Here is a 249,792-nt window from a genome sequence, read left to right on the forward strand (position 1 = left end):
AAGCCGAAACCAATATTCCAAACCAACCATCTTGTAATGTGGATCAAGCAAACTAGTTACAAACAACAACGGGTAAATCTTCTCAACATTTCCCCAATACTTATCATATTTTACTTTCATTCTGTTCGCCATGGTATTCTACAACGGATCACTACTTTCAGAATATTCTGTCAAACATGAATAAACAGAACAAAGTACATCGAAATATAATTTGGAAGTTGAATGCAAGGAACCAGAGATTTGCATTGTGACATCATAAAACACTTGCAAGAACTTAATAAAGTGACGGATATTATACCAATCATCATCAGTCGGAGAACCCAACCCCCTTTTTCCCACACCATCCTCGTACAAATAGTTTAAAAAATGTCCATCTTCATCTATCATAAGATCAAATGCCCTTTGGTACTTCTCTGCCACTTCCAACATCATATAAGTAGAGTTCCATCTAGTGGGAACATCAAGTGTCAAGGAAGCATTGCACTTAACGTTTTTTCTTTCTGCACAAGACTTAAAAGAGGGCCAATCTTTGGGGAGAAGACTTCACATACTTCACCATGTTTTGGATCTTTATGATTGAATCGTCAACATTTTTCAAACCCTCATGCACAATTAGATTAAGAATATGTGCAGAACACCTCACATGAATAAACTTATGACGACAAACAACTTCTTTATTGGCCACAGTTCTTTTTTTAAACCAATCAATTACAGTATCATTAACACTTGCATTGTCAACTGATATTGTCAATATCCTATGAATCCCCCATTCAACCAAACACTCTTCTAATAACCTTGCAATTGTTTGCCCCTTATGATCTGACACTTGACGAAATGCTAATATCCTTTTGTGATATGTCTAATTAGTATCAATGAAATGTCCAGTGATACACATATAATTCATATTCTGAATTGAAGTCCATGTGTCAGTGGTTAAGCAAACCCTTTGGCCCGTCATAAAAAACGTGTTCTTCAGTATGTTTTTATCCCTCATATACAGTTTGACACAATCCTTCATTACTGTATATCGAGAAGGAACCTTAAATCAAGGCTCAAGAACCCTGAGTAGTTTCTGAAATCCTTTTCCCTCTACGGTCATAAAAGACATTTCATCAATAATAATCATTTCACAAAGTGCCTCCCTAATAACCTTTTCAGAATACTTGGCAATCATGAGGTTGTTAACACCGCCACTCTGCCTGGCCCCAAAAGTGAACTTAGATTGAGACCTATCCTGTTTAGATTTTAGGCTCTTGTACTTTTGACATGAGTTCACATGATACAACATAGATGAGGTGCCATTGATTTTTGGGTGACATTTATAGGGAGTCCCACAGAAATTGCAATGTGCCACAGGATCATCATCAATGGTACTTTTATCTCTAGTGAAATGGTCTCATACTGCAGATTTATTTGAAACATTTCTTTTTTTCCTAGGGAGTGGTGGTCGTCCACCACGACCAAGACCACTAGCTGGCATAGATCTATCAGCAGATGTTTCTACATCCTCCATCTCTATGGGAGTCACTAAAGTGTCCTCAATCTCTATTGGAGTCACTGGAGTATTCAGAGGAGAATTCATCTATAATTAAAGAAAGCTAAAAATTAATATTATTCCTTATTAATCATTATCGTAAACCAACATGATGCACTATGGTGATTTCATGATTTGAGTCATCAAAGTGAATTTTTTTTTCTAGCAAATAATCATACAACCTATATATATATATATATATATATATATATATATATATAACAATTGTCCAATAATAATGATATGATACTCCCAATTAATTATTAGTTTAATTATATATTTTTTAAAAATAGAATAATGATTTCTAAAAAAAATGTTAAAAGGACAAAAGTTTTTAACTAATAGTCTAATAAAGGGTCGGTTAATTTGAATTCAAAAATAAATAAATAAATAGACGGTCGATTTGAATTAGTGTTTGGTGTTCTATAGAAATTCTATAATTCTTTTAAGAAAAACTGGTCAGTAGTGAAATTATCATTAAAGAAAAGGGAAAAAAAAATCTACATGAAAAGTGATTGAGATTGACATACACTGTTGCAAATTAACCCTATGTCTCAGTTTGATTGAGACAAACTGTGTTTCAAATTTATAATTTTTTTAAAAGTAACCGATCACAAGTGAAATTATTGTAAAAGAAAAAGAGGAATTTTTTCTTTTTAAAAAAAAAGTTACAGATAATTTCACTACAGATTGCATGTCTTGGACTTTGGACGATGCAGATAGAGCAAACTCGTATATTGGTATATGGGAATTGTATATGGGAGACAGCTATAGCCTCTAGTGTCATCTGTGATAACAGTGTCGTTGTACTGTTGTTGCCTATAATTGATGGAGCATTAGTGGAAGAAAAAAGTTAACAATTATTTCAAACTGTGTTCTTTCAATTATTTTTAATGCATGTCATGGATTGGCGCAGGTCTAAGACATCTTAGAGATGTGAAAAGTGAAAAGCTCCATTTTCCTACTACTATGTCTAGACGCACTGCACACTGCTCAAGTTCAAAGTTCAACATTCTAGATAGGCTAGCCTAAAGCCTAAAACTAAAAAAAAAAAAAAAAAAAGGCATAAAAGTTAAAAGAAGAAATAATGAATAAAATAACAAAAGAATGAATAAAAGAACAAGTTTTAGACTTTTAGTTGTTTACCTTTCAAAACAAGTTACTGCACAGTCGGTTCAGCAAGAGATTGAGTTTCAAAATTTAGACTTTAGAGTTTGACGATGGCGACGATGGCAACAGCAAGAGGGAAAGAGTGATTCAGCAGGTTAAGTTAGGTTTTTGATTTATTTCATTGTGATGAATATATAGGATGAAAGAAGTTGAGTGAAGAAGGTATTTCCGACTTTGAGTCTGTTTCTAACTTTCTGTTGTGACAAAACGGCGTAGTTTTTTGCTTTTTGTTGTTCTTTTTTTTTTGGAAATATCGGTTCGGGTCGGTGCAAAAATCGATTTGGCGAAACTTATTTCGCCTACCGACCGTACCGACGTCGGTAGGCGAAATCCACATCGCCTACCGGCCGCCTGTTGTCGGTGGCGGAGAGGGGTCGACGCGGTGACGGACGGTGGGCGGCAGGCGGCCGATCTGCACAATGCTAACCACGTAGTACAATTACTTTAAATTACAAATATATCATAAAGAAGAAAAAAAAATTGTAGTATATTTGTAATTTAAAGTAACTATACTAGGTGGTGTCTAAAGTTGGCACACAACAAGTCAAATGAGATCCACGTTGCATTAATTGATTGGTTTAACGTAGCGTAATGCAGTTTATTAAGGACTTAATTGTTGAAATTAAAAACTGAGAGATTAAATTAAAATCAAATGTAAAGATAAGCACTATATATATATATTTGATTTTTCCCAATATAAGAAAAACAAAAATCTTCCATTAACATCAATAGTTCTCTTTTCCTTTCAAAAAAAAAAAAAATTGTTAGTTTGCATTTTCTCCACAAAATTCGTTAATGTGGGGCATGCTTCATCCACTATTAATGAATATAATAATACACTTGGAGCCGGTTACTCGATTATAATCAGGTGTCTCCGATCTTCATCATCCATAATCAAATTGTTAAGTGAACCAAGCACACAAACGATACCAATGGTGCCATTGGACTTAATTGGGTTTGAAATGTTGCCAAAAAAATGTGTAACCCATTAAACAAGAAAATCACCAGCGTCAACCATCATGGGTTTTTATTTTATTTTATTTATTTTTACTCAAACCAAAGCCATTCATGAAGGTTAAGCAAACCCAACTTAAGCCTTATTGGACAGCAATTAGGCTTGAGCTTTGGGCTTCAAAAAGAAACTTGAGCTGGCCTAGCATCACAGAACTTTCAATAGTGTAGAAGATTTGGTTCCCATACAATATACTGCCAGGAATAGACTTGGCCCATTTAATTAAGCCCAAAACAGAAGTCAGACTCTAGGCTCAGAATCTCGCATTAGGATGTTCTCAACTTCAATTGAAAATAAAAGCATTCATTTTATAATTTAAATTTTACTTTGTTATATCTAATCGTCCCTATGGTTCCGTGGCAACATATATATATATATATATAATCTAGAGAAATATTAAGTACTACACTTTTATCTCATTGTGTTGATACGAGGAGGTCTAAAATCTAAGAGATGTGTTATTTATATATACTTTTTTGTGAGGTGTAAACCCGGACCGATTATAATCAATCGGGAAACCGGTTCCGGGTAAATGGAAAACTGAAAAACCGGTTTGGTACCCGGTTATAAATAACTTGGTAACCGGAACTGGAGCCGGATATTAATTTTTTAGACACCCAGTTATAACCGGATAACCGGCTCCGGGTGTATTAATATATTAAAAAAAAACTAACATCACCTACAAAAAAAAAGCCATAACAATAGACATCACAGAAAAAGAAAAGGTTGCAAAACGTCAAACCACACAAAATTTCTATACAAGGCGTGGATATATAGATATATAGATATATCTTCACAGAATCAGAGGCAAAGTTGCAGTTCAAAAGGCTATTGCTGGCCGCTGAACAAGTCTCTCTTTTATTTCCCGTTGGCTCAACTGTTGTATGTTCATGTCTCTGAAGGCTGTATTTCTCAAAGATTGAAGCAAAATCATATTATATCCAACTCCGTGCTTCATTTGAAACAACAAAACCATGGGGCATAGTATGCAGCTACGGTTGTAGGATGAGAGACTTCGAAAGTGTCTCCGAGAGGTTTATGGAAACAGAGAAACTACTAACAAAAAGCCTATACAGGCTATACAGCTACCACCTCCCCAACAATAAGCTCATGCCTAACAGGATAGTTCAACCAACTAATGTAATCCTGCTTCCTCCTCAGAATCTTAAAATCCTTCTTAAAATTCCAAAAGGTTCCCCCTTCCCTTTTACTAAAACCAGAATAACAAATTTCCACTTGAAATGATATGATTAAATAAAGCCCAAAAAAGTTTAAATATAGTCCAAAAAAGTAGGCTCAAAAAGTAACTTTTTTTTTAAAAAATAAATAAATAAAAAAAAAAAAAAAAAAAAAAATACTACCCAGTCCGAATAGCTTGGTAAAAACCGGTTAATCAGGATACCCGGCTCCGGGTTTACACCCCTACTTTTTTGTACACACACTCACATTTGATGTGAAACTCATCCCATATGTTTGGGTCATACACCAAATGTAAGTGTGTATACAAAAAAATGTGTACAAATATCATTTGCCAAAATCTAATAAATAATGCTAGAAGCCACACTTTTATCAAATACCATAAGTATCTCACTTTGCTGATATGGCAGTACCAATAAGCCCTTAAGTTTTTTTTTTTTTTTTTTTTAATTATTTTTTTTAAGAGTGGATAAAGAGTTGATTAGCAGTGTCACATAAAAATAAAAAATAAAAAAAATAGAATGCTAGTGAGATAAAAATGTAGTTTTTAACATTTCTCAAATAAAAAATGTACCATAAAATTGAGAGTAATTCTATATAACATACAAACATCTCACAAATCTGACGCAACGAAGTATGTTATTCATTGATTTTGCTTTTTTCTTTTTTATTTTAACAAAAATTGATCTAAGAGCTACTAAATACTATTACTTCAGCTTTGAACATAAAATATTTATGTAATATATAGTGTTACTCTAAAATAAATAATTTTGATTTCACTTCAAATAAAGATAATCCATTATGAGCAGGAAAGCAAGATTTGCAGCAATTATGTGATCTAGGAAGGTTGGAAAGACTCATGAAACCTAGTGATTGCAAGTGGCAAACCGAACCAAAAATATTGTTGACATTCCAGTTAACATGGCTGAACAAGGATGGTTTCTTGTCTTCCTTATCAACAACAGTACAGCTGGTCCCTTTTGTAGAAGTGGCACTATTGTTGGCCAGACTGGCAAGTAGTAATTCAATTTCAATCAAGAATAAATTCTCAAGTTTATTGACCTAATAGTGGCCCCATTTTGTAGAAGAGGATCCGTTACTGTCTATATCGGCAAGAATGTTGAATTTGAATACATACTTATACTCTGTTTGTTTCGGTGTAAAATAATTTTTGAAAAATAATTTTTGACATTTTACGGTATTTGGTAGAAGAGAAAATAATGGTCAATGGAAATCATTTTCAGTTTGACCGTAAAAACTTTTTTAATTTTTGAAAAACAATTTACGGTTTTTAAAACCGTAAATCGTTTTCCAGAATTAAATTCTTTGTCCTTACACGCACGTTTGATATCCAATTGTCAGAATTCAGTAATTGTCGGTTGTCGGAATCCAGCTGACGCCGGAGTCCGGCAACATCCGGTCACCATCGTCAATGCTGGCAAACCAGATTCTGGCTGAAACTGGTCGGAATATTGGTGGATTCCGGCCATGGTCAAAAGCCAGCAGGATCTGGATGGACCCGGCCACTGATCTGGCCAAAACGGCCAAGATCCGGCCGGATATGATCGAATTCGGCTGGATCAGGAAGAGTTCGGCTGGAATCCGACAACGGCAACCAGACGTTGTCGGATTCCGGCGGCATTTACCAAACTCTTATTTTCACATTTCGTAATTTTTTTTGTGCGAGCCAAACGCCAAACAATTTCGCTGCAAAATTTTTACAACGGAAATCATTTTATGCCGAAACAAACAGAGCATTTGATTCATTTCACAATTTCGATTTTATTTTGTTGCATTTAATGATGTATATAATTGTACGTTATTTTTTTAAATTATAGAATAAATATATATACTATTAAATCATTAAAATTTAATTTGAACCATGAAATTGACTAATATATCCATATATGATATATTTTATTATACCAATATTGATGTTGTTTGTATGCACGTAAGATCCACATATGGGTTTCATTAAGATACAATACTATAAGCATAAATTGGTGTACAAATTTCATCTATGGTTAGTTTTTAGATTGTACACAAGATTTTAGTGGGAGAAAGAAGGTTAAACAAATGATACAACTTAATCCAGTTTATGCATCCCTATTCAATGCTTTGATTTATTTGATTCTTTCACTTTTTTATTTTTTTGTGAGTTCATTCCATTAATGAAAAAGACAAGCTACAATGAAAAATGACAAAAAAAGAAAAAAAAGAAAAAAAAGAAAAAGAAAAAAAAAGAAGGTCAATAGGGATTGGCTCCCCAACATCATACCCATACGGAATACATATTGATGAAATTTTAAGAAGAAAAAAAAGAAAAAGGCAAGGGGTCTAATAATGATCCCAAATAACCATGAAATACCCGAAACTTTGTATCTTGGGCAAAAACAAAGAAAGATTGAGGCCACATAAAGCGACTAAATCACTAAAACAAGAGACACGGGTAGGGATATCACCGTCATGAGACCTTTCAACCCTACTCGAACCCCAAAAAGGGAAACGGATAGAGGTATGACCCTCGCAATACCTTTCAACTCTATACATACCCTTGCTAGGTAAGGACAACAACCACTGAGAAGAGGTTGAGGGGGGAGGCACTGTAGAACACGAAACATGATCTGTCATTAAGGAGAATAAACTCCAAAAGCAAAGAATCTCCTACAATAGATGAGATCGTAAAAAGCTAGGGAGATTCAAACCCACAAATAGCACCCAAAAAAAAAAAAAAAAAAACCCAAAAATACAAAACAAATACAAAAATAGAACAACATAAACACAACAAAGGCTATAGAAACAGAAAAAAGAACATAAATAAAAACCAAGCCAAAAAATAAGCAACACCAAATGCAAAGGCGATGTGACATTGTGGCACGTAGGAACCATGCGCGGGCGCGTGAAAGCCACGATGAAGAGTGTGAGGCGACTACGGGCTGCGGGGAGGTTGACAGAGATGTTGGAGGGGCGCGTTGGTGGCAGGGTTGACCGAAGATGACAGATTAGCCTTTTTTTTTAAAAAAAAAAAAAAAAAAAAAAAAAAAAAAAAAAAAAAAAAAAAAAAAAAAAAAAAAACTAAAATTGAGACCCAAGTTAGATTCAGACGAAGGAGGCATTGCGGTAGCTCCAAGGAGGTGATGAAGATGCTAAGGCTGTGTTTTTTTGGAGGATAAAGGATAAATCACCCAAGGTGATGGATAAAACCTCATAAGAGGTTGATTGGGCTAGAATAAGGATGTGAGAAGCACTTGTTAAAAAGAAAAAAATATATATATGTGTTTTTCATTTGCTAATGGACACATGACACTTTTAGAAAATGAGGTGAGGATTTTTCCTACAACCAAGTGTGTAGAAAATTTTTGTTCATAATATACGTACTCATTTAGTGTTTAGGGAATTATAATTTGATTAAATGGACAATTAATTTTGGGTGAAAAGTAATTAGGGAATTACAATTACGTGTAAGTGAGTTTTCCCCTTCCCTAATATCATCCATCATTTTTTTTAAAAAAAATATTAAAAAATTAAAACTCACTTACACGTAAACATTGTTGTACAATTGTTATGTAAAAGCTGTGCGGCTAATATATCTCTATCAAATAATAGGAACCACAAAGTAACTCAAGAATTAAACTAAGGAAATACTAAATTGTTATTGTATAATGCTTCATTTCACTCGTTTAGAGGTACATATATGGTGAATTAATTTTGGCTGTACAAGGAAACATAATCGATCATTTATTTTAGGGGTGAAAAGGCGGGCGATTAATAACTGCTTACTAACCGTTAACCGCCTAATTAATCGCCTTCCCATATATATTTTATATATTAAAAAATATATAATTATATATAATATAATGATATACACAAACACACACACACACACACACAGACACACACACACACACAAAACGACGTCGTTTTATATAGAGTTTTAAAAGACATCATACAAAATATAATACATATACACACAAAATGACGTTGTTTTGGTGATAAAGACCAAAATTATATCGTTTTCATATGAGTTTTAAAAGACACCATATATCCAAAAAAAAAAAAAAAAAAAAAACCAAAAAAAACAAAAATAAACCAAAAAAAAAAAAATAAAAAAAAAAAAAGGTTTAATAAAGGGCCAACACCCAAAAATAGACCCAAAATGTCTAAATTTAAAAAGTGGTTATACCGTACGGTTATAACTTTAAATAATTGCTAACCACCTAAAACTGGGTGGTTGTGGTTATAAAAATAGAAACCGCCTTTTCACCCTATTTATAGGCAATAAATTTTATTGGGCTCATTCTATGTTGTTAGGTTGATACTAGTTTTTGGAGGAAAGTGACCATTGGAGACATTCTATTGAGGGGAATGTGAATGCTGAGGATATGCTTGTCCACTGCATTTTTGTTGGGGAAATTATCATTCCCTAAAGCTAAGTGGGCCCATGGCCAAACCTGGGGCCCAGTCAGTCCGACCGACACAGCAAGACTCGATCGGTCGTTACGGTCTCGGATACCCACTACAAAATCTCATGGCTGAATCATCTCGGGAATGTTATTGTCTCGGATATGCTAGAAGAAAATACCGAATGTCCATATTCATCTGGTCTCAGGAACGACTTTCTCGAGATCACCACGAAGCAACATGAATGAATCATATTGAAATGCTTGAAGATAACGATCGGGATTTATGGGATAAGATTTGATCTCATAAATCCCTAGCATGGAGCAAAAGGACTTCCGGGATAGACCCTTATCCCATAAAATATGAATAAGAGACTTGATATCTATATAAAATCAGTTGGCAGGTAGTGTCTTACCCGAACTAGACTCTCAGGAAGACAAGTCTGATCCCATGCGACCTAGGGATCAGACTCCTACTTAAATTGCATCAAATCACTTCAATTATCTCAGAACTATGTACCTATATATAAACAGGCTACTACCCCAGGTATTAAATTACGGTCTAATCTCTGACTTTGCTGTCGTTACTCTCAGGCGAATTACAAGGCGACACGTCACTATACCGAAAATTGTACCAACAGTTCCCATGTTTATTTCTTGCCTAGCTTTCATGTGGTTGGTGATTGTTAGATTGGTGCCTAACAAACGTCACTATACCATGGGTATTGGGTAACAACATATCAAAAACCTCATGGGAGTCCACCATATAGACGATTTGTTTAAGACTCGACTCTGATACCATAATATAACATATTAAAACACTACTTAACTCAAGCTTTTACTAGATTTGGACTCCAAATTAACACACAATACGTGCAATCCCATACGACTCAGCAATTACCATTTGAAACTTTCTGGTGCGTAAAATTCAAGAGTTTGAATTCTCACATTTCACGAGAATGGTCATGTTCATTTAAATTATAGTTTTTTAAAAGTTTCGTCAAATGATTAGCAAACTTAATTTTCACAGATTAATTCTTTGAAACTAACAATTCTCTAGTCCTAAAGTTTTGGCTTTTAAGAAGAAGAACTTGTAGAAGAGATATTGTTGCAAGCCACTCTAAACCCATAACAAAGGCTATATATTATGGGGTATTTAGATGAATCCTAAAATATTATCTTGTTTGGTTGCATTTAAATAAAGGAATTCAAATATCTTAGAGTACTAGTAGCAGATGCCCTAGCCTATAAGTGGTTCCCTTCCCTAAAATAGGAAAAATTTGAAAAAAAGTTACAAAAAAAAGAAGCCACAACAATTGCCCTATTTTAAGGCTCCATCCTTGGGTAGCAGTGTAGCAACCCAATACCTTATTTAATAAAAACATCTCTCTCTCTCTCTCTCTCTCTCTGGCTCTCTCTTCACGCGTCCAGAAAGCACGCACTGCTCTTGTCATCGGCGAACTCACGGCTCTTCCAGCGTCAGAAGTAGAGGAAGACGGTGGAGGAGGTGCTTGAAAATCGGCTTTGGACTAGGACACAGAATCGTTCCTGGTCCGGAGGACGGCGATGAGGTACCTCTTGTTGAAGTGGACGAAGGTAAAACGGTGGCGTACTATGGAGTGGAGATTGTCGATGTGGAAGGCAGAGCGATGGGGGGAGAGAGTGTTGGTGCTTGACGTCGTCAATCTGTGGGATCAGGTTGTGGCGGTCGTCCTCTTCGTCAGACGATGAATCTCTCTCCATTTCGCCTTCCCTTTCCCCGAAGCCACTGACTCTGTGACCGATTGACTAGCTGACAACGAACACAATAGAGGATTACGGGAGGATTAAGCGAAGTCACATTGTTTTCATTCGGAAGAAAGATTGTGACGTAGGACCGTTTAGATTTGTAGCATTTTTCTTTCCTTGAGCATTGGAGATTCAGATCAAGTTTTCTGCATCTTGGATTCAGAAGGAGAAACGGAAGATGAGAGAGCAAGAAAGAAAAGAAAAGAAATGAATAAAAAAAAAATAGAGAATAAAATAAGAGTAAAAAATAGTATTTAATTGACATAGGGAAAATTAAGAGAATCTATTGTGGAGTGTTTTTTTTATAGGGAATCAAAAAGTGGTTTGGTTTCCTAAATTAGAAAAAATGGTTGGGTGTCTGCGGCTAGTACTCTTAAAGAATGTGAATTCCCTCATAATTGTCTTTTGTTAGTAATGTGGATTCACACCTCTTCAAAGAGAATATCCATATTCCCTTAGTCTTAACAATGTTTTCTTTCTTTTAAATTACAAGAATGCCCACATCTTATATGTTTTTATTAAGGGTTAAATAGAAACTTGCCTCCTGTGGTTTTCAAACTTTATTTTTTGCACCCTAAGTTTCATTTTCTATCATAGGTAGTACCTGTGCTATGAGAAAATATGCAAATGGTACCTCCGTCCCTTTTTCCATCCAAAACTAACGTCTGACAATGGCAGTGAACACATGTTAATTTACCGGTGCGACACCTGTCACCACGCCACCTCAGATATGAAACAGGAGCCACATAACTCACTCCATTGCCACGTCATTTAAGAGGGAAATTAGTTTGTCCAAAATTTTTCAAAAAAAAAATTAAGAGCAGTTAACTATTTCTAATTGTTTCCGATCCCTTTTTTCTTCCCAACTTCACGATTATTTCCAGCCCTAATTTCTCAAAGTTCGTCAACCTCCCCACAAATCTCTTTCGTCCGTTGCAACGCCCCGTCCATTTCGGCCTCCCCAAGCTAAAGTTCCAACATTTAGGCCGGATCTGTTAGATCGGAGGCTTAGAAGTAGATTTTCGGTTATATTTTCCAGAACCCACTCGGCCTGTCACGCCCCCATTTTGGGATATAAGGGGAAACACGAACTTGAGTGTTAAAAACTTGTACATTTACAATATATAGATTGTAAATTCCTATTTTATTATTATATGATTTAATCTACAAAATATCTTAAGTTAATCTTTTAACATTAACAATCTTAGATATTTTCATACAAAACTTAACAGTTAAGTTTTGTAAGATTTTTATCAAAAACTTACTAATTACTTTTTACCACTTATATTTTTATCTCACATTTTTACTATTTTAATCTAATTGATTAAAATATCAATCTAAGCTCATTATGAGTCTAGTTCATTTCATTGTTAATATTATTAGAGTCCAATAATATTTTTTGTTTTATTAAATCGAAGTTTATAAAGCTAATGGATATTTATATTCATATTTAAAAATACGGGGTATTACACGGCCATCCTTCCCGGAACCCACTCGGCCATCCTTTGACGGAGTAGTAGCAAAAGAACAGTAGGTATTTCTAAGACCCGAAAGTTGTTTCTCATGATACTTTGTTTGAAGTTTCTTTGTGATATGCGGAAGGACTTGACCTAAGAAGCTTTATATACATCTTTTGTCTTAGGGTTGGACAAAGTAATATTATATGAGTTTGGTTTAGTGGGCAAAGCATAAAGTCCCCAACTTTATGTAGGGTCCCCAATGCACTATGTTTTGTATGTTTTTGTCGGTTGTAGCTTTTGGCATCTTCTGACATGTTGTTGTCGATTGGTTGTTGGAATTACTGCATTATTTAGTTCTGGGTTTGAGTTGGGTGAGTAGTAATTTTTAGGTATTCGCATGTCATCTGGTCCCCACTCTTTGGTGCTTATTCTGACAATGTGGGTGTACGTAACTGAGGTTCCACAGTGTAAGTGCAATTATAAAACATCTAATTGTTCCAATTTGTACATATGCCCATCCACACATTCAATACTAAGTAGGACTTGTTAAATTATGATACCGTTATTATGGAATTAAGTAGCATAAATTTGGAAAACTTGTACAAATAATGTAGAAGTTATAGGTAGTAGTCATGATTTCTGTTATTATTTGTTGTAATATTGTTTCAAAAATTGTTATGCTATATAAATAATATGTTCAGAGTGGCATGATGTAGGTTGTATACATAATATAAGATGTGATGTGTCCATTGTGTCTTGGCTATGCTCACAAGTGAATTTGTCACATCTCACAATGTGCACACATTCTATAACATATTATTAGATATGTGCACATTGACACTCCAGCCTAATACAGATATGCGACAATCCAGGCTTATTAAGTAGGCTTATATGATATGATTTATGTGTATTGAATGAAGTAGGCTTACAAAGTGTGTGCCTGGTTTGGTTGTATATGTGAGTTTGATTTTTGTCATAATTGTGTAGAAATGGACCCAATATTTAATCTAGTCATTTGCCACCATGGGTCCTTGTTCGGACATAGGATAGAGTACATAGGAGGAGATCGTATAGAGGTTAATAGCCTGAATGCAGAAAGTTCTGTTATTGGGACCTTACAAATATCTTAGAGTCGTACTTGGGGTACAAATACAATGAAATTCCGGCACTGTATTACAAGTATGACGATGAAAGCAACGAAGATATAAACAGTCTTAATTCAAACCAAGATTTCTTGAAAATGATCAACGGGATCATAAAAGATGGCAAGATGAAGTTGCATGTGTTTGTTGACCATGAAGAGGAGGAACTAGCTGAATCGGTCCCAATTGAAGTGGTGGCCCTAATGTTGTTTCTCTCTCAGACTCCATCAGAGGTGGAGATTCAGTATTCCGAAGAGGATTTGCCACAACACACATCACAACCTTCAATAGATGAGCCACGATTTGATGAGCTAGTAGAGCAAGCTGCTGTGCAGCAACCACAGCAGGCTGCTCGAAAGTCAGCTCGGTAGCCTCGACGACAAACTGCACGGCAGCCTTGGAAGCAGTCAGTTCGGCAGCCTCCGCAGCATCTAGAACGACAGCCTAATGATGATGAGGAGGCTGATGAGGAATACCTTGAGATGAGTGACTTTGAGGTCACAAACGGCGAAGAAGAAGACATTTTTACAGAAAAAGAAGATAATGTTGTACGCGAAGCAAGAGAAGAAACAAACAAAAGGTTTCGGACGTGGGACAAGGCATCTACATCGAAGGATGGAGGTGATCCAATAAATGACCTTGATGTAGAGTCTGATGACAGTGAAACATTTCACAGTATGGATAGTGAGGAGGAGGAGGAGGAGGATGAAGGTGAGGGTCCTCATAGACGAGTGAGGAGGTATCCAGAATGGAGACCCAAGCGGGACTTGAAAGAAATAATTACATTGACAGTAGGGTTGAAGTTCAGTAACCCCACTGAGTTCAAGGAAACGTTGAAAGTGTTTGCAGTGCAAAATTCCTTTGACTATATGTACAAGCACAATGAGAAGACGCGGGTCTCCGCGGAGTGCAAGAAAAAATGTGGCTGGAGAATACACGCAAGTTGGTCAAACTATAGAAAATTTTTCTAGATCAAAACTTTTCAACCAGTTCATAATTGTGGCAGCCACCACGATACACAAGCAGGCAATAGTTAGGTGGGTTGTTAATAGATATATAGACAGCTTTCGAGACCAAATAAACCTCAAACCGACATATTTGAGGGAGATGATCTGGAGGGACTACCATGTTGAGTTCAAAATGTTGAGCTGCCTCCGTGCAAAAAGAATGGCATTGGAGATACTGGATGGTATAGATGGTGAGCAGTACAAGCACACCAGGGAGTATGCCAATGCATTACTGCAATGGAATCTGGGTTCCTTAGCATTCATTCAGCGGGATGGAGTGTTCTTTCAACGGATTATGTTTCGTTGGCGGCCTGCAAGGAAGGTTTCTTGGCTGCCTGTAGGCCAATGATATGCGTAGATGCATGTTTTATAAAGGGGAAGTGGAGTGGTCAACTGCATGCAGCAGTTGCTCGGGATGCAAACGATGACATTTACCCGATAGCATATGCTATATGCGAAGCTGAAACTAGGGACACATGGACTTGGTTCTTGAAAATACTTTTAGATGATATTGGGTATGATCGGGAGCATATGTGGTCGTTCATGTCCGACCGTCAAAAGGTAATATTTAATGTACATTGACATGTGTTCTTAAACTTTTATTATCATACAAAGTTTTTACATGTTTGCTTTTAACAATATCAAACAGGGGTTGGTTAATGCTTTAGAAGATTTGATGCCTGGCGCTGAGCACATGTACTGTGTTAAACATCTACATGCCAATCTCAAGAAGAGAGGCTTTAAAGGGAAAGAGTTCAAAGATGCTCTATGGGGTGCAGCAAGGGCACTCAATGAAATACAATTCAAGTATTATCTCGAGGTGATTAAAGGTATGGACCAAAGAGCATACAAATACCTCGAGAAGATAAACCCTAAGGTGTGGTCCCGCCATGCATTCTTCACTACCAACTGCAATGACATTTTACTAAACAACATTGCGAAGAGCTTTAATGCTTGGGTGTTGGAGGCTAGGGACCAGCCGATTCTATCTTGTATGAAGACAATAAGGAGGCAGTTGATGAACCAGTTTGATAAGAAGAGGGTTGGAGTAGCAACTTCAACCAATGTGATTTGCCCTAAGATTGTAAAGAAGCTTGACCGAAACAAGAAAGAGGCTAATGCTTACATATGTCACTAGAGTAATGGACTCCAGTATGAGGTTGATCATAGCCATGAGCCTAGGAGAGTTGTTAATCTTGAGGCAAGAACTTGTGGATGTGGCAGGTGGCAACTGAACGGTATTCTCTGCCCTCATGCAATTTGTGCAATGTATAGAAATAGGCGTTTCCCTGAAGATTACATCAGTAAATGGTACTTAATGGATACATATAGGCTGTCATATGCCCCTAATATTAATCCAATGCCTGGACCCAATGACTGGCTCATTGACTGTGATGTAGACCCTATAGAGCCACCGATTCCAAAGACACAACGCGGTAGGCCTAAAAAGCTCAGAAGAAGAGGAGATGATGAGACAGTTCCAGATGAAAGTACAAGGGTCACTTGAAATGGATATGATGTATGTTGTGGGAATTGTGGTTAAAAAGGCCATAATGCCAGAAGTTGCAAACAACCTGAAAATCCAAACATAAATAAGTATCCCAAAACGGATAGGAGGAAGCTGAAGCCAACAGATGTGAGTTGGCTTTTTTTTTTTCAATAATATTATTATAATTTAATGTTATCTTGTATGTCGTTGACGTGTTTGTGTTATCTTCTATGTATGACAAGGATCGCCCTCGGGAACAGCAGCCAATGTTAGTCAACAATCAGGGGACAACCCTCCTTAGGACAGTCCCCTTCAACCATCAGGCCTCAATCCCCAAAGTACAACTGAACCACTCAGGCATAGACAAAGGCGTGTCTCTGACTTATATAGGAGGATGGAACATGTGAGTTTCTCATAACTTTTAGTAATGTCTTATGTGTTGTGTGGATTTTCCTCTAATGCCTTACGTTAATTTGTTACCTATTACCTTGCAGCTTTGGGGGGAGACATCAAACACGATGCAGCTCAGGAAAAGAGGGTCACAGCCAGATTGAAAAATTTGACACATTGACAATTGGTCATTTTTTAAAATAGGATTGATTGTGTTCTATTATGGTGGATGTATAATTTGTACATTGACAGTTGGTCATTTTTTGAAACAGGATGGGAAGTGTTATGTTATGGTGGATGGATAATTTGTACATTGACAGTTGGTCATTTTTTGAAACAGGATGGGAAGTGTTATGTTATGGTGGATTTGTAATTTGCACATTAACAGTTGTTCATTTTTTGAAACAGGATGGGAAGTGTTATGTTATGGTGGATTTGTAATTTGCACATTAACAGTTGTTCATTTTTTGAAACAGGATGGGAAGTGTTATGTTATGGTGGATTTGTACATTGACAAATGGTTTTGGTTTTAGTGGACATGTAGTGGTGTATTTCTGATGTAAAGTGTTATTTGGATGGATAATTTGTACATTGACAGTGGTGTGTCAATTTGGATGGATAGTGGTGTATGCTATTTTTTGGTTTGGACAAATTGTTTTGGTTTTGGTAATTTTTTGAAACAGGATTGATTGTATTCATTTTTTGGAACAAGATTGATTTTTTGGTTTGGACAAATTGTTTTGCTTTTGGTCATTTTTTTAAACAGGATTGATTGTGTTCATTTTTTGGAACATGATTGATTTTTTGGTTTGGACAAATTGTTCTGCTTTTGGTCATTTTATGTGGTCGTTTTTTGAAACAGGATTGATTCAAGCAGGTATCATTTAGGACACATTTACAAAACCAAGGTACTAGTTATGATACACTTACAAAACTAAGGTACTATTTATGCCACATTGTAAAACCATAGGGAGCACATAATGAAAAAAATTTCGTCATATTTTTACTTGTAATTCGATAGTAATATATTTGGTCATTTTTTAGGTGTAGTTTTATAGTAATACATTTGGCCAGTCAGATTTTTTATGTTGTGTTCCAAAAAATCTTATTGGTATAGAAGTACCTTATGTTACATTGACAAAACCAAGGTACTACCTATTGATAAGTCTTGAAATATTCTATTCAAGACCCCTTAATTTACATTTTTTATGCCTAGTTTGTGTTGTAAATATAACGTTTTGTTGTAGTTTTGTGTTTTGTCTTATTTTCAGGTCTTAATTGAAATCTAGTTCAAAGCACCCAAATTAGACTTGAAAAATATATCAAGGGCGATTTGGTCATTTCTAGAGTTCAAAGTTGCTCCTGCCAAGTGAAGATTCGGCTAAGGTAAATCGATCGATCGACTTTATAATCGATCGATCGAATCATCAGTCGAAGAAAAATCGATCGTGCGAGATGCGATCGACCGAGACAGGGCAACCACGAATGCAATCGAGCGAAATGCGATCGATCGAATTTGGATATTTTCGGAACAATCTGGAACAATGTTGAAATGTCACTCTTCCTTGATATTTTAAATATCCTAGATATTTTTAGATATTTTCTAGATATTTTTAGATACTTTTTAGATATTCCTTTGATATTTTTAGATATTCTTAGATATTTCCAAATATCTCTTATCTTATCCTATCATATCTTATCTTATCATATCCTATCTTATCTTATCTTATCTTATCTCTTCTTTAGATATTATTTTGTAATCTCATCCTCTATATATATGAGGCATGGGTGAGAGAGATAGTCATGCATCTTTTGGGGGTTCGATTTTATCAGGTGTATCTTCTTAGTTGATTTTAGTGTTTTTCATTTCTTTTGTGTAATCCGACTTCCATACTTTAAATATATTGTTTTTAGTTCATTTTGATCTTGTTTCTTTACTGTTTTTATGCTTAGATTAGTTTAATCATGTCTAGCTAAATTAGTTTTTAGAGTTTGATCAAATCTTTTCCAAAAGCCATGGAGTGTTCTTGATGTTCTTGAGTTTTTCTTAATATGTTTGATGATTGTATAAAGACTAGAGGATATTAAAACTCATGCTAAAAGGTTTTGTTATCAATATTCCAATCTAATTATTCATGAAAAAGAGTTATGCTTGTCTATGAGTTTTCTTAGATTCATGAATAAAATCAACATTTTTAAAAGATAATAATGTCTTGTGCAATGGTTCTATTTGACATGATGTATGTTTACCTATTAGAGTCACCTTATAGGGTATGCTAGGGAACACCGGTTGTTTCACACCTTTGGTAGTCTAAAATGTTTTTCAATTGTAGTGTAACTTTTACGTGGAATAGATCGATGTAAAACTAAGATACCTTATCGTTGTGGCCTAACTAAGGTGTTCATGTATTGTGTATGCTTATTATGATGTTTTATATAGTAGTAAGCTATGGAGCATTAATCACCCCACACCTTTTGTAGTGTAAACGTTTTCAATTATAGATTAATCTTTACGTGGGGTTGTTTAATGTGAAACTAGGTGCTCTATAATTACGTCTTAACGAAAGTGTTTTCATGTCGAGGTCGAGGTCGTCGTAATGGTTAACGCCCATTACGCGCTCATATCATGCAAATTAGGAAGATCCATATAGACTTTAAATATTTCATTGGTTGATGATTAGATAAGATCAATACCCTAAGTTTCTTTTAAGTTTATTTCATTTTCCGTCTCTATTACCTTACTTGTTGTAGCTTCAATTCTACAACCTTTACTTTTTTTTTTCTTTTTCAAAGTTAAGTTAAATACACTCTTTAGATATCCCGTTACGCAAAATAACTCCCAATCTCTGTGGTTCGATAACCCTTACTATAGTACAATTGATTCGTACTATTGCGAAGTGGTTCAATATATAAATTTAAAATCCACATAGTCGAGTCGACTACCACCTATAATATGTTTTCAAAACCAAGGTACCATTTGTGATATGTTTACAAAATCAAAGTACCATTAGTGATACATTTATAAACCACAGGGGCACATAATGAAAACAAATGTGTGTTAGAGACAAATTTGGGCATTTTTTGGTTATTTTGAGTTGCTACATCATAAATGACACTACATCAAAATGTGAAATAAATAATTCACATACATTATTGCATCATAACCACATTTGGCATATAATGTAAACAAATGTGGGTTAGAGACATACATTTGGAAATTTTTTGTTCACTACATCACAACCACAGTGGGCAAAATGTTAAATTAATTATTCACATACAATACTGCAAGCTTACAATTTTGACATACATGTGTCAAACTATAAACTCACTTAACAAGTGCAACACAAGCAACCAACAACATTGTAAACCATGACAACAACAAAACATACATAAATTTTTTTTCCCTTGCCCTATAGATGTCATTTTCCTTCTCCAGACACTTGATGATTTCCATGTGTTTCTCATTCTTCTTCTCCAATTACTTAACCCTTTCCATGCAACTTTTCTTTTCATTCTCTAAGTCTTTCATCCTTGCCACCAAGGTACCATTTTCATCCTCTAGTTCATTAGCTTGTTTCATAATTTGTTTTAAGACCTCCACAGATGTTGCACAGGTTGGTTTGTCCACCCATTTGAAAAAGTTGCAGGCATCAGATTTTGTCTGTATTTTGAAGTATAGGCAGTCAGTAAGAAATCATTCAAATTATCTAGTGGAAGTGATTCAACCATAAAACTGCTTACTCTCGAGTTGTAGGAGGCGCAACCCCAAAATCTTCTCCCAGGATTGTCCTCAGTCTAGGAGGTCTTTATAGGTGTTGGTAAACCACAAAAACATAGGTAGGACTTCTCAGCACGCCCCACAGAGGAAGATCCAGATGATAACTTCGTTTGATTCAAATGTCAAAAAAACAAAACAAAAAATAAATTTTTTAATCGACTGATTCAAAAAAAAAAAATCCATTCATAACTCAATAACAAAACAATAGATTAAGAACACACCTTCTCTGAAGAACTGGAAACTTCTTTCCTTGCTGAATCTTGTACGAGACTTGATGATGACATTTGTCCGATTGTGAGGTATATACTGTGAGAAACGGTCGTGCCGGAGCTGTGAGACGCCACTGAAATCTATTGTCGGCCTTATCTGATTCAGTTGCTAAGATTGGTTTAGGGAGATTTGTCGAACTAGAGCTGTCGGTTAGGGTTAGGGTTCTATGGTTTTCGGAGGAAGACGACGTTTTTAGTTGTTTAATTTCAATTCTTGAAATATTATGTGATTATCTAGATTTGCATTAATAAAAGGTGGCATTACATAATATTAGGTGGCATTACATAAACACGTAGGATTTATCTGAGGTGGCGTGGTGACAGGTGTCGCACCGGTAAATTAACACGTGTTCACTGACATTGTCAGACGTTAGTTTTGGATGGAAAAAATGGACGGAGGTACCATTTACATCTTTTCTCAAAGCACAAGTACTACCTATGATAAAAAAAATAAAACTTAGGGTGAAAAAAATAAAGTTTGCAAACCACATGGGGCAAGTTTCTATTTAACCCTTTTATTAATAAGGCACTAAACCTTTTTGACTTTTTGATGCTACTTTTTTTCTTTTTCTTTTTTTTTTTCAATATTGTTATGGTTATACAGGAAAAGGTACTTTGTGATAATTTTATTATAGTTATTTTTTTTAATGCTACTTTTCGGATTTGATTGTGACTATTTGTGAAATTTGTATAAAAAAGTCATGAAAAAATATTTTATTCTACAAACAATGGAAATAAACGTAAATCTGTATATAAAAATGAGAAGCTATTTTATTCTGCAAAAAATGGAAATGAACAAGTTTAATTTGGTCATAAATGAAAAATAAAGAAAATAAATCAAATAGTATAGATAATTTATATATTGACAAATTAAAGAAAAAAAAAAACCCATGATCAATATTGATTTTTTTCTCTGTCATTTTTTACTTTATATATATATATATATATATATATAATCTTATGCACTTGAAGAGAGAAACATAAAGATATTTGGGGAAGAATAAATATTTCTTACTACATGATGGTATATATATATATATATATATATATAGGAGTAAAGCAAATGTAGATCTCAACTTGTTATCTCCATCCTCTAGGAAATATATATCTATAAATTATGCTATATTAGCTTTTCGGTGCACTTCAATTTCCAAAAGTCTTGGGGTTCTACCTACTCACCTAACCTTAGAAATTATTTTCATATTCTTTTGGTTGTGCCTTCTGGACTTATTTGGCTATTGGACCCAACTAACCCAAAAAGTTGATTTCATAGGGTCAAATGTCAATGACAATCTCTTTCATCTTCGTCAATGACCGTGAATAACCAAATTAATATAGGCAACTCCACAAGAGATACTTGGCATAGAGCTTCTTCTCTGCTTAGGATGCCAAATTGAGGGACCAGACTAGAGCAATCTTGTCCTTGCTAATAAATAATAATCCCAAAAACTAGGCCCAAGCATTTTTTTTTTTTCTTTTTTTCTTTTTCTCATTTGATTGGGGGATTAATCAATGGATAATAGAGATCCTCAATAATTTTGTCGGCAGAATTAATAAACGTTCGGGCAACAGCAAATGTGAGAGAGGTCTTGGGTAGGCCACCTTCCTATTAGAGCAGATAGGCCTCATAATAACTCTCTTACATTTATTGTTTGAATTGTTAGCAGTCCGAACAACAAAATTGTTAGAGATTCGAATCCTTACATTATACGCTTGTAGGTTAGGCTAATAGTCTACAAAAAGGAAGCAGAACAAATTTTTATTCCAAAAGAGACTGAACGAAAATGAAAGTGTATACAGGGAAAAAAAAAATGCAATTATTGACGATGTGAAAAACATGACTTGTTGATACTTTATGTTAAATCACAACTTATTCCAAAAACTTAATTTATAAATAGATAGGAAATGATGAAATTTAATTTTAATTAATACTTTAATTAATAAATGGGAATAGGACCCTCTTAATTTCATTTGAAATGGACATGAAGCATTATGGACATCATTAAATGCAACAAATAAAATCTTGACCATGAAATGGCTCCTCTCCAGGATTCTTAAATGAGACGTAACATGTATAATATTAATTCAATATGGAAAGCAAATTAGAAGACAATGTTTAAACTCAGAATCTTTACTATAATAATTTAATTAAAACTTTAAGACCTTCTATTAAAGCATTATCACCAGACCCCCTATAACCCATTCTTTTTCTTATATCTAGGGAATATATATATATATATATATATATATATATATATATATATATATATATATATATATATATATATATATATCACACACATTAGTTTTCGTATATTTCCTCTAAACCCTTATATTGCTACCGTGCTATTCAATGCATTAGGTAGCATTGTAGCTACCAAATGGTTTATATAATCATAAAACAATAATAATAATAATAATAATAATAAAAAAGAAAGGACCTCTCTCCTTTCTCCTGCATGCATCCTTATTTCACTTTCATTTTCCCTCCATAAGAAAACAGATCCTTACGCCAGGCAAAAAAGAGCAACTCTAGGTACTCTCACGCCTCACCATCTTCAAAAATAGCCGTTGATTATTGTCACATTTCCTCATGGGCATTGAATGGTCATTGAATGAAGAATTTTCTGATTGAAGTGTAGATAGTCAAGGCAACTTGAATGAATTTTCTAATAAAAGCGTAGATATATAGGATCAAGGCAACATGAATATTAGCCGTTGATTACCATCAAATTTCCTCATGGGCCGGGTTTTACTCCAATTTCAATGCCATTCAAGCTTTAGAAATAGGGAAAAAAAATAAAAGTAAAGAAAGTGTATTTAATTAATACAGAAAAATATAAAAAATTTATTGTGAAGTGTTTTTTATAAGAAAGTAAAATATAGTTTTATTTCTTAAACTTCTAAAAAATGATCGGGTATCTGTACGTTGTAGTACTTCTCTTTGATATATATGTTTGTGACTGTTCTTGTTATTGGAGAACAGAAACAATTCTTTGTAACCCTGACTCTCACAAACAATTACCAACACAAATCATTAATCATAGGGGTGGAAAACTCAAAAATTCTACAGTTGAAGCACACCACTCTTTAAGTTTTTATAAAACCAATTAATTAGAAACATCATCATTAAAAGAAAATCAGTGTGTGAAAGCTCACAGGAATAATAGTCAGCTAGCAAAACTAGCTAGAAATATCAAAGATATCATTACATTAGTAAGAAATTAATTAAGCCAAGACAAAGGGTACGTTGTATAAAAAGCCATTCAAATTCATCCAAAAAGGTCGAAAAATCATCAGAGGCAAACAAGTTTACAAATTCCATCGATCGATAGGGCCTACGTGGCGCCCTCCGTGTCAGAGAGAAAAAAGAAAAAGAAAAAAAAGTAGTCAAATTGGCATACGTACATAAACACAGAAACAGTTTCTTCGTGGTGGGTTTATCTGCTTTGCTTCCCTTTATGCAGCAAATGATGTGGAAGCCAAAAGTGTTTCTATTTAAAGCAGGACCCTTTCACAAGAAAACTGCCCCTGGCCGCCTCTAATTATTCACACCATCTCTCTTTCTTTCTCTCAATAAAAGGAGCTTGAGTACTTCAGATCAGTTTTTGTGGCCGAGGAGATGAAGCTAGGAGGTTCAGAGATGGAGGGGTGTTAAATATTTGTAACGAAGGTATTGGCGTGGCTCAATTTGAAGACATGGTTGAAAGAGAAATTAGCCATGTGATTTGATTGAGCCGCGTCAATATCTCCTTTTGCACCCTTCTCCATCCCTCTTCACCAACAAATCAAGCACTTGGTATGTGATTCTTCTCATCATCGATCTCTCTTTCCAATATCTAATTCACCTTTTTTCTATGTTCAGTTCGTTTTACTGCATCGTGTCCTATATATATACCCATATCAAGATTAATTTGCGTAGATACATGCATGCATATATGTATATATATATATACTTCCTCATCAGATTCTTTGGATGAGCTTGAAAATTGGTGTTTTGATCTCAATATATGAAGAATTCTAGCAAAAAAATTAGAAAAAAGAAGAAGAAGAAAATTTGGTAAGTCTTTCATGTTAAATGACGATTCTGGTCTTCATCAAACAATCTTTTGACTCTGTCTGCTAGTGGGTATTTCTGTCTTTCCATCATCTCAATGTATTGAAGGTCCATTTACAATGTCCAAAATGAACGGTAGACCCCAAGCTGACCAGCTCCTTTGTTAGGGTTTAAAACTTCAATTCCTCCTTGTAAACCTCTATAGAGATAGAGATAGACCAAAAGGGATTTAATTAGAGGAGGAGAGACTGAATTATTGTGCAATAATAATAAGGTGAAATTAAAAAGCATTTAAGCACCTAAAAAAAAGGGTGTAAAAGCATGATATGAATTATGAAGAAGAGTAGGTAAGAAGGACTTATCAGGTCGGCCATAAACTCTCCTGCCACTAACATTATTCTATTTTCCAACAAATAGAAAAAGAAAAGGAAGAAAGAAGATGAAGAAAAGAGTACTTTAATGGAATGGGGATCCGGTAGTTTATGATATCATTGCACCAAAAAAATCATTCATGATCAGCCTAACGCACAAAACCCACTTTCAAAAGCAAAAGTTTGATTTGATCAGAAGAAGTTTCACCGCATGGTTCTCTGAAAACTACACAATCTGGCGCATGCAGTGAGCCAATTAAAGAAAAACCCATCTTGGAAGAACGACCTAATTGACGCAAAACCCACTTTCAAAAGAAAAAGTTTGATTTGAGAAGAAGCATGCAGTAGTACTGCATGATTGTTAAAAAAATGGCTTCTCTGAAAACTACGCAAACCTGTACAGTTGAGACAATAAAGAAAACCATCTTGGCCAGTAATCGCATGTGCTTGATGAAATTGGCAATTTTTCTTAATATTTGTAGCTGAGCATCTCCAGATGAACGGACCCGCATGAATTCATACAAAACACTAATATTATCACGATTCACGCATTGAATTATATATATACAATGGTTGTGAATTATATATTAATCTGTAATATATGATTTGTAGATAAAAGAATTAAAGAAACAGAACAGGAATATTACTGAGGAATCGTCCGTTGTACGTCTTCCTTCCATAACTGCGACGAGAGTGGGACCCTACTGCCCTTTGCTTTCAGTTGGATTGCATTAATTGTATTATTCCATCACCTCTGTCCGGTAGCAGCCTTGTGATGTTTCTTTTCAACCATTCCCTTGAAGAACACGGTAAAATAAACAGAGACAAGTAGGGCTTTCCAGGCCGTAAACGTCGAGTTTTAACCTATTATTGACAAGTGTTGTATATGAGAGAAACAGAGAAGGTGGCCCCAGGTTAAATAAGGCTACACGTTCTGTTTCTTCACATTCTTAGTACTTTAAAGTTGTTTCTTCTTCTTCTCCGTAAAAGTTCAATCTAGTTGTCCTATCACGTATAATTACTTTTCGTTTTACATGCATCTCTTTGAACAATTTTTAACATAACGTTAATTTCATACAAACTCGAAAATAGCATATTAGAGTAGAGAAGCTTGAATTTTTAATTAAATTAGTTGCGTTGGAGTTGACCTATAGAATTTTATACCAATATATCGACACGATCTGAACCCGATACTCAATATTTAGAACCAACAATTTTTTACATGATATAAACTGAATAAAAAATTAACGGATTATAGTTGAAAGGTACGATACATTTAATTAAATAATTAGTCGAATTATGATTAACCTATATAGTCTTATACCCATGCATCGATACTAGGAGTGTACATACGGGTGGATATTAACCGCCCACATCCGCTATTCGCACAGATGCATATAGCAAAAATACTATCCGCAAGTGTGGATGCAGACAATAATCGCATCTGCATACCCTTTATATCTAATATATTTTTTTTTATATATATTTCTATTATGAATGTTTAATATTTAGACAATTTATATTTTTTATGTTATGAATTTCTTTTTTATGTTAAATTTGTAATTTATGTTTTCTTATCTTTGCTGACTTGATTGTTATCCTCATTAAATCATGGATAAAAAAACATAAGGGTGTTTCTTGTAAGCATCGATTACAATGAATATTTTGAGGTCCTATCCATCATTCCATTTTTTTCTCGGTTCTACATATTTTTTGTGTTGCATTATATTTTCAAAATAAGCCAAAAAGACTAAAAATCGATCAAAATTATTTTGAAAAGTGTTTAAAATAGACTCATTATCTATTTACGAATATCGAATAATAACCGTAATAATCATGCAAATACAAATAGTAAAAAAAAAAATGATGCAGACATCTAAAATGATATTCGTATTTTGCGGATGCGAGTACGGATATCACAAATAATTGCACAGATATCCACATGCACGTCCCTACTCGATACACGAACACAAATTGCTACATCTACATAGACTCCTCTTCCAGTAGGTATGTACATGCAGATGCGAATACTGTTATTTGCAATGTTTGCAGATGCATCCGCAAAATGCGGATAATATCATTTTTAAATATCCGCATTCGCATCATGCTTTTAATAATCACATCTCTGTGGTTATTGTAATTATTATCCGCTACATCATATATTAGGTAATGGTATTTTGGACCTATTTTAGTCTTTTGAACATTTTTTGGGTTTCTATTAGGAACTATTTTAAACTATTTTGAAAATAATTTGGGCCGATTTTTAGTATTTTGGACTTGTTTTATTTCTTTTTTTTTTAAGCATTAATGTTTTCAAGATATATGAATTTCCCATTACTTTTGTCTTTTTGTTAAAATCTTATACGAAAAACAAACACAACCAACCAAACCATCTATAACACCTTTTTGCTAATCGCATTTGTATTGATCTGCATGTACAAAAAACGGATAGTGAATGCGGACGGTCAATATCTGTCCATCCATTGCCGACCCACCTATATATATATATATATGATCACCTTCTCACAAAATAATTAATAATCTTTTTGATGATATTAAATGGAAGCACGTATGATCTTATATTCTTCGCTGATTAGGAACAGCCTATCCATGCTGTGATGTCAAAGCAGCATCATGAATTCATCATCGATCATCAAGATATCTTCACTCACTTCTCTTTTCTTTTTCTTTTTCTTTTTTTTCTTCATTTTTCTTCTTGTGGGTCAAGAACGAACGGTACAAGCTAGGTGGTAATGAGTCGGTATAGAAATTTTTAATAATTTTACTATTTAGTAATTTAAACTAGAAATACTAAAATTGGACTTTTGGTTTTATGTGAGTGTTGAAGAGGAGCCATTCGCCATTATTCATATGAATTGATTAAATCAAATCCCACCCTTTTCTGCTCCTTTTGTCTTGACTTCTAACAAAATCATAATCAGGGGACCCACTTTGTAGATACGTTTTGATTTGGGTAAATTATGGGCATCTTTGATTTTTTATTTCGCATTTCTTTTCCTTCCTTTTAGAGGCTTTTGTTTTTTTGGTGGGACAATTTTGAAAACCTAACAGTCTCTTCTCTCCTTCAAAAGACTTTCTTAACCAACGAAATCTTTGTTGCCGGCCACCATCTTGTTTGCTCCGGCAAATGTATACATCTCTTGCTTTTTTAAATCATGATATGATATATAGCTAGTAAGCTAGGGACCAGGGTTTGTGTTTGATTTGAAGGACAAGACGTCTATGCATCATTGTAAAAGAAAAACTTTCATCATACTTTTCAATATTCATTTTTACACAAAAAGAGAATTAGCCGCGAGACAGTTTTTAATAATGTTAATTATAATTAATTAGGGAATGCTCTATGGAGTATCGCTTATATTGTAATTAGGGAGTCTTTCTCTAGATCTTAATTATAGAATCAATTATATTGGCTTAATTAGCTATCCGCCGCACACCTCTGCCACAGTTGGGAAATTGGCCGCTCGCTAAGGCCCGGACTACAGTTGAGGAGCCTGGTCATTCGAAGCCCAAGAGTGATTGAAATACGTCATCAAGATTCATTGACTCAAGATCTAAATAGTCGATTGGTGTCATGTACAACGCCTATTGGATCTAGGTCCACCTTCGATCGAGGGTTGAGCTCGATTGCTTGCCCTGATCGTTGCATCAAACTATCAAAGCCTTGTCCGTGGAATGGATTACGAGATCCCGTCATTAAATGACAAGACCTTTGAAAGAAAATCATAAATAAACCTCAACTCAAACTCGGCAGTACCAAAGAACGATTGCAGTGTGCCTGCCCGATTAAGTGCTTGGATTTGACCCATGTTCCATCAATCGCTTGACTTACGGGGTTTAGGTATGCTATCCTCTAGTCCTGGTACCTATGAGAATAGTGGAATTAGCCATGATAACCTCGATTTTCACCCAACCTTAATTTATAAAAGAAAACGATAAGAACATGCATGGAGATCTTTGGACCTTTTCATCATCTAAGCAGTCTAACTTCAGCTTGTATTCATCCCAAAAAGTGATAACTGACTTAGGTATTATAGCTATCCTACACCAGTCCGATTCAACAAGTTCTTTTGTCTAATCTTATTCTTTGCAGAATTCGACTAGCTGACGATTGAAAACTGCACCAACACCCACTTTCTTCTCATTTCGAAAGTGAGAGAGACTTTGTTTGTGCACAATACTTTCTCCTTTTTCATCTACAATGGGTGCATGTTCTCTCCTCCTATCTATGGTTACGAATCATCTAGTCGAGGCCTCTCATTGCAAACCCGTCCATCAAAATTTAGGACGACAAAGTTTTTCATTTTGTTTTTATAAATGTACTAGAAAGAGTCCTTAAGAAATAGTTCAATCGGTTGGAGACCACGCCTCATAAAGCGGAGGTTACTAGTTTGAATCTCTTATTTTTCTCTTACGTGAACATGTAAAAAAAAAAAAAAAAAAAAAAAGAAGAAAGAAAGAAAGAAGGAAATGTACTAGAAAGCTTTATTATTATTTTATTATTTTTGGAAGAAAGACTCATGGTTTGAAAACCTCTATTTTTTATTTATTGTTTTTTTTCTTGGGCAGAAGATTTGTGCTCTAGTTATGTATAAGCATAATATTGGCTTTTGTCGATGGCTGTTTCTGCGTGAGTTTTTAGGGATCCGAAAACCCATTTGGATAAAATCATAAACTATTATTTCAATGCCATTATTTTTTTGGTGTCCTTGAAGGTACTCTAAGGTTGTATTAATACTTTTTCTATCATGCACTATAGGTTCTTACCGGCTTTAAAGTTAGAGATATGATCTTTTGTCATTCCAAGACACAACTCTTGATCACCTTGTCCACACACCACCGCCCCCACTCTCTCATCATTTTCCCCCCTCGAAACTCTCTTTCTCTCTCTCACTGCCAATCGTCCCCATCCCTCTAGTCATTGAACCAGCGGCGTTGGTTCTCTCTCGACGGTCAGCCACCCTCCACCGGGCCATCCTTCACTGGCGTTCTTTGTCTCTGGCATTCTCTGTTTGTACACTCTCTCTCTCTCTCTCTGTGTGTGCATTCCAACCAACCCACAAAAACCAGCAAAATAAAAGAAAAACAATAACTTGAAAGCTTTTGTTTACTTTCTGCAAAATATCACCAAATTGATGGGAAAAGCATCAATTAAGAGATAACCCACCAACTTCTAAACTACCATTCATTAGAAGTATCCCCATAATCACTAAATAAGGTACATGAATGGAAACACTGTCATAGCTACTTTAAAGTACTTCTGTGACTAAAACAAAAGTGTCGTCTTACTAATTTCGGAGAAGAAACCAAAACCAACAAAGGAACCTAAATGTCTACAAAATCAACTATTACATTGTTCCATAACAAAGAGATCCACAAAGAAAATATAAATAACATAGCTTGGTTCCATCCATAACAATGGAACCTAAATGTATACAAAATCAACTATAACATTGTTCCATAAAAATTATACATGATTTCTCAACGTGGAAGTAATGACCTGCATCAAAAGAACGAAACTTTTGAGCTCTGCACCAGTAATTGTTGGCAAGTTACGTGGATTGTTGAGTATGCATGGCATGTACTTCATTATAGATGGGCTGCACATACACTGCAATTGATGAGTCATTTGGGATTACGGCATTAGCAACATCTGTCATCCAAGCAATTTTTTGGACTGAGCTGATATTTCTACAAGAGGTTAATTGTCGCAATAGGTAGAGCAACACTACTTGGCTTAAAGGAAATGATCCATAGTCAAGACCCACTGCAGATTAACGTAAAAATATCAACTCGAACAAACATGCTTCTAAAATAAATGAATTTCAATAACCAACATAATACAAAATAGAAAAATTCACTTGAGAGCATAGCCAACTCAGAAGTGACATATCACCTCTTCGTATGGTTGTAGTAAAATCCTCATATTTTTGTTGGCTTACCAATATGGATAACTTCTCTATTGGATCACTCGACAAAGGAGCCTAATGCACACATGAGAAACCACATAAATGGAATGCCTACACAATGAATTAAAAAAATACATGTAAACTATACTTGAGAAAGAACAATTTCATGGTGACCTCCCAAGGGTTGAGCCATTGTCAATGCTAAAATGATGAAATCCTACATAAGTACATAAAATATAAAATAATTATAAAACTCATAAATCACATTTCAATTCAACTACTTCCATCAAACAGATACAACTAAGTACATGAAATATTAAATAATCACCTGAGTATGAATTATATGACCGCTTTGATCGTGAGTTGCAGAAGGCAATGAAGTTTGACATGCGGTGTTTTGATCTTCCGTTGCTTTGGAGGTCTATAATTAAAAAAATTATTGTCTGAATGTGTTTTGAACGAAACGCATTAGAAATCTATATTTGGGGAAATGCACATATTTTTAAGTATAAGGGGAAAAAAAATGTACCAACCTGATTTTTCCGTCTCTTCTGTTTCACATTATTGTCACTTGGTGACTTCCTTAATGCTTGGGACTTCTAGCCGCTTGTTATACAGTAGGCACTTTCTTGGCCACTTTATCTATAATGAAACCTTTCTCTTCGACGGTGGCTTTTTTTGGCCACTTTATATCATTCCTCCATCTGTCAAGAATATATCTTGATGGCAATGTTCTCACATTCTTTGTCATTAACACAGAAATAGAATGCCTGCACAAGATGCCTCTTAATTCGAACAATGCATAGGTGCACTTCACTTCCAATTCATATTCATTGAAGTAAACAACAAATGTTTTTTCTACTTGTTTTCCAAAAACGACCAAAAATGACAACATATTCAATAACTTCATAGGTAGAAATCGTACATTCACTTTTGAGATGAGAGTTATTACAGTACATAACTTTCCCAAATGACTCATTAACTTCTTTGAACTTTACATTTGTGTAAACATCTTGAAACTGCTTCTCCAAAGATAAGAGGCTTAAACATGGGATCGTGCAACTAAAAGAATCGAAATCAACCCGTGTCTCATTCTTGACCATTTTTTTTAAAGCATTATCAAATTGATCAACAAATTCTGTCAATGTGGTATGTGAGTGCACGTAACATTCATACTTTCACTTCGCTACGTTGTATTCATTCCCGCTCAAAATGTATATTTCATGTCTGCCGGCACCCAAAATGTCCTATCACTATATAACCCACGTAGCCATGCATTATCGTGAAGATCATAACTCTCCAATAAATTTTTTCAATTTGTCTCATATTCTTCACATGTTTGAAAATCATACAAACAAGTATGTAGGGCACTCTTAATGCCATCAAAATTAGCATGAGCTCCAAACTTTTTAGGGAGTTTTCTTATAATGTGCCATAGACAATATCTATGTTGAGTTTCAAAGAAAACTATTGCAATTGCATTTTTCATAGCCCTATCTTGATCAATAATAATTGCTCTTTGGGGCTCAGCCGTTCATACACCCCAACCAAGAATTAAACAACCACATTAATGTGTCTGTATTCTTGCTTGATATTAGTTATGCCCATAAAAGTATAGACTAACCATGATGATTCACTCCTACAAAAGGAGAAAATGGCATGTCATATATATTGGTCAAGTACGTCGTGTTAAACATAATAACATCACCGAAGAATTCATATGCTTCCCTACTTCGTGCATCAGCCCAAAAAACATTTTACAACCTACAATTATCATCTATCTCCAGCACATAATAGAAGCTACGTTATGTTTTTGCATTCTACTGAAATAATCACAAAGTGCCTAAGCACCTCCTTTACCAAGCCGAAGCTCTCTTGCCTTATTAATAAAATCTCGACAATCTTTCTCTCCAAAGGAAAGGCTCTCAAACCCCCCATTTTTGACAACCAATGAATTAAAATTCTTACTCATACATATTCCTGATCTATCATTTAGCTCAAGCCTTCTTTTGGCAGAATCATTTATAATCTTATTACATCTAAAAAACCTTGCTTTGCCTGAGCTTCGTTGATGATTATGCTCAAGCACAACTTTACGTAAAAACCACATTCCATCATCATATATCGATGCACAAATCCTAGCACGAAACCTCGTTCTATTAGTTGTTGGAGTTGGCTTCAAAATATTAGTTGTGCTAGTTCATTTTGAGCGTCCGCGACTACATGTAAGGATTATGTATCTTCGTTCACCATCATTTTTTTTTCGTGGTTCTTGTTAGCACACCAAAACCAGCCTACTTAGCAAACTTTCTATAACATGTTCTCACTTCATCTACTGAAGTAGATGTCATTAACAATTTAGGTTCTTCAATTTTTTTCATCCCCATCAATCATCTTTAATAATACAACATTGTCTTCCTTATTATTCAACTCTTCAGCTGAACTAAATGTCAACGGTTCAAGTAGTTTAGCAATTGTTTCACTCACATCTATCCAAAAAAGGATACAAGTTAAAAAATAATAATAATAATAATAATAATAATAATAGAAACCCATCTTGGTGGGTCAAAGCACAATTACAACCCAAACAAAAATGAAGAGCCTAACCATTTTCAGGGCCATCTTGGTGAGTTAAAGCATCGTCATTTGGAATATGTGTATACAGAGATTCAACTTCGCCCTTGTTATCTAAGCGTGAGCTTGAAGACATACTATATATATATATACACACACACACACACACACAGAAGATACATAATCAATACAAACATAGTTCCAAACAGGCTCTAAATGCGAAACACACTATAATAATATTGTCAGAATAGTTAGAATAGCTATCAAAGAAATTAATTCATAAATTCTCATTTTGATTGAACTCCTTTTTTGAACATATAGGCCCCTTCCATGGCTGATCTTTTTCTTGGTTTTCAAACTACAACCACTACTTAAAACATGTTTGTAATTGGACCAACTTAGTTCACTTGTAGCTTTAAATTTGAATCACCAAGAGAGCATAACCTGGAGCTAAAAATAGTAACTTTGGCTAAAAACATGTTTACATCGTATTTAGTAAAGTTTAGTTTGATATAACAAGGATGCTATATATAAATCATATATGTTTCTAGACGTACGTTAACTTTTATAATCTTCAATTGCATGTATTCCTAATCAATCCAGTGTAAAGGACTTTAGGGACCACTATTCTATGGTCCTCCTAGCTCGCTGGCCCCCATTTCTTTACTTCGAGCATATTCTAACAAAAAAAAAAAAAAAATCAGCTTCTATTAAACTAATATCATGAACTCAGAGTTGTCTAATCAGTTCCTAACAATCAAAATGACACGATCAAGTAACACTGACAAAGTTCTTCCAACCTAACACAATTAAGATGAACTTAGTCACTTAAACTATATAATTGATCATATAAATTAATTTATTAAACCACAAGTTAGATCTTTGAAAGTACTAAAAATGACTTGAGGGCACGTCTCTAACATTCCAACATGGTATTTAAGAGGATTCATGTGAGGCATTCATGTATGGTTTTATTTTAGTTTTACAATTTAATTTTACACATGCCCAAAAGTAGGGGTTTAAATCCGGCTAGTAATCGAGAAAACGGTTTGATATCCAGTTGGAAATAAGTGGTAACCGGCTACCCGGAGCCAGTTACTGGTTTTAGCATTTTAATATACCCGATTATAACCAGGAAACTAGAAAACCGGGTACATATATAAGTACATATATATTTAGGCATATTTATAAATTGGAAATTAACCTTGGAAATCTTAATCAAGCTGCCCTCTATGCCGCTCCAATATTTCTTTGCCTCCTCAAATATCTCCTATCCAAGAAACTCCTCAAATATCTGCTCTCTAACACCAGCAAGGGAAAGGTGATGTTCTTGAGGTACGAGAATCAGAAGAAGAGGCTGTTGTGAGCATTGAAAGCCATAATGTTGTTCCAAAAGCTTCTAAAAGAAGAGACAACGTTGTATTTCAGACAAGAAGGATCAGTTGAGCCATTTAGGAGGTGTCTTTCTATGAATCATTCTGTTTATCAAGGCCGTGATTGTGAATGTTGAATGGAGATCTTGGATATTGGATTTCAGGAAAATGGTCAGTTGCAATGGAAATAAAGTCAGAGGCAGAGTTAAGAGTAATGCTCTGGGAATGAAGTATCTTGAACTTTGTTTGCTCATTTTTTGTACCTGGTCCAGATAACCGGGTACCAACCAGGGTAGCCGGTTAACCAGCTACCCCGTTATTGAAGTCGGTTGATAATTTTCAATAACCGGCTACCCCGGAGCCGGTTACTGGTTTTAGCGAATAACCGGGAACCGACTCCGAGTTTTCACCCCTACCCAAAATAGAAATTTGAGTAGTTTATCTCTTCACGCAACATTGATTTACAACCACAACAAACCACAATGTGCTTGGGTCAGTACAAAGAGAACTTAATATACAATATCTTGATACCCATAAATATGCTTAACCGAGAGAGAGAGAGAGAGAGAGAGAGAGAGAGAGAGAGAGAGAGAGAGAGAGAGAGTACAAACAGACCTCACCAGAGATGGATTCAACCACGAGATAGAGAATGTACGCCACCAAAGAGGCTGCCAGGGATAGAGAAACTATCAGAAAGTGTGTACACTGGTGAGATTTGTTTGACAAAGTGGCAGCCGGCGCAAGGAGAGGAAATTGTTTCAAACACGCCAGAGAGGGGCGGTCGGCCAAAGAGAGAGAGAGAGAGGGGTTTCAGCATGGGGAAAATTGGGTTCTACCCCAACTTTTTTCCCCAATTAGCTTTAGGTTTTTTTTTGTTTTTTTTTTTTTAAAAAAAAAAATTAAAAATATAAAAATAAAAAGTTACCATGTGGGTAAGGTGGTACATTACTACCCCAAAACATAATTCCTGACCACCTTATCCACATAGTAACTTTTACTTTTATTTATTTATTTATTTAATTTCTCTTAAAGTTATAATTTTCAATAACCAGTTACCTCGGAGCCGGTTACCAGTTTTAGCCAATAACCGGAAACCGGCTCCAGGTTTTCACCCCTACCCAAAATAGAAATTTGAGTAGCTTATCTCTTCACGCAACATTGATTTACAACCACAACAAACCACAATGTGCTTGGGACAGTACAAAGAGAACTTAACATACAACATCTTGATACACATAAATATGCTTAACTGAGAGAGAGAGTACAAACAGACCTCGCCGGAGATGGATTCCGCCACAGGAGACAGAGAACGTACGCCACCAAAGAGGCTGCCAGAGATAGAGAAATTGCTAGAAAGTGTGTACACCGGTGAGATTTGTTTGACAAAGCGACAACCAGCGCAAGGAGAGAAAATGGTTTCGAACATGCCAGAGAGGGGCGGTCGGCCAGAGAGAGAGAGAGGGGTTTCAGCGTGGGGATTTCAGCATTCTCCCCCAACTTTCTCCCCCAACTTTTTCCCCCAATTTTATTTTATTTTATTTTTATTTTATTTTTTTTTTATTTATTTATTTATTTTTTTTTATTTTTTTAAGTTACCATGTGTGTAAGGTGGTACATTACAATCCTAAGACATAACTCCTGACTACCTTACCCACGTGGTAACTTATAATTTTACTTATTTAATATCTCTTAAAGTTATAACTTTTTTTTAAAAAAAAAAATGCCTTTCTTTTAATTCTTTCCTTTCTTTTACTTCTTTTTTTTTTTTTTTCAAAAAAAAAAAAGATGTTTATAGTCATTTTCTGCTTTGGTTTATTGAGAGTGAAGGGTATATATAATCAATATAGCTTCATGGTGACTAATTAACTCAAACACATAGTGAGTATTCAATTTATTAATGAAAGTGATTAATTATTAGTTCAAATTATATATAAGATTTGAATAAAAGGTAAATTTTGATAATTTAAATTAAAAGAAAAATCAGGAACAATAAATTTTGTAAATACAAATACCACCATGCAACCTCTTGTCACAGAACTTAGATATAATAAATTTTGTAATTATATTTGTTTAAGATTTATGATTATGTTAATTTCTTAATGAATTTGTAGTTAATATTTTTATGAATTTTGAATTTACTTAATTTGTGGACTTGTAGATGTAGTCACTTAAGTAGTTAAGTAACAACATGAAAATAACATGAGTCTTTTTTTTTTTTTCCCAACAATTACCTTAGAAAATCTATGGAGGACGATTTGAAACTTTCGATGGAGGAAGTGAAGGAAGTAGAAATGGAAATCAAATTGGAGTATCTGATAATGATGATGATGGTTGCAATTTACAAGGTGCCACTGTTGGTGAAAATGTTCCGGTAGCTCTATTTGATGCTACTATGGTGCTTACGGTTGAAGAAGATGCGTAGCAGCTTGCATACCAAAGGAAGCCGATGAGGAAGACGTCTATTGTATGGAGTGATTTTAGTGAAGTTGAGAGGGGTGGAGTGAGAAAGCATCAATGTAATTGGTGTAAATCATTGTTCGTTGTTACTGCACTTTATAAGCGATTCTAAGAAAGCTCTAATTACTAGTAATTTTAGGGCGATAGTGCAAATATTGCTAATGCTTTTCTCTAAGTCGTTACAAATGGTATCATATGCCTCATCTCAACCCCCCAAAAAATTTCTTTACCCTTGGTAGAAATCTCCCAAGTATCTTTGTTGTCCACCATCAGCCACTCATTGGGGTTATCTACATTACATCAACAAAGTTTTTTCAAGGAGGACTGTGATTCAATGATAACAAAATTCTTTCAATGTTTCAGATTTAGGTTAACGAAGGTTGAACTCGAAGAAGGAAGACAATAGTCATTTGGGTGACTTCTAAAGGTGAGTCCTATTCTTGTAGAGATACTTAAGATTCTTTTCGGTGCAGGATGCCTTTGGTGGATTGGTGTGACCTTGTTTGGTTCCACTTTGCTATTCCTAGACAAGCTTTATTTATGTTGCTTGCTTTTAAGAATAGTCTTTCTACTGGTGATCGGTTGTTATGTTAGGGTTATATTGGCGAAAGCAATTGTGTTTTTTTCATCATTGTATTGAGAGTGGAGATCATATTTTCTTTGAGTGTGGCTTCAGCAGTAATGTTTGGAGATCTCTTTTGGGAAAAATGTTGTATTGCCAATCCTTTGGTTGTGTGGAAATCTTGGATAGATTGAGAAATTGGAGAAGTAAGAGTTTGGCTGCTTCTGTTTGCAAACTGTCTTGGAGTGTTGTTGCCTACCATCCTGTGGAGATTACGAAATGCTATCAAACATGGTAGCCCCTAAATCTTTGAGGATAAATTGTTGTTAAATGTCTCTTGGGATGTTAAAACTCGTCTTAGAGGTAAAGGGAAATTCTGTAAGTCCCCTTTAAATTTTGAGTTGTGTAACAAATGGGATATTGATTTTTCTTGTTTGATTTGAGGCCTTTTTGGCTTCTATTTGTTATAGGGGTTTTTCTGTTGGTTTGGAGGCTAGTGTGGTGAGTTTGTTGTAATTAATGGGTATCTTCAGCTTTTGTGTTGACTGTTATGTGTTCTCTTTTGGTTATAATATATTCATTCAACAAAAAAAAAAATACTTACACTCAAGACGTACTGATCTTTCCATTGTAAAGAATGTGTGATCTTACTCATTCTGTTAATTAATTAGTTACGCATGCCCCTTAATACTCAACGTCTATAGGATTATTTTGAGTAGAAATTTGAATTCTTACAAGCTTGCATTGGATCAATGAGTTGTAGCATTTGAGTGTCAGTTAATACATTTGGTAACCCATGTAAATAAGTAACAAAGAGTTTGGCAGTAGAAGCTTCATGTACATAGAGAGGAACGCTCTAATTGCTTAGTGTATATTACCTAAGTATCAACAACGACATTGTTTGATCGTTGTTAATACTTTTTATTATTTTAGACAATAATGTTGACCTCCCAAAAATAGTAATGTTATTCAATTTTGTTCAACTTTATTCTCTTAACTTGACCCCTCTTAACCAAAATTTTGGCTTCGCAATTGACGCAAGATAAAGACGTTAGGGGTTTAAAGAAATAGTTTGTAACACTCTGATTCCACATTGGGAAGATGAGTACTCCACGTAGAAAGTATGGTTTATAAAAATATTCATGAGTTTTAAGTCTCACATTACTTACTTACTAGGTGAAATTATGTTTTATTGGTGATTATAGGGAAGCTCAAAATTGATTAGTCATTTTGGGGTGATAGCGCAGATGTTCCTAACACTTTTCTCTAGGTCGTTATAAAGTTATTATTTCTGGTGCTTTGCAAAAATGTTTTCAAGATTGGAGCATTGAAAATAAAATTTCTTCCATTATTGTCGATAATGCAAGGAGTAATGATGTTGCCATTAGGATTTTGAGAAATGATTTCGCTTTGAAAAAAACTTTATTTGTGGGGGGCGGTTGTTTCATGTACATTGTTGTACTCACATCAATAATTTGTTGGTGTAAGATGGGCTTGTTGAGATGGGGAGAGTTGTTGATTGTGTAAAGAAAGGGATAAAGTACTTGGTGGCATCATAGGGGAAGAAGGGTACAATTTAGTGAGATTGCAGAGCAATTGTAATTATCTTTAAAGAAACTATTTCTTTATGTACTGACTCGATAGAATAGCACATGATGTTGGCTACTGCTCTTGAGTACTTAGTGAAGTCTCTTTCCTAGATATTAAGATAAGGGTCAAAGTTTTATTTGGGTGCCCTTTATTGAGGAATGAGAAAAATTAAAAAATGTTTATCAAGTCTTTGAGCTATTTAATGATATGACAATATTATATCAGGAAGTAATTACCAATTGCTAATTTGTTCCTTACGAAGATGTGGAGAGTAAAAAACATTTTGGCTAAGAAGTCTATGGATGAGAATGACTACATAAAGTCCTGACATTGAAAATGAATATTAAGTTTGAGAAGTATTTGGGAGAATGTAATATGTTGACAGTAATAGCTGCAGTGTTGGACCCAAGGTTCAAGATGAAGCTAGTTCGGTATTGTTTTCCTATGATTTATTCAGAGCTAGAAGCCACCTGAAATATTGAATTCGTCCATAGTGTTTTGCACGAGTTACATAATGAATATGTTCAGAACCATAATTCAGTTTGTTGAACGAATTGAACAAGTCAGTGCTCAAGAATGCTCTTCTAGTGGTTATTCCAATGTTGTTGGACTTGGAATAAGTTCTCAAAGTGGTAAGGAAATATTTTAAATCATTTGTATGAACTTCGAATACAATTCAACCAGAAAAATCTAATTTTAAAATATACTTGGAGGATAATATTCAAGTGCGGACTTTAGTGTTTTAGAATGATGAAAAGCAACTACTTCGAAGTTTCGCATATTGTTTAAAATGGATCTAGACATATTGTTTATACCTATTACCATGGTGGCTTCATAGTCAACTTTTAATGCAGGTGGCTAGATTATTGCTCCTTATCGGACGTTATTATCTACAGAAACAATACAAATGTTATTATATGGGGCAAATTGGGTGAGGAAATTAGATGGACTTACTAAATCATGTAAGGTAGTGCTACATTTTTGTAGTGTTTAATATTATGAGAAAAATACATTTAACCCTTTAAAGTTGCACTACTTTTCGATATTGCTTCAAATGTTTAAAAGTAGGCAATGTATCCGCTCCCCCGCGCGAAGTGTCTAAAATTGTCAATGTTACACATCCGTTAGCCATTTCCATAATCTCTAACGGAAAATGACCCACATGCATCTTAGGGGAAATTGTACCCAAATGCCACTCATATATATATTAAAAAAATAGTTAAAACAATTTTTTTTTTAAAAAAAAAAAATTAGAAAACCCCCCGAAAAGAAGAAACAGGAAAAAAAGAAAGAAAAAAAGGTTGGGGGTGGTAGAAACAATTAAATGTATTTTTTCCTATTATTAGTTTTTTTTTTTTCTTGGCTTGTATGAAGTACTAATATATATATATATAAGGAAAAGCCAGCTTTGATTGAGGTTGTGTCACCTTAGTCGTTAAGTTGTATTAAGTAAAATTGATTAAGTGATGTAATATGATACTATATTTTGAACTCTTGCTAGGAGAATTTTGTTGGAGGACAATACTTTTTTGCTGGCAATTTAAATCAAAATTTCAAGGTAATGTATAATTTTCCATCATTAAATTTAAGGTGAATTAAAATTTATGTTATTATGAGATCCTCCCTTGACATATTTACTAAGTTAAGAGAACTTGAGTAAATAATGCAAGGGAGTCAAACTTAACTAATTAACATTTTTTTTTTTATGTAATTATTGTTTATAATTTTATTCTAGTTGTAAATTATTTTTCTTATAATTGTGATTTTTAATAAGAGGTTAGAAATTGTGTATGAATTTATAGTGTAAATTACACTTTGTAATGTTAAAAATGTTCCATTTAGAATGTGAAATATAGATTAAAGTTAGTTGACACGTTGTAGCATTTTTAAAGATAAATTCATTTCATTTTACTGATATTTAATAATTAATTATTTTTAAACAAAAAATATTATAAAACTTTAATCAAGCTCAAGTCCCTCGAACTTGATTGAAGGCTCCGCTTGTTAAGCTAGCCGAGTTCGAACTCGGCTAGGCTCTTAACAAGCTAATTAAATTCAATCAATCATTCAAAACTTGACTTGAGCTCGAGTCGTTCGAGCCCACATTTTATGTATTCGAGTCGAGTCCCATAACTCCAAGCTTGGCTCGGCTTGAATATAACTCTGCTTCGAAGGGTGCAAGCTAGCTTTTATCTCTTTCTTTGGAGATCATTTATCGGACATTCCTCATGGCAAGCTCATGGCAATTTGTATTTGTGAGCCAGGTTCTAATCGTATCGATATATCGATATAAGATTATATAGGTCAATCTTAACCCAACAAACCGGTTAATTTCATATTGAGTTCGTATCGAGTTCATGGATCTAACAATCCTTATGTCGCGTGTCGAATTTAAGTTATGTTGAAATATGGATATAAGATTATATAGATAAATTCTTATCCGGTTCATTTATTAAACTAGTCAAACCTTCCATCTTAATTTTGTTAATTTAATGTTGGGCTTTTTGAATTTGCGGATTACGTCCTGGGCATCTCTAGTGTGTTATCCCTTGGGCACCCAAATGTTAGGTCAAATCCACACCCCGATTTGACTAACCAGATAAGTTGGGCCCTATTTCCTGGCCTTTATGGGAATATCCAACCTAATCTACATGGATCACATATTCCAAGCCTGCGAGCACAAAAATGAAACTAATTTTAGAGTCTAAAAATGAAATACCAAAGAGAACTAAAACATACAACCTATGGAAAATAATTATTTGAGGGAGAAATCTCAGTGACTTCCCCTCCACAGACACAAATGGTATGAATTATCCATTACCTCTTTCTATGCCGTCCACTCTTCTCCCATTAACCAAAACCTTCACCACCTTAATACCCTTCCAAAAGAACAGGAAGTCATGGTTATAATAAACCTCTCATCCTATTCACCATCTTCTTCCCATTCCCTCATCAGATTAACTAATTCAAAGTCACCCATCACAGAACTTTCACTAAAGCCCAAAACCCTCTTCTCAAAATCTTCTCTTTCTTCTATAAACTGCTCGTTTTCTTCAGCACACCTCGGTTTGAATTTCAAGAACCAATTTTTCTTTGGCAAGAGGGGAACCCCACCTGGGAAAAGATTGGATTTTAGGTCTTGGGCAACTTCTGGATTTGATTTTGGGGTCTTTGAGAGTGCTCAGTCTGTTTTGGAGGCAGCTGCAGTTTTAACAGCCATAATCATTGTTCATGAGGGTGGTCACTTCCTTGCTGCTTCTCTTCAAGGGATCCATGTAAGTAAATTTGCTGTTGGGTTTGGTCCAATTTTAGCTAAATTCAATGCAAACAATGTAGAATACTCTATTAGAGCTTTTCCTCTTGGTGGCTTTGTGGGGTTTCCTGATAATGATCCAGAGAGTGACATTCCAGTTGATGATCAAAATTTGCTTAAGAATAGGCCAGTATTGGATAGGATAATTGTGATTTCAGCTGGTGTCGTTGCCAATATAATCTTTGCGTATGTTATTATCTTTTTCCAAGTCATTTCAGTTGGTTTGCCTGTACGAGAGGCCTTTCCTGGGGTGCTTGTGCCCGAGGTTAAAGCCTTTTCGGCTGCTTCCCGAGATGGGTTGCTTGCGGGCGATATAATACTTGCGGTTAATGGAAACGAATTGCCAAAAATAGGGCCTAATGCAGTTTCTCAGCTTGTTGATGTAATTAAGAAAAATCCTAAAAGAAATGTGCTGCTCAAGGTTGAGAGGGGGAAGGAGGATTTTCAAATTGGGGTCACCCCAGATGAGAATTTTGATGGAACTGGTAAAATTGGTGTTCAGTTATCTCCAAATGTAAAGATTTTCAAGGTTCTACCGAAGAATTTATCTGACGCTTTCAGTTATGCTGGGAGTGAATTTTGGGGTCTCTCATATAATGTTTTGGATGGCTTAAAACAGACGTTTCTAAACTTCTCGCAATCTGCTAGCAAGGTTTCGGGTCCTGTGGCTATTATTGCTGTTGGTGCTGAAGTAGCAAGGTCAAATATTGATGGCCTTTACCAATTTGCAGCAGTGCTTAATCTTAACCTTGCAGTAATAAACCTTCTTCCATTACCTGCTTTAGATGGGGGTTCCCTGACTTTCATCCTCATAGAGGCAGCTAGGGGTGGGAGAAAGCTCCCTCTAGAACTAGAGCAGCGGATTATGTCATCGGGGATCATGGTTGTTTTTCTCCTAGGGCTATTCCTTATTATTCGGGACACTCTTAACCTTGATTTCATTAAAGAATTACTGTGATTGCTTTCAAGGTCTCGGAAGTTCGAAGTTGATTTGGGTTGGGAAATTTTACAACACTGTTGTTGGATCAGACTGGTTGCCTGTAATGTCTCACAGAGGAGGCGAACTGAGATCATTAGGAATGCTTGGCGTAATGTAGTTGCTTCTGCCTAAAACATTAAACGAAAGATGCTTGTGGCATCTCAGTTGTTCTCAATATCTTTCATCCAATAGGAGATCCTTTTCATAGTCCTGTAAATCATAATTTTCTTTTTTAATGATATTGGCATCATAAAATTGTTGGGAACTTCAGTATCTTGTTTTGCCCTGTGAAAATCCATGAAGGTGTCTATAACAGTTATATTCTTTTCTGTTCGATACTTGGTAGTAATTGAGCTCGCTTGGGAGCCATGAGTACTTGGAAGTTTTCTGGATGATATCTTTTGTTGCAACCCAACATTCAACTCAATAATGTAGGCATTAACTCTTTTCTTCATACTAAAGATTTTTGCGAAGTAATTTGGTTACTCTCTGTGTTAAAATACTTACCTAAAGAGGGAATAGATGTTTCTTACTATGTTTCTTTGCAAATATTAGCATCCAATTTGTTGCTTCCTATTTGCACTTCTTGCATATTGATGGTTTTGAACCAAAAAGAAGAAAAATGCTCGTTTAAACTCTGCTGCATTCTTGCATATAGTCTGCAATTTCTAGCACAAAACGATTGACACAGTTCAAGGAGTCTGGGATCATATGACTTCCACCAACTGGCTGATCATTGTTTTAAGAAAATCAAAGTGTTTACAGGACCATCCATATAAACTTTCCAAGAATTAAAACTGCAGAGTATTGAGTGAAACCTAAATATCACTCTGGATCTGGAGGTAGGCATCATGACAGAAGCTTTAGGAGATGCTGTATTTTATGTCTTTCTGGAATTATAACTGATGTTTGCACTACCATTGTTTCAAATACATGGAAACTGGATTTGCAACACAAGACTAGTGGCCACTGGCCAAAGGGCAGGATCTGCATGTAGGACTCTTTTTCCCCCCTCAAAAAGATTTTCACTTTTTCTTATCTTACAATCAGAATTAAATAACGACACAAAAGTCTTTTACAGTGGACATTTGATACAAGTTCATCACCTGTAATGGTTGAATAACTCATTCCACAGATGGGTTTTGAGATTTTCCGCAAATGTTGAAAACACACATAATTAGGGAATGCTACAATGTTAAAAAGTAAATTAAATGTTTAAATTAGCCTCTTTTTTTTTTATTAACTTAAACTTTTTGGATAATTAATGATTTAATATGGTATTAGAGCAAACATATTGAGTTTTAACCCTGACTCTTACAATTTACCTTTATTTCAATTAAAATATTCTGTGTTCTCTAGTCTCTAGTTTAATACGTGATCACCAATTATCAAAAAAACTTATGCTAATTAAAAATGACAAATTTCCTTCAAACTACTAATTGATTATCAATGTACCCACGCACAACCTTTATTTGACTAACTACGAAAACTCACTTTAAACAACGAACTCAAAAGAGAAATAATTTTTTTTTTCTTTTTTTCTTTTCTTTTTGGCTATTAAGATGAAAAATTAGAAAGCCCAGCAAAAAGATCTTCACTAGGAGTGGGACTTCTTAATTATTGGGCCATACCACCTTTATAAACCGATGTGAAAATATTACGTTGGTTACAATCATATTTAATTGTTAATAAATATAGTGTCACGTGGACTTACAAATTGATGTTATAGTTCACATGACACTGTCATGTCAACTACAATTGAATTTAATTATTAAATGACTGACGTGATAAATGTAACATAGATTGCCACGTTAATTTGTAAAACAATAACAACGTTCTTTTAAAAACCTAGATTCATTTTGAATTTTTAGGTTAATGAGAAGATTTAGGGTGAAGGCATTACCTCACAAGCTCCAACTTTGTTCAGAAGGATGAAAATGGCAACGTAAATAGAACTTGGGATTTGTTTGAAACCAACAATATTGTCAGGAAAACGTTAGCATTATTAGTTGATGGTGTTTTAAAAAATGAAATGAGTTACAATTGACGAAGTTGGAAATGAAAATCCATAGCATAAGGTTTCAAATAAATTGAATTTGTTGATGCAATTTTCCGGTAGGTGACGTGTCACTTATGATTCATCTGATTTCTTCTTCCTCTAGATCTGCAAAGTTAGAACTGCAACGGGGAATACCGACAATCCCGCTCCGATGCTTAAGTTAGTAGGCAATTTGAGAAATAATGTTCAAAGTAATTTCGATGAGACAGAATCTATATAATACCTGGAAAACCTCTGTATTTATAGAGGTTTCGGTGTAAACAAGTGGCTTTGCAAATCTCGAATCTCCAGGGATCTATAGTTGAAGGCGACGTGGGCTTGGATGTACGAATCATTTGGGATTCGCAGTCGTATGACTTGGGCGTACGGATTTCTCAAGATTCGTTAACTCTTTGGTGTGATTCTAGTTGCACATCTTGGAGTGGAATATATGAGATCTATATTCCTTGAATCTTGGGTAGTTTCGAGATACTTGGGATCTCAGGTGGTGAAATGTGTTCGAGTAGGCCAGGCTGGCCCGGTCGAGTGGACCGAATGGACCCAAGTGGTTTGGTTGAGCCTGGCACCGAGGAGAACGATATTTTTCCTAATAGGTTTTTTTTTTTTTTTTTTTTTTTTTTGACAAAACAAATAAATGGAACTGGTCATTGAACTTATTAAGATTAAACTGAATTGGTTGGAAAGCACATCTTGATTTACAATTTGGTTTATGAATCAAGCATTAATTAGTCTCATTTTCAAATTTCCATCCACATGATGAGTGGAATTTTAATTTATGCTCAAGGCGCCACACTTAAGAAGAGCTTGAAAACTAGCTATGCGCCTTAATATTTCATATGAATTGTTTGTTAAAGTATTTAAAAGTACAGTGAGACATCTCCACCCATTCTTGTGCCCCGCCCCACCCCCCTCTTACGTAGAGGTGGCCGGGTCACGGGATTGACCTCCAGCAATGATAGGCAGGGGCAAACCAACCGGCCCCTGCTCGGCTCCTTTTATTTAAATGAGATTTATTTAATTAAAAGCAAGTTCTGATTTATTAAAAAAATTATTTTTTTATTAAAAAAGTCGGCTAGGGGACGGTAAAACGTCCCCCAAGTGTATCATTTCCCCTTTGCGAATCCCACCCACACACACCGCAGAGGATGGAGGGTGAGTAGAAGAAGGGTGAAATCTCCCCTTCAAAAATGATGACCTTTTTTTTTTTTTTTTTTTGGCAACTATGATGTGGCAGTACCCAAATGCATGAAAGCCTATTAGCAAATCTATCGTATAACTTTGCACAGAAGTAGAATTCCAAATAAAGATTTGAAAAAAAAAAAAAAAAAAAGCACTTATTTATCATATGAGCAAAACCCAAGCGAGTTAATTGTCAAAGTTAGAAGGTTTAGGAGAAATTTGTCACGAGACAAAACTTAATTAGGGTAATAACTTGATAATTTTTCAAGTAAAACTTGTAAAACATATTTTTTGACAGCTGGACAGGAGGATGGGTCACCTACAAGACAAGAAAAAGACCAGAGTGACGCTAGCCAAAGCCTCCGATGTTTTAGTAAGTAAATTTGTTGAGAAAATCCAATAAAGAGAGTTTTATGGTAGAAAAAGAGACATAAATTAGCTCTTATCTTATTTGGAAATGATGGCTCTCGTTTATATTAAATTCCTTATTTAATTGCCACGTGGTAGGTATGTAGTTGTGCAATAGTAATTCGTAGGCAAAAGACTCTTTAGGGTTTTTAGCGTTTTTGGTGAGTGCTTTATGTTAATTGGGTCCACAGCATTGGACTCGAGGCTTATTTATAGTTTCGTCAAAACTCTAAAGAATAAAAGCATAATCAACCTCATAAATGTCCGATATAAATCTTGCACAACACTTTTGATATATGCTTATTATAACAATGTTGTGCCTATTTATTGAAATTTTAGTCGGTTAACTTGTAGAAAATATAAAAACGTATTACGTACATTATGGATTTGTCTTTTAAAAAATATAAATTAACAAACAACTAAAACACAAAATATTCATAAAAATATGTACATATAATCAAATTTTATATTTATGTCACATCAGAATACTTTTTTTTTTTTTTAAAAAAAAATGTTAAATCATTAGGAGTGTGGGGCTCAAGCTCTTTTCCTTAATAAGAAAAGCTCAACACGTGAAATATTTAATTAAAATGAAGGTTCATGATGGAGATAAGATTCGAACTTAGGACCTTTGACTCTGAAATCACCAGTTATCCCAAAAGTTTAAGCTAGTAGAATTGAGTAAATTTAATCATTTAATCAATACTTTAACGAGAAAAAAAAAATTCCCGGAAACACATTAATTAAAAAACAAAACCTAGAATTTTTGGTTGCCCTCTCTCCACATAGATGTATATATCACTAGCTATCAAACTTAGTTATTAAGTAAGCAGGAATTTGTAATTTCAGGGTGAGCTTAAGATTGATTTATTATACTTTCTTTTTTTCTTTTTTTTTTTTCATACAAATGAAATTAGAACTCCTTAAATTCACAAATTCCACGCGTACGATGAGCTGAATCTTAAATTAATCTCCTTCGTAGAAGGACGATAAATAAATACCACTAGACTACAAAACCTTAAGACAAATTCAAACTCAAGTAAAGCTTTTGAAAAATTCTTTAATTGAATCACACTTGAACAAAATACTGTTAAGCTTGATTAGATCATGTTATCTAATCGAGTTTGGGCAACATATTTTAGCCCAAGTGCATGGACAATTCATTTATTGCTCACACGACCTAAATAATATTGATATAGAGATATTGAATTAAAGAGTAGTTAATGCAGTCAAAAGGAATATCAACTTAAAAAGGAAGGTCATTTAGTTGATAGTTTTACCAAAAGGAAAATGTTGAAAAAGCCATAAACGACAAAATTACATAATGCAAAGGAAAACAACATTTATTAGATGGAAAATTCCACTACAAATATAATACAAAGGAAGCACCCCACCAATTGGGGAGCCTCCCATTTCCTCCTATATAAGGTCTAAATTGTACCGCATCAACTAAATAAAATTTGAGGGTCGAAAATAAATTCAAACTTTTTATTCAATTTGCACAAAATTTCATCCCTCTTCTCTTATGCCCAACCCTGCCCCCAAATCATTGTCGCCGCCAACACCAGTGGCATATGGGAATTGGATGGATGTGGCGGTCGGTGCGGTGTTTAGGTGTTTGTATTTTGGGTATGTGATTCGGGTGGTTGGAGGATGAGTGGGTGGCAGTGATTAGGTTTGTGGGTATGGCCAACTAGGTGTTGGTGCACGAGGGCTCAACAATGAGATGCACCAAAGGCGATGCCAAAATTAGCAACGTCGTTGTCGAGGCCATCCGGCACGTGGGCTCTATGATCAGGGACATTAATTAATATTAGGATGTTGAGGAACAAGCAGCTTGAGAGGCTCTCCCATCGTGCTAGGCACTGTATGATCTAATCATGTAGACCAAAAAGCTCGAAAGGCTCCCGTTGTGCATTTCATGATCCCGCTAGCCGACACCGCCCTAACGTTAGTGGCCGGCGCTGGTGGCTGCAACAATTTGGGGAGGGGATGAGCATAGTGGAGGATAAGAGGGATGAGATTATGTGCCGATGGAATAAAAAGTTATGATTTATTTTCGACCCTCAGATTTTATTTAGTTAATTAGGCACAATTTGGAACTTGTACCGGAGAAAACGAAAGGCTCCTCAATTGAAGGAGAGTCGCTCCCTAATACAATAGGTCACACAAAGCCACTTACTTGAATGGGGTCAATGGATGAACAAGAGGTTCATGGCCTAGGTCAGTGACCTCCATTGCACTGGCCAAGGGTACTGACCTAAGGTCGGTCTAAAGTAGTTGAGCTTATGACATAAATTAATAATGTTTACTAAGCTTGCGTTAACTGACAAGTGGATATGCTCTCTACATCGTTGGTTCGATTTTCAAATACCATGATGTATTGACCTAGTATTTGGTGAAGAACAGTTCAAGTGCTCGGGATTTATCCATATATATCTTACCAAGTATAATCTTATAGTTAGTAGTTTTTTTTCTACGCATAATGCTATAGTTAGTTATGCGTATAAAGCTTCTCCAACTCATTTTTTATAATATTTTTCAAAGCCAATAAGATACGCGGTGTCAAAGTAACTTTATAACAATACTATTACTAATAATAAAACACAATTATCTGCACAAATAAGTAATTTTTCAATTCAAAACGTAGAAACATGAAATCCAGATTCGCGAATAAAAAGTCGTCTAGCTTCTCGTTACGCGTGGCTTTTGTTCTTAAAAGTGAACAGATTATTATTTTTTTTTTGTTCTTTTTTAAACAGCAAATTTTCTGACTTTTGTATTTATAAATTTATAAATAACTACATAATTTACTAATGTCCGGTCCAAACCGACCTCTCGATTAGTTCTTATAAAATGAAATAATATATTTAATGGTTGGTTAAAATTGTCACATCAATATTATGAAATAATAATTAAAAAATAAAAATATGATATATATATATATATATATATATATATATATATATATATATATATATATATATAAAGCGTTTATGATTGAAAAATGATGAGAATTAACCAAAGTGGCGTTCTAGAAGTAAAAGGGGATGGATTGTGGTGTTTACACCTCATGTGGAGAGGGAAAACGCGTCCATGGACGTACCACTTAGCATGCAAACCGGGCCGAAATGGAAGCTCGCTCCTCTAAATAAATCCCCCCCCAAAGCCTCCCCTCTCTGGGTTCTGTAGGCGATTGTAATCTCTCTCTCTCTCTCTCTCTCTCCCTGTGTTTGTGTGAAAAAGCCTCTCTTTCTATCTGCCTTTGTCTCAACACAAGTTTCACTTTCTCTTCCTAGATCCACTGTGGCTGTCCAAATCCAAACAAAAGAGAAGCCTAGAGAGGACAAGAGCTTATTTCTTTCTTTCTTTCTTTCTCTCTCTCTCTCTCTCTCACTCTCTCTCCAGCATTTCTCTCTCACCTTGGGAGAGGAGAGAAGTCTTCCAAACCTACAAAAGAGAGGAAAGAAAGAGAGAAAGAAAAAAAGTTTGTAGCTAGCCAAGCGAAGCCAAGCCAGGCCAAAGGATGATCGGGAAAAGCGGGGAAGGAGCTGCACACAGCGAGGCTGCTGCTGAGGGGGCGAGAAGCGGCGCCGAGCCGAGCCGGGGGCTGAAGAAGGGGCCGTGGACGGCTGCGGAGGACTCCATCCTGGTAGAGTACGTGAAGACGTATGGGGAAGGGAACTGGAACGCGGTGCAGAAGAATTGCGGGTTGATGAGGTGTGGGAAGAGCTGTAGGTTGAGATGGGCTAATCATTTGAGGCCTAATCTCAAGAAAGGCACGTTTTCTCCCGAGGAGGAGAGGATCATCATAGAGCTTCACGCTAAGCTCGGCAACAAATGGGCTCGTATGGCCTCTCAGGTATATATATGCCCTACTCATGAATTTTCAACTATTTTTCATAATATATATATATACAGAAGAATATGCATTCTCATATTCATGCATGTTCTTCTAATTTGTTATATGTTGGTCATGTATTTTTATTATCGTGGTTTTGATTTTCAGACCCTCTTTCTTCTTCTATATATCTTCGATTTTTTTTTATTATGACCCTTCTGTGTATGTTTTCAAATCATGCCGATGCTCCTCTTTTAGACATTATTTTTTCGAATTTCCCTATGAATATTCTCGGTTTCAGAACTTGATCTAAATCTTTTGTGTTGATTGTGACAATCCTTACCCCCACCCATCAAGAGAAAAATATGTATGTTCCATCTGTTCTCTCTCTCTCTCTCTCTCTCTCTCTCTCTCTCTCTCTCTCTCTCTCTCTCTATACATGCATATTTTCGCCTCTTCCTGCTCTACTTTGACCATCTTCTGATTTCTTTTTTCTTTCTTTTTTTATGTAAGGGGGGCTCTTTTGATTTGGCCCTGAAAGAAAGATCTCACTTCTCTTCCTAGCTTTTCGATTCCATTTGAATTTCCCAATCCAATTATTATTATTTTTTCCCTTTTTTATTTAATGGTCCATTTGTTGGTTCTGATTTTTCCAATAGATAAGTACATTTGCATCTATGATGCTGACCTCAAACTGTTGTTTCTGATTCTTTTCCCTATCTTCCTCACTCTCTCTCTCTAAATTTTCAATTGGACCCACCTCTTTATGTTTTTTTGTGAAACCACCCCACCATTTATGTGTCTTTGTTTTTTCCATGACCTCACTGGTTAATTTCTATCTCTGATTCCTCTGCTTTTATCCCTTCAGTTACCTGGTCGAACTGACAATGAAATAAAGAACTACTGGAATACTAGAATGAAAAGACGCCAGAGAGCCGGCTTGCCTCTTTACCCTCACGAAGTCCAGCAAGAAGCTGCAGCTTTTCATCTCCTTCTCCAACAACAGCAGCAGCAACAACAACAGCACCACCACCACCACCAAAAGCCGCCTAATTCTTCCACTCCAGCTTCATTCTCAGCTCTGCTCTCCTCGTCTCAGCCTCGTAAACTGAACCACAATCCCTCGCTTTCCCTCTTCGAGCCAATGAGTTTCTCTTCGGCTGCAAACCCTTTTCAGAATTCTGGATTTTACTCCAACCCCAGCAACCAATTCAAGTTTTTCAGTGAAAACAACAACAACAGCAATGCTGCCGGATATACTCTGCCTCTATCGCCTGTTTCTCCTTTTGGGTCATCGCCGTCGACTCTGTTTAATCAGAACCTTGCAGCCCAATCCCTCTCAGCTCCTCTGCTTGAATTCAACTCTGATAGTTTTGGTAGCAGTTACAATGTCAGTAATGCCATGGTTGTGGGGCCTCCATGCGAGCCATTTGGTGTAGTCCATGGACTGGAAACAGAGCTTCCTTCAAACCAAACGCCACCATACTCAACAACTCATGCTTCCTCCACTACCAGCGGTGATGAGAATCTGATAGGGGCTTCAAGCAGTGCTAATGACTATGAAATCGAGCCGCCATTGACACACAGCAACAGTGGATTGCTGGATGCTCTCCTGGTGGAGTCTCAAACTCTGTCCGACAAGTCCAAGGGAAAAGAACTGTCGGCCGATAAAGGGAAAAGCGTAGTGGTGGATGCATCTACGGAGGAGGAAGACGCAATGCCTGTGGATTCGGTTTTGAAGACTAGTGGTGAGACTAGCGCTGAGAACCACTGGGATGATTTGAGCTCTTCTCAGTCATCAATTGGTGAGTTATTCCTTATTGTTTCATCTTGGATTTTGATGATAACTAGTTAATATCATATTATCCGGTTTAAATCTAAGGTTAAGATGGTGTCTTTTATTCTGCTGAGAAAAAAAAAATGGTGGATTTAATCATTTAAATTAATATTTTAATACTTTCATTGAGGTTCAATACTTGAAATATTAATTGAAATGAAAAATAAATTGCAGAGTTTGAACTCGTTATATTTGCAATAATTTCATGTTAAATTACTATTTATCTAAAAATAAATTAAGTGGATAAGATGAACTTTATCATTAAAATTAATATTCAAACATATATCAAGATCTTAATTAGAAACGTACAATGTCACATTTTCAACTACCAATAGATCGTTTCTATTTATTTCATATATGTAACTTAGTGGTTCTTTATTATGTATAGTAAACTAACTTTTTTGACAATTTTTTTTTTTTTTAATTGTGATGCACCCTTCAGTATTGTAACCACAACTTTGAAACAAAATGAAAAATGCACATATGGAAGTCCATTATAAGTACTAGTTTTTTGTTTAACTTTTGTTGTAGCTATCTTCTATGGTATTACGTTGTACCTTTTGGTTCACACAGGGATGAAACCAACTGAGGATCCACTAGAAGAAATGAATTCCATGGATGATGATTTGTTGAGCCTACTCGACAACTTCCCATCAGCTATGCCAGCCCCCGATTGGTACCGCGGAGGTCATGAGATATCTAATGGGCAATCGCTGAGTGCGGCAAGCAACAATGCGAGACTTAATGCTCAACAGAATGCCTCACCTGACCCGGTTGCAACCGCTTCTACCCCGGAGCTTGAATGGGGCCTAAGCTCTTGTTACTGGAAAAACATGCCCGGAATATGCTAAAGAGCTTCCTGCATACATATAATGTGTTGCTGTTTAATAGTCTAGGGTTAGTGTGCTAGTGTTATATGGTTTGAAGAGTAGAAATAGTTTCCATATATATATATATATATGGGTTTAGGTTAGACAGTAAAGTCTCCACATGTGGTTGAAAAACTAGAGTGCCAATGGTGTTGTATGTGAGTTTAGCTTTAAATTAGGCGTTATATGAACCTTTTCTCCGGTTGTAGTTCAATATTTATTTGGGAGTGGCTTGTGCGTGTAGCTAAAAACAAGATCAAGAAAACCTTGTGTTATGGTTGTGTAGTATATATCATCAATGTAGAAATTAGTTTTTACATTTGCCCCAATCAGTTAGGGTTACATCATATGTTCTCTACTTTTGTTTTTTGGTTTGTGAAATGAGTTACTTTTCATCGAATCTAAAAGGTTTAAAAGAAGGGATTGAAAGGATGCAATGAACTATCTGTATATATATTGCATGTGATATGAATAGCTTATGTGAGAGCATAGATAGGCCCCATGTAATGACTCATCCCCAACCAACAACACAATAACATTGTTCTCTTTTAACTCTCCCGAACCATACTTTTCAGGAAGTCACCTATCCTAATACTACTATCGCAGAAACATGCTTAACTGTAGAGTTCTGATAGTATTGCTCTCATAAAAGCATGCTTAACTGTGGAATTCTAATAGGTTCATAACCATCACGGCTTTAAAATGTGTTGTTTCAAGAATGATGCAAATATAAATATAAGCACATACCAATTCTCATACCCAGGTGATGTGAGACGTCACAATCACCTCCTCTTGGAACACAGCGTCTTCGCTGGCGACCCGGCCCTCATGAGATCACCCAATTCTTGGCGTCCCAGTAAGTGCCTGTTGGCAACTCTCACGGGCTTGTGCAGGCTCCTCCCATCTCAGACTGGTTAGTGGCTCTGATACCATTTGTAGCAACTTATCCCCAACGACACAATATTGTCCTTTAATTTTGCTCCCTCGAACTAGACATCTCAGAAGGTCACCCATCCTTGTATTACTCTTACAGAAGCACGCTTAGCTGCGGAGTTTTGATAGGTTCATAGTCATCATGACTTTTAAACGCGTTGTTTTAAGAATGGTGTCAATATATATATATATAAAAGCACATAACTCATTTCCATACTCAGGCGATGTGGGACGTCACACCCAACCTGTTCGGACAATTGCTCGAACGCCTATTTAGGCCGCCTAGGAATTAATCTGACCGAGCCCACTTGCCCTCTCACATGAGCTACCAATATTGCATGCGATACATTCATCTAATGTGAGAGTACATATGAGCCCCCACCGGAGCTCGGGTTGCCTGGTAATTTGTCCGAGCAATTAAGGCCAACTTACCCTCTCACATGAGCTACATAATTAATATTACATGCAGTACGAGTAGCTCATCTCATCCGAACCCTGTAGGATGGGTCATATGCGGCCAAAGGTGCTTTGCTAAATTTAGCAAAAGGCTAAAACTTCTGACTTGCACTTCAAGATTACTCCACGGATGTCCCTTTTCTTGCAGGCACCATGCCAAATAGAGGGACCAGGCATGATAAACCCTAGTTGCCAAATATCCATCACTTTTATCCAGGAATCCCGTTAAAAATAGCAGTTCTGCAAAAACTTGCTAAATTTAGAGGTACTGCCTTGATCGATCATCTCTCTCAGCTTGGATTGGCTTTATTTCTTGGTAATGAAACGTCTCTATTTTTAGAGAGAAGAAAGGGCTCACGCATACCATCTTTTCCCCATTCATCTCCCACTTTCCTCTAAATGCTTCCAATATATATACAAATTACTCATGAATGTGAGAGCAAAATATTGCAGCTGCTTAGATTATGGGTCACCCAGGAAACATGTTTCTCGTTGTTCGATCCATCCCCTCTTGTAATTCCTTTGTAAAAGAAAAGATAATCAATTATAAAAATAAAGACAATAACCAAAACAAAAGATATTAGAGACAAACCATTTTACGCGATTCGGTCTATGACCTATATTTTGCATCCAAGGCTCAAAATTTTGCTAAACAAATTAACGTTTGCTTAATTCAAATTTCACTTGAAGATGTCATTTTTTTTTTGTGGAAAAAAACTACACTTGTCCCCTCGAACTGACACACCATTTGCAATCAAATATTTAAACTTTAAAAAGTAACAATCGACCCGTTTAAATTACCACGCATTTTAACTTTGTCATCTTCGTCATATTTTCTGTTAACTTGATGGAAAATACATCACATGACTCAAAATGTCCATTATACCCTTACATCATATAAAAATTTAATAATAATAATAATAAAACACGGCATGGCCCGGGTCCCCACGATAAATAAGGGGCAAAATTATTGCATTCTGGATGTTGGGTGGTATTAAAACTATTGAACCATATTATATCCAAGTAGAGATATTCTCTTCTTTTTCTTCTTCTTCTTCTTTTTGTTTTTTTAAGCTAGTGAAATGCAAATAATGCATACAATACAACACAATGAAAATTTTAAGTTTTTATTTATGTAGAGAAGTCGAAAGGCAAAAAATAACCATAAATTATCCCAAAAATATGATGGTGAAGAACTTGGGCTGCTTGATTTTGATGGGATCTTAAAAGTGGGCGGGTGCCCAAAAGTATGTGTTCATATATATATATATATATATATATATATATATATATATATATATACGAATTTGCTTGTATATGTCTTCATGGTTTTTCAAGGGAGCATAGAGATTGCATGAACACAAGTGTGATTTGATACATGTCCATGCATTTCATGCACTGCCCTCACACCACCCCATTTCAAGCCATTGATTTCTACCCCCCACAGACTTTGTGTACCTCTCCAATGTTCTCAATTTGTGGTTTTTGGGGTCTTGTTTTTCTGAATTCAAAGAGCATTGCTTTTTTTTTTTTTCCATTTGGTACAAAATCTGGTTCCTTCTTAAACCTATAAACCTGCACATTCTCCATGTGAATAATCAATCCTTTTGTAGTGTTTTTTTTTTCCTCTAAAATATCCAGTTGAGAAAATCGTACCTGTTTTTGCTATCTATGCAGGAACTTTATGAACAAAAAATAAAAATAAAAGTAAAAATAAAAAATAAAATTCTATTTCTGCCCCTTCTATTTCCAGGGGTTTTATGAAATAGAGAAGGGATGAGCCCACCAACAAAAGCGCAAAAGATGAGAATGCAGAGACGGAGGGAAACAAGCTTTTGGACTGCTCATGCAAAGCTAATTAAGCATGCGGCCTTAGTGTCTTCTTTGCAAAGTTATTTTGTCGTGCTTTCAAATTGTTCCATAGAAGCAATGCATATTTACTGAATTAGAGCATAAAAAAGGGCTGCATCATTCCAATAAGAATATATAGCGTTTACATATATAAACCATTTAACATGGCTCAGAAATCCAACGATTGTTATTGCAATCATAGCATTTGGGTCTTCAAACCAGAAGGGCATGAAGTTGGTAATTTTCAAATTACGGATTAACTTCAATTATAACTTTTCCAACATTGGAGCTTGTGAAGAGAGAGCCTAAGCTCTCCAAGTATCTCTCGATTCCATGGTAGATTTTGAACTTGGAACTAATCTTGCCTTCTATTATGTAGCTCTGCATTTCCTTAGTAAAATCCCCAAAACGATCCAAATATGATCCCACCAAAAACCCTTCCATCCTTACCTCCTTACCTACTATATTCAGAAGATTTCTTACCCCTTCTCTCTCTGTCCAGATCTGCATCAAACAAACAAGCAGGCAACTTTAATATACATGGCCATCCCAGTACTAAACAATGCAAGTACGCAGGTGTATATGTAAACATTTAAAGGAATATGATGACATCCATGGTGTTGTAGCCATATGATTCACCTTCTTATATTGAGATATCATGCCACAGACCGGGATCCGTGCATGCTTGTTAACATGGTTGAGGACAGCCTCAAGCATATTACCACCAACATTGTCAAGATAAACATCGATGCCATCAGGGAAGTACCTATAACATTAAGACACATAATTATGGGTCCTTCACAAGATGATATACCTTTTATAATTATATCACTAGTTTATTTATAATAAGATATGCTTAATGCAAGTTAAACTTTATAAAGAAACATCTCTCAACTTCTTTATACATTATCAATTACATAAGGAAGAAAATGTGAATAGTAATTACTTGCTTAAAGCAGCATCCAAATCAGTTTCTTTGTTGTAGTTGAATGCATCATCATATCCAAATTCTTCCTTTATGAGCTTTACCTAAGAATCACAAGTAGCATAAAGTCAACATAAGAAATTGGTAAGAACATCTGATGCATAAAGTAATTAAAAGAAAAAGTAAAGATATGATATATGCTGTATGATTTATCCCTTGATGTCTAATACTACCAGAAATTCATCAATCCGGGATTTAAATATGCCACCAGTTCCAACCTCTAAACCACATGGCATTTGATCACCACTAGTTTCCAAATTGTATGTCACTTTCTTTTTTTACCCCCATGTTTCCACTGTTATTTTTCTTTCTTAGTAGCTCTTCATTAGTAATAATCCATGAATTTTGTTTCTTATGCTTTGCTGGGTCACAAATCAGATGATGAGAACCTAATGGTATGGCTAAACTTAGCAAGCAATAACAAGTTCATGCATATGTTGGAAGTTGGAGCATAATGCATGAGTTCTTCATAATATAGGCCGAAAATATGAAATAGTGAACATCAGGAATATTTGCAAATAAAATAAAACATAATAGTTCCAATATAGGGAACTCAAACAAAAGTTTCTTCAAAAAGAAAAAACAATAAAAATGATTGAAATTTGTTGCACTGTTAACGGATTTTTTGTCGTTTTGATCATTTGTCGTGTCCGACACTATTAGATTATCCTAGCAGCTTTTCTGGATTTCCTAGATTCATACGTTGTCGAGATCGTTGATTCCAAACTATACTCAATTTTTTTTTTTTCTATTTCAAGTTCAGTGAATTCTATTTATTTTTTTTTACCATATTTCACCATGACAACCAAGAAAATATATGGGACACATTCTACAAGCCAAATAGAAACACCTTCTTTATATTCTATGGTTTTAATAATCTTTCTTCCACATATATACAGATCAAAGCAGTGTTTGTAAGCTCCACTCAAATTTGGCTACTTGGAGACAGAACCTAGTTACACTAATGTAAAAAAGTAAAGTAGTTGAATGGAACAAGTAATTTCATAATCTGGCATAAATAAGAGTGTCCCTCTTGTTCCCTAATTTGGTTATGGTAGTCAAATATCAAAGAATAATTCGAATAAGTACTGTGTGATATGAGAAGTTCAGTACTTGCTTTCAACTGAAGTGGTTGCTATGGGTGGTACTAAAACACCAAGTTTATTATGGTTTCTAACCTTCTTATTAGACAAACTTAAAACCTGATTAACTAGATGCTGCAGCAATATCCTTTCAAACTAGAAAGGTAAGGTAAGGTAAATATTGATGTATCTGAGCTTTTTCCAAATTATTCATATAACTTCAGCACAATGATAGAAAGCAAAATTTGGCAAATTCTTGACATGAAATTTACTTCGGCATGTGGGATTTAAGAGTTCTTTTCTTTGGCCCAAAACCCAAAAGGAGTTGAATGTCCAATGTACTTTTGAGGCATAGCTTGGGCCCTGATATTATGCCAAATTGTATTTAAACCCACGGAGAGGACATAGATGTATAGGCCCACATAGTGGAACATTCTCAAAACTCTGATCATGAGGTCCACCAATAGTCAGTGCTAAACGACTTTCCCCAGCTCCCACCTCCTCTCTCCTTTCAGCATCACTACATAACTCTCCTCCAAAAATGGTGTGGTTCACAGCAGACCCACCATGCCCATATAATTGAGTTCTGTGCTTTTAATCGACTTGCAAACAGGGCCAAAGGCAGATATAGAACGATTTTGTTGTTCACGTGTCCTTATCTCGATCATTTGGTTGGCAAAAAAGTTGCAAAGTTTCCCAGGTTTCATGAAAGAATTACGAGGAAAATCCCACCTTTTTTTTTTGGACAAACTTTTCCAACAATTTTGCTTTAAATTTTTGTTTTTTTCAATTTAGTTGATTAAATTAATATTTAGTTTCCAAAATACATGTGAAAATCCATCCCCATTGAAAATACAATTCAACCAACTAATTAATTAACCAGAAAGATATTACATTTACCATAAACTTTCATGGTTTGTATCACATACCTTCTCATCAGATCCGGTGCTTCCGATGACCCGGCAACCTTTGAGCTTAGCCAATTGTCCGGCATACATTCCGACAGCTCCGGCCGCTGCTGAAATAAACACATTTGACCCTGGCTTTGGGTCTCCCAGCACCTCTATCCCCACCCACGCTGCAAAACCTGGTACCCCTGTAACACATATATACAGATTGCCATAAAAAGTATAACTCTTACGGGATAAAAAAAATCATTTTAAACAATTAATACTCAGAAAAAAAATATATATATTGAAAAAGAAAACCCAGAAACTGAATATTACCAAGAGAACTGAGAAAATCTGGCAGCGGAACCCCAGATGTTGGATCAACCTTCCGTATGAGTAACTCGGATGGTACCACATAATGCTCGGCAACCGGAGAGAAAGCGTTAAGGACAATATCACCCTCCTTATAATTGCTGTCCTTTGACCGAATTACCCTTCCAAGAGTAAATCCAGTTATCACCTGCAATTTTTATATATATACAAGCCTCACCTTTGAATAGTATCTTAATAATATATTATTGATAATAATTGGCTTATCTTAATAATAGATTCTTAATTCTTATTTTTTTTTAAAAAAAAAAAGTGAAGGTAATTTAAAGAGTTTTGTGCGTTTGGGATTGCGATTTCGTAGACAATAAGTGCGATTTTAATCCAAATCGCAAAACATAGATCGTTTGGGAACTGCGTTTTTAAAAATTGCGATTTAAAAACATAAATCTGCTTTTTCAAATCGCAGATAAGATGGTGCTTTTTTGAAAACGCAAAATTTTAAAGGTAAATTCGCGATTTTAAAGGCCAAACTGCGATTTTGTCAAACGCTTAACTGCGTTTTTAAAAATCACTTGTTTTAAATCGCAAATTTTAAAATCGTTATTTTAAATCGCACTTATTGAAATCGCAAACCCAAACGGACCCTAGTAGCTAATTTTTACAAACCAGTCTAATAAAATGACATATATTCGTTGGTTAAAAAAAAATATATTTTTCACATGCTAAAGGACATGTCATTTTATTAGACTGATTTGTAAGAATTAGCTAATTTATGTCTTTGGTATTTTGGATTGTTTGTTAATTTTTTTTTTATTATTATTTCAAAAGAGAAAACAAGCTTGAAAAGAAAAAGGTTTTATCAAACAAAGTCACTGGACTAAAATATATAAACTTGAATTTTTACGTTAATTTTAACATGTTAGTAGGTTTCTTAATGTGTTTTGGGTTTGTTTTTTTTTTTTTTTTTTGAAAAAGTATTCTAATATGTTATAAAAGTTTTTTTTTTTTCTAATTGTTTTGAACTTTTTGTTAGCATTTTTTATCACCCTTAACAAGTATTATCAGACTTGATGGTAATTAAGATAACACAAAATGGACAAAGATAATTGTCTTCTAACTAATATAAGGTAAATAACCTAATAATAAAAGAAAATATTTGAGGTATTAAATTTTTTTTATTAGAATTTGTATAAAAACTGTCTTATTAGTTTATAATTTGTGAAACAAAAAAAATTATATAATTGATAAGTTAATCAATAATTAATTAATTTTTTTACTTAATTATTTTATCAATTATATACTATAACATCAATTTGTAAAAAGACTTGTAATAAAAATTAAAAAAAAAATTACGAGAGCATTATATTTGTATATTTGTAGTGGTGTGTGAGGGTGAAGTTTGTTTCGAGTACCTCGTTGAGTTTGAACTGAGGAAAGTAGAGGCCGTCTTCAAGACCAGTCAGTCTGGTACGTTGATAGGGATCAACGGAGATCAGGAGGTTCTGGACGACGAGATGTCGGTCCGGGATCGAATCAACGGCGAGAGATAGAGGGACAGTACGGAGTTTGAGATGATCGGAGGTCGGAACACCTTCTGGTGCATAGGCCGCCAAGTACCATTCTCTGTTCTCTACCACAGCTCTCTCTTCACTGCCAGCACCACCCATTTTTTCTCTTTCTTTTCTGTGTTGGAGTAGAAGACACTAGACAGGACTGGGCACCCTTCACTTTAATAGGTGGTGCTGCTGATATGATGACATTGCAACTAAAGTTGTCCTTTGACAACAAACAGCTTGAACAGGACAAGTTTTCCTTTTGTTGTTAGGTTATTAGCAATTCCAATAGCAAGTGTAAAAAAGGTTCTTGTACAACTTATCTATCTTAGGGCGGTTCATTTTTACTCAACTAGCGAGGTGGGTCTCATCGGATTCCCTCAAATTCTCTGTCTGAATTTGAGAGAATTTGAACAGGTGATTATAAAAAAGCATTATGAGACTTACTTGACCGAATAAATAATTTGACAGCTTAATTTTTATTTGGTCAAGTGAATCTTATAATTGCTCTTTCACAATCACTTGTTCCAATTTTCTCAAATTTGAACAAAACATTTGAGGAAATCCTAATCCAGGTCTCATCGAAGCTTTCACATGTATACTGTCGAATTACTAGCAAACTCGAGAACAAAATTGCTAACTCCTGTCTTAAAAATAAATAAATAAACCCCTATCTCTCCTGCCTAAAGCTGGCTCAAAGAGATGAGTTTCTATAAGAGCTTTTTTATATTTGTTGTTTAAAATTATTAGCAATCTAAACAATAAATTATGAATATTCGAATCGAGAGTGGAGAATCCCAATTACGGACTCTTGCCCATCAAAAATAAATTAAAAAAAAAAAAAGTAATAAAAATCTTTATAATTCGATTATAAGAAATTCCAGTCCATGAATTACTGAATAATTAGTTAGGTGGTCGTTGAAAAGTGTCCATCGGAAGCACCGTCAAAGACCAAAAGGTCGTTACATGTTTGGCCAGTTTGGGTTCCGTCTCTTGTAGATTTTCCCAACCTGTGTCCTATTCCTATCAAAAGTTAGGTAGGGTAATTATTTTTGTACAACTCTTACATAATTTTAACAATTTTTTTTTAAGATTAACTATTGAATATTTGAGGCTCACATGTTAAAAAAAAATAATAATAAAAATAAAATAAAATCAATGATTAATTATAAAATAAATAAATAAAATAGTTAGAGTTGTGTAAGAATTGTGTAAGAAACATTACTCCTTTCGAAATTTCCCTTCCCCACTTTTTGATTTTTTTTAATCAAGTGATATAAGCACCAAACAGAAATAGCAAAGACTTTTTTCTTTTTTCTTTTTTCTTTTTCTTTTTTTTTTAATTCCAGGAATAAGGTATCAAGTTTTGTTAGAATTAATGAGTGCTCAACGAGATATGAATATATTTCCAATCTTTGTACAACCTTAATAAATTTTTTTTTTTAAAAAAAAAAAAAAAAAAAAATCAATCATTAGATACGTAGGATCCACGTGTAAAAAAACAGATTTAATGATTAATTTCAAAAAAATATGGTACAAAAGTTGTAAACGTGTCATATTTTATGCTTCAGATATCAATCATCTCAAAAGTTTTTTAAGTTTTTGAGTCCAATTATTATCCAACATTTTTTTTTCTTAATGTGTATGTCCATTAGCAATGAATCTTATGGGTCGTTTTTAAGATTGTTTATGTGATGTCCTGCTCTAGGGGCCATTGCCCGTACCCCTGTCACCATATTGCACCATTATGACTCTGATATCACTTGTTAAGAGATTAACATTTTAAGAAATTTCTTAGAAAGACCGTAATATAAGATATTGAGATACCACTCAATACAAAAATTAAGCTTACATCAACTTTAGGAGAATAAAATATGGTTCCTAGCATTAATGGATAGGTGATGAGGTTAGTGGGATCCAAATGGCAGAGAATTAGGAGGGACTCAATGATGTGGCAAAGGTATAAATGATTGCAAGGAAAGACGAAAGAGTGTGTGTGGTATGTGGGAGAAATATGGGATTTATAGATAGGGCTGATGTGGTGCCACGTAGAGCTGACTCGGCAATTGGGCTGGATTTTCCTTATTAATGGGTTGGACTATGAATTGGGCTGGACTCCGAATTGGATAGTTTTGTAAAATTATTTAATAGGCAAGGTTATTTTTTATTTTTTTTGTAATTATTTTGTTTTTAGATTGATTCTATAAGTGGTAAAAACTTGGATAGGAACTGATTATCTGAATTGTTTGAAGTTTAGCTTTAACTTTGTTCTTGGAGGTTTGGGTATCCTCTAAATAACCAAAAATCTATCAATTATGTTTCTTTCTTAATTTCATTCCATTAATTCCATAATCCTTCTCCTTTCATCAATACAATCCATTCATCCATTTCTCACAACCGTTCGCTACAATAGAAATTCGTAGTACAACAGATTCATTTCTTCGGACAAAAAAAGATTATGTAAACACTTACTCGAAATCTCACTTATCAGATTCCATTGTGGTAAGAGCCGAAGTTCTTATCAACTAAAACCAGAGAATAACAAAAAGAAAACAGAAAATGAAAAGAAATTGACATGGGGAACTCTTCTGCTATTTGCTGATTAGAGCATAAAAAAGGGTTGCATCATTCCAATAAGAACATATAGTGTTTACATATATAAATCATTTAACATGGCTCAGAAATCCAACGACTATTATTGCAATTATAGCATTTGGCTCTTCAAACCAGAAGGTCGTGGAGTTTGTAATTTTCAAATTACGGATTAACTTCAATTATAACTTTTCCAACATTGGAGCTTGTGAAGAGAGAGCTTAAGCACTCCAAGTAGCTCTCAATTCCATGGTAAATTTTGTGCTTGGAACTAATCTTGCCTTCTTTTATGTAGCCATGCATTTCCTTTGTAAAATCCTCGAAACGATCGAAATATGATCCCGACATAAACCCTTGTATCCTTACCTCCTTACCTACTATATTCAGAAGATTTCTCACCCCTTCTCTCTCTGTCCAGATCTGCATCAAACAAACAAGCAGGCAACTTTAATATACATGGCCATCTTGGAACTAAAGGAATATGATGACATCAATAGTGTTGTAGCCATATGATTCACCTTCTTATATTGAGATATCATGCCACAGACCAGGATCTGTGCATGCCTGTTAACATGGTTGAGGACAGCCTCAAGCATCTTACCACCAACATTGTCAAAATAAACATCGATTCCATCAGGGAAGTACCTGTAAGATTAAGATACATAATTATGGGTCCTTCATAATTGGTTGTTGACCTGGATTTCGCCAGGAATGTGGCTCCAATGAGTTGTTTGTACCCAAGGAGAGATTCAAACCCTTAGACATAATGGTTATGACACCAAAGTCCAAGGCCTTCACCACTTGAGCCAACCACCTATGGTTATCTTAATGCAAGTTAAACTTCATAATGAAACATCTCGCAACTTCTTTATATATTATCAATCACATAAGGAAGAAAATGTGAACTAGTAATTACTTGCTTAAAGCAGCATCTAAATCCGTTTCTTTATTGTAGTTGAATGCATCATCATATCCAAATTCCTCCTTTATGAGCTTTACCTAAGAATCATAAATAACATACAAGTCAACAAAAGAAGTTGGTTAGAACATCTGATGCATAAAGTAATTAAAAGAAAAAGTAAAGAAATTTTTTTTGATAAGTAAAAGAAAAAGATAAGATTTATCCCTTGATGTCAAATACTACCAGAATTTCATCAATGTCGGATCACCTCTAGTTTCCAAATTGTTCCAAATTGTATGTCACTTTCTTTATTGACCCGAGTCTTTCCACTATCCTTTTTCTTTCTTAATAGCTCTTCATTAGTAATAATAATCCATGTATTTTGTTTCTTATGCATTGCAGGGTCACAAGTCCGATGAGGAGAACCTAATGGTATGGCTAAACTTAGCAAGCAATAACAAGTTCATGTATACATTGGAAGTTGGAGCAGAATGCATGAGCTCTTCATAATATAGGCCGAAAATGTGAAATATTGAACATCAAACATCAAGAATATAATAGTTCCAATATAGGGAGCTCAAACAAAAGTTACTTGTAAAAGAAACAACAATAAAATGATTGAAATTTGTTGCATTCTTAACCAATTTATTGTTGTTTTGATAATTTGTCGTTGATTCCAGATTTTGTTTTTCAATTTCAAGTTCAGTGAATTCTATTTATTTTTTTACCATATTTCCCCATGACAACCAAGAAAATATATGGGACACCTTCTACAAGCCAAATAGAAATACCTTCTTTCTATTCTTTGGTTTTATCAATATTTCTTCCACAGATATACAGAAAAGCAGTCTAAGCTCCACTCCAAATTTGGCTACTTGGACACAGAACCTAGTTATACTAATGTAAACTAGTAAAGTACTTGAGTGGAACAAGTAGCATAAACAAGAGTGTCCCTCTTGTTCCCTAATTTGGTTATGGTAGTCAAATATCTAAGAATAATAATTTCAATAAGTACTGTGTGATATGAGAAGTTCAGTACTTGCTTTCAACTGAAGTGGTTGCTATGGCCCATGGGTGGTACTAAAACACCATGTTTATTATGGCCTCTAACCTTCTTATTAGACAAGCTTAAAACCTAATTAACTAGATGCTGCAGCTAGCAATATCCTTTCAAACTAGAAGGAAAGCTAAATATTGATGTATCTGTTCTTTTTACAAATTATCCATATAACTTGAGCTCAATGAAAAAAAGCAAAATTTGACAAATTCTTGACAAGAAATTTACCTTGGCATGTGGGATTTAAGAGTTCTTTTCTTCGTCCCAAAACCCAAAAGGAGTTTAATGTCTAATATATTTTTGAGGCCAAATTGTATTTAAGCCAATGGAGAGTACAGGGATGCATAGGCCCACAGTGGAAATTCCGGGGGAGGTAGTTTTTGCCTATAATACTTTTCAAAAGTCTCATCCTGACTCATGAGGTCTACCAAATACTAATAGTCAGTGCTAAATGACCCACTTTCCACCTCCTCTCCTATATATATATATATATAAATCTATTCATTTATTTAAAAAAATTAAAATAAAAAATTCTAGGGCATTTAATATATGTAGATGTAGTTTAATCTCATGTAAGCTTTTAAAATGAATTTCCAGGGCATTTTTTAACATTGGATTTTCAGGCCCAAAAAAAAAAATCAAGCCCAAAAATTAGGTTTTTTTTTTTTTTTTGAACAACCACAACAAAGCCCAGCATATTGGGCCAAAAAATGCTAAACTGTTTTTCTAAAAGGGGCTAAAAACATATAAATTAAGCCCAAAAAGTAGCCCAATACCCAAAAAGGGACCAAAATACCCAATTTTTTTAAAATTTGGTTACCGGTGTGGATAATTGTGTACTAACCGGAAACCGGCAGTTATTAAATAACTAATTAACCACTACCCAGTTACCAGAATCAGTTGGGGATTTTGGCCAACAGCTACCCTGGTTACGTATACCAGTTTTAGTCAATAACCGATAACCGTAGCCGAGTTTTCACCCCTACATCACTACATAACACTCCTCCAAAGATGGTTGTAAACTTGTTATGTGACATATAAGTAAATAAGCATGGTGGTTCCAGCAGGCCCACCATGCCTATTTAATTGAGTTCTAAGCTTTTAATTGACTTGTAAACAGGGCCAAAGGCAGATCTGGAACGATTAATAAGGTCCGTTTGCCAACCCTTTCTTAGTTTCTCCCTTTTCTTTTTATTTTTCACCCAAAAAAGTCAATATTAACAAACAACTTTCCTCGTAAAGTACTTACAAAAAAAACTCAAAACTCATTTTATTTTCATGTCACATAAAAATAACTTTTCAACCAAAACACGATAAAAGAAATAAAATAAAATAAAATAAAAAACCAGCTTTGTTGTTCACACTTCACATGTCCTTATTTGATCATTTGGATGGCAAAAAGATTGCATAGTTTCCTAGTTTTCATAAAGAGGGAGGGAGAAAATCCCACCTAAATTTTGTTGGACAAAGTTTTCCATCAATTTTGAGAGAAATTTTTTTAAAATTTTTAATTATTAATATTTATTTTTAGAATATATAATCCTCACGTATATCTTTTAAAATACACCTGAAAATCCATGCCCTATTAAAAATAGATCTCAATTTAATAGAATATATTAGAAAAAAGTCTCCAACTAATTAATATTACTTTAATCACCAGAAAAATATTACATTTACCATAAACTTTCACGGTTTGCATCACATACCTTCTCATCCGATCCGGTGCTTCCGATGACCCGGCAACCTTTGAGCTTAGCCAATTGTCCGGCGTAAATTCCGACCGCTCCAGCCGCCGCTGAAATAAACACATTTGACCCTGGCTTTGGGTCTCCTACCACGTCTATCCCCACCCACGCTGCAAAACCCGGTAGCCCTGTAATGCATATATACCATATTTCATATCTCATTATATTGCCTTAAAAAATATAAAATTTAAAGAAAAAATAATAATAATTTTAAACTTCTAAAAATGAAAAAAAAAAAAAAAAAAAAAAAAAAAAAAAAAAAAAAAAATATTACCAAGAGAACTGAGAAAATCTGGCAGCGGAACCCCAGATGTTGGATCAAGCTTCCGCACCAACTCGGATGGTACCACACAATGCTCAGCCACCGGAGAGAAAAAGTTAAAGACAATATCACCCTCCTTGTAATTACTATCCTTTGACCGAATTACCCTTCCAACAGTAATTGCAGTTATCGCCTGCAATTTTTATATATATATATATATACAAGCCTCACGTTGAATAGTATCTTAATAATAAATTTTTGAAAAGAATAATAAATTATAAATTATTATCTTAATAATAATAGTATCTTAATAATTTTATTTATTTTAACATTAATAATAAATTATTGATAATAATTGACTTCACTTGTTAATGGTTTTTAGATGGTATTTTTTTATTTCTTGTTAGATAAAAGTTAAAATAGATTTAAGTATTTTATGTTTTGAATTGTTGGTTAATATTTTTATTTTAAAAAAAGAAAACAAAAAGGATAAGGAGAACATATTATCAAACAAAGTCACTCAACTAAAATTTATAAACTTGAATTTTTACATTAATGTTAACATGTTAGTACCTTAGTTAATGGGTTTTAGGTTTTCTTTTTTCTTTTGAAAAAATATTTTAATACGATATAAAGGTAAAAGTTATTTTTGTGTTTCCAATTGTTTGATATGGTATAAAGGTAAAAATCATCCAATAAATTGAGACGGTCCCTTCATCCATTTATTTAATATCTATTCACGTCAAACCAATCATCAACTTACACGTGTCACATTGGTCTTATTTATATTATTAAAAAAACAATTACTTTTTCAGAAAGTAACTTCAAAATAAATGTGGTTGTAGCCTTGTAGCCATTTCTTTTGACCCAAAATAATAATTCTGGCTAGCTCCTTCTAAGACCGACCACCCTAGAGGTTGAGGGTGAGTCCCCACAAAGGTGATTAGGAGTGGCACGTGAGCCCCCCCCCCCCCCAAGAGGTTGGCCCTGAGTGCCTAATTGGTCCTCCGTTAGTGGCCAACTTGGTGGAGAGGTTGGCTATCATTTTTGGACTGGCTTAATGGTCCATTGATGAAGGGACTAACTATCAATGAGTAATGCTGGAAGGAACCATCCGAGTCCTTATTATGAAAAAAAGCATCACCGTACTTTTTGAAACCGAGATACTAATTTCATAAACCGCCTTAATTACCACATATACCAAAACAGCATTTAATCTTAAAATAAAAGCAGCAGAACCTTTTAGCATACTCGCTAATATATATATATATAGCATTTTATGACTGCATATGTTAATGTTAGTATATTTGTATATAGTGGCGTCAGGTGATGTTTGTTACAAGTACCTCGTTTAGCTTGAACGGAGGAAAGTAAAGTCCGTCTTCAACACCAGTCAGTCTGGTACGGTTGTACGGATCAACGGAGATCAGGAGGTTCTGGACAACGAGATGGCGGTCCGGGATTGAATCAACGGCAAGCGATAGAGATATAGTACGGAGTTTGAGATGGTCGGAGGTTGGAACACCTTCTAGTGCATGGGCTGTCAAGTACCATTCTTTGCTATCTACAGCAGCTTTCTCTTCATTGCCAACATCGCCCATTTTCTCAGCTTCTTGATGATCGGGAGGGGTTGTGACTTGTGAGAGGATTCTCTTGGCTAAATAGAGAAGCCCCGCTTGAACAGGAGGACCCTTTTAGTGCTCTATCTCGGGTGCTCAGCAATTTGGACGGTAATTGTGAAAGAGTTCATGTAAAGCTCTTATGCCGGAACAAGTTTTAGGCAATTCAACTCCAATCTAGTTATTTGCTGCTCGAATTATTACCAATTCAAATAACAAATTGCTAGAGATTCGGATCTGGTATGAGAATCCCCACTTACAAACCTCTACCCATTTTAAAAAACAAAAAAAGAACAAATAATAGCAAAAGTCTCCGATTATAAGGGATCCCAATCAATAAAATACATAAAAGACTAAGATTTTTTTCAAACCAGTCTTTAAAAGTGACCTATGTCCTTTAAGCTATTAAAAAAAATAATGTGAAAAACACGTATTTCTCACAAACTAAATACACATATATATAATATATCACTTTTTGTTAGAAATAAAATTGTCATGCACAGCGGAATAGAGTAGTACCTAATTATTTGCATTGCGACCAAATATTGTTCGACGTGGTTCTCTAATAAACCTCTTCTTCTCGACGGTGGAATATACTATCAAAAAGTATTTGAGTAATATTCACAAAGTCCACAGTCTAGAAGCACTTAAGGAAAAACTGAGAGAGAGTTTTGTATTTTCTCAATTTCTTATCTCAACCCATTTAATAGGACTATAGGAATTTATATATAGTCTCATCATGTTAATAGGGAGAGAGAAGTTTGGAGCAGTTATTCCTTGGAAAGAATAACTGACAAGCATAACACTATTTAAATATAAAAATTATGTTTTACAAGCCAAGTATTGTATCGCCTGGATCGGGAGGCTTGAATATTGAGATACGTGCCCCATGTAAACATCCCTTTATGTACATTATGCTACGTCATTTAAAATTCTTAAGATCATATAAAGTTTCTTATTCAATATTGCGAATTATTCTACTAGCAATAAATTATTTCAGTGTAATATGACTCAAAACTCTTAAGAGGCTTTTTTTCCTATGAATGCATATGTTGTTGTAGTAAACATTTGTGGTCAACATATTTTATAAAATTATTTCCTTTTTAAAAAGCCATAGGCCCATAATAATACATTAACTAGAAAAAAAAAAAAAAAAAAAAAAAAAAAAAAAAAAAAAAACCAGAATATTGCAACAACACGTTTTAACAAAATCTAGAAGTGAGGTGGCAGAAAAGAAATTAAAATAAAAAAATAAAAAATAAAAAATTAAACGCTAGAAGGAGGGCTTGAACCTCCGACCTTGTGGTTAACAGCCACACGCTCTAGCCAACTGAGCTATTCCAGCTTGCTTGAAAGTCTATGAAAAGAAAAGTAAATTATATGCAAAAACTAAACGATTTCCAGACTATAGAAAGGGAACTTTATTGGCGGGCTTACTTTAGTACAAACATTAAACAATAATAATACATTGTATTTGAGAAAGAAACAAACCACTTTTTTTTTTTTTTTTTCACAACTTTCACACGATGTTAATGTCGCAATTCCAACCGATCTTTATATATATATATATTAACAAAGATTGATCTAATAATTGGTTGAAATTGTCACATCAGCAATATAAAATAATTATGAGATAAAAACATAATTTCTAACATCACTCGTAGGACAAATATGAATCCTCCACATGGCAAAGCAACCTTTGCAAATGTTACCAGGCATATTTTTTGTGTTTATGTAATACGTAAAGATCTTAGCAAGGTTAATTTTACTCTATCTGTGTTAGATCAGGATTGTAAATAGAGCGAATCAATTTTATAGTTCATATTAAATTTAATGGTTCTAAAGATATACATGTTCTCACTACATTTTAAATTTTAAATAAATTTTACAATATATATACAAGAAAACACAATTTTAAAAAGTAATAATAAATAAATAAGTACCATAAATGGCTAGCTTACAAGTTGGAAAGTGCGTAAATTGATGCCCAAAATGGTATGAAAACGGCACAGAGAATGAGGGAAACGTCACCTTACAGGAATAAAAGGTCATACACAGCTTGGAAGCCAGTGAAAAGTGAGCCTCACGCCAGTTTCGCTTTTAAACCCCACCAACTCCTTACTTTTCCAAAGTCCAATTAACCCTAAGCTCCCACTTCTGCCCTCAAGGCCACAATTCTCTCTGGGCTTCACTGGTCTTCACACCAAGGTACTCATCTCTTTCTCTCCCTCTCTGTGGGGGCATTTGTCTTTCATATGTCTGTCTGTGTGTGTGAATGTGGAGGGAGGTACCTTCTAAGGGTGGCGAAAGTTTTGAACTTTGGTTGTATAATCATCAGGTTTAATGTTCAAGTTTATTTGGGTGCAAACAACTTTTTAAGACCCCATCCATGGTGAAAGCCAGATTTAACTTGATCCATGTGATAGGCCGGGGTGTGTCTATGTGTGTGAATGTGAAGAGAGATACCTTCGAAGGGTTGGCTCAAGTGGCCAAAGCTTTGAACTTTGGTTGCATAATCATCAAGTTTAACGTTCGAGTTTATTTGGGTGCAAACAACCTTTTGAGAGCACATCCATGGCGAAATCCAGATTTAACTTGATCCGTGTGATTGGGGTGTGTTACACAGGTCCTTCAAAGGTGGGTACTTCGACGAAGTAACCCTGTCTTGAAGTTCCCGACTTTCCGTCATTAAAAATAAAATAAAAAATTGTAGAGGGAGATTGACATTGCTTTCTCACAACCAACTCCAAGCCCCCACCACTCACCAGTCTTCACATCAAGGCACTCGTTTTCTCTGTGTTTTTGTGTTCTTGGGTGGTCTACTGGTCTGTGAATGTTGAGATTAACTTGTAGAAGCCTAATGAATCCCTTGCATTTGATATATGAATATACATATTCATTTAGACGCCACCATTTTTATTTCTTACATTGATTCCCACAACGTTGATAGGCATATGGGTCCGTTTCTTTGATTTCGAAACACAATTTTTAAAAACGAAGTTAAACTTCTGGTAAAACCGTACTTTAGACTTTAAAATCGTGCGTTTTTAAAAGCGTATTTTCTTACTTGCGATTTAAAAACGCAAATTATTCTACGTTTTTAAATTTCAATTTTTTAAAAATATACTCTTAAACGATATATTTTTTGTGATTTGGTTCAAAATTGCTGTGTTAAATGGACTCTCAAACCTCACATGGATTGTTGTAACGTCATATCATATTGTTTTGATCTTCTTTACGTTATCCCGGCCCCCATCTGTAGATTCTTTTAATCATTACAAAAAGGTTGTTGCAAGGGATAAACACTACATTTGAAATACCACACAGATGTGGTTGCTAGCTAGCTTATCATGTTACCTTTGAATTCAAACTAATATGATCATCTTGGAATGTTTCAATTAGAAGCTGATTTATCTTGTGATTCAATATATTAGGAGTCTTCTTCATAATTTCTCTTAATTTAACTCTAAAAATCTACTTTTAATTCAATATATATTGTCACTTTTTTAAACCATAAAATAACAAACTCTCTAAATGTTTGTCTGCTTTAAATAAATACTATTTTTTAATCATTCACAATAACTACCATGAAGACCATTGTCTTTAAATAAAGACTATTTTTCACCGCTTTGGCATGGTTTGCAAAAAATATTGTTAAATAAATTATAATATTGTCTTTTTGGCTCTTAAAATCTAGAGAGAAAATCTGACAAAATTTGCTAAAGAGTATTATTTAAAAAATAAAAAATAAAAAAAACACACACACACATGTGAAGAGGCCATTGTTGAGTGCTCTTGGATGTAAGTAGTGCTAATAAAGATGTAGAAAGAAGTTTATTTTCAAGCCCTTGGTTTGAAGGAGTTTCAGGTTCCCTCTAAGAACCTACTCTAAATTACCCCGTTAGGAGCTTGATAGTTGATATTCAAGTTCATAACAAATTGATTGTCTAAATTACATGTAATTTGAACAGCCCTACTGAAAGACGATTGCAAAGCTCACCTATTCAGGGCAAGTAAGCCTTGCAATCCTCCTCTCTGTAGGGCTGCTCGAATTAAACGTAATTCGAACAATTAATTGTAGGAAATTCTAATAAGAGAACACACCAAATATATATTCAACTATTTATGATTTTTTTTTTATTATTAGTAAGTAGTTAAGCATGCGCTCAGATAGAAAATAATTACTAAGTTATGTATATATTTGGTCTTAAAAGGATGACTTTATCCTCCCACCTTTTTGCACTTGTTCTTAAACCCATGAATTTATCCTCCGCTCTGTTTTTTTTTTATTATTATTATTATTTATTTATTTATTTATTTATTTTTATTATTATTATTATTATTATTTTGACGTAAAGAAGAAACATCATTTGAGTTGATACTTACTGGGTGATGCTGATTAATGATTTTCATAAATCTGAATGGGTTTCCATTAGTTGAACAAAACTCATATACCATGGGAAGCAAGAAGGCACCAAGCTGGGCTGATCAATGGGGCACAGACGGTTCTGGTGACAAAGATCGTGATGACAAGCTCATGAACAAGGTAGGGAACGGCAGCAGCAGCAAGATGGTGGAGGCCAAGGCCGCCACTTCAGCTGGACTTGTCAAGGCCAAGGCAGCTGCAGCAGTGGGCGCCCAAAAGGTGAAGAGCGGAACCTCGGCGGGGATTAAATGGGTCAAGAATCAGTGCCAGAAAAAGGCCTCTAAATAATCAAGATTTCTCTTTGGATGAATGAAGACTTGAGGCCAAGACTTTTATCATTTGATTAACTTTTTTCCTTACACTGCAGTATTATTATCTTGCTTTATCAATGGACGTTATGAATATTGTGCAACTTCCATTCATTGACATAACACCATGGCACTGCTAGAGTGCTAGCTAGTGAGCTCCAACTTCATGACGATGGCAGATGACTGTTCTTTTTCCCAGAAAGCATTCTGCATAAACAGCCGATTTCTATCAAATTATTTGAACTCTCCGAAACTACGTTAAAAGGGAAACACATCAGAATTTCCAGGAAATACAGAAAGACACATCCATAAAGTTACACAAACATTTCATTTGCTTAAAATATTCATTGATCCAAACCGTGGTGAACTTAACAGCAACATCACATTAAATAGTTGTCAAACTAATATAAATGAGAGTCATTGACCCAAGACCATTGAGCTAATGAACTGTAGAGACTTTACATCTAATCTAAAATTCCATCCTTTTTCTTATTCTTTTGCAGGTCCTATTCACATTGATGTAGGTAAAACACGTTTCAGCACATCCCAAAGGTGTTCTCCCCACTGTAGGTCATATAAAGGAAACCATCTTCGTCCTTATTTTCCTCATAAATTGCAGACATCATAGCCGCTGCAATAACAGACCGTAGTGAACATGAAATCAATAATGAATGTGCAATAAATTTATAACAAAAAATAGCTGTTACCGGTTGGTGGTAGAATGTTCTTCACGAAGATGAATATAGCCTTCTCAGGACTTAGCTTGATCCTCTTCCGGACCACATACACAAACTGGCCAACAGTCAAATCAGCAGGAACCAGATATCTAGATTCAACAAAAAGGGGATTCCGATTTTAGATAAATGAAAAATAATGTAAATGTATGGAAAGTAAACAGACAATAGATGGACACAATTAATGTTCTAAATCCACTCAAGATCTAAACAAAAAGCAGAATCAATTTATGCAATTGTTACTTGGGTCCCCACTAGGAAACTCTTATAACACAGTTAAAATGTCCATAATTCTTGAGAATGCATCATTGACAAACTATCTTAAAAGGATTAATGCTGAGGAATAAACTGAGTACACAAAATAGGTAGAGAATAAATGCACAACCAACCACAAATGTAACTTAAAGAAACAAGCAGATTATAGCATCAGCGAAAAGGATACAGGACTTGGTTTCAGAAACCTAGTAGCTGTTACAAGTAATTCAAAAGTTCTTAACATTGTTGATAAAATGATGCATCAACATGTTCCATCAAACATCACTTTATGTTCTCTAGTATCCAGAAACAGCACATGGCAAGTGATTCACTAGTATTACTCACAGTCCAAGAAGCACTTGAATCACAAAGTAAAAATAGCAATAAAGAACGGCACAATTTTCTAGATGAAAGCATTTTCTGATTCTACAACATATCAAGATATCATACATATTGCAAAGTTGTAAAACAATAGCTAAGAACAACTGACTTTTTCTTATCGATGTCAGGCACATCACTCTTTTCAGCCCTTTCTACAATCACCTACACCACAATCATTTACCCCATATTAGAAATTAAAACTAAAACTCACACATACACACACAAAGAACAATCATACTGGTATTCTATCGGGGTACTTCTCTCTGATGCGAGCAGCTTCTGCCTGCCTCCTTTCTGGGCATATATAAGAAAACAAACATTAACATATAGCAAAGGAGAATCTCTTATTGTCTGCGTATAAGCATAATATTCTAGAACACCTCCCCAGATGGTTGTCAAATTGCAAAACGAGCATTACACGACATAATTTAAGCACAAATATAAACGAGCTCACAATTCTCATTCATATATACCCAAACACAGTCTACAGGTTGAAAATGATAAAATTTTACATAGGTTTCCAAAAACTCGTGTCCAAAGAAACAGACAAAGCATGTTCGTTGAATATTACAGAAGTTTGAACCAAAAATTGACAACGGCAGAAAAACCCATATAGCAAAACTCAAAAAAAATAAAAAAAATAAAAAAAAAATCCCAAATTTGGAGGAAACAAGTTCATAAATATCAGAAATAAGCCTACCATTAAACTAGACCAGAAGACATAAAAACTTGAAATTTGTTTATTGGAATTTAGTGATAATAAATAAATTTGTAACAATAAAACAAAATAATAACGAATTACCTAGAGGGTGTTCCATCTTAAAGGAACTCTTGGCCATGGCGAAAAATTCTGCCAAAAACAAAACAACAACAAAATATATATTAGAAAAACAGATCAGGGTTTGCCATTTGGAGAGCACTCAATCAAATCAGATCATTAGAAAAAAAAAATCTTACCAAATTGTAGAGAGAATGAGAGAGGTTTTTGGTTGAGATCCCCAAAACAGGAGCGAGCAAAGAGCGAAGGGGACAATTTGCACTGCAAGTAAAGGAAGACCTTTTTTATATAGGAAGTTCCTAGCTTTGGAAAAAACGAAGTCGTTTTAATAAAGAAATTCGATTCGACCCTTTGGGAATAAAACTACGTCGTTCATGGTTTATGACTTCCTTTTTCCTTTTTTTTTTTTTTTAAAAAAAAACTTTCACAATGAGCAACTACATATTATATAAAAATTTTACAAATATCTTATAAAGCTGATGTAACATAATCTAAATTTCTAATAGCCCTTAAATCATCCATTGTTTAAAAATAATACGTATCAATTGATTATTAAACCCTGTCACGTCAACTTTATAATATATTTATGAAATATTTGTGTAGTATGTGGTATTGTTCCTTTGGCCATTAGCTAGGCGACTTAATTGACTGAGCGTATACGTGATGTAAAGTGACATGAAGTTGGTTTGGGCAATGTAACTTTGGGTTGGGATAAGATTTTACGAATTGAGATCTCGTGCAATACCTTAATATGATTCAGATTCTACCACGTCATATCTTAGGTTAAAAAAAAATTTGCATTTAATTTTCAGCTACTTTTCCGCCCACCACCGCCTCTCACACGACACCTTCGTTACCTCTCCACAAGTGTCGAGCTCCTATTTTGTCTTCTTCCCTATCATCCTCTACCTATAGGAGAGACTGAACCACTCATTTGGGCCAATAAAATGGTTCAACCACGGTACACCACCAATTAACCTTTGAAAATGACCGAACCACCTGACAACACCCCAAGAATGGTAGTGTGGAAGTGGTACAGTTTACTATGTCAAATTGTTGTCACTCATGGAACTCAAAGGCTCGTCCACCAACATTTTACTTGGTGGGCCTCAAGAGGAGACCCACCGGGGCACCACTAGTTTTGTACACAGCAGGCCCCTGGGTGACCAATAAGCAAAAAATGGGAAAGCAACCTTTCAAGTGTTGGGTTTATTCAGGTTCGGTCACATGTCTACCTGGGACCAATCAGTTGGCCCATAGGTCCAGCTCACTAGGCCTCACAGTCCAAGGTGGTGGGTTTCTTCAAGTTCGGACACATGTATAGCATGCATCAAAGAGGTAGACCAGACCCTACACTACCTTAAAAAGGAGGAAGCTTAGCATGTGAGAAGCACATAGTTCGGTCTTTTAAAAAACATAAGAGAAACTTTTATTTAACTCTTTTGAAATTTTATCACATTTGAAATTATTCTCTTAAACTTTAAAAACTCTCAATTTAGTATATTAATATTTCAATTCTTTTCAATTCCACTCCTCCGTTAAAATTTTTCGTTAAATCCTAACATAGGGGTGTCAAAATTTTCAAAATATCACTCATTTGTTTTAGGGAAAACAGAAATAAATAAATAAATAAATGCAAAGATTTAGGCTTTGATCAGGATTTAACGGAATTTATAAAAATACCCACGCCTGAATCTTTGAATTTTTTTTTTATTATATATATATATATCATTTGTTTAAAAAAAAAAATTGGGATATTTTGAAAATTTTGACAGGATTTAACTGAAAGTTTTTGAAGTTTATATTGCAAAAGCGGCGACAATTCAAGATAATTAAATGAAATTTCTCCAAAAATATATATATGTTTATATATAATTTTTTTTTTTAATTGTTTGTCGATATATATATTTTTAGAACCGAAAACAAAAGTGTTAACCATGTTGTCACGGATCTCCTTTGAATATGAGGTGCCCATTAAGGTGATTGAACATGATTTTCTTCTCACTCCTTTCTTGCCCCAATGACACTCCAGAATGTGACGGCCAACATAGAATTTAATTAGGTTATGTTTCAAATGCTATCCTTGACAAAGCCAACTCATCTGCATCAATCTTTCGGCCAGTCCTTTCCTTTCCTCTATGCCTTTGAAAGTGGATTTTTGGGTGGGAGAGGGTGGAGAGACAGCTAATACGAGAGGATAAGTGGGCTCTCCGTATGTTCAGGCTATCTGAGCAGTTACCTTACCAGGAAGAGGCTCACATATCTTTTCATATTAATGATATTAATTGTCTGTACCAATCCCGTCCAATTTTTGGAATCTTAGTTTCATGGATAAATAATTTACAAAATAGTTAAAGAGTAAAATTTTGTATGTATGAACTCAATAAAATACCCAAAAAAAAAAAAAAAACCTGTAAACATGAATTTGAAACTAATTCTAGCATATCTAAAAAATTTAGTGCTCAGGCTCTTTGTTTCATTGAAACTTATAATATACTTCACCAAGGTTGAATTATTTTCCTTATTTTATCAAAGGAAAATGTTTAGAGTGTTACAATTTTTATTATAATTTCCTTACAAATTCATGTGACAGTCTAAATTTTATTTTATTGAAATGAGTGTTACATGAATTACTACGTGACAGTCTACGTGCATTTTAGTGGAGATCTCTCTCTCTCTCTCTCTCTCTCTCTCTCGGGAGAAGGATTTTTACAAGGTCTTCCAGTCTCAATTTGACTTAGCTAGGCATCAGAGGTATTCCCCGCCAACTCACCCGACACGTTCCAATGATTTCATGTTGTAAAATTGGCCGTGCAGATTCCAGCACCATCAACTTCTATTTGTTGTCCCTGTGTTTCTAACTCTTCTATTCATCTAATGTGGTCGGGTGCTTTCAAGACCCTCCTTACACTTTGATGAGAAGAAGACAACAATAATAGGGACAGTGTTTTGAAATAGTAGGAGATAGGAAAGTGATGAGGTCCATCTCCTACATCACGACAACTAGCATGAATCCAAAGGATAACAATTTGAGCCATAAAAAGTGACAAGTTTAATACATTGTGTTAGAGAAAAAAGTTCCTCTAACCCCAAGGGGTTGGCCAAGTGGTTAGGCATAGGGCTTCTAGGAGATAACTCTCATGAAGGTTCCTAGCTTGATCGAATTCTCATGGTGTTATCTGTCTCTTGGGGCCAGCCGCTCGGATGAAAAGCTGTGACTCAATGCCCCATTTCTAAGTGGCCATAAGTTTGGAATCGGGGATTAGTCTGGGGCTATTCATGGACCTCTGCACACGAAAAACTACCACTATGTGTGAGCCAGTTGATCCGGGGTATCGTCCGTATTAAAAAAAACAAAAAAAAAAAAAAGTTTCTCTTTATGATAACATTCACATAATCCACCATATATGTGTAGAGCACTTCCCAAATCGATTGGAGGCAGACAGAAACACAAGAAAGCTAAATATTGATATGCATTAGTTGCAAAAGAGATTGCAGCACTGAACCTACGAAGTGCCTCATGGGAGGTTTGAGTACAAAGAACCAACAAAAAAGCGAAGGTATTCTGTTGTTGCCGTTGACACATAAATGCTGATTGAACAAAACCAACATCCCTCTCCCCTCTACTCCCATCATCCATAAATGCCACATTAAAAGCACCAGATTTGTCTCCGTGAGCTTTTTCACGATTCTTGTACCTTGTTAAATTAATATTCCAACTTCCTTTGTTGTTGGGTGGTTGGAAATTTTAAATGCAGCTTCTTCAATGCTACCCTCACCAGCCATCTATTTTTGTTCATGTTGAGAGCAGAGCATCCCCACCTTCTTTAAGACATGACTCTCTTCCCCTTTTTTTCCTCGCTCACAATCTCTGTCACCTTTCTTCACATTTGAAGAATACCCAGTTACGTTTTTTGTGGAATACTTAGCTTTCATTCTTATTCATTGGTGCATGCTATCAGCTTTTCTTTCTTTTCTGTATGTTTATGTTGTTGCAGATTTGCAAAAATGGTGGTGGGAGAAATGGATCAGTTTTGACGGGATATTGGTCCGGTTCAATAAGAAATCAGTGCTCCAAATGTTTCGGGCCCTGTTTTTTGATTGAGCCGTGCCAATATCACGTTCCACTGCTCTCAACTCCTCATCATATCGGTTCTCTCAAGGGGCTCAAACTTCTTTCTTTTCGGCCTGGAAGGTAACCCATGTTTCCTGCTTCATTTCTTTGATCTTCTTCTGTTTTTTCACCTTTTCATTTTGAAGATTGAAGAAGAAGGAGAATGCTGGTCTTAACCATGGCACACTGTTTAAAAGTCTCTTTTTCTTTTCTTTTTTCTTCTTTTTGGTGTGTTTAAGAGAAAGGTTAGAACTTGCCACTGCAGGTTTTTATATTTTGGTTGATCTTTCATGGTGTACATTTAGTGAGAAGTTTGTCCTAATGAATTTGAATGTATGCTTTTTGCCTTTTTTGGAAGGTTCGTCGTTATCTCTGCATTCATCGATCCAAAGATTTTGCTCGATTGGCAACTGGATCCCTTCATATTTAAAGCTCGTTGGCTCTTAAATCACAACCCTATTTTGGTCTTTTTCGAAAAGTTCATCGCAGTACTAACTGGCCTGCTTATGCTAAGATAGGCCGCCTCTATCAGTTGCAATGGAAGCATTCTCACTTTGTCTCTCGTCCTAATTAGTGATTTAAATCCCCTTAAGTCTCTCTTTCCTTGTATTTCTCATATGTAGTTGTGATTTTGCCTTTAATGTTTGTTTGGTGTCATTTGCTCCAAAAATAAAATAAAATAAAAAATTGAATGTATGCTTCCTTTCAAATCTCAAAAAAAAAAACAGTTTGCATAAGCAAGAATTAAGTTTCCAAAATGGATTAGATTATATGTAATTAAAGCCTCGTTTTATATAAGGGTTTTCATGGATGGCTTAAAGTTTGGCTAACACCTCAAGCAACCACATTCATATCTCACAAAGACATGAGCTATTCAAGCTCTTGAAACTTTTTCTTATTCTTTTTTGTTTTCTGTTTTCAAAACAAAAATATTAACAAACAAATCGAAACACAAAACACTCAAAACTTTTTTCGCGTTTATGTCACATCATAACACTTTTTCAAACAAAAAAAAAATGACATCTAAAAAGCATTAACAGACGGAGGGATCTCATGTTCTTTTTGTTGATTATAACTCATATTTTGCGGGTGCTGAAAAGTTAATTTGAAGCTATGAAGAGTTGAGGTTGCTTGTAAATTGATGGTTTATGTGTAAGGAGCCAGAAAAAGAGCACATCTATGCTATTACTCATTTAGTTACAATCCGAGTATCTTAAAATCACTTATAAAGTTTAATACTCATAAACACATTTATAATCTACTCACTCAACTTTGACAATCTACCCGCTCAATACGGGACTAACTTTCTAGGCGTTAATGTTATGCTAAGATTAGTTATAACCTAAGTTGAAATTTTTGAAGAGAGTGAAGATAATGTTTGTAACATAGTACTTTGCTTAGTATACCGGTCCTTAAAATTATAGAAGTACCCTCATAATGCAACACTCAGTTCTGCACGAATCTTCTGCAATAAGTGCAAGGAAAGCAATTTGACCTAATGCCATTTATACCTCCTTGGCTTGGCAAATTCCCCTGCCCTCATTAAACTTCACCAATATCATGCCAGGTTTACAAATCATAGTTTTTGCAATTTGATTTAAAATGGCACTTTTGGTATGCGAAAATATAGTACCAATCGCACTCTAAAGGCTTGATTGATTTGAAAGAACAAAAAAGACAGCTTTTTCAGGTTTACAAAGAGACAAAGGGCCTTTTATAGTAAATTTCTATTTGAAGAATTCAAGACATAGAACTTGGGAAAGAGATCATCATCAAGGGACTAGTTTCCTTCAAATTCATACTTGGAAAACAGAAAATGAGAGATTGTGTTAAAGGAAAGGCAGCAAAAGCCACCAAAGATGTATATTTATTAGGAGCTTGATAGCCACGGAAATGTCAACTTACAAACTGGCCCTCCAAGTATCAAAGAATGGGGTGGAGACTGTCTCTCGCTTCCTTTTCTGGCTGCTACCATGGTCAAACTCCTTTCTTAAAATGCAGAATGTCCATGTAGCAAGGCCTCTCTCTCTTTCTCTCTCTCTCTCTCTCTCTCTCTCTCTCTATGTGTTTCTATCTCTTCGTGTAAACGACATATTCTCTATACTCACAAAAATACAGGGGAAAAAAAAAACATTCATTACTCTAGCTTATCATCCTCCTGAGTTTGGAAGAACTCTAAGCTGCCTCTCTGAAAGAAGCACTCCACAAAGCATTTTCACCTTCCCCGCAACGTCGATGGACCTCCTTAATCCTCTCAGCAGACCTGCAAATACCACTGCAGCTCCAATCAAATGAAGCTACACAGACGTTGCCTGCCTGGGCCTTCCACTCGCAATCTGCAGCAATAAGTTCATAAGAAATTTAAATCTATATAGCGACACAAACCCGTCCTCGTAGTTTGTAATCAAACGAAATAAAAGGCGGTGTCTTCACAGTATTCCTTCAGTCCCACACCACAAACCAAAGGTACATGGAGATGGTACCCCTGGCCAGTGGAATGAAGTCAATAAGCCATATCCACCTTTATAAACACCATCTACCTTTCCTCCACTTTCAAACATATGATTCATAACAATCTAATATGGAAACACCCATGGAGACTATTTGTACATAAGAAGACGTTGCTGTTATCATAGTGATCAAATGAAAGTGGAAATTAGTAAGAGGAGTAAAATCCATAAGATCAAGGTAAACCTCAGTAGATGATGAATATGGTAACGAGTATAGTTATCACCAGCATAGACAAACATGGTTTTATGTTTGACACAAACCCGCCACAAGGTATCTTTATTGAACTCTACATGATAAGATCTACTTACCCTCCAGAAAAATTAAAAAATAAAATAAATCAAATCGTTACCATCATCTAGTCCATTCAATTTCTCCTGTGAAATATACCTCTTCAGGGAGAAAAATTGGCATGACAAACTTTCTCGTGCTTGAGCAAGACGTGTGAATTACTTTTCTTAAGTTAAGAGAGTAATTTCTGTTTACATGACTGAATTTATATTTTGATTCTCCCCCCCCCCCCCCCCCCCCCCCCCCCCCCCCAAAATAACCAAAACAATTGTTGCTCAAACAGCCTTTTTAAACCCTTTCTCTCCAAATAAGAACACCTTATTGGCAAGATAATTCAAAATTTTAAGGAAAGTAGGACTTTACCAGGTGGAGTGCCACAACATAATCTCCGATCATCAATATGCTCCACATCAACGCCAATAAACCATGATCCCAGTGAGACATCTTCATTAGCATACCTGTGTAGGACATGCCTGAAATAATCATGTGACAACCATTACTAGTGCAAGAAACAATGACGACAACCTTCAGATCCACACTTTAGCTTCTATCTTTTACTTCATGTAAAGATAAGTGGGCTTACTGATTTATTGATATATACGTCGCAAGATCTTTTGAAATAGCATAGAGCTGTCCAGTAGCATGACGGAAGTATCTATTGCCTGCCTCACCGAATTTCCAATACTCAGGTTCATGGTATCTCACTCCTCTGTATGATGAAATGGGGAGTTAAGAAACTAGAAGTTAATTACTTTTTCAACATTCATCAGAAAAAAGATATAATTCTAAAAACAGGGGAAAAAAGGCTTACTTTTGATTAAGGACAGGACCAGATTTCATGCATCCAATATATACCCGTGGTTTTGATCGATGTCTAACTAGAGTTTCTCCAAGTGTGGCTGTTGCAATTTGAAATGAGTTGGAAACTATGTAACAAAAAATAACTTAAAAAAAAATAAGCTGCAGAAGTACTTGGCAATATAAACCCATGCTAATAATCAGATATGGATCTTTGAGGCATTAATAGGAAATGAATATTCCTCAAATGGTGAACATTAATGACAAATTAAGAGCTGTGACTTGAACTAATGATTGTAAACCTCTTGAATGAGCAAGATGCAAATTAAACAATTCAGATTTTTATGGAGTATATAACGCCAACAAGGTTATCATAGTAGAGAAAAGAAAAATTAACTCACCTATATTTACATGGACGTCATCATCAACTTTGATGTAGAAATCTGCATCCCACAAAGCAACAGCAGTAGTAAAATATTCCTTTGTCTTGGCAGACAATTCCAGGTAGCCTTCAACATGGTTCTGCTCACAAGTGACACAGACATAAAGTTAAGTCGCATTTTCTTTCTCCTGAATGAATACAATAAAACTACTTTTGACGTAATAATACATGTGGCAGACAAAGGCAGCAACAATGGAAGAACAAGATATGAAAATATTACCAGCCTCAGGAAATCTCCATGTTTTTGGTCCTCTGCTTCAATGGCTCTGTCCAGAATACCCCCTGATGTGGCACTAAATAATGACAAAAAACTGTTAAAAATTACCCATTTTGTATGTATTCTTAGGCTGCTAGCTAATAGAGTAATTATTATGGTCATCATATGGAATTTCAGTAGCCAGAAAAAATTTGCATCCAGAAACCATTTGCATAAAACAGAAGTGAAGAGAGATTGAGTTAAGGAGTAAACTTCTCTCCAAGAGATAGACTTATGTTTTTGCCCCCAACAACAAACAATTATGCTCTATGATTTCCTGGAGACCTTTCAGAGGGACATAAATGACTGAATAATCTGCTTGTTACGAAGTAAGAGCACACAGCTAAGAGTTTGAAAGAAAGAGGTTCAGATCATAATTGGGCAAGCAAATCATGAAGCCTCAGTGACCATCAGCTATTATAGAATGAGAAATTTATGCGTTCTTAATTAGAGGCTTAAGTATTTCATCGATTTGCAGCCTAGAAATTCAAAAGCTAAGCTGTGGCTGCAATTAAATTGGTGATCTAAAAAAATACCAAAACTGTGATCCTTTCCCAGACAAAATGCTGCATAGTTTTCAGTAACTTGTTAGACAAAAGGCTCAGTACGTTAATTTAAGACAAATATATGAAGGCATAAATGTTGTCTATTTATTCAATATTAGCATAAAAAAGAAATAACGTACCCACCTATGACCAATGACAAACCGGATAATAATTCCCTTCTCTTCCTCCAGCTTCCTTCTCTTCTCACCTATTATCCAGTTTTTCAAAAGCACAGATGATCAGATTATCAATCCAAAAAAGCACAAGGATAATCAAGAAAAACCAGGAGGGAGAAAGCAGGAATTAATATATGAACCTTGTGGCATCCATGTTGCACGAACTGAATCTCTTCTTTTCCTGCTGCTGAAAGCAGTATTAATTCCTATGACCATTAGATACTTTCTTTTCCCAGATGATTCATTCTTCTTTAGATCTTGTGATAAAGGAGAGCCACCTCGTATAGACTTCTGAGCTGCCCTTGCAGCAGCTAATTCCATCTCTAAACTCGAAATAGTCTTATCTAATGTCCTACGATCAATACACTATGATAAGTGTTGCATTCAGAATATTTCAAAACCAAAAGTAAAATGAGGCATAAGGGTAATCAAGATAAATAAGTAAGCATAGCCATAACTTACTGTATAGCACTATGAGTCTTAAGAACTTCCCCAAAAACGTCCTTGGATTCATTCTGTACTTCTTTTTTATGCAACTAAAGGAACCCAGGCAGATAAAAATGTAAAAGAAATTAAGATGAGGAACATAGCAGACAGTGAATATAAACGAACACAAAATGTTCAACTCAATTCTCAGAAAGAAATCAAGCAATGATAGGATGGAGATACTTACAGCTTTTGGATCACAGCCCTCTAAAACCAATTTCAATTCTTCAGCTTCCATTGCTGTTGTCCGTGCAATACCCTTATGTTCAGGAACAGTCCACATCCTGTACCAGTTTACTTTCATCATTAAAAATGTCATAAAATTGCAGCAACAACTTTAGGTATATTTTTATCTGATAGAAGTTCAAATGAAGAAAAGTATCTCCATGTTTAACTATTTATTAAACTAACCAAAAAGAAATTTGACAACATTAAAAAATACAAGCTTGTTAGCCAACACCAAGGAATGTGTCAATAGTACCTCCACAAAAAAAAAAAAACGGAGGAATGTAATAAGCTGCGACGTATCAAGCAAATAATAAATAAATAAATAAATAAAAGGTACTGTTTTGGACTCTACGGAGGTTTTGGCCCTTTGGGTACAAAAAAAAATCAAGGACTTCCAGGAATCCAGTTACCACCGCCAGAGGAAAAATTAAAGGCACGATATTGAATAGGACATGTCTGAGGCCTTCGGTGCTTTAATGAGAAAATGGGACAACTAAGAAGTCGGAAGAATTCTTCAGGTCTACAAATATAACATGTAAACAGCATTTATATCACACCTATACATACAGACAGAAAACTGAACCATCTACTAAAAGACAATGGAATTCACACAAATTTTTGCAGAGTTGTCCATAATTGACTAGTCCTGTCTCCTGAGTACCCAAAGTAATAATACAATATGCAGGAATGGCATCTTCACAGAAAATTAACATGACTTTCACCCATAGTAGAAATCTGTTTTTAGATCTATCCCACTTTCCAACAACCAAACGGGTCTAGTAAGCATATCATAGGCATAAAAGATGGGGGCCCAGATACTATATGTCATGAAACAATGAAACCCAAACCAAACGGGTCTAGTAAGGATTGGAATTCTTGAAAATTCAGAGCAATCCAGCTCGGGGGGAAAAAAAAAACTCATATTAGATATTATCAATTGCTACCAAAAAGATATTAAATACAATACAGATCTTAAAATAAAAAATTTGGAAATAAATTGTTCTTAATATACTTACAAATCCATAAAACAAAGGGTTGAATTTCTTTAAGAAAAAAGCATAAATTAACCAACTTGTCAAAACCCACAAGCAGTTGCTATTTGAAAAGTAGCAGAAACTGAAAATTCAGAGAAAGCATAAGACATATATTCATACCTGTTGGTGAAGAGTAGTCCAGCACAGAAGCTACCCAGACAAAGCAGAAGGGTCCATTTTTGTGATATCACACTTCTAGAAGACTGCTCTCCTTTGCTTTTCCAAGACATTTTCTAGCCAGATTCTCCTCTTTCCAACCCAATAGCTTTCTCAAGCAAAACCCATATAGACAAAGAGAGCCAACAAACTGGAGGAGACCCAGAAGCAGACCAAGCCTAAGAGCTCACAATCAGGTTTGAAAGTGAACTGTGGAACAAGATTTGAGACAGAACAAAAAGTGCACAGAGAGAGAGAGAGAGAGAGGGAAAGAATAAGAACAGAGAGCTTGCTCTGTTTCTAACTCAGTTTGTTTTCTTCTTTATCCTTTGCTTTGTTCTCTTTCTCTTTCTCTGTCTCTCTAAACACTTCTTCGCAGGCAAGGGAAGTTGAAGACTCCCTAACCGCTAAGGATCTTAGGGCCAAATTACCAAACGGTCCTTGTCAGACCTTCCTTTCTTTAATGACCTCAGACCCAAGTAACAGTGGTCCGCAGTGACATTAATGCCCTTGGGACAGTTTCTTTTTTTTTTTTTTTTAGGAAATAAATTTCAAGGATCAAGGAATAAATATAGGGAGCAAGGAATAAATATAGGGGGTGAGAAATGGGCTCTCTGCCTAAGTATGGGAGATCCTCTCAAATATCTTAAAAAAAAAAAAAAAAAAAAAAAAAGCCGCGGAGAAATAGGAGGGATAGCGGGATTCCTGTCTCGCTAATCTCTTGAAGATGTATGTGTATCATTTCTCATACAAATTAGTTTTAACCAATACATTGCACATGGTTTTCCTTATTTTGTTTTATTGAGTTAACGGTGGATTTCGTATTTATTTTTTAAAATTCTAGGTGATACAAGGGCTTTATCATTGGAGCGGGATTATTTGTAATCGAGCAGACAATTGTGAGAGGTCCTAAAGGGGCGTATGTGCCTAAGCAGAGGGTCTCTTACAATTGCAGTGGTCCCTTACAATTTAAGCACCACAATTGTCTGAAATCTTCACCGTTAATCCTTTAAACTATTGGGTGCTTCTTTACCATTATCTCCCTAAACCCTTAAGATCTACTTTTGTTTCAAAGCTAAAGGCAAAAACTTCATTAAAAAAAAAAAGGGAATACACTTGGCTCCTCATAAACTCATAGGCCATTTGCAGAGAGTCCTCAAACTATCATGTGTGTGTGAGGGGGTATTTGACCCCTCAAACTAAAATTTCCTTTTAACTAGAGTCTGTTAACGATTGGCGTTAAAGCGGATGCAAATGTTACCTAAAATGTCCAAATTATCTTTCAACCTATATATATATATATATATATAGAGAGAGAGAGAGAGAGAGAGAGAGAGAGAGAGAGAGAGATTTTGTTGAGGTGGTGGCCAAATCACTCATTTAGGCTTGTGGAAGTGGCTAGGCGACTCCAAAGTCATTTTTTTGGTGGGTGGTTGAATCACTCAAGGGTTGTAGAGATGGTTTAGCCACCCTCGAAGTCATCTTTTTGGGGTGGCTATCCCACCCCCTCAACCCAAGAGATAGTTTGTTCACTTTTTTTAAGGATTTTGAAGGTGCTCGAATCACCTCATGGCTACAAGGATTGTTTGTCCACCCACTAAGTAGAAAAATTATATATATACCACCCTAAGTGGCCAAATATATATATTTTTTTATGGGTTTTTAAAATTTTGTATTTAATTGTTTGTTTTTTTTTTTTTTTTTTAACACTCTACCCCCTTAGGACTATTTTGGGAACTTCATCCGCTAAAAACTCAAGTACAACGAACGTAGGTCATTCTCTATTAGGGGAGACAAGAAAAATTAAGAGATAGACAAATTTGCCGACGGTTGAAACTTCAAGACTTCAAGGCGAATTGCCACTTTTTAAAACATTAGAGGCAAAAAAAAAAAAAAAAAAAAATCCAACTTGAAGGGTAAATGTATTTTTCCCTCCATTTTAAAAATTGTTATCCCTATGCCAAAACGTAGGCCCGCCCTTGGGGGGTTAAGTGTCATAAAATGGTAGTTTAGACATAAGTGTAAATGAGGTATCACTTCAAGGGAAAGAAAAAAAATGTATTTTCAAAAAAAAAAAAAAAAAATCATTTATAAACCGTTTGTAACTCGATTTTCTTGTAACTAAAGTTGTAGATTACTTATATTAGTTTTCATATTTTTAATTTAATAATTTATTTTTAGTGGGATATTATCATGACTAAGATCATAAGAGTTTGGGGGTATTACCCATTTTTATGCCAATATAATTTTTCTATAATTGAATTAATTTTACCAGTGATAAGACTCAAAAGGATTGCATTAAAGAGTGAATTTGCCAGGCAATTTTGATGCTAAAATTGCTAGCAATTCGGATGGTAAATTTGAAAAAGTTTCTATAGAGCCTATCTGTTTGAGTAGGTCTCAGGTAGTCTGTCTTAATGTTCAGACAATTCGGATAGTAAATATGAAAAAGTTTTTATAGGGTTTATCTGTCTGAATAGTTCTCAAGTAGTCTGCATTCATGTTCAGACAAGTAAAATTTATAAAAACGTTTTCACATTTACTACTCTAATTATTAACAATTTAAACAATAAATTATTAAAAATCCGAGTCTTAGGTTGACAAGGTCTAATTAGGCTTTTTAGCAAATAGAAAAAGGTTTGCCAAGTAATAAGGCCAACATGATATGGATGTGATAGCCTTCACTTCCTTTGTATGATGTTGACTGTTTACAAGTGCAGCACCCTTTAACCTTATGAAAGTCTACAATGTTCGTTTAAAGTGCTGCCAATGATGTTATGTCCATGACAGCTAAGCATCCATGAAATTGTAGAATTGACCCTATGGTCTTTAATATAAACCCCATTATATATATATTCAAAATTTCCTTTAACAATAGGAAATTTTGGATTCAAGACAAGATTAAATATGGAAATAAAAAATAAATAAAATCAGTCTATCAATGTATGTTGTTAAAATATTAATTAAATAATTAATTTTTTATTTTATTTTTTTAATTTAAGATATTAAGATAAGTGACGATTTACCACGTAAAAAATGTTTGGTTTCATTTTCTTGCACATCTCTTATCCATCTCCGTACAAAATATGTGCAACACTCCTAAAAAAAATCTTTAAAATCAAATTCCCTTGTTATTCTTTAAACTAAGAAAACTAAAAGTTGTATCCTAAATTTAGAGAAGCAAAAGTGGTTCCATTAACATTATTTTAATATAAAAAACTCTAGTCCATCTCTTATTCTCTAGCATTTATTTGAAACAATATTTAAATTATTTCTTTTACATGTCTCTCTTTCTCCTAACATTTAATTTAAAGAATAATTAAATGGTATAGGAAAATGATAAGAAAAGCTATTGTAGAGTGCATTTAAATAAGAAAGTAAAAAGTAGTTTAGTTTTACAAATTGTTAGGAATAATCCTACTTCAAGTCGAATTGGGGTATCAGTTCAAATCTCAGTCCAATAAGGATTCTTTGAAGAATCTTATCAACAGTCCAACTTTCAATTGAATGGGGATAGGACTCTCAAAACAAATCAAACTCCAAGTACTCCTAAGTTGGAATAGTAAACCTAATTCAGATTTGACTTCACCGCTTTACCTATGAATAGGCTCACACTCAAAATAGACTGAATATTTTATGCATAAAGCATGTTTTTCTATCAGAAGCTAATTTTGGTATCAGAGCGAGACTTTTGCAGTGATCGACTCTAACAAGTATGAAAGAGTAAATATCGAGTTCAAACTTAACCCTATATATATTAATTTAATTTAATTTAATTTTTAGGATAATTGGGAATTCAACACACCTATCTAGGCCTATAACTGTTATTTTTAATGGTAAAAGTCGGTGAGCTGTTATTAGAATCTGTAATGCAAATTAGATAAGAAATCTCATTATATTATACAAATTAAGCCAAAGCAACAAGTTAGGCTCGAATTTAGAAAAGCTGCTCCAGTGCACGTGATTAGATCTAGAAGCTATCCGCGTGGCAAATCCTCATTGGATGGGCCCCCTATAGCACCTTACCCTGTCCATGAATCATGTGACACATTGCATCTTTGCTCACGTGGATTCTGCAAAAGTCTGCCTATCAAAGAAGCCTGACACGTGTCATGATGTGGTGAGCCCACACTCAACTTGATGCCGCTTTAGCCGATGGAAAGGGATATTCCCTCTTTGTTTGTTTGTGGAGGACAATTTCGTCATTGAGGTTTATTGGTATAATTGTTCTTGGAATCTTGCGTCTTGGATTTACCTCTCTAATTGCTTAATATACCTATAATTGAAAAAAAAAAATTACCATTAAAATATCTTAATAAATTATGAGATAAAATTGGATCACTCTTCTTTCGAAAGGCCCTTTTGGTAGGTTTGGACTAATCCGCAGCTTTACTTCTGGGAGGAAATTATCTGTTCGAATTCTCTTAAATTCAGATAAATAATCTAAGAGGATCCTAACTCGGTGTAATTAACATAGTAAGTATCATGTCAATTAGTAATTGACGTAATAAATGCTACGAAAATTATCACGTCGATTTATAAAAACTTATAATAAAAATTGTAGTATCACAAACATTTTCTTAGTTAAAACTGGTGAACTACCCACAAGATGAAAGTTTCTAACTATTAAATACTTTATATTAGGAAATGTGTTAATAGATTATAGTTTATGGGTCTGACCCGATTAATTAAAATAGGCTGGAGTAAAATTGACTTTAATAATTCTAAACGCATAATTCAACACGACTTGAATCCGACAAACAAACAAACATGAATCACCGTCCAATTTTGATGTATAAAAAGAGGTGAAAAAGATGAAGAAAAAGCATTGTAGTTTGGTTGGATGCGTGGCTTGCAATCAGTCCCTGTCGCTTTTACAGCAGATCACTTCTACTCTATCTAAAGCAACACAAAGCTGCCATTGCACGAGACCTGATGGAGGTTGGTGCAGCTTCTTTGTCTGAAAAACAAAATGGGATGACTCATTCACCTGGGGAGTTCTTGAGTCTTTCTCAACAAGTAAAAGGAGGGCAATCTAGTTCTGAAAGCAGTAAAGCTACAGCCATCGAAAGAATGGAACTTTAGGAATTGAGCCAATTTACAACTTTGGGGCTCTACCAATTTCCCTAATATATAAAATGACTCTTTTTTTTTTTTGGTCAAGATTCTTTAGCAAATGGGCATATGATAAGAGCATGATTGCTCATTGCTTTAATCAAATTGTTTACTTTTTTATGTGATTGAAGAGGATGAGATTGTGTTATCACCAAAGTAAGGGAGGAAAAGCAAGATTCTTCTTGGATATTTAGACTAAGATAGAAGACTAAAGACGGCTCTTCTAGGATCCTCTGAAACGTTATAAGTAGAGTCAGGGCGAAGCTAGCATTTAGAATTTGGAGAATAAAACTAAAAAAAAAAAAAATTGGGGGGTAAATGTTAATTTTCAAAAAATTATAAGAGTATTTAAAAAAAAAAAAAAAAATTGGGAAAACCACTATTGAATTTGAGATGATCATTATTGGATTTTGATCCAATGGTGATTTAAAAGTCACATGACATTTGGAATGGCACAATGACAATTATAGCCATGTTAAAACCAGTTATCTTAAAAATTTAAGCTAATAAGAAATTCAAGGCAAAAGTCCGGTCTGGAAGGGTCGTGCAAGCACCCGACGACTTAAAAACAATATTCAATCGAAGAGAAACCTCGATTGAATTGTTGGAGACAAAAATGGCGACAGTAAGAGCGAGCAAGATGAACTTGTTCATTGTAACGGATCCGAGTTAAGTTGGTCCCACATAAAATTGAAAGTTTTGTTCTACAAGAGAATAGATTCATGGATTTGAACACTTGGATTATGACATGCCAAAAGTCCTTTGAAATTACCATATTTCCTTCAAATTACTCACAATTCACAAAGTGTGAATTTCTTATGATTTCAATGCAATTAAGCTCATATATAGTTTTCCCACTCTCTTCCATAATCACCATCATTGACATTTAGTAAAGCCATGAAGGCCAATATGTCCCACAGGCCACATGCCATATTACCAGGCCTTCATTAATGAGGGCCATGTTCTTCTACCCACTTGGCTCCTTCCACCATCCATAAATCATGTGCTGCTTTAGTTGGCCGTCTCCATCCATGCATTTCCTTTTCATCTTAAGCCTTGCAAGAGAGTAGACTGAGCATCGATCAGTGGAGCCTGGGGAATCAGTTTCAAGTTATCGTTATCGTTACCATTATTGCTTTGCAGAGCATTGAAAGTTCTAACCTTCTCGTATAATAAAGATCCAACATGTGAAATATTTATTAGTTAAAATGAAAGGTGAACGACAGAGATAAGGTTCGAACTCAAAACCTTCATGCATCAAAGCAGATGAGGAGTTTGCGTCCGCACGTGGTGATTTACCTGTTAGGAAATAAATCATATTTCTCGTAACCAATGAGAAGCGAAAAATAAAAATAAAAAATTAAAATAAAATTAAAATCACAAACACAGATTTACGTGGCTTACCACTAAAAATTACGTCCATCGAATTGCAGATAGATTTCACCAGTTCTTGAAAAACAATACAAATAGGCGTCCATACAACACAAAACCTTAGAAATAGAAGCGCCCATAAAAAGACCCAAAGCCTTCTAACCATGGACTAAGCCTCAGAAAAGAACCCATTTAAACCTAAGCACTTCCAACATTGAACAACATGGTTCTCTGATGCATTGAGATGGATTACCTTCCCTGATAGAAACCCATTTATTCTTTATTATGTGGAGGTTATAAATTATTGTTAAAACAACATGGTTCTCTAACAGGCCCAAGGGACATTACAAACAACATTAATTTGCCAGGCTAAACCTTCATCATGTGACTCATGTCCTTTAACATTATCCTTCATTCCAAACATTTGTCCTTGACCACTTAATTTACAATTTGCCCCCACAAAAATCTAGGACAAGGATTATTTTCAATGAAACAGTGTATTTATTTTAGATACATGTTATTTAAATTTTTAAAAGACGTGCTAATATTAGAATTATGTACATTGTTTGATACGGCAACTTTAAATCATGACCATGAAACGAATACTCTCCATTTTATTTGAAATCTCATTCAAATAAATAAATGCTTTAACGATGTAATAAATATCGGAATAGGATTCCCTCTATTTTCACCATAGAGTACTTCTAAATGTTGGTCTTTAATCCCACTTCCATACCACTAGACTAATAAGCAGCGACCGCCGCAGCGCCACATCAATCTAGTAACATGAGAGTAAGAAATGAGATAATTATATAACATTACTCTTTTACCATATGGCAAGATATATACAGTTAAATCTATAAAATTTAATTTAAACCGTAAAATAGTTGATTCATTTTACTTAAAATAGGAAAAATTGCCATCCATAATAAATATCATATATATATATATATATATATATATATATATATATATATATTCTTTTGACGCTAGAAAAGAGGAGGAATTCTTAGTTGATAAAAGAGATCGAGACCAAAAAAATAAACCGAAAAAAAAAAGAAAAAAAAAAAAAAAAAAAAAAAGAGGAGAGGGAATTTACTGCAATTTATGGAATACTTAAATTACGTTAGAGAAATCTAAGGAGTGGGCTTTTTATCCGTGACTTGGTGGATCGGTAGAGATCAGCATTCATCAAGCCCATGAGTCGCATCCCCATCTTCTTCTTTTTTTCTAAAATTGTTATTTTATACTTACGTGTTGAATTTGAGTCATATCAAAATATGAATATATAATTATATAAGTCAATTATAACTCAATCCATTTAATTAGACAAGTACCCTTCAATCATAATTGACCGATTTCATATTTGATTTTCAAAACGAATAAACAATTGTCTACCCTGATTTTTTTCTACCATCGTCGTCACATCTAGGTAGCAACATATAAACTTGATTTTTCTTTTTTCTTTTATTTTTTATTTTTTTAATTAGGTTTCTTTTCTTAATTTGAGAATTGTATTGCATCCATAAATGCATCATCACAAAAACAATCCCCCCAAAAAAATAAAAATAAAAATTAATGATAACAATAGTTGCTCAAATGGACGCGAGAAATGATTAAAACACTCACACTACACAACAATGACACAACACCAAGGCACAATAGAGTGGGGTATCACTCCCCAATGGACGCATATGAGCAATCAAGCAATAAGTATCAAGTCGGCACTGATAATAATAAAAAATTAAAAAAAAGAAAAAAAAAAGACTACTATTGATATCTAAGCATTCAAATCGATATTTAAATTAAGTAGGCACTGATAGCACGTATGGGTAAAAGCAATCCGGGATTTGTGAACTCCATGATCATCGCGGTTTGATCTCATTCATTAAATATAACAAATCCAAATCTGAAATTCAAAACCTTAACTCTTCAGAAAATTATGAACCAGCATTCTAATTTCTCCTTAAAAATTCGGAGAAAAATAAAAGACTTAATTAAACTAACTCTATAGCTCTTCGGTCTTCACCAAGTCTCAAGCAAGGCATTTTCCAAGGGCGTTTACATAATGGAGCATGAGTAGTGTGGATCATAGAAGGGATGGACCTTCACCGGCGATGGTGGCTGCGGGAAGCATTGTGCCGGAGGCTCATACGGGTAGTACGGATGCCGTGCCGGCGGCCGGCCATAGTAACGTGGCTCATAGTAATAAGGTTCGTACTGGCTCGGCCGGGATTTATACGTGTGATAATAAGGATACTGATGATATGAAGGCTCTGATCTTCCATAATGACCATAACAGGGATGGTCATTGAAATACAGATCATGATGATAATCATGGCCATACATGGTCCCATAGCGATCAGCAGAATGAACTTCCATGAGTTCTGCCACTCTCCCTGCTTTTTGTAGCTTCTTCAGAAGGTTTTTTGGATCTATTCTACCATTAACATGTGCAACCCCTTCTTGTATATCAATACGGTAAGATATTCCTAATATTAACAAGCAAGAAAATAAAGTAATTAGACAAATATGAAATAGATAATAGGAAAATCATCATAACAAATATATATATATAAAAAAACCAAAAAGAAAATGGAAGAGAAAATGAAAAAAAATGAAAACCTCTAATATTCTTCAATACTTTGGTCAATTTCGTGTGCCACCCAGGAGATTGAGTATCAACTTTCAGTTTCTACAACTCCACAAAAACATAAATTAGAAGGCACTATATCAACAGTGTTATGAATTAAATCGACAGATTCCGAATTTCTGATGGCAGAGAGCAAAGTATGAATGAGGGGTTAAGGTACGATTTTAAATCAAATTACAGAAAATGTATCATTTGGGAATGCGTTTTTAAAAATGTGTGATTTGAAAACACATAATTTTTATATTTTCAAATCGAAAGCAATAGGGTGCGTTCTAAAAACGAGTGATTTTAAATGTTAAACTGCAATTTTAAAGACTGAATTGCAATTTTATGAAACACATTATTGCATTTTTTCGTATCCTCAAATCTCATATTTTTAAATTGCAACCTCAAATGAAATAATGTCACATCATAACACTTTTTTCCAATAAAAAAAAAAAAAAAAAAAAAAAAAAAACCAACACACATTAACATACATGGTACATAGGAAAAACAAACAAATAAACAACAACAACAGAAGATGAATATAATTAACTAACCATGCATGTATGGGGAACCATTGAAACAATCGCAAACTTAAACAGATTAAGGTTGTGTCATAACACTTTTTCCAACTAAAAATAAAAAAAATAAAAAATAAAAAAGAAAGGAAGAAAGAAAGAAGAAGATGAATATAACTAAGCCAACCAAGTATCCAGGGGGAACCATTGAAACAATTGCTCGCTATAGCAGAAGAAAAATGATGTTTCTTCTAAGACCTCAGAACTTGAACGAGTATTATTGAGAGACAGAAATGCATTAAAGAGGATGATTATGTTAAATTTAACGTTAAAACAAGAACAGGGTTTGGGTGCTTTTTGTATAGGTCTTGGGTTATGTTTCAGTTAAGGATTTTTTACAGGCAATATTAATGTATATCAACCGTAATCTCAATTTCATGATAAGATTTTTTGGCACATCCAAGACAAATAAGGATCTTTAATTACTCTTTGCCCCTCCATCGCAGTGAATGCGACGGTGGAGATTTTAGTTCAGAAGATTTTATTTTCCATAATTTTATTTTTAGGGACCACAAGCTCCACCGATTTTATTTTCCAATAAGCCTCTGTCGATTGAATCGCAACAAATCTGCTCTTTAACTGTGATCTGAAAGCTCAGATTTTTACGTTTTTAAATTGCAATTTTTTTAAAATGTAATCCCAAACGATTTATTTTTTGCAATTTGGTTTAAAATTACATTTTTTGTCTGAAAAATCGATAGCAATGCTAAACGCACCATTAACCGCTTGAAAAAAAATCCGCAGTTTAGCCTTTAAAATTATACGTTTTCAAAAAATCATCCTATTGCCCGCAACAATTATCAAATTCAAAAAAAAAAAAAAAAAAAAAAAAAAAAAAAAAAAAAAAGAAGTTAGCAACAATTATCAAGATTTATGTTATTATTATAAAATTTATTTACAAAAGGTTTTCAAACCATGAAATTACACACTTGGTTATTCCTTAATCATAGGCAATAATAGCATTGGGGATTACAAGTGTATAAAGTTATAAACTGCCTTTTAAAATTCGGATTTGGCTTATGTTATGTAAAAAGGAGATTTTCTGTTATTTTTTTAACGATCGAGATTTAATTTTATTATCTCTCTGATAAAAAATTTGAAATTAAATCTGAATCTTTAAAAATACTACAAAAGATCTCATGTAATTTTTTTATTTTTTTTTTAACAGCACTTCAAATTCATCAAACAGGTTCTTGATGGCCTAACCAGCAATAACATCAAGGGCAAATTACTTCCACTAATTATTTTCTTTCTCAACAATGATCTTATTATTTTCAAGATAGATGAGTGAAAAAAGAAAGTACAACATGTATATAAATAATATACAAAAATATTTTTCAAATAAAGAGCATCAGCAATTAAATGCTTAAATTACAAACAATTCGAACAGATAATTAATTTCCATCATCATCATCATCTTAATCTACTTCATCAACATTTAACCTGATCAGACTTGTCTTGAACTGTTGAAAACTTTCTTGGTGCAACTTCAGCACGAAAATCAACTCTAGAAGGTGGCAGTGGTACAAATAAAACCTCCATAATGTTATTTATTATTCCTTTATTGTATGGATTTTTAGAAACCACATACCGCTGCCGAAAATGCTCATAAGCTGTCTGTAAAAAAAAAAAAATCAATTAAAAAAAAAAAAGTGGGAATACTTGCAAGTGATAGAGACCCAATAGATTGAACTATGAATACAGGGGCGTAATTAAAATAAAATTTAGGTTAATTTAAAAAGGATTTTAAAAAAAAAAAAAAAACACTCTTTGGAGGGGGAAAAAAATAATTTTGAAAGAATTTGTATAGATTTTTTTTTTTTAATAAATTTTCATGGGACCGGTTAGAAGCTCCAACATGGTTCCGCCCCAGTACGATGTATTAGGTATAATTGTAACTTTAATACCTTTGTTTCTTTCAAACTGACATGTTTTTGAAATGCATGTAATTTTTACGTACACTTTTAACTTATTTTATTGAAAATAGACATGAAAATTGAAATTAAAAGGCATTTATACCTAATTTAAAGGAAAACTCCTTATTTTCTCGACCATTTTCATAAGGAAGTAAATTTGGTGATTTTTTTTTTTTTTTTCTAATTCATAAGTAAATTTGGTAATTAAAACGAAACAAACCTGGTTTATAGCCGTTAGGTACACATGGTACATAGCAAGACCACCTAGCAACCCAATGGCAACAAAACTAAAAGACACCAATGCCACTGCTTCAGGACAACTCTTGAGCATCCCAACAAACCCAGTTCCATTTCTCTTTATTATTTGGTGGATTCTCCAGCAGGATAAGGCAAATATGTAAGTAAAGAAAACCAAGGCTGATACCACAAATGTCAGGTAATACAGATGGTTCCTCTGCAAATTCAACACAAAATTTGGCTATTAATTTGACAAACAAAGCTGTGAAGGGACACCGTTTTCTTTCGAATTGAGTTGAAGAAATTCTTCTAATACAGTCCCGAGTATTTCTCCTCAGTTAACTCATCTTAAAAATACACGTGATAATCACATGCAGTAAAGACAAATGTCAGTTTAATAGATTGAATTAGAGAAGTTTCTTTCAACCCAATTGAGAAGTAAATTTTTTACGCACTTGGGTGCCTCGGAAAATGGATCCGAATCTCCGATAATTTGCTGTAATTCGGATAATAAATATGTGAGAAATCCTATAATATCCACCTACCAATGCTACCATATATAGCAGGTGGACAATTGTCTAAATTGCTAGCAATCTCAACAACGATTTTGTTGAAAATGTCTATACAATGAACATTTTTTGTTGAGACCTTACCAGTGCAATGCATTGACCAATCCAGGGGCAATGGTGATCAAATTTCTCGACACAGTTATCGCATACAGCACAGTGGCAAGTCCTGGGTGGACGATAAATCTTGCAAATCCGACAGTATTTTAGTTTCTTTTGCACCCCATTAACAGTTACCCTCCTCCTCTTTGTGCCATTACTAGTGCCAACATCTTCAGTGGATTCTTGATCATTTCTTGGAATAATTCCCGGATCAATTGAGCTAACCAGAATCAGATTGGAAAGAACCTGCAATATTCCAAATTCAATATCCACTAATAATCCCACATTATTTTCAAGCATTCCCTCTACTCAGAGTTATGTTTCATGGGTTTGGCTCGGATCGAGCTCAGTTCTAGTTGGAACATGTCACATATCATGACACCAAGAACACATATCTCAATTCCAATAGAATTGCACTTGGATGCAAGCCAAATCCACATTTAACTTATTATAGACGCATGTGACTAAGGAATTTTTTTTTATGACGAGGAATTAGGGTTGGCAATTTTGACATGACCCGTGAACTCAATACAAACATGACACGAAATTACAGTGTTAAGGTTTAGGCTAAACGAGTTGGTGGGTTGACCCATTTATAACCCGTTTAGTTATCGGGTCACTCGTCAACCCGTTTACTACCCATCAACTTATTTATGACCTGTCAACCTGTTTATAAAACGTTTATGACCCGTTTAGTTAAACGGGTTGACACGCACAACCCGTTTAACTAATCATATCGGGTTCGTGTTGGTCTAAACGAGTTGACGGGTCAACCCAAACCCGACACAGCAACCCGAATTGCCAACCCTACGAGGAATCCTTTCAAGGAAATGCTCCTATCATTGTCAAGTAAATCCCGACTATATACACCATTCCGCTTGCAAGAACCGTGTATAAGATAATTGAGGAGACTCGAACAGCCAATCTTGTGGTACTACAGCAAACAAACGACCATTCGAACTAACTTTCGTGGGCTATTTAACTATGGAATTATCCTTAACAAACAAGAATTAATTAAAACTAAAAAAGAGTCTGATATAGAGAGTTAGAGACGAACAATAATGGTCAAAATCAAGGAGATGGTGACTATGAGTCTAGAATGACTTGGTAGAACCTCCGCAACATTGATGGTGAAAATCCAACTTGAAAGAAGAATAGAAAAAGTTGTCAGCACCAACCCTCTTGGATCCGGACCACATATGAGCCTCCCATGAAAGAAAAACACCTGCATATATTATAGGAAGTAATTAAACTAGAATATTAACAAAAAAAAATCTATGAACCTTAAAAAAATAAAAAATAAAAAATAAAAAAAAGGCATTCAAATTGTAGTGTGAAATACTAGAGGAAAAGCACATTTTTCCCAGGCCAAACATGGTAGACTCTGGTTCTTTCCAAATTGCCACCACCAAAGTATGCCACCCATCGACCCTCCACAGCCCTTCTGAACTCAAACAATTTGTCCTTCATGGTGCCCAACATTTTCCCACCCCTCGCAGTGGTCGCCTCCTTTTCAGCCTCAACATTTTCTCTCTCGGGCCCTTCTTCCGATGGGTCAGAAAGTTCTACGGCTTCCGTAGCTTCTGTATCCTTCGCAATTTCCCCCATTTTCACTGACTCTCTCTTCTTCCTTTTGGTCTGAGCAGGAAAATAATGTAACAAAACCGACTTTTGAGAATAACTGAAAGACGGTTATCCTGGGGGTGCATATTTAGGACCGACCCACAGGCCACACTTTTAAGAGCCTGTTTGTTTGCTGTTTTCTGTTTTCAAAACAAAGAAACATGTTTTATTAGTTACGACATCTCCGGCAGTTAAAGTTAAAGTTAAAGTAGTTATTTAAAAATTACAAATATTTATTTTAGCTACTCCAAAGTTAAAAACATTCCAATAATACTCTTTATTCTACTCTTCATTTCATTAAAATATTATTTTTGTAATCATTTTCTTTTATTAAATGATAGAGAGGGAGAGGGAGAGAGAGAAAATATTAATAACAAATTCATAAACAGATGAACAGTGAATAACCAGTGTTGGCTATTCACTGTTCAATGTTGAAGAGAAAAAGTCATAGTGGCTAATCTGTTGGAGGGGAAAAAATGTTCAAAATAGTCAAATTTGATCCTTTTGGTTAAAGTAACAAATCTGTTGGAGATACTTGTTTTAAAAACAAAAACAAGATAAAATACGAAAGAGGCCCACCCGATGTGAAGGGGACGTGTAATCGGTGTGTAACTGGTGTTTTTTTAGCATTTTCCAATACGAAATTCGGAAACAGTTTAGGGTGTGATTTCGTAGACAAAAAATGTGATTTTAAACCAAATTGCAGAAAATTATCAGTTTGAAAATTACATTTTTAAAAATTGGGATTTACAAACGTAGAAAACTGCTTTTTCAAATCGCAGGCAAAATAATGTTTGTTGAAAAAGTATAATTTTAAAAGTTAATATACAATTTTAAAAGCTAAATTACTATTTTACCAAAACACTTAGCAGCATTTTTAAAAATTATTTTTTTAAATCATATATTTTAAAATAGCAAATTCAAATGACCCTTAGACCTGTTTTCGAAGAGCGATCTGAGCAGCATTTTTAAAAATTATTTTTTTAAATCATATATTTTAAAATAGCAAATTCAAATGACCTTAGACCTGTTTTCGAAGAGCGATCTCTGCTCTACAGTAGAGAAAGAATGCGTAAATCAACAAAAACAAGTTTTTAAGTGCACAGTAATGAGTACAGTTGTGTTGGTCCTTGGTTCGAATCGTGAGAGAGATTTTTTTTTTTTTCATCTTTGTGTGCATCAAAGCCCTCATTCAATTTCTAGTTGCATCTAGGGCTGTATTCGAGCCGAGTCGAGTCGAATATTGAATGTTCAAGCTCGGCTCATTTAATTTTATTTCGAACACGAGTCGAGCTCGAATATATCATCGAACAAAATATTCTGTTCAAGCTTGGCTCGTTTAATTTTATTTCGAATACGAGTCGAGCTCGATCTTATCACGAGCTGCTCAATTAACTTATTCATTTCTTATATAAAGTAAATATCATGATTGTTTATATTTTCATAAATCCATACTAATCATTAATTAATTAAGTCATGTTAAAATTTTATCATCTTAGATCATTAAATAAATTAACTTGAATTTTAAATAATATAATCTCGAGTTTATATGTATGTATATAAATTTATTATGCACATATACAAATTACATGTGTGCACACAAACACATAGAACTACACATACTCACAAACACACTTATGTACACACAAATCTATAAAATTAAACTCACAACAATAATTCAAGCTATATCTATCATATTAGGAAGATGATCTATTTTTACTTAAGATGTTCTTATTACAAAATTAAAATAATACTAAGAAAAAATTGTAAAAATGAAGTTATACGAGTTTATATAAACTTATCCGAGTCGAGCCGAGTTTATACGAGTATGTCTCGTTTAATATTCGAACATATTATTGTGTTCACGAACGGTTCATTTATTATTCAAACCGAGACCGAATCGAGTTTAGCCGAACCGAACCGAGCCGAGTTCACGAGTGGCCGAGCTCATCTTACACCCCTAGTTGCATCTCAACCCATTTGCATTCAATTTCGAAGCATAGAGGGGGTGGCCCAAGAAACTCGGTGCTTTGGGCCTTGAACCGTTTCAATCACTACACGTGTAATTTTCCCACCGTGCCACATAGGTCTATTATTGTATTCCTCTAAAAAATGAAATAGATTTTAAAATCATTATTCGATCATAATTCAATAGTAATTAATTACAAGTTCAATAGTAATTTTAAAAGCCACATCATTATTAGAGAGATATAAAGACACAAAATAGACTTCTAGCATTACTCCACTCGAAAACCACGGAGAAAATTTAAAATAGTCTACTTATTAACCGTTATTTTTAAATTGATGGAGATAGACCGTATTGTTCTACTATAGTTTTTTTTTTTATTATTGGAATGATCGATTTAATTTTTTCTCATAATTATAATTCAGTACTTATTATGAATTAATAATATTATAAATATTGGGATAACAAAATCTCATTTATTTAATTTAAAAATAATAATTGAGATTTTAAAAACCTTAAATACTTTCAATAGGATGCAATGCACTTTATTTAGGCCGTTCTTCAAATTGTGACAAAAATTATTTTTTAAAAAATAAAAAATGAAAAAGAAAAAGGTAACTATTGGGGCAGGGTATGGTTTGACCCCTCCTTATATTATTTTCTGGTTTGGAGGTGGTTAGACCACCCTTCAAAGGCTAGTTTAAGAGTGATTAAATCATTCAAAGGGGTGACTCAAATAACTTCTTTTTTTTCTTTTTTTTTTTTCCTTGTTACGATTTGAGCCATTCATTTTAAACAAATAGCCCAAATAAAATGTCTTGCATCAGATGCAATACCCTAAATATTATACCAAATTTTAATGAAGAGTATTTCATCAAATCTCAATCCCTTTATAAAGCATGTAAGAACGTTAGAGCATACCGATCCGATCTTTTAAAAGTAATGTTATTTTTCACACTCATTTAATGACATATTTTAATTAGCTTTTCATGTTATCTACTTAAAAAAAATAATAATAATTACTTAAAGTATGTCACGTCAATTAATATTAAATAAATATAATAAATAAACGTAAAAAATAACATTATTCGTATTTTGAACCCGTGTTTCCGCAGTTTTCTACCCTTGAGAACAGGAAAGGTTTAAGAGCCCGAGGCCTCAGGCCCAAACTTTGCTTCTCAAACCAGACCAAGTAGCGAAAAAACTCGATAGTTTGGGCCTATACACGTGTAAGTTTCGAAACATGCCACGTCATCGACCTTCGGTTCTGCGCCGGTATGTTAGAGAAAAAACCCGCCGCAAGGAGTCCCTCTCAGGAGAGTCTTTCAAACCCGAGATTGTAATCGTTTCGCGAGGATTGTGAAGATCGGAAACCAGAGAAGAGAGAAAGCAAAAGAAAATGGAAAGCCGGTGGAAGATGACAGTCATCGCAATAACCATCGGGACCTTCGTGGCGCTCTCGATCTTCTACAGACGCCGGCGGAAGCAGAAGTGCCCCCTGAGTTCGTGTTATTTACGGGCCGAACAGACCAAGCCACAACAGGCGTTTAAGCGAGTCTTTGCCGATAATTCCTACTCTCTGTTCAAGCATTTGAAGCTCAACGAGTCTACTGAGGGTACATTTTCTCGGACTGTGTTTGGTGGCTGAGAAAGCCTCGGAAAAATTAAAAAGAAAATGAAATTGCGACTGATATTGCTATACTATACTCGACTGAAATATGATTAACGTGAGGCTTTATTCGGTCGCAGAGAAAGTTGTGGGATAATTTTTGAACTCTTGTGTTTGCAGTAGAAAATATTAATCCAGGAATTTTTTGCTCGAGAAATTCTTCTTTTTGTGCGTGTGTGTGTCGAGAAAGAGTCTCAGAGATTTATTTGTTTGTTTTAGTTACGAGAAAATTATAGTAGGAGATATATTCCGTCGAAACAAACGGAGCTGAGGAAATGAAAATCTTAGCTTCGACTCAGTGAAAAGCTTGCAGTTCCACTCCTTTTTTAAAGTTTTCCTTTGGTTTTTGAGCATTCAAGCGGAGCTTAAAGCATATCAAAGAAAATTATTGTTTTCCTATGTTTACATTATTGGTTGAAGCGTAGGTAGCTAATATTAGAGGGGTTTTTGCTGGCAGAGAATGCTTTAAATTCGCATCCATATGAGGCGGAGATTTTGGCATTGTTGGGGAATCCTCAACTTGAATTCAGCTTCTTAAATGGAAGTGTGGATTCGAAAATGAGCGAGGAATATACTTGGATTGAGACAGAGTCCCAGTTGAAGGAACTCCTTGATGTTTTGAGCAAAGAGAGGGTCTTTGCTGTCGATACTGAGCAGCATAGTTTACGATCCTTTCTAGGTTTCACATCTTTAATACAGGTAAATTAAATTATTTACTTTTTACTCTGATTCCGGTTTTCATAAAACCAATGTGTCTTCTGGCTGAAATTGGAACAGATTTCTACCCAGAAAGAGGATTATTTGGTGGACACGATTGCTCTGCATGATTCGATGGGGGTTCTTCGCCCTGTTTTTGCTGATCCTAGTATTTGTAAGGTGTTTAAATTGTGTACAATACCTTTTGTTTTATACAAATATGAATTATGTATTGTTGGTTGCGGTTAGATGTGAGGATTTAAAAGTAAAGGGGTTTTAGTAGCATTTCTTTGTATAAATTGCTAATGGTTTTGCGTTATAAGATAAAAAAGAGAGGTTTACTCCTACAGATTACTTATGTAATGAATTTGAGATAACACCTAAGACTTCTAGCCCCCATATTTGTACGGCTTACATCCATGAATGAAATTCATCAATAGAAAAAAATTTGTGCTTTTAATACTTAATTCAATCCATTTTGAGTAAAAGTTGAAATCCAAAACATCTTCTTCAACTGCTTCCATCCAAATGAACTATATACAGCTTTTATGTATCTTCTTGTTGTTCATCTCAATTATATGAGTTAATAAGCATGTTGGTTGTTCCTCTGTTCTAAACTTTGTTTGTGCCTAGACTTTCAGGTGAGTAAAGTTAGTCACATTGACAGATGAAATTCATATTCATAGACTGATAGACAATTCCACTTTTGAATACTTTCTTCAAAAGCCATAGGATGAGAGAGAGAGAGAGAGAGAGAGAGACTATGAAAGGAAACATATTGCTGCAATTGTTATTCTATTAAGACTGACAGTGTGATATTTAATTGGTACTTCATCAGTCGTTAGTGCAGGTATTATAACTGTAGTCCTGTTGATATCGGAAGGTTTTGTTGTGTAGGTGTTCCATGGGGCTGATAATGATGTTCTTTGGCTACAAAGAGACTTCCATATATATGTTGTTAATTTATTTGACACAGCAAAGGCAAGTTTCAATATTCTGATTTTATGAAGTCCTCTGTTAGATGCCTGTATCTTATAATTATTGTGGTTGAATGACTGGCCACTTTTCTTTTCTAACTTTGTACTTCTGTTACTACATTGCAGGCATGTGAGGTTTTGTCAAAACCACAGAAATCACTGGCATACTTACTTGAAACTTACTGTGGTGTATCCACAAACAAATTGTTGCAGGTGTGGCTTTCAGGATATCTAACTGCCATGCATACTGCTTCATTTCATGAAGCTTGCTGGTCATTATTTAACAATATATAGGAAATCTAATTAGATATCTATCAGAAGAGCATCCCAAGATCTATTGTACTCTATACTACTATAGTTGGCATGTTTTCCAGGCTTGAAATTCTTGACATGAGGCACTTTAATATGTCCATGAATGGCCTATGTTACTGACCGATGTCTTTTACTTTTCTTGTTGAGAAGACGTAGGCACTCTAATATGTCCATTGAATTTGTAGCGTGAAGACTGGAGACAACGGCCCCTATCAAAAGAAATGGTGCAATATGCTCGAATAGATGCACACTATCTACTGTACATTGCAAATTGTTTGATCGCTGAGCTCAAACAACAGGACACTGGTATACCTTCTATCTTCTCTGTTCATGTTTCATGTGCAACATTTGGTGTTTAATTTGTTTGTTGGGATGGAGGGGAAAAAATTTGAAAAGATTATACAATAAAAATTTACAGAACCATCAAATTCCAATCATAAGCTTTTGTTGGTTTTTCTTTTTTCGTTTTTTTTTTTTTTTTTTTTTTTTGGGGGGGGGGGGTCCCGCAGAGTTTTTAAAGTTGATAATTTGTAGGAATGACTAGTTGGGAAACTAAGATTTTAACTGTTATTAAATGTAGCATCAGCTAAGCTCAAAAAGAGTGGATATATTTGTTAGGTATTAATACATTCTTACTTATCAAAAAGGTATTAACCCATTCTAAGCCATGATTTTCTGTTCACACACTTTAAAACCTGCATTTCTACTTCACATAGCATTTGAATACTAAATATATTAATATATCAGAAATCTCTTGTCCCGATGACAAATCCAATTTTGTTCTCGAGGCTAGCCGGCGTTCAAACATGATTTGTTTGCAACTCTGCACAAAAGAGGTTGAAGCTTTTCCTGGAGAGTCTGCTGCATCATCATTATCTTCACGTCATTTGAATAGTCAAGGAGGTGTTTCATCAACCCAGGTTGCCTTTTTATGTGATTATCAGCTTTAGGTCAGTAGAAAATTGCAGCTCTACATTCCGTATAATTCTGATGGAGTTTTCTTCTTTTGTCAGTTTCTGGATCTTGTGAGGCGATTGTGTGCATGGAGAGATTTAATGGTTAGTAGGAGCTTTTCCAAAAATTTAGCTGCCAGTTTGAGAATAGCTTATTACCGCAAGAGCAATGCAGGGAAAAAATAATAATAATAATAATAATTAGATTTACTTGCTGAAGGGAAATTTGTTGGTGAAATATGTTTTCACATTAGATTGACATACTTTATGATAACAATGTTCATAGTCAAAAGAATGATATGTCCAATGTCAGATATACTTTCAATTTCTTTGTACAATATGACATTCGGTATGCTACTGTCATATGTGGATTTTCTTAATCAGGTCAGCTAATTATGCCCCAAATTCCCAGATGCCTCTTTTATCAGATAGTGCTGCTCATATTGTCTTCTGAATTCGTAGTGAAGACAAACATGAGATTGCATTGTAGTTAGTTGAGCTTAATATTGTGGATTTTACCTCTTTTCAGGCTCGTGTGCAGATGAGAGCTTAAGATATGTATTATCAGATCTGGCTATTGTCACTCTTGCAGACAAAGCTCCAATGACTCCAACAGAAATATTTAGCACCATAACTCAAGCTGATCTGAATGTGGAATTGAGTTTCAATTCTTTCCTCCTGTCTCCATCCCCTGTTGTTTGCAGTCATTTGGAAGATGTCTGTTCTCTGCTCCAGGACAAGATAGGGAACTTCAATGATGTTTTTCCCATGATTCTCCAAAAGTGCCTAGGTCCAGGTGGGAGTTGTCCACTCTCTATTTTGAATTATGCTTTATTGGTTAACTGTAATCTGAAAGTGGCAGTTGCATCCAAACAAAATGGGGAAAGAAGCTCAAAGCAAGCTGCTAGAAAGTCTTCTCGAGATCTGTTTGTTAAAAAATTCTCCTGCAAATCTCCAGTTTATCATAATTGCAGAATCTATGCAAATGATGGACGGTTGCTCTGTTACTGTGATCGCAGGAAGCTTGAATGGTTGGTGAGCCTTTCTCTTGTCTTTATTTTACCATGAATGTAAAGCATTGATCATTGTCATATTCTAACAGGTATCTCCTTAGAGATTTGGCAAAACTTGTGGACGAAAATCCACCTGCCATTATGCTTCTTTTTGAACCCAAAGGTCGTCCAGAAGATGAAGACAATGATTTTTATATCCAAAGCAAGAAAAATATATGTGTTGGCTGTGGCGAAGGAAATCACTACTTACGCTACCGCATAATTCCCTCGTGCTACAGAATACACTTCCCTGAGCATTTAAAAAGCCATCGCTCTCATGATATTGTCCTAGTTTGTGTGGATTGTCATGAAGTTGCCCATGCTGCTGCTGAGAAGTATAAAAAACAGGTTGCTGCAGAATTTGGAATACCCCTTTTTGTTAGTAAAGTGGTTGACTCAAAACAAGCCCAAGTTATTTCGGGGTCATCTGAGTCAGCAACGAACCTTGAGGAGGCAGGAGTATCTCCCCTACAATTGCGAACAGCTGCTATGGCACTTCTGCGCCATGGACCAAGAATGCCATCCAAGCGCTGTGAAGAACTGAAACAGGTATCAGAGCACTTTCTCAGCTTTGATTTCTACCAAATTTATAGCAGCAAAGTTATATAAGAAATTATATTGAATCTATATCAGTTATTACTGTATATAATTTAACAATCAGCCCAAGTAGCCATCCTAGAGCGCTTATTCTGAGAAGGTATAGGTCTTTGATTAAATATTATCAGTTGAATTTCAGAGAACTGAAATTTGTGGTTATCTACCCAATTTGCTCACAGAATGCATTGGAAATCTCATTACAATTTGAATGGCTTCATTGTGATTTAAATGGCAATGTAAAAAAAAAATAATAAAAAAAAATTAAAAAAAATTGATGTTTTTAATAAGGCCATTCTTTCTTATCCTCTTAATTATATCGCTGCTGCTTGTTACTCGTTAGTGTTGCTTAAAAAAAATGTACTTTTTTTAACTTTTTCTGTTGATGATATCATTTTTCGCTGTTTGCAGATTGTCATGAGTTATTATGGAGGAAGGGAAATAACGGAGGTAGATTTGGAAATGGCTTTGCTAGTTGGCATGAGTCCTCACGAGAGAAGACGACTTGAGAAGAAGAAAGGGCTGTCTTTTAAGCATTCTGCGGGGAGTATCCTTCCAAATGTGGAGCAGGAGAATAATATAGTTTGCATGGAGACATCTTCCATTGTGGATACATCAGAATTCAGTACCGAAGTAGAAGCATGTAGTAGAAAAGAAGATAGAGAAACAGATGCTGATGTAGGGATTGATGGAGCAGTTAGTTCTACTGTAGAGAATGTAAATTCTGATGAAAATGGAGTTTCTGATACAAAAGATGTCCATATTGTAAATTCTGACGATAATTGTGAGAGTAGAAGCCCAGCAGATGGAACAGTTGACTTATACTCTACAAAATATGACGGAACTGCCCAACAACATAAGCATAATTCCAAATTATCATTATTAGGTCATGGACCACATGGGAAACAAGTTGTAGATCATCTACAAAAGGAATACAGTGACGATGGTATTCGGCAATTTTGTCAAAGGTGGAGACAAGTATTTGTCGAGGCTGTTCATCCTCGATTCCTACCTGCTGGCTGGGATGTAATGCACAGGTGCGCACTTCAATACGCATGCTTGTGTTAATTCTGTTTTTTTTTTTTTTTTGTAGCAAATAACTCTAATCAAGACGCATAATGATATGATCTACATTGAGCCAAGGTCAATCTGGCTATATAAGGTTTCAAATGCATACCATCTTCTGTGTAATTAAGGGTCCGTTTGGGTTTGTAATTTTAAAATGTGCGATTTACAAACGCAGTTAAGCGTTTAGTAAAATCGTAATTTGGCCTTTAAAATCATGTATTTTTAAAAACGTACCACATTGCCTACAATTTGAAAACGTATATTTTTTTTACGTTTTCAAATTGCAAGTTTTTTAAAACGCACTCCCAAACGTTACATTTTCTGCGATTTGGTTTTAAATCGCACTTTTGGCCTGTGAAATTTCAGTGCCAAATGCAATCTAAAGATTTTGACCCCTCTCAAGGATATGCATTGCATTCACCATCTCTCCATCCAAAGTAACTGCATGCCGCCTCACTATCCGCCACAATTGCAACCACCACCACTGCCACTAATACTCTATTTTCAACATCAATGTAACCGTCACTGCTGCTGCAGCAGCCATTACCATGAGCTCATCACCTCTTCCTATGCTGTATTGACCAGACTACTCTTTCACAACACTAGATGTAGGAGTGAAAATGCGGGCGGATAATAACCACCCACATCCGCTATCCCTTTATATATAATATATATTTAATTCAATTCACTAAAACGCTGTCGTTTTGAATTTGGTAAGTTTAAGATCTTTAGGTTATATTAGATTTTTTTTTCACTGTCATCTCAAAGGCATACCTCACTACATTTACCGTTTTTGCTTTTCTTTGAATCCAAATCCCAATTTATCTATGAGACAATAGTCATTTATGGTTGATTATCGTGAATTGTATAGCAAGTGAAATCTTTATTTATTAAGCTTACATATAGATTTATATAGTAATCCAAAACGTTCATTACCTCATATGCGGATAACGGATAATAACCATGCAGATGCAGATACGGTTACCTAAAAGTGATAACTTCATTATGCGAATACGGATGTGCATATTGCTAATAACCGCATCAACATTTTCACCTTAACTAGATAGATGGTCCATCCATCAAGAAGAATGATAGATTGTGGGTCTGACAAGTAATATCTTTATGGTAGAACTAAAAACCTAAAAAACAGAACTTAAATCCACATTTAAATGCAAGTTTAGGTTGTTTTTGAATTTCCATTTTGTGAGAGAGATATGTGATTACTGATTATGTTTAGAAGGAAACTAAATATTTTTCCATTTGTCCCAAGGATTTGATTGTGGACAATGTTTTTGCCAGTGGTAGACGGGACTTCGGTGAATTTAGCGTATATAATCCTGCCAACAAAGCTTCTCCTACTGGTAAGGATTAAGTCTTTACATTTCGCATGCAGCTATCTCGACGTCTGTGATGGTGCGACGTCGTTGCTTTGTTGTTGAATGTTATTTATTTTGTTATTTTCTTTCAGCTTCTCTTTCAGGTAAGGAGTGAGAAATTCCATTTTAAAGCTTTGACGCTGTCCATTTACGTATTTCTTGAAGTTTTTTCACATGGAAGAAAAACAATTTATCTGTCCTTTTCTTGTTTTTAAAGATACGTACAATTAAACCTTTTTTTGTGTTCAACTGGTAAGCTTGGCCAGAAGGCTTTTGGATGCAAGAGTAAAAGTTTGATTCTATTCAATTTTTCGTTATCGTGTTTACTTTTTTAAAAAACAAATTATACTTTTTTTTAATTTCATCTAATAAAATCAAACTTCGAAATTCACACATAAAATAAGAATTAAATTCTGATTTAAAAAATCGAACACTCATACATACCATAATAACTTTGCAATTTACTAGGTAATCATGGAATTCTTCTCAAGTGGCAGTCCTCATGGGTTAAGGCCAGTCAGGGATTAATATTTCATAATGCAACACAATCCTCATCAACCTTATTGGGTTAAAAAAAAAAAAAAAAAAAAAGCCTTATTTGGAACATCTGAATAGACAATTTGATTGAATCTGATCCACTACACAATATTTTCCTGCATAACGAATGCACAGGATTTCAAAGTTTTCTAGTAGATCTGCATCAATTTCGAAAACAGACATGGGATTCCATCTTTGAGCCGATCAGACAAAAAGATTCTTTTTAATGCTAGAAACCACACTTACCACACTATCAATCAGCTTTCGTTAAAAAAATAAAAAAAAAAAAAAACAATAAATTATTAGGTTAATGCACACAGCCATATCAACGGAGTGGGATAGTGAGTGAAGTAAAAATGTGATTTTTAATATAAATAATATTATTTAGTAGACTATTATACGAATATTTTATAGTTGAGATAACGTGACTAAAAATCAGCTTTTATTAGCAAAAGGATTTTTTAAAAAATCAAAAATCAAAAGCTGATTTTTTCTATCACATTATCCTAATCATATTACAATCTACCAAATAGCATTTCTCTTCTAGCATTACCCGTACCCGAACAATAATGCAGCAGGCCAAAGGAATGACACAAGCTATTCTCTAATGTAGGGGCAATGTTTATCGACCAAAATAAGGTGAGTACTTCCATTTCAAACAAGTGTACCTTCTCTCTCACTCTCTCTCCCTCTCCTCTCGATTAAGTCGGTCACAAAGCTTCAATATCACGGAAACTAGTAGACCATGCCTCTCACCAATGTGAGGAGTGCTTCCCTAACAAAATGCCCCCATCTATAAGATGCGTCCCAAAGCTGTACGTACAGACTAAATTTGCTGCTCCACCTACCGGCGGTGGGTGGGGGAGCGGGGCCTGCCAGCAAAAATCACAACTGCAAAGGAGAACTTAAACTGAGATTATGATTGCAAGATATTCTCAGCCAAAGGGAAGATGAGAACTTACCAGTCTTTTGAAAGCATCATAAAACTACTAGAGTGACAACAACTGAGACTTGTGATCAATACCACTGAAGATGAAAGTTCCCGACATGGGTACAAATTGTCTTGTTATCAGCTGTAGTGAAAACAGAGAGACTTGTCATCGCAGAAAAGTAAAAAGAGCTTTGAATACTTTTCATTCAACCAACTTTGGACCTTGTTGATATAGGCAAATAGGGCCTTGATAAGATAAGGCAAGAGAAATACCTTGATCACTTCTTGTGAAGCAATTCCTCCAATGAAGGCAGCAACCGCATGGAGCTCCGAAGCACCAAATCGACACATCTCATTGATAAGATCCTCTGTCAGAGTTAAGCCATTGCAACCTAAGTCGCTAAGGAGGCCAACGGCTGTAGTCTTCAATCGCGAAATGTCCTCATCCATCCCTCTGCAACATTCACAACAGAGTCAGCATGGAAAGGTAGGGCTAAAAGATACAATAAGAAGATTCTTCAGAAATATTTTATTAGCATATCAGGTGTTACCCATCAAATTGCCCAGGAAAACTGTTGTAATTAGCAGCAAACCGATCGACAGCACGAAGCAAAATATAGAACCCAACAGCTGCACTGCTTGCACATATAACAAGAAAATGTAAGGCTCTAAGGAAGGGAATCTCTTTCATTCTGTAACTTTTTCCTTCTGTTTTGGGTGTACTCGTAGTTCAGGTATATGTATTTCCATTTTGTTTTACCTCGGAAAAACTAGTACCAAAAAGAAAATATACAAGCTACTTATTAGGGTGTAAAACTAAAGTCGTTAAGAAAATGGTAAATATATACTTTCTTAAGAATTGAACACTAAATTATTATCTGAAAGGATTAAAAAAATAAATTTATGACACCTGTAATCTTCATCTGTCAGATACTTCTGTAACTCTGGTAAGATTGGAGAATTAAACTCATCCTTAATGGAGCGATACCTGCAAACCTACAAAGTGGGAATCAATATCTTATTGAAGGCCACCGAGGCAAAAATAATAATCAAACACAAATAGTGCTTTTCCCATGAGAAATATATAGCAGGGAGGCCTTAATTAGTTGAGAGGAATAGTTTGGGAGAGACATTGTCATCTAATGAGGATAACAGTATGAAGTTAAAGAAGTACTAGAGTTGTACCCATATTTATAATTGACAACCCTTTGTCATACCAATGAGGGGATATATATATATATATATATATATAAAGTACAAACAGGGAAAAAAAAAAAAAGGCCTTTAACTCTAGACTTACTTTGAGTTTTCTTGCATTTCTACAGAAGCCTTTTAGGCTTGTCTTTGAGATGCCATTTGGATCTTTACCAATTTTCTTCAGAATATTTCTAACTCGTTGCTCAACAACAAGAATATCAGCCTCCGCCTTTGCTTGGTAAATATTCTGCAGATTTACGTAAAGCCTACAAGAGAGTTGATAAAGATCTCATCTCAAAAAAAATGTTTCTTGTTTATATTTAATTCTAATGCCAAAAAAAGAAAAGTTGGCATTATATTATATTCTGGAGAGATTTAGCCACTGACTCAGTTGAAGATGTCATATCAGGTATTGATCCCTCAAGGGGTGCCTCGCCACCACCTTCATTTGCTATGAATTCCTGAAAAGTGAGGAAACACAGTTATATAACTTGAATTGATGCACATCATCAAGCCAAAAATGAATATCACATGTTAAGTTTCCAGAAATGGTACGCATATTTATGACAGGATGAATTTAAACCCTATCCAGATTTACCAAGAAAGTTTTAATAGTTGATATGTTCAAACAACATTGTGATTTTGATGGTGATAGCTGGAAGATTCTGTACATTCAAATCCTATAGATGACTGCGGCAATATTCCCAGGGCCTCGAGAGAAACTTTAACAAATATTTCTTGCTGACCCATCTTATGGAAACAATCTAAGTATAAGAACAAAATCTCCACATTTTTCCAGGCACTTGAAACAACAGAACCAGCATGCACAAAGTTTTTCTGTACCATTTTGGAAAGTTTGAAAATAAATATTTTAAAAAAAAAACTATAATGCTTTCCAGTTCATCATACGTGAAACATAGGTTTAATTCTATCAAAGTACATTTGAAAGGAAAAAGGATGCAAGAAAAAGTAGCACAAAAGCCAATAAAGCAGCCAATATATTCTAACACAACTATATATACGTGTGGTATGTTGCATATGTACCAAGGTATGTATTATACGTGTGTGTACAAAAAGAGTAATAAGGAGCAACTGACAAGTATATGACCGGAAGGGAACATGATCCTCTCCATTTTAGGTGAGATGAAGAGGAACAATTTCATGGTCCATACTAGATTTAACAGCATTTAACAGTATATATGTTTCCTATGTTGACATGTCATTTAAAAATTTTAAATGATGTAACACTATGTACACCGTTAGATGCTCTAAAATTTAATCTGAACCATGAAATGGTTCATCTATTTCACTTGAAATGGAGAGGATCCTATTCCGGAAGGAAGGAGGCTAAAGCTTTACATTATACAAGAGAGAAAAAAACTATATTTAACTCATTCCAAAGGGATCACAACAAAACCTGCTCCTTGGAATCTGATGCTTGCATGATCAATGATCAACAAAGCTGCATAAGAGTTGGCAATAACCATGGAAGCCCAAATTTGGCCAACCATTCAGCTAACGTTACTACAGATAATGTAACAGAAGGTAATTGACTCCAAAGCAGACTTGGTTATAAAAACCAACAAAAGAATTTGTTAGATTAATTTTCTGAAAAATCAGTATTCACCCCCAAGACTTGGCTTGGACAATTTTTGACTCTTCAGGGTGCTACCAAGAGCTTGTCACTCAACTCGGGAACTAATTAAAAAAAAAATCCTATATTTGCAGAAACAGAGATACTGTCTAAGCAATAAGAATTCGAATTTGTTGAATATGATGTCAGTTATACTAGATTCGAGAAAAGCAAACTAATAACTCAAGTCACAAACGCCACTTGGAGTCGCAAACCTTCAAAGCAGCCACCATCACCCAAAAATCTGATGAATTAGAATCAACTTCAGCACTGCTATCATTAAGTATCTGTTGCAAATCTGGGCCTGAGATGCACAGAATTGAGGAAAATTAAACGCTTATTTACATGAAACCAGTACAGAAATCTTAACTTTCAGGTAGAAAACAAACAGTTCTTGATGACAAAATCAGAAAAGGCATATTGCAGATCCACATTAAAACTTCATAAGAACTCTAAGGATACGTTTGGTACACAAAATGACAATTCCATTAGAAAAAAATGCCTTATTAAGAATGGAAGAAGTTAGAATAAAATAGCCTTGGTGTTAAAGAATACATATACTCTTAACACTTGGAATAGTCATTCCCATGGCCAATGAGGGAATGACTATTCCTCAATTTAAGGAATAGTCATTTACTCATGGACCATAGGAATGGCTATTCCATTTTACTTTCTTCCATTTCTAATAGAAACTATTCCATTTTTCTAATGGAATAGCCATTATGCATACCAAACATACCCTAAGTGTTTACAACCCCTCAAGGATACCCCCTATATTTGAACTGTTACAACAGTTGGATCTTTATCCTGTTAGATATAAATGTCTAGGAACCGTGTTGAATTAATTCCATCAGGCATATTGAGGGCAGGTGACCCAAGTCCATTCCCATCTCAATTGTATTAAGATGGCTATTTAATCCATTCTTAATTAACTTCAACATGCAGTTCATTTTCTTCATCACAATATCCTAAAAAGGCAGAACACATGATTGCGAAAATTATATACTTAGTTACTTACCAATTCCTCGACGAGCAAAGACCTTGAAGGAGGCCTCAATAGCTTCTTTATAGTTATCTTCATCCATTGCAATCATCCTGGCTTTAAGAAGGTCCTAAATGTTTGAGACACAACTAAATCACTTTTCTCTGAAAAGCAATTTAAGAAAATAATTAACGAAATAAAGAAGCCAACATAAAAACAATGAACCAAACATGTATACCTTGAACTCTTTTTTCTCTTCCCTGGTTGACGGAAGGCTACCACCATGACTTTTGGTCCACTGCTCTGCCACCTTGACAAGAATGACTACATATGGTGTGTGCTTGTGGACCACAACATCTTGCGCATCTAAATCAATGCTTTCTGCAAACCTATCATCCATAAATAGACGATCACAATCATTTAATCCATACATAGACGACCACAATCATTTATATGGAATACAAGGTGGATGTTCTTAGGGTCAAAGTTATAGGCTGAGAAGTGTGCCAAACCAAATACCAAAATATATTTAGACAACCTGCACAAAATCAACCAAAGAAAATAAATATAAAAATAAATTTTGTACCTCTTGAGCTCGGGCCATGGGTTATTTAACCGGAGGTCATCCAGAAAATGATCAGGCTTTGACTCAACCACGGTATGTTCCTACCACAAATTAGAAAAAATGGATATGTACTACATTGGTAGAAGTTGTCCAACAAATTTTGACCGAACAACCACAGTCCCTACCTTAAAAGAATTCTATGCAAATTTCCACAGTTCTTTTTTTTTTTTAACAGGTTATCAGCCAAAGGAATGTCTGTGACTAATCAAACTAACAGAATTTAATCTAGGACAGAGCTTTAGAGAAACCCCATTGGTCATCCTTCGTGTGTCCAAGTTTTCCCTTTGGGAGGAACCATAATGATGTTAAAGCATATTACCTTCAAACTGATTCGAACAAACCCAGTAAGGCCATAGGAGCGAGCAAAGACCAACATCACATTTGCCTCCCTACAGATTCTATCAAGCTTCACCATTGAGTCTTCCCCCAGCTGAAAGTGAAATAGAAAAACCCCGTCATATTTACTGCACTTAATTAGAATAAACAGAAAAATCGGAATGCCGTTGAATTATCCATGTCACATTGAGGTTGTAAGTACAAGCCACCTTGACACTCATCTTTTTCTTTTGTGCACATAAAAAAGTTTATCTACACCCTTATGATAAACAGCAAAGAATGCATTCTTGGCAACACACAGATTGCAAAAAGAACCATAAGACACAAAGCAATGCATTCAAGTAGACTACTTTCAAGGTCGAAAAGTACATAAACATCAGCTTCAATACCTGAGTAGCCACTACCAATGTAAACTGAGAAAAAAACGAGGGGTTCATCTCAATCAACGCCTCCGGATATTCTTCTATAAACTTGGCCTTAACAGCATCATTCAGCTCCTGAAGAAACGAACACACACATTTCGCCTTCGATTGCCCAACACTTGATTCATCCACTACCAAAACATCACAACCAAATAACAAGAAAACACAATTAACTCAAAAAGGCAACTAAGAAACTCTAATCTAGATCCTCTAGAGTTCAGATTTTGAAATTTTCTTAATTTTTATTTATATCAAATCACTACTTATTGCAAAAGTTCAAACTCAATAGAAAATATTGAATTTAATCATTTAATTAATACTTTAACATTCCCCTCACTTGAAGCTCAAACTTTACAAACTCTCCCTCAATAATAAAGACCCAACACGTAAAATATTTAACTGAAATACGAGGTAAACTATGAAGTCAAGTTCGAACTCACACCTCTCCTCAAGCTAAATTACCACTTATCCAAAAGTTTAAGCTAGATAAAAAAATAAATTAATTTAATTAATATTTTAATACTCTAATTTTGTTGAACATCACATATGATAAATGCCGAGTTCTACGTTGTCTTATCCAACAAACTTGGCAAAGCACACACGGAGAAACATAGAAACATACCCATAAAGTTATTTCCAAGGTCGCCAACCTCAACCTTGGACCCATCAATCACAGTGATGCTTCCAACCCCACCAAGAACAAGGTTCTTCAGAGTCTCGGAACCAGTAGGACCGCAATTGAGCAAACATATGCTGGCTTTCTCAAGGGCTGCTTGTCCCTGTTCACCCCAGATCCTACAATTTTCTCTTCATTTTAACCAATCCAGCTCCTCGCAGTAGCAAAGAAAAAAAAGAATGCAATTTTCTCTATCTATATATCTAAGAAAAATCGTTCTTGTTTATTTTTTTCCGAATCCTTTAACCATAGGAAACAAAAAAGGTATTAAGCAAAAATCAAATTTAAGTAAAATACTTTTTTCTCGGGAAAATAATTAACAGAACTGAGAGAGAGAGAGAGAGAGAGAGAGAGAGAGAGAGAGAGAGAGAGAGGAGTGAGTGGAGCTAAAGAGTTAGGGCAAAGTGGAAAATGGTGGAATGTGGGAGGGCAAAAGGGTGATTGGGATGAGAAGAGTGATCGGGGGGGTACCTGAGCTGACGATCGTATTTGGTTTTGGGCTCAGCCATTTCTGCTACTGCTTTGCGTTTTTGCGCTTGCTACCTACGCAGACTCGAGCGTTTTAGAGAGAGAGAGAGAGAGAGAGAGCTGGACCCTGTTTCTCCAAGGCCATACAGATACTTGATGCTGATGCGGACAAGTAAAGTAGGACGAACGGCGTCGTTTGAGGGAATTCCCATGGCTTGCCAATATTATATAAATGGGCACTTTATAGTGGTATATACCGAAATATCTACTATCTTTAATCGGTGGGATCTGAACGTTAATCTCTTACATCTTTTATTTGGTTTAGAAGTTTCAAATCATATTTGAAAAAATAGTTGATTTTAAAATGTAGTTAACCGAAATGTGATTTTTAAAAACTTAATTAAATAGAGTGCTGTTTCTAAAAGGGGAAAATCATATTCAGCCCATATATTTTCATCTGATTTGGATTTAGTCTTTTAAGTTTTCAATTTCAAAAATAAGGTCCTTAAATTTTGCTCAAGTTTCAAATTGACAATTTCTTAAATGAAACATGTGTTTAAATATATTTAATTTATATATAATCCGATTTTTTATTTGTCACATGTGTTTCATTTAACATTCTAGAGTTCATGTTAGCACTTAATACCATGTAAATGTCCATGTCAGTTTTAAAGTTAACGGTTTTCCATTTAATATTAATAAATCTAGATGATTAGGATGACGAAGAAGATAATTGTTTTTTTGTTTTTTGAAAATACGGTTTTTGTTTCTAGAGTTTGATCTTCTTCTTCTTCTTTTTTTCTATAGATGACTTGATTTTTAATGATGTGGCATTGATATTAGGTTTTGATATGGACGTTGATCTGTCAATTAAGACACATGAAATATGACAAACCATTAATTTTGAGGAAAAAAGTAACAGATGGCCTATTAAAATTTGTGCAAAACCTAAGGACTAAATATAATTTTTTCCCTTTTAGAAATGTATCCCTTACCATTTTTTTTTTTTTCCAAAAGAACTCCCAAACTCCACAAAATGTTTAAAAATGCGCATTTGACCTAAACACATTCTAAATTTGAATGATTTTTTTCTAAAAAAAAAAAACTTTTGAATCTATATTAGTTGTCCATTTCAACCGAATTAAATCCCTGTTTTAACTGTATTTTCATGCAATAAATTTTTTAAACTTTTTACATGTAAACACTCATATACACAAAGGTCTAAATAAATAAATCTATCGACATTGTTGATATATTAAGAACATAATTAATGTGAGAAGTAGATGACGAGTGACGACCTCTTTATGTGTCTCTCTCTGTGTGGACTTGATGGTGTTGGTTGCAAGTGAGACATTGAATTTGAGTCCAATGGACCACACAATCAACTTGAATGGGCTTATACTCCTGTCGACATAACTGATACAACTCAATTGCTAGTAATTTAAACAATAAATATGAGAGTTTTTATAAAATTTACTTGTCTAAACTGGTAAACATGCTGTCCAAAATCTGTTCGAACAAATAAGTCCTGTAGAGACTCACATTTACCGCCCGACAAAATTTAGGAATCTTCATCCTTTACCAAAGGGGATGGAGGAAGGAAAATAAGAAAGACAGGGGCATAATTGCAAAAATCCTTGACTTTTAGATACCATCCTCCAACAGATTTTACCCCAGCAAACAGGTTTCATCAAGTATTTGTATGATTCTTCCGCAACAGTTTTCAATAAATAGAATAAATAAAGATATTTTTCTTCAACAAGAGCTTTTGAAATGCCTAACCAAGAATGTGGCAATAATAATATTATATGCAACAACTTATGTCAATTGAACTGAAAGGGAGACCCATTAGGGCACATCATTCTTGTGGGGCATATCTTGAATAACAATGAATAAATAAATAAATAAAAACTTTGTTTGATAAGCAAAATTTTCGAGCTATTGAACATCAAGTCAGAAATGTACGTATGCCTGTTAATGTCTGTTAATAGTTGAAGAACCACTAGAGCCATGTACAGAGTCTACAGGGACATGGTCAAATTATTTTTGCTTATTCTCTTCAATATGCTTTTCCTATATTCTCAGAAACATGATTCACCTCTAGATTATTCATCAAAGCTAAAAAGAAGAGGTGTAAAATGCATGAAAAAGATATAGAAATAAAGCATGCTCAAGCAAATAATTGAACCAAATCAATTATTAGGCTATTCATGTTTATAAAGTAAATACCTAGAATAATCGAGTACATAAGCCAAGCCAGGTAGATTATTAGCCTTTTGAAAATGAGAAGGTTGGAGTGAGCTCAGAGTGAAACAAGTTTAAGTACACTGTTTAAGCATAGTTTTTGTGGATTTGGCAAATGCTTGAGTTTCCTAATTAGTCTCATCCATAACACCATGCATTGAAATTCAAGATTCCTTCCTTTACGAAAACAAATGGGCAACATTCCAAATTCACCCTACTCTTCATCATACCCCCTATATCTAGGTTACCTACCTTCTCAAAAGTTTTCTTTAGCATGTTTCTCAAAACGATACACATAACTGCAACTCTAGATAGCAAGGGAGAGAAGTGCTACAAATCCTACACACACAGTGGGTTAAACCCGAACCTCCCCCCAAATGAGAGAAGTAAAACTAAGCTACAAAACCATTGGGAACACGACATGATCCCAAAAGCACAAAGAAATCAAGTACTCATATGATGCTGCCATCCACTGTTTTAACTGAACTTCATCAACTATAAAACCATTTGATGATAAACAGAAACTAATGTATACCAAATTCCTCCAAAAAGAATACTAAACCTTGACGTAAAACTAGCTGAGCATTACTCAACAAATGGAATTTTCAATTTGAATGAAGTTTGAAACTACAGAAATGATGTATGCTGAGATTAAAACTAAAATGCAATGCAAAGCATGAAGCTAAAAAGCATATCTGATACGCTGTTAATATGGACTCTATCTTTACAAGACAAACTCCAAAGTCCTAACAGCAATCTATGAATGCAAGACCCATCAACATAATCAAGCCATGTCAAGTTTAAAAGCCTACTATATCACTACTAGCTTCCTACTTCATGTATCTAAAATAGAGTTGCCAACTGCTAAAACACACACACACAACATCAACTTCAAAATAGCTTGAGAAGTTAAAGCATGACAACAACTTGATAATATACAACTTGTGTTATGAAGTTCATCGTGTCTATTGGACAAGGGTGTCAATCTCACCTGTGGTTTCCAAGTCCAACATTGCTCACCACTATCTCAAAACCAAATGCAACAGTAGACTGAGCGCTGAAATGGTTTCGCCTCACTAAAAAACAAGATATATCTCTAGACATGAACGCAAAACTAACCTGTTAATCACAATCAGCAAAGGCCATTAATGCTTGGCACCATAAGAACTCTCTTCTTATCATACCCCAAAGAGAACTCCAGTCCCAAAGCAAACATGTCGAGATGCTTAAATCAATAAGCAGGCTGAAAATTCCGAAACAACAACACTAAACAAGCAAAAGCAAGGCCAACAAAGCATGTTTAGAAAATTATCTCGTTACGGAATAATGCATTTAACTCGATCATTAGGTAAATAGCATATTGGGAAGGTCCAAACCAAGTCAACTCAAAGTCTTCCCTTTCCAGCATTACATTGAGAACCAATTGTTTTTCGCAATCAAAGCCTCTCTATTTGCAATTATAGTAAAAATCAGTCAAAATTACTAAACTAATAAACTATCAGAATCAACATTGAGCTCATTCATAAATAACAACAATTAGCGCTTCAAGAACTCAGAATATAACCACAGTGAAATCAGGATCTGCAACAATAGATCTAAAATTGGAAATTTTTTTATGAATTTATTATTAATTTCAGTTCTATCTAAGCAATTTTTTGTGCACATTGTTCATAAAAGTGCCACGAACTACAAATAGAAACCGCTCTACAACATGAAAACTCCTCAGCAATTTCCACAGATTGGAGAACTAAAAATCGACCTATTCCATTTCAATGCGCTACAAGAATGTCATTACTGAACGCGTCCACCACCGGATCGGGCGAGTCCGGGACCGGGCTCGGGCTCAGGAACAGCACGGACTTGGCCGCCGCGAGCCTCTTCCTCTGCGGGCATCGCGGCCCGTAGATCCTCCCCGCAAAGCAGGGCACGCCGTCGATCGCGTTGACCGGAGGCTGCTGTTGACCGCCGGCGTTCGACGATGGAGATGACGGCGGGGTCGCGCGGTGGAGAGAGATCTGAAACGATGCGTAGAGCGAGTGGAAAGAGTTGACACGGTGAGTCCGGGCGCTGATTCGCGAGTCACGGATTTGGGCGAGAGCTCCGGGCTTAAGGTACCGGTGGAACGGCTCGTTCCGGTTGGGAGAGGAGGAGAAGGAGTTGGTAGAGGCTCTGAGCCTGCGGTTCATGGCGTGCAATGAGAGGGAGTTGGGTGGGACTTTAGGGTTTTCAGAGAGATAGGGTTTGTGAGGGAGTTGGGTGTTGGGGCTTTTTAACGAGGGGCGAGAGAGGCGGGAAAGAAATGGAGGGAGTGGAGGGGAGGGTGGGGTTTGAAAGAGCGAGTCAGGGCTGCGGGCGCGGGATTGTGAATAATGGCTCTTGGGCTCGTGACCTACTTTTCACAAGGATGTGACGCGTGGATGTGTGGTCCTCTTGCAGTTGAACGTGAACTAGACGAAACCAAAACCATTTGATTCACCTTTGTCTCACCCACCAAAGACCAAGCGAGTATATTTGTCATATTATATTATGAAAGGAAAAAAAAAAATTATATATATGTTATTTAGTAGACTGTAAATTAGTACATGACTGTTTGTCATACAATTTGATGATTTGATAGTAAAAATTAGTTATTGGATCTGCAGTTATAAAAAAAAATTAAAAATTAATTTTTACTGCTACGTTATCATAATTATATGACAATCAAATAGTAATATGTTCAATATCATTATTGTATGAAAAAAGTAATGCGTATACTATATCTTCATTTTACCTCAATTTCACTTGACTAATTTGACCGTACCTATCAGCCCTTGAAATTATCTTCTTTTTTTTTTGTTAACAATTAATCTAGTTGAATGAAGGTGTAGTATGTATTATTAATCTTATTAAAAAGTTATCGATTTTTATTCATCCAACAACCAAAAAAAAAAAGTTGTGGATTTTTACAAATATTTCTCTAGTAATTTAGGACTATTTTTATTTATTTGTATTTTTGTTTTTATGTCTTTTGATTATGGCTAAACATGCAGTTGTGGTTAGCGGTTATTGGTCAAAACCAAAAATCATAACCGCCTAGCGATTAGCGGGCAGTTAGCGGTTACTTAATAACCACTTTTTTAAAAAAATAAAAAATTAACTCGCTAGGGCGAAAAGAAAGAACATGAGAAGGCTGTAAATGAGCTTCTGAAAGTACTAGAAAATAAGCTGAAGGAAAAGATCGAGGTTCTTTAGATGAGAGAATATTAAATGATGAATTTATCTGATGCGATGAGAATCGATAAAAAGAATGGCAAAAATATATTTATTTCAGATGTTGAAAGATTCATTCAAAAAAAACATATACCTTAGGGAATAGGGAACCTCTTTAGCAAGTAGAATTCCTCTACAAATAAGGACGACGAGAACATCATGAAGTTGCAATCCTCGCATATGACTTCTGTAATGGTTAAAGGTGCATATCATAAGGAATGAAGAAGATGACCATTGCATAGCATAGGGAAGGAAGGGCATGTAGGAAGCTATAGGAAGGATGACAATGTGTGGTAGCAATCTAGCAGATAAGTCATGAGAGGAGTAGTGCGAGACAGCTGTGGTCAATGATAGGGTTGGCAATTCGGGTCGGCGGGTCGGGTTCGTGTCGACCCGACTGACCCGATTACACAATCGGGTCTGACACGAACCCGACCCGATTATTAATCGGGTTGAAAATCTAAAACACGACCCGCCTGCAAAACGTGTTACCCGAACACGACCCGGGTAACACGTTTACCTTCAACCAAACCGGCAAACTCCAATTGTTCAAAGAAGACTGAGATTCTGGGAAGTAGAGAACCCAATCAACCCATTGTTTATCAAAACAAAACCAATACAAGCCCTAACAATAACAGATCTAATGGGAAATTTCGAAATTCACCTAAATCGGCACGATTAAGCTCTGAAAACATGTTGATTCCGGATTCGTGAGGCTGTGAGGGCCGAGGCTATGTGAACTGTGAAGGTTGATTCGCGAAGGAGGCTTGAAAGTGAGAACAGAAAACTAAAAAGAAATGAGATGCGAGTCGTGTGTCAAGCTCTTCCGGTCGTGAATCAGACGTGGGTCTTCTTCCGTTCTCCTCCCTTGCCGGCTCCGGTTTTGAATCAGACAGAAGCTCTTCCGGCGGTCGTGGGTCTATCATCTTTTGAGGGCGAGCCAAACTTCTCCGACGGTCGTGGGTCTGAGAGGGGGGAGGGAAAAGTTTGGCGCAGAGAGAGGGGGAAAAGGCCGGTCCGGCCGGATGATTGGCGAACTTGGCGGTAGGGCGTGCGGCCAGCGGGGGGCTCCTGGTCTGGTTCACACTTCACAGAATCAGACTATCATACAATTCAGACTCAGTGAATCACAAATGGAAATGGGCATTTGCCGCATTTCGTAGCTTTCGTTTCAAGTGATTTTTTATTTTTTTTTTTATTTTTTTTTTTTTAAAAAAACGAGGTCATAATCAGGTTGACCCAATTATGACCTGAACCCGATTATATAAAACCCAACCCCTATTTTTCCGTGTCGGGTTCGCGGGTCGTGTCAAAAATTGCCAACCCTAGTCAACGAGCAGTCCAGGCATGTGTGGGAAATGAGATTACAGCTAGCTCCAGCTGTAAGAGCTTAAAGATACGAATGGGCTATTCGTTTTGTTAATTAACATTGTGTCGTTTTATGTAAAAATATATAATATATATATATAATCGCCCCAGTAGGGCGATTTGCGGTTAGCGATTAGCAGTTTTAATGGTTTTGCGGTTGTACAGTTAGTGGTTATAGGCGGTTAGCAGACGGTTATTAGAGGGCGGTTATTTCACCCCTACTTTTGATTTCCTTTATTAGCCTAATGACGGGAGAAGCTACTCCTGTTTGGCAGGAATTTCCTCCAAGTTGCTAGTTTATAAAATTTGTCATGTGACTCTTAGCATGTGAAAAACATATTATTTTTTAATTAGCACGTGAGAATTACATATTTTTTTAACAGTTCTATTAAAAAATCATGTGCTTCTCGCATGCTTATAGAACTCATGACAGTTTTATAGACAGAATTGAAAATTTTTTCTTCAACCAAATCAAGAGGAAACTTACGTTTTTTGCTACTCTACTTGCTATCAACAATATCTTAGAACATAAGATTAACAACATAATTATTAAAGCTCAAATAACATATGGCAATTTTATAAACTGAGTTGAAAATTCCTTCAACCCATTTAAAATGAAACTTATGTCCATTGTTGCACTACTTGCTATCAACGCTACCTTGAAATAGAAGATTAACAACGTAATTCTTGAAGGGACTCCTTAGCTGTGATTATTGGATTGAAATTTAGCCAATCAGTAGAATCCATTAGAAATAGAAAAGAGTATTTTTATTTTTTTTTTCTGTATAGCTAAAGTAGTTAGATAGCTTTAGTTAATCTGTTACTATGTTTGTTGAGTTGTAACTGATTTAGTTTCTTTAGTTAGCTTTCATTCGTTCGTATATATATATGTAAGCTGGCCTTTTTTGTACTTACTTTACTCATTCCAATAATAATATCAGTTTTTTCCCTCAATACTATGTGAAACTTGGTATGGTATCAAAGCCTATGACCATGGCGACTGAAATCCCTAGTTATTCTCAATTTCCTTCTTCGGAAATTCCTCACACTGAAATCCCTTCCGCAAATCCTAAAAATCATTCAACTGGCACCACTCCGCCACTCGAATTCACCATTAATCCTTCTTTTTTCAACAATCCTGCAAGTCCGTTTTTCTTGCTGCACGGTGAGAGTCCGGGCGCAATTCTTGTTTCTCAGCCATTAACCAGTGAGAATTACAACACCTAGAGCCGTTCGATGCTTATGGCTCTCACTGCCAATAATAAATTGGCGCTTGTTGATGGATCCCTTCCTCAACCTTCAATCGAGATTGGAGCACCATGCTTGGGTGCACTACAACAATATGATCTTGGCCTGAATTCTCAACTCCGTTTCCAAAGAAATCGCCGCTAGCGTGATTTGCATCAATATATGTCAAGAGATGCGGCTCGACCCGAAGGAAAGATTTTCTCAGAATAATGGTCCTCTAGTTTTTCAGCTTCATAAATCAATTTCAGCCCTTGCACAGCAAAATTGCTCTGTAAGTTCTTATTTTACTCAGCTTAAATCACTCTAGGACGAGCTTTATAACTATCGGTCGATTCCTCAATGTTCATGTGGAGGAATGAAGGTTGTAGCTGAACACTACCATTAGGAATACGTATACTAGTTTCTTATGGGACTCAACAATTCTTTTGCAGCTATTCGTGGACAAATCCTTCTCATGTAGCCGTTGCCTTCTGTCAACAAAGTCTTCTATTTAGTTATTCAATAAGAGAAGCAACAAGAAATTTCTCTCAAAACACAATCTTTCGGTCATGAGTCTGCTGCTCTCATGATAAGGTCTGATGCTTCTATGTCTCGGCCTCCTAAACAATCTTATCGCAAGGAGAAGCCTATTTGTTCTCACTGTGGTGTCCCTGGCCATACTGCTGAAAAATGTTACCGTCTTCACGGTTTTCCTCCATGCTTCAAGTTCACTAAGAACATTAAGAAACCTTTTATGCACTCTGCCAATCATGTACAAGATACTGGTGGTGATTCTTTCATTTCCACTCAGCAGAATGAAGTTTCTCAAGCTTTACCTCAGCTGACCATTACTCCATATCAATGTCAGCAACTTCTATCCCTTCTACAACATCAATCTGCTGCCTTCCATACTTCTTTATCTGCAAACATGGCAGGTAGTATTCGTGCATCTTCCCCTGCACCTTCATCCTTCGCCTCCTTTCAGGTGTCAGGTCCTATTTCTTCTATTTTCAATCTTAATCCTAGATATTCAGTATTTTTTTCAACTTCTCATCCAAAGCCTTCATTTTTTTTAATTCATATCATACACCTTGGATAATTGACACAGGGGCAACTGATCATATGATCAATTGTCCTTCATTGTTCACAACCACTACTGCTATTGTTTCTAGTTTCGTCAACTGCCTAATGGCTCAGTTGTTCCTATTACACACATAGACACAATTTTTATTTCAAAAAATCTTACATTGACTGAAGTGCTATGTGTTCCATCATTTACTTTCAATCTTATCTCTGCTAGCAAAATCATTAAATTTCTTAAAGCCTATTTAATTTTTCTTGTTGGTTTTTGCTTCATCCAAAATTTATGCCATTAGAGGACGATTAGAGTAGCTAAGGAAGATGGTGGCTTATTCTATTTGCTGCAGCATCCGCAGGTTTCTCCATCTTCACCCATATATTCTTCTGTTTGTTCTAGCTCAATAAAGACTTATATGTCTAATGTATGACACTATAGATTAGGCCATCATTCTGTTTCTAGAATACAATTTATGCATAATAATGTTTCTGACATTCCTTGTACTTCCAAGGACACTTGTTCAATATGTCATTTAGCTAGACAACATCGTTTACCTTTCTCTGTACATAATTCTACTACCTGTATGCCATTTCAGTTGGTTCACTATGATATTAGGGGGCAATGGCCACTTGGTCAATAAATGGATCACATTTTTTTCTCACTATTGTCGATGATTACACTCGTTTTACTTGGGTGAATTTGATGAAACACAAATCCCAAACTCGTTCACTTCTTCAATATTTCTTCAGTCTTGTTCATACTCAATTTAATATTCCGATTAAATGTATCCGTACTGATAATGGTTCTGAATTCAAAACGGATGAATTTTTTTTTTCTCTTCATGGCACCATTCATCAACTTAATTGTGTTGAAACTCTACAACAAAATGCAGTTGTGAAGCGGAAACATCAACACCTACTCAATGTTGCTAGAGCTTTAAAATTTCAATCTCAAGTTCCTCTTTCTTTTTGGGGTGATTGCATACTAACCACTGCTCATCTCATAAACAAAATTCCGACTCCTCTTTTATCAAACAAAACCCCTTATGACATGTTATATTTTGTTTCTCCATCTCATGATCACCTTCGAGTTTTTGGTTGCTTTGCTTACATTTCTACTATATCTAGGCACCATACTAAATTTGATCCAAGAGCCACCCCTTGTGTTTTCATTGGCTACCCATTTGGCATAAAATGATACAAGTTTTATAATCTGCATACAAAGTCTATTGTCATATCTAGAGATACTGTTTTTCATGAACATCTTTTTCCATTTGCTTTAAATCTCACTAATTCTTCTGTTGATGGTTGTTTTAACCTTTTCCTTCTTCCTTAGAATTTATTGTTTCTTTACCAGTTTCCATACCTGAGTTCGATGTTTCTTCATATCAGTTCTCTTCTTCTTTTTCATTTCCAGATCCCTCTTCCTCTTCCTCATTTTCTCCATCTTAGTCTGATGTCTCTTCAGTTCCTTCTCCTGTTCTTGACATACCCCTGTCCTTTATTATAAAATCTACTAGACCTCTAACTATGCCTCGGTATCTGCAAGACTTTCATTGTCAGTTAGCATCTTCTTTGCCGTCTCTACCATCCTCCACATCACCTAATTCAGATATTCCTTACTCCTCATCTTCTTATATTTCTTACAATAAATTGTCTCCTACTTATAAACACTTTTGTCTTTCCATTATTTCTCAAACTGAACCAAAATTTTATCACCAAGCTGTTAAATTTGATCATTGGCGTAATGCAATGTCCGCTGAGATCTCAGCTCTTGAAACTAATCATACTTGGGTTGTATGTGATCTTTCACCTAATAAACACCCTATTGGTTGTAAATGGGTGTACAAAATTAAGCATAAAGCCGATGGTAGTGTTGAAAGATATAAGGGTAGGCTAGTGGCAAAAGGGTATACTCAAAAGGAGGATTTGGATTATCATGATACTTTTTCACCTGTAGCCAAAATGCCTACCGTTCGATGTTTCTTAGCCCTAGCTGCGGCCAAGAACTGGTTTTTACATCGGCTAGATGTAAATAATGCTTTCTTGCATGGGGACCTTTTATGAAGAAGTGTATATGTCTATGCCTCCCGGTTTTGGGATTAAGGGGGAGTCCAAAGTGTGCCGGCTTACCAAATCTCTTTATGGCTTGAAGCAAGCCTCAAGACAATGGTTTTCAAAGTTTTCCTCCACCCTCATTGATCTCGGCTTTGTGCAATCTAAAGCTGACTACACACTTTTCACTCGGCTTCAAGGTTCCTCATTTGTTGCTTTGTTGGTTTATGTTGATGATGTAGCTATTGCCAGTAATGATTCTCATGTCATTACTTCATTTATTTCTTTGCTGAATGAGAGATTTAAACTCAAGGATTTAGGATCTTTAAAGTAATTTCTTGGATTAGAAATTGCAAGATCTTATGCTGGTATTTCAGTGTGTCAACGCAAGTATGCTCTTGAGGTGTTAGAAGATTCTGGTTGAATAGCTTCAAAACCAGTACAGTTTCCAATGGAGCAAAATCTTAAACTGTCCAGAGAAGAGGGTACCTTGCATTCAGATCCTACTCTTAACAGGAGGCTGATTGGTCGTTTGCTATATTTGACCATCACAAGGCATGATCTTGCCTTCTCAGTTCAAACTATTAGTCAATTCATGGATACCCCGAGACAACCTCGTCTTGATGCTGGAAATAGGGTCTTAAGGTACATTAAAAATGCTCCAGCTCAAGGTTTACTTTTTCTGGCAAAGTCTGATTTCCAGCTCAAAGTGTTTTGTGATTCTGATTGGGCAGTTTGTGTGGACACTAGAAGATCAATCACTGGTTATTGTGCTTTTCTGGGTGACTCCCTTATCTCTTGGAAGTCTAAGAAGTAGCTAACAGTGTCTTGGTCTTCTGCTGAAGCTGAGTATCGATTGATGGCCTCAGCTTCTTGTGAAATCATGTGGCTATTTTCCTTGTTTAAGGATTTTCTTATTCCTCGTACACATGCAGCTTTTCTCTATTGTGATAGTCAAGTAGCTCTAAGCATTGCTGCAAATCCAGTGTATCACGAACGTACAAAACACATAGAGATAGACTGTCATCTTGTTAGAGAGAAGATTCAACTCAATTTGATCAAGACTTTCCATGTTTCTTCTCAACACCAGCTTGCTGATCTCCTTACTAAACCCCTTGGATGTGCTGTTTTTCATCACTTATTGTCCAAGATGTCTGTTAAAGATTTTTACCATCCATCTTGAGGGGGAGTATTAGACATAGAAAATAGTATTTTTTTTTTCTGCGTAGCTAAAGTAGTTAGATAGCTTTAGTTAATCTATTACTCTGTTTGTTGAGTTGTAACTAATTTAGTTTCTTTAATTAGCTTATCTTCAAAATAAGAGGTTATATATATATTTTTTTTTCTAGTTCCACCCCTAGCTAAGAAGTTGGGTTATGTTTATTAATAAGAGGTTATGAATAATTGGATATTTATTATTAAATTGATTGTCATTAATCTAGTTGTGAATACATATAATTGATACAATTATGATAAGATATGAAATTGTATTAATTAGTCATACCAAGTATTTGAGTCAATTTAACCAATTCATAATAAACAGGTAAAAAATAGATTGAATATTGGTCATGTTTGAGTCAATCCAACACTATCTGTTTATTAACCAGGTTATGCCGGTTGTATAGTGTTACTAGTATTACTAGTTTATTTAATGGGCCGTGTCAATGTGGAGGCGTTTGATCATTTTAGTTAAATGAATTATATTCGAGTTGACATATATAGTCATATACCTATAGTTCTATACAACACAAAACCGGCTCAGTCTCGTGAACCTCCCTCATTACCATCCTTATTTTACATCATCCATGATTAATGAGTGATAATACGATTTACCATTCATTGCATGCTCTATAAGATGCTTCTACGAACATTAACCTTTTTATTCACTTTTTGCCATAAATTGATAAAAATGCATATAATAAGTGTGACACGTGCATTAGAAACAAAAGCTCAAGCATATGACTCTTGATGTCACTTCTTCATAGGATTTTTTATTTTTTATTTTTTTATAGATAACTTCTTCATAGTGAATTAATTGTAGAGAACAATGACTACGTTTGTTGGTGTATTCATACACGTGTTTTTTTGTCTTTTTTTTTTTTTTTTTTTTTTTTTTTCTTTAAAACAATATTTTAATATAATATTTAAGTGATACTTTTTTTTTTATTCGGTTGATATTTGAGAAAATATTTTATGTGGGGTTACACCTATTTATTTTGAGAAAGAGTAATGTTATTTAGAAGATTGTTATACAACTATTATACAATTTGATGATATAACAGTGAAAATCAGACATTGGATCAACACTTGTAAAATAAAAAATGTCTCATTGTCATTGTCACGTTATCCCAGTTGAATGACAGTCGTGTAATAGTATGCTAAATAACATTACTCTTTGATAAAACACAAACAAATGTAAATCTGACTTTTTACCTGTATTAAACAAAAAAAAAATTTGTTGTGTGGCCACTCTATGTTTTTTTTTTAAAAAAAATAAGTTATCTCATAGCCTGCCAAACTTAAGCATTAATTTTGTCAAAATATTCCTATTAAATATGTGAAAAGTTTTTTTTATAACTAAGTGCTTTTGTTTTGAAAAGTTTTTTTTTTTTTATTTGGTTGTTAATATATTTTAAAAGCAATGTGTTTTTTAACTGAAAAAAACAAAGTATTTGAAAATATGTTAACAAACGTAGCCACGTGGTTCTCTTCAAGTAGATTATATATATATATATATATATATATATATATATATATATATATATATTAGAGTAATGCTACACATCATCTTCTTGTTCTCCTTTTATCCTCCCAAATTTGATGTGGCTCTTAAAATCACCATTGAATTTATGATAGATCATTATTGAATTTTGATCCAATAGTGATTTTAAGAGCCACATCAATTTTGGGAGGACAAAAGGTGGACAAGAGGATGATGTGTAGCATTACTCTATATATTAACAAAGATTAATGGTATATGAGTTGGAGCTAAATGTCATTTAATCTAATTATGTGCTACACATATAACACGGATATATAAGTTTAGACTAATGTTACTATTTACACTTATTTATCACACCAATTTCATATTAGTTAAAATTGCATGTTTTAATTGACTTCTCATGTCAGATACTTAAAAATAAAACAAATGGCACAATTGGTTTGTGGAATAGTCATATGGAGTGGAATGACTATTCTTATAAAATAACCATTCATTCGTTTGGTTGCACCACGAGAGGCTCTAGAGTGTGAGGGCCTTTGGTGTGAGAAATAAATTAAAAAAGAAAAAAAGTGAAAAAAAAAAAAAAAAACTTTAGGAGTTTTTAACATTTTGTGCGTATTTGGGGGTACAATAAAGTTGTATATCTCAAGTAAGGACCGTATGGCAAAATTTTATTCTTGAGAAGCACTTTCCAAAATTTTATTAGTAAACCCTACATGCAATACTTCTTTCCAATATAGCTCCCATTAAATCAATTCTCAATTTTTATGTATTTCAAAACTCAAAACCTAAACACTTTTCAAAACTTTACCAAAATGGAGTTTTGAAAAAGATAAATTTTGAAAATTTATTTGGTAGGGGTGATATTTGAAAAAAATGTTGTAACGTGGGTCCACCAATGAAAATTCATCTGGTAAAATTATGACAAGAGTTTTTTAAGAAATAAAAAAATTGAAGAGTGTTTCTCCAAAATAAAAGAAAAAACTATTGCAGGGTACACTTCATAGTGGTGGCCGCTTGGCGGTAGCCACAATGATATTTGTGCCTGGCGACTGCCATGGAACCATTGAAAGTTCATGATTTTATTTTTTAAAAATGTTTTATATTTTATTTATGTGTTATTTAGCCTCCTCAACTAACAACTATTTTTTATAAGGCACCAGGAACTGACAAGTGTCATTATGTCCCTCCAAACTAACAATTTTTATACCACAATGAGCAATTTGTAATTAAGGTCAATCACAGAGATTGATTTTGTATTTATTCTTAAATTTTTAAAAAAGAAATTGATTCTTTTTAAATAGTATAGGGCTAAGTTGCAATAAATTGACAGTTTAAAGGGTTAAAAGCATAACACTTATCAGTTTGTGATTCTTAATAAAAAATGACTGTTAGTTGACGGGGCTAAATAATATTTAACTCTTTATTTTTTTTTATAAATGTTTTGTGAAAAATATTTGTGTTTTCACAAGAATTTTGTTATTTATTTTGAAAAAGGATTTTCAATATTTAAAGAAGCCAAAAGAGTTATTTAAACGTTTATCAATCAATATTTATAATCAAAATTCTTTATTGATGCTCCTTTTCGAAAGAGAAGTTGAATCGTCCAACTCCAAATTAACTTTTAAAAATCACAAGAGAAGTTCAATCGTCCAACTCGAAATTAACATTTTCTCTTGCAAGACATTTTAAATTGGTTTTCCCTCTAAAGAGGAAAGATTTGTATGCGTTTGGTGTCTTGGGTGTACTACTTTAATGGGTAAATGGAGTATTAATAAAGAATTTTTATTATAAATATTGATTAATAAAAAGGTCCGAAGCAGGAATTGTCAACAGTTGCTGGGCCCCAAAATTATCTCAAGATGGAAATTTCTATACAAGTCCTACCTCCGCCACGGCGAATCGTCACCGTTTGACCCAAGACTTTTCACACGTGGTGGCAGAGATTGCCTACGGATGCATCAGTAATGCACCCTCGGGGCCCAGCTTCGCATCTAGCCGTTCACAGGCTAAGTTGCCACCACCAGTTCACACTATAAAAAAGGAAAAGTTTTTATTATCATCGATGCCACGTGAATGAAAAATTAAATAATAAATTTTTACGTAAATTTAATTATTCAATGACTAAAATAGTAATGGTGTATAGACTCTCACAACATTATGTAAGATAATAAAATTATTTCAATTTTAAAAATGAAAATAATTGATGGTCATTATTATATTTTATTGCATTTAACCTCATATATGATGTTACATGATTTTTTTTTTTTTTTTTTTAAATAATGTGATAACATATTTACCATGTGAGTCATGTCACATTATGTACAATATTGAGGGTTCGTTTGAATTTGTGATTTAAAAAAGTATGATTTAAAAATTATGATTTTATAATATGCTATTTGAAAAAGGCTAAATCGTAATTTGGTCTTTAAATTGTAGGTTATGATTTAAAATTATGCGTTTTCAAAAAAATACTCACTTGCATGAGATTTGAAAAATCAGATTTTTTTGCTTTTTTCAAATCACAATTTTTAAAAAATGTAATTTTTAAACAATTTGTTTTCTGCAATTTTGTTTAAAATTACACTTTTTTTTTGTAATTTCAAACATACCCTAAATACAATAAAAATAAAATTCTAATTATGGAATAAGTCATTTCCTTATTACTTTAAATTGAAAAGATCCTTGCCCGTTTAAAAAAGACTTGTAATAAATGCTATATTACCTCTAATAACACATTATAAAAAATTATTCGGTGGAAATGATTAAACTATGGAATTTTTTATTAGAAAAATAAAAAGACAAATTGTGTACAAAGGTTACCCATCTATAGTTGATTGCTTATTTTGCATACAAAATTCGTAGAAGGATAGGCTAGCATGTGATGTGAGCAATTATGAGGACAATTTTTTTTTTTTATTTGCATAAAACCTATTACCTTATTCATTCTAAAGTCGAATAATTAAAGTCAAATGATTCCACAGCTGGTGCAAATTGAGTGGTGCACATATTATCTTTACTCCACCAAATGCCCCTTCCCACGGTTCCAGGGACCAAAACGAAGACTAGTATGATGCCACTTGACCACTTGGTCCACTTATAAGTTTGCAAATAATATCCTGCGGGCAGGTTCACCTGCCTCTATGGTAAATCTTAGGTGTCTATCCTCTACGCTTCTAGACAACTTTTTGACATTTGAATCCTTTCCAGTTCATTTGAACCGGAGATGAGCTAGTTAATTGAAATGGAGGGGCAAATTTGTTTCAAAAAAAATGTGAAATAACAAGTTTGTCACTCTATTTAAACTAACCGATCCCTCCCCAATTCAAAATCCTAGTCCCTTTTGTGTACTTTACTTGTATACGCGAGTTCGAGCTCAATATCATATTATCAAACTTGCATCACTTTAAGAGGTTATTGCATATAATTGCAGATGTTGACCGGGGTGGAACCATCCGTAGCCTAAGGGTTAGTCCCTTTAAAATTTGAATGTATTTAATGAGTTGAACCTCTAAAATGAATTTTATACCCAAATTTTAATGTTTTGCTCCCCTCATTTAGAATTTTGATTCTGCTCCTGACCATGACCTATGAATATAAGATTGCAAAAATTCAGATTGTGTCCGTGTTTGTGCACATAGGTTCCGGCTTTTGTGTTTTAAATTATTTGTTAATGCCTTTAACTTGAAAACAGAAAACAAAAAATAAAAAACAAAAAACAAATTGTTAACAAACATGGCAAAGTCATTTGCACAACCCTTAGAGCCACTTCATGATTCGACATATTTTGATAATTGTCCAATATGTGAAAAACAACTAATATGAACTTTATAAAAAAGAAAAGATAATTGCTAAATACTACACTCCATCTCATTCTCATCCCACTTGGTTGATGTGTCTGTTTTATCAATCATTGATACATATATATATATATATATATATATATAAAACAATAATTGATCTAAAAGCTGACAATAATTGATCTAAAAGCCAGTAAATATTGCTACATTGCCCAATAAAATAAGGGTGTAAGCTATTATTCCGTTTGTTTGGGTGTATAATACTTTTCTAAAAATGTTTTTCTGGTGTTTGGTGCAACTGAAAATGATGGTCAACCGAAATAAATTTTCTGTTTGACCGAAAAGCCTAATTAATTTTTGAAAAATGATTTTACAATTTTACTATAAATCTTTTTCTGAATTTAAACTCTTCATTCTTGCATGTATGTTTGTGGGAATTCGTCACTACTTGGCATTAGAGTTTGTTGGTAACATGAATCTGCCTTCGAATATCTCTGAATTTCGAAATCCGGCGACACTAGCTGCATTCCCACCACCGCTGCCGGAATCCTGCAATAGTAGTCGAATTTTGGCGAAATTGGCAGGAATATGGCCAGTACAGTTGGATTATGGCCAGTCTCGTCAAAATTTGATTGTATAGTGCTAGATTCTAGCAATTTTGGCTAGATTATGGCCATTCTGCCATATTTCGGCCACATTGTCGTCAGATTCCAGATTCCGGCGAAACTGGTCGTAATTCGGCTGGCCGGTAATAGAATCTGGCCAGTGCATTGGATTCCAGCCACCATTACAGGAATCTCGTCACTGGTGAATTTTTCGAACGTGTCAAACACTAAAAAATCTTTTTTTTTTTTTTTTAAAAATAATTTCGTTGACAATATTTTACGACAAAAAATAATTTATATTGAAACAAACAGAATATTTTAAAAAGAAAAAGCCGCAATAGCCTTGATTAAACAATCATTAAATATAAGATTCGCATTTGATGTGGCAGAACACAATTCGATAGCATCATTGTTTGAAATACACCTCACCACAAACAATCACACCCCGCCCTTCGCCCATTCCACGACTCCAGCGCCCATCCAGGAAGAATCACTCTTCTTCTTCTTCTAGAAAAGCGGCACGCAGCCCTAGGCCTGTCTCGCTTCAAATCTCCACACGCCTCCCTCTCTCTCTGACAACAAATTCATAATACGCAGAAACATACACGAACCGTTGCAAACCCCTCCCACTCCTCTCTGAGCCAATCCTTATCCGACGCCGTTTTCATCTGAATGCGTGACCACCATCACCATTATCACCAGGCGTCATGTATATAACGGCCTCGTCCTCAGCCTCTTCAATCCTCAGAGCCTCTTCTTCCTATCTTAGGACAAGGATTGTCTCTCCCTCGCTTTCCAGAACCTTGGTCGCTTCTTCACCTCCCAAGGCCTACCGATCACTCAACTTCTCCTCTGCGGTTCGGTCCCTCCGGTTCTCCTCCCCTCGCTGGAGTCACGGTGTCGATTGGCGCTCTCCGATCAGCCTCCGCTCTCAGATCAGGGCCGTTGCTCCCGTGATCGAACAGTTCCAGAGGAAGATCTCCACCATGGGTACAGTGTCTAAACTCTGTTCATTTCCATAGATTTCGGAACGCTTTTTTTCCTTTTTGAAATTTCTTGATTGGGTTGACTTGTGATGTGTGTTACTTTGCTTGCGTCCTGAGAAGAGGGAAAGGAATGAAACTTTTCCAGTACTCCAAAGTCAGCTGTGCTGAGCTGAGCTTTAAGTAGTCGTACGCTCTGTTTGGTTGTTGAGAAAGCTCAGGAAATAGAAAGAAACATGAGGACATTTTGATCCGTTTTTTGTTCTCTGTTGTTTTTCATTCCGTAAATTTTCTCAGCGATTATCAGAGTAGTGGTATTTAAGGATCTGTGGTCGCGAGCAAGAAATGGACACTGCTTCTGATGCAGTGAATCTAGCTTATAAACTGCTGGAATAGATGTGATTTTGGAGAATTTCATGTAGTTCCCCTCTCGTTTGATACATCCACTACTCTCGTCAGCTTAGCTTAGTGTTTAGAGCATCCCAGTGAGCTCTCTAAATTTTCTCCAAATTTTAGCTAAAAAATCTACTTTTGTTATTTTAACTACTACTTTTAACAAACTTCTTACATCAAACTCTTCAAATATTTCTCTATTTCAACTAGATATTAATTTTTAATTGGTTTTAAGCAACCACTCCTTTCCTTCATTTCTTTCAATGAAGAGAGGATGTTCAGGATCTCGAAGCAGGAAAAAGAAACTTATTATTGTGAACACGACTATTTTTTATTGTTCTTGTTATTATTATCATAATAATTTTTTTTATAGGTAAATGAAATTTTATAAAAAGCGTAGGGCGCCCTTCTAAGTACACTGGAAGTATACACAAGGAAACGCCTAAGAAGGTAAAGAAAAACGAACAAGAAATTCAGAAAAGTTAATAGACACGGGAGATAAAAAGCCCTATGTCCAAAGATACAACATATGAAAAAACGAGGCAACAAAATTCTCCATGGAATTCTCCAAGTCTTCAAAACACCTAAGATTTCTCTCATTCCAAACACACCAAAGAATGCAAATAGGCACCATCTTCCAAACTGCAGCACTCCTTGACCTACCCGCCTTCCACCAACATGCAAACAAATCGACAACTCTCCTAGGCATAACCCAAGACATACCAAACCGAGAAAAAACATGATTCCACAGAGTAGAAGCCACATCACAATGAAGAAGAAGGTGGTCCACAGTTTCCCCGTCTCTTTTGCACAAATAACATCAATCCACAATGATGATCTTTCGTTTCCTGAGATTATCCATTGTAAGAATCTTTTCAAGGGCTGCCGACCATGCAAAGAACGCCGCCCTCGAAGGAGCTTGAGTCCGCCACACGCTCTTCCAATGGAAACGACTACCCTCACAACCGGCCAATGAGCTAAAATAGGACTTAACCTTGTACACCCCTTTCTTGGAAGGGATCCAGCTAAGCCTATCAGCATGATCTCTACTCGCCATGGCTAAATGTAACACATGAAAGAAGGAGGCAAAAACACCCAATTCCCAGTCATGCGCCTCTCTAACAAAGTTCACATTCCACTAGGTCGAGCTGCCTAACACCTCCATATTATCCGCAACGGAAGCATCCTTCAACCGAGCAATACCAAAAAGAACAGGAAAAGCTTCCTTCAACACCCTATCCCCGCACCACAGATCATGCCAAGATTTTGTCCAAACCCCATCCCCCACTTCCAATCTAGAGAAACCAGATAAGATCCCCCACCATTTCTTAATATTCTTCCACAGCCCCACCCCATGAGCACCTACAGGCTCGCGGGAGCACCACCCACCCCACAAACTACCATACGTGGCATCCACCGCAACTCTCCACCAAGCTTCTCTCCCTATTCCATACCGCCACAACCATTTACCTAACAAAGCATTGGTTGAACAACAACAAATTCCGAATACCCAACCCCCCATCTGAAATTGGGGAACAGACTTTCGACCGCCATAATAATTATGGTTCTTATTATTGTTGTAATCATTATTATCATCATCATTCATCATTATAATTATAATTGTTGTTGTTATTATTAATTTTAGTTTGGGGTGATAGATTCAGCCTATGGTAGCTGAAAATGAAACATAAACAATTTTATTTATTTATTTTTATACATAAGAAGTATACAGATAGTGAACCTAATGTGCAGTTTTTGAATGAGCACATTTTAATTACTAGGAGGAAATTTATGTTCTGATTGTTCATCTGTATGGTTTCAGCTTCTGAAAATCCTTTCAAGGCAAACTTGACAAGTCTTCCCAAGCCAGGAGGCGGCGAGTTTGGAAAGTTCTACAGCCTTCCATCTTTGAATGATCCAAGGATTGGTAAATTTTTTCTCCCTACTACTTTTTACAGGAATATGTTTGTTTTAATGCAGCAAATAACCTTATCTGTCCACTACATCATAGTCGTTCTATTGCTGATAATAATTACCCATATATGCATAACAGAGAAGTTGCCGTACTCTATCAGAATCCTTCTTGAGTCTGCGATTCGTAATTGTGACAACTTCCAAGTCAAGAAGGAAGATGTTGAGAAAATTATTGATTGGGAGAACACTTCTCCGAAGCAAGTTGAAATTCCCTTCAAGCCTGCTCGTGTTCTCTTGCAGGTAACCAATGGAGTGAAGCAGAGTCTGTTATTTTTTTAAACATGTCTCTTTCTTCTAAGGTTTCTCGTCTGTTGCCAGGATTTTACTGGAGTTCCTGCTGTGGTCGACCTTGCTTGTATGCGGGATGCCATGAACAAACTTGGCAGCGATTCTAACAAGATCAATCCTTTGGTGCGTGTTGTTCTTATAATCTGTCCATGTGCTATCATTGATGTTACTGATATGGGTCATTCAGATATCATTTTTGGGCTACAAGTTTCATTTTTTCGGCTTAGTAGCATATGGGTGTATGTTGACCTTGAATAAGATTTTGTGTCTTTGTTTTGCATCTTATATTGATAGTAGTAAAACTATAAAGTGTCTGTATAGCAATCACATTTTATCATGGGTTATTAGTTACTTGAGTAAATTTTTCTTCCTAGATAGTTTAACACATGGTGATGATAAAAAAGTCTTATATAGTATTGCAAGGTGTGATATGTAAACTATTTGCCAATATATTATGCTACCCTACAGTTATATTTGTTATATTCTTGTTTATTTCGTCTTACCATCTCTTGTTCTAAATATGCAGGTTCCAGTGGATCTTGTAATTGATCATTCAGTTCAAGTTGATGTAACAAGGTCTGCAAATGCCGTGCAGGCCAATATGGATATTGAATTTCAGAGAAACAAGGAGAGATTTGGTTTTCTTAAATGGGGATCTACTGCATTCCACAACATGCTTGTTGTTCCTCCTGGATCTGGTATTGTCCACCAGGTAAAGTAGTTTGGAAGCGGGCTTGAAAGATCATATGATGCTGGCTTACACGTCTACCTTGATATATTAAATTTGCAGCAACATATAGATTTCATCTCACTTTTTTCTTTTTTTCTTCCTCTCATTTTCCATATATGACTCATATCTTCTTCTTTTTAAATTAATGTATGTGAAATGAAAATTGAGAATGTTGTATCTCTATAGATAGTCTTATGTGGACTTGGCATGGAATGACTCAGTGTTGTCATCTCAGGTTAATCTTGAATATCTTGGACGAGTTGTTTTCAACACTGACAACATACTCTATCCTGATAGTGTTGTTGGAACTGATTCCCATACAACCATGATTGATGGGTTAGGAGTTGCTGGCTGGGGAGTTGGAGGTATTGAAGCAGAGGCAGCAATGCTTGGCCAGGTAATTAAGTTCTGATCATAGAATGTATAATCATGTAAGGACTGCAAAAGGCATTTTGAATTCTATGTATTTCATTTATTTTGGATTCCTTTATATACACCTTAATTCTCACTCGCACCCTCTTGAATGGAAGAGTCTGCTGCAGTTATTCTTCTTACGCCTTACAATTTGACATTGACAGCCCTTGAGCTTGGTGTTGCCTGGTGTTGTTGGGTTCAAGTTATCTGGAAAATTGCGAAATGGTGTTACTGCTACCGACTTGGTTTTAACTGTGACACAAATGCTGAGAAAGCATGGTGTTGTTGGCAAATTTGTTGAGTTCTATGGTAATTTTGTTTTCATAAAGTTGTGTTTATCTTATATTAAATTGCAATGGTTTGTTCATGCAACATAGATGGATATAAGGTTATCATGTTTGAATGTACTTGTAGGGGATGGCATGGGTGAACTATCACTTGCTGACAGGGCCACTATTGCCAATATGTCTCCTGAATATGGTGCAACCATGGGATTCTTCCCTGTAGATCATGTCACTTTGCAGTATCTCAAGTTAACTGGAAGAAGTGATGAGACAGTGAGTACTTCCCTTAATTATACTTGGTTCCTTGCGATATGAAATTCTTAGAGCATCATTTGAACTCCTTAGTTTCTTAAAATTAGGTGGCCATGATAGAAGCTTATCTCCGGGCAAATAAACTGTTTGTTGACTATAATGAGGTAAAAGTCTTTTTATTTCTCCTTTATTTCTTATTTGTCATTGTTTGACCATTTATTTGCATCAGATTTTCTTTGAGTTGTAAGCTAACTGATTTTGCCTAAATTCAGCCTCAACTGGAAAGGGTGTACTCCTCTTACCTGCAACTGGATCTTACGGATGTTGAACCTTGCATTTCAGGACCAAAGAGGTGTATACTTTGTTCTTGGACTGACTGTCTCTCACATTGATTCTACTTAGTTCAAATTTTGCTTCTTGAACTCATTTTTCATATATTTACCATATGATTCATTTATATCTAACTGCTATTTTTTGCAGACCTCATGATCGAGTGCCTTTGAAAGAAATGAAGGCCGACTGGCATGCTTGTCTCGATAACAAAGTTGGATTCAAGGTTAGTCAAACCTATTGCTCCATCATTTTTTTTTTGTTAATATTGCAGCCTAATTAATCTACATGGTGTTTTGGTTCTATTTTATAATCTAGTTTTATTTCTTTTTTCTTCTTCTTCTTCGTAATCTTCTGTTTTTCCCCGTCTATATCTGATAACTTCATTTAAGCGTGTAGATAATACTTTTTTAGTTTTAATGTATATCCATCAGCAAAGATTTAACCATAATACAGTATCCAGGAAAGAATTAGTTCCCTGTCCATGATTAGACTTGGAATATCTAGATTCAATGAAGGATTGTGTTTGCTGTCTTAATGTCATACAAGCCAGATGTGCCACATCAAGACTCATTTAGGTCACATTATGATTGCAGTTAAAGACCATGAAGCGCTAGTATTCAATCTAAAAAACGGAGAAGGTTATAACCATGAATATGATCACTCTCTCTTTCTTAACAGCCAATGTTGGATCATTCTCATAATTTTCATCAAAATTTTCAGTCACAATTGCCCCTTGCTTTTTTACTGGATTCCATGTCCATCCTCTTTGCTGTATTTACCTCATATCCAAATCCACTATAATCCCTACATTTGTCACTGCCACTAATTGGCCATTACCCTGCCAAGTAGGCTATTGCTGATGATTAATTCCACAAATTTCTGCTGCTGCCCCATCATCACAAATTCAGCTGCTGCTTACATTTACTTTCAACATCAACTGCCACCACCTCTCATTTATAGTGGTTCCTCCTTTTGGAACATCGAGGCACCTCCAATCTGAGCTACTACAAAAATGGTCATTGCTGCAAGCCTGCATCTCCAATCTGCTGCCACCTCTATCTCGGCTAGTCCTCAGCCATGCTTTCACTATGGCCTTTGTGCATGATTCTCTCTCTCTCTCTCTCTCTCTCTCTCTCTCTCTCTCTCTCTCTCTAAGTGGGTGCATTACCAGGGATGAACATTACTGTTCCTCAGATCATAATTGAAGTGATGGTGTGGACTAATCTTGTCAGTTTATTTTTGTATGGATATGACGTGTTTCATCACAGATAATGGGTTGGACATCTCCACTGTACCCACAAATTAGATAGGATCCTGATCCATCTAATCCATCTATAGTGTACTTCTCATTTTTTTTTTTAAATTTATTTTGTGAATATGTAGTTGTAATGCCATTCATGTGTCATTTAGTTTTATTTACAATAGCTTTTCTGTATATTGCTCACCATTCTTCCTAAATGTCTCACTGTACTACAGGGGTTTGCTATACCAAAAGAAACACAAGACAAAGTGGCCAAGTTTTCATTTCATGGAGAGCCTGCAGAGCTTAAGCATGGTAGTGTTGTAATTGCTGCAATCACGAGCTGCACGAATACATCAAACCCTAGTGTCATGCTTGGTGCCGGTCTTGTTGCGAAAAAGGCTTGTGAACTTGGTTTGCAGGTTAGTCATGGTTATGTTTTTACGTTTCACTGGAAGAAACTGCCGTCTAATTCCTTTTACCCCTCAGTCTTCCCAATTTGGAACATACAACTTTTGTTGGCCTTCCTTTTACTGTAAGAATGTAAAGATTAATGTTTTGATGCCTTGGATCCTTTGTTTTATTATCCTATTGGTTGAATGTTAATTTGTGAATAATTTATCAGGTCAAACCATGGGTAAAAACAAGTCTTGCCCCAGGTTCTGGAGTTGTTACAAAATATTTACTCCAGAGGTATTTCTGATTATATATATAGAAATATTTACTCTGAACATTCAGTAGTACAAATTAAACCCTTTTTCTAAATATGGATTTGCTTGATGCAGTGACCTGCAAAAATATTTAAATCAACAGGGCTTCAATATTGTTGGATATGGCTGCACAACATGTATTGGGAATTCAGGGGACCTAGATGAATCGGTTGCTTCTGCTATTACAGAAAATGGTAACACTTATCTCTCTATCATACCTTAATTTCGATAAGGGATAAATAATTGCTATAATTTAAGCTTAGGCATGTTTATGTATTACGTAATCATTTCCCTGTTTATGAGTTTCAAGTTCCTGTGTAGTCCATTTTTTTTTCCTATTAATTATCAACATCTCCAACTAAATTTATCTGGTTGTTTATACAGACATTGTAGCAGCTGCTGTGCTCTCTGGGAACCGAAATTTTGAGGGACGTGTTCATGCATTGACAAGAGCTAACTACCTTGCCTCACCCCCTTTAGTGGTTGCCTATGCCCTGGCTGGCACGGTACATAGTTTTAATTGCTAATGGTGTCTATATATGTTAGTTATAAATGGAATATTGATAGAATAGTCTGCATGGTATGGAAAACCTGATTTTAATTAATAGGATGGATGTGAAAAATGTAATGGCAGAAGTGTCAATGGCAAGATTCCAAAGATTAAGCTTCATAAACTATAATTTACACCCAGAGTTTGAATATTCAAACTCTCTATTTGTCATGGGACCATTATGTTATTTAATTTCATTTTTGTTCGTACCCATAGTTCATTATATTGAAGTCTAATGCCAACATAATTTGGAAATTCCAGTTTCCGCTCCTCATGGAAACCCATCGTTGTTTGGCTGACACACTCAACATTAGAGTTGGTTGACATTAACTGGATAGTTTCAGCTTATATACCCTTTAAATTTGTATTCCTGTACAACATCTTGTGGCCTTATTATGGATATGGCAAAAGGTTTTCTAGCGACTAGTATATTATTTCTGTAGGAGACTTATAATACTTGAGATAGGGGTAGGTGTTTTGAATTTCCTCGCAGAACTTTTCCCTGCCACAGCCCGACTCTATGTCATGCCCAATAATTATGAAATTATAGCATGTTAGCAATGTGAGGAGTCAAACATTTGTAATAATTGCAATGATCAGCATGTGTATTTGTTATGACACAACGCATATTTACTTTTTGTTCGAATGTTGAAGAATTATTTGTAAGTTATTTTGCATTAAACCTCAAGGGATAGTTCAATCGGCTGGGAACCATACCTCATGAATCGGAGGTCACTAGTTCGAATCTCCCTTCCCCTTCCCCCTCCCCCCTTGGGCCAATTACTTATCAAAAAAGAAATTATTTTACAGTAATTTTCTTTGTTACAAGTTAATGACCCATTGCATACGGATGGGATAACATGAAAATGTTTTCCAGGTAGACATTGACTTCAATACGGAGCCAATTGGCACAGGGAAGGATGGTAAGAGTGTCTATTTTAGGGATATCTGGCCTTCTTCAGAAGAAATTGCGGAGGTAGAGAATTATAATGATTAATTTTTGTTGTAATGATTGAGAATCTGTATGGCATAAATTAACTTTGGATGGCATACTATTTAGGCTGTTCAATCCAGTGTGTTGCCTGCTATGTTCAAAAGTACTTATGAGGCTATTACAAAAGGCAATCCCACGTGGAATCAGCTATCAGTTCCAACTTCCACCCTGTACTCTTGGGACGCCAACTCAACCTACATTCATGATCCCCCATACTTCAAGGACATGACCATGGATCCTCCTGGAGCTCATGGAGTGAAGGATGCTTACTGCCTGCTGAACTTTGGTGACAGTATTACAACAGATCACATTTCCCCCGCAGGAAGCATTCACAAGGACAGTCCTGCTGCCAAATACCTCCTCGAGCGTGGGGTGGATCGCAAGGACTTCAACTCTTATGGAAGTCGCCGTGGCAATGATGAAGTGATGGCGAGGGGAACTTTTGCCAATATCCGCATTGTTAACAAGCTCTTGAATGGGGAAGTGGGTCCAAAAACAGTTCATATTCCTACAGGAGAGAAACTCTTTGTTTTCGATGCAGCTTCGGTGAGTTCCTTCATATCAAATTGTTGCACAATTTTTCTTCCTAATTTTTTTTTCCTCGTCAAAGTTTTTGCTAGAGATGAAATGGAATACTATTTGTCCCTTTTTTGGTGGCAAACACACACTTGTTCTTTTAGTAATGCTGGACTGTCTACAAGAAAATGACGTCCTTTATGTTAATACTTAATTTTCCTTTCTTTTTTTGTGCATATTAGATAAATTCATTGTGTGATTAACTATATTACTGTTCTTGTGGGAACTGTTATGACAGATATTTTCTGAGACGTTTTCATCATGTGAATAGATAATTACTTTTGTGATCTGAAGTAGTTACTTGTGATTCATGGATGCCACCCTCAAGTGTAAAGAAGTTGTAATCTCCAAATGGTAATCATTAAATATGTGCATTTGATCTGTGTCTATTTCAGAGGTACAAGGCTGCTGGGCAGGAGACGATCATACTGGCTGGTGCCGAGTATGGGAGTGGAAGCTCTAGGGATTGGGCCGCCAAGGGTCCAATGTTATTGGTGAGTTTCTTAATTTTTCCTTGTGACAATATTTTACATGTCCTGCTAGTTATTTGTCTCACTTCTGTATATAACAGGGAGTTAAAGCAGTGATTGCCAAAAGCTTTGAAAGAATTCATCGCAGTAACTTGGTGGGAATGGGTATTATTCCACTTTGTTTCAAGGCTGGTGAGGATGCAGAGACACTAGGATTGACTGGTCATGAGCGTTACACCATTGACCTCCCAAGCAACATTAGCGAGATTAGGCCGGGCCAAGATGTGACTGTCACAACTGACACCGGGAAATCTTTCACCTGCACTGTCCGCTTTGACACTGAGGTATTTCCCACTTTAATGTGTATTATAAGAAACTGAATTTGGAAACATTATTTAATGATGCTTAAGATTGAATTAAGAAGAATTTATATTTGTCATTCCCATATGAAACTACTAAAAAAAACGCGCAAGCAAAAATTTGTTTAGAAGAAAATTTTATCCAAAAACCCATATAAGCTCGTGCAGTCTCATTGACCGGCATAGTTAACCTACAGATGTTTACCTGATTCTCTTGCATTTGCAGGTGGAATTGGCTTACTTCCATCACGGAGGCATACTTCAATATGCTATCCGGAATTTGATCAAGCAATAAACAAGTGCATTGTGATTATCGGCCCTGCCGCATCCTTTTGAGTTATCTCCGATTGTAAAATGTGAGGGGGGAATAAATAAGCTTCTTAAGAATGGAAAAAATCCCTTTCATGGGACAGGAATTTTTTCTTTTCAAAACATTATTGAGGAGTGCAACAAAGGAAGAGCATGTTTTTGTCTATTATTCTTTTCCTACTTTTGCGATCTTGTTCTCAAAGTGTATATGCTTTTAGGGTTAAATTTTGAGCTATTTTGATGAAAGAGTGCAGCATAGACCGAGACTACATATAATTGATGGTGTTGAAGGCTAATTGACCAAATTGCTTTTCAAAAACACAGGACAGAATATGGGTACAGTTCCAAACGCCCAGTATTGGTCTTTTACTATTGCTTCTTCATCATCATTGTCAATAGAATAATAATAATGTCTGCAATTATTGTAATTAAAGAACAGGATGTGAAGACATGTCGTTGCCCTCATATATATATATTAAATTAACGTGAGGGGAACATGAATTCATGAAGAAACCAATCGATCTTAATAGGTCATTTGGTTCCGCTTTCCTACTAACTACAAATGCAAGACGAGAAACCTCTCCTATAAGTAGAGATCTCCCCTCCCTCCTAGCGACAGTACCCCCACTTCTCTGTGAGTATACGGAGGAGGCAGACTTCGCCCGTCTCCATTCCCTTCCATTTTTGCCAGTTTTGGAAGTTAGATATACTGCCCTCTGCCTCCACCCACGTGCCTCCCACTGCCATTAACAGCCCCTTTTTAGCTGTCGATTCCTTTCACCCACTATGCATGATATAACTGTCATTTCACATTTATATTGAACTGGAGATGATTGATTTTCGTTTCCTCCCCCTCCCCCTCCCTCATCTTTCTCAATTTTCCTAATTTTTTTTCCCTCCCTGCCCCCTTTTGAATCCCTATTTATCGCACTTCACTCTGCCGCCACATTCGGCCCCTTCATCAACCGTGCCCTCCACAAACTGCGAGTGCATTTCACGTGTTATCTCGTTGCACGTGGGCGTCATGCGCTACCACACAAGTTGGTAAATTTATGGCTCTTTTGTGTCCGAGTAATTCTATTCATTCTCTCTCCCCACCTTCTTTGACTTTCTTTAGCAGGTGTCACCCCTTTTGGCCTATGGAGAATGCATGATCCCATTGTCCTCCACACAGCAATTGTTGGGCACCTCTCTTACTATGTCGTAGTAGAGATCTTTTTTAGTACATTCAGTCCAGTCAATTTCGAGGCAATCTTTCCTGTTATGGCATTTAATCTCCCTTGTTGCCATAGCAGGTGGCTCTACAAGCAACTCATCTCTTGGGCTGTTTCAAAAACTGCCAATTTGGCAACCCCTTGTCTTGGGTTCAAGCGGAGAAAACATTGTACCCGGTCAATTCTTTGCCCCCCCATATATGATATATATCTATATATTCTCAATTTTTTCACTAAATCCTTTATGGATTTTTACTGGGGGTGTTTGTAGGGTCCCCACCCCATCCTCTTCTATCCTTTTTTTTTTTTTTTTTTTTTTTTTTTTTTTTTTTTTTTTTTTAAAGTGAATTTCATCTTGCCCATAAAAAAAAAATTACGAATGTAAGAATGTTTAACTTGGAGGATCTGATGCATCAAGCACAGAGCAAGAACTGGAAGTTCTCAAATCAAAGAGCTCCTCTGCAACACCCCCAAAAGCCCAAATAGTTGATATCCTCACAAGCTCTCGATAAGTTGGCCGGTGTTGGGTACCTTGTAAAATCAAATTACAAGCACCCGAACATATCGAACTCAACGAGAGAATTCACAAAAAATTAAGGAAGAGAACAAGAATCAAAGCACATTGATAAGTTCTTGCACTTTGGACATAGATATGATATGCGTTTTCATTAGAGAAAGATCGAAGTTGATGCACAACAACATATAGCTGATATTACAAAACTCTTCAATTAAATGTTTTTGCATAGAACACCAAGAATCTAGTTTGGCTTGCAATTTAAAATCGTGCAAACTCTTTTAAATCGTAATTTTTTAAAAATAAACTCTTAAACGATACATCTTTTGCGATTTGGTTTAAAATCGCATTTTTGGTCTGCAAAATCGCAGTGCCAAAAGCACTATGAATCACGGACCATTTGTAGATCTACATAAGTTCCAATTACTACAATGATATGGTGATCAAAGTCTACATCATATACAATGAAAATTGTTTACAACTCAGATATATATATGAGAGAGAGGGGGAGAGAGAGAGAGAACTTGTTAGTGACAAACTGAAACTAGTTGATCATCGTCAAGGGTCCTCTGGAATGCTCTCCAAAGCAGGCCTCCATCCATCATCAACTTGATCAGCAGAAACCCTCCTTCCTCTCAACTTCATCGCACTCACCAATTGCTCCACAGAAGACTGCTTGAAGCTGTCCTTACAATCCAGAAGTTGTTTCAACTCTTCCAGAGTCACCACCACCCGAATCCTCACAACCCCACTTCCAGAATCCCCACGATCATCACTTCTTCCTCTCCCAACAGTACTGTCATCTTCCTGGAGTTTGAATCTCACCATCTTCTTCTTCTTCTTCTTCTTCTTCCCATCATCATCTGCTGCAAATGATTCTGTTTGTTCAACCACCTCTTCAGCTTTCTCAGCTTGTAGTAACGTGTTTGTGTTACTCAAGCAAATTCCCATGTTTTGGATATGAACCCCATGATCATCACTTCTTCCTCTCCCAACAGTACTGTCATCTTCCTGGAGTTGGAATCTCACCATCTTCTTCTTCTTCTTCTTCCCATCATCTGCTGCAAATGATTCTCTTTGTTCAACCACCTCTTCAGCTTTCTCATCTTGTAGTAGTAACGTGTTTGTGTTACTCAAGCAAATTCCCATGTTGGCTATGAAATTGCAAGGAGATCAGACAGAGAGATAGAGAGAGAGAGAGAAGGATATATGTAGAGAGAAAGCACATGAAGTAGCGGTTGTTGCGGCGGGGTATTAGTAGCGAGGAGGTGATGAGATTCTCTTTGCTTGAGACTAACACCACACATATAATAAGCTTGTGGATACCATTTTTGTCTTTGTAATTTGTGAATATTTTAGCAGAGAGCCGTCTATTAGCTTGTGACGAAAGTGTACGTTATAATTATATTGCTGGTCCACCGGGGACGTACTTTATGCACAAGACACCTGCTAACGGTCGATCAATATCATTTATTATTTAGATTACTGTTCATTTTTTATTTAAATTTTTTTTTTTATTTTTTTTTTTAAAAATCGAATTTACTGTTCAATTCGTTGTATTAGATTCCTTGTGATCAGTCCAGACTCCAGAGATCGAGTATGCTTAGCTTTATGCATAGTGACAAGCAATAATCATGTTAATTAAGTTTAAGGGCCCTAATCACTCCTCAAAAGCCGGGGGTGGTTATTGCAAGCCACCACTTTAATTAATTACCCTAATCTTTATATTGATTATATAGTTTTCACTTTGTGTCCGTTAATTCGGATTAAAGTTTTTCTCGAAACTGTGTAGGAAAAAATTTATCAAATTCAGTTTATTAAATTTGATATGTACCTAATTAAGCACATAATTCTCACGTATTTTTTTTAAAATGCATTATGACAAGCAAATCACTCGTCAAAAGTCGGGGTGGTCATTGCAAGACATCACTTTAATTACCTTAATCTTTAGAAAATTTAATTACAGTTTATGTTGGTTTCAAACATTGTTGAGTCGGGCGCCGAGGTCTTTCTGCCTCTTAAACTATGAGTGCTTGGAGTTTGATTTGGTCTTTGAGTCCTATCCTCATTCAACTGGGAGTTGGACTATTGATCATATATATTCTTTAAAGAGTCCTTATTAAATCCGGATTGGGACTACTACCCCAATTCGACTTGGAGTAGGATTATTTTCAACACACATAAAGTGTGCCTATGTTCATAAGAACAAGCTGTTAATTTTTTTTTAGTAGTGACTGCAATATTACTTTCTCGTTTCAAATATGAGTCACTGTCTCTAACAATACTTTACATAGAAAAACATTAATCTAGTGGCAATGGTAATTAGTCAACCTAGTTAACAACTTAAATTAATAAGAAATGATCATAAATTTAATTAATTTGATACCATGTTAAATCATATCGGTTGTTCTAAAAATATAAACCGATAAAAAATAATAAATTTAATTATATTTTAACAAACCCTACTGCTCCATTAGCTGATAACTGAAGATTAGTTGAAGGGTACCATGAGTACTTGGGTTATATGATATATCTCAACGTCTCTAACCACTGCAATATTTGTATATGTTCCTCACAAACCATGAAGAGGCAGAAATGTCTACTCTCAATGATTGATATAATCTGAGGAGTTTTTCTCTGGATATTCAAAAAGGTTTAATGACTTTCAACGTTCAAATTGATAAGAAAAAGAAACCGTTAACATCAAATTAACCTAATTAATTAAAGATTTTAATTTTTTTTTTGGTTTGGGTGGTGAGGTGGTCCAACTCGTTTAGGAAGCTTACTAGCATATGCATTGCAAACTGCCTTAATCTTTAAGTAATTATGGTACTAATTAAATAGTCTAATATTTATTATTCACCCCCCAAAACAAGGGAGTGGTTCACGAACCGCGTCTTTTCCCAGCGTTGCTACCAATATATAATGAAGTTCACGGATTACGATATCAGACTGGCGGTCCTAGCGGCTAGACAATATATATAGGAGTTAATTAATTATTTTTTTATTTAATTTATTACATTGATATGTGTATTACAGGTTGATACAGCAACTACACGTTAAAGTTTCGATACTGGAGACTTGCAAGATGGCTAAGGATCATGGTGACATAGGTGGTGAAGGAACTACTTCCGATGCTTAAGTTAATAAATGTGAATTTGAAAAAATGGATAATTAGTGTAAAAACGAGAGTATGTAATAATAACGTGCATGCTTTATGATTTTTCTTACTTTTTGTTGAAGTCGGATGTCCTTAGTAAGGGAGCTTGGTAAGGCAAGTGTTGACGGGGAACACCCATTAAATGCGGTCTGTCTCCGTAAATTTATTATGCATGTGAAAATCATATATATTTGGAACATATGTCAGTTCACATGCTCAGTTAAAAAATGCATACAAGAATCACTTTTACTTTGAATACATGTTAATTTACATATTCTGTTAAAAATGCATGCGAGAATTATGTGCAGTTTTAATTAACACATGTCAATTTAATACGTTCGGTATATTAGCATTAATTAAGTATCTACCATAATTAATCTATAGGATTTGATTACATTTTTTTTTACCCTACCTCATCTACCATTAATTGTTTTCAGCTAAATAGAACATGCAATACAATTGTATAATTAACACTTTGATTATTTTAACAACCAAAGGATATTTGAATAGATACGTGGGATTACTAAAATGAAAGAAATCAAATCAAACACATATACATATACACGTGGGCTATGGAAAAGGGTGGTGGTGGTGGTGGTGGTGGTGATGGGTCATGGGTGCATGTGACATGTCCTACAAAATTGGGGGCACTATTTTTGGGACTTTCTTAACTTTGGATTTGCATATGTTTCCATGATATAAGGGTTGTTGAAGATTGAGAAGAGGGCATCTCTTCACATGGGTTAGGTCATTTCCCATAGAAACAATTGGAAGCCTCAACATCGATCGCATGTGGACCGACCGACCCCATTGTCTCTATTTCTTTCTTTCTTTAGTACCTGTCAATATTAATGGGTGACAACCAACGAGCTAAGCTCCCAACCAAAAATGTTGCCTTTAATGTTTGACTATGGGTGACACCCATGGCCATCGATGTGTTTACATTACATCAAACACCTTCACATCATAATGGAGGGAGAGAGAGAGACGTTTCATCTTAGTCACATGGTCCTTCGGAAGTTTGCACTTCTAAGGGTCCATTTTTGAATTAACGGTTTAAATGTGAGATCTAAAAATAATGATTTTAAAATACATAATGTTAGAAAAAATGATTTTTAAAAATACAATTAAAGCAATTTCAAAAGATATATTTTTCACGATTTTGTTTAAAATTGTATTTTTTGCTTGCAAAATCGCAGGGTCAAACGGACTATAAGGCCCAATTGCTATGTTTATTTCTTTGATTTCAAAGAACGAAATTATTATTAGGGGATTTGGTTTAGGTGCTATAAAAAAAAAATTTACAGCATATGTGCGGTAGTTTTTTCAATGGTCAAGATTTAATTTTACTCTCTTTCTCATGAAAAATTTGAAATTAAATTTAAACCATTGAAGAAACTACAGCACATTTGTTATAGTTTTTCTTACAGCACCTAAGTCAAATCTTTTATTAGGTCGGTAGTAACAAGATTATTAAATTTAATTAAAATAAGACGTGAATTATGAAGTTAAAGTTGGGATTAATACATTTGTTATGATATTATGCTAAATTACATCTTATTCTCAAAGTTTAAACTAATAAAAAAATGTTGAATTTAATCATCTAATTAATATTCTATCAAAGGTAAAGTAGTAGATAAGCTTATTAAAATGCTGTTAATTTCACATATCCCTTATTAAGAGTACGTTTGAATTTGCAGTTTCAAAACGTGCGATTTAAAAAATAGCAATTTTAAAACGTGATTTTTAAAAATTCAATTAAGTTTTTACTAACACAACGATAAATCGCGTTTAAAAAAAATGTACATCCTTACCTACGATATCATAATTTTTTTTTTTTTTAAACGAACTCAAAAATGATATAACTTTTGATATTTTATTTAAATGTAATATACTTTTGATCTGCAAAATTGGAGGAGAAAGTGCATGACTTTAATTTCATGGTATACAACAACTAATCGGTGTACTCAACTATATATAGAGTCATTTGCTTGATGTGAACTCTTGGGAGTTAGATAACGATAATTTGAGATAGAGTTAAGGTTGCCAGCTATGTTGGTGCCTTTTGTCGTCAAAGCTAAGGTGGCTCTAGCTGCCTATAACGTGTGAAATATCTCTTTCTTTACTGCCATTTTTTTTGATAGTTTTCAAAGCAATAGAAATCTTTTGAAACAAAAATAATAAAAAAAAAACCCAAAGTTTGAAGCTGCTTTCCGAAAAGAAAAGAAAAGAAAAAGCAATGAATGTTTTTTTTTTCACTTTTTTGACCGCAAAAAGCTTCCTCCCCACGAAAAGTTCTCTCCCGGCTTGCGCTCCAAGCTTATTCTGCAGTATGGAAAATGTACTTTCCCACTCCTCTTTATCCGATTGCCTTTTTTTTCTTTTTTATTTTTAAATATTTATTTATTTATTAAATATTTGGGTTTTATTGTCTTCATATTTTTTCTTTGGTTGATTTTCATATAAAAAATCGTGCAAATTCACCCTCCAATCCAATAGTGAATTTACCAAAAAAAAAAAAAAAAAAAAAAACTTGTGCCTCTAGGAAAGCTCGACGATGTAGGACATAATTTACTAATATTTTTGATGAAAACGAAAATTGAAAATATGTCATAAATAATATTGAAGCAAAACAGTTTAAATAGAAGTTTACTTGTTCTCAGACAATGAAAGTACAAAAGAAAAAACTTAATCGTCAAGTTAGGATTTTATTTTATTTTCTAATTTACAATTAAGACTTATTTCCTTTATTTACTAAGACTAGATTTGCTTTATTTATTTTCTTTATTTACTAGGACTAGATTTGCTTTATTTATTTTTCCATTTCAGGATTAAGTTTATTATTATTACTAGGATTATGTTTACTTTCTTTACAAGTAATTATCTTCTATAAATAGGCTTGCGTATTATGTAAAAGAATCAATTGAATTATTATCAAATTAGAGACTTTTATCTCAAACACTCTGCGGAGTTTTATATTTCTTTTAGCCTGCGGGCTCGTTTAATCTTTTTGGATAAAAGACAAAGACACTTCTCCTTGCAGAATCAAAGACGCTGTTATTTAATTAGTTACCTTAGTCTTCCGCTACGTCATCTTATCCATCGCCTACGAGGCTCCGATGATCTATGTTATGTGTTTTTAAAGTGTGTTTGATATAACGTTTTCGCAAACTAAAAGTGTAATTTTAAACAAAATCACAAAAAATGTATCGTTTATGAGTGCGATTTAAAAAAATTGTGATTTGAAAATATAAAAATTTTGGGTTTTCAAATTGCAGTCAAGGACTCAAGGGGGTGCATTTTAAAAAATACACAATTTTAAAGGCCAAATCATAATTTTATCAAATGCTTAACTGCATTTTTAAAACTTATATTTTCAAATCACAAAATTTTAAAATCGTATTTTTTAAAATAGTCGTAGATAGACTCTAACCTACGTCATTCCATAATTACACACCCAAACAGATCATAATCTTTTCTACATCTTAGGAGTCAAATCTATTGCTTTCCCCCACCTTTCTTCATGCACACACCTCACCATCCCTTTCTGCGGCCTGCTCTGCTCCCCGGTGCCTCCTCCTATGCATTTGTTCGCCACACGCTGTTCCATCGTGTGTGTGATCCACGCGACACTGCTTATGGTCATGTCTAGATCCAAACTCTGTGCTGGTGTCTTCCGTTTGTGGCTTTGATCCAGACTCTTTGCTTGTTGTTGTGGTTCTCTTTCTAGTGTTGCTATTGCAACGGTTTCTTAGTGGGAGTTTAGGAAGAGTTGAGAGACCTCTCAAAGTTCATGTTCTTTTTTGTGCTTTTTGGTTGTATCGTTTTTGTACACTATCTCTAACCGCTTTAATTGATAATAATTTTTCTTGGTGTTTATACCAATAATTTAATAGGGCCGTGTTATTCATTTGACACGTTTTCTTTTCATTTTTGGTTACTCGCACTATTCTAATTATATTGGGGCTGATTGTTGGGTTGTCCACCCATTTTTCTTTGTTTTCTATTAACGTAATCATTTACCTTTAAAAAAGAAAAAAAGAAAAAAGAAAAAAAGCAAGCCTTTTGGGTAAAGGGCGGAAAAATAATAATTGAAAGTTTCAAGCTGCTTTCCGTAAAGAAAAAAAAGCAATGAATAGTATATTTGACCATAACTTTTGACATATTACTAATTAGATTAAGCCTAGGATAATCAACCGTGGCAAACAATATAAAGTGCGTGGGATATAAGGGAGATGTTTTGGGGTATTATAATTTTTATCGTAATCTATTATAAATTTACTTGGCATTTTATATTTTATAAAAATAAATGTTACATAGACTGCTACACGATAGTCTATATTTTAGTAATTAATGTAAAAATACCATGTAAATTGTCACGTCAGCAGAAATGAAACTAGAAAGTTGATTTCAGGGAAGCCGGACTATAATAAAATTTTCTTTAAATGAGCCAAAGTTGAAAAACAAAACCCAAAATATGTTTTCTTAACAAAATTAAGAGCTAAAAACGTGCATTTTTGATAATTTTATTTTTGCTACAGGATTGGAGGGTACTAGTTTCATCATTGTACATCAATTTGTAAATATAGTAAATGATACATAACGGTCTACATTTTAATGACTAATTTGATAAATTTTACGTGACTTTCCCATCAATTTGTTAAAGGTTAGTAGTAAAAACTATCCCGGCAAAAATCAAGATATAATGGTATGAGTGCGTCGGATGACCTAAAAACTTTTTTCTTTTTTTTTTGACAAAAAGAAAAAGAAAAAGGAAGCAATAGAAAGTTTCAAGCAGCCCACCGAAAAGAAAAAGCAATGAATATATTTGACCACAGCTTTTGACATATTCCTAAGATTAATGATAATCAATCCAGGCAAACAAAAGTAAATTGTATAGGTTATGAAGTTGGATAATCGGCTGAAGCTAACATGGCCAAGTTTTTCTCCAAACGGGGGTTCGTAATATATATATATTTTTTTTTAATTTAGTCTATTAAATTATCATTTGCCTTTAAAATATGTGATTTTTATGTGTATTTTTTGTAATGCATGTGAGAAACTAAGAATCACATGTTATGTAAAAATATTAAAACGAGAGTTACAAAAATTTAAGAAGCAAGAGTTACAAGCACTTAATAGACAAGAGTTACAAGATGATAAATTAGATTTATTATTCTTAGTGTAAAAGTAGAAGAACTTGTAACGATCAGACTCTTTCTCTATAAATTGAGTACGTCTTGTACGTATTGAATAAAATAAAACAAGGAAAGATGAAGCGAACAAAAAAGTTTTGATGTGTGGATGTAGGTCATAGGTCGAACCACCTTAATTATCAGTGTTTTTCTTTCTATTTCTCAACTCTTCCCTAGATTATTTGTTCTTACAAAACATGATATGCTTTAACAACATACATTAAATTAATAGATTGAATTCAAAAATTTTCTTCAACTCAATTTGAAAGAAAATTCCATTTCTTTATAACGTACTAAGGTGACCTATAATGAGAGTGGCATCCCAACATATTGTTAGTTGGGGTTAAACATCAATCCTATTGCTTTAAATCACGCAACAAATCACATGGAAAATCTAACAGTAACATCAAAGTTCACTTTCAATAATCACATGAGAAAGCTTGGGAGAGTGATGCCCATGTGGATAATCTTTGGGAGGCCCCTCACTCTGGATTCTTGAAAGTGATTTAAATTTGACGTTGCTGTTATTGCTGCAGTTGTTAGTAATCAAAGGGGTGATGATATTTATTCAGACAGTTTTCGGTACAGTGGCATAAGCTTTTGTAAAAGTCCTTTATTCTCTCATACAAAACAACAAATATCAAAGAAACTTGTCGGGGGTGCTAGCTGGACCCACTCCGATGCCTAAGTTAGTTTTTTTGGAGAGAATTCAAATTAAGTTTGTATAATAATAAAATTCTTTGAAGAATACATGGTGGTTTATTTTTATTTATAGACAAGATTTCAACAATTCACTCCGGATTAGGTGGAAACTGATCTTCTGACCCCGAGCTTCCTTTCCATCACACTGGGATACAGGCAGTCCGAGTATCCAAGAATTTGATGCTCCCAAGATAATTTTGGCTTATTATGAAATTATTGAGGAGCTTTAGCCTTCGTTTCTTGATGGGCCTAAGCCTTAACCTTCTAATGTAACTGATTTTTTGAGATTAATATAAGTGAATGGGCTTGTGATAATTAAATAAGCCCATTTCCTAATTGTTGGGAATATTTCCCAACAATATTGTTGCTGATTGTGCCGAAAGGATTTAACTCGGATGTCAATGTTTGGTGAAGCAAAAGCTGCTATTCTTGCTGTGGGTGTAGCTTCTTGTTTTGGTAGTTTTCCTCTTAACTTGGAGGGAGACTCTCTGGTTGTAATCACAGTTATTAAGAATCCATCCCTCATTGCTGATTGGCAGATAGTTATTGTTGTTAAGGATATTTCTGCTGTCAGAGACGAGGTTAAAAATTTTAATCGGATTTAATGGGTCAAAGTATGAATGAGAAATGTACCAATTAAGATAGGAGGATCAAAGTAAGAATAAAAAATATATTAAAATTGAAGATCGATAATGGTAAAAAATAAAATTAGTATCCATTTAGTATTAACAAAAAGAAGCAAACGAAAAGAAACAAAATAATTAGTTCTTAATATATTTCAATTTTTACCTCAAACACTTATTAAAATAGAACCCGACGTTCTGTCATAGCTGTGCCACTTCAACTTCTATGTTATTGGCCTTGTTGCGTTAAAAACTTCTTTATGTTTCTCCTAAAGGTTATTGCTCGTGCCTAAATTTTTAATGGCAAATTTGGGTTGTTGCTAACGATAAATTTGGCCTAAATATATAGATTTAGTTAATTATATAATATAGAAAATAAAATTTCAAAATTATGGGGAGTGCCATTGTAACTCCCCAAACCGCTAAGGGTTAGGTTCGTCCATTCTCATACACCAAACTGCAAAGATTCGTAAGGTCTGCCAACAACCTAGCTAATATGCTGAATTTAATAACAAAAATAATAAAGATTTTAAAACTCAGAGCTTTAATAAATGCGGAAACAGTTATTTAGAAAATTTAATTACGAAAGATTCAATAACTGAGAATTTAAAGAAAGCTAAATTTGTTGTGCAAGTGCACTTATTAAGATAACATAATGCAATGTTCTAATGCATTCCTAGATCCCATCCCGGCCGCCTAGGTTGCTCTGCTCATAACCTGAAAACAAAAACAAATAAGGGGTGAGCAAAAAAAATGCTCAGTAAGGAAATCCTCAACCATAAAACAGTTGAGTTAAATTCTTTTCTTTAAAATCTCCAAAACAATTTAATTATCCAATGCGGTTCAAAGCATAAATATCACTTATCACTATTTACAAAAGATAATCTTCTTTAAAAGAATTCTCTCTCAAAACATTGAATCCAAACAAACTGTCCAAACTTCTTGTGTCATATCATTTATCAATTTGAAATTTCAACTCTCAATAACCGGGTTAAAACCCATTCTTTTATACACAAGATATAATATATGTTTGAAATCAATCATTTCTCATAATTTGCCCCTGTACACCATTACGCCCTGTGTAAATAGGGTTGCGCGGTCATTGCTGTGACCTCGGGCAGGTAATGCAGTTTACCTGTGGCCACAGGCCCTGCCCCCGTCAGCTAATTAATTAAAGTGCACTTAGCATGACATAGAGACGGATTACCGCTTTCACTAAGTTCTTCAGCGGGTGCGCTTCCATCTCAAGCAACGGTACCGAGCTTAATCTCTGCGAATCTCTGTGAATATATCTGGGGCCAAAATAATAATCTCCTCCACACACGTGGCTATCCCAAATTTTTATAATATATATATATATATATATATAATTTATTAGTAATATATAAGGTAATCAACTTGCGTCGGTCCCTAGAATCACGGGCATGAGCTGCAATAGAAACGCGTTAATCAATCTGATAGATTTGAAACATGTGGGGTTATTATTATATAATAATTGATTAATAATAGATTAATATATATATATCATGTGGGGCTATTTTTTTTTATATAATAATAGATTAATATATATATATATATATTTTTATATTCAAAACATGTGGGGCGACCTGCGCCCCACATGCTAAAAGAAAAACTAAAGAAAACAAAGAAAAGGAAATCAAGAGGAGGGAGAAGCGTAGAAATAAGGAAAGAAACAAAGAGAGAAAAGGAAAAGAGGGAGAAGCGTGGAAAACGAAGGAAGAAGAAGACGAAAGAAGAAAAAGAAGAGAAGAAAAAAAGGAAGAAGAAGACGAAAGAAGAAAAAGAAGAGAAGAAAAAGAGAAGAAAAGACGAAGAAAAAGAAAAGAAAAGAAGAAAACGAAAGGCGCGGCCCTTCAATAAAATGAGACGCATTGCGTCTTGCGAGGCATTCAGCCTGAGGCAGAGCCTCTCTTTCTCAGTTTTCCTCTTTTGATTTTTCGTACAAAAATCATGATCTATGAAGATCTAGCCGTTCAATTTCAAATCTGACTTCGGTAACGTGATATACGAAACCCGATCTACGTTTCTACCGATTGGTTTGAGAAAAAGGAGCTAAGAAACTATACAAGAAGAGTAAAAGCTTGATCCCGATGCTAATGGAAAGTCCAAGTAAGGGACCCTCTACCCCTTCTCAAATTGTTGTGTTGTATTACTTTAATTATTCCTTTATTTGCATAATTGCGATTTGATTGTTCTTGATTTGGTATTTCAATTTATTTTGTTTACATAAAGGATTTGTCTTAAATTGGTTTTGATGTGAAAGTTATTGAGTAAAAATGATATTTTGGAATTTGTGATTTTGAGAAAAACCTCGGTTCTAAAGGACTTTGCAATTTTAGAGAATTTATTATTTTAACCGAGATGTGAAGTCACCTCTTTAGAAGTGACGATAAAAGAAGAAAAAAATTTGTGAAACCCTCCAACACGTTGCCCCTGGATATACAAGAAAAGAATGAGAAAGTTTCATGAGAAAACTTTATGAGATATATATAAAGGAGAAATTTTTGAGAAAAGGGCACGTGTGTGGAGGAGACTATTATTTTGGGCCCCAGAGATATTTGCAGAGATTTACAGAGATTAAGCTCGGTACCGTTGCTTGAGATGGAAGCGCACCCGCTGAAGAACTTAGTGAAAGCGGTAATCCGTCTCTATGTCATGCTAAGTGCACTTAAATTAATTAGCTGACGGGGGCAGGGCCTGTGGCCACAGGTAAACTGCATTACCTGCCCGAGGTCACAGCAATGACCGCGCAACCCTATTTACACAGGGCGTAATGGTGTACAGGGGCATATTATGAGAAATAATTGATTTCAAGCATATATTATATCTTGTGTATAAAAGAATGGGTTTTAACTCGGTTATTGAGAGTTAAATTTCAAATTGATAAATGATTTGACACAAGGAGTTTGGACAGTTGTTTGGATTCAATGTTTTGAGAGAGAATTCTTTTAAAGAAGATTATCTTTTGTAAACAGTGATAAGTGATATATATGTTTTGAACTGCATTGGATAATTAAATTGTTTTGGAGATTTTAAAGAAAGAATTTAACTCAACTGTTTTATGGTTGAGGATTTCCTTACTGAGCATTTTTGTGCTCACCCCTTATTTGTTTTGTTTTCAGGTTATGAGCAGAGCAACCTAGGCGGCCGGGATGGGATCTAGGAATGCATTAGAACATTGCATTTATATTATCTTAATAAGTGCACTTGCACAACAAATTCAGCTTTTCTTTAAATTCTCAGTTATTGAATCTTTCGTAATTAAATTTTCGAAATCATCGTTTCCGCATTTATTGAAGCCTTGAGTTTTAAAATTTTAACTTATTTGAATCAGCATACTAGTTAAGTTATTTGGCGGACCTTATGAATCTTTGGAGTTTTAAATGGAAAAGGACGAACCAAACCCTTAGTGGGTTTGGGGGCGTTACAGTTTTGGTATCAAAGCAAAGGTTATAAGATTCTGTAGACTTTACAAGCTAGATCATTAAGATAGACTTAGTGGGGTAATGGGAACTCACATTCCGGCCTAGCAGAGTCAGCCCTTTTTGTCTTATATTCAGTGCTAGGGAATCATTCCCTAATTTTTTTAACACCCTATGTGCTAGACTTGTGAGAAAATGCATTATGGGAGATGCCGACTTGGACAGCCGGGTTGTTATCGGTGTGGTGGACCACGACACCTCGCTAAGGATTGCAGGGGAACAACGGAATACTACGCCTGCACGTGTATATACCCTAACTCCAGGTGATGTAGCAGCGTCAAACGAAGTAGTGACGAGTACACTTTTGATTTCATCCCACTAGGCTCTTTGACTCTGGTACAACGCATTCATTTATGTCATACTCTTTTTCACGAGACTATAACTTGATGTCTGACTAGTTAAATGTAGACCTCGCAGTAGCTACCCCTGTAGGGAATTGCATCATAGCAGTTTGACTTTGTGAACCCTAGGATTGATCTTATTAAGGTTGAAGTCTCTAAGTTGGAATCAATACTAAGGAGTAAGTTATGATCAATATCAAAGTATGATAGGTTTTCAAGACCTGTTTAATTAAGTGTTAAGTTGTACAATCTTTCTCGAGGAATAGCAAATTGCATCGGTTATAAACCAACTTGTTTTGGATGGTTAGGTATTGATGACCACAATATTTTGAGGTATAGTCATGAATTATGGAATGCTTTTAAAGATATAGATTATAGAAATTCGGATGCTTAACATCTTGGCAGATTTATGGATATTAAGTCAATAAATATATTAAGCATCACATAGATATTTTATGTGCATAGAGAAAAATATTGAAGTTTAGAGATTTCTTGATTTACTGTAGGATGTAAACAAAGATATCTATGATCTTGAATCTGGTATCCTTTTGAAGATGGACACTTAATCTATAGATACTGATTCATGTGTTTTAAGGACATATAAGAGAATAAGTTGATCGAGTAAATTGATGATATTTGGGGCAATTATATTCTTGTGATCAGATAACTTTAGTGAAGTTAGAATATATTGAGAAATTATTGAAGTTTTCTAGAGGATAAGATAATCCACATGATAAGATGAATCTTTCGGAAGATCTTAAGTTTGAGAAATGCTCTAATTATCATATTTGAGGATTGATCAATGGTAAAATTGAATTGGATTGAGGTTAAGGTCGAATCCATTGACCTATGAGGATAATGATAAATTGAAGTCTATAGACTAATTTGAAGATAAAGGTAAGAGACATAATTTTCGTACACCCTTTTGAGGATAAGAGAAACAAAATCTTTTCAGGTAAGGGTTATTTACAAGATTTTATTTAAAGCTTTATACCCTAGCTGATGATGTAATACATGTACAATCGGAACAAATTTTTGAGCTATAAGAGATCAATTGAATTGACTAGAGGAGATAGCTAACTAATTGAACATTGGAGAATTCTATAGACTAAGAATTTACTTGAGGAATTTATTTTTGCCTCCCACTAAGCTGCATTTGAGGATGATTGAGGTAAACCATATCTTGATTTATAGTTTGATGCTTAGTGTGATTTCCCTGATGTGATCTACGTGTTTGAGGTCTAAGGAATGAACGACTATCGTCTACTTGAAGATAAGAATAGGTTATGATATACCACTTATATTGATGCCTAGTTGAATTTTAGGAAAGTGAGTAATGCTATGTGATAGACAAAAGGAAGTTGTTCCTAAATCAGGCTACAGGAATATGGTAATTGATTGTAATATTAGATGTTGATAACACATTGATTTTTTTTGAGATGACTGATTTAATGAATTAGATATTAAGGGAATGTCTGATTCCTAGCTGAACACATTTGAGGTTTATCCGATTAACCCTAGAATATAAAGGAAAGATATGTTATGACTAATGGGTATCTATTATTCCAAATCTGGTATCTTTGAAGATAGGTGTATAAAGCGTAAATTACTGATTTATATATATATGAGGAAATTAGTTGATCAAATGATTTAATGATTTTTGGAGAGATTATTTTCCCTATGCATCTGACGAACTTTGGAGAAGTTTATATATATTGGAGGTCTTTCTAGAGCTTAAGTTAAATAAAATTTTGATTATGTGATTCATTGATTTTCTTAGATATCCTTGCTTGGCGGATAAGTTTATAATTAGCAAATCTGAGTATTGATTGACTGCATAATTAAATTGGAGTAGTACTAAGGTTTTAATCTAATGAAATTTGAGGATGATAGTAATTATGCAGGAATAAGAAAGAAGATCATGATATCATACAAGAGTTATACCTTAGCAATAGGTCGAAATGAAATAACAGTTCAAAGGATTATAGCAACCTTAGGAGAGTTTTAGAGATAAGAACAGTACGTAGAGAATAATTACTGTCTTACAAGATAGACTACTGGTGATTCAAAGAAAACATAGACTTGCCAATAGGACATTTTCTGCTTCATTCCCTGAGAGTTCGGTATGCTTATACCTGCGAGTATTTTATTATACTACAGTTAGTTATTTATTTTGTTAGTAAAGAACTGCTAGATCAAATAGAATACCTGGCTAAGCCTCAGAGCGGAAAACCCTAAGGTTTTGGACCGCAAGCAAGAGATCCTTGTGTTGATCTCGGAGACGATTAGTGTTCTGCTCCAAATCAGTATATCTCCTTCCCAGGTCATTCGCATATGAGTCTACAAGTTTCTTGAGCTCTTTATTTTCTCGTTGAAGAACCCGATTCCTTCGCCTATAGTCCATGTACATTCGCTGCAAGGTCAAAATTTGAGCTTTTAGTGCTTGAATCTCATTCCCTCGAACTTGCAGACGTCGAGCCATATTTGAAACAGAAGAGGCACCCTGAATACTGAATGCCAGAGAGTCATTAATGGCTTGGTCATCAGTCCTATCTGCCAATAATTTTTCATCTCGGGGAGTTATGATGCCTTGAGCCACGGATGCAGCTACTGCATCACTCAGCATCACAGAGTCATTGGTCATAAGACGACCTTTTTGAGATAGGAATAATGGGCACCAAATTTCTGGTTGTACTACAGGCGCGGCATTCAGATCAAGATTATTTTGGGAAGAGGAAGAAGCCATTTTTGGAAAACTCAGGAAATGAAAATATTCCTCAAAGGACCTGAAGGAGAAAAGAAAGAAATGAAGCGGTTATTCGAAAGATCTGAAAGGAAGAAAAGAGAACTTAATCAGTGAACGAGACGCAGTCTAATCAACGTCATTCTGAGCACGACCGCCACTACCACTAGTAGACAGTTCTCGAATTACGAGACTTCTTTTTTTTCAACTTTCACTTTTTACCTCCTCGAATTCCGAATTCACCCAAAGACTTTTCCGGATTCATCGCCGCACTTTCCGCAACTAGCAGTCGTAGAGGGGCATCCCGAGAATGAGCTCATATTATGAGCTCATTCTCGGGATGCCCCTCTACGACTGCTTGTTGTGGAAAGTGCGGCGATGAATCCGAAAAAGTCTTTGGGTGAATTCGGAATTCGAGAAGGTGAAAAGGGTGAAAGCCGAAAAAGAAAGAGGGCTCGCGATTCGAGAGCTGTCTACTAGTGGTAGTGGCGGTCGTGCTCAGAATGACGTTGATTAGACTGCGTCTCGTTCACTGATTAAGTTCTCTTTTCTTCCTTTCAGATCTTTCGAATAACCGCTTCATTTCTTTCTTTTCTCCTTCAGGTCCTTTGAGGAATATTTTCATTTCCTGAGTTTTCCAAAAATGGCTTCTTCCTCTTCCCAAAATAATCTTGATCTGAATGCCGCGCCTGTAGTACAACCAGAAATTTGGCGCCCATTATTCCTATCTCAAAAAGGTCGTCTTATGACCAATGACTCTGTGATGCTGAGTGATGCAGTAGCTGCATCCGTGGCTCAAGGCATCATAACTCCCCGAGATGAAAAATTATTGGCAGATAGGACTGATGACCAAGCCATTAATGACTCTCTGGCATTCAGTATTCAGGGTGCCTCTTCTGTTTCAAATATGGCTCGACGTCTGCAAGTTCGAGGGAATGAGATTCAAGCACTAAAAGCTCAAATTTTGACCTTGCAGCGAATGTACATGGACTATAGGCGAAGGAATCGGGTTCTTCAACGAGAAAATAAAGAGCTCAAGAAACTTGTAGACTCATATGCGAATGACCTGGGAAGGAGATATACTGATTTGGAGCAGAACACTAATCGTCTCCGAGATCAACACAAGGATCTCTTGCTTGCGGTCCAAAACCTTAGGGTTTTCCGCTCTGAGGCTTAGCCAGGTATTCTATTTGATCTAGCAGTTCTTTACTAACAAAATAAATAACTAACTGTAGTATAATAAAATACTCGCAGGTATAAGCATACCGAACTCTCAGGGAATGAAGCAGAAAATGTCCTATTGGCAAGTCTATGTTTTCTTTGAATCACCAGTAGTCTATCTTGTAAGACAGTAATTATTCTCTACGTACTGTTCTTATCTCTAAAACTCTCCTAAGGTTGCTATAATCCTTTGAACTGTTATTTCATTTCGACCTATTGCTAAGGTATAACTCTTGTATGATATCATGATCTTCTTTCTTATTCCTGCATAATTACTATCATCCTCAAATTTCATTAGATTAAAACCTTAGTACTACTCCAATTTAATTATGCAGTCAATCAATACTCAGATTTGCTAATTATAAACTTATCCGCCAAGCAAGGATATCTAAGAAAATCAATGAATCACATAATCAAAATTTTATTTAACTTAAGCTCTAGAAAGACCTCCAATATATATAAACTTCTCCAAAGTTCGTCAGATGCATAGGGAAAATAATCTCTCCAAAAATCATTAAATCATTTGATCAACTAATTTCCTCATATATATATAAATCAGTAATTTACGCTTTATACACCTATCTTCAAAGATACCAGATTTGGAATAATAGATACCCATTAGTCATAACATATCTTTCCTTTATATTCTAGGGTTAATCGGATAAACCTCAAATGTGTTCAGCTAGGAATCAGACATTCACTTAATATCTAATTCATTAAATCAGTCATCTCAAAAAAAATCAATGTGTTATCAACATCTAATATTACAATCAATTACCATATTCCTGTAGCCTGATTTAGGAACAACTTCCTTTTGTCTATCACATAGCATTACTCACTTTCCTAAAATTCAACTAGGCATCAATATAAGTGGTATATCATAACCTATTCTTATCTTCAAGTAGACGATAGTCGTTCATTCCTTAGACCTCAAACACGTAGATCACATCAGGGAAATCACACTAAGCATCAAACTATAAATCAAGATATGGTTTACCTCAATCATCCTCAAATGCAGCTTAGTGGGAGGCAAAAATAAATTCCTCAAGTAAATTCTTAGTCTATAGAATTCTCCAATGTTCAATTAGTTAGCTATCTCCTCTAGTCAATTCAATTGATCTCTTATAGCTCAAAAATTTGTTCCGATTGTACATGTATTACATCATCAGCTAGGGTATAAAGCTTTAAATAAAATCTTGTAAATAACCCTTACCTGAAAAGATTTTGTTTCTCTTATCCTCAAAAGGGTGTACGAAAATTATGTCTCTTACCTTTATCTTCAAATTAGTCTATAGACTTCAATTTATCATTATCCTCATAGGTCAATGGATTCGACCTTAACCTCAATCCAATTCAATTTTACCATTGATCAATCCTCAAATATGATAATTAGAGCATTTCTCAAACTTAAGATCTTCCGAAAGATTCATCTTATCATGTGGATTATCTTATCCTCTAGAAAACTTCAATAATTTCTCAATATATTCTAACTTCACTAAAGTTATCTGATCACAAGAATATAATTGCCCCAAATATCATCAATTTACTCGATCAACTTATTCTCTTATATGTCCTTAAAACACATGAATCAGTATCTATAGATTAAGTGTCCATCTTCAAAAGGATACCAGATTCAAGATCATAGATATCTTTGTTTACATCCTACAGTAAATCAAGAAATCTCTAAACTTCAATATTTTTCTCTATGCACATAAAATATCTATGTGATGCTTAATATATTTATTGACTTAATATCCATAAATCTGCCAAGATGTTAAGCATCCGAATTTCTATAATCTATATCTTTAAAAGCATTCCATAATTCATGACTATACCTCAAAATATTGTGGTCATCAATACCTAACCATCCAAAACAAGTTGGTTTATAACCGATGCAATTTGCTATTCCTCGAGAAAGATTGTACAACTTAACACTTAATTAAACAGGTCTTGAAAACCTATCATACTTTGATATTGATCATAACTTACTCCTTAGTATTGATTCCAACTTAGAGACTTCAACCTTAATAAGATCAATCCTAGGGTTCACAAAGTCAAACTGCTATGATGCAATTCCCTACAGGGGTAGCTACTGCGAGGTCTACATCTAACTACTCAGACATCAAGTTATAGTCTCGTGAAAAAGAGTATGACATAAATGAATGCGTTGTACCAGAGTCAAAGAGCCTAGTGGGATGAAATCAAAAGTGTACCCGTCACTACTTCGTTTGACGCTGCTACATCACCTGGAGTTAGGGTATATACACGTGCAGGCGTAGTATTCCGTTGTTCCCCTGCAATCCTTAGCGAGGTGTTGTGGTCCACCACACCGATAACAACCCGGCTGTCCAAGTCGGCATCTCCCATAATGCATTTTCTCACAAGTCTAGCACATAGGGTGTTAAAAAAAATAGGGAATGATTCCCTAGCACTGAATACAAGACAAGAAAGGACGGACTCTGCTAGGCCGGAATGTGATTCCCCATTACCCCACTAAGTCTATCTTAATGATCTAGCTCCTAAAGTCTACAGAACCTTATAACCTTTGCTCTGATACCAAAACTGTAACGCCCCCAAACCGCTAAGGGTTAGGTTCGTCCATTCTCATACACCAAACTGCAAAGATTCGTAAGGTCTGCCAAATATCTTAACTAATATGCTGATTTAAATAAATTAAAAATAATAATGATTTTAAAACTCAGAGCTTTAATAAATGCGGAAACGGTGATTTCAAAAATTTAATTATGAAAGATTCAATAACTGAGAATTTAAAGAAAAGCTAAATTTGTTGTGCAAGTGCACTTATTAAGGTAATTGAGATGCAATGATCTAATGCAAATCCTAGATCCCATCCCGGCCACCTACGTCTCTCTGTTCATAACCTGAAAACAAAAACAAAATAAGGGGTGAGCGAAAAATGCTCAGTAAGGAAATCCTCAACCATAAAACAGTTGAGTTAAATTCTTTTCTTTAAAACCTCAAAACAATTGTCAAAAACTCATTTTTTTATATACAAGATATAATATATGTTTGAAATCAATTATTACTCATAATATGCCCCTGTACACTCTTACGCCCTGTGTAAATAGGGTTGCGCGGTCATTGCTGTGACCTCGGGCAGGTAACGCAGTTTACCTGTGGCCACAGGCCCTGCCCCCGTCAGCTAATTAATTAAAGTGCACTTAGACTGACATAGAGACGGATTACCGCTTTCACTAAGTTCATCAGCGGGTGCGCTTCCATCTCAAGCAACGGTACCAAGCTTAATCTCTGCGAATCTCTGCGAATATATATGGGGCCCAAAATAATAGTCTCCTCCACACACGTGCCCTTTTCTCAAAAATTTCTCCTTTATATATATCTCATAAAGTTTTCTCACAAAACTTTCTCATTCTTTTCTTGTATATCCAGGGGCAACGTGTTGGAGGGTTTCACAAATTTTTTTTTTCTTCTTTTATTGTCACTTCCAAAAAAGTTGACTTCACATCTCGGTTAAAATAATAAATTCTCAAAAATTGCAAAGTCCTTTAGAACCGAGGTTTTTCTCAAAATCACAAATTCCAAAATATCATTTTTACTCAATAACTTTCACATCAAAACCAATTTAAGACAAATCCTTCATGTAACAAAATAATTTGAAATACCGAATCAAGAATAATCAAATCGCAATTATACAAATAAAGGAATAATTAAAGTAACACAACAATTTGAGAAGGGGTAGAGGGTCCCTTACTTGGACTTTCCATTAGCATCGGAATCGAGCTTTTACCAAAATACTTCCTTGCACACACTTCAAGCCTTAAACCACACAAAACTACACAAATCCCACAATTTTCTCTCTTGGCCTTAGGTGTGTGTGTGAGTGAAGCTTGATGGGTATTGTGTCTTCCATTTTGGGTTCTATTTATAAGAGAATGAATGGTTAGGATCAAGTAGACACATTTTGATCCAATGGATGAGAATTAACCTTACCTACCACAATGCACTCAAACTTACCTACCACAATGCACTCAAATTTACCTACTACAATGCACTCAAACTTACCTACCACAATGCACTCAAACCTTAATATATTATTCTAACATTATTATTATTATTATTATTATTATTATTATTATTATTATTATTATTATTATTATTATTATTATTATTATTATTATTATTTAACCATTCTCATTGCTAGACCAATCTACTATGCCTAGTTTCTCACTCAAGGAAATTACTATTTTCTCAAAGGTGGGTTGGGTTTGTAGATAGCAATTGGAATGGGTTGGGTTAAGTTCAAAGATGGCCCATTAATGAATAATGTGAATTTAACATGTGAAATGTGGGTTGGGTTTGTGGATAGCAATTGGAATGGGTTGAATTCGAAATGGGCCCATTAATTATAACTTAACTGAATTTTCGTCCTATTCAGAGGTATAATTTTTCACGGATGTTTTCGGGTATCAAATAGAGTCCAAAAATTATGAAATTTGGAGGGTAGCTAGAGGACTTCAAGACGAGCGTTATGGCTTTTGAATCAACCAAAACGGCCCCAAACTGCAAAGATTCGTAAGGTCTGCCAACAACCTAGCTAATATGCTGATTCAAATAAATTAAAAATCATAAAGATTTTAAAACTCAGAGCTTTAATAAATGCGGAAACAGTTATTTAGAAAATTTAATTTTGAAAGAGATTCAATAACTGAGAATTTAAAGAGAAACCAAATTTGTTGTGCAAGTGCACTTATTAAGATAACATAAATGCAATGATCTAATGCAAATCCTAGATCCCATCCCGGCCGCCTAGGTCTCTCTGTTCATAACCTGAAAACAAAACAAAATAAGGGGTGAGCGAAAAATGCTCAGTAAGGTAATCCTCAACCATAAAACAGTTGAGTTAAATTCTTTTCTTTAAAACCTCAAAACAATTGTCAAAAACTCATTTTTTATACACAAGATATAATATATGTTTGAAATCAATTATTACTCATAATATGCCCCTGTACACTCTTACGCCCTGTGTAAATAGGGTTGCGCGGTCATTGCTGTGACCTCGGGCAGGTAACGCAGTTTACCTGTGGCCAAAAGCCCTGCCCCCGTCAGCTAATTAATTAAAGTGCACTTAGACTGACATAGAGACGGATTACCGCTTTCACTAAGTTCATCAGCGGGTGCACTTCCATCTCAAGCTACGGTACCGAGCTTAATCTCTGCGAATCTCTGCGAATATATCTGGGGCCCAAAATAATAGTCTCCTCCACACACGTGCCCTTTTCTCAAAAATTTCTCCTTTATATATATCTCATAGAGTTTTCTCACAAAACTTTCTCATTCTTTTCTTGTATATCCAGGGGCAACGTGTTGGAGGGTTTCACAAATTTTTTTCTTCTGGTCTAAGCTTGTCATCGCTTCCTGAGAAGGAAGATGTAGTTTCATAACCAATTTCAAAGTCTAAAGTTGGAAAATGCAGCATCACAACCAGATTCACAAACAGCGAAACAAGATTATTCTTGATCATGCAAGACCTTCTCTTCCCCATCTTCCTCTCCTTCGAGGCTTCCATGTTCTCATTTGGCAAGCTTTCCACCAAGACTATCTGGAAAACATCTGCACAAAGGAAAATGTTATACAAGAAATTTTTCCTGTAATGAGGATTTCTTAAATGAAGTTTAGATTTTCAATTATGATGATGTTTTGAAGTAGGAATATGATATGTTTTGGCTGATTCGAGTACTTTTGAGTATATTGAAATTTTGATGAACTGTCGGGATTCTAAAGAAAGATTTCCAATCTGATTAATATGGGATGAGTTTGAGGTTTAAAAGTTTAATAATCAACTCCATGATAGCAACCAGTGATTACGGATTTTGATGATAGGTTAATATTTTAAGGCAATTCTGAATTACGGAACTAGAAATATATGATTTCGTTATTGGAGGAATTTTTGGTGTTATAGAAATATGATTTGCAAAAAAAAAAAAAAAAATTTGTTGGAAAACAATGTGTTATGATTAAATCCCATTTTGAAGTTCATTTGGACCAGAATAATTTTTATGGGATAATACTGTTAATATTCTTTCTGACCAGAATCGTGATGATTGTAATGTCAAATGTGGAGACTAGGTTTCGATGCATTTCTGATATTGATGCTTAGTTGATTTTTGGAAAGTGAGAAATACTACATGGCAGTAAATGGAATCAATTATATATCAGTTAATATGATTAAGGAAACTGATTTTGTTATTTGAGGTTTAAGGCTTGAATTTGAAATTTGCTGATTTACAGACTTGATGTTCATACTGGATGATCTTAGAATTTCTGCATCTTTATTAGATATTAAGTATACCGATGATGATTAATTGATGTATACTTCGAGGTTAAATCTTGCAATGGAATGCAAGGATATTGCCTGATTTACAATTTGAGGTTTGCCTATGATTGGAGACAAGATTTGAAATGATAGTGTCTTACACACTTTTTGTTGTTAAAAGAAATCATGATTACAAGATCTGATCTTAAGCCTTTATACCTTTGTCATGATATTAAGGATAGTTATGATTGATTTGATTTACGTGTCTATGATATATCACAAATTTATGATCGAAGTAAATAGAATTTCTTGGTGTTATTGTTGGAGAATCTTATGGATTAAAAAATTATATTATGAGGTCAACATTTTAGCCTTCCGCAAGGCCATCTGAGGTTAATTAGGGTAGACCATATTTTGGTTTTTAATTCTTGCTGCTTATGATTTATTATGAATGATATGATATATGTTTTGAAGTTTGAAGAATTAAGACTGTCTTACTTGAGGATAGGAACAGTTGGATTTAGTAATAACGTTTAAGGATTTTCTAATGGAAAGGAATTTCAACCCCTAAGGATTTGTAAGCACGGTCTTTTTATCGAGACGTTGAACTTTGAATAAGATTCTTCCCTAGTTTTGGGAGGTGGAATTTCAATAACACAAGATGAAAGACTTTTCTTTGGGGAACATCGAATAGCAAGGTCAGAGTTACGTATTCTTAAGGTAGAAGACTGAATCTAAGTTAGGTGAGACCTTATCGGATGAATATCCTTTATAAGTATGTGACACCGCTCAAGTACGAGTATACTCTCTTGTTTCTTCGACAAGGTAATATGAAATATGCATTAGTTTCTTTGTTTGGGGAAAACTTTATAGCTTTCGAATTTCGGGGATGAAATTCTGTTAAGGGGGGAAGAATGTAGCGCCCCAGATTTTAAGACCTTCTGTAAAATACCGACAAATGATTTTTTAATCTGCCGTAATTTGGTACAATCAACACCCTTCAGTTTTAAAATTAGCTCATTCCCCACTTTGCTTAAATTAAATCGCACTGATCCAGCCCCATTATTTCAGTTCTATTATATTCTTCCCTCCACTTTGCTTTAATAAATCCTTCAGCCCACCATCTCCTCCACTCTGTATTAAAATAAGCTCATCAGCATTATCCCCACCTTCTAATATCTTTCGGCCAGCAGCAACTTGTGGACAGTGCATTCACGCACTCAGCCATATGATAATCCCCATTAGCATTCATTATTCCCACTAACTCGACTCACTCATCATTACCCTCACACTTTAAAAACGCAATTCTCCTCCACTTTTATTTTATTAAACCTCCAGACTCTCCCACTCATTACTCTCACGGTTATAAAACGAAGCATCATTTTCCTGCGAATCACACACAGAAGAACAAAGCAGACAGAGAGTGAGATGGGAGATCGTGTAGGAGAGGTGGAAGGATCCGGTAACCGTAGAACTGGAGAAGGGGAGGAAACTCGAGACCCGGCGTGCCCCAGCCCTGACCCGCATCCTCCGAACCCATGAGCCGATTTCCGGCGGACCCAACCCAGACTCGACGATCCCAGCAGCATATTCCGGCCAAACCCCGAAGCCCAGTGAACCCAGACTTGACTTCCGGCGAGTCGAGGCACAGGCGAACTCCGGTGGAACGACGCCGGTATGATCAGAACGGGCAGAACAAGCAGCTCCGGAAAGCCCAGTGCGACGTCGACAGCCCAGTCACCGGCACCTTCGGCGGCGATCTGGGAACCGAAGAACCAGGCCGGGACGGCGAGGCTCCCATGCTGATCTCCGTGACTCCGCCGCTGGGTAACCTCGAACCCAATCCGGGAGGGCCGTGGCATATCCGGTCGAAACCATTGGCCATCAGCCCAGCCCATCCCGGCGACCCGTCCAGCAGGAACCCGATCATCCGAAACCTGTGGCAGACCCGACAATCCCATGCGACCGATCTCCAAATGGGAAGGCCGGACTACTCCAAATTGATGTGGACTCATCATTATTCCTTGGGCTGGGCTACTACATATTTGAGGCCCTATGAATGGATTCATCACACAACAATATTATTATTCTTTGGTTTTGGGCTATGGCCTTTAGGGGTTGGATCTACAGAATGTGGATCTCAACTAAATACACCATTCAGAAAGTGATGAAATAGAATGGGGGTTAAAGTCCCGAAGGCGGCTGGGCCCATGGCACACAAAGATGAACTGAGAGACTGTACAAAAAGGACAGTGAGTATTCCTTACTCACTTAGAGTGATACACGTGGAGCTTTCCTAAATGTTTTGATATCTGCTTTATTTAATAGTAGCTGCGCTCAGAGAGGTAAGGGAACCCTCTACCCCTTCTCAAATTGTTGTGTTGTGTTATTTTAATTATTCCTTTATTTGCATAATTGCGATTTGATTATTCTTGATTCGGTATTTCAAATTATTTTGTTTACATGAAGGATTTGTCTTAAATTGGTTTTTGATGTGAAAGTTATTGAGTAAAAATGATATTTTGGAATTTGTGATTTTGAGAAAAACCTCGGTTCTAAAGGACTTTGCAATTTTTGAGAATTTATTATTTTAACCGAGATGTGAAGTCACCTTTTTGGAAGTAACGATAAAAGAAGAAAAAAAAAAAAAATTTGGGAAACCCTCCAACACGTTGCCCCTGGATATACAAGAAAAGAATGAGAAAGTTTTGTGAAAAAACTCTATGAGATATATATAAAGGAGAAATTTTTGAGAAAAGGGCACGTGTGTGGAGGAGACTATTATTTTGGGCCCCATATATATTCGCAGAGATTAAGCTTGGTACCGTAGCTTGAGATGGAAGCGCACCCGCTGATGAACTTAGTGAAAGCGGTAATCCGTCTCTATGTCAGTCTAAGTGCACTTTAATTAATTAGCTGACAGGGGCAGGGCCTGTGGCCACAGGTAAACTGCGTTACCTGCCCGAGGTCACAGCAATGACCGCGCAACCCTATTTACACAGGGCGCAAGAGTGTACAGGGGCATATTATGAGTAATAATTGATTTCAAACATATATTATATCTTGTGTATAAAAAAATGAGTTTTTGACAATTGTTTTGAGGTTTTAAAGAAAAGAATTTAACTCAACTGTTTTATGGTTGAGGATTATCTTACTGAGCATTTTTCGCTCACCCCTTATTTTGTTTTTGTTTTCAGGTTATGAACAGAGAGACGTAGGTGGCCGGGATGGGATCTAGGATTTGCATTAGAAACTGCAAACCGCTAAGGGTTAGGTTCGTCCTTTTCTCTTAAAAACTGCAAAGATTCGTAAGGTCTGCCAAATATCTTAACTAGTATGCTGATTTAAATAAATTAAATCTAATAATGATTTTAAAACTCAGAGCTTTTAATAAATGCGGAAACGGTTATTTCGAAATAAACAATTATGTTTGATTCAATAATTAAAAAAATCCAAAATAAAAACAAAATTTGTTGTGCAAGTGCACTTATTAAGGAAACATAAATGCAATATCCTAGTGCTAGCCTAGATCCCATTCCGGCCGCCTAGGTCTCTCTGTTCATAACCTGAAAACAAAACAAAATAAGGGGTGAGCGAAAAATGCTCAGTAAGGAAATCCTCAATCATAAAACAGTTGAGTTAAATTCTTTTCTTTAAAACCTCAAAACAATTGTCAAAAACTCATTTTTTTATACACAAGATATAATATATGTTTGAAATCCATTATTACTCATAATATGCCCCTGTACACTCTTACGCCCTGTGTAAATAGGGTTGCGCGGTCATTGCTGTGACCTCGGGCAGGTAACGCAGTTTACCTGTGGCCACAGGCCCTGCCCCCGTCAGCTAATTAATTAAAGTGCACTTAGACTGACATAGAGACGGATTACCGCTTTCACTAAGTTCATCAGCGGGTGCGCTTCCATCTCAAGCTACGGTACCGAGCTTAATCTCTGCGAATCTCTGCGAATATATATGGGGCCCAAAATAATAGTCTCCTCCACACACGTGCCCTTTTCTCAAAAATTTCTCCTTTATATATATCTCATAGAGTTTTCTCACAAAACTTTCTCATTCTTTTCTTGTATATCCAGGGGCAACGTGTTGGAGGGTTTCCCAAATATTTTTTTTTTCTACTTTTATCGTTACTTCCAAAAAGGTGACTTCACATCTCGGTTAAAATAATAAATTCTCAAAAATTGCAAAGTCCTTTAGAACCGAGGTTTTTCTCAAAATCACAAATTCCAAAATATCATTTTTACTCAATAACTTTCACATCAAAAACCAATTTAAGACAAATCCTTCATGTAAACAAAATAATTTGAAATACCGAATCAAGAATAATCAAATCGCAATTATGCAAATAAAGGAATAATTAAAATAACACAACACAACAATTTGAGAAGGGGTAGAGGGTCCCTTACTTGGACTTTCCATTAGCATCGGGATCGAGCTTTACCAAAATACTTCCTTGCACACACTTCAAGCCTTAAACCACACAAAACTACACAAATCCCACAATTTTCTCTCTTGGCTTTAGGTGTGTGTGTGAGTGAAGCTTGATGGGTATTGTGTCTTCCATTTTGGGTTCTATTTATAAGAGAATGAATGGTTAGGATCAAGTAGACACATTTTGATCCAATGGATGGTGTTGGGACAAATATAGATCTTCTCGGCTGTTGGGCCCAATCCGGGATATGGGCCCTCTCTGATCCACCCGACCAGGCCCAAATGTCGGAAGAAGCATAATCTACCCGGGCCCATTGAGGCCACTTGGGCCCAAGTCTGTTGCAACTGGCCTGAGTTGGAGATCCAAATACTAGTTGGTATCCGCATCTGCAAGCGTCTCGGCAGTACCCGGAATCTAAGGGACACGATGCACGTCATGGAAGTCATGCGTCTCGGCAGTACCCAGAACCTAAGGGACACGATGCATGTCGTGGGACTCCATGATGCCACCGAGATCTACGGAACCAGGAAGAGTTGTTTACGTGGAGCCACGTCTCCTCCAACCGCCTCGTGCACGAATTGTGAAGTTAACAGAACTGCTCCACAGCCTCTATAAATACAAGAACTACTTCAGATGCTAAGGTACATGCTAATCAGTCTCTTTGGCATTATTCTGCGCATTTATTCTCAGAACCATACACTTACTTAAGCATCAGAGCGGGGTTGTCGGAACCCCCCGACGCAGCTTTACTTTTCAGGTGAACCAGATACAACCGGGAGCAACTTTATCCAACATCTGATCGACACGTCACCTACCGGAAACTGTTTCAACAGTTTGGCGCCGTCTGTGGGAACGACTTATATCGTTTTCCTAAAAAAAAAAAACAATCCGTTATGGTGAATACTCGATCAGAAACCAACCGAGTGCCTCGGGATGACCGAAATGCCCGAGACGAAGGAAACTCCAACGATCCCCAATTCGCTCTCCTGAATGAAAGAATGGAGCAGATGGCCAAGAGCATCGAGGATTTGGCCACCATGAATGCTGTCCTTCAGGCCCGGGTTCCAGAACTTCACCGAACTATCACTGACCCAGGAAATCGAGAGGAAGGCAGCCGGGTCGAAGGAACAGAGGAGCCGAACAAAGAAGAAGAAGTCCCAGGAAATCCTCCACCTGTTCAACCCGAGGCAGCAAGGGCGGTAGAAGGCATGATTGCCCGGTTGGAACAAAGATGCAATGTTCTAACCGCAGCTATTCAACGGAACGATAAGGGAAAAGCTTCCTTGGTGGAAAACCTTCTACAGAAGACCACCTCCCCATTCACCGAGGAGGTGGCAAATATTTGCCTTCCTGAGAAGTTCAAAGTCCCAGAGATCCCGTTTTATACGGGACTTGAAGATCCTGTGGAACACCTAGATAATTTCAGAGCTCACATAGATCTCCATCGAACACCCGAGATGGTGGCCTGCCGAGCCTTCCCTTTGACCCTCTCGGGCAATGCCCGTGACTGGTTCAGGAGCCTCCCGCCAAATTCCATTCGTCATTTCGAGGACCTCGGCAGGATGTTCCTGACGCAGTTCATGGCCGGCAGGGTCAGAAGAAAACCGTCGGGATCCTTAATGTCAATGCACCAAAGACCCGAGGAATCCCTCAGAGATTTCTTTATGAGGTTCAACCAGGCTAGACTTGAAGCTGAAGCAGCAACAGATGATTTCATCTACGGAGCTCTCTTTCAGGGAATCCGAAAAGATGGAGCACTAATGGCTGACATAGCCAGGAAGCCCCCTCAGAATTTAGATGGCTTTATGAGTAAAGCCGAGAAGTACATTAACCAGGAGGAGACACTCCGAGCTCTGTTGGGACCCGAGGGTACTCGCCCATCCACTTCCGGGAACCCAAAAAAGAAAAATCCTCGGAAGGAAGAACGGAAGCGGGTTCCAGAAGAAGAGGCCAGGCCGAAGCGGGATCAAGAGTCCCTAAGGGGTAACAACTGGACACCCCTCAATGCACCCATTATGGATGTTCTCCTGGAAATTAAGCGAGACCCGACGTACCGGAAGCCCAGACCGGTGCTCGCAAATCCGCATTCACGATACGCTGACCAGTACTGTGCGTTTCATGACACCACCGGGCATCGTACAGAAGCCTGCATATCCTTGAGACTTCTGATTGAACGTTTCATAGAAAACGGAAAACTTGTCCGTTTCCTCGCAGATCAGAGAATTCAGCAGAATCCGGAGCACGGCAACCGCCACCATCAGAATCGACACCATCCGGATCAAAACAATCCCCGGGATGATCGGGGAAGAAATCAAGAAAGGGGAAGGGAACCAGAACGCAGGCCAGATCCTCGGGCTGCACGAGAAAGAAGTAGGAGCCGAGCCAGACCAGAACGGCAGGAAAACCTCCTGGAAATACAGACGATTTCGGGGGGTTTCGGAGGAGGTGGAGAATCTAGCTCGGCGCGGAAGGCATATGCAAGACAGTTACGGGATTTCGAGGTATACTCGGTGCAGAAACCTCCAAAGTCCCAAAAACGAGACGCACAAGTGATCGGGTTCTCGGACGATGATTACGCAGGGGTATCACTCCCGCATACCGACGCTCTGGTGCTGAGTCTGGCCATAGCCAACCACAAGATACACCGCGTCTTGGTTGACACAGGAAGCTCGGCTGACATCCTTTACAAGTCAGCCTTCGAGCGGATGAAGATCGATAGAAGTAAGGTGATCCCGGCAAGATATTCGCTTGTGGGATTTACAGGAGAGCAAGTACTCCCACTCGGGTCCATTGAGCTTCCGGTCACAGCAGGAATGTACCCGAGGCAGAGGACGGTGATGGTTCGGTTCTTAATAATCGACCGACCGTCGGCCTACAACGTTATCCTCGGGAGAACAGCTCTCAACGAATTTAGGGCTGTGACCTCAACTCCTCACCTGAGCATGAAATTCCCCACCGAAGAAGGCGTCGGTGTCGAAAAAGGAGACCAGAGGATGGCCCGAGAATGTTACAATACAAGTTTGAAGAAGCTCCCGGAAGCCGCGAGACTCGGAGAGAAGGAAAAAGATGAGGAAAAATAGCAATCACCGTTGGGGGAGCCGGTCGAGGAGCTGGAAGAATTCGAGCTCGGTGACTCGAAGAAGAAAGTCCGAATCGGCGCGCAGCTTCCCCCTGAAATGAAGGAAGCTCTGGTTGCATTCCTTAGAAGAAACAAAGATGTATTCGCATGGAGCCACGAGGACATGCCAGGAATACCCCCATCCGTAATAGCCCACAAGCTAATGGTGGATCCAAGCTATCGACCGGTTAAACAACGAAGAAGGACTTTCGCACCGGAACGGAACCAAGCCATTGCCGAGGAAGTACACAAACTGCTACGGGCTGGGTTTATCCGAGAAGTAGACTACCCAGAGTGGTTGGCCAACGTGGTTTTAGTCAAAAAAGCCACCGGGAAGTGGAGAATGTGTGTTGACTTCACCGATCTCAACAAAGCATGTCCCAAGGATAGTTTCCCGTTACCTCGGATCGATCTGCTTGTAGACTCTACATCCGGTCATGAACTTTTAACATTCATGGACGCCTTCTCAGGGTACAATCAAATTCACATGGATGAAGCCGACCAAGAAAAAACGTCGTTCATTACCGACAGAGGTCTCTACTGTTACAAAATGATGCCGTTCGGTCTAAAGAACGCCGGGGCTACATACCAGAGGCTCGTCAATAAAATGTTCCGAAATCAAATCGGACGAAACGTGGAAGTCTATGTTGACGACATGCTTGTCAAGAGCATACGAGCCGCCGGCCATATAGCCGACCTGGGGGAAACTTTCGAAACACTAAGGAGTCATAAGATGAAGCTCAACCCGGCCAAATGTGCTTTTGGCGTTTCCTCAGGAAAATTCTTGGGATTCATGGTTTCACAGAGAGGAATCAAGGCGAATCCCGAGAAGGTGGGTGCTGTCCTCAGCATGCAACCTCCCCGGACCACCAAGCAATTACAACAGCTGACCGGGAGAATAGCAGCCCTCAACCGGTTCATCTCCCGATCCACCGACAAATGTCTCCCATTCTTCAAAATTTTGAGAAAGGCCTTCGTGTGGAGCAGTGAGTGCGAGGAAGCCTTCAAGAAGTTAAAAGAATATCTGGCCAACCCGCCGCTGTTGAGCAGCCCCGAGGAAGGAGAAATCCTGTATCTTTATCTCGCAGTATCACCCTCGGCAGTCAGTTCAGCTTTGGTCCGAGAAGACTCAGGCATTCAGAAACCAGTTTATTTCACTAGTAAAGCACTCCATGGAGCCGAGGAGAGGTACCCTCGGATTGAAAAATTGGCCTTCGCCTTAATAATCTCGGCCCGGAGATTAAGGCCATATTTCCAGGCGCACGCTATACGAGTGTTAACCGAGCATCCGCTGAAGAAGATATTACAAAAACCGGATCTATCCGGGAGGCTGGTAAATTGGTCGGTAGAATTGGGGCAGTTTGACATAGAGTTCCACCCTCGTACTTCTGTCAAGGGTCAGGCGCTAGCCGATTTCCTACTCGAATTTAGCAATACTCCCGAAAGCGAAGAGTTGCCCGAGAAGGAAACGTGGGTAGCATATGTAGATGGTTCTTCGGCCAACCAAAAGAGCGGAGTCGGTGTCACTTTAGCAAGCCCGGATGGAGAAACTTTTCAATATGCGATCAAACTGGATTTCGTGACCACCAATAATGAAGCCGAGTATGAAGCACTTTTGTCCGGGCTTTCAATAGCTCGGGAAATGGGAGCAAGGAATGTGGAGATCAGAAGCGACTCTCAGGTGGTAGTCAGCCATGTGCAGGGAACGGCCGAGGCACAAGGTGAAAAGATGATCCAATACCTCGAAAAGGTACGCAAATGCCAATCTAACTTTCACAGAACCGCCGTAACCAAAGTTCCTCGGGAAGAGAATGCCCGAGCCGATGCCCTTTCTAAAATGGGTTCCGGTACCGGGCCTGTCGTCAGAACATCCACACGGGGGGTGGTGACACAGACCAAGCCTTCAATCCTTCCACAACTAGACATGATGGAAATTGAAGAAGGATCAGACGAACCAGAATGGGCTACTGACGTCATTCAGTACCTCCGCAACGGTTCCCTACCCGAGGAAAAGCTGCGAGCTCGGAAGGTAAAAATACATTCAGCCCGGTACGTGCTTATCGGAGGTGTGCTCTATTGAAGAGGATATACTGAGCCACTCTTGAAGTGTCTTAAAAGTTCCGAGGCGGAATACATATTAAAGGAGATACACGAAGGAGTCTGCGGGAACCACTCTGGCTCTCGGATGTTGGCTCACAAAGCGATGAGAGCTGGATACTACTGGCCAACAATGAGCAAAGATTCAGTCGAAATCGTTCGGAAGTGCGACAAATGTCAGAGGTTCGCCCGGGTGATGAAGCAACCCCCTGAGAAACTAAGTCCAATCACTTCGCCGTAGCCATTCGCAAAATGGGGGGTCGACATAGTCGGGCCTATGCCTCCGGGAAAAGGTGGCCGGAAATTTCTTCTTGTCGCGGTAGACTACTTCACCAAGTGGGCTGAAGCCGAGGCACTCGCCACTATCACTACCGCCAACGCAGTAAAATTTCTCTGGAATTCAATCATATGTCGATTCGGTATCCCACACGCTTTTGTCACCGACAATGGAAAACAGTTTGACTGTGGACCGTTTCGAAAATGGTGCGCCGAACTCCGTATCAGAAACTATTACTCAACCCCGATATATCCACCGGCGAACGGACAAGTAGAAGCTACGAACAAGACTCTTCTCGGAACACTAAAGAAGAAGCTTGGCAAAAAGAAAGGAGCTTGGGCGGAATATGTACCCGAGGTGCTTTGGGCCTACCGCACCACGACACGCACTCCCACCGGGGCTACTCCTTTCTCCTTAACTTACGGTTCCGAGGCAATTATTCCTGCCGAAGTCGGATCACCCAGCTTCCGGGTATCACACTACAATCCGGGGCTCAATGACGAAGGAATCAAGCTGAATCTGGATTTGCTACAGGAAAGAAGAGACGAAGCGCAGGTAACATGGGCTGCGTACCAAGACCGAGCCGCCCGTTACTTCAACAAAAAAGTAAGCCCCCGAAAGTTCCAACTGGGAGATTGGGTTTTGAGAAAAGTGAGCCCGATTACCAAAGATCCAATCGAAGGAAAGCTCGGAGCAAAATGGGAAGGTCCGTACAGAGTCATACGATGCCATGACAAAGGGGCATATCATTTGGTGGATGCTACCGGCAAGGAATTACCGAGAGCCTGGAACGCCGAGCATTTAAAGAAGTATTTTATGTGAATTGCTTGTACTATGTTTACTGTTGTTACCGGGTTGGCACCGTCAATATATGTTTATTCTCAGATCAATTCAAAGCATGGAATCTCAGTTCAAATCAAACCAGATCAAACCAGACCAGATCAAATAAATGCGTCTGGAGCACGCACCGGTCATATCCTTGATATTGACCCGGACAAATCACCAAATTTGTCCGTAGTCATAAAGGAATGTCTCGGTTCAAATCAAACCAGATCAAACCAGACCAGATCAAATCAAGGCGCCGCTCCTTCGGTTTAAAATACAACCGATCCGGAGCACGCCCCGGACATTTCTCAATATTGACTCGGACAAATCATCAAGTTTGTCCGAAGTCATTAAGGAATGTCTCGGTTCGAATCAAACCAGACCAGATCAAATACAACTCGGTAGTGTAAGCAAAACAAAAGTTTATATGAACAAATCGAAATATCAAAGTATAAAAATTAATTCTATATCATAAGCCAACCGGGTTACATTAGTTTTCATTGCAAAGTACAACCGGCCCAAAAGAAGAACAAATATATTACATAAGTGGGCTCCCTGCCGAGTCCCCAGCATCGCCAGCCCCGGGTTCCTCGGTTTCTTCCCTATCGGGAGTGCATTCTGAGACAGAGGGTCCCGAGGTTAAGTCATCTCGATAAGGATTGGGAGCATCATCAGTCCAGTCCTCCACATCCGGGAAAAATTCCACTCCCAGAGTTTGTAGCTCCTTGGTTGCTGTCTCGGGTAATTCAAGGAGCTCAGGAGTCACAGTCTCGGGGTCAACCGTGAATACTTCCGGGTGAAGAAGCATGGTCCTCAATCTCTCAAAACCCCAGTTGGATCCTCGGCCCCAGCTAAGACCTCGAAGCCAAGGAACAAGGGCGAGTTGTTTCTTGAAACGCCGGGACTTGGCCTTATAATGATGGGCCTTCTTCCGAAGTCTCTTACACCGAGCTCGAATTTCTTTCTGCCTCTCGGACATGGAGTGCTTATCGGCCACCAGCGAGTCCTTCTCTCGCTCCAAGTCTGTCACCCGGGAAGACAGCACAGTCTTGGCTTCGTTAGCCTCGGTCAGATTGCTCAGTACTCTGTCGAGGGTTTTTTCACTTTCAAGTGCTTGAGCATGAGATGTATCCGCCAGCTTCCGGGCTTGAGCCAGATCCAGGTCCCGAGCCTTGATTATCTGATCTTTGGTCTGAATATCTTGTTTCAAGGTCTCTATCTCGGACTCCAAGTCCGAGGTTCGTGTCACCTCGAATTCCAGCTCTTGAACCCGGGACCGAAGCTCGGCTACCTTCGCTTCCAGAGCAGCTTGACTTCCTATAACACCCCGGTGGTCACGCCACAAGGCGACCGACCTCATAACGCACTGAAAAAACGCCAAGGATAGTTAAAAAAAAAAAAAGAAAAAAAGAAAAAAAAAAGGGGGGTATTATGAAAATCACAAGGCTTGCCTGCAACTGGGTATGAAGCATCGCCTCCATAAGTCCTCCGGGGGACAAGGTCCCGGACATTGAGGAAGACCCCTCTGGGATTAAGCCCATTAATGTCTCCAAGGGGCAAGCTAGTAGGCCTTCCCTTAGAGAACCGATTAATACTCTCTGTCGGGAAGTCTCGCCTTCCATAACTCCCGGAGAAGGATTTTGAGTCTCCGGTTGGTCCTCACAAGTCTCGGGTCCAGAGGACTCCGCCACTTCAACCCGGTCCAAACAGTCTCCAGCCGGCACGGAAGAGTCTATCTCCCCGGTCTCAAGATGACCCTCCGATGCCACCACCACATGATCTCCAGATTCCGGCCCATTCTGGGGTTGGAAGAATGTTTCATGCTCCACCGGTAAGCGATCCTCGGAGGCTAGACCAACATCAGATTCCAAACGAGCTTCTATCCTCTCAGTCGGAGACCGACCCGAAGTCTCGGATCTTTCAATCGGTTCTTCCCGGGTAGTTGGCAAAGTGGGCAATACAAAACGCGGCCGACCAAAAAGAAGCTCGGCTTCAGTGGACCGCGTAAGCGCGTATTCTAAAGGATCCGAAGCAAATCGGGTCCTTTTCGGCTACTCGGGAGCCACTTCTTTCCTTTTGCGTTTGGATGCATTCCGAACCTCAGAAGCCTCTTGCTCTAACTCCTCAGGATCGTCCCCGATTTCTACTACATCGGGCGCATGGACAACCACCGTTTCCCTACCAGACTCTTCCTCTGGATTTCCGACTTCAACAATATTAATAACGGCCGATGAAGAGGTAGCCGGGATTATAGTCTCAGGAGCTTTAATCAAGTCACTCACGAGATCGGTCGCAGGGGCAGAAAAGTTTGAGGTAAGGCTATCCCGAGGTACAATCGCCGTCCTTGGAGCTTGGGTCACCTTACTTATCGTCCTCGGAGGAAGGGTCGCCTTGCCAGTCTTCTTTGGTTTGACGACCCTCTTAGTCCCGGGAGCTACCTTCAACGCCTTCGGTTGTGGAGTGCCGGCCGCTCCACCCTCAAATTTCTTCAGCTTTTGTTTCCCTTTCCGATCATACCAAACCTTCTCGGTAGGAATCTGATACCCAAGAACTTTCCGCATATTTTCGTCGGTGACTATGTTGTCATAGTCTATCTTCCTATCGTTCCCCGGAGTCTGAGAAAACAACAGCATTGCGGCTACCCTTCTCTTTCCGGTCGCATTCAAGACCGGAGCTTCCCGCAGGTCAACCTGGATAGGATTCCAGACTCTTGATACTCTTTGGTCAGCCGGTAAGGGCGCTACCGACTCCCAATCTCCTGAGACACGAAAAAAATCTGACCTCCAACCCCGGTTGTTAGAATAACTTTGAGAAAGGTATATGAAGATAGGGTTGTTTCTAACAGTGAACTCAACAACCCCTTCCCTTTTATATGACGCCCGGTAGATGTTGAAGAACTCCGGAATTGTCATCCGAGCCCCCAACACCGTTTGCCACAGAATGAAAGAGGCAAAGAGGTATCTCCACGCGTTCGGTGTAAGCTGGCTTGGGGATACCCCAAGAAATAGAACCAACTCCCGGGCAATGTCCGGTAAAGGAAATCGCAGGCCAGCTAAAAGCATTTTCTCGTAAATAACGAGATTGCCCCCACGAATCTCCCGGGTAACAGGATTCTGGAAATGCAACAGAACCAAGGGAGGAATATCGTAATTATTCCGGAGGCGAAATTCATCGCCGGTACCAACCTTTGAGACTCCTCGGAGGTCGAGAGGCACGAGGGGCATCTGACGTTCCCCTTGCTGGGGTATCACCTCGTCCTCGGATAATAATTCCTCTTCCTCAGACTCCGAGACGGCCACTGCTGGGAGTTCCCTTGCGTCGGACATGGTGCAGAAAAGACAAGATTAGGATGAACTTCCAAGAGAGAGACGCGAATTCAAATGGAAAAGCTGAAGAAAAGTTCAAAACAAGAATGAGAGATACAAGGGGGAAGGTTATTTATACTCCAATGCAACCGGGATTAGCCGGTCGCAAACAACCGGGATACAGAAAGACACCACTGAATCTCATCCCTCCAAACCGGCAGTTGAACCGTCGCCGGTCACGCATCTGACAACCACAGTGCTCCTTGAAAGACGAACCGACGTCAAATCAAATTTATGTGCCGCTGACACACGTCGACAGGAGTACAGCTTGACCGGTTGCAGTCCACCGGAAGACGAACGGTCTCGTCCAAGTTTCTTCTTCTAAAAACCGGAAGCCCAAAAGCCCCGGTGGTCTGTGTTAAATGAGACAAGACGCGCCTCGAAAAGTGAACCGGCGTCCAGTCATATTTGACACGCGGCTCACGGATTTCAAGGAAATTTTCAAAAGTTTGAAAATTTGGATTTACGAGGTGAAAGGAAAAAGCGGGAATTCCGTAAAAAGAAAATAGCATGCGAAGGGTCTCGGGCGGATAAGGTATGAACAAGTCAAAGCAACCGGCAAAACAATACTTCCGAGACGGATACGGAGAAGGGTCATTGATCGCTCTCGGTATTATACGCCCGATTCAAAAACTCAAGATACATCAAAATGAAGATCAATCAATTATTCCTAAATTCTCTCAAGTATAAAATTTACCTAAGAGAATTGGGGGGTAACTGTTGGGACAAATATAGATCTTCTCGGCTGTTGGGCCCAATCCGGGATATGGGCCCTCTCTGATCCACCCGACCAGGCCCAAATGTCGGAAGAAGCATAATCTACCCGGGCCCATTGAGGCCACTTGGGCCCAAGTCTGTTGCAACTGGCCTGAGTTGGAGATCCAAATACTAGTTGGTATCCGCATCTGCAAGCGTCTTGGCAGTACCCGGAATCTAAGGGACACGATGCACGTCATGGAAGTCATGCGTCTCGGCAGTACCCAGAACCTAAGGGACACGATGCATGTCGTGGGACTCCATGATGCCACCGAGATCTACGGAGCCAGGAAGAGTTGTTTACGTGGAGCCACGTCTCCTCCAACCGCCTCGTGCACGAATTGTGAAGTTAACAGAACTGCTCCACAGCCTCTATAAATACAAGAACTACTTCAGATGCTAAGGTACATGCTAATCAGTCTCTTTGGCATTATTCTGCGCATTTATTCTCAGAACCATACACTTACTTAAGCATCGGAGCGGGGTTGTCGGAACCCCCCGACGCAGCTTTACTTTTCAGGTGAACCAGATACAACCGGGAGCAACTTTATCCAACATCTGATCGACACGTCACCTACCGGAAACTGTCTCAACAGATGGGAATTAACCTTACCTACCACAATGCACTCAAACTTACCTACCACAATGCACTCAAATTTACCTACCACAATGCACTCAACCTTACCTACCACATTGCACTCAAATTTACCTACCACAATGTACAATGAATGGTTAGGATCAAGTAGACACATTTTGATCCAATGGATGGGAATTAACCTTACCTACTACAATGCACTCAAATTTACCTACCACAATGCACTCAACCTTACCTACCACAATGCACTCAAATTTACCTACCATAATGCACTCAAACCTTAATATATTATTCTAACATTATTATTATGATTATTATTATTATTATTTTTTTAACCATTCTCATTGCTAGACCAATCTACTATGCCTAGTTTCTCACTCAAGGAAATTACTATTTTCTCAAAGGTGGGTTGGGTTTGTAGATAGCAATTGGAATGGGTTGGGTTAAGTTCAAAGATGACCCATTAATGGATAATGTGAATTTAACATGTGAAAGGTGGGTTGGGTTTGTGGATAGAAATTGGAATGGGTTGAATTCGAAATGGGCCCATTATAACTTAACTGAATTTTCGTCCTATTCAGAGGTATAATTTTTCACGGATGTTTTCGGGTATCAAATAGAGTCCAAAAATTATGAAATTTGGAGGATAGCTAGAGGACTTCAAGACGAGCGTTATGGCTTTTGAATCAACCAAAACGGAGTTCGTTTGACCCTGTTTCCGTTATTCCAAAGTTTAAGGTCTGTTTTGAGTTTTTATCAAATTGCAAACAAAAATACATATTTATTTTCATAAATAATCGTAGTTATTCTTTTTCCTTATAAAAATGTTTTAAAATTAATTTAAACCATTATAATTTATGTCTTAAAATCTGGGGCGCTACATTTTGAACTGCATTGGATAATTAAATTGTTTTGGAGATTTTTAAAGAAAAGAATTTAACTCAACTGTTTTATGGTTGAGGATTTTCTTACTGAGCATTTTTTTTGCTCACCCCTTATTTGTTTTGTTTTCAGGTTATGAGCAGAACAACCTAGGCGGCCGGAATGGGATCTAGGAATGCATTAGAACATTGCATTATGTTACCTTAACAAGTGCACTTGCACAACAAATTTAGCTTTTCTTTAAATTCTCAGTTATTGAATCTTTCATAATTAAATTTTCGAAATCATCGTTTCCGCATTTATTGAAGCCTTGAGTTTTAAAATTTTAATTTATTTGAATCAGCATACTAGTTAAGTTATTTGGCGGACCTTATGAATCTTTGGAGTTTTTAAAATAAAAGGACGAACCTAACCCTTAGTGCTTTGGGGGCGTTACAGTTTTAGTTTCATTGTTTGGGGAAACTTTATAGTTGATTTTAAATTCCGAGGACGGAATCCTTTTAAGGAGGGAAGATTGTAATATCCCAAATTTTTATATATATATATATATAAAATTTATTAGTAATATATAAGGTAATCAACTTGCGTCAGTCCCTAGAATCACGGGCATGGGCTGCAATAGAAACGCGTTAATCAATCTGATAGATTTGAAAACATGTGGGGTTATTATTATATAATAATTGATTAATAATAGATTAATATATATATATATATTTATATTTATATTCAAAACATGAGGGGCGACCTGCGCCCCACATGCAAGAAAAGAAAGGAAAGAAACAAAAGAAGAAAAGGAAAAGAAGGAGAGAAGAAGAAAAAAAGGAGCGGAGAAAGAAATCAAAAGAAGAGAAGAAAACAAGAGAAGAAAAAGAAGAGAAGAAAAAGGAAGAAGAAGACGAAAGAAGAAAAAGAAGAGAAGAAAAAGGAAGAAGAAGACGAAAGAAGAAAAAGAAGAGAAGAAAACGAAAGGCGCGGCCCTTCAATAAAATGAGACGCACTGCGTCTTGCGAGGCATTCAGCCTGAGGCAGAGCCTCTCTTTCTCAGTTTTCCTCTTTTGATTTTTCGTACAAAAATCATGATCTATGAAGATCTAACCGTTCAATTTCAAATCCGACTTCGGTAACGTGATATTCGAAACCCGATTTACGTTTCTACCAATTGGTTTGAGAAAATGAGCTAAGAAACTATACAAGGAGAGTAAAAGCTTGATCCCGATGCTAATGGAAAGTCCAAGTAAGGGATCCTCTACCCCTTCTCAAATTGTTATGTTGTATTACTTTAATTATTCCTGTATTTGCATAATTTCGATTTGATTGTTCTTGTTCGGTATTTCAACTTATTTTGTTTACATGAAGGATTTGTCTTAAATTGGTTTTGATATGAAAGTTGTTGAGTAAAAATGATATTTTGAAATTTGTGACGGGAAGTTATAGCCTTTTGAAATGAATGAGAAAATAAGAGCAAAAACTCTCCCCACACGTGGCCTCCAGAGTTATCAAAGGAATAAGAATAATTTGTGAGAATGAGATTTGTATAAATGAGGCACGTGTGTGGAGGAGATTATTATTTTGGGCCCCAGATATATTCACAGAGATTCACAGGGATTAAGCTCGGTACCGTTGCTTGAGATGGAAGCGCACCCGCTGAAGAACTTAGTGAAAGCGGTAATCCGTCTCTATGTCATGCTAAGTGCACTTTAATTAATTAGCTGACGAGGGCAGGGCCTGTGGCCACAGGTAAACTGCATTACCTGCCCGAGGTCACAGCAATGACCGCGCAACCCTATTTACACAGGGCGTAATAGTGTACAGGGGCATATTATGAGAAATGATTGATTTCAAACATATATTATATCTTGTGTATAAAAGAATGGGTTTTAACCCGGTTATTGAGAGTTGAAATTTCAAATTTGATAAATGATATGACACAAGAAGTTTGGACAGTTTGTTTGGATTCTATGTTTGAGAGAGAATTCTTTTAAAGAAGATTTTCTTTTGTAAACAGTGATAAGTAATATTTATGCTTTGAACCGCATTTGATAATTAAATTGTTTTGGAGATTTTAAAGAAAAGAATTTAACTCAACTGTTTTATGGTTGAGGATTTCCTTACTGAGCATTTTTTTGCTCACCCCTTATTTGTTTTGTTTTCAGGTTATGAGCAGAGCAACCTAGGCGGCCGGGATGGGATCTAGGAATGCATTAGAACATTGCATTATGTTACCTTAATAAGTGCACTTGCACAACAAATTTAGCTTTCTTTAAATTTTCAGTTATTGAATCTTTCATAATTAAATTTTCTAAATAATTGTTTCCGCATTTATTAAAGCTCTGAGTTTTAAAATCTTTATTATTTTTGTTATTAAATTCAGCATATTAGCTAGGTTGTTGGCAAACCTTACGAATCTTTGCAGTTTGGTGTATGAGAATAAGGGGTAGAGGATCCCTTACTTGGACTTTCCATTAGCATCGGGATCAAGCTTTTACCCCAAGGATCTTTCACCGGAAAAACCACCGACTTCGCCGGAAAAGCCACCGACTTCACCGGAAAAGTCGCCGGAAATCATGCTCTTAGCTCACCGGAAAAATCGTCACTGGGCGTCGCCGGATTTCCGGCCAGAACCGCCGGAAAATACAGAGGAAGAATCGGATCTTCCTCTCGGGTCTGACGGGTCACGGGTCGGGTTTTCGGGTCAGGGGCTCCGGGCTTCGTAGATCGGCCGGAAAGTTGCCTAGCTCGCCGAAAATCGCCGTCTGGCCGCCGGACATGGAGGATCGGACCTCCGGAAGGTTCGGGTTCAGCTCACGGGTCCACGAACCACCCAGGTTTCTCTCTCGGGTTTAAACGGGTTGCGGCTGTGTTTGGGCTTCTGGGTCGTCGGAAGTCACGTCGCCGGCGTTCCCTGGTCTCGCCGGCGTCACCCAGCTCGGCCACCGGAAGATCGGGTCTCTCCTTCCACCGATCTCCCTCAATCTCTCGGCACCTCTCTCTCTCTCGCGGCATCATCTCAATCTCTCGCATCTCTCTTCTCAGTCTTTCGGTTTCTCCCTTAGTCTCTCAGCATCTCTCAATCTCTGTTTCTCTCTTCTTTCAATCTCACACTCACTCTCTGCTTTGTCCCTCTGTGTTCGTGGAGTAGAGGAAGAGGGAATATAAGGAAGAAAGAAGAAGATTATAATAATGAAAAGAAAGAAAGTGCTGAAGAAAGAGAGAATAAAATAACTAAAAGGAAAAACAAGATGATGATGGAAGCTTTATTCTCAACGGCTGCAATTCAACATAGCTGGCTGGTGGGGGAGGGAAAACTTATTAAAATCAGAGTGGAAATGAGGATTACTATACGGTTGAGTGCATGAATGAGCTGTCCACCTGCTGCTGCTGGCCGAAAGGTGCTGATGAGTGGTGGGAGCTGGAAATTATGCTGAAAGTAAAAATGATAAAATAATAAAAAGCATTTATTATTATATTATATATTTGCATAATGGTTGGTGTGAACCATTCCACGCACTTGTTGTCTTTCTCTTTCATAATTGCAAGCACAACTTGCAATTATATATATAATTATATATATATATCATTATAAAAGAAATGGGATATTACAATAATTATCAGTTTTATTATAACACAGTTTATTAAATCAATTGAAAATATTTATAAAACAATTTATAAAATGAACGATTATTTACACAAATAATCATTTTTATTCTTTAACCTTATTATTTGATAAAAAAAAATAAAAAAAAATATGTTTTAAAAAAACTGGGGCGCTACATTCTTCCCCCCTTAACAGAATTTCGTCCCCGAAATTCGAAAGCTATAAAGTTTTCCCTTAACAAAGAAAATAAAGCATACTTTATACTATCTTGTCATAACTATGACTTCCAATGTAACCATCACTATCTACATCGTTTCCATTTCCATTTCTCTGCTTCATCGTAAAGGTCTGCTCTTATGTAGAGCTCGTCTATTTCGTTCGTCTGTGTCTGCAGTACCCGATCAGATCATTGTATTCAAAATACCTTAAGCAATATCTTGAAATTTCACCTTATCTTTATTGTTGAAATTTCATCTACTTCTTTTTCAGAAATAAACTTATTGTAGATGAAAACCTCGACCATAAACTAGTAATATATCATAAACACGTAGATCAAATCAATCATAACTATCCTTAATATCATGACAAAAGTATAAGGCTTAAGATCATGTCTTACAATATAATCTTTATTTCCTTTATCAACAAAAAGTGTGCAAGACAATAACATTTCAAATCTTGTCTCCAATCATAGGCAAACCTCAAATTATAAATCAGGCAATATCCTTGCATTCCATTGCAAGATTTAACCTCGAAGTATACATCAATTAATCATCAAATGTATACTTAATATCTAATAAAGATGCAGAAATTCTAAGATCATCCAGTATGAACATCAAGTCTGTAAATCAGCAAATTTCAAATTCAAGGCTTAAACCTCAAATAACATAATCAGTTTCCTTAATCATATTAACTGATATATAATTGATTCCATTTGCTGCCATGTAGTATTTCTCACTTTTCTAAAATCAACTAGGCATCAATATCAAAAATGCATCGAAACCTAGTCTCCACATTTGACCTTACCAATCATCATGATTTTGGTCAGAAAGAATATTAACAGTATTATCCCATAAAAATTATTCTGGTCTAAATAAACCTCAAAATGGGATTTAATCATAACCTGTTGTTTTCCAACAATAATTATGCAAATCATATTCCTATAACACCAAAAAAAAAAATTCCAATAACAAAATCATATATTGTCAGTTCCATGATTTAGAATCATCTTAAAATATAAACTTATCATCAAAATCCGTAATCACTGGTTGCTATCATGGAATTGATTATTAAACTTTTAAACCTCAAACTCATCCCATATTAATCAGATTGGAAATCTTTCTTTAGAATCCCGACAGTTCATCAAAATTTCAATATACTCAAAAGTACTCAGATCATCCAAAACATATCATATTCATTCTTCCAAACATCATCATGATTGAAAAATCTAAACATCATTTAAGAAATTCTCATTATAGGAAAAACTTCTTGTATAACATTTTCCTTTGTGCAGATGCTTCCAGATAGTCTTGGTGGAAAGCTTGCCAAATGAGAACATGGAAGCCTCGAAGGAGAGAAAGATGGGGAAAGATGAAGAAAGCAAAGAAGGCGAGGCAAGCAATCAGGAAAAGATATGAGTAAAACACCCATATCGGTCCTCTCCTCCCTCCGTCTCTGCTTGTCGCTCTTTCTTCTGTGTCTGGAGATGTTCAAAAAGTGAGAAGAAAAGCTACTCTATAACCAAATGACATGCTGCCCATAGTTTTTTTTTTGGGGGAAATATTCCTTGTAATTTCCTTGTGTTTTATGTGACTCAAAAAGTGATCTCTTCTTCTTTTTGTGTTTTAGTGCAAGATTAACAAGTCAATTTGTTCAAACGATATATAAACAACTCCTAGGTTCACAATTTTTGTAGTCCAATTATTCGAGGGACCATCCTTATTCCTTAGATATTATTGGAGATACTTTCAACAGTTGCATTTCTAGTATGAAAAAAAGATCATAAGCATTAAAATGTTCCAATTTAGGCATGGATTGAGATCCTGATATTTGAAATAAAAGACTCAGATTGAGCTATTATACCATGTACAATACCCTAAATATTACATGCAATCTTGATCCTAGGCTGATAGTGATAGCTCTTGGTGTGGGTTGGTATTAGGTAATTAAATATGCAGAGATTATTGTGATTGATTAAATGATTAAATTTATTATTTTCTACAAGTTTAAACTTTTGAGATAAGTAGAAATTTAACAGTTATTAGAGCCATAGACTATTAGTTCGAATACTGCTTCCATTATTTACGTGTTAGGCCTTACATATTAAAATAATGTTTGATCTCACACATGAAAAGGAATGTTAAAATATTTGATTAGATGATTAAATTAATCTTTTCAATAAGCTAAAGCTTTTGGAATAAGTCACCTATTAAAAAGAGAGTAATGCTATAAACTATATTTTTATTTTTTTCAAATTGATGCGACTTTTAAAATTGTCATTAATTGAATTTAAGATGAATTACTGATAATTTTAAAAATCATATTAATTTTAAAAAGATAAAAAATTGGTCCTTAACAATAATCATTAAAAGGGAATTTGAGCCTAAGTATGGGGTGTTAAAGGAATTTTAAGTAAATGATAAGATTTACTTTTTCTTATAAATTTCATGATGATTTGACATTTATTCATACGGTCTGCTCTAATGATTTGACATAAAATTTGATCTTTATTGAGGTTGAAGATTTGAAGAAACTGAGACCCCATAGGAATCCAAGTAGTACAAAGAGACTTGGAGCTACTTTGTTTTATTCTTCTTAAATCTTGCGCCTTTTTTTTTTTTTTTAAAAGGGAGATTTGGTGTTATAGATAAGAGTTTGATAAATATTTGGATAAGAAAAAAAAAAAAGAGAAGAAAAATTAAGTTTTAAAATCAAATTTAATGGCCCACAAATATAGGATTTTCTCTCCCAATTTTAAGTGAAATGAAAAGATTTATTTTATGGTTGTGTAATACTATTCAGCAGACTGCTATATGATATCTATACAATTAAGATGACTTAACAATAAAAATCAACATTTGGATTAACAAGAGCTTATTTAAAAGAAAAATCAAGAGCTGACCATATTATTACAGTTGTATGACAGTCGTATAGTAATTTACTAAGAGTCCGTATGAGTTTGCAATTTAAAAATGTGTGAATTGAAAAAATGATTTTTAAAAACGCAGTTAAGCGTTTGGTTAAATCTCAGTTTAGCCTTTAAAATTCTGCGTTTTCAAAAAAATACCATATTACTGCGATTTGAAAAAGCAGTTTTCTACTTTTTCAAATCGCAATTCTCAAATGATTCATTTTCTACGATTTGTTTTAAAATCACACTTTTTATTTATAAAATCGCAATCCCAAACGTACCCTAAATATCATTTTTCTTTACTGTTATAATTTTCTTTAATTTTATTGCATAAAATGATATACCTAATGTTCAGTCATTTAAAATTTTAAATAATATGTCAACATATACTATCTATAAAACATAATGTAGGCCATGACTTTCATAACTATGCATTAATTGATCAACTTCCTTAAAAAGCACTTTTATTTCCTCACATCCAACGGCTCTCCTCTCCCATCCCAGCATCGGACGGGTCAAAAGCCACTCATGTCGCGCTTGGAGGAAACACAAGCTCAACCACGCAAGCAACCGCGCACGTGCCTCCTCTTCAAGATATCACGTGATTTACTCATTTACACGTGATCACCTCTGACATAAGGAGCCTCACGTGCTTCCCTCCACACGTGTGAACTGCGAAGTGGGAGCAAGTAGGAGCTAGAAGCCTAGAACTAGAAGAGCCTGAAACTCCCATTGCAAATTTGCAGCCACTCTCACTGTGACATTTGTTTTCACATTCTAAGCTCTCAATGTTTTTCTCACATTGTTTTCTTCACCAATTCTATGGTCACATTTCTCTTTGGCAGTGACTAAGTATGGAGCAAAGGGTCTCTTGCAGTCTCACTCTTCAACTTGCTCTATTTCTTCTTCTCTGTAAGTTCTTTCATAGTTTATCTCTGAGTTTCCTTTACTGTTTTACTACTCCTACTCTGTGATTTATGTAAATTTTCTCTTGGGGTCTTCACGAAATTGCTATTCTTTGAGGGAAACTACTTGGTGCTTCTGGGTTATTTGCTGCAATGTGGATTTTTGGCATTGATTTAAATTTTTTTTTTTTGTGTGGTTTCTGTTAAATTCTCAGTTGGGTCATCTTGGCATTGCTATGCCTAGGAGGGAAATATTGGGTGTTTATGGGCACGTTATATACATTGTGTATCAAGTACTGTAGATTGTGTGTATTTGCGTTTCTTGCCCAAGTCAGATATGGTTTGGATGTTCAATTTCAAGTGAACCAAGATGCTATACTCTCATTTTTGCCTTTTTTGTCAATTTGGTAAAAAGATAGATTTTGTTTTGCATCTTTTTTTTTTTTTTGATGAATAAGAGTTTGTTTTGCATCTTTGTAGAAGTTAAAAAATAATGTGGGAGAATATGGTTAGTGTAAGTGTAAGTGTAAGTGTCATTCCATCGAACAAAAGAAAGCTCTTATACTACAGAGACTTGTTACTTTTCTTTTCGGGACTCTTATTCATTCGAAACACAGCCTTAAACACACATGTTTAAGTGTATTATTTGCATATATCTGGCTAAACCAAGTACTTCTAATGAGGTAATGGAGTTGTTGGAACTACCTACCTGAATGTTTGTAGAAAATTCATAACCACTAGCTTGATTTTGTTAGCTCTAAATATTAGGCTAAAACGTGATCTTATATCTAGAAGTGTATCATCAATGTGGATGATGCTTAAAGGTAGTCATTTCTCCTACATTAGGATATTTTTGAGTACTGAACTGAAAACATTTTCTGCATTAATGCAGCACTGATGAGCTGCCTACCATTTCTTCGTTTACAGCTATATCTTTTAATATCTGTAAAAGATATTAACCTCATTGATGTTGGCAGCAGCGCTCATTCTCTAAACCTCTTGTCATTGAACTAAAAAGTGAGCTAAAAGAAAAGATTTGTAGGTTTATAATGTTGGGTACATGAGCAGATGTAAGGGAAATCTGGAAACCAAATGAATTATCATTTTGATATGTTTATTTACAAAAAAAAAAAAAATGAAAGAAAAGAAAAGAAAAAAAAAGGTATTTTGATAAGTATAGATTCTTTCTTACACCTATAGTTGATGTCCAATAACCTATTGGAAGGTATAACCACATAACATTCTATACAAATGGATCATGAGTATCTGTGAACTTACATGCTACATTTCAATTTGGGCTGTTTATGGTGGCTTTATATGGACCCAAACGATTATGTTTCCGTTTGTATAATAAGTAAACCAAGAGACCAAACAGCAAAAATATGTGTAAAACATGAAAAATAGCTAAATGAGATATGCTATGCATTGATAGTATTTAAAAAGAAATGTCACATTGTGTAAATAATTAAAATATAATTATGAATTCTACCCTTAATTAAATGTGCACTCACAGTAAAAACCTTATTCCACTATGTCCTACCATACAAGGTTTCTTCTCACTAAGCGAGTTACTCACTGAGCTGTACATATACCTCTATGCAGGTCTGTGTGAGACCCATTCTGCCCCCTTTATTGATATAAAAGAGTCTCTTCTTATGGAAACAAAGGTCAATGCATTGGCTCCTGATATCTCTCCAAGTGCAGACTCTCAGCCCTTTCTTCCTCTGTTATCTCCTTCACCATTGATACCATTCACAAATTCCTCTGTGCCAAAATTATCAGGTTTGGTTTATCTTCCCTTTATGGCTACCGCTAAACCTTATAATCTAATTCAACGTATTTTTCCTGTGGTTTCATGTACATGTCCCCAAACTAGTTTGTGACATGAAGAAGCTTTGACTTCCCCATGCATTTAAATTGGAACTTAGTTAATCTTGTCTATCTTGCCTTCCTAATTCTCTAAGGTGCATTTAACATCGAATGTAATTTAAGTAGCTCCATTATGTTGTTTGTGTATCTTTATATGCACATATCAATAATGTCATGGAAGAAAATGGAAGCAATCCTGAATATTAATGTGAAAAATTCAATGAATGATGTATCTATGAAACTGAAGCAATGCTATGATCCATTGTAGTCTTTTTGACCACATACTGAAAACACAAATACCCAACTATGAAAGCCGGTACTTATGTCTGAACTCCAAAGCTCATGGTCCCATTTATATATCTAAGTGGTACCTTCTTATTCTATGTAAAGTTGAACCAGTTCATTTTTTTCATTGGATGCTTTCGAAGTTCTTCATCATAATGAAAATCCTTTCACGAGCTGTTCCATCAAAATGCTTAACTGGATGCTGCTGATTATCTTCCAGGACTCTGTGCATTAAATTTTTCGGCTTCTGAAAGTGTGATGAGCATAACAGCAACTGACTGCTGGGCTTCCTTTGCACCATATTTAGCCAATGTAGTATGTTGTCCTCAATTTGATGCAACGGTAGTGATTATTATTGGGCAGTCCAGTGAGTACTCTAGGAGCCTTGCTCTGAACAAGACTCATGCTAAGCACTGCCTCTCAGATGTTGAGAAGATCCTAGAGAGTCAAGGGGCAAATGATAATTTACAAAAGATTTGTTCGTTTCACCCAGAGAACCTCACAGAATTCTCTTGCCCTGTTACGGATGTTGATGAGTTTGAGCGCACTGTGGACTCCTCAAGACTTATGGTTGCTTGTGGAAGGATTGATCCTGTAAATGAGTGTTGTGACCAAGTTTGCCAAAATGCTATACTAGATGCTGCTAGAAAAATTGCCCTAAATGGTATGTCAAATACGGATGGGTTCCCTGTCTCACTTGAACACTCAACAAGGATTGATGATTGCAAGAATATTGTCCTCCGGTGGCTGGCCAGTAAACTTGATCCTTCTTCAGCAAATAGTGTTCTTAGAAGACTTTCAAATTGCAATGTAAATAAAGGTTAGCATGAAAATAATAAATAAAAAGCAAAAAGAAAGAACACGTATGTCTTAAAATTTGGCAAGACTCTGACAAAGACCTCGTATTGATATGTTTTTTCATTATGATCTCGAAGAATCAATTAGGATTACTAAATTCTACCTCTGACTTGCTGATCTTCAATTTTGTTTTATTACTTGGTTCAGTCTGTCCACTGGTTTTTCCCAACATGACAAACATTTTGAAAGAATGTGGAAATGTGATAAATAACCAGACAGCTTGCTGCAAAGCCATGGAGAGTTATGTGTCTCAATTGCAACAGCAAAGCTTCCTCACCAACTTGCAAGCCTTGAATTGTGCTGCATCACTTGGCATGAGGTTACAGGAAGCTAATGTTTCCTACAATGTTTATAATCTTTGTCATATAAACCTAAAGGATTTCTCTCTTCAAGGTCAGTTGTACTCTATACCACCTATATGAGCAAAAGTGCCTATCTCATCCTGGTAGAAAGGAATGATTCTGATAAGTGTTTTTTTCTTTTTTGGGTGATTCATTATTGATGCTGGTGAAATCTACTATAATGGGATGTGCCAGTGGGATCACAAGGTAATGCATTTATTTTGAAAATGCTGTTTTCTAGCTATTTAAACATCATAATCTTGGAGGTTTTAGTTTGATGTTCCATGTGATTATTTTGCTTGCATCTCAAGATTTTTAGGAGAGGCCTTTATTTGACTTCTTTGTGTAGGTTTGCTTTTAGTGTCTCTTGATCTTCTAGGATGTGAGTCTTTTACTTTGATTACCTCATAAGATTGGTTTTCTGATAGTCTACATAAGAAATAGTCTCTTTGAAAATCAAAGATGCGAAAATTTTCCTGACCTCGCTACCTTCAGCTTTTGCTACACTGGAAACTTTGTTAATAAATATAAGCATGGAATTGCATGTCCCCCATGCTGCCCTGCAAAAAAGAAAAAAAAAAGAAAAGAAAAGATAAAGTGCTGTTTAAATCATGCTGAAACTTGAATGGAGTTGGGTTCTATGAGTTGTGGCATACACTTGATCCTAATTTTTTTTTTTTTTTTTTTAAATAAAAAAATTATTTCCTTTCTTTATTCTTCAGTGAGAATTCTGAAAATTTAACTTTGTTTCATCCGTCTTTTCTTTAGAGTCTGGCTGCCTTTTGCCAAGCTTGCCTTCAGATGCAACATATGATAAAACTTCAGGTGTCAGCTTTGTTTGCGATCTTAATGATAACATTGCAGCTCCTTGGCCCTCTAAATCTTATGCACCTGCTTCTACCTGCAATAAAAGTATGGCTCAAATGTTAAATCTTCTTTTTTCAATGGAATCTATTTTTGCTTACAAAGTTCTGCTTCCACTTTTTACTGCACGTACCCCCACTTTTTTTTTATTGATTTCTTCTTGGACTTTATGGAATTGCAGCTGCCAAACTTCCACAACTCCCCACAGCAACATCTGCACAAAGTGGTAAGGGACTTGGGCCTATATTGTTATATCAAAACAAGTCAGTTTTCTAATTTGTGCAGCAAGACACGTCCTTAAACAACTCAACTAACCTTTAATCACTCACTAAATTGAAATTGGGGCTGCACGGATCCTTTTAGGAGATTATACAAATAAAATGAAAACGTAATTTGGTAAGAGACACTTAATTTGGAACTCTATTAATTTCCACATATCAACCGGTAGGACATGCACTATAAATGTCGTCTGCTAGATAATTCATTCTAAAGTAAAATCATGCTAATAATTGTCTTCTAGTATGACACTAAAGAAAATTGTTGACGAACTAATTGGAGTTCTCATAATTCTTTAGAATCTGACTCACTTAAATAAGGGCCTTATCTTTTTCTTTTGAATCTCTTTGAAGCCTAATAATCCTGCTATATATTTAGACTAGTTTCTTCTAGGTGTTCATGGCAAATTGTGATGCATTATTGCTTCCCTTGTTATTTTGAATAACTCATTTTCTTTGAATGATCTTTTTATGATGCTTTCTGGTCAGTGGTTTTAGATTTCATTAGATGCCATTCTAGTACCTTTTAGAAAACTTGCTGGAAAAAATCACATGATAACACAAAGCAGCTGAGCCACCCTATCTTGGATTGGATCTCTTGGGCTATATCACCGGCCAATGTGAGCCTTGTTATGCTCTAATACCAACATCACGGGGCAGAATTTACTCTCAATCTTACTGCCTTTCGTGATGGCCGCAGATCCTCTTAACACCTAGGCTCAGCCACAACCAACAGCACACACAATGGAGGGAATGAATAACCAGCTTATATTACTTGAACAAATCTTACACAAGAGATAAAAGTAGTAATGCTGTTTTTAACAAGTTTTCATCATTTAAGTGGAAGCAGAATCTATTGAGTTGGTTAACTTGGTGCTTAAAAGGAATTTTCTTACATTGCTCAGTTACAAGATTTCTATTTTAGAAGCTATAGAAAACAGCTGACCCTAGTGGAGTCAGGCGCTTATCTTTTATCATTTTTAGCAACTCAACTAATCGTATCTCCATTAAGTAATAGCTTCACTCAGATCTTTCACTCATACATTGCAGGTCGATGCACCGACAACTTGATGCTTATGACCTCATTACTGCTTCTCAACATGCTTCTTTGATATTTGCTTTCACTGTTACCTGTTTCTTTTGGCCACAAACAGAAGTTGCTCTTTGTTCAAAACAGATTCATAAATCTTGACTACTGGTATACATATGGAGAGAGAGAGAGAGAGAGAGAGAGAGAGAGAGAGAGAGAGAGAGAGGGAGGGAGGGCCTTAGGGGGTATGATAATTGCAATCACATGAAATTAGTTTGTTTTTTTTTTTGGGGGGGGGGGGGGGGGGGGGGGGGGGTTATATAATGAAATATAAATGAAGATAAATTTTTATTCCTGCCAGTACACTACAGTGTAAGTTATGAGTGTACATGCTATATTTCCTTCTTTTTCTTTTTTCTTCTTTCTTCCCTTTGTTATTTTCTTTATAATTAAGCAGCAAAATTTTAGATTTCTTAGAATAGCTCTAATCTATTATTGGCACTTCCTTACCTAGAGAGATTATTTATGTAATGTCTGAGAAATTATTTAATAATTAGCGTATAAAATTTGAGTAAATGATAAATTAAAATTATTTTAGTGTTATTAAAAATACAAATGAATATTTTTAAAGTCTAAATAAAATAAAAAAAATAGAAATAATAGAAAAGAAATTAGAAATAAAAAATAAATATAAAAGAAATTAAGGAATAAATAATAAAAGAAATAGAAAAAAATTAAATTAAATTAAAAGAGAAAAGAAATAAAAAAAGAAATTGGAAAAAGAAAAGAAAAGTCAAATAAATAAATAAAATAATAATAATAATAATATTAACTGGTGTGTGCTCCCCACATTTATAATGAAGGGCCAGCCCTTCACTACAGAACGAAACAAGGCGCACTGCGCATTGTTTGGGAGAAAGGGCCATTCGGCCTTTTCTTTTCTTTTTCTGAAGAAGCAGTCTCTTCTTCCCAATTTTTTCTTAAGGTTTTTATACAAAAATCATGATCCACAAAGATTCAACCGTCCAAACTCAAATTTAATTTCGAAAACGTGATTTACGAGACTCGATCTACGTTTTCACATTAATGCACGCTTCACCTTCCAATTAAATTCCTTGTAATATTCATTTCGTGGAAATCTCTTACAATTCATATTCATGAGATAAATCTAAAAAAAAAAAAAAAAAAATTAAAAAATTAAAAATTAAAAAAATTAAAGAAAATAGATAAAACTTTCATTCGAAATGGGTTAAAAGAATTTACTCTGACCTAGTTTATTAAATTGATACGTATCCCAAAATATTTGTAATTTTCACATATTTTTATTATATTTTAGACAATATGTCAGCTTAATAAAATTTAAAGCTGTCCAAAAAAAAAAAAAAAAGTCCCAATAGTTATTTTTTACGCATGTTTGTTTTGACTTTTGATCAACCTTAGATAGCAAATACTAACTTGTTGGCTTCATTTTTATTTGTCATGGTTGGATTGTTTGTTTCTCAAATTGCTAGTATATATATGGATTGTTTAGCACTTATTGAGATAGATGAATATTATATAAGTTTTTTGGAAAAACTTTACTTACTACCTTTAATTTTTCATTATTTTCGCAATCATATCTTTAAACTTTAAAAAGTGTCTATTTAGTTTACCTATCTTTCAATTTTTTTTTAATTTCACTCATCCATTAAGATTTTTCGTTAAATTCTGTCAAAATTCTCAAAATACCAATATTTTTTTTCAAAAAAAAAAACATATAATTTGTTTTTTCATGAAAAATTAGGCATGATTATTTTTACATATTCTGTTAAATCTTAACTAACACCTAAACCCTTTAATTATCTTTGTAAATAATTGGTCTATATGCGAATATTACGACAATATGTCAGCTTCTTCCTCTTCTTCCCCCCCACCCCAACCCAAAACTTTCCTGTAAACCTAACACAATTGACGAAAAAGTCAAAAGACAATGCTTATATTAATTGGACTTACTGTTGTTGATGTTGCACCGTACCGGAAGAACTAGAAGCGCCACAAGAAAATTCTCTTAAGTTTTCAATCTGCCTCCATTTTTTCTTTTATTTTTCTAGTTAATCTGCTTCCTTACCAAGCTTAATAAGTGAAAGGTTTTTGTTAGAATATAAGATAGAGTTCCATAATAGGTGATTATTCATTATAGGATAATTACTCTATAGGCTTATTATAATTTATATAAAGATTTGTTATTATGATAGAGTCTGATTGATTTGATTACCATACTTATTTTTAGTTTTATTTATCTCATTTTTCCTATTAGTATAAGTATTTTGTATTGTAAATTTTATAAAAGAATAAAAATAAGATGTAAACCATTTTGAGCTTTTTCTTAAGGCTAATGCTAAGGAGCAACACTTTATCTAGAATTCATTCGGAAAAAGTGTTGCTCCATAGCACATTAAATTACAAATGTGCTATGAAACAATGCTTTTTTCGGATGAATTCCCCAAAAAAAAAATACTATTCTATAGCATCACTCTTTTCTTAATAGTAGATGTAAGTGTCTAACACACAAACTTCCCTAAAAGTGTCTTATAAATGGATGAGTGGTATCCACAAGCATCTGTCATCATAAGGGAGGATGCCATACTTGTTACAAAAGGGAGAGCTAAATCCTCGAATTGAATGATTAGCTTCGAAGGAATGGCTAATTAACCAAAGAATCGTAACATGTATGTGGGGAGCATGCAATTATACCATTCAACCTTAGAACCTCGAGGCATGTTGTTTCCCAAGCTCTTTTGACTAAAAATTAGCTATTGCGAGAAATAGTTCACATGACTCCGTATACATAATATTAGAATATGATTTTTTTTTCTTCATAGTTTCGTAAAGTTAAGATGTCTAAGAGTAAAGATAATCGATCAAGATATGTAAATGCTTATGAAACACATCAAACTCTTTAATTATGCAAGATGCGATATTTTTCTTTTATAAACTATAAAATAAATTTTTATATATTGTTTAGTTGAATAAATGATGTTATGATCCCTTTTAATTATGTCAATGATTATAATCATAAATGTTAATTATATTTTGAATCTTATCATCTTATCATCCAAGGGACGCAAAGGTAAAAAATGTGGGCTTATAGCTGGTCATCATGCGGTGTTGAAATAATTAAGATAGTTATATTTCATTAACCAATTAAGGTCCAACATGTGCTTACAATTTCCTTTCACTTTCTTGTAAGAAAAGCTAGAATTGAAAGATAACCTATATATAAATTAATGCTAAACCATTTCTCGAGACAAACGCACATGACCGGCCTCATTGGACTTTCTTTAAAGCAGTGCCCATTGGCTTGTCCATCTGCTTTACAGCAAACTCATCTTCCTTAAATTCCTTAGTAATATTCATTTCGTGGAAATCTCTTACCATTCATACTCATGAGATAAATTTTTTAAAAAAAATAAAAAATTAGAAAATAGAAAAAACTTTCATTTGAAATGGGTTAAAAGAATTTACTCTAACTTAGTTTATTAAAATGATATGTATCCAAAATATCTGTAATTTTTATATATTTTTATTATATTTTAGACAATATGTCGGCTTAATAAAATTTAAAGATGTCCAATAAAAAAAATATAGTCCCAGTAGTTATTTTTTACGCATTTTTGTTTTGACTTTTGGTCAACCTTAGATAGCAAATACTAACTTGTTGGCTACTTGGCTTCATTTTTATTTGTCTTGGTTAGATTGTTTGTTTCTCAAATTGCTGGTATATATATGGATTATCCAGCCATTTATTCAGATAGATGAATAATACATAAATATTTTAGAAAAACTTTACTTATTATCGTTAATTTTTCATTACTTTTGTAATCATATTTTTAAACTTTAAAAAATGTTCATTTAGTGTATCAATCTTTCAATTTTTTTTCAATTTCATCAATCCGTTAAGATTTTTTGTTAAATTCTATCAAAATTCTTATTTTTTAAACAAAAAAAAAAACATATAATTTATTTTTTCATGAAAATTTAAAGATGAATTGTAACACTCCGGTCCCATATTGGGAAGAGATGAATAGTTCACAGAGTGAATAGTTTATAAAGATACTCATGAATGCTAAGTCCCACATTGCCTAGTTACTAGGTAAAACTGTGCTTTATAATGGATTCTAAGGAAGTTTTAAATTGACTAGTCCTTTTGGGGTGATAGCGCAGATGTGGCTATCGCTTTTCCTTGAGTCGTTACATGAATATTTTTACATATTCTGTTAAATTGTAACCAACACCTAAATTCTTTAATTATCTTTGTAAATAATTAGTCTATATGCCGGATATTATGACAATATGTCAGCTTCTTCCTCTTCTTTTTACACCCCCCCCTCCCCAAACTTTCCTGTCAATCTAACACAATTGACCAAAAAGTCAAAAGACAATGCTTGTATTAATTGGACTTACTGTTGTTGATATTGCACCAGAAGAACTAGAAGTGCCACAATTTTTTTTTCTTAAGGTTTCGATCTGCCTCCTTTTTTTCTTTTATTTTTCTAGTTTTTTTTTTTTTTTTAATTGAATATGGGAAAAAGGGTTACAATGTTGGATCTTTCCCGCTTCTTATCCTAATGGAAGAGAAAATAGGAAATCCTATAGGAATGCTTTCAAAAACATGATTGGAAGCGGTCCACTTAGCTAAACAATGTGCCCGAAAATTGGCACTACGAGACACTTTCAAAGCATTCCAGCTATGAAAGGAAGATAAAATTAAGCTAATATCTGAAATACAATTAGCAAAAGACCAAGAAGAAAAAAGATGAGGATTGTTGATAGCAAGAATAACAAGTAAAGCATCTCCCTCTTTAAAATAAATTCCCACAACCAGAAGATGTAGCCAACTGAGAAGTCAAAAGAGCAGCAGAAGCTTCTCCAAGCAGTGCATCAGAATAAGACAGCTTTTGAGTAAAAGCTAGAATAATATTATCATTTTCATCACTAATAACTGCAGCAGCAACAGCAAAATCACCATGGACAGCAACATCAAAGTTTCCTTTGATACATCCAGCAAAAGGTGGAGTCCAAATAGAAGGTAAAATAGAATCAAACCAAGCCTGACAATGCAAGCCCAAAGTATAAGAAATTTGCTTGATTGCTTTTGCAGGAGAAGGTTGAATTCCATCATGAATAAGTTTATTCCGAGCCATCCAGATGAAGTCTAAAGGAAGAGAAGCAAACAATTGGAATTTCCTAACTTCATATTTAGGAATAGCAAGTATCATCACAGGAAAAATAATAGCAAGAATCCAATCTGATATATGTCTAGAGGCGAAAGCTGAGGGAAAAAGAGGCCAACTAGAACTCCTCCATAAAATTCTAGCTAAATCACATTCCAAGAAAATATGAGATAAAGTTTCAAGAGAATTCTTACAGAAGGGACAAACCCAAGCATCCATATCCACGGAGATAATAAATCTATCTATATTTGCACGTGAAGGCAACATATCCCAAGCAATCTTCCATAAGTGATGTTTCAAGTGAGAGATTTTTGTTAGAATATAATATATGATTCCATAATAGGTGATTATTCATTATAGGATAATTACTTTATAGGATTATTATAATTTATAACAATGTTTGTTATTATAATCGAGTCCAATTGATTTGATTACCATACTTATTTTTAGTTTTATTTATCCAATTTCTCTTATAAGTATGAGTATTTTGTAATATAAATTTTATAAAAGAATAAAAGCAAGATGTAACCCTTCTGAGCTTTTTCCTAAAGCTAATGCTAAGGAGCAACACTTTATTCGGAATTCATCCGAAAAAAGTGCTGCTCCATGGCGCATTAAATTACAAATGTGCTATGGAGCAACACTTTTTCTCGATGAATTCCGGAAAAAGTACTGCTTTGTAGCATCACTCTTTTCTTAATAGTAGATGTAGGTGTTTAACATACGGACCACCCTAAAAGTGTCTTACAAATGAATGAGTGGTATCCATAAGCATCTGTCATCATAAGGGAGGATGCCACACTTGTTACAAATAACCGAATGATTGGCTTCTAAGGAATGGCTAATTAACCAAAGAATCATAACATGTCTGAGGGGAGCATGCGATTATACCATTCAACCTTAGAACCTCGAGGCCTGTAGTTTTCCAAGCTCTTTTGACTAAAAATGAGCTGCTTCACATCACTCCATATAGTTAATATTAGAATATATATTTTTTTTTTACAGTTTTGTAAACTGGTCCGTTTGGGTGTTAAATACGAATATTATTCGAATACACTGCGCGAATTACGAGGTTTGACTTTATGAGATAAAATTTGAAAAAATTTGAAAAAGTTAAATAAAATATGATTTATTTTTGAAAAAAGTTGAATATTATTCAACTTTATTCAACTTTTTATACGAACCAAACACAAGATGTTTGAAAGTTATAATAATCGATCAATGTATGTAAATGCTTATGAAACACATCAAACTTTTTAATTATGCAAAATGCGATATCCTTCTCTGAGCCCACCTAACTTAGGGGATAATAATTCTCCTAACATGGAGTAATTCTAAAATTAAGACGGTTGTCTTCCTTCTACCATTCGTCACTCATATTTGATGTAGCAATGTGTGGTTGTCTCAAATTTCAGTTGTTAAATCTTATCATCTTATCATCTAAGTGACGCAAAGGTCAAAAATGTAGGCTGATAGTGATAGCCTAGTCGTGGTCATGATCACGCAGTGTTGAAATAATTAAGATAGATATATTTCATCAACCAATTGCCCGATGGAAAATGCTAAATGTACAACTTGGCCACGACCCATTCACAATGTGGGTCCTACCCCACTGTGAGTGAGGGTTGTGGCCAAGTTGTGATGGAGATGTACTCCAATCAACTCCCTTGTCCAATATGTCCTTACAATTTCCTTTTACTTTCTTGGAAGAAAAGTCAGAATTGGAAGACAACCTATATATATATATAATGCTAAAAACAAAAGGTTCAAATAAAATCTTTTTATTTTGTTTTTTTTATACATTAATATAATAGTTTATTATTTAATGAAATTTTGTATTTAACTTTTGTTAATATACTATTTTCAATAAATAATATAACTTATAAATCTAATCCATCTTGTAATATTGTCTATTAAAAAAAGTTTTGTTTTGGCCAAACCACCCAAAATAAAAAATTATGTGGCCGAAATCACCTTCAAAAGTCAGTACTCCATATAAATGATTTATAGCAAACACATCTTCCTTATAATTCTACGCTCCCAACAACTCTCATCACTACTTCAACAGCGGGTTTCAGCATCACTCGATTCACCGACAACAAATGGCGGACGCAGTTCTCTTCAACGTTGCTGCGAGTATCATTACGAGTTCGGGCTCTCTTGCTCTCCAAAAAATTGGACTGCTCTGGGGTTTCAAAGATGAGCTTCAAAAGCTCGGGAACACGGTTTCCACCATCCAAGCTGTGCTTTTGGATGCGGAGGAGCAGCAGGCCCACAACCATGCGGTCAAAGATTGGCTTGGGAAGCTCAAGGATGCCATGTACGAAGCCGACGACTTACTGGATGATTACTCCACCGAACTTCTACGGCGACAATTGATGACACGGGATAAGATCAAGGCTAAACGGGTAAATTCATAAATGTCCATGCATGATGGCGTGTGTAACACATATTTATCACAGTCTGCATACAAATATTTGTCACAACACAGGCTCGAGCTATATATATATATATATATTAAGCTAAATCTTTAAAGAGAATATCTAGCTAAAATTGAGACAAATGGCATTTTAAGGTGTTTCAAATTGTGAAATAGTGATATATAAATGTCTAAACTTTTTTTTTGATAAAAAGGGTACTGCTTTCATTAAAACAAACCAAAGACCCAAAGGTTCCATTACAATGTTAAGGAATACCAAGACTCCCTAAACAGAAAATTAGAAATAAGTTATGATTTGGGAGCAAACTACCTAAAAAACACCTAAAGATTACAAGAACATACATTGGAAGCCACCCTAACCAAAGAAGCACCACTACTAAAATAAGATGGCTGATCTACGCTATAAAGCGAAAAACTCCAATAAAATCCAAGCATCTAACAGGTAACTTGCAGATCTAACTAAAGAACACAGCAACCGACAAAACACCCCCACAAACGAAGATGGCCAGAACACTGCAATTAAGAAAACCAAAAACAAATGCAACCCAAACAGAGGCTTGGTGAAGTGATGGAGCAAACTTCCGAGAACTGCCGTCCGACTTGGAAAAGGAAGCCCGGAGAGTGGCGCGTGGCCATCACACACCGGGAAGGCTCTGGCGCGTGAATGCCACGCGCCGATGTGGAGGGGGCGGTGGAGAACACGCCGAACGTCGGGGGACTCGGAGAACTCCGAGGAACCCAAAGGTGAGGCAGGTGTTGTGCAATAATGGAGAGAGAAGCGTAGATCTAGATCGTAAAATTTCGATCCAAACAAACCTTCCAAAAACATACAACACACGCCATCCTCACCACGGAGCACACCGGAAAACCCCAGCACCTGAAAACCTCTGATTGCACCAAAGAACAACAGAAAAACAAAGAACCAACAAACCAAAAAATAACCTCCACCTGTTCAACACAACCGTGAAGAAAACAAACCTCTAACAGCCCTAAAGCTTGGAGAAACGGACCATCCACCCCTGAAAACAAGCCAATGAGGAACAAAAAAAAACCACCCTAACCATAAAGGCTAAGGGGAGACACCAACACCCGGAAGGGAAGGGATGAAGCCCCCCCTCCCCCCCCCCCCCCCCGGCCGAGCGAAAACCAAGCAACTCAAAGCTTTTTCTTCTTCGGTTTTTCCTCTGGAGAAAAATATCAGAGCGAGTTTCTGGTGAGTACGTAATTGCTTTTTATAAATGTCTAAACTTAAGTGAAAGTCAAATATAATCGCCAAATCTCCCAAGAGAATTAATTAGAATTGCGACAGTGTCCATTTTGAGTAAATATATATGCTTTATGGTTTAATATGTATTTAATATGTTTAATATTACGTTCTCTCTCCAATGTCCAAAAGTAACAAAAATAGAATCTATTGGCCTCAAAATTCAACACCCGGATAATCCTTTCTTCTTAACCTTTGAAATTTCAGGCATTTTTTTAAAGTGACTTTTAAATGCTTTGAAAGTAAAAGAAGGTAAAAATTTATTTGATTATTGTGTAAAAGAGGAGCATAAATTCTTTCGAAACATTAGAGAGATAACTAAGCATTGAACCTGATGTGAATGGATTTACTTGATTGCGTTAAATATTGAGCGAAAGAATTTGTTTTAATTTATATTTATAATCTGTATTTTATTTTATTTTGCTTTGTATTTTTTTTTTGAAAGTTCATAATTATATATGAATTTCTTTGTGTTGAAATATAATAGATATCACACTAACAATGTTATAAATTTTAAAAACGCTTAGATAATTAAAATCCAGGTTTTTCTTGCTATTTTTTTTTTCTTCTTTATACTTTTTTCATTTAAAATTACTCCTATGAGAAATAAAGATTTTAACATATTTTAATTTATATGGATTAAACTAAAATTAAGGATCTTATGTTTTAATTCATATGAACGTTTTATGTGATCTTTTGTTTGTTTGTATGATTTACTTGAATTTTCAGGCAATTTTTGGAAGTGTTTTTTCTGCTTTTGAAAATAAAAGAAATACAAAGAATTAATTTGATTGTTGTGCATAAAAGAAACATAAATGCTTTCGAAACACCAAAAAGATTATTAAGCATTGAACCTTAGGTGAGGAGATTTATTTGATTGTATTATATGTTGGGTGAATGATTTTTTATTTTTCTTTTGGACATAAAAAATTTCGTACAACCCACATATAAGAGTGACATATGTCATTTAAACATGTAAGAAGCACATGTATTTTTATTAATGTTATTAAAACAACATGTGCTTCTTACATGCCAAGAAACACATGTTAATTTTATATGTGGGTTGCATAAAATTTCCTACAAACCGGTTTGTATAAAATTTATGTCATTTTATTTTGTGTTCATAAAAAAAACAATATTTTGTTTATTTTGCTATGTATTTTTTCCAAAAGTTCAGAATTATAATTGTATTGAAACATAATAGGTATCATAGCAAGAGAGATTCCTAGTAATCACAATCCAAGTTTTCTTCTTACTATTTTTTTTCCTTTATACTTTCCATTTTAAACCACACCAATGGGAAGAAATATTTTAACATTATTTAATTTATGGATAGAAATTAAACTAAAATTAAGGGTCTTATAATAGTAAATTTTTTTTTATGATTTATAAATCCATGCAATGTTTTGTGTGTGATTGTGTCATTATGTTCAGTAATATGCTATGTACAACCTTTAGTATGACTTTTTTTTTTTTTTTTTTTTTTTAAAAAAAAAATAGGAGTCATGGATTTTTATACGCCTTTTTTAATTGATAATGAAAAGTACGATGGAGAGGTGTCACTCAATAATCGAGCGGATTTCTATAGTTACGAGTCGAGTTTAAACGATCGAATTATCAAACGGACTGATTTATTTATAATCCTAAATCATACAGTAACCTAACACCACCTCATTAACATATACACAAACCGTATAGGCTTTAAAAATTAGACAAAGGAGAGACACCTTAGTTAAAGTAGAAGCCTTCAGTAAAAAACAAACATGTCTTAGAATTGTCAGCGTATGTGATGATGCCGTGAAGGCAAAATCAATCTCCAGCTGTAACCAGACGAAAAAATTGTCGCAAGTGCCCACAGAAAACACAAACGAAGAAAAAGGGCATAAAAATTGATGCCGAACAAAATAGCAAATACCATGAAGTTGCCATGTTAGATTACCTCCAGGGAGAAAGAGGGATCTTACGTATGACTACTGATGCCTTAAACATAGAATACATATGCTCTTATTTATAGTTGGGCTAGGAATCCTCAATTAGAATAGAGTAATGCTTATTGCACACACTTTGCACACAAAATTCTAAGTGGTACTTGCTAAAAAGGCATTGGGAGGGGAAATGATATTTTTTTCAAAAAAAAAATTAAAACAAGTGCCATGTAGGATTTTGTGTACAAAGTATGTGCAAGAAGCATTACTCATTAGAATATTACCTTTATGGTTGTATAAGCAGATGGTTATTAATCGCATAATAATCGCTAACTGCCTAAGGCGGGCCAGATAGCGGTAGGTGGAGGTGGTTAATAACCGCTAACCGCCTACCTTTATATATATATACACAAAACGACATCGTTTTAGTGCGTTTGATATAGAATTTTTGTTTTGAGTTTAATGAAATTGATCTTTATTCATAAATAATAATAATAATAATCTTGAGCTTTGTTACATTTTGAAGCCTTCTAATTATTTAAAAAGACCTAAAACGATCTAAAATAGGCCTTAAAAGAAGGTTCAAGGAGGGACAAAAACACCAGAATAGGCCCAAAATGCCTATTTCTAAAAAGCGGTTATGTGGTGTGGTTATGAATTTCAATAACCACTAATCGCCTACGACAGTTGCGATTAGTGGGTATTGTCAAAGACCTTAAATTTGTGATTAATTAAACTACACTAAATATCATGTGACATATGGCCACATTTTAGTGGGAAATCTGTTACAAATATATCTACAAGCTCAACAAAAGAATAAATCCAAATATTTACGAAGTCAACGTCGTTATTAACTATATTACATTGTTTAAAATACCTCAACAACATTTCCAAAGAATAAATCCACTACAACAATATGTCCATTATAATGTTAAACCCAACTATCGATGTAAAATCTCTAATGGTAGGGCCGAAGGGGAATTCTAAAACTATCACAATGATCGGATTCAAATTTTCGAATGGGTGGTTGTAAAGGAAAGCACAACGTGCAAGTACAAGCATTGTTAATCATGACCTTCATATTTTCCTTAATTCCACACAAATACCAAAAAATGTTTAACTTTTCTGAATGGACCATACTAAATATTTGAGGGTATTACAGGTACACATCTTTTTTTCAAAATTGAACCAGCTTGCATATGGCTTTAAAATGGGTTATCGGATCAAGGCAGTTAGGGAGAGACTTGATAACATCGCAGCTGATCAAATCAAATTTGGCTTCATTGAGCGCCCTATAGGGACACAGTTTGAACATAGGAAGAGAGAAGATACACACTCTTTTGTACATGAGAAAGAAGTCATTGGGAGAGATGATGAAATGAAGGCTGTTAAAGAGTTGTTATTGGATTCCGATGTGAAAGAGTACGTTTCCATCATTCCAATAGTTGGGATTGGTGGACTAGGCAAGACCACACTTGCTCAATATGTGTACAATGACGAGGAGGTCAAAAAACATTTTGAGCTAAGACTCTGGGTATGCGTCTCTGATCATTTTGATGTGAAAACTATCGTTGCAAAGCTCATAGAATCTGCAACTAAGAAGAGACCTGAAAGCCTTGAGATGGATTTGTTACAAAGTCAACTTCGAGCAAAAATTGATGGAAAACAATATTTACTTGTTTTAGACGATGTATGGAATGAGAATCGTGGTAAATGGTTGGACTTGGAAAAACTGTTATCGGGTGGCCTCAAGGGAAGCAAAGTTTTGATTACTACACGTAGCAAAAGAGTTGCAGAGATTACATGCACATTGCCACCGTATCTTTTGGGAGGTCTATCAGAAAGCAATTCTTGGGATTTATTTAAGAGAATGACATTTAAAGACGGGGAAGAGCCAAAGAATCCAAAGTTAGTAGAAATTGGAAGAGAGATCATTAAAAAGTGTGCACAAGTTCCTCTTGCTATAAGGAGCATAGGGAGTCTATTATACTTCAAAAACTCTGAAGCTGATTGGCTCTACTTTAAAAATAATGAACTTTACAAAATAACTCAACAAGACAATAGTATTTTCCCAATACTTAAGTTAAGTTATGATCATCTCCCGTCACAATTGAAGCAATGTTTTGCTTTTTGTTCGATATTTCCAAAAGATCATGAAATTGAAGTGGAGGTGTTGATTCAGCTATGGACAGCTCAAGGCTTTATTCATTGGTCAGATAGAACTAGATGTCTTGAAGATGTTGGTCGTGAGTATTTTATGGATTTGCTCTGGAGGTCTTTTTTCAAAGACATACAAAGAGATGAATATGGTGATATAGAAAGATGCAAAATGCACGACCTTATTCATGATCTTGCACAATTAGTAGCAGGGGATGAGTGCATAATTTCAAATCCCGATGCAGAAAACATAGTTGAAAGAACTCGCCACGTGGCATTTTATTCCTTAAATTTATTAAGGGATATTCCAACTCCCTTGTTCAAGGCACACAGAATGAGAACGCTTCTTTCAGTATATTCATGGAGCCATAGGCAAGTCTATGATGCACTTATTTCAAGTTTTAAATGCTTGCGTGCCTTGAATTTGAGTAAGACGGATATTAAAGAAGTACCGGATTTCATTGGCAAGTTAAAGCATTTAAGATATCTTAATCTTTCTTGGAATGATATCGAACTACTCCCCGCTTCTATAACTAAATTGCAGAATTTGCAAACACTAAGACTTGAGTATTGTAGTGGGCTTAAAGAATTGCCAGAAGACATTACAAACTTGATCAGCCTTAGGCATCTTGTGCTTTATGGGTGTCACAGCTTGACTCATATGCCGCATGGGTTGGGAAAGTTGACCGCTCTCCAAACACTGACGCAATACACTTTGGGAAAGAAGGGAAGTTGTGTTCGAAAGCGAAAGGGTGGGCTAGCCAATCTGGAAAGTTTAGATGAGTTGAGAGGAGAATTAGATATCATTGGTTTAAAGCACTTGAGATCTTCTCCATTAGAAGCCAATGCTGCAATCTTGGAGAGGAAGCAATACCTTCGAACGTTGAGATTAAAGTGGGCCGGCCCAGATTTTGATGATCGGGATAGTGATAAGGCAATTGAAAATGACGAACAGCTGTTGCAAAACCTTCAGCCACACCTCAATTTGAAACAATTAATGATAGAAGGGTATGCAGGCGTGAGGTTTTCCAGCTGGGTGTCGTCGCTCTCCAATTTGGTTAAAATTAGCATAAGCAATTGTAAATGGTGCCAACATATCCCACCATTTGACCGATTCCCTTTTCTCAAGGATGTTTCTCTTAAGAACTTGAGTGCGCTGGAGTACATAAGCAATGATGCCAGTGACGTGTCCTCTTCATCTCTTGAAAGTCTCGAACTTTTGGATTTGCCTAAGTTGAGGGGATGGTGGAGGATGAGGGAAGCAATAATAGCAGAACAAGAGCCACATCATCATCTTCCATTATTTCCATCTTTTCCTTGCATTTCTTCTTTAAGGATCCAATTTTGCCCAAGGATGTCTCTAATATCAGTGGTAGCACCAGGGAGCCAAACAATACCCTCCTCTTCCTCTCCCTTTTCGGATCTCTCCGAAATGAAGTTTCTTTCTCTTGACGGATTAGAGGAACTTGAATATCTTCCGGAGGAGTGGCTGCAAAACCTCACTTCTCTTGAGACTCTGGATATTCTGTGGTGTCCTAAACTGCGAATATCTCTGTCTCCACTCTTTCAACATCACACCGCGCTTAAAGATGTGACGATTGCTAACTGTAGGGAACTTATCAGTAATGAGGATGAAGAGGGCACACAATGGCTTGGACCTACAACACTTCGTCTTCTATCTATAAATTATGTTCCAAGCTTGGTGTCTCTCCCAAGGGAGCTTAGACATGTTACCACTTTGCAAGAGCTTTACATAATGAACTGCCGTGCACTGACGTCTTTACCGGAGTGGATAGGCGACCTCACTTCACTTAAGAAGCTTCAGATCTGGAAGTGTCCCAATTTAATATCACTGCCTGAAGGTATGCGCCGCCTCACCTCTTTACATCATTTGAGAATTTGGCGCTGTCCTCACTTGGAGAAAAGATGTGAACAAGGAACAGGAGAGGATTGGCCAAAGATTGCTCATGTCTCAGACTTTTCGATTCATTCTTAAGCTTAATGCGCCAATTATTCTTCAGGTTTTTAAGTCACCAATTAGACAGTAATTTTCTTCTTCTTATTGTTCGTCTTCGTTTTACTTTTTCAGGATTTTGATATATAATATATGATTTCATATGCAGAACTAACTGTACCATGGAACAAACGAGGGTTTAAGAATAGACATATTTTCAGACCTTGCCGACAATCAGATTTGCCCGAAGCTCTCAAATTTCCAGTATTGTTTCCTATCTTTCACTACAATGGCATTCCTGTATCAAATTTCCAGTATTGTTTCCATTTGAAATTTGATAGTATCCCGTATTGGGTAAAACACTTATGATAGACCAAGGACGTCACTCCAATCCCAAATTTTCATAAAAAAAAAAAATACCTCAATAACTTTTTTGCATAATTAATTCTCTGTTTTCTCATAATCAAATGTATGCAGATACCTATAAAAAATAATCAAATGTATGCAGATTTAGACAGATTCATTTTATTGTTATAGTTACTGGAGTCTAACATCAATTCTCTCTGTTCGTGCATTGATTTTTACCTTTTTACTGTATTCATTGGAAAATTTTGAATCTATTATTTTGGTTTTTGATGGTCAGAGAGGCATTCATAGAAAAGCATCAATTCATGAAATGGGTGTGAGAATCATTGAGGGATTTTTGCAATATGCTAGAATATGGAAGCAATCCTGAATATTAATGTGAAAAATTGAATGAATGATGTATCTATGAAATTGAAGCAATGCTATGATCCATCGTAGTCTTTTCTACCACATAATGAAAACACAAATACACAACTACAAAAGGTAGAACTGACGTCTGAACACCAATTAAAGTTCATGGTCCCATTTATAACTAAGTGATACCTTCTTATTCTATGTCAAGTTGAACCACTTCATTTTTTTAATTGGAAATCCTTTCATAGCTCTTCCATCAAAATGCTTAACTGGATGCTGCTGATTATCTTCTAGGACTTTGTACATTAAACATTTCAGCTTCTGAAAGTGTTATGAGCATAACAACAACTGACTCCTGGGCTTCCTTTGCACCATATTTAGCCAATGTAGTATGTTGTCCTCAATTTGATGCAACAGTAGTGATTATTATTGGGCAATCCACAAAGTACTCCAAGAGCCTTGCTTTGAACAAGACTCATGCTAAGCACTTCCTCTGAGATGTTGAGAAGATCCTAGAAAGTTAAGGGGCAAATGAGAATCTACAAAAGATCTGTTCATTTTACCTAGAGAACCTCACAGAATTCTCTTGCCCTGTTACGGATGTTAATGAGTTTGATTGTTTGAGCACATTGCATACTTTTCAAGACTTATGGTTGCTTGTGGAAGGAAATTAAGGATTGATCCTGTCAACGAGTGTTGTGACCAAGTTTGCCAAAATGCTATACAAGATGGTGCTAGAAAAATTGCCCTAATGTGATATGCTAGTGGGATCACAAGGTAAAGCTTTTATTTTGAAAATGCTGTTTTCTAGCCATTTAAACATCATAATCTTGGAGATTTTAGTTTGATGTTCCATGTGATTATCTTCCTTGCATATCAAGATTTATAGGAGCGGCCTTTATTTGACTCCTTTGTGTAGGTTTGATTTTAGTGCATGTCTCCTGATCTTCTAGGATGCGAGTCTTTTACTCACTTTGATTACCTCATAAGATTGGTTTTCTGATAGTCTACTGAAGAAATAGTCTCTTTGAAAACCAAAGGTGTGAAAGGTTTCCTGGCCTAGCTACCTTCAGCTTCTGCTACATTGGAAACTTCTGTTAATAAATATGAGCTTGGAATTGAATGTCCCCCCTACTGCCTTGCAAAAAAAAAAAGAGAAGAAGAAAAAAAGTATTGTTTAAATCATGCTGAAACTTGAATGGAATTAGGTTCTATGAGTTGTGGCATACTCTTATTCCTAAATTTTATTTATAAAATGAAAAAAAAAAATTGCTGACTATAACTAATTATACCAAGCCAGACACTACAAAATGTAGCTGTTGATAGTAATCTAATTGTTATATTTAAAATGTTTCTAGAAATTCCCTTCTTTACTTTTCAGTGAGTATTCTGAAAAGCTCTTCGGTGAGTATTTTGAAAAGTTAACTTTGTTTCATTCGATTTTTCTTTAGAGTCTGGCTACCTTTTACCAAGCTTGCCTTCAGATGCAACATACGATTGATAGAACTTCAGGGGTCAGCTTCCTTTGCGATCTTAGTGATAACATTGCAGCTCCTTGGCCTGTAAATCTTATGTACCTCCTTCTACCTGGAATAAAAGTATGGCTCAAATGTTAAATCTTCATTTTTTAATGGAATCTATTTTTACTTACAAAGTTCTGCTTCACTTTTTACTGCACTCCCACTTTCCCTTTTTCTCCCTCCCACTTTTTTATTTTTGGGATGAATCCCTCCCACCTTTTTATTGATTTCTTCTTGGACTGTATGGAATTGCAGCTACCAAACATCTCCAGCACTCCCCACAGCAACATCTGCACAAAGTGGTAAGGGACTTAGAGATATTTATATTGTTACATAAAAACAAGTCAGTTTTCTAATTTGTGCAGCAAGACAATTCTTTACTTAACTCATTTAACCTCTAATCACCCCCTGAAATTGGGGCTGTATGGATCCTTTTAGGAGATTTTACAAATAAAATGAAAATGTTATTTGGCAATGATATGAAAGTCGGAAACCTGTGTCTAACATGTCAAGCTTCTAGCTGCTTGCTGAATTCTATAATTCTATTCAGTTCAGCATATCAACTGGTAGGACGTGCACTATAAAAATCATCTGCTAGATAATTCATTCTAAAGTAAACTCATGCTAATAATTGTCTTCTAGTATGGCACTAAAGAAAATTGTTGATGAACGAATTGGCATTCTCATATTAGAATCTCACTCACTCAAATAAGGGTATTATATATGAATCCTCCTGTTTAGAGTAGCTTCCCCTAGGTGCTCATGAAAAATTTTGATGCATTATTGCTTCTCTTGTTATTTTGAAGTCTAATAACTCATTCCCTTTGAATGGCGCTTTTATGATGCTTTCTGGTTAGTGTTTCAGATTTCATTAGATGCCATGCATTCTGGTACCTTTTAGAAAACTTGATGGAAGACATGATAACACAAGGAAGCCGAGCCACCCTATCTTGGATCTCTTGGGGCTATAAGCCTATGTCACCAGCCATTGTGAGCCTTATTATGCTCTAATACCAACATCATGGGGCAGAATTTACTGTCAATCTTTCCGCCTTTCTTGATGGCCCTGATTCTCTAGCACCTATATATGCTCAGCCACAACCAACAGCACACACAATGAAGGGAATGAATAACCAGCTTATATTATTTGAAAAAAGCTTAGTAGAGATAAAAGTGCTTATGCACAAGCAATTTTCTTTCATTGCTCTGTTCCAAGATTTTTTATTTTAGTAGCTATAGAAAAAAGCTGACCCTATAGTGGGAGTCAGAAGCTGATCTTTTACTTTTACAATTTTTAGCTACTATACTAAATACTAATCGTTTCTCCATTATTTTAAGTAATAGCTTCACTCATACATTGCAGGTCGATACACCAACAACTTGATGTTTTCCCTGCTTGTGACCTTATTACTGCTTCCCAACATGCTTCTTTGATATTCGTATTCACTGTTACTTGATTCTTTTGGCCACAAACAGAAGCTGCTCTTTCTGCAAAACAGCTTCATAAATCTTGATTGCTGGTATATATATGTAGCGTTAGTGACTTGAGTTTCTCGAGTCTTACCGTGAGGCCCATACTCACTTCTTGTTGCTTGCTGTCCACACACGTGGATGTCTCTCTTTTAGTTGAGTTGAAAAGCTTCCTTTGGATGGAAGCTAAAAAAGGCATAAGCCTTTTGGTTGCTAAAGCGAAAGACATTCGGTCCTTCAGAGCAGTGTGCGAAAAAGAAAAGAAGAGAAGAAGAAGAGATCCAAGCAGCAGTGATCGGCAGCACATTTGGGAGAGATATAAGTCATCTTTGTCTCACTTGTATTTCTCTTGTGTGCCAAGAGATAAGGGAACTAAGAGAGGTTTTCTCTTTTAGGTTTAGTCATCCTTGTGAGCATGAGATAAGGGAGTATTGGGCTGTTGGGTTTGAGTGGTTTTCTTTGTACTGCACTATGTACTTTACCTCTTAATAGTGAATTTTTTCTGGATCGTCTCCACCGGTGGATGTAGGCTTGTTAAGCCGAACCACTTAAATATTGGTATTTCATGTGATTTTTTGTTATTTTTTATTCTATAAATTTTCTTATATTTTGGTAACAGAGCATCCCAACAAGCTCTGTTATTTTAATTTTCTTCCTTTAATTAGGCTCCTCCTCCTATTATTAAAAAAATGTGAGGCCAATATAGCTTGAATATTGAATTGAAAGGTCCAAACTAAAACTTTTATCTATTTGAATTTAATTCCTTTGACAATTGTTTGGGTTATTCACCAATCAATTGAAGCCTGTGAAATGTATCAACTTCATGGAAGTGTGGAAGAATAGCGATATGACTAAATCAACTAAAATAATATCTATCATTATTGATAAATGATTGGCTTTATTCTTTAACACCAAAAACTTCAATTACTAACCTCACATTCGCTACCACTAACAATGGGGAATGGGGATTTTTTGTAATTTTTTTTAATAGGTGGTATTTTTCAAGTGTAATTTGAGAATTTACATTTCTTTAAAACTGTAGAAAATTCTGATCAATCGCCCTCTCGCATACTGTCGAAATTTTTCGAGAACCCAATTGAGTAAATAAAATGAAGCTATAATCACTATACATTTTCAACATTGATGGCTTCGTTGTTGGCTTCCTTTTTGGCAACTTTCACATTAATGCGCACTTCACCTTCCAATTAAATTCCTTGTAATATTCATTTCGTGAAAATCTCTTACAATTCATATTCATAAAATAAATCTACAAAAAATAATAATAATAATAATAATAATAAAGAAAATAGATAAAACTTTCATTCGAAATGGGTTAAAAGAATTTAGTCTGACCTAGTTTATTAAATTGATACGTATCCAAAATATCTATAATTTTCACATACTTTTATTATATTTTAGCCAATATGTCAGCTTAATAAAATTTAAAGCTGTCCAGAAAAAATAAATATAGTCCCAATAGTTATTTTTTACGCATGTTTGTTTTGACTTTTGATCAACCTTAGATAGCAAATACTAACTTGTTGGCTTCATTTTTATTTGTCACGGTTGGATTGTTTGTTTCTCAAATTGCTGGTATATATATGGATTGTTTAGCACTTATTGAGATAGATGAATATTATATAAATTTTTTGGAAAAATTTTACTAACTAGTTTTAATTTTTCATTATTTTCGCAATCATATCTTTAAACTTTAAAAAATGTCTATTTAGTATATCTATCTTTCAATTTTTTTCAATTTCACCGATCTGTTAGGATTTTCCGTTAAATTATGTCAAAATTCTCAAAATATCATTTTTTTTTCAAAAAAAAAAAAAAACAAATATTTGTTTTTTCATGAAGATTTAGGCATGAGTATTTTTACATATTCGGTTAAATCCTAACCAACGCCTAAACCCTTTAATTATCTTTGTAAATAATTGGTCTATATGCCGGATATTATGACAATATGTCAGCTTCTTCCTCTTCTTCCCCCCCTCCCCCCCCCCCAAAAAAAAAAAAAAAAAAACTTTCCTGTGAATCTAACACAATTGATCAAAAAGTCAAAAGACAATGCTTATGTTAATTGGACTTACTGTTGCTGATGTTGCACAGGAAGAACTAGAAGTGCCACAAAAAAATTCTCTTAAGGTTTCAATCGGCCTCCTTTTTCTCTTTTCTTTTTCTAGTTAATCTGCTTCCTTACCAAGTTTAATAAGTGAGAGATTTTTGTTAGAATATAAGATATGGTTCCATAATATATGATTATTCATTATCGGATAATTACTTTATAGGATTATTATAATTTATAAAAAGGTTTGCTATTATAATCGAGTCTGATTGATTTGATTACCATACTTATTTTTAGTTTTATTTATCTCATTTCTCCTATAAGTATGAGTATTTTTGTATTGTAAATTTTTTAAAAGAATAATAGCAAAATGTAACCCTTTTGAGCTTTTTCCAAAGGCTAATGCTAAGTAGCACCACTTTATTTAGAATTCATCCGAAAAAAGTGCTGCTTCATGGCACATTAAATTACAAATGTGCTACGGAGCAACACTTTTTTTGGATGAATTCCGAAAAAAGTACTGTTCTGTAGTATCACTCTTTTCTTAATAGTAGATGTAGGTGTCTAATACACGAACCTCCCTAAAAATATCTTACAAATAAATGAGTGGTATCCACAAGCATCTGTCATCATAAGGGAGGATGCCACACTTGTTACAAAGGAGTAGTCAAATCCTCGAACTGAATGATTAGCTTCGAAGGGATGGGTAATTAACCAAAGAATCATAGCATGTATGTGGGGAGCATGCAATTATACCATTCAACCTAAGAACCTCATAGGCATGTTGTTTTTCAAGCTCTTTTGACTAAAAATGAGCCACTGTGAGAAATAGTTCACATCATTTCATATACATAATATTATAATATGATTTTTTTTTTTTCCGTAGTTTCTTAAAGTTAAGATGTCTTAGAGTAAAGATAATCCATCAAGGTATGTAAATGCTTATTAAACACATCAAACTCTTTAATTATGCAAAATGCGATATTTTCCTTTATAAACTATAAAATAAATTTATATATATTGTTTAGTTGAATAAATCATGATGTTATGATCCCTTTTAATTATGTCAATGATTATAATCATAAATGTTAATTATATTTTGAATCTTATCATCTTATCATTAAGGGACGCAAAGGTCAAAAATGTGGGCTGATAGCCCAGTTGTGGTCATCACGCGGTGTTGAAATAATTAAGATAGGCATATTTCATCAACCAATTAAGGTCCAACATGTGATTACAATTTCCTTTCACTTTCTTGAAAGAAACGCCAGAATTAAAAGATAACCTATATATAAATTAATGCTTAAAACAAAAAAGTTCACATAGAATCTTTTTATTTTATATTTTTTTATACATTAATATAATAGTTTATTATTTAATCAAGTTTTGTATTTAACTTTTGTTAATATACTATTTTCAATAAATAATATAACTTACTCACCTAATCCATCTCGTAACATTGTCTATTTAGAAAAGTTTTGTTTTGGTCAAACCACCCAAAATAGAAAATTAGGTGGTGAAAATTACCCTCAAAAGCCATTCCATATATATGACTTATTTATGTGGGGGGGGAGGGGATGTGAATCACCCCCAAAGACGATGGGAGTGGTTCGCGCACCCTAGGCTGGTTGTATGACCAACCCAAGGTGAAACGAGGGTAGCTTTTTCTTTCTTTCTTTTTTATTTTATTTTTATATATTTTATGTCTTTTCTTAGTTTTCTAATTTTTTAATTTTCTAATTTTTTTTTTAATTTTTAACGAGCCATAGTGGCACTTGTCAGTTTTTTATGGGTATTGTTGTGGACTTCCAAATCAATTTATGGATGAATGTACCATATCTATTTTCATCCATAAGTAAGGTACTATCTATGATACAAAGTAAAATTTAGGTGGGAAAAAAATAAAGTTGTTAAGCCACACGAGGCAAAAAGGTAATTAACCCTATATCATATTTACTAAATTCATCAAAATGACTTTTTCTTTTTTTTTTTTTTTTTTTTTTTTTTCTTTTTTTTTTAATTCATCAAAAAGACTTGTTTGGAGATTAAGTATAAGTTATGTTTACATTGTTTTAATTTTTTTTTTTTTTTATAATTCACTCATTCACTTCACCAGTTCACCGTAACGCCGTCAGAGCCAAAACCATCATCTTCTTCCTCTCGCCTCTCATCTCTGATTCTTTCATATCTCATAGACTCATATTGTGTAATGTGTATCCTTTTGTTCAAAACTATTATTTGGTGTTTGATATATGTTTATAGTTCAAATATATGTTTATATCTCCTAGTGGCAATATTGTTGTGCAAATATATGTAGATGTACGTTCATTGTAAGATCTGTTTCGTATAGTTCATTAACTATTATTTTATAATCGTTTAAAATATGTTTTAATAGAGATTCAAAAATTGTCTAAAAGACTAAAATAGGCTTAAAATACATATATGATTAGTAAAAAACATGATGCAAATGCAGAAAAGAATAAGATCTGACCTCCTCCTTTTACGCTCCATGGCATGGAAAAAGAATAAGATCGTCATTGGATTTACAAAATGATCAAATGAACATAAGATACATTTTCCAATTTTTTATTTTTTTTTTAAATAATGTGTGAATGTTAAAATATATATTGAACTATACAAAATAATTATATTCTTTTTTAAATATATGCATTACTTGTAGTATATGCTTTTTCAAATTTATTTATATAAAGTGATCTTCCAATTGGGGCGTTTCTTCCAAGAAGGTGAAAGGAAGTTGTGATTACCCCATTCATTGTCATCCCCCACTTTAACGTGTCCTTTACTTTTGCTTTTTGTGTTTTCTTCACTTCCTGTGGCTAACCTGTCCCTTTCTTGAGACAAACGCACATGGCCGGCCAGGCCTCATTGGATTTTCTTTAAAGCAGTGCCCATTGTCTTGTCCATCTGCTTTACAAGCAAACACGTCTTCCTTCAATTTCTTGTAATATTCATTTCGTGGAAATCTCTTACGATTCATATTCACGAAATAAATCTATAAAAAAAAAAAAAATTAAAGAAAATAGATAAAACTTTCATTTAAAATGGGTTAAAAGAATTTACTCTTAACTTAATTTATTAAATTGTTACGTATCCAAAATATCTGTAATTTTTACATATTTTTATTATATTTTAGACAATATGTCAGCTTAATAAAATTCAAAGATGTCCAATAAAAAAAATATAGTCCCAGTAGTTATTTTTTACGCATTTTTGTTTTGACTTTCGGTCAACGTTAGATAGCAAATACTAACTTGTTGGCTACTTGGCTTCATTTTTATTTGTCATGGTTGGATTGTTTGTTTCTCAAATTGCTGGTATATATATGGATTACCTGGCTTCATTTCTATATGCTGGATATTATGACAATATGTCACCTTCTTCCTCTTCTTCCCCCCCCCCCCCCCCCCTCCCAAACTTTCCTGTGAATCCAACACAATTGACCAAAAAGTCAAAAGTCAATGCTTGTATTAATTGGATTTACTGTTGCTGATATTGCACCGGAAGAACTAGAAGTGCCACAAAAAAATTCTCTTAAGGTTTCGATCTACCTCCTTTTTTTTCTTTTATTTTTCTAGTCAATCTGCTTCCTTACCAAGCTTAACAAGTGAGAGATTTTTGTAGAATATAAGATATGGTTCCATAATAGGTGATTATTCATTATAGGATAATTACTTTATAGGATTATTATAATTTATAACAAGGTTTGTTATTATAACCGAGTCTAATTGATTTGATTATCATACTTACTTTTAGTTTTATTTATCTCATTTCTCTTATAAGCACAAGTATTTTGTATTGTAAATTTTATAAAATAATAAGAGTAAGATGTCCTCTTTTAAGCTTTAATACTAAATAGCAATACTTTATCCAAAAAGGGTGCTACTCCGCAGCGAATTAAATTACAAATGTGCGGTTGTCTCAAATTTCAGTTGTTAAATCATCATCTAATTAAGTGACGAAAAGGTCAAAAATGTGGGCTGATAGTGATAGCGCAGTCGTGGTCATGATCACGCGGTGTTGAAATAATTAAGATAGGTACATTTCATCAACCAATTGTCCAACATCTGCTTACAATTTCCTTTCACTTTCTTGGAAGAAACGCCAGAATCGGAAGATAACCTATATATAAATTAATGCTTAAAACAAAAAAGTTCAAATAGAATCTTTTTATTTTATATTTTTTTTATACAATACTATAATAGTTTATTATTTAATCAAGTTTTGTATTTAACTTTTGTTAATATACTATTTTCAATAAAAAAAAATATAACTTATGCACCTAATCCATCTTGTAACATTGTCTATTTAAGAAATGAAAAATATTATTTACATATTATGGGCACAATAGGGGCACAACAGCCCCTCACATGGGGTGGGCCCCATACACTGAGACCCACCCCCATATGAGAGGCTATTGTGCTATTGTTGTGTTCCTGATGTGTAAATAACAAGCCCCCTAAGAAAGTTTTGTTTTGGCCAAACCATCCCAAATAAAAAATTACACGGCCGAAATCACCTTTGAAAGTCAGTACTCAATATATATGACTTTTTTTTTTTCTTTTTCTTTTTTTTTTCTTTTTTTTTTTTTTATAGGGTGAGGGGAATGAGAATGATTCAGGCACCTCCAGACCGGCTGTATGACTAACCCAAGGCGAAACTAGAGTAGCCGAGCCACTTTTTTTTTTAATTTATTTTTATATTTTATGTATTTTTTTAGTTTTTTTTTTTTTTAATTTATTTTATATTTTATGTCTTTTTTTTAGTTTTCTATTTTTTTTTTTAATGAGCCATAGTGACATTTGTCAGTTTTTGATGGGTATTGTAGTGAAGTTCCGTCAATTTATGGATGAAGGTACTATATCCATTTTCAGCCATAAGTGAGGTATCATCTATAATATAAAGTAAAACTTAGGTGAGAAAAAAATAAAGTTTTTAACTCAAATGAGGCAAAAAGGTAAATAACCCTATATTATATTTACTAAATTCACCAAAACAACGTCATTTTAGTGTTTAATACCAAAATGACTTATTTGTAGATTAAGTATAAATTATGTTTACATTGTTTTGAGTTCCTTTTTTTTTTTTTTTTTTTTTTTTCACAATTCACTCATTAACTTCACTAGTTCACCGTGATGCCGCCAGAGCCCAAAGCCGGCCACCATCTTCTTCCACTCGCCTCTCATCTCTGATTCTTTCATATCTCAAAAACTCCCAAATTGTGTAATGTGTATCTTTTTGTCCAAAACTATTATTTTGTGTTTGATATATGTTTATAGTTCAAATATATGTTTATATCTCCTAGTGGCAGTGTTGTGCAAATATATGTAGATGTTCATAATTTTAAGATCTGTTTCGTATAGTTCATTACTATTATTTTTAAAATCGTTTAAAATATGTCCTACTAGAGATTCAAAGATTGTCTAAAAGATTAAAATAGGCTCAAAATGCATGCGGATAACGGATAATAACCACAATAACCGCACATATGTGGTTAGTAAAAAACATTATACAAATGCAAAGATATAAATATTTAAAAATGGTATTCACATTTTGTGAATGCAATTAAAAATATTATAAATAACAACATTTACAGCATCTACGTCTCCATGCATGTACAACTGATCAACCTCCTCCTACGCTCCATGGCATGGAAAAAAAAGAAGAAAAAAGATCGTCATTGGACTCACAAAACGATCAAATGACCATAGATGCATTTTCCAACTTTTTTTTGAATATAATATGTTAATGTTAAATATATATTGAACTATACAAAACAATTATGTTATTTTTCAAATATATGCATTACTTGTAGTATATTGTTAACAATACTACTAATAATAATAATGTTCTTTTTCAAATTTATTTATATAAAGTGATCTTCCAAGAAGGTGAAAGGAAGTTGTTAGCACATTCATGTTTGGTCAATTGAGTCGGATTGAATGGCTGATGAAACTTCAATTCATCATTAAAACTTCAGCTAACCTGTCCTTTTCTTGAGACAAACGCACATGGCCTCATTCATTGGACTTTCTTTAAGCAGTGCCCATTGCCTTGTCCATCTGCTTTACAGCAAACACATCTTCCTTATAATTCTACGCTCCCAACGACTCTCATCACTACTTCAACAGCGGGTTTCGGCATCACTCGATTCACCGACAACAAATGGCGGAGGCAGTTCTCTTCGACACTGCTGCGAATATCATTACGAGTTCGGCCTCTCTTGCTGGCCAACAGATTGGACTGCTCTGGGGTTTCAAAGATGAGCTTCAAAAGCTCCGGAACACGGTTTCCACTATCCAAGCGGTGCTTTTGGATGCGGAGGAGCAACAGGCCAAGAGCCATCTGGTCAAAGATTGGCTTGGGAAGCTCAAGGACGCCATGTACGAAGCCGACGACTTGCTGGATGACTATTCCACCGAACTTCTACGCCGACAAGTGATGACACGGAATAAGATCAAGGCAAAACAGGTAAATTCATAAAGGTCCATGCATACATGATAGCGTGTGTAACACATATTTATCACAGTCTGCATACAAATATTTATCACAACACAGGCCAGAGCCAATCATATATATATATATATATATATATAATCTAAATCTTTAAAGAGTAGCTTAAATTGAGACAAATAGCATTTTAAGGTGTTTCAAATTGTGAAATAGTGATAAATGTCTAAACTTAAGTGAAAATCATACATTCGCAAGAGAATTAATTAGAATTTCGACAGTGTCCATTTTGAGTAAATATATATGCTTTATGGTTTAAAATGTATTTAATATGTTTAATATTACGTCTCTCTCTCTCTCTCTCTCCAATGTCCAAAAGTGACAAAAACAGAATCTATTGGCCTAAGAATTCAACCCTAAGATAAGGACAACAATTAGCTATAAATCGGTTTTGTGGCCAAAAGTTACAAATCGGTTTAATAAGTTGACAAATATCTTAAAACATACGAGAGAGACATGTTACTTTTAATAGATTTTAACAGTGTTAACTTTTCGTATATTTATTTATTATTTTATTATTATTATTATTAACCTTTCTTCTCCCAACCTAATCTCTCAAATAAACCTGATATTTAATTCTTCTAATCCCCATCTTATTCATTTTTTTTCTTCCACTTTCTTCTATTTTTTTTTCTAACCTTTCTTCTTTGTATTTTTTTTTTTACATGTTCTCTTTACAATTAATTGGCTTTTACGTGATGAGCAAGTTTAGTTGTATGAGAATTTTTTATTTTTTATTTCTAAATTTTTTCTTCACAGCAGGTTTGTGAGGGATTTTTTTTTTATTTTTTTATTTTTTTTTTCTAGTTAGAATATATAGTCCAGCAAGTTCTATTTTTTTCCTATTTTTTTTCTTCCAATTTTTTGTCCTAAACGGAACAATTTTTGTCATTTTTTTTTTACGAAACAGTTTCGAAATAATATGTTGTACCCATTTTTTGAAACAATTTTTATCCACCATGTCAGCGTCATCTGGGGAAGATGCAGTCTAGTCATATGCTTGGTTTCAACTTGTGTTTGTCTCTTAGGAGATGCAGTTCAGAGGAAAAAAAAAAAAAAAAAAAAAACCCTACTCATCACGAGACAGTCAAACACATGGAAAAGAAAAAAAAACTTGGAAAAAAAAATCATTCACAACTAATCTCTTGCTCATCACGTGAAAGTCAATTAAATAGAAAGAGAACATTAAAAAAAAAAAAAAAAAAAAAAGGGGAAAAAAAAATTGAAGAAAAAGGAGGTTAGAAGAATTAAACGTCAGGTTTATTTGAGAGATTAGGTTAGAAGAAGAAAGGTTTTAAAAAAAAAAAAAAACAAAAACAAACGGAAAGTTAACACCGTTAAAGTCTATTAAAAGTCATATGTGTCTCTCATATATTTTAGGACACTTATCAGTTTATTAAACTGGTTTGTAGCCTTTGACGATAAACTGGTTTGTAGCTAATTTTTGTCCCCCCCAGATAATCCTTTCTTCTTGACCTTTGAAATTTCAGGCATTTTTTGAAAGTCATTTTTCTGCTTTTGAAAGTCAACAATATTTTTTATTTGATTATTGGGTAGAAAAGGAACATAAACTCTTTCAAAGCATTAGAGAGATAATTAAGTATTGAACTTGATGTGATTGGATTTACTTGATTGCATTAAATATTGAGTGAAATAATTTGTTTTAATTTGTATTCAAATTTTTTATTTTATTTTATTTTGCCTTGTATTTTTTTGAATGTTCATAATTATATGAATTTATTTGTATTGAAATATAATAGATATCACACCAACAATGTTAGAGATTCTTGTTGATTTTCTATTAACGCTTAGATAATCAGAGTCTAGGCTTTTCTTGCTTTTTTTTTTTTTTTTTTTTTTTTTTCGTTATACTTTTTTTCATTTTACATTACTCCTATGAGAAAAAAGATTTTAACATATTTTAATTTATATGGATTAAACTAAAATTAAGGATCTTATGTTTTAATTCATATGAATGTTTTATGTGATCTTTTGTTTGTTTGTATGATTTATTCGAATTTTTAGTCATTTTTTGGAAGTGTTTTTTTGCTTTTGAAAATAAAATAAATGCAAGAATTTATTTGATTGTTATGCATAAAAGAAACATAAACCCCTTCAAAACACCAAACAATAGATTAAGCATTGAACCTGAGGTGAGGGTATTTATTTGATTGTATTAAATGTTGGGTGAAGGATTTTTTTATTTTTATTTTGAATTCATAATATATATATATATATATATATATATATATATATATATATATATATATATATATATATATATATATATTGCTATATGTTTTTTTTCCAAAAGTTCAGAATTATATGGGTTTAATAATTTGTATTGAAATATAATAGGTATTATACCAAGAGAGATTCCTGCTAACTACCTATATTAATTCTTTGATAATCACATCCAAGTTTTCTTCTTGCTATTTTTTTTCCTTTATACTTTCCATTTTAAACTACACCAATGGGAATAAAAATTTTAACCTTTTTTAATTTATATGGATTAAACTAAAATTAAGGCCGTCCTATAATAGTAAAATTTTCCGTGATTTATAAATTTATGCAATATTTTATGTGTGATTGTGTCACGTCCACTAATATACTGCGTGATTTATTTATTTTTATTTTTTTAACTTTTTTTTTTAAGGAGGTGTGATGGATTTTTATACGCCTTTTTTAATTAATAATGAAAAGTACGAAAGAGAGGTGTCACTTAATAATCGAGCGGATTTCTACAGTTATGAGTTGAGTTTAAATTATTGAGTTATCAAACAGACTGATTTATTTACAATCCTAGGTCATACAATAACCCAACAACACCTCATTTAGGCTTCAAAAATCAGGCAAAGCCGAGACACCTCAGTTAAAGTAGAAGTCTTTAGTCAAAAATAAATATGTCTTAGAATTGTCAGTGTATGTGATGATACCGTGAAGGCAAAATCAATCTCCAGCCTTAATCAGACAGGAAAAATTGTCGCACATACCCACAGAAAACACAAACGAAGAAAGAGGGCATAAAAATTGATGTTGCTATGTTACGATACCTCTAGGGAGAAAGAGGAATCTTACATAGGTCTACTGATGCCTTAGACATGGTACACATATACTCTTATTTATAGTTGGGCGAGGAATCCTCAATTAGAAAATTAGAATATTACCTCTAGGGGTATATAAGTGGGTGATTATTAACTGCATAATAATCTTTAACTACCTAAGGTAGAGAGGATAGCAGTAAGTGGAGGCGGTTAATAACCACTAACCGCATACCTTTATATATAAACAAAATGACATCATTTTGGTGTGTTTGATATAGAATTTTTGATTTGATCGAGTTTAATGAAATTGATATTTATTCATAAATAATAACAATAATAATAATATTCTTGAGCTTTGTTACATTTTTAGGCCTTCTTATTATTTAAATAGGACCAAAATGTTTATTTATAAAAAACGGTTATGCGTTGCGGTTATGGGTTTCAATAACCATTAACCGTCTAAGGCGGTTGCGGTTGGCGGTTAGAGGCAATAACTATTAACCGCAACTGCTTGTACACCCTTAATTACCGTATTTATTCATGAGTAATGATTTACTATCACCTAAATATACAACTTTCCACCACCTTGTCTATGTGGCAAGGTGGTCCTCCACTTTAATTTATGAGTAATGATTCAATGCCACCCAAAGATACAACTTTTCACCACATTGCCTATGTGGCAAGGTGGTCCCCCACTACTTTTTGAGTTTTTTTATTTTTTAAAAATAAATTAAGGTGAGGGACCACCTTGCCAAGTAGGCAAGGTGGTGAAAAGTTGTATATTTAGGTGGTAGTGAATCATTACTCTTAATTTATTTTAAAAAAATAAAAAAACTCAAAAAATAGTGGGGGACCACCTTGCCACATAGGCAAGGTGGTGAAAAGTTGTATATTTAGGTGCCATTGAATCATTATTCTTTATTCATCCCATCAAGGAATAAGATTCATAATAAAATCAATTATAATTGGACGAAATTTTCTTATAAATCGGTTTGTAAGAAATTTCATACAAATTAAACTATATCTAAGATTGATAGGTGTCCCTTAACATATGATAAATACATATTGTTTTAATATCATAAGCTTCTCATTTTTTTTTAATAGCATTAATAAAAAAATATGCGTTTATCACATGCTTAAAAGACACATGTCACTCTTACATGTGGGTTGTAGAAAATTTCCTACAAATCGATTTGTAGGAAATTTCTGTCCATTCTAATTTTGGTTTCACAGATAATTTGTTATTTGGAATAAAATACTGAAGACTCTAAATTTGTGATTAATTAAACTACACTAAATATTATGTGGCATATGGTCACATTTTATTGGGAAGTCTCTTACAAATATATCTACAGCCTCAACAAAAGAATAAATCCAAATATTTACGAAATTGAACGTCGTTATTAACCATCATTACATTGTTTAAAATACCTCAACAACATTTCCAAAGAATAAATCCACAACAACAATATGTCCGTTATAATGTTAAATCCAACTATCCATGAAAAATCTCCAACGGTAGGGCCGAAGGGGAATTCTAAAACTATCACAATAATCGGATTCGAAATTTCGAATGTGTGGTTGTAAATGAAAGCACAACAAGTACAAGCATTGTCAATCATGACCTTCATATTTTCGTTCATTCCACACACATCCTAAAAAATGTTCAACTTTTCGAAATGGACCATACTAAATATTTGAGGGTATTACAGGTACACGTATTTTTTTCCAAATGGAACCAGCTTAAATATGGCATTAAAATGGGTCATAGGATCAAGGCAGTTAGGGAGAGACTTGATAACATGGCAGTTGATCAAATCAAATTTGGCTTCACTGAGCATCTTATAGGGACACAGTTTGAGCATATGAAGAGAGAAGATACACACTCTTTTGTACGTGATAAAGAAGTCATTGGGAGAGAGGATGAAAGGAAGGCCGTTAAAGAGTTGTTATTGGATTCCGATGTGCAAGAGAACGTTTCCATCATTCCCATAGTTGGGATAGGTGGACTAGGCAAGACCACGCTTGCTCAATATGTGTACAACAACGAGGAAGTCAAAAAACATTTTGAGCTAAGAGTGTGGGTGTGCGTCTCTGATCCTTTTGATGTGGAAATTGTTGTTCAAAAGATCGTAGAATGTGCGATTGAAAGGAGACCGATGGATTGGTTGCAACGTCAACTTCGAGCAAAAATTGATGGAAAACGATATTTACTTGTTTTAGATGATGTATGGAACGAGAATCGTGATACATGGTTGAGGTTGGAAACACTGTTATTGGGTGGTCTGAGGGGAAGCAAAGTTTTGATTACTACACGTAGCACAAAAGTTGCAGAGATTACAGGCACGGTGCCATCGTATCTTCTAGGAGGTTTATCTGAAAGCAATTCTTGGGATTTATTTAAGAAAATGGCTTTTAAAGACGGGGAAGAGGCAAAGAATCCAAAGTTAGTAGAAATCGGAAGGGAAATTATTAAAAAGTGTGCACAAGTTCCTCTTGCTATAAGGAGCATAGGTAGTCTATTATACTTCAAAAACTCAGAAGCTGATTGGCTGCACTTTAAAAACTTTGAACTTTACAAAATAAATCATGAAGCCAATAGTATTATCCCAATACTTAAGTTGAGTTATGATCATCTCCCGTCACAATTGAAACAATGTTTTGCTTTTTGTTCGTTGTTTCCAAAAGATCATGAAATTGAAGTGGAGGTGTTGATTCAGCTATGGACAGCTCAAGGCTTTATTCATTGGTCAGATAGAACCAGATGTCTTGAAGATGTTGGTCGTGAGTATTTTACGGATTTGCTTTGGAGGTCTTTCTTCCAAGACATACGAAGAGATGAATATGGTGATATAAAAAGATGCAAAATGCATGACCTTATTCATGATCTTGCACAATCAGTAGCAGGGGACGAGTGCATAATTTCAAATTCAAATGCAGAAAAAGTAGTTGAAAGAAATATCCATGTGGCATTTGATTCCTTATATTCATTAAGGGATATTCCACCTCCCTTGCTCAAGGCCCACAAAATGAGATCGCTTTTTCTACATATTCCAGGTCTAGGCTATAGGACAACTCTCCAGGGGAATAAGTCAACATATGACACACTTATTTCAAGTTTTAAATGCTTGCGTGCCTTGAATTTGAGTAGCTCAAAGATTAAAAAAGTGCCGAATTCCATTGGCAAGTTAAAGCACCTAAGATTTCTTGATCTTTCTTACAATTATGGTATAGAACTACTCCCCGCTTCTATAACTAAGTTGCTAAATTTGCAAACACTAAGACTTGAGTATTGTACTGGGCTTAAAGAATTGCCAGAAGACATTACAAACTTGATCAACCTTAGGCATCTTGTCCTTAAGGATTGTGAGAGATTGACTCATATGCCGCATGGATTGGGAAAGTTGACCGCTCTCCAAACACTGTCGCAATACACTTTGGGGAAGGAGGGAAGTCGTATTCCAAAGCGAAAGGGTGGGCTAGCCGATCTGAAAAGTTTAGATGAGTTGAGAGGAGACTTACATATCATTGGTTTAAAGCACTTGAGATCTTCTCCCTTGGAAGCCAAGGCTGCAAACTTGGAGAGGAAGCAATACTTTCGAATGTTGAAATTACAGTGGGGCCCATATTTTTATGATGATGATGATAGTGATAAGGCAATAGAAAATGATGAACAGCTGTTGCAAAACCTTCAGCCACACTTAAATTTGAAAATATTATTTATAAATGGGTATGCAGGTTTGAGGTTATCGGGCTGGGTGTCCTCGCTCTCGAATTTGGTTGATATTTATATATTCAATTGTAAATGGTGCCAACATATCCCTCCATTGGACCGATTACCTTCTCTCAAGAATCTTATTCTTCGAAACTTAAGTGCGCTGGAGTACATAAGCAATGATGGCAGTGACGTGTCCTCTTTATCTCTTGAAAGTCTCTGGCTTTATAATTTGCCTAAGTTGAGGGGATGGTGGAGGATGAGGGAAGCAGCAACAACAGAGCATGAGCCACATCATCATCTTCCATTATTTCCATTGGACCGATTACCTTCTCTCAAGAATCTTACTCTTTGGAACTTAAGTGCGCTGGAGTACATAAGCAATGATGGCACTGACGTGTCCTCTTTATCTCTTGAAAGTCTCGTACTTGAGGATTTGCCTAAGTTGAGGGGATGGTGGAGGATGAGGGAAGCAGCAACAACAGAGCATGAGCCACATCATCATCATCTTCCATTATTTCCATCATTTCCGTGCCTTTCTTATTTAAAGATTAGTAAGTGTCCTATGTTGTCTCTAATGCCAGTAGTGGCACAAGGGAGCGAAACAGCACACTCCTCTTCCTCTCCCTTTTCGGATCTCTCCAAATTGAAGTTTCTTACTCTTAAGAGATTAGAGCAACTTGAATCTCTGCCAGAGGAGTGGCTGCAAAACCTCACTTCTCTTGAGAGTCTGGAAATTTGGAAGTGTTGTAAACTACGAATATTCATGTCTCCACTCTTTCAACATCTCTCCGCGCTTGAACGTCTGGTGATTTGTAAGTGTAGGGAACTTATCAGTAATGAGAATGAAGAGGGCACACAATGGCTTGGATCTACAACACTTCGTTATCTATTTATAAAAGATGTTCCAAACTTGGTGTCTCTCCCAAGGGAGCTTAGACATGTTACCACTTTGCAAGAGCTTTCCATAAATAACTGCCCCACGCTGAACTCTTTACCGGAGTGGATAGGCGACCTCACTTCACTCCAGCATCTTCAGATCTGGAAGTGTCCCAATTTAATATCACTGCCTGAAGGTATGCGCCGCCTCACCTCTTTACGTCATTTGAGTATTGTGCAGTGTCCTTGCTTGGAGAAAAGATGTGAACAAGGAACAGGAGAGGATTGGCCAAACATTGCTCACGTCTCAAACTTTTCGACTGGTGTTTTTTCCGGCTACTATTCGTCTGAAAGGGATTAGTGGCCTAATGCGCTAATTATTCTTCAGGTTTTTAAGTCACCAATTTGACAGTAATTTTCTTCTTCTTGTTGTTCATCTTCATTTTACTTTTTGCAGGATTTCGATATATAATATTGATTTCATATGCAGAACTAACTGTAGCATATGAAATCAGATTTGCCCGAAGCTCTCAAAATTTCCAGTATTGTTTCCTATCTTTCACTGCAATGGCATTCCTGTATCAAATTTCCAGTATTGTTTCCATTTGAAATTTGATAGTATCCCGTATTGGGTAAAACACTTATGATAGACCAAGGACGTCACTCCAATCCCAAATTTTCATTAAAAAAAAAAAAAAAACCTCAATAACTTTTTTGCATAATTAATTCTCTGTTTTCTCATTGTCAAATGTATGCAGATTTAGACAGATTCTTTTTATTGTTATAGTTACTGGAGTCTAACATCAACTCTCTCTGTTCGTGGATTGATTTTACCTTTTTACTATTTTCATTGGAAAACTTTGATTCTATATTTTGGTTTTTGATGGTCAGAGAGGCATTCATAGAAAATCATCAATTCATGAAATGGGTGTGAGAATCATTGAGGGATTTTTGCAATATGCTAGAATATGGAAGCAATCCTGAATATTAATGTGAAAAATTGAATGAATGATGTCTCTATAAAACTGAAGCAATGCTATGATCCATCGTAGGGTTTTCTACCACATAATAAAAACACAAATACACAACTACAAAAGGTAGAACTGACGTCTGATCACCAATTAAAGTTCATGGTCCCATTTATAACTAAGTGATACCTTCTTATTCTACGTAAATTTGAACCATTTCATTTTTTTAATTGAAAATACTTTCATAGCTCTTCTATCAAAATGCTTAATTGGATGCTGCTAATTATTTTCCAGGACTCTTAAATATTTCATCTGAAAGTGTGATAAGCATGAAAGCAACCGATTGCTGGGCTTCTTTTGCACCATTTTGAGCCAATGTAGCATGTTGTTTTCAATTTGATGCAACAATAGTGATTATTATTGGGCAGTCCATTAAGTACTCCAAGAGACTTGCTCTGAACAAGAATCATGCTAAGCACTGCCTCTCAGACGTTGAGAAGATCCTAGAGAGTCAAGGGCCAAATGAAATCTCTAGAAGATCTATTCCTTTCAACCAGAGAACCTCACATAATTCTCTTGCCCTGTTATGGATGTTGATGAGTTTGAGCGCACTCTGGACTATTCAAGACTTATGGTCCTTTGTGGAAGGATTGATCCTGTCAATGAGTGTTGTGACCAAGTTTGCCAAAATGCTATACTAGATGCTGCTAGAAAGATTGGCCTAAATGGTATGTCAAATATGGATGGGTGCCCTGTCTCACTTGAACACTCAACAAGGATGGATGATTGCAAAAATATTGTCGTCTGGTGGCTGTCCAGTAAACTTGATCCTTCTTCAGCAAATAATGTTCTTAGAAGACTTTCAAATTGCAATGTAAATAAAGGTTAGCATGAAAATAATAAATAAAAAGTAAAAGAAAGAACATGTATGTCTTGAAAATTTGTCTAGGCTCTGACAAAGACCTCGTATTGATATGTTTTTTCATTATGATCTAGAAGAATCAATTAGGATTACTAAATTCTACCTCTGACTTGCTGATCTTCAATTTTGTTTTATTACTTGGTTCAGTATGTCTATTGGTTTTTCCCAACATGACAAAACATTATGAAAGAATGTGGAAATGTGATAAATGACGAGACAGCTTGCTGCAAAGCCATGGAGAGTTACGTACGTGTCTCAATTGCAACAGCAGAGCTTCCTCACCAACTTGCAAGCCTTGAAAATTGTGCTGCATCAATTGGCACAAGGTTGCAGGAAGCTAATGTTTCCTACTTGTTTATAATCTTTGTCATATAAACCTCAAGGATTTCTCTCTTTAAGGTCAGTTGTACTATATACCATTTAAATGAGCAAAAGCATTCCTATCTCAGCCTGGTAGAAAGAAATGATTCTAACAAGTATTTTTTTTTTTTTGTGTGTGTGTGTGTGTGTGTGTGTGATTCGTTGTTGATGCTGGTGGAATCTACTAATGGGATATGCCAGTGGGATCACAAGGTAATGCACTTATTTTGAAAATGCTGTTTTCTAGCTATTTAAACATCATGATCTTGGAGGTTTTAGTTTGATGTTCCATGTGATTATATTGCTTGTATCTCAAGATTTGTAGGAGAGGCCTTTATTTGACTTCTTTGTGTAGGTTTGCTTTTAGTGTCTCTTGATCTTCTAGGATGTGAGTCTTTTACTTACTTTGATTACCTCATAAGATTGGCTTCTACATAAGAAATAGTTCTCTTTGAAAGCCAAAGGTGAGAAAAGTTTCCTGGCCTAGCTACCTTTAGCTTCTGCTACATTGGAATCTTCTGTTAATTAATATGAGCATGGAATTGCATGTCGCCCCTACTACCCTACAAAAAAGAAAAAAATGTTTTTTAAATCATGCTGAAACTTTGAATGGAGTTAAGTACTAGGAGTACTTAATCCTAAATTTTATTTATAAGAAAAATTATTTGTTTACTATAACTAATTATACCATGCCAGACACTACAAAATGTAGCTGTTGATAGTAATTGTTACATTTAAAATGTTTCTGGAAATTCCGTTCTTTATTCTTCAGTGAGAATTCTGAAAAGTTAACTTTATTTCATCCGTCTTTTCTTTAGAGTCTGGCTACCTTTTACCAAGCTTGTCTTCATATGCAACATATGATAGAACTTCAGGGTCAGCTTCGTTTGCGATCTTAGTGATAACATTGCAGCTCCTTGGCCCTCTAAATCTTATGTACCTGCTTCTACCCGCAATAAAAGTATGTCTCAAATGTTATATCTTCATTTTTCAATGGAATCTATTTTTGCTTACAAAGTTTTGCTTCCACTTTTTACTGCACCCCCACTTCCCCTTTTTCTCCCTCCCACTTTTTTTTTGGATGAATCCTTCCCACTTTTTTATTGATTTCTTCTGGATTTTATGGAATTGCAGCTACCAAACTTTCAGCACTCCCCACAGCAACATCTGCACAAAGTGGTAAGGGACTTAGACTTATTTATATTGTTACATAAAACAAGTCAGTTTTCTAATTTGTGCAGCACGACACGTCTTTACTCAACTCATTTAACCTTTAATCACCCCACTAAATTGCAATTGGGGCTGCATGGATCATTTTAGGAGATTATACAAATAAAATGAAAACGTTATTTGGCAATGATATGAAAGTCGGAAACCTATGTCTAACATGTCAAGCTTCTAGCTGCTTGCTGAATTCTATAATTCTATTCCGTTTGACATATCAACTGGTAGGACGTGCACTATAAAAATCATCTGCTAGATAATTCATTCTAAAGTAAACTCATGCTAATAACTGTCTTCTAGTATGGCACTAAAGAAAATTGTTGATGAACGAATTGGCGTTCTCATATTAGAATCTCACTCACTCAAATAAGGGTATTATATATAAATCCTTCTGTTTAGAGTAGCTTCCCCTAGGTGCTCATGGCAAATTTTGATACATTATTGTTTCCCTCGTTATTTCGAAGTCTAATAACTCATTCCCTTTGAATGACGCTTTTATGATGCTTTCTGGTTAGTGTTTCAGATTTCATTAGATGCCATGCTGGTACCTTTTAGAAAACTTGATGGAAAACATGATAACACAATTAGGCAGCCGAGCCACCCTATCTTGTATCTCTTGGGGCTATATCACCAGCCATTGTGAGCCTTGTTATGCTCTAATACCAACATCAATGGGGCAGAATTTACTGTCAAACTTTCTGCTTTTCGTGATGGCCCTAGAGTCTCTAGCACCTATGCTCAGCCACAACCAACAGCACACACAAATTACACAATGATGTGAATGAATAATCAGCTTATATTACTTGAAAAAAGCTCAGAAGAGATAGGAATTTTCTTTCATTTCTCAGTTACAAGATTTTCTATTTTAGTAGCTATAGAAAAAAGCTGACCCTATAGTGGGAGTCAGAAGCTACTCTACTAATCATTTCTCCATTATTTTAAGCAATAGCTTCACTCATACATTGCAGGTCGATACACCGACAACTTGATGTTTCCCCTGCTTGTGACCTCATTTCTGCTTTCCAACATGCTTCTTTGATATTCGTTTTCACTGTTACTTGGTTCTTTTGGCCACAAACAGAAGCTGCTCTTGTATGCTCAGAAACTTGGGATGCAATACGGATAAAGGTGCCTCCAGTGAATTGGTGAAAAATGGTGTGGAACCCGGTGGCTATACCTCGACATTCCTTCCTTTTGTGGCTTGTTTTCAGAGATGCTTTGATTACTAAGGAAAGGATGTGTGTATGGGGTTTTCTGGGGGATTGCTTATGCTCATTTTGCCGGGGAAGGATTGAGAATAGAGAGCACCTATTCTTCCAATGTGGCTTCAGCAATTGCATATGGAAGGAATTGATGGCTCTCTGTTTGGTGAGGCAGCAGAGGTACTCTTGGGATGATATTGAAAATTGGAGCATGAAGGAATTAAGGTCAGATTGCCTGAAGGCTAGTCTATGCATTCTATGCTTAGGTGCTGCTATCTACCACCTATGGAATGACATAATACATGGGAACAGCCTTAGTTCTGAGGAGCATATTGTGGAAAAAAAATTAAATGGGATGTTTGTGCTCGAATCATGAGTAAAGGACCTTACAAGAAGTCTAAGGAGAATCTTCAACTTGCAAGCTTGTGGAATCTTTACAAAGTTTTTCAATAGATTCTGTTTGTGTAGTTGTTCTGGTTGTTGGTGTACTCGGCTCTGTTTTGTTTGGTTGTATCTTGTTTAGCTGTTGAGCTGTGTGAGATAGTTCTGCAGAATTTATTCTGCTTCAGTTTCAGTTGTAGGGCTGTGAGAGTGGTCTGTTGCTCTCTTGCCCTCTGTGTAGTTTGAACCAGTGTACTGGTGTGTGTGTTTTTTGGTGTTTGGTTCTATAAAAGTTTCCCTTCATAAAAAAATAAAAAAAATAAAAACAGAAGCTGCTTTTTTTGCAGCTTCATAAATATTGATTACTGGTATACATGTGGAGAGAATCATGAGAGTGAGAGAGGGGGGGAGGGGGTTAGGGGTATGCTAATTGTAATCACATGTAATTAGTTTTTTTTTTTTTTTTGTTATATAATGAAATATAAATGAAGATAAATTATTATTCCTGCCTATACACTACACTATAAGTTAATAGTGCACATGCTATATTTCCTTCTTTCTCTTCTTTCTTTCCCTTTGTTATTTTCTTTATTGGTACTTCCTTACCTAGAGAGATTATTTAGTATCTTTAAGAAGTGATTATGATTTTAGTTAAATCACAATTTCTCATTTTCTCATACTTCTTTGGGATATATGGTACGGGCCATTGGAAATATATATATATATATATATATATATATATATGAAAAGCATGTCTCCATTATCAAAGTCATTTACCCACTCAGATTTTGACATGGATAAAGTTTTATCTCAAACTTGGTTGGAAGAATGTCTTCCAACTTAGCCTATTCCAAAATGTACGTGATTTTTACTTACATTTTTTATTTGATTGGTATGTTTTTACATGCATTTTTAAAACTGTACATGGAAATTATATATTCATTTTGGACATAAATTAATTTAATAGTCTGAGTTTAAAGAATTTTTCTCTTGCACAACAATCTGAAGTAAAATTTTGTTATGAGAAATAGTGGACATAAACTTTATTAATTATCAGACTCTAACTCTGACCACAAACTGATCTTGGACTTTGTATGCTGCGATGAATGAAATTACGTTTTCAAATTCGATTGGTGCATAAATAATTACAAAATAAAAGAAAAATGTTGCAAAGCCATATATAATTGTATAATTGTAGGTTGTTCAATTTTCTTTTTCCAAACTAGGTTGGATGAATTAAGTTTTTCTAACCTAATTTATTAAGTTGACATCTCTCTTTAGAACAAATGATTTTTACATGAATTTTTTAAAAATGTGTTTGTAAATCAAATGCTCTGTTAATTTAATAAATAGAAGATGTCAGTTTAATCGATTAGGTTGAAGGAAATTCTTCTAACTTGTTAGGAAAATTATTACTCCCACAACCCATACAAGCCCAAGACTGGGTCTGTGGGCCCATCCGGTCCATCAAGCCCAACAAGGAGTCATATATACTTCGTCAAATTCTCATGAACTTTTGGTCGGTTATAAATGCTTCGGATTTAGCCAATAGGGACCTCGAATAGAGGAAGCCTCAGATGCTTCTTACTTAGAGAATCTCATGAACATTGAACAATACTCAATCAAGAACTCTTGAATGCGAATATTCCTCGGTTGGCAGGACCGGAAATAAATATAGTCGATAAGTCTCGGGACATCACTGTTTCAGGGACACGAAAAGAAATCTATACGGAATGCCCATATCCAAATAATTCCGGGACCGGATTTCTCAGGACCACTACGAGTCCACGAGGTGATTGTGATGAAAGATACAGGGATTCTTATCCCAGTATTATAGCAGGCAGTTACGAAGAAGATCTGACCCATAATCTCTGGAAATGTGCTGGAAGGTCTCAATTCCGGATCCTCTCAGATTACCTCTTATCCTGCACAATACAGGATATATTGGAGACTTATTTGAATTCAATTATGAAGCAATCTTAGCCGAACAAGATTTTTAGCTGGACCAGCTCTAACTCCACACTATTTGGAATTAGAGTCCTAGTTGGATTCTAAGGAGAATATTCTCAATACATCAATACTACATACCTATAAATAGGCCTCTATCACAATTCACAGGTATCAAATCTATCTGATTTTTCCAATGCTCTCACATTCCCCATGTCTTTATCTACAAGAATTTGACGTAGGCATCGGAGTGAGACCTCATCGGCACATCCGACAAACTCATCTGTTTAATCTTTTTGTTTTGTAGGTTGCAGGAAGAGCGTATTCCGAGACAACACGTCATCAGATCGAAAATTATACCAACATAACTTAATTTAAAGGAAAAAATTGTTCATATTAAAATTCTGCCAACCCAATTTGAAATAAAATTTTGTGCAAACTGTAAAATTAATTCAAAAGTTCGGTATTGAATTGTAAACAAAGCAAAAGAAAATTTCAATTTGGCTTGTAGTACATAAATATGCATTATGGAGTGCTGAGTTGGCCAGACAAATTGTAATTATTTACATTTATATCAATATATATGGAAAGAAATTTGGACTTTGATATCTCTCTTCCCTGCAAGAAAATATGTTTGCAAAATTTGACGTGGGTGCTTATCTCATTATACTAGTCGCCTCCTTTGCGTCTTGGGCATCTCGGCAATTTCAATTTTCAATGTAGCGACCCTCGAATATTCCTTTTTTTATGTTATTCTATTTTTGAGGCCAAACTTGAATATTGAATTGAAAGGTCCAAACTAAAACTTTTTATCTATTTGAATATAATTCCTTTGACAATTGTTTGGGTTATTCACCAATCAATTGAAGCCTATATATGAAATGTATCAACTTTATAGAAGTGTGGAAGAATAGGGATATGACTAAATCAACTAAGATAATATAACACTATCATTATTGATAAATGATTGGCTCTAACACCAAAAATTTCACTTACTAACCTCACTTTCGGTACCATTAACAATGAGGAATGGAGATTTTCTGTATTTTTTTTAATAGGTGATATTTTTTAAGTGTTTTATTTTCTAAAAAGGCTTAAATTGTGAAATTTGAGAATTTATAATTTCTTTAAAATTGTAAAAAATCTTGATCTATTGCCCCCTTGCATTCCCTTACTCAATATCAACATGAATCAGGATTTCTACAATTTCTTTAAAATTGCAGATTTTCAAATTATGTGAATTTAAGTCGTTTCATGTATCGAACGATATAAAAAATGTTACATATTAAAAATGTATATAATATGTTAACAATGAAAATTTATGTCGTATAAATATCTGAGCAAAAAACTATTTTATTTTGGTTTAGTAAAGAAGAAACGTCTCTTCAAAAGTGAAGAAAAAATTTCTTGAATTTTTATTTTCTTTGTTGCCTCGATAATATCTTTAATATGTAGCATTTTTTTTTTTTAATTCTATTTGATATAAAAACAGCCTATATTTACATAATTTGAAAATCTTAAATTTCTTTAAAATTGTAAATGATCTAATCCTAACATCATTATGTCAAAAAATTTCGAAATCCCCAGTTGAGTAATTAACAAAAATGAAGTTATAATCTCTAAACATTTTCAACATTGATGGCCACGTTGTTGGCTTCCATTTTGGCAACTTTCACATTAATGCACACTTCACCTTCCAATTAAATTCCTTGTAATATTCATTTCGTGAAAATCTCTTACAATTCATATTTATTACATAAATCTCTAAAAAAATAAAAGAAAATAGATAGAACTTTCATCCGAACTGAGTCCGAAAAATTTATTTTAAACTAGCTTATTAAATTGATATGTATCCAAAATATATATGTAATATTTACATATTTTTATTATATTTTAGACAACAGGTCAGCTTAATAAAATTTAAAGAAAACTGTCCAATAAAAAAAATATAGTCCCAACAGTTATTTGTTACGCATGTTTGTTTTGACTTTTGGTCAACCTTAGATAGCAAAATACCAAGTTGTTGGTCAACCTTAGATTGCAAAATGAGGATAGTTAGAGTATTTTTTAGTGTTTTTCTGGTTAATATCCTTATAGAATAACATAAATATAATAAAAAAAATTAAAAAAATACATCTATGTTATCCAAAAAGATATAGATGTAATTTTTTTTTATTACATTTATATCTTTTCAGATGAACACCAAAAGAATACTAGAAGGAACTGTAGCATTCTTCTAGGCTCTAACAAAATAGTTTGTGTTTTTTTTTTTAAAAAAAAAAAATTATAAATTTTTTAAAGATTTAGGTATAGGTATTTTTGTAAATTCTGTTAAATAATTCTAACCAACAAGTAAATTCTACCAATTTTTTTTCTTAAAAAAAAAAAGGTATTTTAAAAATTTTGATAAGATTCAAAATTTTTTAAGAAAGATCCTTAATTGAAACTTTTTAAAAAATAACTATCCTAAATTGAAACATTCGATACCTTAAATTGCGAGGTTTATAGGACAAAAGTCGTCACTTCTACCTTAAATTGCACGCTTCCCAAGCAGCTACATCCATTCCAATTCTCTCCAAATTCGTCCTCCACCGCCATTTTCAGATCGATTTACATACATATATATACTTGTAATATTGATATACACCACCTCAAGCCCCTCATGCTCTCGTCTCTAAATCCACATGGGGTCTTCAGAAAACAACATCCATCAAACTTTGCTTCAAACCAACCCACCATCTCTGTCATCCCAATCATCCGCCACAAAGCATCAGTCAAGCGGCGAGCTCGAGAGCATGTTGTCCGACACTACCCTGCCCTTCTTGCAGCGTCTCCGGCCC

At 35.4% G+C, this 249,792-nt stretch overlaps 17 protein-coding genes, 4 long non-coding RNA genes and 1 other non-coding gene across 28 annotated transcripts; 11 read left to right on the forward strand and 11 right to left on the reverse strand.

Moving 5' to 3' along the window:
* Positions 1-14,185: 14,185 nt before the first annotated feature.
* Positions 14,186-16,217, forward strand: LOC133859491 (uncharacterized). Its single transcript, XM_062294906.1, has 5 exons — positions 14,186-14,645; positions 14,710-15,032; positions 15,086-15,271; positions 15,360-15,776; positions 15,864-16,217. Exons 1-5 carry the CDS (start codon positions 14,186-14,188, stop codon positions 16,215-16,217), a joined length of 1,740 nt encoding a protein of 579 aa, XP_062150890.1.
* Positions 16,218-24,094: 7,877 nt separating this feature from the next.
* LOC133861392 (uncharacterized) lies at positions 24,095-26,103 on the forward strand. Its single transcript, XR_009899007.1, has 2 exons — positions 24,095-24,435; positions 25,677-26,103. It is a non-coding gene; the product is annotated as an uncharacterized LOC133861392 (long non-coding RNA).
* Positions 26,104-42,286: 16,183 nt separating this feature from the next.
* On the forward strand, positions 42,287-44,112 carry LOC133861441 (membrane metalloprotease ARASP, chloroplastic). The gene has a single exon (XM_062297234.1). It carries the CDS (start codon positions 42,451-42,453, stop codon positions 43,819-43,821), a length of 1,371 nt encoding a protein of 456 aa, XP_062153218.1. The 5' UTR covers positions 42,287-42,450; the 3' UTR covers positions 43,822-44,112.
* A 6,738-nt stretch (positions 44,113-50,850) lies between these two features.
* Positions 50,851-54,284, forward strand: LOC133861498 (transcription factor MYB101). Its single transcript, XM_062297284.1, has 3 exons — positions 50,851-51,350; positions 52,198-53,134; positions 53,740-54,284. Exons 1-3 carry the CDS (start codon positions 51,015-51,017, stop codon positions 54,015-54,017), a joined length of 1,551 nt encoding a protein of 516 aa, XP_062153268.1. The 5' UTR covers positions 50,851-51,014; the 3' UTR covers positions 54,018-54,284.
* A 3,085-nt stretch (positions 54,285-57,369) lies between these two features.
* LOC133859147 (2-alkenal reductase (NADP(+)-dependent)-like) lies at positions 57,370-62,293 on the reverse strand. The gene is made up of 6 exons (XM_062294466.1): positions 61,975-62,293; positions 60,569-60,752; positions 60,272-60,438; positions 58,222-58,304; positions 57,915-58,041; positions 57,370-57,779 (listed from the first exon to the last, which is right to left on the reverse strand). The coding sequence occupies exons 1-6, from the start codon at positions 62,227-62,229 to the stop codon at positions 57,525-57,527; spliced, it is 1,071 nt and encodes a 356-aa protein (XP_062150450.1). The 5' UTR covers positions 62,230-62,293; the 3' UTR covers positions 57,370-57,524.
* A 2,424-nt stretch (positions 62,294-64,717) lies between these two features.
* Positions 64,718-70,273, reverse strand: LOC133859494 (2-alkenal reductase (NADP(+)-dependent)-like). Its single transcript, XM_062294909.1, has 6 exons — positions 70,019-70,273; positions 68,685-68,865; positions 68,372-68,538; positions 65,624-65,706; positions 65,226-65,352; positions 64,718-65,127 (listed from the first exon to the last, which is right to left on the reverse strand). Exons 1-6 carry the CDS (start codon positions 70,271-70,273, stop codon positions 64,873-64,875), a joined length of 1,068 nt encoding a protein of 355 aa, XP_062150893.1. The 3' UTR covers positions 64,718-64,872.
* Positions 70,274-71,562: 1,289 nt separating this feature from the next.
* On the reverse strand, positions 71,563-71,636 carry TRNAN-GUU (transfer RNA asparagine (anticodon GUU)). The gene has a single exon. It is a non-coding gene; the product is annotated as a tRNA-Asn (tRNA).
* Positions 71,637-72,299: 663 nt separating this feature from the next.
* On the forward strand, positions 72,300-75,129 carry LOC133861641 (uncharacterized). Its single transcript, XR_009899048.1, has 2 exons — positions 72,300-72,499; positions 74,728-75,129. It is a non-coding gene; the product is annotated as an uncharacterized LOC133861641 (long non-coding RNA).
* A 199-nt stretch (positions 75,130-75,328) lies between these two features.
* Positions 75,329-77,458, reverse strand: LOC133861640 (autophagy-related protein 8C-like). Its single transcript, XM_062297430.1, has 6 exons — positions 77,353-77,458; positions 77,198-77,245; positions 76,634-76,689; positions 76,505-76,557; positions 75,733-75,851; positions 75,329-75,656 (listed from the first exon to the last, which is right to left on the reverse strand). The coding sequence occupies exons 2-6, from the start codon at positions 77,232-77,234 to the stop codon at positions 75,562-75,564; spliced, it is 360 nt and encodes a 119-aa protein (XP_062153414.1). The 5' UTR covers positions 77,235-77,245; positions 77,353-77,458; the 3' UTR covers positions 75,329-75,561.
* A 5,583-nt stretch (positions 77,459-83,041) lies between these two features.
* On the reverse strand, positions 83,042-88,591 carry LOC133861082 (probable beta-1,3-galactosyltransferase 2). Of its 2 annotated transcripts, none has more exons than XM_062296786.1 (11): positions 88,172-88,591; positions 86,977-87,073; positions 86,766-86,839; positions 86,444-86,655; positions 86,272-86,335; positions 85,547-85,619; positions 85,286-85,406; positions 84,898-84,985; positions 84,670-84,795; positions 84,450-84,559; positions 83,042-83,550 (listed from the first exon to the last, which is right to left on the reverse strand). In XM_062296786.1, the coding sequence occupies exons 1-11, from the start codon at positions 88,279-88,281 to the stop codon at positions 83,438-83,440; spliced, it is 1,188 nt and encodes a 395-aa protein (XP_062152770.1). In that variant the 5' UTR covers positions 88,282-88,591; the 3' UTR covers positions 83,042-83,437. The 2 variants fall into 2 exon arrangements, with proteins under 2 accessions (XP_062152770.1, XP_062152769.1); XM_062296785.1 differs by having other exon boundaries at positions 83,042-83,623; positions 88,172-88,590.
* A 5,497-nt stretch (positions 88,592-94,088) lies between these two features.
* LOC133860174 (uncharacterized) lies at positions 94,089-94,920 on the reverse strand. Its single transcript, XM_062295832.1, has 3 exons — positions 94,727-94,920; positions 94,571-94,621; positions 94,089-94,414 (listed from the first exon to the last, which is right to left on the reverse strand). The coding sequence occupies exons 1-3, from the start codon at positions 94,857-94,859 to the stop codon at positions 94,290-94,292; spliced, it is 309 nt and encodes a 102-aa protein (XP_062151816.1). The 5' UTR covers positions 94,860-94,920; the 3' UTR covers positions 94,089-94,289.
* A 1,834-nt stretch (positions 94,921-96,754) lies between these two features.
* On the reverse strand, positions 96,755-102,412 carry LOC133859497 (probable protein S-acyltransferase 1). The gene is made up of 7 exons (XM_062294913.1): positions 102,084-102,412; positions 101,785-101,952; positions 100,713-100,973; positions 100,043-100,276; positions 99,350-99,523; positions 97,319-97,388; positions 96,755-97,185 (listed from the first exon to the last, which is right to left on the reverse strand). The coding sequence occupies exons 1-7, from the start codon at positions 102,333-102,335 to the stop codon at positions 96,755-96,757; spliced, it is 1,590 nt and encodes a 529-aa protein (XP_062150897.1). The 5' UTR covers positions 102,336-102,412.
* A 3,212-nt stretch (positions 102,413-105,624) lies between these two features.
* LOC133861745 (protein RRP6-like 3) lies at positions 105,625-113,214 on the forward strand. Its single transcript, XM_062297543.1, has 13 exons — positions 105,625-105,932; positions 106,443-106,684; positions 106,763-106,861; positions 107,579-107,662; positions 107,785-107,871; positions 108,156-108,276; positions 108,718-108,890; positions 108,984-109,032; positions 109,453-109,954; positions 110,026-110,524; positions 110,981-111,606; positions 112,937-112,998; positions 113,106-113,214. Exons 1-13 carry the CDS (start codon positions 105,716-105,718, stop codon positions 113,126-113,128), a joined length of 2,784 nt encoding a protein of 927 aa, XP_062153527.1. The 5' UTR covers positions 105,625-105,715; the 3' UTR covers positions 113,129-113,214.
* Positions 113,215-114,148: 934 nt separating this feature from the next.
* LOC133861401 (NEDD8-activating enzyme E1 regulatory subunit AXR1-like) lies at positions 114,149-120,980 on the reverse strand. Its single transcript, XM_062297188.1, has 15 exons — positions 120,824-120,980; positions 120,299-120,471; positions 119,644-119,807; positions 119,238-119,348; positions 118,880-118,959; positions 118,532-118,682; positions 118,330-118,423; positions 117,527-117,615; positions 116,066-116,139; positions 115,782-115,944; positions 115,392-115,477; positions 115,033-115,116; positions 114,755-114,935; positions 114,513-114,623; positions 114,149-114,441 (listed from the first exon to the last, which is right to left on the reverse strand). Exons 1-14 carry the CDS (start codon positions 120,859-120,861, stop codon positions 114,540-114,542), a joined length of 1,572 nt encoding a protein of 523 aa, XP_062153172.1. The 5' UTR covers positions 120,862-120,980; the 3' UTR covers positions 114,149-114,441; positions 114,513-114,539.
* A 3,685-nt stretch (positions 120,981-124,665) lies between these two features.
* On the reverse strand, positions 124,666-125,344 carry LOC133861659 (uncharacterized). Its single transcript, XM_062297448.1, has one exon. The coding sequence runs from the start codon at positions 125,248-125,250 to the stop codon at positions 124,834-124,836; it is 417 nt and encodes a 138-aa protein (XP_062153432.1). The 5' UTR covers positions 125,251-125,344; the 3' UTR covers positions 124,666-124,833.
* Positions 125,345-139,625: 14,281 nt separating this feature from the next.
* Positions 139,626-150,345, forward strand: LOC133860689 (aconitate hydratase, cytoplasmic). Its single transcript, XM_062296266.1, has 20 exons — positions 139,626-140,157; positions 142,366-142,470; positions 142,597-142,757; positions 142,836-142,928; positions 143,332-143,517; positions 143,771-143,932; positions 144,114-144,258; positions 144,364-144,506; positions 144,593-144,649; positions 144,758-144,837; positions 144,966-145,041; positions 146,295-146,480; positions 146,684-146,751; positions 146,844-146,962; positions 147,153-147,274; positions 148,196-148,294; positions 148,379-148,858; positions 149,284-149,382; positions 149,460-149,702; positions 149,944-150,345. Exons 1-20 carry the CDS (start codon positions 139,875-139,877, stop codon positions 150,010-150,012), a joined length of 2,976 nt encoding a protein of 991 aa, XP_062152250.1. The 5' UTR covers positions 139,626-139,874; the 3' UTR covers positions 150,013-150,345.
* Positions 150,346-151,999: 1,654 nt separating this feature from the next.
* On the reverse strand, positions 152,000-153,101 carry LOC133860767 (uncharacterized). Its single transcript, XM_062296378.1, has one exon. It carries the CDS (start codon positions 152,901-152,903, stop codon positions 152,313-152,315), a length of 591 nt encoding a protein of 196 aa, XP_062152362.1. The 5' UTR covers positions 152,904-153,101; the 3' UTR covers positions 152,000-152,312.
* Positions 153,102-162,018: 8,917 nt separating this feature from the next.
* LOC133860696 (uncharacterized) lies at positions 162,019-173,230 on the reverse strand. Its single transcript, XR_009898905.1, has 2 exons — positions 172,976-173,230; positions 162,019-162,151 (listed from the first exon to the last, which is right to left on the reverse strand). It is a non-coding gene; the product is annotated as an uncharacterized LOC133860696 (long non-coding RNA).
* Positions 163,109-164,748, forward strand: LOC133860695 (uncharacterized). Its single transcript, XR_009898904.1, has 2 exons — positions 163,109-163,564; positions 164,578-164,748. It is a non-coding gene; the product is annotated as an uncharacterized LOC133860695 (long non-coding RNA).
* A 21,396-nt stretch (positions 173,231-194,626) lies between the features above and the next one.
* Positions 194,627-205,273, forward strand: LOC133860694 (uncharacterized GPI-anchored protein At1g61900-like). Of its 2 annotated transcripts, XM_062296271.1 has the most exons (11): positions 194,627-195,291; positions 197,008-197,210; positions 199,129-199,381; positions 199,470-199,536; positions 201,132-201,311; positions 201,904-202,503; positions 202,689-202,934; positions 203,078-203,089; positions 203,651-203,794; positions 203,928-203,972; positions 205,072-205,273. In XM_062296271.1, exons 4-11 carry the CDS (start codon positions 199,479-199,481, stop codon positions 205,131-205,133), a joined length of 1,347 nt encoding a protein of 448 aa, XP_062152255.1. In that variant the 5' UTR covers positions 194,627-195,291; positions 197,008-197,210; positions 199,129-199,381; positions 199,470-199,478; the 3' UTR covers positions 205,134-205,273. The 2 variants fall into 2 exon arrangements, with proteins under 2 accessions (XP_062152255.1, XP_062152254.1); XM_062296270.1 differs by having other exon boundaries at positions 199,129-199,536.
* Positions 205,274-212,289: 7,016 nt separating this feature from the next.
* LOC133860700 (putative disease resistance protein RGA4) lies at positions 212,290-240,451 on the forward strand. Of its 4 annotated transcripts, none has more exons than XR_009898907.1 (7): positions 212,290-212,672; positions 217,056-220,071; positions 220,174-220,268; positions 221,019-221,501; positions 222,176-222,322; positions 222,500-222,546; positions 223,608-224,293. XR_009898907.1 is itself a non-coding variant. In XM_062296279.1 (3 exons), the coding sequence occupies exons 1-2, from the start codon at positions 212,367-212,369 to the stop codon at positions 220,044-220,046; spliced, it is 3,297 nt and encodes a 1,098-aa protein (XP_062152263.1). In that variant the 5' UTR covers positions 212,290-212,366; the 3' UTR covers positions 220,047-220,071; positions 240,439-240,451. The 4 variants fall into 4 exon arrangements, 1 of the variants encoding a protein (XP_062152263.1); XR_009898908.1 differs by lacking the exon at positions 223,608-224,293 and adding an exon at positions 223,102-223,586; XR_009898909.1 differs by lacking the exon at positions 221,019-221,501 and having other exon boundaries at positions 222,178-222,322.
* On the forward strand, positions 231,889-245,370 carry LOC133860697 (putative disease resistance protein RGA1). Of its 2 annotated transcripts, XM_062296272.1 has the most exons (8): positions 231,889-232,271; positions 237,067-240,336; positions 241,211-241,800; positions 241,986-242,237; positions 242,400-242,411; positions 243,017-243,159; positions 243,333-243,377; positions 244,391-245,370. In XM_062296272.1, the coding sequence occupies exons 1-2, from the start codon at positions 231,966-231,968 to the stop codon at positions 240,307-240,309; spliced, it is 3,549 nt and encodes a 1,182-aa protein (XP_062152256.1). In that variant the 5' UTR covers positions 231,889-231,965; the 3' UTR covers positions 240,310-240,336; positions 241,211-241,800; positions 241,986-242,237; positions 242,400-242,411; positions 243,017-243,159; positions 243,333-243,377; positions 244,391-245,370. The 2 variants fall into 2 exon arrangements, 1 of the variants encoding a protein (XP_062152256.1); XR_009898906.1 differs by lacking the exons at positions 231,889-232,271; positions 237,067-240,336 and adding an exon at positions 240,472-240,490.
* Positions 245,371-249,792: the final 4,422 nt, after the last annotated feature.

This window comes from Alnus glutinosa, chromosome 2, assembly GCF_958979055.1.
Source record: "Alnus glutinosa chromosome 2, dhAlnGlut1.1, whole genome shotgun sequence".
Classification (NCBI taxonomy): Eukaryota; Viridiplantae; Streptophyta; class Magnoliopsida; order Fagales; family Betulaceae; genus Alnus; species Alnus glutinosa.

Coding starts and splice junctions, on each gene's coding strand:
- LOC133861401 (XM_062297188.1), bottom strand. CDS start 120,861: ATGGCTGAGCCCAAAACCAAATACGATCGTCAGCTCAG. Junction 118,960..119,237: donor TTGTTCGAATCAGTTTGAAG/GTAATATGCTTT, acceptor AATTTGTGGTAG/GAACATACCGTGGTTGAGTC. Junction 115,117..115,391: donor CTGACAGATGAAGATTACAG/GTGTCATAAATT, acceptor ATGTGCAAGCAG/TGCAGCTGTTGGGTTCTATA.
- LOC133859494 (XM_062294909.1), bottom strand. CDS start 70,273: ATGGGCGATGTTGGCAATGAAGAGAAAGCTGCTGTAGATAGCAAAGAA. Junction 68,539..68,684: donor AGATTTTCTCAGTTCTCTTG/GTAATATTTTTT, acceptor TATGCATTACAG/GGCTACCGGGTTTTGCAGCG. Junction 65,707..68,371: donor GCACCGGATCGGATGAGAAG/GTATGTGATGCA, acceptor TATGATTCTTAG/GTAAAGCTCATAAAGGAGGA.
- LOC133859147 (XM_062294466.1), bottom strand. CDS start 62,229: ATGGGTGGTGCTGGCAGTGAAGAGAGAGCTGTGGTAGAGAACAGAGAA. Junction 60,439..60,568: donor AGATTTTCTCAGTTCTCTTG/GTAATATTCAGT, acceptor TATGTGTTACAG/GGGTACCAGGTTTTGCAGCG. Junction 57,780..57,914: donor TGATATCTCAATATAAGAAG/GTGAATCATATG, acceptor TGTTTGATGCAG/ATCTGGACAGAGAGAGAAGG.
- LOC133861745 (XM_062297543.1), top strand. CDS start 105,716: ATGGAAAGCCGGTGGAAGATGACAGTCATCGCAATAACCATCGGGACC. Junction 107,872..108,155: donor CCACAAACAAATTGTTGCAG/GTGTGGCTTTCA, acceptor TTGAATTTGTAG/CGTGAAGACTGGAGACAACG. Junction 109,955..110,025: donor GATCGCAGGAAGCTTGAATG/GTTGGTGAGCCT, acceptor ATATTCTAACAG/GTATCTCCTTAGAGATTTGG.
- LOC133860689 (XM_062296266.1), top strand. CDS start 139,875: ATGTATATAACGGCCTCGTCCTCAGCCTCTTCAATCCTCAGAGCCTCT. Junction 146,481..146,683: donor CTTGTGAACTTGGTTTGCAG/GTTAGTCATGGT, acceptor ATAATTTATCAG/GTCAAACCATGGGTAAAAAC. Junction 149,383..149,459: donor CCAAGGGTCCAATGTTATTG/GTGAGTTTCTTA, acceptor TGTATATAACAG/GGAGTTAAAGCAGTGATTGC.
- LOC133861082 (XM_062296785.1), bottom strand. CDS start 88,281: ATGTCTTGGAAAAGCAAAGGAGAGCAGTCTTCTAGAAGTGTGATATCA. Junction 86,336..86,443: donor TGCAACATGGATGCCACAAG/GTTCATATATTA, acceptor ACTGGATAATAG/GTGAGAAGAGAAGGAAGCTG. Junction 84,986..85,285: donor TGACGTCCATGTAAATATAG/GTGAGTTAATTT, acceptor AAATTGCAACAG/CCACACTTGGAGAAACTCTA.
- LOC133860767 (XM_062296378.1), bottom strand. CDS start 152,903: ATGGGAATTTGCTTGAGTAACACAAACACGTTACTACTACAAGATGAG.
- LOC133861640 (XM_062297430.1), bottom strand. CDS start 77,234: ATGGCCAAGAGTTCCTTTAAGATGGAACACCCTCTAG. Junction 76,558..76,633: donor AGTACCCCGATAGAATACCA/GTATGATTGTTC, acceptor ATTGTGGTGTAG/GTGATTGTAGAAAGGGCTGA. Junction 75,852..76,504: donor CCTGACATCGATAAGAAAAA/GTCAGTTGTTCT, acceptor TGTTGAATCTAG/ATATCTGGTTCCTGCTGATT.
- LOC133860700 (XM_062296279.1), top strand. CDS start 212,367: ATGGCGGACGCAGTTCTCTTCAACGTTGCTGCGAGTATCATTACGAGT. Junction 212,673..217,055: donor ATAAGATCAAGGCTAAACGG/GTAAATTCATAA, acceptor AGGGTATTACAG/GTACACATCTTTTTTTCAAA.
- LOC133861441 (XM_062297234.1), top strand. CDS start 42,451: ATGGTTATAATAAACCTCTCATCCTATTCACCATCTTCTTCCCATTCC.
- LOC133859497 (XM_062294913.1), bottom strand. CDS start 102,335: ATGGGGGAAATTGCGAAGGATACAGAAGCTACGGAAGCCGTAGAACTT. Junction 100,974..101,784: donor CCTTGATTTTGACCATTATT/GTTCGTCTCTAA, acceptor GGAATATTGCAG/GTTCTTTCCAATCTGATTCT. Junction 97,389..99,349: donor TTCAAGACAAGTCTGATCAG/GTTAAATGTTGA, acceptor GTGGAGTTGTAG/AAACTGAAAGTTGATACTCA.
- LOC133860174 (XM_062295832.1), bottom strand. CDS start 94,859: ATGGTTAGAAGGCTTTGGGTCTTTTTATGGGCGCTTCTATTTCTAAGG. Junction 94,622..94,726: donor GATGGACGTAATTTTTAGTG/GTAAGCCACGTA, acceptor ATTTCCTAACAG/GTAAATCACCACGTGCGGAC. Junction 94,415..94,570: donor ATCTGCTTTGATGCATGAAG/GTTTTGAGTTCG, acceptor CTGATTCCCCAG/GCTCCACTGATCGATGCTCA.
- LOC133861659 (XM_062297448.1), bottom strand. CDS start 125,250: ATGAACCGCAGGCTCAGAGCCTCTACCAACTCCTTCTCCTCCTCTCCC.
- LOC133859491 (XM_062294906.1), top strand. CDS start 14,186: ATGAGTGACTTTGAGGTCACAAACGGCGAAGAAGAAGACATTTTTACA. Junction 15,272..15,359: donor TCATGTCCGACCGTCAAAAG/GTAATATTTAAT, acceptor AATATCAAACAG/GGGTTGGTTAATGCTTTAGA. Junction 15,777..15,863: donor GAGTAGCAACTTCAACCAAT/GTGATTTGCCCT, acceptor AATGGACTCCAG/TATGAGGTTGATCATAGCCA.
- LOC133861498 (XM_062297284.1), top strand. CDS start 51,015: ATGATCGGGAAAAGCGGGGAAGGAGCTGCACACAGCGAGGCTGCTGCT. Junction 51,351..52,197: donor GGGCTCGTATGGCCTCTCAG/GTATATATATGC, acceptor TTATCCCTTCAG/TTACCTGGTCGAACTGACAA. Junction 53,135..53,739: donor CTCTTCTCAGTCATCAATTG/GTGAGTTATTCC, acceptor TGGTTCACACAG/GGATGAAACCAACTGAGGAT.
- LOC133860697 (XM_062296272.1), top strand. CDS start 231,966: ATGGCGGAGGCAGTTCTCTTCGACACTGCTGCGAATATCATTACGAGT. Junction 232,272..237,066: donor ATAAGATCAAGGCAAAACAG/GTAAATTCATAA, acceptor AGGGTATTACAG/GTACACGTATTTTTTTCCAA.
- LOC133860694 (XM_062296270.1), top strand. CDS start 199,479: ATGGAGCAAAGGGTCTCTTGCAGTCTCACTCTTCAACTTGCTCTATTT. Junction 201,312..201,903: donor CTCTGTGCCAAAATTATCAG/GTTTGGTTTATC, acceptor ATTATCTTCCAG/GACTCTGTGCATTAAATTTT. Junction 202,504..202,688: donor AAATTGCAATGTAAATAAAG/GTTAGCATGAAA, acceptor TACTTGGTTCAG/TCTGTCCACTGGTTTTTCCC.